Consider the following 288,358-nt stretch of genomic DNA (forward strand, 5'->3'; position numbering starts at 1 on the left):
TTTTAACAGGTAGAAACCTTGAACAGAACCCGGCTCATGGAGGGCGGCCGTCTGCCCCGATCGGCGTGGTTGAGAGAGGGGGGGGCACAGCACAGTAGGTGTATAACATAAAGATGTGTAACAATAATGAGACTAATAATAAAATTGATAATTATAATAATAGGGTGAATAGTAATACTAATAAAACTAAATATAATAGTAGATGATAATCATAATAACTGACACAGTGGGTGTTGAGTAGGATCATGGGGACAGTAGGTGGTTTGCAGCCACAGATCCAGACTCTGCAGCACCAGGGGCAGAAATACCTGCAGAAAACGACAGGAGGAGAGAGGAGAGAGATGAGAAAGCATATAATGATTTCTGTGCTGGAGAAAGCTGTGTAAAGTTAAGGCAATAATAGAAATGAATTCTGTTCTGTCTGTAAATAAGTTGTGAAGATGATGATTTTATTAAGTAAATTTAACAAACAAATTTATGTTTATCTCAACTTATTTAACGTCCTAAACTTGTATTTATAGTTCAAATACAGCACAAAGTCATACATACCTGTAATCAGATTTATTTCACCAGATACAAGAATTTCATATGGAGTCTGCAAACTGAAACACACACAATGCACACTTTCCTTGTAGTGACAGCCCCAGTTGAAAATTGTACCAGTGACTTAAACACAGCTCTGTCTAGTCTCTTTGATTCAGTTGCACTTCTCACCACCAAAACCAGATGGTCAAAGAGGTCTTCACCCTGGTTTACTGAAGAAATATGTGCCCTTAAGCAGGCCTGTAGGAGATTGGAGCACAAATGGTGAAAATCTAAATTGGAAGTCTTCTACCTCCAGTGGGACAAGTGTATACTGAATTACAAATTTGCTCTGTCACCTGGTAGAGCAGAATATTTCTCATAATCCTTTATTTGTTTTTTACACTGCAGCCAGACTTACTCAAAAGCAGCTGTCTCTTAGCTGCTCGCCCTTTACAACACATGAAAGAGTTTTTCTGCAGTAAAATAGATGAGATTAGATATGAAATTAGTTCCTCATCTCCAGCTTTTTCTGCAGAACCAGTTTGGTATTATGTTGAATCTCTGATGGTCTCTGTTGTAACAAATTTTGAGATTATATCTCTTGAATCATGGTTTAAACTGGTGCTGGCTTCTAAACCCACTACCTGCCTCCTCGACCCTCTGCCAGCTAAATTCTCCAGAGGCATTGTCCCCACCAGCTTTAAAACTGCTGTGTTTAAACCTTTATTTAAGAATCCACACCTTGATCCAGGGTCTCTAAATGACTATCAGCCTGCCTTGAACCTTCAGTTCTTTTCAAAAGTACTGGAAAGAGTTGTGTCTCATTGTCACCAGCACCAGACCAAGGGGAAACCACAGGCAGCAGGCAGCACACAGGTTGAGGAGCACTGTGTGGCCAATGTCCAGTATAAACTGTGGATTGATAGAGAGAGGACCAAAGTTAGTGTCTAGCCCAGGCCAGAGCTCATTTATTTCTGAATACAATTTCATCCAATTCACAAATCACACTATATCCAAGTTCTGAACTAAGTAGTTGTATCAAAATTTAAATATTCCACAAATTAAACAAATAATTGTGTAACCCAAATTACATTAAGCTACATAAAACATTCTTCGCAAAGGAACATAAGTGCACACAAATTCAAAATAATTTAACATACATTCAACTTAAACATAAATTAGTTTACTTGAAACACTAACAGTTGCCAAAAAAATAATAATAATAATCCAGAGCAACTCATGCAGATTGCACTAATTCCTATATTTACTGACATATTAGCAGATGCAATCCTGTTTACACTCATTCAACACTAGCAGAACATTTACATAACCTTTCTACAACATTCTCACACATTACGCTCGCTTACACTTGCACTCTATGGCTACAGTGAGCAATATGGTGTAACCACAACATGGTGGTGAGCAACTGGAAATGTGACAGTAGTTTAAATGTGGGATTCCTCTTATCCTCATTTACTTGCTACTGGCTGGCTAACATCCTAACAATACTTAGAACACGTTTTACCATGTTAGCTATTACTAGTGTCGCTTACATACGCTTGTAGAACTACTGTGCATACTGACTTTCTTGTAAAAGACAGGACGACGCTTGCTGAGACAATTTACTACAAAACAAACTTGCTGCACAAATCGCACATCTCACAACAATCTTAAAACACTTAAAAAAAAAAAAGATTCAGCATTTACATTAGTTTTGGAACCAGTCTCAGAATATAAACGTGAGCTTTGCAGTACCTGTGGATCGACAAAGAGAGGAACGAAGTCAGCATCTTACCCAGGCCAGAGCTTGTTTATTTCTGAGCTGCGAATGTGCTGAGCCTGTAGTTACAACCTCTCTAGTGGATCCACAACAGCACCAGAGCACCAACTACTGACTTCATGGTGTATTGCCTCCATATAAAGAATGTATGAAAATACAGTATATTTGTTTCAATAAAACTGAACATGAGCTTTTTCCCAGCCTACCTTATTCAGAATCTTTCAGTCTACATGTCTACCAGTAAATTTTTTAAGCTTTTCAGTTTGCCTCCAGGGCCTGTCACTCCACTGAAACTGCTTCTCCTAAAGTGGTAAATGATCTTCTGCTCACTATGGATTCACATTCCACCTCTGTGCTTCTCTTACTCGATCTCAGTGCAGCTTTTGATACCGTAGATCATTGTATCCTCCTAGAACTGTGCTTCCTGTAATAAGACTACATCAATATTTTATGATGTGAAATATGGACTCTCTTCTGTTCTTGGCCTTCTGCTTTTCTCTCTTTACATTTCACCTCTTGCCATCATGGAATTCATTTCCACTGTTACGCTGATGATACTCAGCTGTAAGCACATATAAGAGCTGATGAATCTTTTCAAGTTAGTATAGGCCTGTTTGTCTGCTGTGAAAAACTGGATGTCAAAGAATTCCTGGTCTTAAGTTCAGATGAAACTGAGATGCTGGTCATTGGCCCAGCCCGCCCCGACATATACACCAGTTTGATTACGTAACAGTAACCCTCGACAACTGTGATTTCTCAAAGTATGATCTTACCCTCTCTTTTGATCAGCGTACTGAAGACATCACCAATTCCGCCCCTTTTCACCTATGTAGAATAACTAAAAGTCAGTCTTTTCATTCTAAGCCGAGAACCTAATTCACGCTTTTCTTTCATCCAGACTTGATTATTGTAAAGTTTTGTTTTTCTGGTCTGCCACGTGCTCGTACTAAAAGTCTTCAAATGGTTCAGATTGCTGCTGCGGTGAGAATTTGAACTAAATCCAGAAAATTTGAACACATTACACCAAATTTATCTTCCTTCATTGGCTCCATGTCGGATTAGACTTTAAGATGCTTCTCATGACAGGCAGAATTCTAAATGAGCAAGCCCCATCTCTCCCCCTCTCTCTTTCTCCTCCTTTTTTCTCTTCCCTCTCCTCTCTTTTCACTCAGGCTCTCTGTCCTAGACCCCTCTCCTTCCACTGGCTGTTGGTGCCTCAGTCCAGATGTTCTGGATCTGGATCTTTGTCCTCCAGGAGTCCCAGCTTCCTCCTTCTCTCTCTCTCTCCTTCTGTGTGTTTGTTTCCTTCTCCTAGACACGTGCATGATGAGCTGGGGTTTGTCTCTTGTGTGTATGTGTAGTCTGTCCTCTTTCCAGGTCATCATGGTGGACAGGAGGTCATGTGGCTCAGGTCCTATCTGATGGCTGTTGTAAGTTGCTCGATGTGCTCCCAGATCCTATTCTTTGTTAATGTTTAAGCAATTACTATTGTCATCCTGATTGTCCACACTGTAAATCTACTATGTGCTCTGTTCTGTAAACACAACATCTATTTCCTGTCTGTCCTTGCTGGAAGAAGGATCCTCTTCAGTTGCTCTTCCTGAGGTTCCTTTCATTTTTTCCTTTTTTTTTAAAGGGGGGAGTGTTTCCTTGTCTGAGGACAGAGGGTGTTGTATTCTGTACAGATTGTTATGATTCTTGATACTGGGTTGTATAAATAAAATTTTACTTGACTTGACCCAACACACCATGCTTTCCAAATACAGACAGAATACACAGGCCCAAGTCATTTAAATAAAATAGGCGGTTTATCACCATCAGTTTCGGTCTTTTTTTACGACCATTTTCACATACTTAGGAAGCACAAGCAGCCATGAGTGAAAATCCATAAGCATGCTCCCTCTCTCTCTCTCTCTCTCTCTCTCTATGTGGAGCATGCGTGATCTATGGAAACGGCTGCTGTTGAGGTTGCATTGCAAGGCACAGACTAGCTCTGTCCTACACTGGGGAATGTGACGTGATGCAGTATTTATAGCGCCCACATTTGCTACTCTCTGGGTTATTACCAATGGTGTGGTGGTGTATTGGTAGGTGGATATACTGTCGCTTCAATGGACCTACCCCCTGACCCGCAACTCTCCCTGGCCACTAATGTAGTGTAATGAGGAATGTAACTCTGTACATTTACTGAAGTACTGGTACTTTTACTTTACTTGAGTGTTTCCAATTTGGCCAACTTTATACTTCTGCTTCACAACAATTCAGAGGGAAATATTGTACTTTTTCTCCACTAAATTTCTTTGACTGCTTTAGTTACTATTTTCTTTACAGATTAACATTTTACATTGCCTACAAATGATGCACTGCTATTACACTTCCCAGCAGTATACAAAATAGTTAAAACTAACTCCAACTCTACAAAGTTCCACAGTAAAATGTGGCTTACACATACAATTAGGTCATATGTCCCTAACCTTAGATATGACCCAAAGGAGCAGGAGTACAGCGCTTAGTCATCATGGTCACATGAGTACGACCCATAGGAGTGTACCGGCAGCAGGCCTACCCGTACTTGGTTCTCATGGTAACATTAATAAATTTGGTTAGGTTTAGGCACAAAAACTGCAAAGAAAGAAAAAGATCATGGTTTGGGTTTAAATAAACAGAGTTAGAGCACCTTTGTGGTCATGGTTGCAATAACAAAACACAGTTAAGGATGTGGAACAGTCATTGATAAAAGAAACAACATTGACTGTAGGTCTGAAATGGGAAATGATCGGCAGTCTCTCTGACTTCCTCCTTTTGTCCCATCATAATCACTAGGTCCTCTAGAGGTCGCCTAACAGTGAAACGTAACAATAGACGGTAACAAGCTGCTGGCACAGGCGACCTATGGGGTCATTTTTTGGGGGAGAACAGACTCTTTCAAATCCTGGAAATGCCCTTGGTCATGACCAGATATTATAAGGAGAGAGAATTTGAGAAACGTTGGAAAAAATATCACTAAACCAGAGCTCTGCAGAATTATACGATTCATTTCAAAACATTTGAAATTCATTGAAATGAATTTGAAACTCATTGCAGAATTTTATAATTCTGCAATGAATTTCTAGCAACAGGATTGTGTTAGAATTGAAAAAAGGGATGCTTCACAGCAGTCATAGTAGTCAAAAACACATTAAAAATCCAACAACAAGAAAAGACGTGCATGCAGACAAACTGATGATAAGAACATCACTTCCACTGAAAATGGGTTTCTTTATTCTGAGTCAGTGACAAATTGCTTAAAAATTTTACTTGTACTGAGCAGTGAATCTGTTCGGCAATCAGTAACAACAGCTGCCATTGTTTGGATTATAAAAAGTAAAAATAAATTCTTTTGGAAAGCAAAAAACAATATCATTACCTTACAAACATTCAGTTCTGACACCACACTAAAATAACAGGTATGGGTTGCAGCATGTGGGCTGCAGTGAACACTTCACCTGTGGTTGGAAGTCATATTGAATCTTGGAAAACAAACTTATACGTGTCAGTTCAAGGTTGTGGTAGCACAGAAATCTGCTCAAAAGTCACTCAGCTGTCAGATTTCTTTTGACTATGCAGAAAAAACATCAAATGTCCAGTATATCTAACGTTCCATTACAATATAGGAAGAAAAGGTGAAAATAAATGCAAATAGTGCTTCATACAGGCTAAACAATAACATGCAAATTCTGTATAATGCCCACTCACCCATTCTCCGATGTTGTTCTTACAAGTACAGAATTTCAAACCAACACAAATTTTACATCAAGATTTCTTTTTGATCAAAAATAAAGCAGGCTAACTCTGTTTATGTACAGATGATTTTTTTTCCACTTATTCTTTGTTACATTCCAAATATAAATGCAAACAGTGTGACCCAAAGAAAAAATTGCGCCACTGCTTCTGTAAAAACAAAGCAGATAGTGTTAGCGCTTCACTTGAAGAGCTCTCTGAGGCATGAGTATATATATTTACATATATACACATTTGGTTTGTACTGCGTATAACAAACCGTTTCCTAGCTTGCTGTGATTCACCTGTGTGATGCACTTTCATGCTTTCAATGTTCCTGTAATGCCTTGAATTCCATGGCCACAGAAAACAGTCATTTCTTATTGTCTTGCATATATTCCATGCTCAAGACACCCTATATAAAATTGTGAAGCGGGAGGATCAGCTGGTTCCAGAAGTGTTTTTCCCCAATGTGAACTCACATTTCAGATTGTTCTTGTAATGATCTCCTCAATGTTACACAACATGGATGCACAGGACTGTCCTTGACAATGTATCAATTACATATATTTATGCTGTAATCACCAGTTTGATTTATTCCAACATTCCAACATATTCTGAGAAATCCTGTTGCGCCTGTCAGTTTGGCATGGCTCTAAATACTACAGTACCCACGAGCCTCGGCGGCTGTTAGTATGTAGAAGAAGCCAGTAAGAGGCATGAATCAGAGCTGGTGAAACTAATTGAACCGACTAACTTACTAACTACATACTGAAGATGAGTTATGAAATACCTCCACAGTGACAATGGTATAGACACTATAATGCACTCTGAGGTGATCCAGTATAGAAAGTATTGACCTAGTAGCCCGGTTCCAGACCTCTGAATCACTGACCACATTTCTGAATCATTCAATGATTCAGATAGGTCTGGTCTTTTGCCCCAGGTGTAGGGAACAATCAACAAATCAGAACTTTGTAGTCAGAATTAAGAATGAGGAAATGGTCTGGTTCTAGTTGGAAACAAGCTGCCAAACTAAAATCATGATAAATAGCTACAGAAAAACGGCCACAGAAATGGTGACAAGTGTTGATGAGACTGATTTTACCGAAATAATAACTCTTACATTGATATATTTCTTTGACCATAGTGAAAAGTTAACTGCTCCTAGCAACTGCTACCGTGGCCTCCGGGGTGACTGAAATTTAGGTCTGGGGGGCAAATTTGATTTGGGGCAATCAAAACTAAATAATATTCCCAAACAGAATTCAGCTACCATAAACTTGGTGTCAGAAAGAATTAAGTGAAACAATCATCTACTATATCTGTGCATAATGGCTTACCAGAAGAGCTCATCAAGTAAAAAATACATACTGCACAGAGTGGTGACAAGTCTGTCACACTATCCACGCGTTTCACAGTTACAGCTTTGCATTTGACACAAAACTGGGTTGTTTTCTATAACCCAGATTAATGCATTCAAATTTTGCGAGTCCTCCTTTGCTTGCATAAAGAGTACACTGTTACTACTCTATAGGTTAAAGATACAAAAAAGTTGTGACAAAGCAAACCAAGTAAATACAACAGGGTATTAGGGCCATTGTAGGTTAAAAAAAACAAAACAAAAAAAACTTGATCTAAACTTGCAAAGTGAAGCAATGTGGTTCCCTGACAAAAACAAACACTTTTTTCTCGCAAATTCAGCACTTTAATCTCAGAGAATATCCAAGTGTTTTTTCATAAATTTCCAATTTTAATCTCAGAGAATATCCAAGTTTTTTTCTATAATTTTCTTCTTTTTTTTTTACCTACAATGGCCCTAATATGCCGTCGTAAAGCAAATAAGGAAAATGAACAACTTGCTTTCTTTATAAAAAAATGTGTGAGTTTCATATTTGTGCAAAAGAGAAATGTGAAATTTAAAGCAGAAACTACATAGAAACTTTCAGATGTAAAATGTTAAAGATGCAGGCCCTAATTTTGTTACAGCAACCAACAATGACCCAAACTTTCCTCTCCATTCTCTGCTGATGTTTTTAAGATTTGTGTTTGTGTGTGATTTGTGTTTTGTGTTTCCAAACACATCAGCAGTGAGCTGAAAGGAAATTATGAGAATGGGAAGAGCCGTTGAATACTGTAAAAAAACAAAACAAAACAAAAAAAAAATCAGGGGAATGTATCTTTAAAATAAATTATTTGGTGAATGCTACATTGCCCGACGGGGAAGTTGTTATTTAAATGGCAACTTTAAGCAACAAACAACAACAAGTAAAATCACATGTTATTGCGAATTATGGTTATGACACCTCATTTATATGGCTGAGAGCTCAAGTCACTGCATTTTAAGAGTACTTATAGGTTTACAGACTAATTCCAAGCAGATTGAAAATACAATCCAATGAACAAAACACAACCAAATAGAGAAAACAATTAAATAGACAAAACACAAGTAAGTGGACAAAAAAGTTAGAATGTGATATTTTCTTTCTTTGCTCACGTTTTGTCTTTTTCATTGTGCTTTCTCAAGTGGCAGTGCTTTGAGCTCTCTTGGCCAAGTAGATTTTCAGGCTATTTTCATTCACAGGTACAACCTTTGTCTGAAATTTAAAAATGAACAATAGGTAACTCTCACCTACTAAATAGTGTTTTCTAAGTACACTTGCACCTGTTGACACAATGAAAGACTTAATTTCTTTCAATTCCAAACTAATGAAATCAAAAAGTGAAAAAAACAACAAATAAATAAAAATGAAACACCATTTTGACACCGGTCTGTATACAAGGCAGCTGTCAATATGACATAAGGAATGCTTCTGTACATTTGATTTGAAACAGGAAAGTTATTATTATTATTATTTGTGTTCAACACATGGATGAAGGGCATTTTCTTAGGTTATTTGCATGTACAGTAACAGCTGTAACAGCCGACTGTGGTGTTTTATTTTTTTTTCTTTAACTAAAAATCAATTTGGAGTTACAAAGCAATAAATCATGTGAAGAACGCCGTTGTCTGGAGAAGGTTTTTGAGTCAAAAGCTAAAACACAAATCTATATTTACATGCAGTATATCTTATTGCATGTTACAGAGCCTGGATATCCTGCATGCAAATGTGAAAATGGTAAAGACTTGCAAACTGTTGGTTAACAAGAGACCAAAATATGTTTTTTCAAAAATTATAAATTTATCAAGAAACAACTATTAATCATCTTTTTGTAATCAGCACATGATTACTGCCCTTTGAATTCCCTCTGTATGTAAAATAATGTTTCATCAATGCAATCTATTTACAAAGACTGAGTACTTTTATACATACAATCCTTTGTCTTATATTGTACAATACTTACAATTACAGCATTGAATTGTGGTGTCCTTTAACACCTCAATACACAAAAGTATAGATTATCTCATATAAATCTATATCTCATATATGACCAGACATGATGTGTGAACCTGGCTTCAAAGTATTTCCTATGCTGCACAATCATTCAAATAAAATGTAATAGCTGCAGTTAAAGGGATTTTTAAAAAGGCAGTATCAAGAAGGAATCATCAAGAGGGTCTCCCTTTGTTTCTGGTTTTTCATGGAAACACAAGACATCTATCTGCTCTGTGAGCTGCTCTGAATTCCTAATCACAGTTGCAGTATTGATGTCATATCAAACACAACAAATAGCATGTGCTAAAGTGTCCATGACTCGCTTTCACAAGGAGTTTTGTAGATCAAAGTGTATGAAGTCATCAGCAACACATCAGTAAATACAGTGTCTCCCTGTGGCTCTGATGGTTGTCCTATCCTGAGAGCCTTCAATGACTAACTAGCTAAATCTAACTAGGATGGTGCAAGTTTGTACTTTTCAGTCTCACTGAAGTTAATGTGCTCACTGCTGCCACTGGAGCCTCCAACATTACTGGCCCTGGTTCCAGCTTCCTGGAAAAACGCTGAAAATGCCAACTCCAGGGTAAAAACTCAAAGATATCTCCAAATGTCTTCAAGTTTCCTTTCTGCGGCTTCTTGGAGACAGTTGCGGGTAGCCCTACTTCTTAGCCAGTTGGAAAGGATGTTGACCCTTTAAATACAAGTGTGAACACAGTTTAGTCACTTCAGAAACACAAGCAAAAGAAATGAAAGATACTGACATTGGTAATGCATGAAAGGTTATTTATCGTTAGGCTTTGATGTCGATGTGCATTTTCCAGAGTTACCCGAGCTGAAATGCCGTATTATACCCACTTTCCCTCAACCAGCCTTGTCTACTCCAGCTTTACTTTTCCTTGACAGGTGGTTAAACGGTCAATTCTAGCCATATAATATAATATTTCTCTTACAATTTTAAACAAAAAAGTCTTTCAACCTCACACTCCCTTGTGGCAATGCCTAGCACCACCTGCACTCTATGGTACGTTTTGAAGATTTTATTTACCTGTAGATATTACCCGGCTCTAACCCTCAATGACCTAGAGTGCAGTGTTAGGGTCTTACTGACCTTATGCGGCCTGCCCATTTTTTTGTTTGTTCCATTTCTGTTTTTGTCTCTCAGTACACATAGTTCTATATAGCGATAGTCGAAGGTTCAGACTGGTTTACATAACCTAAAGTTTCTCTAAAATGTGAACACACATCCATATTGATGAAAAAGTCACACTGCCAAAGGCTACAACACCATAAGTGCAAGATTAAAAGGCAATCGCTGAAAATGGCACTATGTTTCCCGCAGTGCTATCTTCAACTGGCTTACTTAATGTGCTACAACACTGGGTCAAATGTTTCTATCATGGAAAACTTTCAGGCACACTGATGCTCTCACAGGTTATTACTGGGGAATTTTATGAAGCCCAACATTATCTGTAAATCCGAGCTGCATGAATGCTTTGGTTGATCTGGCTGTTTACAACGTGTTTATACTAACACTGGATAAAAATTTGTTTAGCTCCACTAAAGTCAGCTAATTAGCAATTTACACAATTAATTTATAATTTCCGAATAATTCCTTCTCACAAAGAATCACGTAATCAGCAGATTATCCTCCAGACATTGCTCAAAATATGCTAATTTCATTGAAAGGTGGACTGAAATTGGGTTGTATGAAAACCTTCCCTAAAGCAATGGTGGTAAAGTTTGCCTGTAGAAAAAAAAAACATCAATCGTGGTGTACTGTAGTTATACTGTGTTGTGGTCTAGGGACCACATTGATTAAAACAATCTCATAACGAGATTGTTACACATTGGTGCAAATTGTTGAGTCTGAGAAAAAGCTCTTCCTTTTAATTCCAGGATCAAAGGTGCATGAGCAGCCTTACACGGTTTAACAACCTTGGGATTATATCGAATTCTGCTTTGACGTATATCAAATAGTCTCGCCTAATCTGCTTTTTCAGATCAAAAACTCATCCAACAGATTCTTCTATGATCAGATTCTGAAAAATAGAGTACGTGTATCCCTTTTCACCAATTAACAGCCAATTATTTAACTGTAATGACCTGTTTTTTGGTCTTGCCACAGTGCTTGTCACTGTATATGCAATGCTCTAAATGACTTTATTAGTCTATCTTGTTAGGAATTAAAACTATCAGATCTACGGGGTCTGGATTCCTGAGTCCCAAATTCTAGGTCAGAATGTCATGTCTGACATTTTATTATTCATAATATTTATTACTCGCCCATGAAACAGCCTGCTTGCTGCCTTGACAAAAAAAGGACTCGGATTGTGCTGGACATCATGACAGCTGTTTATAAAAGTGTATGTTGAGGGATATTTCATTAGATGTAAAAGATGTTTTGGTCCTTGTGATACTGTCTTGATACTTGGCCTCTTCTCTCTCCCGTAGTTTTGTTCTTTCTCATCTCTCTCCTCTCTCCTCCGTTCGCTTTCTGCAGGTATTTCTGACCCTGGTGCTGCAGAGTCTGGATCTGTGACTGCAAACCACCTACTGTCCCCATGATCCTGCTCAACACCCACTGTTTTAGTTATTATGATAATCATTACTATTATATTTTGTTTTATTAGTATTAATATTCACCCTATTATTATAATTATTAGTTTTATTATTAGTCTCATTATTATTATATAGCTTTATGTTATGCGTCTACTGTGCTATAACCCCCCCCCCCCCCCCCCCCTCTCCCTCTCTCTCTCAACCCAGCTGGTCGGGGCAGACACCCCCCCACCATGAGCCGGGTTCTGTTCAAGGTTTCTACCCAGGAGTTTTTTCGTGCAACTGTTGCCAAGTGCTTGCTCATGGGGGAATGTTGGGTCACTGTAAATACAACTATAAAGAGTCCTGGTCTAGATCCTCTCTATATGAAAAGTTCTCTGAGATAACCTCTCTTATGATTTGGCTCTATATGAATAATATTGAATTGAAATTGAATTGAATTGTCTTCCCACCACAAAAAATTGTTAAAAACAATGTTAGAAAAGCTCAAACAAAAAATCATTTCATTCAGTCCATGCTTTGGGGCACACACAGATTCAGCTTTAAATCAACGAGGGTTAGCATTCTTCAGAGGCAATCAGCACTTTACACTTTAGACTTCATCCAGTTAATATAAACTTAGGTAAAAGCAATTCCATCTAAACTGAATTCCCTCAGATAATTATTGGTTCTTTTCCCATAGAACAACATTTATTTATTTGACATTTTTAGATGATAACTAAGAATCAAGAGGGTTATTCCTGTGTCAGTGAATTTGCAGTTTTTAAATCACAGCTGCCTACTGACTAAGACCTAATCGCAAGGACATGTTCAGCTGAACTTCAGCTAAACCGGATATGAAGAAGTTACCATATAAGCTTGACCCCACATGGGTGAATCAGAGGCATGGCTACAGAATTACGCTGTACCTCTCAGAAAAATTGCAATTGGGGAAATTCTGCTCTAAGCTTACGGATTTCTGATTTTCCACTTCACTGACCATATCACTTATTGCTGAGGAAGGAATTTAGAAATACTACTCGAACAATACAGTGCATCTTTTATGAGTTCTAGGCTAGTTATACCTTCGATTAACACAAAAATACTCCATGTATCAGCCTGTACACATGTATGCTATATCATACAGCATTTTGCCCTGCAATAACTCTGTAACAGTCTACTGCCTATATAATAGCCCGCAAAACAAATACAGTTTACATTACATTCCCTGTAAATTGCAGTGTAAATTGGCATTATGATATATAAAAGATTTTTTTTTCTTCTTAGTCTTATAGCCTTAGTTGACTGTGTATTTCGTATGGCACACTTGTCTAAACTCTTCACATCCTTCAGGTACTGGTCTTTGGCTACTACATTAATTAATACACTCACTGAGCACTTTATTAGGCACACCTGTACACCTGCTTATTCATGCAATTATCCAATCAGCCAATCATGTGGCAGCAGTGCAGTGAATAAAATCCTGCTGATACATAGATAAGTCACAAATGTTTAGTGACTTATCTGTGTGACTTCTGGGTCTTCACCCATCTACCCGAATACAGGCTTATGCTCCTTCTCGGCCACTGTGTTCCTCCAAGGAACATCGTCTGGTATTGCTGTCCCTGCACACAAGGCAAGCACAGTCCAGACTGTTCCTGTTTGTGGTTCCCTGATGGTGGAACAAGCTACCAAATGTTATCACTGCAGGGGCCTCCCTCTCTGTCTTCAAGAACCTCAAGAACCTTCAAGACTCATCTCGTCTTAGAGCACCTCCTCTCCTAAGACTTCTACAACCCCAACATGCCCAACTAGTACTTACTGGGCACTTTCAGTAAATGTCTTTACCTGATCTACACACACTATCTTATTGAATAATTTTATTTCTTAGTTCTTACTTCAGGTTCTCTTGTTGTACTGAAGCTTTAGTGTTGTCCCTCTGAATAAAACCATCTGCCAAATGAGTAAAAGTAAATGTAGATACAGGTCAGGAGCTTCAGTTAATGTTCCCATCCAACATCAGAATGAGGGAAAAAATGTGATGTCAGTGACTTTGACCATGGAGTGATTGTTGTTACCAGACGGGCTGGTTTTAGTCTTTCTGAAACTGCCGATCTCCTGGGATTGTCAACCGCCACAGTCTCTGGAGTTTTACTCAGAATGTAGCCAAAAAGAAATAACAGTTAGCAGTAGATCTGTGGAAGGAAACAGCTTGTTGATGAGAGAGGTCAGAGGAGAATGGCCAGACTGGTTTGAACTGACAGACAGACTACGTTAACTCAGATAACCACTCTTTACAACTGTGGTGAGCAGAGAAACACGTCCAACCTTGAGGTGGACGGGCTACAAGAGCAGAAGACCCCTTAGGGTTCCAATCCTGTCAGCCAAGAACAGAAATCTGAGGTTGCAGTGGCAACAGACTCAACCAAACTGGACATTTGAAGACTGGAAAAACGTAGCCTGGTCTGATGAATCTGGATTTCTGCTGAGGCAGCAGATGGTAGAGTCCGAATTTGACTTCAACAGCATGAATCCATGGACCCAACCTGCCTCGTGTCAACAGTCCAGGCTGGTGGTGGTGGTGTACTGGTCTGAGGAGTGTTTTCTTGGCTCAATTTGGGTGCTTTAATACCAATCAATCATGGTTTGAATACCACAGCCTGTCTGAGGATTGTTGCTGACCATGTGAATCCCTTCATGGCCACAGTTTACCATCTTCTAATGGCTACTTCCAGCAGGATAATGCTCCATGTCACAAAGCAAAAGTTGTCTCAAACTGGTTTCATGAACATGACAGTTCAGTGAACTTCAGTAGAACAGCTTTGGGATGCTGTAGAACAGGAGACTGGCAGCATGAATGTGCAGCTGACAAATCTGCAAAAATGATGTGATGCAGTCATGTCAACATGGATCAGAATCTCAGAGGAATGTTTCCAACATCTTGTGTAATCCATGCCGCGAAGAACTGAGGCTGTTTGAGAGCAAAAGGAGGAACTACCCAGTATTAGTATGGTGTTCCTAATAAAGTGCTCAGTGAGTGTACATCTCTAATACACTTTTTCAGTTTGTTAGATACAGTAATAGCAAAAATTTTGACATTTGACACTACCACAGGTGTAAATAATAAATGAATGATGGCTGAATTCCAGTAACAGTAGCCACATCAGTTTCAAGCTTCTCGTATTGTTCATATCTGCTCGCTGTCACACACTGTCATGGCTTATTGAGACACTTAAATAATACAGAGCTATCATTAACGCCATTTGTAAGACCTGTGCTTTACTTACTAGAACAAGTCAAAATGTCTGTAGTGAAAAAGACCTGTTAAGAAATATCTCTTTGGATTCCAAAACTAATGCAGAACTAAGGCAGATATGACACCTAATAAACAAAATTACACAATGACATTAGTGTGAAAATGAGAATAGTGTTGTCTTCATAAAATCATATACAGTGAAGGATTTTAACCTTTAGAGCTATATATATATATTTCCTTAAATCTGCAGCAGATTTAAATTAAACCTCAGATGCAGTGATCTCTAGTGACATTTATGTCATTTCCCTTGGACACAGCAACTTGTTTAGACCAAACAACTGATGCAGTTTAATCAGCAACTTCTGAGGATGCAGAAATGTAGTTTTAGAGATTATGTGGTTTTGTTCCAGACAACACAGGTTTAAATCTGTCCTCAACCTGGAACTGCAGCTAAAATCATGGCAGAGCAACAGCCACATAATCTGAAATGATGTATTTCTGAAATGCTTTTGTTTTTTTAATTTGTTTGTAAAATATGTCTTGCCCGTGATGTCCACACTACACCAGTACAGTAGATTAACCAATAATTAATGACACTGCACTTAATGTAATTAATCTCGTGGCAATCTCTTGCCTCCATAAGTGAGTATGTTTAAAACATTATGAGAACAAAACAAAATCCTCAGAAATTAATTAATATTGATAGTCACTTTGAACACAATCGACATTTTGGACATTTCAAAACATATCTGGCCTCAAGTATTTAAGATCCATATCGATATGGATATGGCAGCAAAATGATGGCCAGCAGGTGGCATGAGTTAATGTGAGGTACTGTGCAGCAACAGCACATGATGAATATTTTATTACCATCAAGGATTCAATAACAATCTCTCATGGCTGTCAACATCAAATCCAGGCCGAGCAAAACACGAACAAAGGTTTGTCAAAGAGCAGCAGCATATAATGGATCAAGCTCCACACGGGTCAGTCCATCCATTTCTTCAACACCGAGTCACTTGGTAAAGTTAATGAGGTTAGCTTAATGAGTACAGTTACACCATAAAAAATACTTGTGGATAAAATGTTCTACAGTTCTTCATTTAAAAAAAAAATCTCCATTGTCCAAGCAGGTTACAGCTTTCTTCATAAATGGATGAGATAATGTGACAACTGCAGCAGTATGCCTTCAGGGTGAGCAGCAATATTTCCATCCAACAATATGGTACGTATTCTATGCCTCAGATTAGAAGGCAGATAAACAAACAATCTACAAACACTACAGTTAATACACTGAGCATGATAGTCATAAAGCAGGAAGTGGCTGCCCATAAAATTTGGCAAAACTATTTACAGCTAACTGAAACCAGAGGGAATATACAAGAAAAACAACAAAAAAAAAAAAAAAAAAAGAGCTGTTGCTTTCCTGCTGTACAACTAAACATTTTATTTTCAGGATCTTGCATGCCTTCATGCCAACTTTAAAGCTTTGAATGGTTAAGAGATCTTGGTTGACACCCTCCTCCATGACATAAGTGTTGAAACAAATGTTAACGGCAATTATCTGGAATTTTTTCCTCATTAACAATGAGGTATCAGACCTCAGAGAGAGAATTTAAGGCCGTCCCCTAATCACACCACTTGGCACCCCTTATATCCACTTAGGGTGGATATAATGCCTGTTAGAAGTTGCCTGTTAGCAGTTGCAGTAAGTAAGGTGTGAATCATGTGTCATTGCTGTGCCAACCCATACATACCCCTTTCCCCAACAAGCTAGGGTTCTTAGTGAAAAAACCAGGACATCATCCCTCACTGGCTTCCCATCCACCCACCAACATTACCAGTTGTGTTGTTTACTATGCCTGGCAAAAGTGGAAGCTTTGCTGTCAGGAACCATATAGCCCAAGTGATAATAGCATTTTGAGGCTATTATCAACATTTGGGAGAAATCTGATAACAATATATTGGCCAACAGTCATTTTGTTTCAACATAAACACAAAATGCGAACACCCAACCTTGATACTGATCCCTTACACTTTTGTTTTATTGTGACCAGGATATTGAGCGTAACATTTTATGGAGTAAAAATGAACCTTGTGCTCTCTGGTGGACAAACTATGTAGTACTGAAACTGTTTCTAAATTACCCCAACCTTGTCTGGTATATCTCTGCTGCAATTTCTTAATATTTATCAGCTGCAATATACATAGATACCGATATATCTGCAATTAATTAATATTGGCAGATCTGTCAGCCTCGTCAAATTATTGGTCTAGCTTTAGTGCAAACTCATGTCTGTCGGTGTTTTTGTTCTTGCTATAGCACATACAGAAATTTTCATCCTATATTTATCCATGAAATACTTTAAGTGACATTAATCATTTTCATTTTGGTTTTTGTTTACAATATGAAACCTATGAATCATGGCGTAACACATGGAGCAAAGATGAAAAAATGCAGTAAAAGTGAAAAAAAAAACTTACTATTCAGATTGGAAGTTGAAGAAAATTATTTACAGGATCCATACCAAACTTCATGTCTCTCTGGCTATTATTTATCAAAATATCTTACTAAGGACCAAAGTGGTTTGACTGATGGACAGATCCATCCTTTGGAACTATCATTAATGGAACAAAAACACCCTTCAGTCTGGGGTCAGCCCTAAATCGGATATTTTAAATCTGCGTGTTCATCAGTACAATTTGAGCACATGACCAAAAATTCTAAGACTTTAAAGAGCCACTCCATTAACATTTAGTCACTTTGAAAGTAGTGTAAATACACTGCTTGTTTGTTTTTAAGACTTTATCACAAAGAGGAGAGTTCAACTAAGACTTTCCAAATGCTAACACATAATCTTCCCAGCCTCATAACTCAGTGCAGCATGGTCTATTACAACAAAACAAAACAACATAATGCAATAAGTTAATAAGCATTATCCACTTCACATTATGCACAAATATCATGCATATGTAGCAACATTATAATTTTTACTTATCCAATCATATTAAAATAATGCATAGATATAAAAATCAAATACATAAACACTATCATATGTTTTAAACAATCTGTACAAAAATGTTGCCATATCTTTTTAGGATTTTTTAAAACTTTTTTCCATGTATAACAGAATAGGGAAAAAGTAAAAAAATAAATATCCTATGTACAATCACATCAGCCATTCCAAAGTTATTGTCACTGCAAGAAAAAAAGCAAAAAGCAAGAAGAAGACATCAAATATTAGTTCAAACAATGTTCATGGTGAAATTTGGATACAGTATGTGAGCTACTACATAGATGAGGAACACAACAAGACAGCATCAAACTCTCCAACTTACTTTATTCCAACATCCTGGTACAGGTAAGCCATCATCCCCCTAGAAAAAGAAAAACAAAATGTGAATTGAAAATTCTGTACGCTGCAGAGATTAACAATATTATCATGCAAGTGTGAAGCAACAATGCAAATAAAAGCAGTTTACAATTATATTAAGAAAAAAAACATTTGAAATCTGTATTTTTCTTTATAAGGTAGCAAAGTGGTAGGAGTTATTTTGGCAATCCGGGGTTCTGGCAATAACAGTCATGTTCTATTTCAGCATATGTATTGTAGGTCTGTGCCCAAATAAAAAATGTCCAAGTCAAATCACATTTCCCAGTTACTGCACGTGCTAGTGGTTCCATACTCAGTATTATTACTGACAAATTTCACCAATTCATCTTATCTAGAATCAGGGTTGTAGCTATGATTATGGACATGAACAACGTCATGTCACGGGTTATATTACTAGAAATATAGGGTCAGGGGTCTTAGATTGATCTAAATCCATTAATCCTGTTTTTTACAAGAACCATTTATGTCAGATAACATGAATGACAGATAATGTTCTGCTTCTTTATTTTTTTTCCCCACGGATGTGGACTTGTACATCCGACTTGTATTTCCAGTTTCCCAGTACTGGGAGTTGAGCACGTTTCAGGCTACAAGAGTGCAGGGCACACCAACAGCATGTGCTGGTGTTGAGTGGAGATAAAACAATATGCCTCATTATCCTTCCAAAATATTCAGTTGTTGGCTACATAAAGCTGATAACTTAACTTACTTTGATAATTGTGTTGATTCTACATGCATATTATTTGACAGTATCTAAACAAAAATCTACCACCTCATACGTATGTTGTTTTATGACAGTACTAGATACAAGAAATAACCTAAAGATTACAAAAGTATTTAAGTGGAAAATGGAAAACAATTATTAGCACTAACAGGCGCTAAAAGTTGTGTAACTTAACCAAACTGCAGGAGTGAGTCTCTCCAAAGTCAACAGGCAGCAGGAATCAGGAGTAATATCCACAGGTTAACAAGCACTGAGTCTACTGTCTGACTATAGTACGTGAACAAATCTGTTGAACCCTGAAGCTCCCAAGCAGTCTCTTCAGCATTCCTCGGTGTACGGGCTGCAGCTCAGCATGTACGGGAATTGTCGACAGAGAGCGAGTCTGCACAAGAGCTGGTATAAGCATCAGACATGTGGACTTGAGTTTACAGGTTGGAAGTACTATATGGAGTCAGCCGTGAGAGCACACAGCTAAGGTAAGTACCAAGGGGAAACATGTTAGTCAGTCACCACCTTCACTGCTTATAGCTAAACTCTGCCACACAGTACTGAGTGAGTTTGTAACACCATTTAGGGTTGCAATGCATTCATTTATTTAGCTGACAGTTTGGTAACATATAACAGCAGTGTGAGATTCTGCATAGGCATACGAGTTGATGAATGAGACTGCATTAAAACAGTAATTACTTCAATTGTCCATTCATTTTACACATTATCATTTAGGCCTATTCCACACGTATACAGGTATTTTTTAAAACATCGCTTTCTCTATGTGTTTTGGCCTTTCATCCACACGCAAAGTGTCACTGAAAGTAGACCTTTTGCAAAACTCCTTCCTGGGTGAAGATGTTCTTAAACTCTTGTTGCAGTGTTGACGTGTAGACAGGAAAAAAATTAGTTTTTAGTCCAAATGAATATAGGCTCTTTGAGCCAGACTCCTTTAGGTCAATGATGGGATCTGGCAACCGTCTGAAAGCCAATTGCTTTTTTCTATTTTCTTTTTTTATTTTGGTAATCAATACAAGACAGAATAATACGATGATTTTTCGACACACTATTCAGCCATGGGCACTCCATGCACTGACTGAATGTTGTGTTGATGTGCGTGTCGTGACACCAATCACATGTGATGAAAAATAAGGATCGTACCATCAGGTTCGGGGGGGGGCTGACAGTCTACAGAGCACAGAATGGTTTGTGCTTTGGATAATTTATTGTTTATTTTATTATTTTATTTTATTTGATATGGACATCGCAGTAGCATTAGAATTGTAACATACATTTATGCACAAGAACCAGATGCACAGTGTTTAGTGTTTTTAGCTAAACGCTAATTTACAACGTTCAATATAAATTAGATGTTCAATACACATGTATAATAGTGTTTGATGTTTTTACACTAATGTTGTTATACCTAACATTACGTAAAAATAATGGTATTCTAGAAATTTTAAAGTTTAATATACTTACAGTGAATAATTTAAGTGATATGCACGCTCACATACCAATCATAGATCAAAACTGCATTATCCGGCTGAATTATAACCAAGAAGAGGTACCAAATGAAGTGCCATTTGGGAGCCGAAAGAGGCAGCTCTTATTGCTAAACTGAGCGAAATCATCGGGCTCACTAATAAGAGCCAAAATTCCCATCACTACTTTGTTTGACATTAGAGTGTGCGCTATTACCTCCGTTGTTTACATAAGGCGATTTTGTGCAATAGCAGACGTAGTCAAAATAGTGTTGGTTTTAACCTTGCTAATAGGACTTTTTACATGATTACACATAAATGTATCAGTACACACATAATATTCCCCCGTCTCTCGATGTGCCATTGTTGTTAGCCTACCAGAACCGGTAATAACTTTTTTTCAGGTTTCTGATTGGCTAACGGTTAGGGTTGTGTTGGTTTTGGCATGCTCGTGACAGTGCTTAACAGGGTATTTTTGGGAGGAAAACCCCCATTTTAATAACTACCAATGTATGTGTGGACTAGGCCTCAATTCTTATTCACTGACAATGTGATGCCTTTCATCATATTTCTCAATTTCAAAGGTTACATTTTTCGTTGGGAAACAAAACGTTGTCAACAGATATTTTTGTTCTAGATTTCGTTGATAAAATAACACTGTGTAGCATGCTCCGCTAATCGATAAGAATGACAATTTGTAGGAGCCACATAACACATTCAACAGTTTAAATCAGTTTAAATTTTAAAGTTTTAAAGTTCACTTTCAGATTTTGGGTCAATCTGAGATGAATTATGGTGACTATGGTGCCGTGTTTTGGTCACAATTGCAAACACAAAGAGGTCTGAATTTGCTACACCTCTAATTTAAGCCACTGATTAGCCTCTCCCTATAGTAACAGTTGTGTGTACTGTAGTATTTACAACTATTTGCCACAACAAACAGATACAATAAAAACACTGCAGGAGGATGGTACTGTTGTTCCAGTGCTAGCTGAAGCTTTACAGTTTCTGGTAAAGACAGACTCTGAGAAGAATAATTAGTAATTATGCCAAGGTTTCACTCTTAAATTAATAAATTGACATGTTGATATGCTAAAAAATTCCAAAACATAACCTTACCTGTGAAGTTAAAATTCAGAAATGATAGAGACTTATATTGTGGACTCCTTTCTTCATTACCAGTTTTATGAACCATGATCAAGGTATGGTACCTTCCAATACCAAATCTAACCACCTAGCAGTCATATCTCCTCTAATTATGTTTATATACAACTAATTTGCAACAGCAAATATGTGTGAAAGGAAACATAATTGCAACTGGATTATGTTTTCTATTAACAAAATGAAGAAATTTTGTTTTATTATTATCGTATTTTGCTAGTCCCAAAAATGTTGATACTGAACATATCAATAAAATGTTGCTACTAAATGATAATGTATTTTTTTCCTGCTAGAATATCCCACTTTGCACAATTTCTACTTGTAGCGACTGCAGCACTGTTAAACATTTCTGTGGTTATGTTTAGGCACTGGCAGTGTTTGGTTAAGGTTCGGGAAAGATCCTGGTCCGGTTTAATGCAGAAAAAGTTCACAGTGACTTCAGACACAACCTGTTTATCTACATTTAACCAAAAACAACATCTTTCACGAACCTAAGCCAAACCAGAGACACGAGTCTGGGGGCAAATCCCCGGCTCTGTTGTCATTTTCGTGGACTCTATACCCCCACCATCTGTCCCGATGATCTCCCCAACCTACCTATGATTCCGGTGCAGTTCCTAAATATAGTGATTTGTTCATTCAAAACAAATATTTCTTCAGAATCCTACCAGTGATTACGTTTGTCACCACAACATGATAAAAATTTCTAGGAGACAGGGTTGCACCTAGAATCCATTAGCCTTGCAAAGCCAGACTACATCTCGCAAACTCAGTTTTTGATATGAATTTGGAGATGCCCTGAGAATTGACTGTGCATGACAAGATGCATGTCTGACCAGTAAGTAGGTTAAGGGGAGTGTTTGGATAATGACATAAGTCACCACCCCCTGAAACTGCCAAAAGCTGTTAACAACTGTTTAAACTAACAATGTGTTCTTGTTGGCCTTATTGTGCTGTGATGACACATCTGCTTGATCAATCACTATCCACAGCTGTGCCAGCAACTATTGGTAGTACTTGAAACTCACTTTAGTATCAACGTCTGAGTAGTGTCCAAATTTTATTTTTACTAACACATCCCCAAAGCGGGTGGTGAACAGTGGAAACAAAAGCAGAAACCATGACAATGGGTTGCTTTATTAAATTTAGGATTGAAAAGCAAAAACAGTGAGCTGGCTTTGTGAGGCTAAAAATCAACACAGGAAATCTGAAAAATGAACCATTTTTCATTGATGCCTCCCATACTAATAACAGGACCCTGCTTTCTTTGACCAAAAAAATTAATTTAGTTCCTATTGCTTTTCATCATCTCTGGTATACTGTTGCCTTGAATATGGAATAAATTGGTGCTCCATGCAAGAGATGGTGCAGGAAACAAAGGGTTATGAATAAAAGCTTTAGTATACTTAATATTTTCAATTTCAAAGCTTTACACAGAAAAGATTATTTTTGGTTATGTAATTTGTGATATCAGTCACAATCATATATCTGCATCTAAAGTTAACATAGAAAGTTTTAGTTGTTGTGATGAAAAGGTTGAGTTGAATGAGTATTTGTTCTCAGAGGGAAAGGCTTGTTCATGTTAGTTCTATGGGAGGTCAGTTGGAAAAGTTCTGTCTTATTAATAGATGAGTCAACTACAATACGTAGATTTTAACTTCAATGCAAACATGCATTTTCTTGGTAAATCTACAGTGCAACCTATGATTGCCCATAGTCAGGGGCGTGGTTAGAGATGGCCAGAGGCATGCTGGGAAAAGTGAAGGGAAAGAAAGAGCACCATACCACAGGGCAAGGGGCATCCAGCCCGTCCAGGCCTGGCAAGCCTGGTTCACCTTTCTCCCCTTTAAAGCCTCGGAAACCCTGTTTGTAAAATCAACGATTTAAAAAACAATGTTGCAGCTCATGTGCAGCAGAGGAGTGTTTGTCCTTCACTGCTTGATGGTAGGAGGATCTCCACTTCTGTCCACTGGGTGACTGGATACAGGTTTCCTAAACATGCAGGCAACCTGGGACTGACAGGAACTGGGCTCACTGAGATGAGTTTGAAACATTTATAAAGCTTTCAGGTGCAGGATGTGATGACCAATTGTTTCTTTGATAATAAATCAGAGGTTACTTCACTACGAGAACTTGGTTCAATGTAGAGTTCTGCTGACAGCCCGAATCCTAAGAGTCCCACCAAAGTATTGGGTTTCGAATCAGGCTTGGATCATTTTGTTACGTAATTATGGGCTTGGGTCAAGTTTGAGTTTCAGTCATTGTTGCTTCGGGTCAAAAGTAACATGCTGAGGTGGTGCAGGCATGTGATCAAGATGCTTACTGGATGCCTCCAGGGTAGACCAATAACACGCTGTAGGGCGTACATATCCCATCTGGCAGGGGAACATCTTGGAATCCCGCAGGAGGAGCTGGTGGATATGGCTAAGGGGATGACATCTGGGCTACCTTGCTTAGCCTGCTGCCACCACCACCCAGACTCAGAAAAAAAATAAATAAATAAATAGATGGATGGGTGGTTACAGGTTTGGTTATTTTGAAATGGAATTTCTTTCTTCTCTGTGGCTGTGCAAATTGTCTATGTTCATGTATCTCAAGTGCCCAGTGCACAATGGGTAGCCGGGAAAAGAGCCAGAGTGTTGCCGATGTGTTGCAGTAGCCTGGTGAGCTAATTGTCAGTAATGGATGAAATAAAACAAAAATGTTTTAGGTCTGGTAGGGGTCTGAAATTTAAAAGTCCCGTCCCATTTACCAAAGGCATGGTTTAGGGTGGGGTTCGGGTCTCAGTATTCAGCCTGTGCAGAACTCTAGTTTGATTGTCTCTGACCTGTCACCTATTCTTTAACACGAAGGACAGGGTAGCAGAGCTGCAGGAGAGAGGCTGAAAATTGAGACAAAATGCTTTGGGATATTTTGATACTCATCAGCAGAGGCCGCCTGATTCCTGTCTGTCTCATTCCTGGAAAAAAGAGGCTCCCCAGGCAGAGTTGTGTTCTGTTGTCCATTCAAGTCAATTTTCTCCCTAATAAATTTATTTTCAAATGAAACCTTCTTAATCTAGGGTTTCATCAATTCAATCACATATCTCCCCATATCTCTGAAATGCTGCACAGAACAACTGGACCAAACCCTTCCTGGGGTTTATTAGAAACACTGAATACCAGAGCCAAAAGGAAGCTGACTACTGAATACAAATCTTCAGAGAAAACTGAAGCTCTATGGGATTATGTTGTATTCTAAAATAGTGCTCCTTCCCTTTGCCTCTTGGCTACACATCGGACTACTGACATACCAACGGACAGGGGGCATCTAATCCAGGTGCTCCTTGGTCTCCCTTATCCCCTTTGGCCCCCCTGTTGCCTTTCTTGCCCCTCTCTCCCTGCAAACAACAGTGTATTAAAAAAAGACAAACTTTAGTCCTCCACATTAAGCCACACATGAAGCAAATCTTTGTTTTTTGTTCTTACATATATGTAATTTAGGCAATACGAAAAATAAGTTATTTTAATTCACTAATATGTTTGGTGTGCCTTTTGCTATTTTATAAAGACTATATGGTTTTTAATGTAAATTTAGTGGAAAGGGAAGGTAAATACAGGGAGGGAAGAGAGCTTACAGCCAGTGCAGTTGGTAAGCAGGTTTCATCCAAGCATTTTACCAAACACTACCTACAACCTACTGTACAATATGAGCAGCTTTTGGAATACTTCTTAATGAGGAGTGAGAAAGCTAAGTGAGAAGGCTGTTACATGTATACTCATATACTAATTTTATCATGGAAGATAAATATGAGAATGAGCAACAGGATAGTGCCCAAAAATAAAAGTTATAGAGTAATGAAATGGTGAGTAGACCATGTGAGGTGGCTGGCTGGTGAAGCATTCCAAGCACGTGGCCATTCTAGTTGAGTCATCATTACAAACTGCATAAAAAAAAGTCTGGTTCATTGAGAAAAAGTCAAGAATGTATACATATAAACTTTAAAAGCGCAGTAAGCTTTTCACCACAATGCACACATTGAGACATTTAAAAATGTCCAGAATGGACAGATTGGTTGACAAAGTGTTTTTTGACAGATTGATGTTCATTTTCTTGTTTCCTACCAACAGGCGGCAATTGTTTTAACCATGACTGTGTTCTTTTCCCTAATGTTAAAGAAGTAGTTCTTGGATTCGTGAGGATAAAGGTTCCCTAACCTTGACTAATACGTTTTTGTGTCTAATTTTCAAAGGCAACAAAAATGACTTATTTTGTCTTTAAAGTGGAACTCAACCAATTGTACACATCAAAGTCTGTTTACAGGTATTGCGGAGCACTACTACATATGTGAAAAAAGTGGTATAAAACATTTTGTGGCTTCAGAGGCAGCAGTGAGAAGTCTGATAAATTGCTTTGATATCGCTTGAGTCAGTGCCCCCCCTAATTTGCGGGTGTGAAGCTATAAAGAAGTGAGTTTACCGGACCTCTACAGCCCACGTCTAGTCTCTGCTTGAGGTTAGAGGCTCCAGACTTAATCAGCTGCTGCCAGCATAACACAACAGAAACTCTGGCTGTACTATTGGCAGTTGAGTTGCATTGTTTCTGCTTTATCAATACTTTTTTCTTTGAACTGTAGATCGTGAGTCCAACAATGTTAAAACAGTGCAACACTAAATCGGTGGAGTACTTCGTAAGACTTCATTCTTACTCTATGCAGTTTACAGGATGATACTTAATCACTGCTTGATAGTATTAACAGTATTAACAGAATACCTGCTCACCAAGTTCAAAGGCTGTAAGGGTTCAGTTAAAGAAATTACAACATTATGTACAGGGAATACAGTATAATAAGAGGAATAACCTGATGCCTGACTGCAATGTTCTCCCATTGTTATCTTAGCATCACCTACGCAACTGGAATCTCCTATTTTAGACTTTCTTGCAGTTAAAAGCTACAGTCTGCCATGGCTCAAATGCTTTTGTCTCAAATGCAAAGCCCAGCTGTGAGTGTTGCTAGTACCAGAAGCTGACATTTAGAGATCAGATAGGTTCATGCAGTCACTGTATGTGACATGAAACATTTCTTTGTACAATCTTGCTATTCTTTGACAGAGTTGGGAAATTATTAAGACCACTCCATGAGCTTTTAGTGGTTTGCTAATCATAACAAGGCTACAGTTATGGCAAATGTATTATTGGCACCTATTGTGAAGGCAATGGTTATACTGTATGTTGAAAGGTTCAGTCTGATTGCTGTGTAGAAACTCATGTAAAAAATGAAACTGTCTTAAAAATGATCAGCTCAGAAACATGCAAAAATGTTGATGTACTAGCATCTAAATATAGCATACATTTTGACAGTGATGGGAGAGCACTGCTTGCCAATTTGGGGTATGGGTCACAGGGTCAGGGGTTGGAGGGACCACATGAAAGCTTGCAAGGAAGAGGGACTGTTAAGTAGGAGCAGGAGGAGTAAAGAGGTGTAAGAGCAGAAAGATTAACCAAGGCCAAGGTTTGTGAGAGGGAGAGAGGGCAACCCGGCAATAAACAGAGCCACGGGCCACAGAGCAAGGTGGAGGGAAGGAAAAGGGGATAGGAAGACCTGCGGAAACAAAGGAAGACAGGACAAAGAGTAAAAACACCAACACTATCCCATAGCTTTGTCTTCAACACCTTCAACTGGACAGTCAAATTGAGGTCTGTTTATGAGAAGTATATCCTTCTGGTTTCTGTAGCTGTACATTGAAAATATTGTTTTTTTGACTAGAGGCCAGTTGAATGTGCTGAGAGGGCTTATGAAAGGTGAATACTTAAAAGATGGGAGTGGAAATATTAAAAGAGTCACAGGTTAATGGGAAGGAAACAGAAACATTCTCTAAGAGGAAGGGTATGTGGACATTACAAAGAGTTTCTCTGATACACTACAACCTAGAGATGAAATGCAGTTTTTACACACTATCATTTGGCAGGGTTGATTTGATATTAAGTGTCAATTAAAGGAATAGTTCAATATTTTGGGAAATATGCTTATTTGTTTTTTTCCAAAGAAGATGGATATCAATTTCATTTTTGTGTATTAAGTAAAGAGCTGGAATCAGGACCTGGTTAGCCTATCTTAGCATAAAGGATAGAAAAAGGGGAAAACAGCTAGTCCAGCTCTGGCCAAAGATAAAAACATGAACAGTTTATGCATCTGCCCACTACTTCTGTGCAGCATCTGTCTAAAGTTTGTCACCTCACTGTGACAATAAGAAATTAGGAAGCAGCTCACAGTCACTGCACCCAGCTGTTGTTCACCAATAAATAGTTCCAGCGCGTAGCTCCCCCTAAAAGCACAAATTGTCATTTGTGCATTTATGTATTGATTAAACAAACTAGATACAACATGAGTGAGTTATAATGTATATCAACCTGCAATAACGGATTTAGGGCCAATTGGGGCAGCGCAAAGAAGCTGTATACAAAACGCTGACATATTATTATATTATTGATATTGTATACGTGTGAGCAAACACGTTTGTTGTTCTGTGGGCACAGAACAACATTAGCATATATTTGGAGTGGTGTTTCGGGTCCAGTATTTACTCTTCTTTTAGCTTTGTTAAGGTTTCCACACACTTTTGAGAAAAATATCTGACTCTTTAGCTAAATGTTCCACTATGTTCACCAACTAGCCATTAACTTTGTATGTCTGCTGTTTGGTGCCAGGAAAGGTTGTTTGTTTATCAGAGCCTATTCACTGAAAACAGCTGCCTGCTGCTGCTGCAAAAGACACTTTGAGAGCAGTGAGAGTGAGCAACACCTTTCACCCCTTACACATACTTGTGTATTTGCCCCACTGTTGTAAAAATATTTATTGTAACTGTTTTAATGCACAGACATGAGACTGATATCCACCTTTTCTCACTTACAAGTCTAAATTGAATCCACATTATGATGTCACATACCTGTCTCAAGATCAAGATCATTTGTCACCATTATCATACTATATATATTTTTTGAAATTTTCTTTGTTAAAAAAAAAAAATCATATCTGGCGGTCTTTTGATCTGTTAAAGTCCAAAACAAAGCCACTACAAAACAAATACATTTGCCTTAGAAAGGCAAAAGACATCTTCATTTAAATTATTCAGAATTATTAAAAAAAATCAAAGGGAACTCTGACTCATCTGGCTATCTTTTCATGCGTGATATCAAAGAGAAGATCCAATTTATTGATATACAGCTCTTTAATTCACATGTCCTCCTTGAGAGCATCTTTGAAGTCGTCACAACTCTGCTCAGGTGACCTACTGTGGCCCCACAAGGCAGTTGCAACAGTAATGACAGATGTTAAATAATGTCGTGGATGCAAATACCAGCCTACCCTGTAATGTAACTCACAAAGATTCATACAGTGTTTAGTTGCTGAATTTAATGAGTAAAAGCATGGGAGTGACCTGGTCTGTGTGTATTCCATAGATGAAATATAATGGGTGCCCATTAGCCAGAGTCATGTACCTGGTTCCGCTGTCTTAATAAATGGAAAAACATGACAGGAAGTATCTTACCCGGTTCCCTTTGAGTCCTTGTGGTCCTACTAAACCCTGCAAAGAGAAATGACAAATAACATTACTTGCTGTGCATTTTTGCAGCTTTTGTGAAAATGCATATTTGCTACACTTGGGGGAAATAGGCTTGCTTCCTGTCTTAGGTCATGTTCAGACTGACATTAGCACTGTGTCAAAAAATGCGGTGCCCTCATTTATTTCAGTGAGGCTAAGAAATGCAGTTTCGTCCAGCAAGAAAGTTGAACCTGCCTCAAGTTTTGCCACAATGCAATGAGATGTCAGCAACAACCCGCATTAGCCTGTCACATACAGTATACAGTATATGTACGCACATATTCCAAGTAGATTACTTTGTAATGTGAATTAGGTAGTACTATTGTTTACCTCATGATTGTCCAGACAGATGACAAAATGATTGTTTTCTTTTTTTTTTTAATTTATTTCCTTTTTATTTGAAGTGTAGTAAGAAATATTAGGTGTCTGTTTGTGTCTATTATGTGTATGTAGTAAGAGATTGTTAGCCTCAATGAACTGAAACCAATGCTGCGTTCACTGCACAGTTGGAAATGCAAGAAGAGGACCAGAGCAGGCTGATCCCCTACCATAGAAGACAAGTGGACCAACTTCAAAAACTGAGTTAAGCTCATCGGGTTCGTGCAAGGTCCGCATAACGCATGCAGTGTAAGTGATGGCCTGATAGTAGCTGGTACAACCAGAAGGCTAAGTGGTAATTACATATCCTGGACCGAATAACAAATTATTTTACCCATACTACCTGTGCCGTGACACTAAACACACCCTGGTTAGACAGTTGCTTTAAATGTCTGTATTAACCACCTCTGATGGATTTGAGAATTTGAGACAGACAACGTAGTCATTGTACACTTGGTCTCTGTTAGAAACCCTTAAAGTTATGCAAATGCAACACTTAATTCAAGTATACATGATGATCAATATGTTAAACCATGCAAGCATAAACAACCTGAGTAGTTGCAGTTTTCATTTTGGTTTCATTTGATATAAGTTGATATAATGATACTGGATTTAGACAGAAACTTTGGCCCGTGTGCAGCCTCATTTCAGGCTCACTATTGGTATCAGCCTTTCATCATGTCAGATTCTGTCAGGCGTCTGGCAAAAGGTTTTATAAACATACTGCTTTCAGTGTGCTAAAAGATGCTTCCTGTTGTGACTATTTAAAATGGAATCACAGGCTTACAGGGATGCCTTGAGGTCCAGTTGGTCCTGGTAATCCTGCGTCTCCCTTTTCACCCTGTAGTGAGAAAGAGAAAGAAAATCCAAAGTGTATATTCCTCTAAATCTATAATTTCATTTTAGAATAAAAATTGAGAAAAAACATAGACACTCACTCTCTCTCCCTTTGGTCCTGCTGGCCCTGGCACACCAGCTGGTCCTATTAGACCCTTTAAGACAGAAAATGGAAAACAAATACCTCTCAGCAGATACAGACAGAATAGTACTAGAGACATTATCATGGTTAAATCAGTAAATCAACAAGCTGTCTGGTGGACATAAATAGATGTCACAAAAGACAATTTTTTACTAATATGGAGCAAAGGGAAAGGATAAGACTTTAATTTTCTGCCCTGACACATGAAGCATTAACACACCAAGCTTGTTGAACTACTGTCCAAACTGTTAAAAAAGGAGGGAAAATGAATAAAATGTCAACAGCTGCATTTCTCTGTCTGAGTAGCAGTCAGGATTGGAGAAGAAGACCTTGCATCTCAGGCATATCCAGTATGTACAGTGCTGTATGCAGTACAGCTGTGCAAATATACTATACGTGTCAACATGCAGCGGCATCCCTGCATGCTCCTTCTGGATTCGTAGCAAAGCAGCTCTAAAGGCAGCTGCTGGTATAGGATCAGGACACAGGAAACTGTAGAGGCAGGATTGAGGACTGAGGATTTACATTGTTATGGTGTCTGATATTAGACAAGATGGAAACTCACAGCAGCATTAGGCAACGTTCCACTTACTGTCCCCTGGTAGCAGTGGGAGATGACGAGGAGATTTTAGGAAGATTTGAAAGACTATTAGCCTGAAGTAATGTAACACAAACATCTACAAACACAGTGAGGCCATGGTTTGTCATGATTTGTCTGGGCCAATATCAAGATTATGGTTTTTTTCACATAACCGCAATTGCTCCAGTCATTATATTGAGGTAACAAATTACAATGTTGTTGTGCTCAAACTGTATGTTAGAATGTTTGCACTAAATATTTAGAGTTTTGCCCTGTTTTTCTCCTTCTTGTGCCTGCTGGTTTTTAGATATGTTGACATGAATTCAAATAAATAAAATAAATAAATAAAATTAAAGACTGCATCTGACTCATGTGGGAAGGGTGATTGGAAACATGGCAAAGTAGAGATAACTGGAATGAATCAGTGAGTGGTGATGTAAAATGTATATTATCTTGAATTTATCTAGAAAGGAGAGGAAAAGCAGTTCTCTATTAAAACCTTGTTTTAAATCAAGGTCTGGTTCTTTCTGCAGTTGATATATACTGTGTACAGTTGCCATGTTGGCCTTGAAACTAGATTCTTCGTGCCAGCGCATCCTCAGAACCCAACCCTGAACAGCTCTGTCCTAACAGAGCTACTTTAGAAAGGAAAAGAGACAGGACAAGCATGGGAAGCAGGAAAGCAACATGACAAGCAGACTTGGCAGACATCAAGCAAGCTGTAGCAGGGGGGTGGAGGAGGAAGAGGAGGAGAAGGGTGAGGGGACCGTAACAGGACTCGCGCCACTCACCACTGGACCCGGTCTGCCGTCTAACCCATGAGCCCCCTGTATAGCATTGTACACAGTTAGAGCAGAGATGATGGGGGAGAGGAGGGAGGGTGGTGGGGTAGGGGGTTTGGGAAGGGGAGGTGGGGGGTGAGTGAAGCTGTGACTCAAGTGACTTCAAAAAAACATTCAGATGATGACAAATGAAGGGTGATGGAAGTGGTGGAAGTAAAGTGAGTGACAGTAATTGTGAGTAACTTCTTTCGCTGGGCACAGTGGATGATGATGTCAAGTCTATGACCATGTTGTTGCTCATAGTAATACTCTCTTTTTGAATTCATTGTCATGATATAACATCATTTTATATATTGAGGTTTACTGTCCATACTGTAGCAGCTGCAAGGATGGCAATAACGGACAGCCCAATGTAATGCACTCTCCTGAGATACATGCTTAATGACCATTTGTGTATATCACCACATCATTCAGACTAACTTCGCCTTGTTGTTAGTTGCTCCCTGTCTTTGTCTGGTCTTATGCTGTATTCTACTGTCAACAAATCCTACGATAAGACCAAACCCAACAATGTCTTAGTCTGTCTCTCAATACTTCCCTACTCTATCTGTGGCTGTCAGCCCTACGCCCATTGGTACCTGCAGGAGACAGCGGCAGATTAATCCATATTTGGTGCTTTAGTGAGTATTTGTGGCAGCAGAATGGCGTGTGTTGGACTGATTTGCCTCCCCATAGGCAACATACTGTAAGTACCTTGTTAAAGCTGCACTAAGCCCGGGGAGAAGTGCTGCCTTAAGGGCAAACTCTGGGAACAAATAACTCACACAACTAGAAAAATGAAGCAAACAAATATAAACCTGTTGACAACAATTACACAGATGACGGTTGGAAACTGGAAAGGGAAGCATCTCCAGAAGGAAAGGATGAGACAAACATAACATGAGATAACAACGTTATACCGTGGCTCCGTGGGAGGAGTGTGTTGATCAGCACTGGGAGAAGTGTTTAGACCCTGAAAGTTGCAGTATTGCAATATAAAAAAACTCCAGTACAAGTAAAAGACATGAACTGAAACTGTTAGCACAATGTACTTAAAGTATCATTAGTAAAAGTAGGCAACTCATAATTCAGAAAAGTGACCTCTGTAACTGACCTACTATTATAGGCTATAGTATATTACTGAATTATTATTACTGATACATCAAAGTGTAAGCAGCATTTTACTGTTGTAACTGTTCGATTTGGAGTTAGTTTTAACAATCGAATATACTGTAATCTAGTGTAATCTATAACAGTGCATCATTTTATCAGCTCATCATTTAATTTATATGTAAAATGTGCATCTGTGAAAAAAACAGTAACTACAGCTTTTAGAAAAGTACAGTGGAGCAAAAAGTACATTATTTGCCTCTGGTTTATCCAGACGTTTAGAGTTGGCCAAATTGGAAACGCTAATTTAAACTACAAGAACCCTAATTCTTAAGTAAATGCACATACTTACATTCCAATTTATATTGCATTACTTTCAAATTAAACAAGTTATTTAGTTAAGCGCGGCCAGAGAAGGTGGTGTGTCGGGGGGTTAGGTCCACTGAAGCTACAGAACCCACCTACAAAGACTAAGAAAAAGCCATCCTCTGATGATGACAGTTAAATGAGGAGAAAACTACCCAAATACATGAAAAATGGGTTACATGTTGACAAATTGGTGAATGTGTTTCTGTTTTGCTGTAACACTGAATAAAGAATCATGCTACGAATACAGAAACACTGCAAGTCGTTTGTAACATATTTACAACACAACAGAACTTTCCAGGTCACACACTAAAAGATGAATATATTGGTAATTTCTAAAATGCTAACATTAGGTTTATAACATATATCTTTAAAACTGCTAGCTCATTTTTGATGAGTGGTCAAAGTATTCCACAATTTGTAGTGTCCCCTGAAAATGCCCTTTCTTAATTTTCTTCTGTTTTATTTATTTGCAGTATTTTTTCTAAATGTTGGCTGTGTGCTGTCAAAGCGGCGAGAGGGATCTTCTTTCTCATTTTTTGTTAAACTGTATTACACTGAGTTCTCTTGGCCACTGTATATGCCACTGAGTTGTGTTAATACTCTTTACCCCCCTGGTCAGCTGGTTAGAGTATACTTGCTCAGTCTTGCCCATAATGGAAATATTTTGTATTATTGTAACAATACAGTATCACATACAACATGATCAATACTGTCACATAAAAAGATGTATAACTGTGCAATTTATGATGGGACACATATCACTATCAGATGAAAACCTTGTGTGGCTCCTGTGAGTCAACTTAATTCTACAAACTTGGGTCCTTTGGACGTATTTCAACAATAGTATGGTCATAGAAGACACTAGGTTTTTCCCTGACAGTCGTCGTATACTGATACTTTATAATGCCAACATTTCTGTACTGAAGCAGTGATACAATCCCTAAAATAATCAAGACTGAGTAAGAAAACCTAACAACAGGATCAAACAAAAACCTAGCCCAAAGACAGACAGAGAATTCTGAAACTTGTGAACTTACAGGGAGTCCAAGATGGCCTCTGTCTCCCTTGTCACCCTTCTGACCTGTTGCTCCCTTTTCTCCTCTGATGCCTATGCCTGGCTCCCCCTGAGAGAGGGTAAAATAGAATCCCATTGTGATACTTTAATGCATAGAATGGCTATGATGTGGACAACATATAACTGGAGGAAGATTTAATAAAATGAGCTGCTGGATATTATTGTATGGAAGTAATGTCTCACCTTAGGCCCTGAAAGTCCTTGAGATCCCTTGAAGAAACAGAAACAGCTGGTTTACTGACACATCTATACTGTTTCCCAGTTGTTGCCACTGCAAACCACTGGTGAATTTGAGCAATGCCAAGAGATAAAAAATAGAAATACAAGTTTGGCATTTTTATGCCACCCTCTATAGTGGGACTTCTGTTAATGAAGAGCTCCATATCCATTTTATTTATTTTATCGTGTTTTTATTTTATTTAACTCAATTTTATTTCTCTATATGAAACAAGTTAAATGAATATTTAGTCATCAAAATCATTTTAAATACTTCTGTTACATGAAAAGGTATAAATATTAATAATAAATAATACTGAATTTCTGTTTTATAAGCAGATTATATTATATTACACTTGAATGTAGTATGGACATTATCTACAATTACTAAATTATTAAGGCATTTGGAATTTTTTTGAGTTATAAAATAAAGTGGAGCAAATCAGAAATTTTGAATTATTAAAGGCCTATCTAGCATTTTCTATTTGATGCATTTTTCTGGAGAAGAATACATGTAATGCTTCCAAATACTTCCAATGATAAATTATAGAATGAAATATCCTCCTGCATTCTATCTGAATCGTTAACATTTGTCTAAATTTAAATTGAACTCCTAAACGCAGGCCCATGCAATTTGGATGCAGGTAACATTATTCTTAGTGCAGGCATTTTGATGCATCAGTTTCTGTATTAAAGGCCCTGCACACTCATGGTCCACACAATTTAAACTGACTAGAGCTGTTCTCAGAACTGTGTGTGCAGATTGTGCTTGGTTTACAACCCCTTCACTCTCCTATTGCACCTGTTTGGGTGTGACAGTTAAGACTTTTATCACTGTTATTGGTTCACTAAGTTTGGAAAGGTCATGTAATTCTCAGCATACCTCTGCCCAACAACAACCTGAACTGAGAACTAATCAGCCAAATTAACTGAAAACACCTTCTTGAGTTTGTAGGCCTTTAAGCCAGTCTTTAGTTTAGGGGTTATGGCATATTTGACTCACTGCTGGGCCAACCGGTCCTGGAGGTCCTGGGGGCCCTGGAGGACCATAGATCTAAATACAGAAACACACAAATACAAGCAACAGGTTTCAATTCAGAAAATATTGCTCAGACATGTTGTGCTCTAATGCACTAATCAAACCTGTGGGTTAATGACTAACCCTTACCATTTCTGACGTTGCTCCTTCCCCAGGTTCGCCTTTAGGACCCTGTCACAATAGTTTGCAAAGACACAGACAGACAGAAAGTTGACAGTATAGTCAATTGTCAGACAAATTATTAAGTGAACAAAAATTAAGCAACACAACAGTTTTTCACAAATTCTACTGTTCCTCCTTTGTCAGGCCAGACACTGCATCCACAAAGATGCAGCATGAAGGGGCCAGGGGCCTCTGTAGCGCCCTTTTCTCCCGTAGGTCCAGCTAAACCCTACAGAACAAGGAAGGGGAGATCTAATGGCCAAAGGGACAATAATGGCCAAACTTTTCAATTCAGGGACTGACGAGTTAAATGAAAAATGTTTTTTTTTCTTTGGTGTCAGCAATGGGAAAATGAAAAAACACCACTATATTCAGTTTTAATGCAGTTGAAACATTCTATGTTAAGCAAATGCCTTAATTTTTACTCGAATCTCATGATTTGCAAAATGCTCTTTTTGCTGTTTCCAATAGCCCATCCCATATGGCCCTATCAAGTACTTATGTATTGCCTGTTTGGCGTATTTAGTGTTTTACTTTTGTGGGTAGCAAACGCCTACGTGTTAATTAGCTGCTAGTTCTTGGGCTAATTCTGGGGTTGGTTCTTGAGCTTGGGGTGGGCGGTTTTGTGTTACAGATAAAAGGCTCATTCTCATACAACCAGTGCTGACAGTTTTCCCAAATGACTATTGGATTCAGCCTCTGAGACCTTCACTTGGGTGAAGGTCTCGAAGGCCAAAATGCACGGTTTATGGTTTTCCACATTTGGAGAAAAATCCCCCAACAGCATCCAGGCGCCAAACCTTACCCAGCCCCTACCCTTCACAGCAAATAGTAATTTGATAATTGCAGAGCAATTTGACGAGTTCCTTCATCACTGACACACATTCCCACAAAACAAGAAGTAAGAAGGGTCCCTAAAACTTGCTGACAAATTGATAGAGTCTTCAAATGTTAGTTAGGGACTGTGTAATCTAAGTACATGAAGTACATGATCATATGGATGGGCCACTGAAGACATTTCTTAGAATAGAAAATTGAGCATCCAGGTGATTATTCAAGAGCGTTCAGTTTAATTTCCCAAATCATATGCAAAAAGTATATAGAAAGGCATTCACTGATTGATTGTTTTTCATTTTATCATTTAAAATACCGAAACAAAATATAGCCACAAACTGGAATGAACGGGTTTCAGGCTTGACAAAGACAAGCAAAGTCACTTCAGCTAGTTTAATTCTGTTTCAGGAAGGAGTGAGACCAATCACGCAATTGTTTCATCATCACAATGAATGCAGAAAAAAAATTTCTAAATTCAACAATGTGTCCATGTAGTAAATAACATCTTGTCTTGTCTACCATATAGTAAATGCATTGGGGATCTCATCGATTAAAAAAATTCTTCTTCGGTGCTGTTTTTTAATATTTTCCTCCAAAAAGAATAAGCAAAATTAAATACTGGGACTGGAGCTAATGGCAGGCTTATGAAAAGAGAATCAGGAAAATGCAGTGGAAGGTGCTACTATGATGCTAAGCTGTTTTTTGCCCTGTTTAAGCTACAATTGATCCAGGTTGTGTGTTATGTTGGATTTATTGTTATTTCCAAGAGTGTATAACTTAAGTATTAAGCATATTTGATGTTTAATGTAAGCCCCACTTTATGAGACTCGTGCCTCCATTGGGTGCTAGCATCATGAATATGACTTCCTTATGAAGTGTCTGCTATGAGATGGGCTGAGAAATGTGGACTTGAAATATATTAACCAATGAGTAGTAATGAAACGGCATGTCAGTGTGAACTCTGAAATATATGGAGTAATTAAAACCTTGACAGATTTGACCTGAAATACACCTAAATGGTCAGAAAGAATTCAGACCCCCTCACTTTTTATGTGTTATTTTATGCTAAAATCGTTTAAATTCATTTTCCCCTTATCAGTCTACACTTAATACCTCATAATGAAATAGCCAAAATTTTTTGAGAACTTTTTGCAAATTTATTAAAAAGTAAATATTTAAATACATTGACACACTGACGTAAATATTCAGACCCTTTGCTATGGCACTTGGAATTTAGCTCAGGTGCCTCCCATTTCTCTTGATCATGTTTGAGATGTTTCTACACCTTTATTGGAGTCTACCTGTGGTAAATTCATTTGATTGGACATGATTTGGAAAGGCACACACCTTTCTATATAAGGTCACACAGCTGACAATGCATATGAGAGCCACGAGGTCGAAGGAACTGCCTGCAGAGCTCAGAGACTAGATTGTGTCAAGGTACAGATATTGGGAGGGCTGCATGCAAATTCTGCTGCATTGAAGGTTCCCAAAAGCAAAGTGACTTCCATGATTCTTCAATGGAAGAAGTTTGGAAAAACCAAGACCCTTCCTAGAGCGGCCGCCCAGCTAAACTGAGCAATCAGCGGAGAAGGGCCTTGGTAAGAGAGGTGACCAAGGTGGTGGTCCAGAGTGCTCAGGACCTCAGCCTGGGCTGAAGGTTTACCTTCCAACAGAACAGTCACCCTAAGCACATAGACAAGACACCCCTCTACCCCTTTGGGGTTAGAACCCTAATAAAGCAATTGACCAAACTTATAGCACTTATACTTTTTTGGAAATGCTGTGGTCAGGGACACAAAGCTGCCCGTCCTAAGTCAAAAAATGAATAAATATTCAAGCCGGAGAAAAATAAATGTCTCCCTTTACTAGCCGTCAAACATATAAAAAACTAACAGTATTTACTGTAGACTCTTAGTGACACCAGACTACAAATAGCATAGCCCTTAAATGGGGGCACATTTGGGCTACTTGCCACAGTGAATTAAAAGTTAAATTCAGTGTCATTCATGGGGTTTCTTCCAAGCTAGTAAGTCTCTAATTGAATAATAAGAGGATAGATGGAAAAACCTTCCCTCTAGATAATGACAGATGTAGGAGTCTGGCTTTGGTCAGGGAACCCTAGGCTATGATGTGATGTGGTTGCGGTGTGTGGTTAACACAGTCACTCACAGGTAATCCAGATGGACCCATGTCTCCCTTGGGTCCGGGGAAGCCCATGACACCACCCTCTCCTCTGGGACCTTCAGGACCAGCTGGCCCTGCAGGACCAGGCTCTCCAGGCTTCCCTCTGGGTCCCTGAAAAGACAAGAGGTTAATGCTTACCTCATTTAATTTAAACTGAATATCAGAACGCTATGTTTTGACAGACATATTTTTACATAAAATCTAAAATGAGGAGCTTTAATCATCACTCACACACATCCGTCATCACAATTACTAGATTTCTATCACAGTATACATTCATGTAGCAATTCAACTGCCTGGCTAACAATATGGAGTACCGATAACAAAGTATTACCTTCTCACCATCCAGTCCTGGTGGACCTGGTAGACCAACTTCACCCTGAGGACACACCAAGGCTGAATTACCAACTAGGCACAGCAGGCAACTGTCCCATGGCAGAACCGAAGGGGCCCCTGATACACTGTATGTCAGCTGGTTGCTACTAATTTGACTAACTGCAAATGTTTTAGCTGTGTTGGTGGCAGCATGTTGGTTCAGGTATTGGTGAGACATGAAATACCTTTCAGGAAGTCCAGTTTGAGAAACAAATCCATGAATTTAAAGGCTTCTCAGATGCCAAATACTCTGCACAGTGGTTTATAATACTCACAGACAGGAGTTTACAACTCTGGAAAGTTATTATTTTATCTTTTGTTGCAGTCACTGCATGGTGCATGGTAAGAAATATGGTGTTTAATTACATAAGTAATCCACCAGGAATGTGCGCTTGCATGTATTTAACTGGCCAACGGAGCACTTTGCCAGATTTTGCCAGGTTCAACTTTAACCTTCCGACGACCCTTAGTTCACTGTGTTGGCACCCCTGCTGCACTGCCAGAGTGACTTCATTCAAATGAATGAGAAAGCTGCATTTCTTCATGTAGAGCTAGAGTTGGTCTGAATGTGTAATTTGTACCACTAAAGTACAAAATGAACAAATTATTACATAATTAGTTCATTCTTACATAATCCATGTCTTGTATTTTCATTCATTCAAAATAACATGAAAAGCCCGAGACATATAAAACAAACTATATATTTATTTTCTGAATGTTTGAATTATGGGTCATCTTTGAGATCCTTTGTGTAATGACAAAGTGTGAGAACATCACATGTCAATTGTCATTTTAAAATGTCTCTTACCTTTGCACCTGGGAGGCCAGGGGGGCCTGGAGGTCCAGGTAATCCAGGGGGACCCTATAGGGGGAAGAGATCATGTAATTGAATAGAATTTTGAGTACTGTGTTTGCAAGTGGTGTGATAAAGCCTAGAAAGTACTTACCATCAGAGGTATATTGCGAATATCCTGTTGAGGAATATGAAATGTTAAAAATACTGTTGTTAATTGCTGTTAGTTCTTCTACATCTGAGAAAAGTGCAACTAAATAAGAGTGACTTACATTTTCATTATTGTGGATTTCAGCCTTTCCTGGCTCCCCAGTTGGGCCTGGAGGACCCTATAAGGTGAAAATGAAAATTTATAAATTTCATGATGAACATAATGAAATTGGAAATTTTGTCTACTATATGTCAACATGTTGTCTGGAGTCTGCCAGCCATGACTTACTCTTGGTCCAGCTGGACCTTCAGGACCTGCTTCCCCCTAGAGGTTAAATGGAGGTATAACACTTAGATTCTCCATAAACATTCTCAACCCATGTTTGTATTTGGAAAGTAGTCTTCATGTCGAAATGTTGTGTCTAAGTCCCTTCATAATACTTCATGATCTTACCTCCTCTCCCCGGTCACCCTTTTCACCCTGTAAGAAGGATGTCATAGAGGGACTTCGATGAACACTAGCTTTTGTTAAAGTGTTACTTAGTAATCTACGATGCAGGCATTGGTGTATGTGCAGGCATCTGGCCTATAACCAAACTATTTGCCTTTACCTTGTGTCCCATTAGGCCTGGCAATCCAGGTGAACCTGGTTCTCCTTTAATTCCTTGGGCTGCAATGCTCGGCTCTCCCTTCTCACCCTGACATACATACAGTACAAAGTCTTAAATATTAACCAGACAAGAACAATAACCAACAGGGTTTGTAAATATAGATGTTTGGTGTCCAGTATAACACTGTTAATCACGTACTGGATACTGATTTCAAAAGTGTCAGTATTCCTTATATCAAAATTTTCCAATTTCTGTGTCAAAAACCCTTATGGGACACTAAAAGTAGGATCCCCTGATAAAGCTTCTTAACTGACAACAGTTACTGAATAATCCAATGAATGGATCTCATATGCAAAGAAAACATTTCATTACATCTTTGACACTGTAGATTTGAACAGCTTTTCAACACAAGGCCGCTACATATATCTATGTAATATCTACAAAAATTCAGTAACACTCATAAATTATTACGAGGGTTAATAAATTTTTGGAACTCTAATACACATATTGTTAGGCAATTCACACAATAGATTAAAGCAACAATGATTCACATGCGATGTACACTGCATGTGTAAACAAGAAATCTACATAAAAATCAGACAAGATAAAGCATAAAGCGTAACAGTTCATTTTGGCCACGGAAATAGCAGTTAGAAATTTAGACTCATTGTCCACTTTCTAGCTTTTTCCAAAACTTTCATCTCCAACTCAGGGTCTTCATCAGCTTATAAAGTTTGCTTAGTTGACATGAAGATAGCTTAATTGTCATCATGTGACATACATATGGTTTTGATTACGTGGTTGTATATAATACTAATATAGACGGAAATTGGTAACTTATGTCTCTGATCAAAGATTGTGTCAGATGTGAACCTCCTCCTTGATTCTTTTCCTGCTGCCCACTGACTCCTGGTCGATGACCTTTGACCTCTTCCCAGTGGAGGCTGTGAGCAGTTTTGTTCTGGTGTTCAAAGACAGTGGGTGTTGCCTGTTTTCACTGTTCATATAGTTTCTTGTCAGCATGGTCCTTGCATTTTCACTGCAGTAGTATTTTCCAATGCTTGACAGCTGACATCATGATGATGTCATACACTAGCATTATACACCACTCCGGTCTTTCTCTCAGATGGGGTCCTGTCTTTAGGGTGGACCAGCAGAGCTCTTGAGATATTGAATGGTTTGTGGTAAATGCTGACTCCTTGTGACTTGAAGACTGTGGCTGGCTGTTCTGACAGTCCAGCCACATAAGGGAGACCCACTGGGATGCTTCCTATGGTCCCTGTTGAGTTAGCAGTTTCTGTCCTGGTCTTAACTCAGGTGGGATTATCATTTCTTGTACGCATTGGCCTGAAGTGCCCCCTGACCTGCTGTACGTCCCATTAACTACCTTTCTCCTCACTAATAAGAAGCTTTGATTTGTGAATGAATGACTCCTTAATGTGGACAAGGGATGATACATTGTCATCTCAATGAAAACTGAGCAAACTGAATCCGTTGATGAATGCTGTGAGATGTAGTTTACTTCAGAGAAAAGCAAGTTAATGAGTTCATAAGTGGACTTGATTTAAGATTATGTTATTAAACAGCATTACTGTACATTCTGACAGATCACAGCACATCCAGGAATGGTTTCCAATAATCCATTCCTCTTTGATCCAAAATGAATGAAGTCATGTTTGAGTGTTGTTAGAAGTGAAGGAGAAATTACATGATAAAGTGTGTACAGTACAACAACGATAAAGTTAGCCAGCCCAATGCTGAACTGGTCATTAAGGATGGCTAATTATACTATCTGTTACAAAGACCAATGCACTCCAACAAACACCAAGTGAAACACAGCTAACAGCAGACAAAGGTTAAACAAAACACACTGAGACTTAATTGGAGCTTTGACAGTCACAAACACAAAACAGTGATGTGATGGATATCTGATTTTACACATGTCCTGTTAGTAGAAGAATAAGGATGACTGACAGAGGCCCAGCCAGACAGTGGATGCTCATTCCATTCCAGGCCTACCCTGTAGCCCCTCTTGCCAGGGATGCCAGGGGTGCCAGGGATGCCAGCCTGGCCCTTTTCAGTGGAAGAAAGACAGTTACGGCCCTCTGATCTGATTGGATATATAGTAACTGCCACACACACTGCTCAGAAATAACTTTACCTTTAACCCAGGAGTGCCGGGGAAACCTGGTTCTCCCTACAATGGCCAAGAAACCATAAATGTCAAAGATGGCAGATAAGGAAAAACAGGAAAATTATTAATTTTCCTGCCTTTTTCAAAGGCTTTTTTTTTCCAAGACGTAAAAAAATACATGAAGACACATCTCGAAAATAAACAGAACATGATGCAAAATAACCACAACAAGACTGTATACAACTGCAAAGAGATGCAAAACGACCAGAAAGAGACACAAAGGAACTACAAAGAGACACAAAATGACTAGTGAGAGACACAAAATCACTACAAAGACACACATTATGACTACACTCAACATCTCTGCATTGTTTTTGTGTCTCTGAGAGTTTGCAAGTACTGGTTCACGTGCAAAGTGCAACTGCAATCGTAAAACTGCAAAATGACTACAGAACATAGCTCTGTTAATCTGGGTGTCTTTTTCTTATGTTGGAGGAGTGGGGGGCCCATTGTCAAATAATCTATCCATGTAAAAGTGTCAACTAAAATGAAAAACTGTGACCGATTAGCATCTGTCAAGTGGCAACCAAAGCATGATGATCCCTCTGAAATCGGTTGTTAAAAATAGAAAGGAAAACACTGTCATGTAGGTCATCTGTTTTCTTGCTCCCCTTTTCAGATTAATGAGTAGATGGTTTAAAGTTGACGTACAGTCACAGCTGTGACCACACAAGTACAGAGATAGCTGGTTGGTAGAGGGAGTTCCTAAATTCCTGGTTACCCCAGTGGATAGGTGTCAACTGTGTGTCTGATGCTTTAATAGAAAATTTCATAGTTGTGGAGAGAGAATTACAAGTTAAGATTGCAAATGTTATCTAAGATGTGAAAAGCTCTGTATAGCAAAATGCAAAAGGGATAGAGATGATAAAGGTATTATATCAACAAGCTCCATCAAATTAGCACATAAAGACTTGTAAGAAAGACAAAATTGTGAATATTTTATGTGCTTCAATTAAGTTCCATTGACTAACCTTCTTTTTTGTCTAATTGGCATTTCTAGTTTAAGTGACAGAAAGTTCAAATCTTTTGTTGACTTGGTACATACCCCATTTGTATCAAACATTTTAACTAAGTACATTATGCAAGTGTTATGTGCCTTTTGGGCCACTAGATAGCAGGGCAACACTGTTCAAGGTTATGATGCTTTAATCACTGGCGTGTAGTGTGGTAATACATAGAAGCCAAGATGCCAGGGAGAAGGTGAGAGCCTTTATCTGTATCAAGGCTGTGGCTGTTTTTTGGGAGCAGAATGCACAAGGCTCAACCCGATTATCAGGTTCTTGTTGGCTGTAGAATCTTTGATCAGCAGGCTATAGTTGTCAAAGGGCATACGAGTTACTATTAATTGTACTACTGCAACTGCCGCAGCTACTAGCACAGGTACTATTGCTACTACTAATGCCAAGATGGCCATACTGCTACAAGCTGGCACATGCTTCTCGGGGCCACACAGAAGCTAATGTGTACGTGTGTCATTCAGAGATTTTCGTGTGAATGAACTTTTCACATTTATGTGTCAGTTGGAAGGTGGAGATGGAAAGGACCACATATGGACAGAGTGTCCGCTAGCGTACGTGAGTTTGTGGTCAGATGAAAGCACTGCTGGACATCCATTGTTCCTGCTATCGTCAGGAGTGGTGATGGCTGTAAACACACAACCCTCCTGTGTGTTTAGAGCCATCGCTCTTAGATACACTCCCCAACAACCAAATGCCCCAAACAGGAAAGAGCATCTCCCTTTGATCTATAACTTCGCCAACCAGCTTGTAGCATCCCTCTGGTAGCCTCAATAGTTTGCCATTCATCCATCATGTTCCCATTTCAACATCTCTCTCTTTCTGTGACATACAGTGGTTGTGAGCCCCCATGTGTCTGTCACACTGCTAATTTCTTTACCAAAGCCTATAGCCATCTTATTTCCACTTCAGAGGAAAATTAAAAGGAGTGTCAGTTTTAAAACAGTCCCCATCACACTTAAGGGAACTGTAATCATCGTCTAACGATCCTGCAGGATCCCTTGTTTTCATTCTGTTTGTGCTGTGTACACTTAACAGTGAAATATTATAAACAGACAAAAATAGTTTGTGACTGAATCCAGGAAGCCTTATGGTGCTCTTGATGTTGAATAACTGATCACAGTGAAGAAAAGAAAATATTATTCGGGCACTCCTTGGCAGAGCAAGAACAGGAGTTGTATTTAAAACCGTCATTAAGGCTCTCCACCAGGGTGGAGAAGGTTAAAATGGGATGTTTACACCTGGTACTCTTTATAGACAACACAACAGAAATAACAACATTGCGAAACATAATGACATTACCAACATGGTAACATCAAAACATTAATATCATAAAACAGAAAGAATTCATGACAACATTGCGAATCTTATCACTACATAGTCACATCAGTTGAGATGACTACTAAAGTTGGTTACAGAAAGGCATTATGATCTAGTTTGTCATTCAAAGTTGGATATACTGGGTCATCAAATTTCAGAATCCAATAGGTTTCCCTTTGCAGCAGTTTTTGTAGGCTGTCACCCCTCTGATGGATTGTTCAGTAACTTCTCCTCCTTCCATCCTCAAGAGACTGCCATTGTATACATGCTGTTCAGCAAAATGTCATGCCATAGGATGATGTAGATTTTCTGATGGCATATTGATTCCATTCTGTCTGTCTTTGAGCGGTGTCTCTCAGTACATCCAATGTTGAAATATTTATAGGGACAAGTAAGGTGATACACTACACACGTGGCTTTGCAGTTAATGAAACGTTTGTCTTTGTATGTTTTACCTGTCGTTACATCTGAGAAATTTTTCATTTGCAGTACTTTTGGGCAGTTATTGTATATGGAGCTCACACATTTATATGTGTCCACAGGTCTTTTGAACCCTTCCTTTCACCTTTAGGTGGAAAATAACCCTGAACTAGCTTGTCTCTGATGGTAAAGGCTTGCTTATAGAATATTTTCTGAGGGTCCAAAAAAAAAAAAAACTTCCCAAGCCTGGGATCACAAGACTTAAGAACATCCCGATTAGATGTTATGATATTAGACATTTATTGAGCTTGTTTACCATACTGCATCACCACGTGTGTACCAGATCTCCTCTTTGTATGTTTTTGTAGTTCTCTGGAGCAGTTGACTGCCCTCTGTGGAGTTAGTGTTGTTTAGAGCTATAGAGACAATGTCTTGCCTATATGATCTATCCAAAAAACATGTCATATGTTGAGATTGTCTATCAAAGTCCATTTCCAAATCAAAAATTCTTCTGACAGGCTGGAACCTTTTAAGTGAGAAGGATGTAAAGAATCATAATGTAATAAAGAATTTCGGTCAGTAGGCTTACAATATCAAGTGGTGCACAGACTGTTATCATGTCCTCTATAAATTGTTCTTTGAAACATTCCATAGACAATACTGCAATGGGAAACATACTGGAATTTTAAATTTGATGCCCTAATATGTCCAGATTTGAATTAGGATCTAAATTTTAAGCCCTGTCTTTAAGCAACTTTCATAATCATCTCTACTTATGTGACTATATTATTTTGAATGATTTGAAGACCAGCGAAACCAGTTGACCTTATAACCAATATGCCCAACTAAATAACAGCTTTTACATCTTCTACATTTCCTCTCCTTGCTTTGCCGAAGAGTGCCTGAAAAATGTTTTCCTTTCTTCACGGTGAAATATGCTTGGCAACAGATGGACAGAATTGGATTTAGAAAAATGTATCAGTGTGCTGGTGCAAAGCCCTTATAAAATTAAGACCACTTAACAGTTCTAAGCTGTTGTCAGTTAGTATTACTGACACCAAATATTATAGAAATTAGATATTTCACTAAAAACACTGATTATGAAATATGTTATATGTTATAAAATACGTTTCAATGAACGGTTTCAATTTCTATCAACTGAGAACTGCAACTTATTAATCCGTACCAACAGTTTCTAATGAATGTTAAGTACACATGATGAAAGTTACTGTAAGTGTCAGGCATGAATTCCTGTTCAAACATGCCACAATAGGAAGCAAAAATGTGAAGCTGTGTGATTATAATATGTTCAGCCAGAAAGCTACTAGATAAGACTGTAGATTTCACAGAGAGTTAGGAGGTTCATAGCCAGTCCTGTCAGTCTGCATGTCACCGATCTGTCGTCATTCCTACAACCTCCCTCTGTGTCATGTCCCGCAGTTGCCTTTAGTGTTCTGGCCTTACTCCTTCTCCTAACTTCCACATTCACCTGTACACTTGCTCCGAATCTCCTAATCAGCACCTCCTGCCAACATTTTCTGCCAGAACGTCAGTGTTGCTTTATTACAATTCTATTCACTCCTGCATGTATCTGTACCTGTACTTGCCTGCCTGTATCCTTTTACTGACCCTTACCATTCTTCTGTAAACCTGCCCATGCTATTTGTGTTTAGACCTGTTGCCAGTTTGTGACCTCCCTTTGTCTGCCTGACCATTCAATAAAGTGCCTTTGTTCTTCCTGCTTGGCCTTGGTGTCTGCAGTGTCTTTCTCTTGGCTGTACATGAATTGTGACATTGGATTGCTGCTTGCTCCTTCCTCCCCAATCCTCTATTCACAGATGGTCTTTATAGGTCCTAGGGGTAATTTGTTTGCATTACTGTATATACTGTGTTTTTCATTCTGAATTCTTAATTTTACCCTCACATTCAAAAAGGTACATCCTGTTGGGACCATGAATGTGCCAAGCATAACATGGAATTCTACTGGTTAGATTACGATCTTTCTTGTGTGTAAAGTTTATATTTTGGCCAGAGAGTGCTACAAGAGGAAAGCAATTCATCCCAAAGGGAAATGCTTCAAGGAATCATCCTCAGAGGACTGTGAATATTTGGACAAAATATTGGTATTTCATATGTTTCTCTAGACCATAGTGTAAGACCGATACATCTAACCAAATGGGTCTGAGTAGTTCAGAAGATTCAGATTTCTTAAACAAAGAAGAAAAGTAGTAGAGTATTTAATCAAAGTGAAAAATGTGACAAGCTTCTGAGTTGGTTGTTGTGTCTGCCTACTTCATGGCTGGACATGGGCCTGTTGTCTCCTGAGAGCTTTGAAACTGAAGTGCTTGAGTCTAGAAAAGTCCTCATTTATGGTCTGCACTCAAAAGGCACCAGCAGCCAGCTCTCTGAGATTATATATAGAACAGATTTCTCCTGGATTGATGGAAACCTCAACTCCTTAAGCAACCATACCCTAACATTGAAGGAGCAGCCTGCAAAAGCACTTTCTCTTTATTATTACACAATAAAGGCCTTTTCCAGATCGCTATTTCCTGTGGATACCAACAAGTATGCACTTTCCTTGAAGTTTTTTCTGCTTTTGACTTTTCTTCCTCTTTCCCCCATGTGTGAGGCTTAATGGAGAAAACACACGTACATATGGCTGCAACTGCTACTGCCATGCTACCATGTCCAAGAAGCTGATGTAGGTCAAGGTCACTTGGGCCTCCTGAAGTGCTGGAGGCCACCAGAGAATGAATACAGAAATTAGAGAGATAAGTTACTAATTGATTTGACTAATTAAGTGCAGAACCAAATAGGCCCCATAGACCATGGACACACACAAAAAAAGGCTTAGTGTTCATTCTTACTGAATTATGCTCACACAGCTCAACTAAACACTAAATAACAATATTGATTGCATTACCATTACAGTATAACTTTGTGTGCTCACAAATGGATTTAAATTCATGAGGGTTTTCAGGTTGTTTGTGTTCAAAAACAGACATCAGCTTTCAGTTCAAACTTTTGAAGTGCCTTTCCGCTAAGAGACAAATTTAAACCAAGTTTCACTCATCCAGACTCGAGCGGCGACATCTGTGATCTCACCATGCATAAATAAACCATGACATGCCACACACACAACTCCATGCTTGCCTGTCACTCTACCTTCTCTCCCCTCCCTCCTGGGAATCCCCACTTTCCTTCGTCTCCCTATAGAGCGTATGAAAAAAGCAGCTCAGAAAAGCAGCGGGGCAGTAAAAACAGACATGCTCTTTCAACCAGGGGAAAATCAAAGACGAGCACAGCCTCAGGGGAGAAAAAAGTGCTCCTTCTTGACATGGCAGTGACAGGAGGAGATCTAAATCTTTAGAGCTGACATCAAGAACCTTCTATCATGTTGGTCCCTGGTCCAAAGCAGCAAATAGTTGCCTTGAAAAAAAATTAACAGTAGCCAGTGGTGGACTGATTTCTCATCCAGTTAAAACAAGTAAGCTGAACAATATTAACCCCCTTTGATTAAAATGGAAACCTAAAGTTTAGTGTAGACACAGATCCAGACTCAGTTAGGGCTGGTGGGGTTAGGGCTACACCTAGGACTACCCTCGGTGTGAGCAAAAGAATTGACAGACAAGGTAACACAGATACAAGCAATACAAGGTCCCTTACTCTCTTATTCTCTTATTACACCGCTGAGTCGAAAACAGAGGCTATAGCTAAAAGAAAACCAGGGCTGTAACTATTACTGATGACATATGTTGTTGGTATTTTGGATGAAAATGTGGAGGTTTTAGTGATGTTTCCTTTCTATGACTAATAGTTATACATTTTGACTTTTTAAAGGCCCTTCCAGTTTGAGAAAACTATTATAAATCAAGGCCAGTATTTTCTGTAACTTTAGACCATATGACACAGTCCTCAAGAGTTCAGACTGTCTGTTATGGTCAAAAGCTCTGGAAACTGCTATTAAGTAAAACTTGAAATGGAAATTCTTCCGTGAAACTACTATTTCTATCAACATTCTTTAAATTTGACTTTTTTGGAGGGAGCAACTTTTTGTTACAAAGTTACAAAGTTTTGTCACAATACTCACAAAGATTGGCAAAGACCATGTATCTTCAAATTACTGTGGGTGATTTTGAAGCATTTAGATAAACTACAGGATTAAGTGTTCTTTTATGTGTTGAGAAAACTATTCTACTTCTTAAGTGAAATATACTATTTAAATCAGATTAGATTGGATAATCTGGAAAAATGCACTGTCACAAAACTCAGAACTGGCCTTGGATACATGGTTCTGTGTATCTATATATGTATATGTATACGATAGACTGATGTGATCAAAACTGTGCTGGGGTCAGGGTAGAGGGTTTAGTGAACGGTCTTGGACTCAGAACCTCAGCATCTCTGAAGTCTTGGCAGAACATAGAACATGGGCTACAACCTTTATTAGCAGTTGTTCCTAATATTTTGTGACAAAAAAGAAAATTGAAAAAGCAAAAAACGTTACCTTAATTCCTTGGTCACCTTTAACTCCCTGTGAAGCAAAGCAGAGACAAATGCTGTTATTATAAAAACTGAGAACAACACATCAGTCCACTAGATGGAGCACAATATCCTCTATAATCATTATAAGTACTGTGTCGCAGGTAGGGCTGGATAAAAACATTTGATTTTCTGATTAATCGCAATTTTTATTTGAATGATCCAATATGGATTCTTAAAATCCCAAGATTGATCTTTGCATTTGCGCTTTTTCTCATGCACATCTGCCCTGAAGACAGTGGTCACTTTTTGTAAGTGGTTCAGTTAAGGCTGCATGATGTGTAAAAATGTCTACTTTGTGGAAATCAAGTTATTACAACCTGCACAAAAAGGTTATTTTAAGTTAAGGGTAACATAGAGGTTAGCTGCCGTTTGTTGATAGTTACAGTCTTTGAAGACCTGTTGCAGTTTATAGGGCCGTCGTGACTCAGGAAGGTTAGCTGACTCCGGCTATCTTGTAGCCAATCTACACATCTACGCGAGGGACAGACTGAAAAAAGACTCTTGGCTTGTGTTTGTTGAAGCGATATGTTTGGCTACGAGATGTGAGGCTGTGGAAGTCAAGTGAACAGTGTGTGGATTCTACTTGATTCAGTCAGTTATGCAGAATGATGGCGTCTAGTAAGTGGTTGCAGGTTTTTTATTATTCTTACTCAACTTTCTTGCACATGTAGAAAAATAAAGATGTATCATGTTTTAGTCATTTTGCTTTTGCCAAGGGAAAATAAATCCTTGGTCCACAGTTTTATCACTTGGAGATATACTTACACTTTAGTCTATTATATGTACTTCACAGAATTTCGTATTCAAGGAAACAACAGTGTTGCTCACTCGTTGAATGTAGAATATATTTAAGTTTCCAAGATAATTTACGAGAAACACGTACAACATTGGTATTTATCTGATGTCATTAAGAATCAAATTGAATCTAAATAAACTGAATTGAACTGAACTGGTTAGAGACTTTGTGAATCGACATCGAATCAATTTTGGGAAATCAGTGCTGATATCCAGCCGTAGTCCAAAGTCTCATAGAGAGGATGTGAAAACCGAAGGAGTAGTATGCTTCTATCTAAGAAGTTATCTAATCCCTGTTGTAGAACCTCTGGAAAAAAGTCTGATAACAGTGTATATGAAGGCCTCTTCTCTGGACGCTTAGTGACCTCCAAGTCAGTAGCGTCATGTACTCATAAAGCTCAGGGCAGAAAACAGAAATGGGACTCTGGGCTGATTTCAAACAAAGCCTGATGGAAGAAGAGTTGAAGTTTACAAGGCAATAATCTACACAGAAGCTTACAGCAATAAGGTACTTCTAGCAGTCCGTGCCTCAGAAAAGCTGCAGTATAAACATCCGAGGGACACTGTGTTTTCACTGTGACCTTTACAGTTCATTCAGTCTGAGTTTTTATTTCTGGCTTCAGGCAAAATGACTTTCACAGAGTGTCATGTTATTGATATATACTGTGGTTTTATTGTAACAGCAGCAGCCAAACTGTTTGACGATAACCACATGACTGAAATGTTTTAGCTTTGTGGAATTTAGTGGAAGCGTAAGAGTAAAGTTATGAAAATATTAATTATTGAATATAAGAATTTATGTATCACATTTTTACATATAATGAATTACTTGGTCTTTAACTCAACACAGTTTGCAATGAGTTTTAAAAATATCAACAAGTGTAAAAGAGGCTATGAATCTTTAGCTCCGCTAGACATTTTATGAAATATGAACAGTGAATTAAATAACTGTACAGTGCAAAAGATGCCACTCTTATGATGACAAAAAAAACCACAGAGGATCATCATCGCACTGTACATTATTTCATGGTTTGGTCACACTCAGTGTGTGGTAATATTTTGACTTTTTCCGCTATGTGACAATCTGGAATAACATACAAAGTAATGATGCCACAAATGAGACTACATTTCTAATTATCTCTATGGAGCTTTTTAGCCTCTTTTACTTCAGGAGCAGAAAGGTCAATACTGTAGGTCAGCTGGCCAGAAACACAACTCCAGATGAACGCTAATGTTGTTCAATGTTTGCTCGATGTCTGCTAAGGTGTGTGATAATATTTCAGATCATTTTTGCCCTAAACCCTCTTCATTCCAACCCTGTTCCTTCCTTTCTTCTATAATTTCCCTCCTACTCAAGTGAAATGTGAGCATGGTAAAATAATTCCTTCAACGTGAGTGAGACACTTTCCAACCATGACATCCTGTCGCTGGCCTGCCACTGATACTCTCTTTTCATTCTTTTTTTTAATATCCTAAGTTAATCTTGACTAGTCCCCCCCCAATAATTGTGGCAGCTTTCCTTTTGTCATCTGTAAAGCCCCAAAACTCTGGTCTCTAGTAGTGCCATAGAATGCCTTGGATTAGTGTAGAACCGTTGCTGTGTACATTTGCATGTGTGTGTTGTCTAGAGGAAGTCTGTTAAGCCATGGAAAAGTGGAGAAGGACAAGCATGTTGAGATTGTAGTGGACAGATCCCACACAGCTTCAAAGCCAAGGTTAGATCATTCAAGCTGCCATCCGCAGAGTGTGTGTGCATGTTTGTGTCAGTTTGTGGTTGTGTGTGTGTGTGTGTGTGTGTGTGTGTGTGTGTGTGTGTGTGTGTGTGTGTGTGTGTGTGTGTGTGTGTGTGTGTGTGTGCGCGTGCTGCGCTCATCCCATTTATTCAATGCTAAGGAGAATATTATGCAATAATCTAGCAAAAACTTTCCATTAAATGAATGTCAAAACCATAAATATAGCAGCAGATGCTACCTGCATCATTTTGTGAGGTCGGGGTCTCAGTATTTTTACGATATCAGTTCTAAAAAACCCCCAAAGCTTCATTTAATGCTCTATAGCATTTAATATAAAATAAATAAATAGATAAATAAAAACTGTGGCCAAATGATGCAGCTAAGATGGGGGACAAAATCTACAGTCCTCATGCAAAAATTCATTCAATAATTGGTTTCGAGCTGGAACTTTATTACCCTCTTTGTCTTTCCACAGACAGTGTTTCCCTGTTGAGTTTGGTAGTAGATTTGGTTTGTTTTCGTATAACTGCTGTTGTTTAAATAAATGTTGTTAAAAAATTAGAAAAGCTTTGGCTGAATACATTTTTGTATAGAACATGGACTGTGGATTTTGTTTGCTGTATTTTACAGGATAATCATGTTAGGAAAGGATTACTCCACGACCAGCATTGAGAAGAGGAATGATAGCAACAAACCTTAACCCATTCCAATGTACATATGGCATGTGAATGTTGTATTAAGACAGATTTAAAAAAAAAACCTTAGCACATCCTTTAGAGTTTAAATTTAAACCTTTAGATGAACATAAAACACCACACAAACAAAAACACCTTTGTGCCTTCAGGACCTGGTGGGCCTACATCGCCTTGATCACCCTATGGAGAGACAGAGAAACAAATATTAACTTCAAACTTATTCACAAAAATGTTCACCACCAGCAAATAGCTGGTGAGTGGGCACAACACAGGCAAAGGTACAAATGTCTTCTTCTGACCCTACCATAGAAGGTAGGGTCAGAAATGATAAATGGTAAATACACTTATATACCTTATATAATTATCAACCACTCAAAGCGCTTTACACTACTATTCATATATATATTACACTACTACAATTCACACATACATTCATACAGCGCCCTTTTCTATACATACTTTCCACACACACACAAACACACACACACACACACACTACATCGGGGGCAATTTGGGGTTCAGTATCTTGTCTTGTCCCTCGACATGCGGACTGGAGGAGCCAGGGATCAAACCACCGACCTTCCAGTTAGTGGACCAACCGCTCTAACTCCTGAGGCAAAGCCACCCCTGTGAAACCTGAGGCTCCATGGTCAAAGTCACTGAGATCACATTTTTTTTTCCCCATTCTGATGTTTGATTTTAACATTAACTGAAGCTCCTGACCTGTATCTGCAGGATTTTATGCATTGCACTGCTGCCACATGATTGGCTAATCGGATAATTACATGAATAAGCACGTGTACAGGTGTTCCTAATAAAGTGCTCAGTGGGTGTATGTTTTTCAACCAAAGCAATGCAACAAGAAAAAAAAAACTTCTTCCTTCTTCTTCTGCATTAATCCCTGCAGGTACTTGAAAGAACATGATACATAAGTAGATACGTAGACAGATACAAAAGTCCACCCTTACATGGGGAAATAGATGGTTATTGCTTTCTGTTCACAGTGAAAAATCCGTCAATTACTCAGTGGACATTGTGTACAATAGATTGTGTACTGGAGTAAGTATTTTCTAGCCAATTTGAGCACATCCTGGATTCTACTTCATATATCCTTTTTCACAAGTTAAATACAGAAGGGAGCTCACCTTTTGTCCTGGCACACCTGGCTCACCCTGGAGAGAAAAAACAATGTGTGTACATATAAAGTACATATCCAACCAGTGTAAAAAATGCAGGTTGACATTGACAGATGTATCGAAAACAAGGTGGCTGAGGCTGAGGTTTGAGTTGTGGGCTACAAAGTCATGTTTTTCAAAATGCTTCTCTGATCGTGCTACAGCCCAGCTCAGCTATTACTGCTCATTCTAAAGCCTATTACAGTGGGAACCACTGTGCGATTCAGGTCTGATCTCACAATCTACATTCCTCCTTTTAAATAACCTGTGACAGTTATTGCATTGTGTAGATCGGCTCATGCAATCCAAAGGAAACACAGAGATGTATAGTGTTTCTGTTGCGTAGTCGGAGTTTGTTCTGAACTTCACAGCAGCTGCACAGAGACCAAGTGGAAACATCTTTGTTTGGTCCCTCTTTGTTATGGCTTGTTTTTTTTGGGCGTGAGTGTGTTTGTCTGTAATAACTCTAGAGTCATCTTGAGGGGCCACAGTGATGCTAATCAGGTTTTGCAGAATTGTAATTATGCTGTTTGGTCAAGAAGAGAGATTTGTTTACCTTCAGTCCTGGTAAAAGCTGCAGAAACGATGTAGAAATCACAAGAAGTTAAATATCACACAAACAAACTTTCACTATGAGAAAGTTATAGAAAAATAAAGGTGGAGGAGTCACTGAACCAAACTTACCCTTGGGTCTTTTCCTGGCTTGCCCGGCTCACCAGGCTTACCCTGTGTGAAAAGATCAAAAATTCTTTACACAGAATCTACAAAACCATCTGTAATACCAGTTCCATAATGCCACTGGAATTTGCAACTATGCATTTTGTGGATAAAATGAGAGCCTTACAATAAATCGTAAATATTTTTCACCCTTAAGTAATGAAGTCAAACTGGCACAATGGTAAAGTAAACTTGCATCAGGCTTGAAGTTGCACTTTAAAACTTTAAAAATGGAACAGCTCCAGTGGTTGTAGAAGTGAAAATTTTTTTATGTTCTTAGGTTGCAACATAGAGTCAGCTTTGAAAAAGAGTAGTGATGTTACACTCGCAAATGATCCAATTTTTTTTCAGTAGCTCTTTGGTATGAATGGAAGGAACCGAGTCGTACTTGAGAGCATTCTTTTTATCGTTTTGCCCAAATTTTCAATGCTTCCCCTAGTTTCTTGGTTCTTGTCGCCAAAACTACCATGACTATACTGCCTTGCCATCACCAGGCCAACTGTTGCTACCCTACTCTCATCATTGCCCTGCCTTATGCGAAATTCTGATTGATTGACTTGGGAGGTGGCCGCAGCTTCATTAAAGTAACTGAGTTAAGGTGAGAAAGACTCTCCTGTTTACAACTTCTAAAGGTCTATAACATTGGACTATTGCGTGATTAAAGAGTTGGGTGTGTTAAAGGTTTTTTTTTTCATCAAATTTGGGTTCACTTACTTTGAACAGCAGATATTGGCTGCAATGATACATGTGTTTGCCTCACAGGCAATTCCGTAAGCAACAAGTCAGATATAACGCAACATTGTTTCCCAGTGTAGTTATGATTTGGATGTTGATGTGACTATTATTTATAAGATTGAAACTGATCATTAGTATGTAATACATGAGTGTGTCATAATCCAGAGGAAGGAAATGAAACCTTGTGGCTGGCATCCACAACATGCAACATTCTTCAATGCTGCATGCTGTGGATGCCAGCCAAGCCGAAACACACTAGGGGTGAAAATGAACTGTGGACACATAATCAGGGTGAGAGACGTTCCTTGTTTTGCCCTTGGTGTTCCTAAAAACCCTCCTTATAAAACAGGTTTTCAAAAGAGCAGATCCTGTCAAAATTTAAACAAATTAAATCATCTACTGTGGTTCTTTTATAGCCTTCTCAGTAAAGATTAATAAATTAATTAAATGAATGTATTTACTCTCAATAAAACCTCAGTAGGAACCAATGGGCTTAGGGCTAAGAGCCAGAGAAAGGGCTCGCATGTAAGAAAGTACTGAGAGACAGACTAACACATTGAATGCAAAAATGAAAAAAAGAACTGGTTCCGAGTTGATTGATTAAAAAGTTAATGCAGTTTATGCAGTTTTTTGAGTTTCTGTCCAACAACATCTGTTGTCTGTGTAAAAGCTGAACATATTTTGTAAGATGGCTAATTAACAAGTGTATAAGTAGAATTTTAATTTCTGGCTGAACTCAGACTGGGACTCACCGGTGAGCCACTGGCTCCATTCAAGCCTGGGGTTCCTGGGGGCCCTGGGGGTCCTGGAGGTCCTGGGGGTCCCTGCACGCCAGGCTCACCCTGCTGAGAGACCTTGAGTTACAACCTTCCATGCTGGATTGAGCCTTGCCACACTAGCCATGCCAACACAACAACCTCACACTATACCGCAAATAAATGCAGCAGGGGATTTGCAGAGAGGAAGGTTAGATGGGGAGCAAGGCAGGTGGTTTTAATGCTTGAGCACGAATATTCATTCTTGATCTTGGAAACATTTATCTGTGACAAAAATTTTTAATTTTAAGGTTCACTTATAAGCTTTCCCAAGGCTTTTACCATATCCCACTGACTTCAGGGAGTGTAACTTCTTCAGGTGTCAGGACATGATCAAGGATCCTTGTGATAGGGTCTTAGCAAATACCTTGGGTAAGAGGACACCGGAAGCAAACATCAGGTGTCTATGAATATGAGAACGAAACTGGTCCCATTATCATCTAGAAATTATGTGATATGGAAGAGCACCAACTACAGACAGCATCATTGAATATGAGAATAAGGGGTGACAGCATTAATTGGAAATCATGTGACCTTATTACAGAACTTCAGTCATGTAGTGAAGAGTGGTTGTATATGGGAGTTTCATTCAAGGAGACCCTGAATGGCATCCTTTTTCTTTCTCAAGCCATTAACTGACTTTGATACCTTTTATGTAAATGGGGTTAAAGTACCCAGAGCACCCCAGGCATCCTCAGGACCCTGGGTAAGGGCCTAGACCTGGACCTGGATCACAAGATTGAAGACCAACTATTCATCTGTCTGTGAACATGAGACCAAAGCTGCTCAAAGCAGCAACTGAGAAGTGGTCAAAGACCAGGGGTGAGCGGATGGCTTGAGAAAGATCAAGTAGCTCATGACAGAGACCACCATCTTTGTGCAGAGACAGGGTTTATGATATCCCCCATTATTTTACCAAATTTTGGTACTTTGGTCATGTGATGACACCTGACGAAGTTCTATTTGTTGAAGACCACTGGAGTTAGAAAGCTCCAGATAAAGTTATGAATTGTAAACTGAAGTTTAGAATATTTTATCACAGATGAGGTTATAATGCTGTTTCTTCTTAGTGATTGTATTTGTTTGTAGAGCAAGGCACTGGAAAATAAGTGACACTAATCTTTTTTATTGTTTTTTTTTTTCTTTTTCTACTTTTTACATGCCACATAGAATGAAGGTTCTGGATGTCTCATTTTTTCAGGACCACATTGTCAAAGGTACTCCAGCTGAGTTTAGTATAGCTTTATATTCTCAAAATGGCTCAAAATAAGTTGTAATTAGAGATCACAAAAGATCTGTAACTGCATAAGTTGTTATTGTTTATATTTGAAGGGAATGGGTGTAATTTCGACATTGATCTTTCCTGCAGCTTCTTTGTAATAGACAGCTAATCTGTGTGTGGTTATTCTGAAGACTGTCCACTGACAGCCAGGGCCCTGGGAATGATTTCAAACCAAAGCCAAGACTAAACAAAATCAAATAAAGGAAATTTCCAATGAGCAACGGATATGAAGGGAATAAACATACCTCACCGGCTGAAATAAATCTGTTGGGCTGCTACATCCGGAATCAGTTTCTCCTTTGTTACACGCTGAACCACTCATAAAATAAAATTTCCTGATTGCAACAGGTTTAAAATTTTTTCTGTATGGAAATACCCATTATCATACAGGGCAATGAGTTTTACATTTAATGCAATATGCTACAGTACATGATTTATTTTCACATGTGGTCCAACTTAGAGAAGTTCCTAACACAAAGTGCTAGCCTTACTTCAGTCACTCAGCAATCACTGTCTTACTGAAGGAGAACACACATGCATAGTAGCTCAGTACCAGAATGCGCTGCCAAGCTTCTATTCTGAGATAATGGAGACCATATCCATCTACATTAGGTCCATAGTTGATCATATTTCCCCTGTACTGCAATGCAGAATGTGGCCAGATATGATTTATGTCTTTGGATGTGTTAGGCTATCATAGGGGTTATACAGTATAAATCACAACTGAGTACACCTCTGGTCAATATCACTATAATGTTAAGCAATTAAAAATCCTGTTCATTTAATACAATTTTATTTATTTTTTGCCAAAGTCCAAGAAAAATTAAACTGAAATGTTTGACTAATTGAACTATAATGAAAGGTCCACATTTAAGAACCAACTGCAAGAAAAGTCAGTACACCCTTCATCGTGAGATTCCAGTCTTTTTTTTTTTTTTTTTTAATATTGTGTTCCCACCTTTATTATTAATAGATTTGATCCTCCTGGACATGGATGATATCAGTCTCATACAAATCTGTGGGGAGATGTTGTGACATTCTTCACAGATGATTGTTATCAGCTGCTCTTTGTTGGACCAGTTTTTTTCAGCCACTGGCTGCAACACAGGCCCAAAGCATGATCGATCCACCCCCGTGCTTAACAGTTGGAGAGGTGTTCTTTTCACGAAACTCTGCAGCAGCCTTTTTACTCCAAACATACCTTTGTTCATTGTGGCCAGGAAGTTCTATTTTACCTTCAAGGTGTTGCTGTACAGTAGAACAGTGCACCACCACTCCAGAGTCTGCTAAATCTTCTTGAAGATCTTTTGCAGTCAAACGGGGGTTTTGATTTGCCTTTCAAGCAATCCTACCAGCAGTTCTCTCTCAAAGTTTTCTTGGCCTTCGAGACCTCAACTTTTTTGTTAGCTCCCATTGCTTTATTACATTACGAACTGAGGAAATGGCGACCTGTTTGCTATTTTCTTATAGCCTCTCCTTCTTTGTTGCAATCAATTATTTTAATTTTCCTTGGTAAAAGTTATCTGAGAGATCAAACCTCTTTGGTGCCCAAATGTTTGTATGGTGCTGCTTTCTTTTTTTTCACTCTAAACTTGCTTACAATGATGAAAAGAATGTTTCATCTTTAACTTTATGTCTTTTGGAGATCGGGTCATCCTCTACTCACTTAACTATTCACTTTAACAGATGTTTTGACCAGGGGTACCCAGACTTTTTCATGCCATTGTATAAATGTCTCTCCTACACCTTTTGCACTCAGCAGCCCTATACCAGTAAGCTCACACCTCCATGTTTCACGGTTGGCACTATGCAGTCACTTTGGTAGTCTTGGCCAGGTCCACGTCCAACATGCTGGAACCCATCTGATCCAAACAAATTTTGGTTTCATCTGAACAAAGACTGCTGCCAAATTTAAGCAGGCTTCTTTTCATTTTCTTTAGCAAAGTTTAATCTTGCACTTTTGTGCTTCTTTATGAGCAATGGTTCTTTTCTTATACGGCCCCGTAGAATTTGACTTCATGCAGTGTCCTTCTCACTGTCTGATCAGTCACTGAAACACCAGTTTCCACAGATAACCATTGAAGCGCTTACCCGTCTGTTTTTCAATTAAAAGTTCTTAAATGGTGAATCGTGCATGGGGCCATTTTTCAAGAACGGACACTGCGCCTTCTGTTATTGGTAGTATGGCTTTTCCTGTACCTCCTAACCCCTGCTGCAGCTGTGTTTTACCTTATGTTCAGTGGCCGATGCTCTTATAATTACTACTCTTATATTACATCTTTGTGAAGTCTCACAGTCTGGTTTCATACTTCAGGCATTTACTCACCATGTCGAGCCCTGTTGCATTAGCAATAACCCAGGCTAAAACTGAGGAAGGTATGGTGTTTACAGGTTCTTTTATAACCTTGTTCATACAGGTAGCCTTAATTGGAAATCACAGGTCTACTCATTTTTGTTGCAGTGGTCACAGGTAAACTGACTTTTGTTGCATTGAGGTTGTTCTTTGGGGCCCATATTTTCAGTGTAGTGTATCCAACCTGTTTGTTTTTAAAATACATAAGATCAAATACCCCACACTTTAACCTAAAAATAATACAATTCTTTTAAGATGATAGAATTTGAATCATTTATCATTTTAATGATATTGACTGGGGCGTAATCGGTTTTTGTTGTATGCATATACTGATATGGTAAGATTACAGCTGCCAATAGCAAATAATAAAATGTGCTGTTCAGATGTACTGTATATTAAAGGGCTTATTGAGGGTTAATCAGTATTGAAATACCATTATATCAAATGGTCAACATTGTTTGGTCAATATCTGATTTGTCATAGGGAGGCAATATAAAGTATGTTAGTCCAGCTTGTGTTTTCAGTGTATGAAAACAAATATTTGCTAACGTCCAAACAAGGTATTGTGTCTTGGCTCCTTCACAAACAGCTTTGTCTAGTGTTGTTGGTACTGATGGACAGTAATTGCTCCAGTACAATGTAATAACTTCACGTCTCTTTGAATGAGGTAAGATAAATGGTAAAGAATTAGTAATACCATCAGCCGGTGATTAACCTGTACTTTTTATTTTCTTATAGTGAGTATATTCATGGATTTTATGATATTCAAAAGAATAACCTCTTATTCAAAAGATTATTTAAACATTACAGAATTTGTTAACAGTTTGGATATAATTTTCAGTACATGTAAAGGCACATTCTCATTCTCTCTTGATTACTGTCATCACCACCTATTGCATAATTTTAGAAGTTATTACTTTATCATTTGCTCCATAAGCAGCTGTTGCACTACATGTATGAATTACATGTACATGTGGAAGCTGTAAATATCATATCCTTTTGCACTGCATGTACCGTTGTTTCCTAATTTGTTGTTTTGTAGAGTTGTTTGCTCATTGCTGTTTTTATTGTATTGTATATTTAGCGTATTTTATTTTTATCTATACTTCGACTGTCTTTCTGCTGCTTTTAACACCCTAATCTCCCTGCCTGGGGATCAATAAAGTGTTATCTTATCTCATCTCATCTCATCTCATCTCATCTTGTTATAGAGCAACCATATAGTACTGTATGCTCTATGATTTACATTTATATGCACCTGTCACAGATCAGTAATTAATGTTTGAGTTTTTTTGGTTGTTTGTTTTAATTTTGGTTGTCTAACCTTAACCATAGTATAATTGCCATAACCACAATGTTTCCTTAAGGTTAAACATACTGTACCATTTTCGCTACTTGTAGATATTGTACAAAGAAAGATTTAAAAAAACAAAACAAAACAAAAAAAACAATTGTAGTGGATGTAAACTGGAATTTTGGAGGATCCTCTACATCAAAGTTTTTGACTGGCGATCAGGTGGATATTACAAAAGGTAATGCTGCATGAGTTATGTTTTCTATTTTGTCACACTGCTCATACTGAACAAATCTGCAAAAATATTTGCAGTCCATTTTTTTCCTTTCAGTTATGCATCTGTTCTGTATCTGCACATTAAGACCAGTTGGTTAGAGGGACACCAATTTTAGGCATTCATTTCAGTTTATTAACCACACAGACTACTACTAAGTCTAATAAACAGGAGGCCTAAATTACAAACTGGGGGTGTGGCGTTTGAAAGACGAGGCAGGGAGGGCCACACAAAAAGTTGCACTGTAGGAAATGAAGCATCTTGGAGCCTAAAGTGGGGACTAGCTGTCAGGATCAGCTCTGCCTTTGCTTCCTACATTTGACAATTGTTTTGTTTTTTTAACTGGTCTCTTTTGAGTCCTACACCTTTACTGAAGTGAAATCCGTCTCTGTAGTACCCCTTTAAGGCTAGGAAAATATAGTGGTCAGGGCTAAACAATAAATACTATCAAAGCAATGCAGTTGTCAAATGTTTTATATTTTTTTCTTTACTTTGTTGTCTTTTCTGGCCACTGGCTAACTCCACTTAAAACCATACTGAATAATTTCAAGGACCATTATTTTTATTTAAGATTAAAGAAAGCTTTAAATATAATATAGTGACTTGTGCTTTGCGTGAGCCCCGCAAAATACAGCATTTTTGTTTGATTTTCTGCCAAATATAATTAACAGACAAGACATTTTCACTGGAATAAAATTAAACAGTAAGAAGCATTAGCAGCCAAAAGTTGGTTAATTACAGCATGATGGCGGAGGAGGAATGGGGAGGTTTTGGCATCAGATGACGGCGGTTGGCATCCACAGGGCAGGCAAAGAGGAAGGGGCAAGTAGGGGGCATAGAGAATTGTACCTTGAGGCGTTTTAAGATTAGAGGGCTTATTGAGGGCATGTTTCGCACAGTGATGGGCAACATCTGGTGGGGGGAGTCACAAAGCACAGGTGGCCACCGGTGCAAAAAGGTCACAGGGCAAAGGTCACCAGGAGGCCAAAGAAAGGAAACAGGGTAGAACCAGAAGAATGATGGAAGGAGGGGGGAGGGAGGAAAAAGACAAATAGAAGATTAGAGTGGAAAGCAAGGAAATGGGAAGGCAAAGAACAGAAAAAAGGAAACAAGGTTGAAGAAAGGAAAGGCAAAAAAGAGGCATCAGCACAGCAAACTATGGGCCTGGAGCGGCAAAGGGGAAGGCTGATGTACTATGATACCTTTTTATTTCGAAAGAATGTGAATGCATTCAAATTTCTGAGAAACTGTCAGAATCTGTTGGTTGCAAATCACGCATCCCCTTTCAGGATTTGTGTACATCAGTGTTCCCATTAACCAGGCCCCTAGATTGCAGCCGAGCAGAGGTGGGCACCAGTCTTGCCACAAAGAGAGTACAGCAGTATAGTTGCAGTACATATCCAGACTTACTGTGGCCAACTGTCCAACACAGGGCTGTACAATACGCCGCTTCTGTTGAGATGACCAGCATAATCAGATACAAGTTAAGTGAGGCAGTACAGGTAAGATCCCGCTGATAGCTATGACGTTGACATTTCCCCACTGACACCAAGTGGATCCAGCAGCATGCAAATTGCCTACTTTTTACATAGCGTACATATTTCCACAATTTTTATAATGCAGCAACCTTTAAAATAAAGGCTACCTTCACACGATACTTGAAATTACTTTAAAATACACGTTGCTACCTTTAAGTCTTTAGACTCCTTTTGGAACATACTTCTTTTCATTGTGTGATCAATCACACTATTTTAAAGTAGATCATTTGAAAAAAAAAATAAAAACTGTACTTTTTCGATGGAAATATATACAGCCTTTTATAAGTAAATATAAGTATGTGTATAAATGTAGAAAAAGTAGGCAAGAATGCTGCTCTGTCCCTCACCATTTCCAGCTATCCACCACAAAACTGTACACAGGTTTTAAAGTATAGGAGCCAAGAGCTGCCAATATTAAAGTGAAATAATTAAATCAAATAGAAATTGTATTTTCCATTTGTGTTCATTTCATTTTTACATTTTCTGGTATCAAAATTAAAGCAAAATAAAGCGCCATTATTTAATATTTTGTTTAGTGTTAGTCCAAGAATTTGTCTGATGTTACAGATTAACCTTAAAGAAGTTGTACTATATAAAGGGTAGATGAACTAGTAGTCAGAGTTTCAGGCTTGTACTACACTTTTTCAACCAATTGCATTTTTTTGTTTGATTTGTTTCTTTTATCATATTTAATTGTAATAAATTACAGACCAAAATACATTTCAAATTTTATAACACTGCCATAAATATAATGGGAATTATTTTGATTTGGCTAATCATTTTTATTTTCAAAATGGCAGACAATATGCAACAGAAACATGGAAATAAAACTGACATCTTTGAGTCATTTCTGTTTTTGTAATTACATCATGTGCACACGTGGAAAATTTAAAGTTAAATTCAGTGATTAAATTTTAATATTGGCATCAATGTACTTCCGCAGTAGGTACAATTAGTCTTAATACAGTAACATTTTAAAGAGTTACAAACTGTATATTATGTAGATATATATTTATGAAAAAGTCACTCAAAATATAGTTTTTTTTTTTCTTTTGGGTGGAGAGCAGAGTGTTGAGGAGAGCCTTGGTTTTGGGGCACTGGCTCGCTTTGCGGCATGACTTGGTTACACCCCAGCTGAGGGTTAACTATCGGGGTGTTTGGAGGCACCCACAAACCTTCAACATCAGAGCCTGACTGGAGCGCAAGGCAGCCAGGGTTTTCAATGGAAGATCCTGAACAAAGAGGCCCTGCACACCAAGGGAGTCGTGATTTCAGTCAGTGCTGGTGATGGTGGCAGCGAGCCATAATCCAGCCAGGCGAGTCATGTATTGTGACGTCTGACTTGATTTCAGTTTAAAAGAATAGCTCAAAAGGTTTCTTTTCTTTTCTTTCAGAGAGTGAGATGTTTAGGTGGATATCAAACTCATGTCCTGTGTTAAGTACAGAGTTGAAGTCATAATGTACTTAGCCTAGCTTAGCAAAAAGACTCGAAGCAGGGAAAAACAGCTATTCTGGTTCTGTGCATTGTGCCTACCAACACCTCTAATTGCATGATGCCTTGTTTTAATTTAGCTTTAATGTGAGCTGAACTGTAATATAATAAATTGTGATTTGGGCCTGTTGGAGCTATTACTTGAAGAGCCTGCACTATACAGAGAAATACACCATGGTTAGTCAAGAAATTTTTCCAACTGCTTCTAGTCTCTATGCTAAGCTAAGCTGATCACATCCTGACTCCAGCGATCTCACTCGCAGAGAGAAAGCAAATAAGTATATTCACAAAATACTGAATTATTCTTGTAAAATGGGGCTGCTGCTGAAAGACACAATTACATAAAAACACAAGAAATGTTTGCTGATCTTCCTGATTCTTCTTGAACCGCAAACTCTCTAAACACTGAACATTTTACCTTCACCGACAGTAACCCCCAACCCCCATGGGTTTCACTATATGATAGAGGCCAGGACTGTGAGCAGACACTGGGAATGGACCTCCCATAGAAACTGCTGCAAGGGGCTGAGAGAAGTGTATGAAAATCCAATTGAACAGGCATACAACTTTTTAGGAGCTTTGATTTCTTCCAGGCTAAAAACAAACCAAACACCAAATTCCATCTGGGTCCTTCTTCCTCTAAACTCCCTAGTCTGAAACAAATCTAGCCTAAAGCATTTGCTGTCCAGAGATGTATATAATATAATGCATTACTAATAACAAGTCATAAAAACATTTCAACATGCATCACACTGGTATTGTGAGGGGCTTTTAAACAAGGTAGCAAATCTTTACTCCCCTAACCCCAACTTCAGGAGGAGTGGTTTAATAACTGAGGGGTTGAATTACAATGGAAATGGACTTAGCTTTCTGAACAATCCGCCTTTAGACAGGACACTCTCATTCTTGGCACCCCCACACACAAGCTCTTATCATGTCTGACTGTATGCTCTTGCAAGCTTCCGGTAATGGCCCGGTTTTCTCTTAACTGGCCAAACCCTAGAGATCGACGGCCAAAGAACTGTAGGGCCCTACATGTGCTACCATTTGTCTGTCCCACTTATGCAGTAGTTTCTCTTATTCCAACTTTACTTTTCTATTCTATTCTGACAATAACATCTAAATTGCAACACAATAGGTGTATCCAAATTGTTTCTGGATTTTAGTATATACATTGATGATGAAGTGGTATTGAGAAAGATTTAGTTCAACATTAAAGCTTTCTTACCCTGTGTGTGTAGTCTCCACATACGCCCTGGAGAAAACAGAAAAATGTTCAGAATTAAGAATTCCACAAATAGAAAAAGGTTTTTCACATTTTTTTACTCTAACTGGTTTACAATCAGTTTAAAATTAAAGTGGAGATCTGCAGATGTTATATCAGTTGTGATGAGTGCAGTTCAGCCTGTGAAAACAGTTTGAACAAGTGCTCTGTGGCTCAAGAAAAACCTTGCGGAGAGAACATCCTGATGTTATTATTTTTTTTTTTTAAGTAAATTTATTTGCATCGGGGACCATGTACAAAATTCATTAATAAAGAGGAAAGATGTTTTGTACCAGATTTAATTTTTTTTCTACTAGCTAATTCATCTGCATGTCATATTGATGTCATTGGGGTTATTTCCTCTTGGGCTTGGAGAGTACAAATCTATATCAGAAAGTCTGTGGTGCAAATTTGGGGCATTAGGTTTGAAACTTGACTTCGGTGATTACCAAGCAGGACAGGATTAACAATAGAAGCTATCATGTAGTATTATGGGACATGTAGGATCCAATGTTTTTGAGCTTGACCCTACTAGGGACTAAAGACCGGAACAGGTGAACCTCTGCTGCTTTTTCTTTCACTCTTTCTTTCTGGTGAATCCCCCATCTTTATGGAAGTGCAATGCTAATTTGCTGGAGCACCCAATTAATGGTCCTTTAAGTAAAGGATCTGAATATGTGTTCCACCGCTGCTGGCTGGTAAACTATGGAGTGCGTTACTCACTGGCCAGATTGTGAAACTACCGCAAACCAGATCTCACCTTCTCCCCCTTGGCTCCAGGTTCCCCCTAAAAAGCAAAACATGTGAGTGGTTTTAAAGTTAGCACAAAAGATTAGCAGGTTAATATTTTAGATTTTAGACTTCAGAAACTTACTTGCTGTCCTTTAGGACCACGCTGACCCTGAAAGACACCAGCAATGCAGTCAGTCCTGAATGTGATTTAGGCATTGATTTTCCATTCAACATGACCGAACACAAATTCCTCCAATTAACATGAGTAAAATTAGGAAACATGTCAAGGTATCAATCAAACTGATGAATAAGCTGTTACAGGGGCCTTTTCTAATTGTTATAGGCGATGGCACTCAGTTTGACTTCCCTTCAGGCCCTGGGTGTGCCCTGTGTAAGTAGACTGCAACAGTGTTTCTGCACATATACCAGAAAACGGTTTAAAGCCCTTTTCAATAATCCCTGACATTTGTCAGGAGGGAAACTAAGAAACAGGAGCTCATCACAGGGCCATTAATCAATAGTCAGCATTATTTCAAAAGTATACATTTGGCCTCATCTGAATTTTTGTCATTAGTACTGGCATGGACTTCACTAGAGTTGGCACAGTAGGCTCAAGTAACCCTGCTCCCAAAAACAAATCCCAGCGTTATGACTCCCCCTTGTCTGCCCAGGAGTAATATGCGAGAAGCTACTGAAATCAGCGGTGGGTGTGACAAAAGCCTCAGCATCAACCTCAGCTGAACAAGTCTGAAATGATCTACATTAGAAAACCATTCAAGAGGAAGACCTCTTTCATTCTGCATATCTGTATAACTGTGTGGGTTCAACATAAACAGGGATCCAAAGTGACCTTAACAGCAAAACAAGGTTCAATTATTTTACATTTGCTTTAGCTTGTTGGTGTAAATATCATATGACATGCCCAGAATTTACATTCGAGGTTTACTGAGCTAAAATGAGTGCTTCACCAGTGGTAATATTATCATAGTGCAACTATGTTTGTGACAAATTTGAGGAATACTTACCATGTCTCCCTTCAGTCCATTGTGTCCCTGTGTAAGCATTAACATAGTAAGTGCTGGTGATAAAATAACTAAATCTCAATCTAAACACATTGATAATGACCATTATCATTCTAAGCTTAATTATGCTCATTATCTTCACAGGGTGTGGGGATCTGGACACTGAAGGAGCACTCAATTATTCAGTTATTTCACTATTTGGCAGGAACTTAGGGAAACTCACAGGCTTGCCATCCAACCCTATTGGACCCTGGGATAAAAAAAGGAAAAAGGGATGTTTGAGTACATATGGACATCAGCAGTGCATTAAAAATTTCTGCAATTTCTGCTGTTTGCAAATACTGGCTAAATACAGACTTTTGGACCCCACCTTACTGTCTTTTGCTTGTTAAAGTAAAATCTAGAATTTCCAGCATTTAAATCATCATTTACAGTATCAACCTAACAGACTTACTGGAAAGCCTGGAAATCCTCTTGTTCCTGGTTGTCCCTAGAGAGAAGCAGAACAATCAGTGTGTTTGTTGTATATCTGAAAGTCGGCATAAAAATCTGCTGGAAGCAGGTCAGTGAAAGAAGATTCCGTTCTCTTCTCCAGGGATGTTCAGCCTTTTTGAAAAAATGCCAGACATAGCTGTATGGTTTTTCTATACAAGATTTTTATACTTTGGAAAGAGTATTTATCTTCAAGCTTCTCATAGGTTAATGAGCTATATCCAACAACCATATGGTTAAAAGTTCAGAGTAGAGGTTTTTTTTAATTTATTTTTTGGTCAAATTACCATTTCCAAGATCGAGAGTGAATGTTAAGCAAACATTGATGAGAAGTCCTAAAAGTGCTCAGAAAGTGAAAATGGTGCTGCTGCTCATTAAAACTGTGAGACGCAGACAAAAGCTCTGCAAAAAGATAGTAAGTGGATTTTCTTTTTTGTCAAAGTACAATTTCAGAGATCAAGAATGAGCTTTCATAGTCAACTTTAACGCAAAAATTAAAAAAAAAAGTCCCTCCACTGATGAAGACCGTGAGATGCAGTTGAAAGCTCTTGAAAAGCTTGTGTTAAGTTTTGCTTATTGGTTCGTGTTTTTTGCAGAATGCTATTTCTAAGGCCAAGATTTAACTTTCAAACACAGCTCTTAAACATACTCAAAACCTTTCTCTCAGTGGAAAATATCTTTCCACTGATCGGGTTAGATCAGTGGAAAGATATGACCCAATGACAATGTGGCAAAGAAGTCAAGGCACTTGGCTCGCCTAAGCAATCATTTCCTCTGTTGAATTAACTTCCTTATTCCATCTGAGGTCACAACTAGAGTCTTTCATGTCAGTATAACCTAACTTCTAAGTCTTTCTGACTGACTGGCACTGTTAGTTCAGGACTTGGCTCCTACTGTGCGGAGCTTCCTCCACACCCTGTTATTCATTAGAAATGCCTATTACCATCCAGGAAGCGTGGGCACACACAGGTATAGTTTGTAACCATCAATCAGAAAAACAGATGTGTGCTCCACTTAAGTTGGCTAGACTCTTAGTTATACCATCTTTTTTTAATAGTCATATCATACAACTTGGGAGTTGTCCTCCTGAAAACTAGAAAGGGGAAAAAAAGAAATACTTAACTATTTGTCCTCCCAAGAATTTGGCTTATAACAAGAGGAACCATTTAGGCCTGGTGCCTGGATAACTAACACACTTGGACCAGGATGAAGTTTCTTGCATTGCTTCCTGATGAAACAAGCTAAAACAAGCATGACAAATTATCCAATTTATGGCCAATTCACAGCTCCAGTCCTCTTGAACAATGCTGCCTCTTTCCACACAGTCTGTAAAAAAGTATTATTCTATCAGTAGTTGTGCACTCAGCCAGTCTTGAGTAAAGATGGTTTTGCAGGGCAAACTTAAACCTGAGCCCAGTACCCCACAAATCGTGATAGAAACAAGTCTCTCCAATTGTCTAGTTTAATTAACAGAACTGATATCTCTCCTCGCTGTCTAAGAACCTGATGCATTAAGCAGATGTCACCTAAAATGGTAGCTAATAAAAAAATTTGGTGTGCAGGCAGGGAGCAATAATTGAAGATAACAGGTTTATTAGGTGTAGGAAGAGGTGAAGACACTTACAGGAGGTCCTCTTGGGCCAATGATAGACAGACCTGGTTCACCTGGTGCTCCCTATGGACAGATAGAAAGACAGGAAGAAAACATAACTAAAGGATAAGATGGAGAGGGGATTCCAGTTGCTTTCTCAGTCACCTCCATAGATCAGTGAAATTCAACGCATCAATGCATTCCTCCAAAGGTAAATAGCTATAAAGGGGGAAAATCAATCTACTAGCACATACGTACAATGTGTCTTTATTGTATATAGATACCAACTATCAGACAACCACGGTGGATAACTTTTGAAATAGGTGGTGCTAGAAGCTTAGTGATGTAGTGACTATTTGTAGGGTTATATGGTGAACTGCTGAATAGGAAAGAAAAGTGATCTCAGTGACTTTGACTGTGGCATGCTTGTTGGTGCCAGACAGACTGGTTTGGGTATTTCTGAAACTGCTGATCTCCTGGGATTTTCACACACAACAGTCTCTGGAGTTTTACTCAGAATGGAGCCAAAAAGAAAAAACATCCATTGAGCAGCAGATCTGTGGACGGAAACACCTTTGTGATGAGAGAGGTCAGAGGAGACTGGCCAGACTGGTTGGAGCTGACATAAAGGCTACATTAAGTCAGATAACCACTCTTTACAACTGTGGTGAGCAGAGAAGCATCTAAAATGCAAACACATCCAACCTTGAGGTGGATGGGCTACAACAGCAGAATACCATGTCTGGTTCCTCTCATGTCAGCCAAGAACAGAAATCTGAGGCTGCAGTGGGCACAGGCTCAACAAAACTGGAGAGTTGGACACTGGAAAAACATAGCCTGGTCTGATGAATCTGGATTTCTGCTGAGGCTTGGACCCAAGCTGCCTTGTGTCAACAGTCCAGGCTGGTGGTGGTGGTGGTGGTGTACTGGTTTGAGGAATGTTTTCTTGGCTCACTTTGGGTGCTTTAATACCAATCAGTCATGATTTGAATGCCACAGCCTGTCTGAGGATTGTTGCTGACCACGTGCTTCCCTTTATGGCTACAGTTTACCATCTTCTAATGGCTACTTCCAGCAGGATAATGCTCCATGTCACAAAGCAAAATTTTTCTCAAACTGGTTTCATGAACATGACAATGAGTTCAGTGAACTTCAGTAGAACAGCTTTGGGATGTGGTAGAACAAGAGATCGGCAGTATGAATGGGCAGCTGACAAATCTGCAGAAATGATGTGATTGAGTCATGTCAACATAGACCAGAATATCAGAGGAATGTTTCCAACACCTTGTGGAATCCAGGCCACGAAGAACTGAGGCTGTTTGAGAGCAAAGAGAGGAACTACCCAGTATTGGTAGGTTGTTCCTAATAAAGTGCTCAGTGAGTTTATGTTCCCAGCTTGGTAATAAAAAGGAAGCCAACAGATTATTTTGGAGGTGGATCAGGAGAGCGATCCAAAAAGCCGCCCCTCCACTCTCCATGGTCTTGGCAGTCAGGTTACTATTTCTGTTCCCTCATGCTTGGCTAACAAACACACTTATCATTATGGTATGACAGTCAGGAATGTGCTGTGTGTTTCCCCTTTCATTTGCACTGTAGGTCCTACACATAACGCGTTGTATTTGGTGAGAAAAAATCTAAAAACCTGCTTTTTCTGGGTTTGATACAGCTGATACAACAGACATATTTATTTTCAAATTGTTGAGGTGAAACAGAAGACATCACATTCAAACTGCCTTAATTAATTAATTTATTAATTCATGTTTTGCCCACCTGGCAGTAGTGGAACACAGTGAAGATACATCTTGGTATGGCAAATGTGTTGTCAGCAGACACAGACCAACATTATCATCCCTTTGGAGTGAAGTTTTTGGCCAGCATATGAACTGTATGGCCAATATTTATTCTTTTAGCTCTGTTTTGGTCTCCAGCAACTTCAGAGAAAATGATCTGGCTCATTAGCTGCTATATGTTGCACTTTCTTCACCAGATAGTTGCTTAGTTTGTCTGTCTGCTGTTTAGTGCTGGGCAGGTGGTATCGTTGGATACAAAGGCGATAGGAAAATACATTTTCTGGCTGAAAAAGCAAAACATTGTGGTAAAAGAGGCTAAAAAACTCTGTCGAGCTGAGGGGGTCCACATAGTTGTCCACTCATCTCTGAGTGTTCGTTACAGTGAGCTACATACATGGTGAGTTTAGTCAGTCAGTGTTAATATATTTACTAGTGCAGGTAAAAAGAAATAGAAACCTTTGGGGAAATATGGTCAGTCAGCACAATGGATGTAGAAAGTGACTAAGTTTATGTCCAAAAATGTTCAGCTAGTACTTTAAAGCTGCCCCGTGGAGTTTTGTTTTAAACAAAGTTTTGCTTCTTCATTAAACATTAAAAAGGCCAGACTTTGGATTGTTTACATTCATGTTTATTGGCTAGCACTCTTCCTCTTCCCTGCCTTTTCTGTGTATCACTGCATTTTTTGGCATGTTACTGCCACCAGCTGTTCTGTGGAATAGTGAGAAACCATTGGTATGCACCACGCAAACACATCTGCGTCCTTGTGGTCATGCATAAGAACAAAGAAAAATGGGGACACTTGCTTCATAGCTCTAACAGTGGTCAAAAAGTCCAAAGGGTACCTCAGTTTAAGTTTTATTTGTAAGTAGCTATGCATTTCACTTGATGTAATCCCCACATCTGAGTCGATAATCACTGATGAACTTAAAAATCAACCTTCAACAAAATGCAGCAGACATGACACTTTTTGCGGGTAGAGTTCATCATTACATTGAAATGAATAAGAGTGATCATTTTGATTTTTATGTCCCTGTACTGCTGGCATAGGCAGATTTACCGTACGTTCACCATCTCTGTTGACATACTTTTGCAATTCATGAAGTCATGAAGTGGAAAAATGTTGGAACCTACAGTAAAATTTGTCTTGCATGTAATTTCCACCTTGAGGCCAGTAATCTTTTCTCTCCCAGCTGGCAGCTCATATTTATGGTAACTTCAACATAACAGAGAGCTAAGATTTAACTTTTGCGTGACACCACCAGTAACAACAATATGTATCTCACATATAACTCTATCCGTTCTTAGTTCTCTTTGAGAATCTCCTCAATTATTCTGCTGTGGCCTCTATAAATATCTCTCCACTTTCTTTAGGGAGTCTTAAACTAGAACTTTTAGACGCTTATGTGACAAATTGTTACTATTGTGTTTCAGAGTGTAAAGAGTTCAAGTAATCCAACCAGGGTGAGAAACCATTTACAGAATGTGATCGTAATGCTGTTAAAAAATACAGATTTGAGTACCCAATATAAATCACATGCTACCTGTGGACATAATACAGTCTTAACCACCACTAACCACCAACTACACCCCCCACTAAACCACATCAGCAATGTCTCAAATGACAGCCTATTTATATTTCATCACTTTTATACAACTCATCCTACTTGCACTCATGCAAGCAGACTGGATTGATTATGAGTGACCAAAGTAAAAAAGGCCACCAAACCCAAGCCAGAAAATTATAGGACAAATTAGCAGTTTGTATTTGACTGCTGCTAAATTTCCTAATCCTGCTGAAAGCCCATGCTCCTAAACTTACCTTCTCCCCTGCTTTTCCTTTTAAGCCCTGGGATCAGTCACAGCAGAACCAGTAGCATGCAAAAAGGTGTGAAGGGAGAAGGGAGGAGAGAGACACAAGAGAGAGAGGAACCAGTGTTAGAGTCATGGAGACGTTCAGGGCATGCAGCATCTTCCAGGACTAGTCATGGGGAGGGGGATGGTGACAGAGCTAAGGGGAGCCATTATATGTGTAAGTTTAGTGTACCTAAGTGGAAGCTAAATGCCTCAATGTGTTTCAAGTAAAGTGCTTGACAGATCATCTAACAGTGTCTGAAACATCGTTTCTGACAGCGGAATCAGGGGTCCAACTATTCATCCAACAATTTTTGTAACTTTTTTCATTATTCACAGATCACTTAATATGTGTTCAATCAAGTTCCTTAAATGCTTTAAAGGAGAGATAATCCAAGTGTTATGACCAGTAGTAATTTTCATCATGATGATATTACATGACAGGCAAAAGAGACAGAGTTGTTGGACAGACTTTTGCCTTTAGATGTGGTGTGATGGGATTTTTCACAGCCACCCTCTTTTAAAGCATACTGAGACATTAAGGATTGCTGTGTGGTAAAGAGCTACGTGTATACTCAGGAGAAAAACAGAAAGTGCAGTTTCCTTAAGCCCCAGACCACGGTGTCATATGAGTGAAAAATATGTGTTACATATTCTCCACATGTTGCAGGGTTTGAGTTGTTTGAAATATGGCAATATCCAAAAGAAATGTTCAAAACTAACAAAATGCATTGTGTGGTAAACCTGTAAATTACACACCAATGACTGTAATCAATACCCAAGTGAAACAGATTTTGTAATACGTTGTTGAGCTTCAAAAGTTTCACACTGAGCAATTTGGGGATTCTAGGCATTGTTGGTTGCTGAAGCAAAATCTGGGAACATATGTCTAAACAAGATTGCAGTTACAGTTATGGTAAAACAATTCTATTATTTGTGATTGATAATGCTGTAATTAGTAATTACATTTGTGTTATGTAATGTTAATTGGATATTTCCTGACATCACTGTGTAATTAATGGTCTGAAAATTAAAAGGCTAGCAAACTAGCCTTGGTAAAGCCTTGGATTGTTGACTGTTATTTCTGTAGCAGTGGTAATAGTCTTATTTCATATTTGTATAGTAATGCCACTATTAAAAAATTACAGTTTACAAGGTTTTTGTTCATGATGTTGCATTACAATCAATGATACATTTAGTTAAAGGCCCCAAACACCACAGGTGTCTTCATTTATTTTGGTTGGTTTAGACCTCCGCTAGACCTCTGCCTGAAGGTGGGTAAAACTATACTGGGTGTACATGAGGTCACAGGATTCCTTGAACTAATTGGAATGATAAGGGTGAAATTTGTCCCACCCTAACAGGTGCAACTCAGCAGACAGCAGAGAGTGAAGGAGACCTACGAAGTGCTCTAAATAGCCAATATAAGTGTAATATCCTGTGTGGGAGTACCATACGTGTGCAGGGCCTTTCAGAGGATACATTTTATTCATAAGTAGCCTTTGTCTTAAGTCACTGCTTTCCTTAGAGCTAATACATTGCTTTTTCCATTGGCCATGCCATATGAATATAACCACTACTACAGTGTACTTGAAACACAAACCCAAATCACTCACCATTCTCCCAGGAATTCCCATACTTCCTTTGTCACCCTATTGATCAGTGCAAATTCAGAAGAAACAGGGGTCATTAAGAACGTTGTGAACTCTTAAAGGGATACCTTGCCATTTAGACTTAGGGGCTCTTTGTCATTTTCAAGGCAGAACATGAATCGAAATAATTGAATTTAATCTGAATCAAATTCAACTGAGACATTATAAGAAAAGCAGTTGCCACACATCCCTAATATTGGTTTGTTAGCACTGTTATAACTGATCATTGAACCTAATGGGTCCTACTACTGGGAAAGAGATGCTAATAACTGGGTATAAACAGTTTGTAAAAGTCATAATGCCATGGTATCCATTTAAAGTATAAAATAATTTGTGTTGAGAGGGCTTAGTCAGTTCACCATGCCATGCCTAATGTTAAAACTAGAGACAAGCATTTCATGATACTGCGATAGAAAAAACGACTGATGCAGTCATGCCCAACCCAAGACTCCCGATAACCTAAAATATTCCTTCATCGTTTGAGGCAGGTTGTTGGTTGCCATAACAAAAACTCTAATCTGACAGATGTTGAGTTTAAGGTCCTGCTCCATAACTTTATGAACACTTGTCCACCCTGTATCTTCTTTCACACTACTTCAGATATCCCTAAACTTGAGCTGTGTCAAAATAACTTAAATGAGGGTATGTACTTCTAAAGCCTTTTAATGTACCTCCCTCTGCTGGGAAGGACAAGGCTAGTTGTAGCTGCAAGTCATAGCTGTGAGTCATAATCTTTACCTGTGTTTAGGAGCTGTCATCTGTGAGGAGGGATTTGCGGAGATAAAGGGCATGGCTGAGCAGATTTTTGTAATACTTATGTGAGCATTTGGGTACACCTGCTTGATGTCCTGATAATAAACTCACAACATACTATACATCACAAACCTATTTAAGTCTTAAAGATATTCAGAAGGAAATAAATGATATTCTCAAGATTTATTTGAAGATAAGTATTCGTGCTTAATCAAATGAATCTGCAATTTCCTGAACTGAAAGCCAGTTCAAGTAAAGAATTCTTCATTATAAATTAGACATAGGGAATGAAACATTGCACAAACAAGGCTTTTGCTCTACTGCTATACTTCTAACTTCTCCCACTGCATAAAGGTATCAGAAGTCTCAATGAATACCTTTCAGGAAAGCTTTGTCAATCCTAGTTTAGTGACAACTGTAGTTACTGTGATTTGCTGCTTTTAAATAATGCAGATCCACACAGTTCTGCTCATAGTGACACATATCGGCCGCTGGAGGCAGCTGCTGGCCATAAATAGTCAAAACTGGCATCTGATATTAGGAAAATTGTAAAGATTATAATTTAAAGAATTATATGATGTGTTGATATTAAGTACCTAGTACCTAGTACCTAGTAGGCTGGCTTTGTGCAATTCATGCATGAGTTTAAATGCCATAAAGCCACTGCTAACCAACTAAACCACAAAACCACAGCATGTTTTTACTCTGTGGGGCTCATTACCTATGACTATTATGTATGTCTGTCTCTGTTCTGACATAATGGCAACCCGCTTCAGTGGACGTTTAAGAGAGACCATATGGCTGCTAGCTGAACGGCTCCAAGAGGTTTAACTCAACAGTCGCATCTCTTTCTTGAAAATTGAGTTTCCACAGGATGTCCGATTTTTTAACAGTTTTTATCCGGGCACAAAGAGACTCCAACCGCCTCCAATCACTATTCTGACTATGCCACAGGAGCATCACAGGTATTATAAGGTGATTTAGCAACTGCATGGTCAATTTTCACCTGATATTTTATCAGACAGTGATTTTGGCCAAGAGTGAAGGAAGAATTTGACAATTCACGTTGATGTCTGAGTAAAATGTGAAGCGATATACCTATGGAGTAATGCCAAATGAAGGTATAGTGCCTGCCTTTCACATTTTAACCAAGCTTATACCACTCCTCATCTCTTCTGTGTAGACTGAGTCTGCACATGGATTCAGCTGTTTTCATACCCGGTATATCAGATTTGCTGGTATCTCTGTCATTAGTATGTGGCATATTTTTAAAGGACTGAAATACTATCAGACTACAGCTGGGTCCTTTGATGGCCTGTCCAAGTTTCTGATTTAGACTTTGGAGAGCATGGCACCAACAAAAATGGTTTTAATGCAGAGCTTGGAGCTAACGTGCCTAACATGATTATTTGCTGTAACCACAAGATACAACCTTCACTAGGATAGGGTCCTAATGCCATGAGACGAATTGAGTGCTTTTTAAATCCTCATTTAGTTCATGTGTTGCACTACACTTCCACGGATGGAAACCTGATCGCTGCTGCACTGTTTCTCCTGCTGTATGTCCTAAGCATGTTTCTAAAACTTATTCCTGTCTGAAAAGATATGGGTCAGGCAGGCTGTTTTGCCTGTCTACCTTTCCCTTGCCGCGCCTGTCACTCTGTTGTGTGATTCTCAGAGTTATTAGGGCCTTGGTAGTCTCACATTCATTGGTGTCTCATCATACACACACACACACACACACACACACACACACACACACACACACACACACACACACACACATACTAAGCCATGAGCTGACAAACACATTGCATTCAAATGATTAATGAAGGTCCTTAGCAGTGGAATGTCAAGGTGTCTGAGTGATATTTACAGCCTTAATGGGCCTCGGCTGGACTCTAAATTCCGGCAAAAAACACACACATTTGCACTTGCAAACACATTTGTTGTGATACAGTTTTGCAGTGGCACGGGTGACACCAAAAACTTGGGAAATGCAATTTAAGAATTATTAATTCTTAAATTCCATGTCCAAGGGGGCTAGGAGGAATTATAGGAATACTCCACACAGTGAGCTTTGTCTACCTGTCTGTGGAGAAATATAAAGTCTGTGTGCGTGCAAGGCAAGGAAGGAACAAAGTGCTTATGATCCATCTGTCATATCACTGTGGTCTCTTTCCTTTGGTTTATAAAGACCTATCGTGCCACAGTCTGACATAACCACCCTCTGTGGAAAAACACTTCCTCCTGATTTTCAGTTCTTACAGGTACTCTATCAAAAAAACCACATCCTCCTGCCATCATTCCGTCAAAGACTGCTTGTGACTTCATTTCCCACTGCTTGATGAATGTAATCAATCACAAACCATCAGAAAGAATCTCCTCCTCACTTTGACACAAAATGTCAGTGGTTTGCTGTTTGTAACTGACAACATAGGACAAAGGTCAGATACTAGATAGCCATTTCATCATTAGAAGCATGTCGGTCTGTCATGTTGAGACTGCTAGATCAGCAGAAAGAGGAGGAGAGTGTTAGACTGAAGAGAATATATATGTGTATATATATATATATATATATATATATATATATATATATATATATAAGAGATTTATAAAAGCATTACATTCAAGCTATGGCAGAAATGAGGACAACATTGTAATTAAAACAACCAATAGATACTGTTGAGGTTTTAAACCTATAAGCACTTAGTTCCACTGCGGTATTGACATCTCTGAGGTTTCTGATGTGATCACAGAAATAAAATGGATTCAGATTGTTCAGTTAATTCTCATACCATGTTAAATGTATCTATCATTATTTGAGTTTTACAGAAATTCCTTTGATGGATGATAGTGCAGAGGGCTCAAGTTTAATGCAACCCTGTTTCCTTAAAAATACACTCATACACAACTAATTTGCAGCATAAATTGTGTTTTCTAGGAAACATAATCCTGCCTAGATTACATTTTATCTACATAAGGAATATTTTTTTGAACAAATCTCCAAAATTACTTATCATTTGTGTCACTGCCTGGAAACATTACGTCTTTCACTTTTCAATATTTAACCAAAACCGCTTTCTTTTCCTAACTACAAAGTGTTTCAGTAGTGTAAACCTCTTCTGTAAACCTATGCAACTTTTTGCCACACGAGCTAATTTCAAGATAATGGTTTATTTAATTACCGCAATGTAATATCGTCCTCTACACAAAAAGCCGTGGCTCAGTGAGTTATTTAGCACTCCCATTCCTGCTCTGCTTGTGTTTTGGGACTTTTACAATGCGTAATCATCGTCCGCACTCTCTCACATCAGGTGTGTTACGTGGAATGTAATACTTTCACAATGTCCATTCAGCCTGGGCCTGGAGCAGGAGAGGGCCATAGCGCAGTTTATGCTATTTTACCTTTAAATCAGTAAATAACAAAGCTGTCTGTTTCATCCCTTTATATTCAAGAAATAAATATACAAATGTCAGTTAGATGGTTATCTGCATGAGAAATAAATAAAAAGAAAAAAAAATTCTAATTTTATAATGATCATCTGCTCCTAGTGATCAACTGACCCAGACAGATGTGATCACTATAAGCAGTTTCCACTGAGTCTTCTCTCTGATGAATTCTTTGAGCTTACTCTTAAATCTGTACACTATCCAGTGCTGGTTAACCTTACTGTTCAAGAACCTGAACAGTTCATTGACAACGTGCTCCACATGTCATTATTCGGTCTTCCAGCCACACGGGTTTTTTCTTGAGGTCATCAAAAAATTTTCTATTTCAGCAACAACAGTCTTCAGCCCATGAGAGATATGGCTGCCCATGATGGGCGACACAAGATGCAGCGTCTCCTAAATCACCCTCAACCAAGCTGAAATAACTCCCTATGCGTGAGACAATGAGTGTGGATGAAAAATGGTGCCACTTAAGGGCAAGAACAGAATCAAGCAGTACCTACCCAGCAAATCCTTTCCCGTTCTGGGTATGTAGTCTCAATTTAATCAATAAAACCTCCAAAAAAGAACCAAGAAATTATATTGAATCATTAAATGTGATGTAGAGGGTTGCTTTAAAGACAGTGTGAGGGTAGCTACTTTGAAACTTTGGCTAGTGAAGCCAGATGAACCTGTTAGGGGCCCTAGTTCAAAAATTAGGTTAATGGTCCTCAGTTAATCCCTGTTCTTTCAGGCCCTAGTTTTGCTTTGTGCTAATTTGATTTATTCAAGACAGGGTGTCAAGATCAGGAAATTAAAGTAGCACCAATTCTAAATTAGCTTATCACCAACCAGTTGGCTTACAGTACGCCTGGAGGTGTTATGGCTCCTGGACTTTGGGGTCATGGATCCAGGTGCCTAGGTGGATATCCAGCCTTGGGGAAACTAAAATCTAGTTTTAACTGGAAGAAACTAAGCTACAGCAACACTATATTTTACTAAACGAAGCAAGCTATGGAACAAACTACTCAGCAAGTGTATCTTAACACACTGCAGCTCTTTTACATCAAGAGACACCTTGAAATATAATGCACTAATTATTCTGTGCTCTGATTCGTAACATTACAAAAGAAAATAAATGTGGATGTCAAAGACTCGTGATGTTAACTTTTCCTCTAGTTTAAGCAATATGTAGCTGTAGGTTACAGTAAATGACATTAGCTAGTATAAGCTACTGGTCATACCAGATCAAGTAAGACCAAGTATTTCTCATGACTTTAACCTTTCATTTGTAAGACAGAGTTTGCGTTTGTGTTCTTGTTGTTCTTTCAAAAGTTGCAAAACCATACTTTGATCAATGCAGCAAGTATGTTTCCTCCAAAACAAATTTAGCAAAGCGAATTACTATATATACTTTGTGTGGGACATAGTTGTTTAGGGATCCTCTGATAACGACAGCTGGATATATTTAATTTAACTATATCTATGATCAATAAACTCATTTGAAAATCCAAATAAAGAAAATAGCTATTCAGTAGAGAGCAGGCAGAGAGATCAATACTGCAGTGATCACATATGCAAATACTGTATATGGAGACATACAAAAACACCAGTTAAAAAGAGAGTTACCGGAAAGCCTGCTCGTCCAGGAGGACCCTGAAAAAGGGGTGAGAGAAAATTGGTACAAAAAGGAAAGAGTAAATTTTACAGATAAAGTCCACATAATGAAAGATACCTGTACTGCACCAGGCCAAAATAAAATGAAAAGGAGAGACCCCACGTAGTTACTATCACGTAGGGATGTTGCCACACCAGAAATTTGGTAGTCATTACCCAATACAATTGGAAAAGCACAATTTTCAAAACATCAGAGGCTACTGCACACAAATTGTGCTAACACACACACATCCTTCATATAGTTAGTGTGCAAGCAGTAGTTTAAATGGACAAAAATGGTGACAGACCAATAGTGTGAAAGTTTTACTTTAAAAAGTCAGCGTCATATTTCGACAGACTGAACGGTAATGGTGTTGCCTACTAACGTTATGAGCCATTGCTACATTAGCCTAAACAAGATAATATTAGCCTTTGAATGTTGTGTGTTGAGCATTACTACGACAAATGCCAGCTGTCGCAATTTGCAACCAATGACAATAACATTTCATTCATTCTACAATGTAATTAATTCAGTCCACAACTGAAACATACTCACATTGAATTCTGTGTATAGATCCGGATGCCTGTCTATGAGCTGCTTAGATAAGTTTGAGGTGTTTCCTCCTTTGAAGTGCTCCGTGACACCGTTTGCATTTTGGCTTTTGGTCATCTATAACTTGTCCCTGATGAATCTGATGATATCTCCATACATGACTTTTATCGTGTTTTCTTTTTTTTCACAAGTTGTGGTACACCTGTTGCTGCACCTGCAGTTGCCACCGCCATTCCACGTGTTGTTGATATTGTTTACTGTGTCTACCTTTTTCTTCTTCCAATTGTATTTGACATCAGACTAAAACAGTTTTAGGTTTATTATGCTGCCCTCATCAGTCCTAGAAGAATCACGTCATGTCCATGAATCATGTCCAGTATCTGCGACAACAAGGTACCGTCACCAAGAACAAGTACTGTCACCAATTCAGAATTTTGGCATGGACTTGGTACCATGACATCCCTACTGTTATGTATGTTTTATTTTGGCCTTTGAAGGGTCAGTAACAGCACACACAAAGAAAACAGCTGATGCAGTCACATGCCTCTTTGAATTCTGGTAAACAGGCATGCGGTGAATCATATTTTAACACAACACAAGATTATTCTGAACATAAAAGAACAAACAGTTTCTTCGTTTCCCCACGATGACTCATGCAAAGGTTGGCTTTGGGAGAACACATGCTGAATGTCATTATGTTGCTGCATAACAAACCCTATTCAAAACTCCTAACCCTACTGGAATACCTTTCTAATCCAGACATGGCAACATGTCAGCACAGTGGCTTTCATCAAAAACAAATCACAAGGAGCTAAAATATAATGGCCATCAGTTATGTCCAGGTTCTAAAAACAAGAAGGAGCACATTGTCAAAAGTCTAGTAGGTTTTGTTTTCATTAAGCGAGCGGAACACAAATCACTGTTTCTTGTGTGAGCAGCTCTTTAGTAAAGGATGGAATGCTAATTGGTTGGAAGTCAAGACAGGAACTCTTGACATTTTCCAAAAAGCTGATGAGGCACTGACTCTTGACTGGGGAGAATGATAACTGCCTGCTCTCGAATGCCTGCATGTCATCAATATTCCTCCATGAAGAGTCTGGTGAGAGTGCCTCACTTCCCAGAGAGAGAGAGAGAGAGGGAGAGTGTGCGTGTGTGTGCGTGTGCATGGGTGATTGCTGGCCAGCAGCAGGAGAGAGGGAGTCATCCTTCTCACATCAGTATTCCTGGATGGAGGGAACGTCAAACATTAATCTGAGCTCTTGCGTATTGGCTTTGATGATGGAATATAAATTGAAAATAGCTGTTGTGTTGTTTATTCATTTTGTGGAGTTATTTGATGGTTGATTGTGACAAATATAATTTAAGTTAAAGGAATATTCCACCAAAAATCTCTTGTGAATATCAAAATGGCAATGAAAAGTTGGCAGTATGTTGTTTTGGAGAGCAAATTACATTATATTTTCTAGTTGTGTGTCCCTTTTGCAAGGTCTTAATTATATACTGTGCTCTCCTCCATGTGATAGAAATTCACTTGCACTTCAGTGTCAAGGGCTGTGGATCAGTGTGGCTGCTGCTTGGCTAGTCAGATGAGCAGCACTTTTACTAAAACAGGCTATCATTTAGTCAGAGGGCAGTGCATGAATGTGTATGGCCAGGTGATGAGCGTGAACACGCAAATAGGTGTCTGCCCCTTAGCTACTGAGTCTCCAGGGGCTGTCTGCGGGGGGCAAAGGTCACCCACTGCCGGAAGGAAGCTTTCACTTGAATTACACAGTAACCCCCAAACATATGGCTCCCATTTGGCAAAGTGCTGCCGAATGAATGGGGGGGGGGCGGATATGCGTGGGATATATGGTCTCCTGGGTACTTCTCTGCTCAATAAGAAGTGAATTGGGCTTTATAGCAGAGAGGTTTGATTTACTACATTCTTACTGGTATTATTTAACCCAGAAGCTGACTGGCGTTACTCTACAATTTAAGTTGAACACTCCCACACAAAAAAGAAAGTATTAGCAAATAATCATCAGTTAATAAGGCCACCTCCTTTTCTGTAGCTAGATTGATTTTTTGTTTCCAATAGACATCATAAATTGTGCTTTTGTGTTTTTAGCTTTTGACTGACAGCTTGTGAAGGACCCCTGTTGGTATCCTGTTCAGCCTATTCAGTCAGAGGCTGTTTCCTATCATCTCCGATTATTTTTAAGTGTTACATGCACAATGTCCATGGAAGGGCCAACAGTGCCAAGACCCTGTGATGTGATCTGTGATCAGTCATGATCTATTATGCTTTACAAAGGACGCTATTTAAGGAAATAAACCCCTGAGAGAATATATTACACCTGTCATCGAGATGCAAACTGGCTATACTTTGACCCTGCACTTTGTGTAGTGCAAACTGGGATGGGAACCTGTCTGTGTAGATCCGAAGGATTCCAAAAGGTGGAAAACCAATTTTTTTTAAATTTATTAATTGATGAGTACTCCAAGATCAGAGAGCTTCACTAACAAGGTTGGTTAATGTCTATCAGGCTTTGAAAACATCTAATGGTAATCTGGTACTGGCAATTGTAATTACTAATATGCTTTATCTGTAAAACAGAGGAAGAGGAAGGGTCAGTTCAGACCAGGATTTATAACAGCTAAAGTTTGGCCCTGAAATTGATTCATTGCAATGGCATTGCTGCAACCAGTGGATTCACTCATGGAGGCGAAGTAAATTTACAGTGCTTCTTCGGTGTATCTTGAGTGGAGAATTTGTGCTGTAGACCAGTTGCAAACTGTCTTGACAGTGCTGAACTTTGACAGGAACATTAACATATTACTATGAACTGTGTTGATCTAGTTTTATGCAACCATTCTCTGTCAGGATATATGTATAGCTGCGTAAAAGAAATTCTGCCTGGTTTGCTGTCAGTGGACAGTTGATGGTAAAGCACATGCAGGAAAAGTACATTGACTCAGTTCTTGCCTAGCGTTACGATGCTCTTGACTTAGCTTTAACTTGTCTATTCATTGTCCATGAAATAGCCCAGGATGTGTCTTCTGGGAGCTTCCTGCCCACACAAACCCAGCTAGAGTAGTCTGTCTGACTGAATACAGTCTGTGAAATGATATAATGCCCGAAGCAGGACCACAACCTTTATGCTAATTTGGCGTCCGGACCCAGCTGTCAATCTGTGCCCAGACACCAAACTTAAAAGGGTAAAACCTCTATATTTACGTCTGAAACATTCTGTAGTTTTGTTGTTGTTGTTGTTTATTTGTTTGTTTGTTTTTTACTTTGTGGAACTCAGCAGCTCTTTTGCATGTGCTTCTCCTCAGTTTACAGGAATCATTTTATAAGCTGAGCTCTTTGCAAAAGAATCTCAGATGAAAATGACTTTCATCTTCAAAATTCTTGGGATTTTATAGTGTACACTGGTAAAAATGTAGAATAATGAGCCTTACCTAAAGTATCGGTGTTTGTCATAGTGCATGTCATGCACGACATAAGAGACATGTGGAATGTGACCATGTTTTGGAGTTTAAAATGCTCAAATCCTGTGGCGATGGAAGCATATGAGTGTGGAAAATCCGCCTTGCTGTCTGACCTCATGTACCTTAAAACCTTCTTTGTAGGAACCATCAAATTTTCCAGGGAGGGATATTTGGCAGAGGTGATTTAAAACTGTCACAGCTGTACAAAAGTCAAACTCATAGTCTCCAGATACTTAGAGCAGTGTTCCTAAACTTTGTGCCATTGAGGCATAGTGTATCATGTGTTGATACACTATGGGGTATAAACACATAGTGTTGAGTGAGGTGGGTTTCCATTTAAACAAATGCTTGATTTCATTCATTCAACCAAAGATATGATTTGCCAATTCAGTGCAGACTTGCATGGGGCTGAAAAGCCTTTCCCAGCGCTCAGTGGTTGAGAGGCTGGGTACACCTTGGACAGGTCACTGGTTTTTCAAGCATAGTTTAGAACCATACAATATACAAAATATTTGGTTCATGACATAAAAAAGAGCCATGTAACAAAGTAATGTGCAGATTACCACTGCATCCAGACAAGGCAATATACTGGCGTCAGATGCATTTGTGGGGTTTTCTGGTTCATCTACTTCACACCAAAATACAAAAATAACCAGTCACTTTACCACATGCAGGTCACACAAGGCAATGGTCTACTTACTGGAGGTCCTGCAAGACAAAGAGAAAGAGAAAAAGAGAAAAACATTAACATTAATAACTTATGACAAATACATTAAAGACGGACAGTCTGAATACCTCAAATGTCCTGCTTATGATTGGTTCATAGTGTATTAAATACTGTGAACTGGGCCGGATTAACGTGAGGCAAAAATTAGTGTGGGCCTCTCTTCTGCCTGTGATGGACTGTGGCAGTGCCCAGTTCGTAATCAAGCCGTGACTGTGAAGCAACCTCAAACCTGTTTCAGAAATAATATCTGCAGCCTATATGTATGTTTTGTTCGAGAGGAAAGCAGAAATATACACTCTGAACAACACCTCTTCCACATATTTCCACATATTTTACATTTCAGTGACAGGTAATGACTTACTGATGTATTTAATCTATTTCCTCAAACAACATCAAGACATAAAGACATTCCCCAGCCACAACCAGGCTAGGCCATGTTTTCAAAGACATGTTAAATCATCCAAGCATAAATCACAGAATCAGTGTCAGGGCCCTCAATCATCGTGCATCTGAAAAACTCCATGAGTTGTCCAATGGGACTGCCACAGTAAGCCCTGAAACCTGAAAACATTTTACTTCCCTGGCAGCATTGGAAATTGTTTTACTACCAATCATTCCTGGGACTGATGGAAGGAAGGACCTAGCAAGGGAGATTCCAGATGATACATCATCATGTGTAGTCTGAGCTGGGGACAAACAGTTTAATGTTATCTACATTGACTTGAGTCTACTAAACCTACATTGTCTACATGAATGTGTTTTATAATTCCGTTCTTGATATGTTTCCGTGGAGAGTTTCACAACCCCATTATGGTCTAAATCAGTGGTACCCAACCATTTCATTTAAAACCTTACCTGGCATATTTGCATTGAGCACACTGTACAATTGACATACTCAGCTCCAATTTGGTCAGTTATTTTGTCACGTTGCCAATTTACTGGCACCTGCATAATAGTACATTATTTGAACAATGTGCTTCCACACATAATTTTTCCCATTCATGTTCTGAGGCTCATTAAAGTTATATAGTACAATTGGTAATCTCCAATCATCATCTTTTTTCAATTAGTTTGAAGTACTTTAACTACACAGACTTGGAGTAGAAAACAACTGTGTGCTTCTACTTCACGAGGAAATGGAAAAGAGCGCTGATAAAATAGAAGTTCTTATTTTTTACCCAGCTGGACTTGACCTGAAAATGATGGAATGTCTTGGTTCTCTTTCTGTTTAACCTACCGTTTGAAATCTAGTTGTCACTTTGGTCATGAGGATCACGAGGTAAAAAGTAGAAATATGGTATTCATGTTAAAAAGTAATCCACCAAAAAAGTGTTCTCGAATGTACATTTGATTGGCCAACACAGTCCAATTTGAATGGTGATGTTGCTTTGCAGGCTACTTTTTTTCATGCAAGGCTACTGTTGGTCTGAATGCGGCCACAGACAGAAATCGCTGTATTGTCTACAAGTGGTTCAGAATGTTGCTTCTCATCATGTCCTGTACCTCTTTTTACTCTTTTCATGTCTGTTGCTTCTGTCTTTTATTCTGAGGCACTTTGTGGCACCTACTCTTAGATGCTATATAAGTAAAACTACTTGCATAATTATTTTATTTCATCCCTTCACATACAGCAGTGTCTACTTGTGACCTTCAATACCGGTTTCTGCCTTAGTGTGGACTTTAGTGAGTTACCGCAGCTGTAAGTCCCAGTGAAGACACTGACATCATGTCCTTTGTGTTTCAAAGTCTAGGGGGAGATACGTTCTACACACACACACACAAACACACACACACAAACACACACACACACACACACGTATATAAATGACCTGGTGGCTGATACCAGTATTTTTAGACTCAATATTTTAAAATTTGACTACTTTTAGGGTAAAAAATGAATAAATAACATAAATAAACACTGGTGTCTAGTCAAAAATCCCCTCTTTGGTGCTGTTTGAGAAGCTTTTCTACACTGACCATCAAATCACAAGGAAAAGAGAATATTTACAATTACAAGTTTGCATGAATAGTTTTATTGGTAATTTGTCCCAACATTGTATGTACAGTAACAGTATTGGTATCACTTTTGCTGGAGCTGTTGGATCATGTGAAATGTTCTTCTATAAAATACTCAAACGTGAATTTATTGAGTAGCTGGGTTTATTAGTATATCCAGAGAGGGAAACTTATCAAAAACTCTGCCCTGTATGGTAGTTTAGATTGTACCCGGCTCAAAAAGGCTCATCAAAAACACAGGGGAGGGACAGCTGGCCAGGCCTAGCCCATGACTCACACACAGCACCATAAAATAGACCTCTCACAAAACCAATATGCTGCCCCTTGACATTTTCACAGGCACAATGAGAGAGCCGGGAGTCAGCTGACATAATCAATTACTGCTGAATCAAGACAGGGGTCACTAAAGATGTTGTTACGTCAATCACAGCAAGTTGGGGAAAATCACTAATGACAAATCTCTTCTGTGAAATGTCAAATCAAATCCCCTGCTTTATCTTCTATGGAGGTTTATTCTGTCTGCTCCTCAGGCAGGTCCATTCCAGCCTGGCAGCTCGCTGTCAGCTCAATTTGTTCACTTTGTACTCGCAGAAAATGAAAAGCAGTTGGAACAAGGAAAAGAGACAGTTCAGTGAAAGAAGAGGGAATTTTATGGACAACGTAAATAGGTAACTGTTTGGTAAGTCTAAGAATGAAGTAGGCTTTCAGAGTTTTAGAGTTTCCCCAAGAGTAACAGTCAAAAGATGTGTCATAAATTGTACATCAATTTCCTCAGACACAGTTTTAAGAAATATTTAATAAAACTGTATGGGAGTGCAGATCATCTGATCACTTCTCTGGCTCTGAAGCCTGAAAACATCCAGGAGAAACAAATGATGCAGTTAGGGTGACAATGCTCTTGTAGCTCTTGATGTAATTTGAGGAATCATTTTATGTTGTTTGATGACTGGATAAGTGCTGTTTTCAGCAGACCTGTCAGAAACATGTCAAAGTGCAACTTGGCAAAATTCATACAGACAGTTCATAAAGATCATATAGTTTTGTTCGTATGAACTTTGCCTGATGACGGTCTGAGGATGGAAATAAAGTTAATACAGTGAGTTCAGGTGATGGACAGTGTGTGGGATTCTTTGGTTTTCTATTCAAGTCAAGATCCTGCCACCTGTCGCTAAGACTTTATGGTGTTCGAGAACTTTTTTGCAACAACCTGGAGCTACTGTCCAGATTGCCATGAAATTTGATTTGGTGTCCTCAGAAGGTAACTCATATTGATTTTTGCTTTCCGTGACAATATGCTTAAAAAATAAATGCATTGCTGTGGATAGTCATGTTTCCTAGGGAATCAATCAATTTCAATGACCCTTCATTCTCCCTAGTGCTGGGGTGCTGATGGACTGCTGGGGTTTTCTCCATATTTTTTAATTTCAAAATATAGGCATCATGTCTGTATGTTCAGATTTGAGTGACATATGACTTTGAGAAGGAGAATGATTTTGCTGTAAACTGCAGTCATTGGGTGCAAAGTACCTTAACTGCGTCATAGCTAATGTGACTGCTGACTGTGTTGATGAGCGGGCCAAATCATTGGGCCAAACTGCAATAACTAACTTCCTGTTGTTTTTAGAACGCCAGTATGCACCTGTCCCTTTCACTTCACGTAGTAGTCTATCTTTGCCTCACGTCTCCCCCTCCAAACCCTCAACTCCCCCACTCCAACAATGCTACATTAGGCCAGAAGTTCTACTTGTACACAAGAAATACAAAAGTCTAATGTGCATTTTCATGAAATTTGCTATTTATAAACAGATGTCAGAAGTACAATGTATTTGTTGCATTTCTGACAAAGCGTGTTTGCTGTTCCCAGTAGTCAACACATGTCATTTCAAGTAGAACTGTGTGGCCTATATTACTTAAATGTGCTTTTCATTACCATCAGCTCTAAAAGGGTCAATACATTTAAAACAACAAGTGCTACCTGACCTGTTACACATGAAAGCACCCACAAGCTTATAATTTGTGATGTTTCTGTTATGAGAAGGGATCTGCATAATGTGTCAGTCTCAGTTAAAGTCTAAGTTACAGCAGAGTATGGCTATTCCAGTCATTTCTGCAGTTGTGGTCCACTCCCTAAAGGGTAAGCTTAAACCCTCGCTGCATGCAAGAGTGAGGAAAGCAAACATGGCAGCAAGATTCCTGTTGCATTCTGGGCCTGCCATCACATCCTGTTGGCTGGAGCCGATCACCCAGGGGACATACTGTAAAGCACCTTGATCCAAAGGCACTTTGGGAGGCCTGGGGGAAGGGGGTTCAAATATAGCGCATGGAGTGGCGCCTGATGAGGGGCCACTGAAGCAACAGCTTTAAGTGCAACAAGCAGTAGGCACAACATGAAACAAACTTTACACTCATAAACACACACACACACACACACACACACACACACACACACACACACACACACACACACACACACACACACACACACTCGAACTTGCTTGACTACATTGATACCATGTAGCCCAAGCCGTCTCCTCTGCTGGCCTTAATGCTGTCTATTGCTAACACCTGTTGTTTCTGCTTATGTAAAGGCACTGGTTAGATGAGGCCGGAAATGGATATCGATATTGCATTCCAACATGCAAAGTCATGGGCTCCCCCTTTCCCGCTCCTATTAAAGATATTGATTTACTCAACACTGGCTCTTACATGTATTTAAAAAAATTACATAACCAAATGTCTGGCCTGCTTTTCTATAACAGCAAATAATATACACTAAACTAAGAGAATGCCAACAAGTCTAGTTGCCCAAATGTTCTACCAGAATACTGCAACATAATGGGTTTCACCTCTGCATTAGCAACAATTCTAACCTTCAAATCAATTGTGTCAATGTCCTCTTTATTCTCAGCTTTCTTGACCTTTTATGATACAAGGGAGTAAACTGGTGTGGTGGGCAGGTGGGCTACCACCTTGAAACTATCTCTGTCCCGGCATGTGAATCCAGGAATAACAAGGAATTTTTCAAAATATCCCGGTCCTCAAACTCAACAGAGCCTCCCCACCATATCCTGCTCTCTCAGACTCCCTACTTCTCCAGTTGCCCTTTTAAACACAGCAGTGGCCAGTGTAAATGTGTCCGCTGTCAAGCTTCTTCCATCTTCAAGGCTACACTGGAAGATGATTGAAAGATAGGAATTCAAAAAGAGTTGAACTGAGTATTGAGGATAATGCAGAGGGAATGTGTGGAACTCGATTTTTTTAGATTAATGGTAGAGTTGGATCAAAAAAGTCCTCACACTTACTTTGTCACTGCTTTCCAAAATTGCACATATGAGTGTTCCAAAAAAAAACTGAGGCTCTGTTGGATCTAGTGTCCCTATGGTTGTAGTACAGTATGTTTAAGGCCTGGTTTATACGATTAAATATATCTGGTTAGATCATCTTAATGGTTAAAAGAACCCAAGCAGGCTATACATCTGGGAAGCCCAGAAGGCTGGGCGACTGTTCATAACAAGAAGCGTAGCCTTAAGCAGAAGTCCCCAGTTCACCAACAACCAGTTCACGTTCCAAATAAATACTCCCCACTCAGTGACACACCCGCTGAGAAACCAGCACTGGTTGAGGGCAGCTCTATCTTAAGAAACATGAAGTTAGCGACACCAGCGACCATAGACCCACATTTTCCTGGGGCCAGAGCAGGTGACGTAGAATCCTATTTAAAATTGCTGGCTAAGGATAAACGTAAATACAGATTGTTATTCACGTCAGCGGTAACGACATGAGAGTTGGTGCGTATATATGCAAAGGCAATGTCGGACTCCGTAGTTTTCTCTGGGCCCCTGACTAATCCGACGAGCAATGACATGTATAGCCGCATGTCATCATTCAACTGCTGGCTGTCGATGTGGTGTCCAGCAAATGACGTGGGCTTTGTAGATAACTGTCGGACTTTTTGGGGAAGACCTGGTCTGGTTAGGAGAGGTGGCATATATCCCACTTTGGAGGAAGCAGCTCTCATATCTAGAGTTTATAAGTAGACCAAAACCATGATAACCCGGAGCTGAAACCATGAGGCAGAGTTCAGTCCTACACACTTCTCTGTGCTTCCATTATAGCAGTCACCCACCGAAATCCCATAGAGACTGTGTCTGCCCCCCGACCACCTAAACTACTTAAATCAAAAATAAACAGAAGAGGAGTTGTACATAAAAACCTAATAGAAATTAATACAACTACAATAACAGAACCAAAAAAAAAGGGCAATTAAATATGGACTATTAAATATTAGATCACTCTCCTCAGTTGATTATTACATTGATTTATTCTGTATTACTGAAACCTGGTAGCAGAAGATCTTAGTCTAAATGAATCAACCCTCCCTACTCATAATACTGTTGACATTTCCTTGAAGCACAGGCTGAGGGGGAGGGGCTGCAGCAATTTTTCACTCCAACTTATTAATCAACCCTTGACCTAATCTAAGTTATGACTATTTGAAAGCCTGGTTCTTAGTCAAGCTGGATAATGTAAAAACCAGTTATACTAGTTCCTGTATATCATCCAACTGCCCCTTACTGAGAATTTTGATCTGAATTCTCAGACTTTTCATTTGAGTTAGTTCTTAGTACAGATAAAGTAATTATAGTAGGTGATTTCAGCGACAGTCTTAGTTCTACATTTAATTTACTATTTGACCTCACTGGCTTTTCTCAACATGTAATTGAACCACTGTAATTGAACCACTGTTCAATCACTGTTTTAATCACACCCTCGATCTTGTTCTGACTTATGGTATAGAAATTGAACATTTAGTTATACTTCCTCAAGACCATCATTTGTCTGACCATTTTTTAGTAACGTTTGATTTCACAATAATTGACAACACAGCATTTGGGAAAAAAATCTGTTACAGTAGGTGTCTACTGAGGAGGCTAGCTCCATGGTACACTTCACAAAAGCCTGCCATCACGAATGCTGGAAAGAAAGTGCCGTTCCTCGAATCCAGAAGAATTTCCACTAGCCTGGAAATATATAACATATAAAAGAAGCCCTCGGTAGTGCCAGAGCAGCCTATTATTCATCATTAATAAAAGAAAATAAGAACAACCTCAGGTTACTTTTCAGCACAGTAACCAGTCTGACAGAGAGTCATTTATTCCTTTAATTCTCAGTAGTAATGACTTCACGAGCTTCTTTACAAATAAAATTTTAAATATTAGAGAAATATTCATCACCTTCTTCCCACAACTGACACAGATTTGTTGTCCAGGACAGTGGCCTCAATTCACTATAACGCCTGATTTATATTTAGACTTCGTCTCTTCTATAGATCTCTCTGTGCTAACATCAACAGTTTCTTCATCTAAAACATCATCTTGTCTTTTAGACCCTATTCCAACTAGGCTGTTCAAGGATGGTTCACCTTTAATTAACACTTCCATGTTATCTCTGATCGCTTTATTAACAAACTATATACTGTAGGCTTTTAAGGTTGCAGTAATGAACCCTCTATTTAAAAAGCCTACTCTTGATCCAGATGTTTCAACCAACTATAGACCCATATCAAGCCTCCCCTTTATTTCTCAAATCCCTGAAAAAGCTGTTGCAAACCAATTATTTGATTATTTGCATAGGAATAATATGTTAAAAGATTTAGATTACATCATAACACAGGAACAGCACTGATGAAAGTTATCAACAATATCCTCATGGCCTCAGACAATGGACTTGTCTCTATACTTGTCCTGTTAGATCTTAGTGCTGCACTTCACACCATCAATCACAAGATTCTATTACAGAGACTGGAACACGTCATTGGGCTTAAACCGCACTAGGCTGGTTTTAGTCATATTTATAGATTCCAGTTTGTTCATGTTAACAATGACTCTTCCATGCACAGAAAAGTTAGTCATGGAGTTCCACAGGGTTCTGTGCTAGGACTGATACCTTTCACCCTATATATATGCTTCCTTTGGGAAATATTACCAGGAAGCACCACATAAATTTCCATTGCTACACAGATAACACCCAGCTGTATTAATCAATGAAGCCAGATGAAACCAATCAGGTAGTCAAACTTCAGGCTGTCTTAAGGACATAAAGGTCTGGATGAACCCTAATTTTTTACTTCTAAATTCAGAAAAAACCGAAGTTATTTACTTGGCCCTAAACACCTCAGAAAAACACTATCTAATCATATAGTTACTTTGGATGGCATTACTTTGGCCTCCAATACTACTGTAAGGGACCTTGGAGTTTTTCACCAGGACATGTCTTTTGCCTCACACATTAAACAAGTCTCTAGGACAGCCTTCCTCAATTTCGGTCTTAAAAGGATGCTGTCCCAATAACGCTGTGAAAAGCCTTCAGTTGATCAAGAATGCTGCAGCGCAAGTACTGACAGGAAATAGAAAAAGAGATCACATTTCTCCTGTGTTATCTACTCTGCATTGGCTCCCTGTAAAATTCAGAATAGAATTTAAAATCCTTCTCCTCACCTACAAAGCCCTTAATGGTCAGGCACCATCATGTCTGAAAGAGCTCATAGTACCCCATTACCCCACTAAAACACAGGCTTGCTTGTGGTTCCTAGAGTCTCCAAAGGTAGAATAGGAGGCAGAGCCCTCAGTTATCAGGCTCCTCTACTGTGGAACCATCTTCCAGTTTGGGTCCAGGAGGCAGACACCCTCTCCACATTAAAGATTAGGCTTAAAACCTTCCTTTCTGATAAAGCTTATAATTATGGCTGGATCAGGTGAGCCCCGAACCATCCCTTGCGTATGCTGCTATAGGCCTAGACTGCTGGGGGAACTCCCATGATGCCCTGAGCACTTCTTCTCATTAACTTTGTGTCCTCCCTCTCCCTCTCCTCATTCAGCAGATCTCTCTGACTCCAGAGCTGCAGGATACAGATCATCATTATTAATTATATTATTATTATTATTGTGTTGACTGCTTTTCCAGGTTTATCTCTCTATCTCTCTATATAAGAAAAAAATCAGTTGAATTGAATAAACTGTGCTGGTCTGCAACACAGATGTAATTTGAAGTTAGAGAAATGTTTCATTGTAAATCAGACAGCTTGGACCAATAAGTAGCCTCATGAATTGTATAGGTGTGGTGTGAGCTCAGTTTGAGATCTTAGTCCATGTTATGCGAAAACTTATTCTACCCTGATGTCATAGGTTTCATTTAAAAATGTGGTGACAGGGAAGTGAGAAGTCTGTTTGCATTATCAGCAGAGCGCCCAATCACCTGCATAGCCAACCTTCAAAGACTGGGCTCTGAGGCCAAAACAGTTCAAATTTTTAGGGGACCGATTTTTAGGGGAAAAGAATGCAATGCTCTGTAAATTTACTTTCACCCTTCAAGGATTTTCAGTTGCAGTTGTGCAAACAGTGGAGGGGGATTTTCTGAGGGGTGTGTATCTATCAATGGATAAAAATGAACTTTTGCACCTCCACCTCTTATTGAGACCTGGAAAAATAATTTTTCAGATTTCATGCCTTTTCACCATTTGATGCAAACATCCCCCTTTACACATAAAGGCATTTAGTTTCTAAATGAAAAATGTGGGTAGACAGCCTTCTGAGGGAGATGAGTGAGACTGATTGACCGTGTTGAAAAAAAATGAAATCATACTGACCTCTCCTTGCTCCTCTGCTGTTGCTACATCCACAAAGGAACTAATAAAATCTATAATCGTTGATGTAAGACCTCCACACACAAAAAAAAATCTCATTGAGAGAAATAACATTTTTATCAAACAACATTTCCCCTGTTCATTTCCAGCCCGTCCAGTGAAACCAGAAGCCCAGTAAAAAGATGAAATGTCCTGAGTAACAGGCGGCTAAGCAAATGGAGTTAGGGAGTTAGGACAAAGGTTATCATCCTCTGCATATTAACTATAAACAAGGCAGCTCAGCCATTCCCATGGAGCCCTTATAGCTTTGTTCCCTTGTTAAACATGAAGTCATGGTTTTAAAGCTGCCTGTGATTTCTTTGGCTCCATGCTAACGTGATGTCATGCTATGAGAAAATGTCAAATGTGAAGAAAAAGGGAGCGTGCTAATACTAAAAGATGCTTCCTAATACTGCTGAAAAGTCACTTGGAAACTCTAGGGGTAATATTACTTTGGCAGTCAGTCAGAGGGTGAACATGCAAATCTTGCCAAATTTCCTACATGTCATTTATTTTGAAGAGGGAGGTTCATGGCCAAAAGATCTCAGAATTTTTGCATCTATAGCTTCTTTGGAACCAATATACTTTAGAGTTAGGAACACCGTGCCATTCTTGCTGATGAAATATCCATGTGTAGACTGTAAAAGTACCATTTATTGCCACTGAAAGTTCTGCACGATATCTAATTCATCAAATCCATTAGAGGCCAAATAACTTGCACTGTTATTTCACATCATGCCATTCTTGTCAATCTGGGGGATGGGAAGAATTGGAAAAAATAGTGTAGCTGGTTTGCTCTCAATGCCAAATCCTTCTGTAAGGAGACTGGAGTATTTCCAAATAGCCCATAAATGACAAAAAAAGGAAAAAAAAATACAACAATGGCCTGGGATTAAATACTCACACAGCAGCTCTAACATGCTGATCACCACAAAGATGCTGTTTGGTGCTGGGCAGGCAGTGTACAGTGGGTTTATCACAGCTTTTTCACTACAACAGGTACATGCTGCTGCTGTTTTTAGGGGTTCCAAGGAGAACAAAGCAATGAGCTAAAAGATGCTAAAAAGCTCTGCAGAACCGAGTGAACTGAGTTGGTGATAATTATGTTTACACTACACATAGTAATTTGATCCTTTGTCAAAAAAATTATTTATTGGTGCAGCTTTAAACAAAATCGACGATTGAATTGTGGCTGAGTCTAAACTCTAATGCAGAAATGAGTTGAACTGAGTTGAGTGAGCTCCAGAGTCCAATTTGATTCCAATCTGTGGGTGAATGGTAGTAATGCTTTCTGAGGAATGTGCCGCATATTCAAGCCCAGGCTCTTTGGAGTGATGAAAGACAGTAGATTTACTACATATACATATGTCCTCAACATCACATTTCACTGCATTCGGTCCAAGTCCCATGCAACAAACACTTTACCTAGAGCTTGAGAAGCTAATAAAGCCCAGGGCCTATCATTAAGACATTAGGCTAAACAGCAGTTCCCCAGGATGCAAGGTTACATTTCCCTGACTCGCTAATACACTTAACCACTGGAAATGCATAGTCAGGGCCTTTTTGCAATAATACCAGTGCTATTAATGGGCCTGTAGCCCCAGTTCCTCTTTCAGTGACTTAATGGTGTGGTTGCATTCAGGCGCAAGGACGGTTTATTCAACTTTTGCTTTTGTACATGGTCAACTGTTATACCTTAGGGCAGGAATTAGCAGGACACAAAACATCCATGGAAGGAGAAAAAATTACTTTGGTTTTCCAACAAGAGAGGTGAGTGGTTTAGGAAACTGACCGAACTGAAGGTAGCTAATTTCCAGCAAAACCTCACCTTTAAGCAGAAGAGAAAACAACATGTGCTGCCGATGGATAATTCATGTGAACAAATAAGCAAAAAGAAGAATAAATTAAGATGTGCCAAGGAGAATAAGAAAGTTGTTCTCTTTAAATTGTGAGTGATTTTGTTTGAGGAAGCACAGTGGAAAAAAAGGAAGATGTAAAGGACTGCACCAACAGAGCCACTGGAAAAAGGCTTCTTCTCAACGCCTTTGGCTAGGATGCACCCACTTCCCACACTGTAATCCAAGAGGGGCCCCTTTGCTTTTAAATGACCTTCAAAAGTTTACGGGTCTGTCATGAAAACCAATATGTCATCCAGCTCGTACTTCCTTTGCTCGATGCCACAAACTAAAGGAGGCGGCAGAGCTATGGAAAGTCAAAAAGAGACAGAAGAGTGTGTGGAAACAGCAGTTGCTATTCATCTGCTTTGGAGTTTTAAAATCATCAAGATTGATTCAAATGTATCCTGTGGGTTTTGGAGCCGTTCTCCAGAAATTGCGCGTGGGGTGGGTGGATGTCTGAGGTGGGATTTGAAGTGAAAACTTGATGGGTGGAGAGAATTTAACAGGCATAAGCTGTTCCAAAGGGAGATCTACTAAAGGGACAGGGATTCAATTCAGATGCTATACTGTAGCATGCAAAGTCATTGCAAAGTAAAGCTAGCAAAATGTAGTTAGACTTAAGATAGTCAGGAATATGATGCCAAGTGTCTGAATTTCCTATGGCCTGTTGAGGTGTGTTAAGCATGGGACAAGAGCCAGGAGGCAGTTAGCATAGCTACACTAGTTACAGCACTTAAACTTCCCTAAAACCACAAAATGTCAAGTTTTACATTTCTGCTTGTGTACAGCTTAAACAAAAAAGATACATAATTTTATCTAGTGACCTTTAGCGGAGTTGCTAGGTGTACTTTTGAACTTCGGACAGAGCCAGGTTAGCTTCTTGCTAATCTAAGATGATCTTGAGTCTAGAACAGTAACAGCTTCGTCATTCTGCTCCGTACATAATGCAGCAACATGGAACTGGTGTCAAGAAAATATTTCTACACAACTGAACTGTCTTTACCAAATGCAAAGTTTCTTTAGGACAAACACACCTGCGGAACTCATTTACAAATCTGTGCAGGGTTCCTGCTGTATCAGTTTCACAATTCACTTCTTTTCCCAGACTTAAATTTTTTGACTTATAGATTTGACTGTATTTAGTATAATTGATTTCCACAGTCATCTTGTGCCTCCTGACTCTTGTGCCTCCTGACAAGTACTGGATAAGATAAAATGACAGGGGTCCAAAAAGGTTTTTCCTTTCTTTTCCAAAATTTGTCTAAATTTCTCATATATTTCCAGACTTTCACTGAGTAGGTATCCTGTCCTTGATACCTATCACTCCATCTAAAGCACATGATAATATTATTCTCAATGATCTGTTGAATGGAGTTTCTAATAGGCTGAGCATGCGGCAGCTCTAATGTGAGCAGTATCTAGGAACCACTCTCTTCCTCACACATTTACAACATTCTGTGGGCGTCATGGGAGGGAAACCCCACCTCTGCTTGACCTTTGAGCGCATTACTTAGCCCAGACAAATGGCATCTCAGCAAATGTTAAAACGACAAATTCACCAAGAGTGTTTTATGTACTGGTTAAGACAACAGTATCCACATCGTTCAGGTTGCACAGTTTTGATGCTTCATGTGCGTATATCCATGTTTCTCATTAAGAGAGTCCTCTGATATGCTATCTGAATAGTGTTCTGGTTTTCTGAACCTGACACATCAATTATCACTGAAGTCTTACAAAAACAGCTTTGTTAAAGCAAACAAGAAGAAGTGAAGCCAGTAAATTACATCAACAAGTACCAATGAGATATCTAATTTCATCATCCATAGCAAGGCCTTAACAATTCCACTTTATTACAACTTGTCTTATCACAGTGTGGCTGTATTTCCAGTTGGTTATGAAGATGGCGAGGGAAGACTTTGCTTTAGTGATGCGAAACACAGTTTAATGAATTAATGAGACAGGCTTTAAAGAAGTCCCCAGGTTAGTTCAACATATTTGGAAGAGATAACTAAGGCAAACAGAAAAATGATTACCCAAACTGCCCATTGTAAACATTCATCACAGTTTACAGACCCACATCTGGTTCATCTTAGACCATACCCTACATGGCATAAGTATTACCAACATGTCAGGCACTCCATTTCAGTTTTACGTCCAAATAACATGGTTTCAATAATCTGGCTTAATTTTTGACCTGTTTACAACCTGTCTGATCTTTTGGTCACTTAACACACCTTGCCATCGATTAGTATGCTTTTAGTCATAAGGATGTAAACCAGTAAATAAATTAAAACCTTAAAATACCTACATACATAATATTTTATAATCAAATTCAAAGGAGTTTACCAGTGATTCCAAACCAGGGATACATGTCCCCCAGGGGGTACTTTTAGCTAATAAATATATAGCTAATGAAAAAAAGTGAATTTACAGTTTGATTAAAGATATGTTTCCACATATTAAGTCATCTAAAACATCTGAACAATCTTAGGCTTATCACAAATCAGTGGTGTTGGGGTCATGTAATGAGGGATGTTTCCTCTCATTTTATTAGGACTCCATGATGAGTGATGACTGATGATATGAAAAGGGAGCAAGATCTTGTTAATTAAGCTTACATAATGGTTTTTTAACGCACTTCCAACAAACCATGAGCTGTAGGGATTGTTAAGAGCTAACATGACTGTTTTTCAGTGTTATTCATTGCGGGGCTACTGACAAACATCATAATTTTCTGAGAAATATCATCACTGCATGAATTTTAAATATTAATTAGTCATTTTCTTTACACCCTGTGGTCTTAAAACAACCAAAACAGGCTAGTTTGGTCTCCTCAAGTTCCCCTATGTGTATCTTCCTGAAGACCAGCAGGGCTTGGATCTGTCCCCCATGTGACTTCATAAGTCAGTCTTCTGCCAAGTTTAAGAATGAGGTGCTGTGGGGACTTAAAAAGGCGAGTCATTCTTAAATTGAGTTACCAGGCAGGGGAAAAGATAGCCAGCACACTACGCTATGCAAGCTATTAAAACGGAAGCTCAGACAGAGAGAGGGAGAGAGATTGCTAAAATAAATGGAGGTCAAGTCAATGCTTTTAGCACATGTGCTCTAGGAGTTTGCCATTTGTCCAGCGTCACACTCCACACTATTATTGTGTTAAAACAGGTTCTTGCTCAAATAGCTCGCACCTGATAGACTAAAAACAAAATATAAACATCACAAGTCTTATATGTTAGAGTGGTGAAGTGAAAGAAAATATACGGGAAAGCTTCACAGCAAAACCCTACATGGCATCATGAAATCCTTTGATATGTGAACAGAAAAGATTAGATTGGTGCTTGAATTTCTAAACGGAGAGGAGAGCTCAGGCCCCATCACCTCTACAAGCCTTCTTCGTGTGACCATGCAAGCCCATAGCCCACTACCCTCTAAACTGATTTCTTCAACCAACTTATGTGGTTGCCAGTATATCTGGAGTGAGGCCAGTAGAATATAGTTTGCATTCTTTTCACAGAACTGCATTCCCATCAGGTTGGAAAAGACTCTGAAAAAGCATCTGGACTGCATCTGGACAAAACCTGTATAACCTGTGGTAACACAGGTTTTGGTTTGGTGGCAGCAAGGTTCACCATACATTTCTTGATCTGCCCACTGTGCATCTGGACAAACATGCAAATGTGTGTATGTATGCAGATACCTAAAAAGTGTATGGCACGTGCGTCTGCTGCCCACTTCCTCATCTTTTTTGGGTTATTTCTCTGTGTCCTTATCCATTTATCGTTACCCTGTGCAACCCTCCCCTCTCCTGCTAGCTAGTTAGGTTCCGTAAACACTTCGAAAATATCCCCACAATGAAAGAAATGTCATACTGTACAAACTCTGCCTGAAATCTTTATTTCTCATTTGCAGTCTTCTAAATATCCATTAAATATACCAGTGGCGCACATACACATACACGCGCACAAGTATGTGACCTTTGTAGTAGAGGTGTAATTATTTTTGAAATTGGTGCCTTATAGCCAGAGAAAACTGAGAAAAAGCTTTTATATTTCCCTTCTGCTATAAAGCAGAAAATCCTACAACAACCAGAGTGCACTGCACAAAGTGCCTGCCAGGCCGCTACCAGGCCGCTCCTTTTATGAGTACTTTCCATGGGGCTTCCGTTGGTGATGGTGTTTTCATACAGAACAGGTGGGGAATTTGTTTTCCCAGCCTGGCGACCAATCTAGCAGATAAGTGTCTCTTTGTCAAGGCTTTTATTCGTTAACAAGAGTTTTCATTCATCACAGAGTCCAGTTGTATCGTACCTGTGTCTAAAGGATCACAAAAACAGACGGTGCACTGGAGTGAGGGATGGAAATCATGGCAAATTTACTAAGACCTCCAACAAGCTAGAATACTGTGAGAGCACTGCAGCAGACAGTCAACAATCCTGAGAGCCTGCACTGTCCATTTCAGCTTGGTTTGGGAGACAAATTGGATGGGGGGGACTAAAACCTTCTATCTATATGGACGAAGAAAAACCAGGACCTTCTTATGCAACGCATTCAGAAACTTATCGGTGGCATCCAGCAGTACCAACACTGCAGCTCCTTCCCAAACGCCTTCCACTATCCCGCTCCTGACACCTGTACAGGGGGACAGAAGATGACGAAGAACAAAAAAATGGAGACGCATGTGAGACAAATGTGATAAGCAAAATAGCAAAGTAAATGCACATCAGTGCAGAATGGGAAAGAATGATGCAAAGAGAAGGCTTCAGTTTATGAATGCAACCGATGTCCTTCTTCAAGAAGCGTGAAACGTGGAAAGTCCGCAGTGCACTCTGTTTTCTACTGATCTTTGTGACAGTCTGTCTGATTAAAGAATTTATACTGTGTGATTTGCTGTTAATTTCCTTGAATGACATTACAAACAGAAGTGGCAGGGAAAAATATATCATTCAACTGGAGCAGACCAGTATGTTCTGTAATTATTAACACCACGAGCACACAGCTCTCTCAGATCAAGTTTGTATATCGGTCTACTTTAATACGAGATGCACCAATTAAAACAGACCCGGTAATAATAAGAACGTAATGTTGGATTATCATGCAGGAATGGAAGTTTAACCAAAGCACTGAATTTAAAAAGAAAAAAAAACAACAGATAATGCCGTGCATTTAAAGAGCTAAGAAAATTAACAGAGCAGTTGTGAAGATACTCTAGACCAAGATTCATTTGCACAACTTCCGCCCGACTTGTACATACCTTTATAAACAAGAGATGTTTTATGCTCCCTTCTGTGCTGAAACAGTATAAACTGGAGTCTGGCAATGAAACAATCACTTTAAAAGTCCCTAGAGTGTATCAGAGAAAAAGAACTTTGGTCCGATTTGACTGCAGTAAAGACACCGTCTTGTGCACGTATTTGTCCTTGTGGAGCACATGTAGATCTGCTGTCAGTCCACATTGTCTGAGAAGAGTAAACACCAACACATGAGCATGCCGGCGTCATTTTTATCTGTGTTTGAGAGATCCATAAATACGTTCACAGGCCCGAAACTTACTGTTGTGCTCCTTCATCCTCCTATCCGAAAAATAAATAAATAAGAAAGAGACTGAGGACAGTGATGTTTGTTGCAGTCTGACAAATTCAATTCTGTCTCCATTGGTGTGCATCCTCCGCAAAGACATCCTGCCAGACATCACGATTGCTACAGAGCGAGCTGAATATGATTCCAGCATTATACCAAGAAGATGGTTTTCCTCCAAATATGCTGGTAACTTAATTTTATAATCAGCTTTTCTGTCCACAGAAGTTCAAAACTACAACCATAAATAAATAGATAAGAAAGAAACTGAGCACAGTGACGTTTCAACTGACTTCAATTGTGTCTCCATGGATGAGCATCTGCCACACAAATGTCACATCAGTCATCACCGGGCATACATCATCATCACCTCTTCCATACCCTTTGTGCCTGATTCCACAGCTCTATACTTTGCCTTGTTAGAGTAGCACCAAATATCAGAGAGAACAACATAATGGAGGGATTGTTTTGGTTTCTGAATTGGGACATGCCCTATCTTTGGAGGCAGACCCACAAAGAATTAGGAAGTAGAAGTTTTACTCTAAGCTGGTTGCAAAACTCCTCTAGATTACATCATCTTGACATCATAGACATGAGTTGCAGGTAAATAGAACTAATGAAAATCAGTTGAAAAAGTGATGCTTGCCCTGAAATACATCAGACCCAATTTCCTGCTTGCTGAAGATTGCTGTTGAAATATACAATTCATCCTGTTTGAGGACTAGCTTAAAAGTTATTGGTGTAGCAGTACAGCCAGCATTTTCTGGGACTTTTCTCATTCAGTACTTATAAAATTCAGTAAATATAAAACTGAGGACATGTTGATGTTTTATTTTAAAATGTAGTTTCTTCAAACCAAAACATTTTCCTTGAGGAACAAAAATATCAGCTCTTGTCAATCAATATTCAACTGCATCTTAAATGACTGAGCTGGTGCTGAATTACAATTGAGCTTACCATTACAAATTCACTTGTATCTCTTTTTTTTTCCTATAGTTGACCATACATCTAGACATCTATTGAATAATCTGAGATCGGTTTATACACTCCCCTATGATTGAAAACAAGAAAAAAAAGAGAAAGGCTACCGAAAAAGGCTTTTAACCATGGGAAAGTAAAACTCACATTTTTTCACATATTTGGGTGGAATCTACACAAGATGCTATGTAAGATGCTTTTAACGGTCCAATTAGGTCCTCCACTTAAGTCTGAGTTAGCCAAGAGGCCCTGATCTGGTATATAGTCATGCCAGAGTAACTGTAGCAGAGAAGCAGCCTCAGTCATCATATCCAAGTCTGCTGTGTGTTATTAGCAGTGACACCTGAATGTCATAGGACCAAGGTCCGAATGGGAGCTGTCATCACAGACATTAGTCAGCTGGACTAGCCTGTCCAAAACAAATGAATCGATCACACATGATGACATGGCCGATGTAAACAATCACTTCATAATAGCACACAATTCTACATTTATCTGTAGGTGAAAGACTGTTCAATTTGGATACAATGTCAGTGCAAAGATAAATGAAAGAAAATGTTTATGGGCAACAGGAAATGAAGAATTTCCAGTGCTCACTAAATTCACAGGCAGCCACAAATGTCAAACAATAGGACTGTTCAATCGTTACACTAAATATTTACCCTGTGGTCAGAAAGCTGACAGGTGATTAGATAAATGCGTTAAGAGGTTTCACACATGAAACCTCTTAATGTGCAACCCTGTCTACTAGATAGGGTTGATAGATAGGTTTCTATACTACAACAGAAAACTGAATCATGTTTTCTATTAACATAATGAGGAAATGTTGTTAACTGACATATTTGTTAAGTCACAAATACGTTGATACTGAATGTTTCCGTAAAATGTTCACAGACACCATGTTTGTTTTCCACAAAAATATCTGATCCCGCAGTTCAACATCCACTTGTAGAGCGTCATTAAACTGGTTGGATTTTGGAAAAGATCCTGGTCTGGTTTAATACAGAAAAGTTCGTGACTTCAGACACAACCTGTTTATTTACACTGAACCAAAACCACCATCGTTCCCAAAACTAAACCAAAGAGCTGTTGCTTAAACCACAGAGGGGACTGTGGTTAGGTCTAGGCCCCGCTCTCTGGTGTGGCAGTTGTGAGCTTTGTACGCCCACCACCCACCCTGAACACCCCCTGGCCAATATGGTGCCAGTGAAAAATGTGTGGCTTCATTCATTAAAAAAAGAAAAAAAAAAAACCTTGCTTCTGAATGAAATCTAGCCAGTGATTATGTTTCCTAAAAAATGTTTTTTCTGTTGCATTTATAAATATACATTTCTAAGAGACAGAGTTGTAATATGAGACAAAATGTGATGTGAGAGAACCTGTCTTAGGCCGGTCTTTGGGTCCTCTTAAGGGCAAGTGTAAAGTACCATACATATATGTAATTCTGACATACTTGGACTTAAATATCCCCACTTTTTGTTACTTTATCCTACTACTAAACTATATTTCAGAGGGAAATATTAGACATTTTACTGCATCTATTTGACAGTTGTTACTGATTATTTTGCAGATTATTTTTTAAAAATGTAAGAGCACATAAAATATGATGCATTATACGAGTAATACTCTTTTTTGATAGTGCAAGGATATTAAAGAACAATTCCAAAGACAATTTGAGTTCATGGCTGTTGCTCTTTTACCTCAGCTGTTCATGAGTCGCATGGCTCCCAGTATAAAAGCAAACTTCTTCCAAAAGAATGTATTTGAAGACACCGTCTTAGGCTCTGGGCAATTCTGATTGCTTTTTTTCATTATTTATTGACATTTGACAGGCCAAATGATCAATAAATTAAAAATAAGTAAGAAAGAGATACAGTAGGATCCAAAAGTCCGAGACCACTTTCCCAAGGTCTCAGACTTTTGGACCCCATTGTAGATTAATCAATAATGTAAATAATCAAGAGCTGCAGCACTAAATACCACTATTCAGTAATCCATGCAGACATAGCTAAACATACCATCATGTACAGTAAATCAAAGGCTTGGTGTGATCGTGCACATACTCTGGTGTTTTAGAATATGTCAAACTGTTATATCAGCAGTGCTACCTCCTATGTATGGAGCACAGATGAGGGAAAATGATAAAATGAAATGAAGGCCGGAAAAGAAAAACTCAAAACTAGAATTACATTCAAACAAAGTGATCACTAATCAGGCCTATCCTGTATGACGTCACCATTATGTGCTTGTGGCATGTCACACAGTCTATTTGCTGTTATTTGGGATAGAACTATATCACTAGCAGGCATTTAGTAAATGAAAACCTGACCCACACAGGGGGGTGCATTGTAATTCCTGTGGTAAATCTTTAGGTCAGTGCTCAGTGGATTGCCTCGTTCTCCTTCCCAAACCGCCTAACAAAATAAACAGTGATGGCTGATGAGAGATGGCATGTCCACTGCAAAGACAAACAAAATGAAAAGCTCAATCACTCGATGGGATCGGGTTTCGTATGGAGCAGCCCCAAATTAGAAAAACAGGCTCGGCCACAAAAACGAGGATTTTACCTCCAGCTTGGCAGCATTATGATTGACAAGACACTTTCACATTCTTTCATCTCGCCACCAGCGACCCCCTCTGCACTTCCTTGTTTCCTACCTCTTTTCCATCCAGGATAGAACTAACCTGATAACAAATTAGAGGTTGAACAGCAAAATATTCTCGTGTGAACCACATTTATGAGGCTTGTACATTCTTGCTCTGTAACAAAATGTTTAACAAACTTAAAATGTCATCCTCGTGTCAGTGCCAGTGGAGTAAAAACAGGATAAAGCCTGGTCAGAATTACTCACTAAATGATATAATTTGATTGTTTCAATGAGTTTTAATGTCCTATGTGTAGTATATAGTAAATGTTGTTTCAGAAGATTTTCACCCTGCAGAGAGCAACAAGACTACAGGATCTATTTCTCTGTTGGTGCAGGGCACAAAACGCAGTGTCACTTTGTTACGTAAATTCCTCGACTGTGTCAGTTTGGTATCTTGGTGACTCACTGTGCGCCCCAGTTTGAGGGGAGGATTGGTATATGTTGTGGCAATGCCAATCCAGAGCACAATCAGAGCAGGTAAACTGCTCAGAGCACTTGTGTTCTATAATATTTTGGTCACTTTATATGGTGATGACACAGCCATATGAACCTCCCTAAAACCACACAAACCCCTTTATTCCTGTTTTATTGGTCTTTCCACAAGCAAACAAAAAAGTTGTATTCTGATTGTTCCATCAATGCCAGCAAGACATACTAACGACGACTGAGCGCTTCCTACCAGCTCTGTAATCCACAGCTGTTAGTAGCCTAAACTGACAGCCTGTCCTTTACCCTGGCGACTCTCTTTACAGGCATGTAAAGGCAGCAGGTATCTGCTCCATCTGGAGTGATGTTGTCACTGTCAAGCCACAGTTACGAACAACAGAGCTGCTGGTTAAATATTGTCAAACAAGCACCACACTTTATGAAAAATACCCATAGAAACTAACCAATAAGTGAATGTATTTTTCAGACTTTTTTGCCTTTTTTTGATAGTGGAGTTGTGAGGTGTATGCTCACAGTATGCTGTGCACTTCAGCATGTAGCCCAAGTTCTAACCCTAAACAATGGAGAAAACCGAATTAAAGCTACAGCTTGGAATCATATTATCTATTAACTAATCACTGGAAGACATTGATAATTGTTTTACTGTTATTCTCAATTACATCCTCTCTGTTCTGTTGAGGGGCTTCTTACTCTCACAGTGAACGGAAGACTCTATGATGGGACTTTACGATAAAGCTCATCAACGTGATATAATGAGAGACTTATGTTATGGTCACGAGAAAACAATGTTTGATGCGTTGATATAACCTTTTCTTTAAATTTTTATGATTAAATAATAGCTTTAATGCCCTGTGTGAACACCATTTGTTATCTGCAGATAATAAGATCAAGTTGTGGAATCCATGCAGTATTAAACTGAGGATGACATTGACAATTAATAATTGCTTTGGCCAAGACTCTTTGGTCTCCATGAAATGTTCCAGCAAATATTTAGCTGTTGACAAGATTCTGAGAGAGTGACCTGCATCACTGTTGCGAACCCATGTAAGCAGAGTGACAAAATCTTTCAATATCTGCGTCTCTAAACATCATTCAGGCATCATTTCAAAAATCTAAGCCACATTGTTAACCCTCAAGCACAGTGCTAGAACACAAACAACTTACAGTCCTAGAGATCCAAGACTTGTGCTGTAAAGTCCAAGTCTTGTACTTGTTTGTGACATACGCAAAAGAAAGCAGCCTGAAAACCACATGCTTCAAAATCGGTATCTTACATCATTAAACAATAAACAGGTTTCCTCAACCCCATTTCAGAGGGGCGTATGTGGATTTCTACGGTCCACACCTGAAATCAGCCATGTCGCCCCCCTCGAACTGGGGTAGTGGTGAGGGGGTGACACTGCTCCAGCGGCATTCTCAGAATGGTGAGAGTGGATGCGGGGTTCGAAAGGATTTTCAGAGACAATACAAAGAAATACTGTATTCCCTCCCTCCCTGTGCTCGCTACCTTATACAACAAGAAATAAAAATTGAACTGCTCATATTTGTCTAGGGAAATGTGTAATATCCCCTCAACAACAGTTTTTGGGGCCTTAGCCAACAATGGTAAATGTTTTTGTTTTTTGTTTTTTATGTAAAAACTCATGTCTGTGTGTGTGTTAATGTGTGGCCATGTGTATTTGAACAAGTGATTAAGACCTGGAGGTGGTAATTGGTCATGCCTTTCCAGGAATTGCAGACTTCAAAGCTTTCAAAACATGGACCTCAGTCCTGCCACGAAATCCAATAAAACAATCCCGAATTGCTGCCGACTCCTTGGCGTGATAATATAAAAAACTCCAGGGTTTCCAGACAGGGGAAGCTCAGAGACTTGAACACTGGGCCTCTGCTCAGTGCTGTCCATATTAGTCCAGATCACCCATCTGCTGTTCAATTGTTACTCAAAGAACAGAAACAGGACGCCATTGTTTGTCTCTTTGTCTCAGATCAGAAGACTAGAAGCTCTGAACAAACATGCCTGTAGTTGCCCTGTGGTACCACCGACACAGCGCTGCAGGCAGTGGAGCTTTGGTGTCCATTTTGACTCGTTGGAGCGAGACTGAGCCACTGCAGCAACACATTGGTTGTCCAAACCCCCTTTAGTGGCATCACACCTCATAATCTTGGATACCCATGTCATCACACATGAACAGGCACAGGAGGGTCAACCGTGATGAGAAGACCATAGTTAAAGTTCTCATTCACAGAACTGATTCACAATTCAGTGGAAGCTAAAGTTGTGGTTGAAATCTGCTTTGAAAGGGCAGCAGGTCAGTTAGAGAGGGCTTCTGTTACGTTACAGGGTTACTGATTTGAACTCTGACAGCGATCTTAAAATTTCAAATGCTTCAGAGCCAGGCCCTTGCCCCTGTGTGTGAAAATAAATAAGGTGTTATCCTGACTCTCATATTCGTTGTGTGTCTGACTGTCTACATAAAAGAAAGGGGACGGTTAGGAACAGAGAGCTGGAGTGTGTATGTGGGAGTGGGATATGGGGAAGGGGGTCGGGGGGCTACAGCTTGCAACTCTTTCGTTTTTTTGTACATGGTCCCTGATAAATAAATACAATAAACTAAACTAACCCTCAGATTATATCAAACACATCCAAATATTTAGGAATATGGTCTGTATAGGGGAAACCCCGAACCTCATAACATGAAAAAACTTGATCAACTATTTCTACTATTGTCATTGTTCTCTTTTACTTCCTTTTTCATCCTATTTCTGTGAATTATGGGTAAATATCTAAAGGTAGTCTGGTGAAGTCTGCACCACAAGCAGAGACAGCAAAGTCTTGAGTCTTAAAACACAGGAAAGTCTGGACATTTGTATTCAGTCACACACTGTAGAATTTGCTATTCACAAAGGCTTGCAATGAATTGAAGCTACAACATAAAGTTTGTCCTGGCGGCCCTACAGGAAACCTCTTTGAGTGTCCAAAATGGAAAGGCTTCATTTTCTGGGAGCATGAATGTGCTCGGTGAATTCCACAGCAGTCAACCAGTTAGATTTAGATTTCTTGTGCACATGTGGAAATTTTACCTTGATGGTGATGCTGGAGAAAAGGTCAGTAGGTCACTAAAATCATCCACAATCATCCTCAGGGACCAATGAGCATGCACAGCAAATTCAATGGAAATCAGGCCATCAACCCAATTGCCAAACATAACTGACTTTGTAGAATTTAAATTTTGTAAAACCCCATATTGTAATAAATGCCAACATTGTTAAAATTCTTTGTTTGTATACTATCTGCATGTGGCAACTAAAATATGATTAGGTAGCTACTAAAACATGATTAGGGAAAGACGGTGGCTACAGTTAATTACTTGCAGGTCTATGATGGGGCCTACATCTACTAAATTTCACCTTAAGAATTATACACTTTCAAGGCAGAGTCATCATGTTAACACTAAGACTAGGAACAACAGAGCATTTACTTTGAGAAATTACAAGCCACGTCTGGCCATGCCAGTGGCCAGCCTAGCATTGCTACTGACCAGCAAATTCAGCTCCATATTAAGTAGGTTACTGAAGTAGGAATATGAGTTACCAGGCTCGTCAAATGAATAGCCTAGCTCGGCGAGTGGGTAGCTCGCCTCGGAGAGTAATAAGGAAGCAATACCCCTGGGCTCTCCTTTACCACTGCCGGCCCATCAGTGACTAAATCAGTTGCCAGCCTCAACATAGATGTAGGCTCCACTGATTTCTCAGTAGTGCGAATTTTTCACCATTTATTCTGTTTCAATGCAACAATGGCAGGGGTGGTTGCATGAAGAGCATAAGCGAAACTGGTTTCTTACTAGAAAGTTGCTGATTCTCATCTCTGAAGAACTAAAATCTGTCGAGGGAATCTAATCTCAGCTGTTAAAGGAAAATGGTAGAGCAGTGTGGTTGTACTGAATAGCTCCCTGCCATGCTTCACATCCCCTGTGAATGTGAGGCATGCTGCTGCTGGAAAACAGTATGGTGCACCGTCAACTTTCCCTGACTAAACACAGTGCCAAACGACTAAAACACACATTTGCCTGACAAACGGTCACCTCCTCCCACACTGTAAATAATCCTGTTTATGTTAGGAACATCAAAAAGCTGGTTAACAGCGAGATGAGCAAACCAACTGGCCTCCTCCCTCCTCCTTCAGCAGGGCACCTACTTTCACCCCCCCTCGTGAAAGGAGAGAGCAGTGTGCTCTCTCCTTTCACAGCTGCTGAAGTCATCATGCACAGACGCATGGTGTCATCATCTGCCTTCACACACAAACAGAGGTTTGACTTCTGACCTGTGTAGATAAGAGGCCTGCTAAATACAGATCCCCAGCTAGACAAGATTACTTCACCTCGAATTGGTGAGCTGCACAGGCATCTTATCCACAGATAATGGTATTTTGATAAACAGGACATCCCTAACTTTGTCCAAACTCCATACCATTATACAAAGCATACACCTTAAGTGTCAGGGAATGATGTTTATGCAGTTGGTATACAGGCAATAAATGCACTAAATAAACTTCACAAAAAGAAAACAAATTGTTTTTCCAAAGAATTGTTACGTTTTTTCCAAGCAGCTCTTCCATTTAGTGCCAGTAGTGTCCCTCAACATTATTGTTTTTTTAGTATGCGTACTAACAGTATAAAATATAATGTAGTAATTCTAAGTAATTTTGTCACCTACCAACTGCCGGCCTATGTCAAATGTGAAAAGGCCTATACCCTCTTTTGAACATATTTTTTAAAAGATAAATCAGACATGGGGACCATTATTGATCTTAAAATTTAAAAGAAAGCATTGAAACACCATTTTGACCTTTATATTGGGAAATACAATTTACAGAAATATAATATAACAGTCATAGAATAAATAAAATCTGAAAAATCCAAACAAGTTTAAACAGTTAAACACCAGTTCTTTTTAGTCCCGTGTGAAACTTTTCTGAGGGGGATGGGGATATAGTGGGGATGCATGGCTCTGGTGAGGTATTAGTGATACCCTATATAACATTTTACAGACCTTTTTTTCTTGATGAAGTATTTGCTTATACTTATGGATGAAATATATTGGACTTGTCTTAAATGTAAAATCATTGTGGTGATTTTATATCATATTTGGTACTGCCCTCTCCTTTTTCAATAGTAGGTCTGTTTGTTTATTTGAATTTATGTATTTTTAAACGTATCTTATCCATAATATCATCAGTTTTGAATTTTTATTTATTAAAGAGGTACTCCACATTTAAACATGTTTTTTGATCTGTAAACTAAATGATTTGACTGTACTGTGATGAAACACATCAATGCTGGTGTTGATATCGACATTTCTTAACAAAGTTAAAGAGGTGAATACAAATAAACACATCACCTACTATTTTAAATCCTCCTGCACCCTGCAAGGCAAATGCCGACATAGAGTCCACCATTTGGGACTTCTTTACGTCATGAAATTTAGATTAAAAAAAGAATGTTAGCGCCCTGTAATCAGAAGCGGGTGGCCCACCTCCCCCAGCACCTTTCCTCGAGTGTGAGTCTGTGAGACCGCGCTAATTTTCAAATACATACTGATCTTGACTCATCATTCACAGGAGTTTACCCTTTTTTTTTGCTAACCCCCACTTAGTATTTTTTTAATTTTGGCACAGTGGTTCGGACTTGTGCTTTTGAAGGCTGTAGAAACACCACTGGACTGCACTCTTTCCTTTCAGATCCTCAAATGGCTCAGCAATGGTTGCAGATGGCAGCAGGTTCCCCGATAGCAACACACTGCTATGAACATTTGCAACCAGCGTTTTTAACGAGAGCGCTTCTAACTCCATGCTTACCCCTGAAAGCTCTTGCTTTAGGCATTTATGGGGCTTGAGCCAACAGGTCGAACCGATACAGCTCGGGACCACCATTTTCCTTCACCACACTAATATCCTCTTCAGTGGATTTTAGAGTGGAGAAGACCTCAAAAGAGCCGTCTAGCATAGGTGCCTTGTTGTCACTGAGCAACTCCTGCCTCCCACATCCTTGTATAAAATGTTATAAACTGTTTGTATCATCACCCACTTACTGAATCTATCTTTTCTGCTTCTTTATGAAATGCATAAAGAACAGGGATCAGCACAGTCTGACAGACACATGTTTTAGCACGCTATGACTGGGTGCAATATATTTTGATGGAACCTGCTCAGTTTTTATTAACATCAGCATGTCAAGGATTGATTTACATGACCTCCCCACCATGGTCCTTTCAGAAGTTGACCCCAGTCTGGCAGGCATTTTGTTCATCTTTTGAAGTGGATTTGATGGCAGGACGCTGGGAAGGCTTCAGTCAGTTCCCAACTCCATAGTCTGGCTGATGCATTCCCAAGCAAACACCAAACTATTCTTAGATGGGGGGCTTTTACAGCAACTACAATTGATAAGTGTGTGTTGAAGTTTGGGAGAGGTTTGAGTCAGTTCTGGAGAACAGCTTAACCTGACTGCAGCCTCAGTCTCCTGTGACATAGGTTGTCAGACCTTGCCAGTAGAAGAGCCAACTTCTTCAGCTTTAAGATGGGTTGCTTTAGCGTTTGTGACCAGGAAACCAGAGAAATAGGTGGATGAACTGGTGTTCAGCGGACCACACCAGAGGTGGCTTTTCTAACACTTTAGGATGATGGATTGACAACACTATTCACTGTGTAAGAAGCCAGCTGAACTTTCCGTCTCCAGCCATTGTTGGATTAAATCTGTGCAGTTACTGGAGCGTCACATAACGATGGAACCCAAGTGCCTCGATAGAGCCTCTGTCACTTCTCACTTACTTCACAATAACATGCTCCTGTCATCCCAAGTTCCACTGCTTTGGCCTTTTTGCTTCCTCCTTACTAGTGCAGAAATGTCTTTACAAGACAACAAGAAGCAAAGAAATAGCTCCTGTGTAGGAGCACAGCACATTCTTCGGCTACTGAGAGGAATCTTAGTACCTTTGGGTCCAAATCCAAATTCACAAAAACAAGATTCCTTCAAAAGGGGAAGATAAAATTTTTTCCTTATAGTGGATGGCATAATAGACATGCATGGGAAGAAGAATAGACCGTGAGTTGTATTAATGTGTCTCAGTTGTATTTGTGTAAAACCTTCAATATTTATTATTCATAAACAAATTAAGCAAAGCATTCTAAAAACAGAAGTGGCCCTTACAGAACTGTACCTTCAGGAAGAAGAGCACTCTTGCTATTAATCATCACTGTTTGTTTTCAAAGGAACATAAATTCACAGTGTGAAAGATGTCTAAGTGCTTTTCCTTCCTCTCTCTCGTCCAAGACAAACCCCCGGGATAAGCAGCTGAGATAAGAGTAATTAAGAAAATTACATCTTGTAGAAATATGACAGTGCTACCGTTCAGTGCCAATGCCTTGCTGTCTCCAATAATGGCCATGTGTCAAATAATACCACAAGCAAGAACAAATAAAAACATCACCACTTAAGAGGGGAAGTGTTGTTGGGGGTTTGAGGGTGGTAGAATTGAATGTACTTTAATGGCTTAAATGGTAAAATTAGCCTAATGTACATTTCTTCTAGAAAGAAGTAAACAGCTGTTAATGCTAACGTAGGCTATGTAGCGTTAACAAATACTTACATATAGCACCTGTCAGTATAACTCAACACTTCCTGCAGATGTTTCATACTAAAAGTCTATTTGGCCTATAAAACTTTTAATATCTCAAACAGCATTACTCCACTGGGAGGCTTTTAATGTGAAACATTACTTTTCAAGAGTCACTGACATTAGCTTACACCAAACCTAAAATGGCAACGTAGTTACGTATTACTTAGAGAGTGAAATTTTTCTATTAAAATGCTGTGGAAATATACATTATCCTGATTTATCAAGATAACAGGTATATATGGACTAAGATATGAGTTTACATCATCAGCAAGTTAAAACAGGAGAAGATCAGAAAACACTGAGCCTATTTACTTAAATATGTGGAAAAACACATTAGAAGTAAAGGCTTGTAATATAATCCTGTTTTGAAATAAAGACCTGGTTATGTCTGGTTTTTGGGTAAATACATTTAGAGCATTACTGGTGCCTCCCTAAAGCTCTACAGAAATGCCAAAATACTGCAGCAGGCACTAGGCAAAACATCCTACGTAGGGCTTGAAGAGAAAGAGAACTGTGTGTGAAAATCCATCATCACATCTCAGATATACTTATTCCCAGATTATCACGTGCAATTTTAGGGCCCGCGTGGGCAGGTGGGTGGTCGAGGGCCAGAGGTCAAAATGAGCCCTTGTAAAGTCTCTGGGGCCTGTAATTGATCCCCATCCCTTGACTAGGCAGCTTCTGATGTAACGCTTTTCATCCTCACCTCCGAGTCTGCACAACCCCTCCCACACTACTACATCAATAGCCAATGCTAATAGCAGTGAAAAAACCCTGGGTCCTCAGAGTGGCCTCTACAAGAATAAGGGATTATCCTTTTTATAGACCAGTGATGAGGTGATAGGGGGCTCATGGGGGTAGGGATCAAGGTGGGGAAGGAAAGGGTTTTAGAGGAGATCCATCATATTTTTAAAGATGAATCACTGTATATCCTCCAATGAGCAGCTAATAAGTGCTAAGTGAAGCCTGACATTGACCACACCTGGTTACAAAAAATTGGACTGTAATGGAATTAAAGAAAACAAACAAACCATATCAGCACCAATGTAGCCTGAATTATACTTCTCCAGGCTGCACATAGATGAACGTGCACGGGGGTCACTCAAAAACCCTTACGTTGAAATGTCTTTTATACTTTAATGTAAAATGTTTATGTTTGTTTTCATCTGCTTTTCAAGCATGCTGACAGGAGCTGAACCATTCCGCTTGCTTGACATATAGGTCTGCACAACGCATTGTTGAGATTTGGGAGGTGTGCATGTCGGCTCCTCTGCGAGCCTGTGCAACCAACGGTTACCCGGTTCTCTCTGTAAGTCTTGGGACATTTATTTGTGTCTTTGGAGAGGCATAATTCCACCATGACTCAACACTTACCTTGTCAGATGTTGAGATTTATGGCTTCAGAACACAGTATATTTTTTATTGTACTTTCTCGGAGTTTCAGGCTACTTTATCCAGTGTCATTAATTTACATATCATGTGTAAATTGATGAGGAAGCACATATTTTCTCTTGAATACAGTGTAACTACTTGTAATAACCATACATCATGTGTAAATCGGATTTTTAGGAGATGTGGGCATTTATGAAATCACCAGAAAGCTTTAAGATCCCATTTTCCCAGGGACAGCTTGATATGGAAACCTGTGGTGAACTTGCATCATTTGGATAGGTAAAAAAAATAATAGATACAGTACCACCATATTGATAAATTCTTCTCATTGCCTTTTTCGAGGTGTTGTTTTTTGTTTTTTTTATATGTGCAACTTTCAGTCTAAGTAATGAGATGTTGTATTCTGATGTTCTGAGAGTGAAAGTCTTTCTTTACCCATAAAGACTCCAGATTCAATCTTGAGTACTTGATAAGCAACTCTACCATAGCTATTATGTTCACTGTAGAGTAAATTGTGTGAGAAGTGAGTGAGAAGGAGACTAAAGAGACAGTAAAATTACAGACAGGTGAGATGTTGGGTCTAATATTTAAAATTTCAATAGAGATTTAGTAAAATTGCACCTATAAAAGAAGAACAATAAATACTTAAATAAAACACAATATAAGTCAGCTCCATTCCTTAATGAAGATAATTAAATGCAGTTGAAAGCTCTAGAAATTGGATCTTAATTTTAAAATCCAAAAAGGCTAATTACGTGGACTTTGAGGTGGGCTTATTTTGTCACATACAACAAAATTAAATTTGAGTTTAAAATTAGAAGTAGCAAGTGACTCCAGCAAGTGATGTTATTTTTTTGTATTTATTTATTTTGTTTTGTTTTGATAACCTAATCTTGGTGTTGCTTTACCACTGACATTTGCATTCAAGGACACAATGAAAGGCAGGGCTACATAAATTCCTAATGCAAAAAACAAAACAAAACAAAAACCAATCAGAGTCTAGGTGTGGAGTGGTTACTGCTTAGTACCAGCAGGCAGAAGAATATAACTCCTTAGAAGCTGAACATTTGAGCCATATTTGGCACAGCTTCTTTTCCTGTACTCCAGGTTGTAGGTTTCAGCTTTCCACATTCCTCAATTCTTTTTCAAAACCAAATATGTGGATTGGTTGTCCAGCAACCAACTTTAAATGCAGAGTGGAATAGCATCTCTGCAAAAATCCAATAACAGACAGAAATCTACAATCCACAGCAAAACTCAGCTCTAAACCTGCCACTAATGAGACCTTAGAATGAATAAAAACGTCACAAAGTCAGCTTTTATTCAGTACACCTGCCCTGGGTTAGATTCACATCATTAGCAGACGAGATGTGTCAGAAACAGAAACATCTTAACATATTGTCAGACATAGAGGGGAAACCACAGCAAATACAGCTCACTGTGGATGTAACAGCTGGACAGAGAGTCCTTGACTATGGCATGTAGAGAGGAAGGCGTTTTTATAGGCGGACATAACAGTATTCATGATTTCAGTCATTTTGGCTAATCAAAGCAGATGGCCCACCCCTTATTAACATTCAGCATTCAGTACTTTCATACTACAGTATTTACATACTACATACAGTCAAGCAATCTGCAGGCTTCAGAATGTGTAGATGAGCCCTCTGTGGAGTGCAGTGGATTAAAAGCTGTTTTAATAATAATGAACAAAACATCATTCTGTCTGATTAGGCTATCTATCTTATTTTGGTTCAAAATTAAAAGGAAAATGTTACATTGTCCATTTCGGTCATGGACCACAAATGTTTTTGTACTACTTCCTTTTATCTGCATCTTAAAGTCTCTAAGAAATATTTTAGGAATAGTTGCAGTCAAGATTAATTATAGATTATAAAAATGTTGAATATGTAGAATTTTAAAAAATCTACTTACAAAATGCCCTTGCTTGAATTCTGTGGGTATCAAATATGATGGTTCATTACAGAACAGTAATTCAACAAATCAGTGAAATCTGTGAGGCTTAAAACGGCATCACAATAAATACATGTCATAAAAAAAAATTAAGATCAGCTTCAAAGTTCATTCTTGGGAACATGGTTTGAAAAAAGTGATATTAATCCCAGGGTTTTTTAAGACCTTTGCGCAGAGCAAAGCTTCAAAGATCAGCTTCAAAGTTTATTCTTGGGAACATGGTTTGAAAAAAGTGATATTAATCCCAGGGTTTTTTAAGACCTTTGCGCAGAGCTTTCAACCACATCCAACAGTGAAAGAACATGAGGGTACCAGAAAAAGCTTTTTTGAACAGCAGTCTCCTCTTCTAATTCTTCCACAAGCAAGACCTGGTTTATCATAGATAGCAAGTAGTCATTAACCTAGAAGCTTTCTCCATCCATCCATCCATCCATCCATCCATTTTCTGCTGCTTATCCGAGGTGGGGTTGCAGTGGCAGCAGGTTAAGCAAGGCAGCCCGGACGTCCCTCTCCCCAGCAACATTTTCTGGCTTCTCCTGGGGGATTCCAGGGCATTCCCAGGCCAGATGAGATATATAATCTCTCCAGCATGTTCCGGGTCAACCCATGATGTACTTGTAAGAAGCTATACGTGATGTTTAAAAACACTCTCTATCCCTATATATTACTTTGCATTTTAATTATTAAAAGCAACTGCAACTTCATTCAGTATTTCATCCAGCCAAGGTGCTAACAAGATGTCAGCGGCTGCTGATTCACTGACTGTTATGAAAAGTTTATGTAGTGTATGACAGAGGAGCTCACAGGCAGGCTGAGAGAATCTCTATCTCAGATACAGAGTTCCCTCAATGCACTATGTGTTACTGCGGCAAAGTATAGTGCCAACATCTAAACCATGGAAATGGCCTTGAGCGACCACAATGATAGCATCACACAGCTAGAAAATGAAGTTGATTCACTGTGGAGTAAGTTAACTGAGCATTATCTGTAAGGTTACAAGTTTACAACTGCCATGGACAGTAATATTTAACATTTGATTTCTGTTGACCTTTCTTGATGGTACAATCGTGGCACTAAATAGATTGACTATTATTATTATCAGTATAATTGCTATTGCTCTTTCTCCTTTTTCTTTCTTTTCTTGCCAGAATGGGACACTGTGCATGTTATCGGCTGTCTTTTATTATCTCAATTATTATCTTATTCTTTCCTCCTGTGTTTGGGGATGACGAGTTTAGGATTTGCACGGGTGTTTTCCTTTGTCTTTAAATTCATTATATCTTGGTTGTGACTACTGTGTTCAAAGTTATTCTGTTTAGGGCTTTTTAGGGTTTATTTGTTTTGGAGAGACTTACTTTTGTAAGCACCTTTTAGGGGCGCTCGATTTACATCCTGGTTGTTCATTGCTCTTCTGTTCCTGCAGTCACCTATACAAAGAATGAATCTGCTCTCGTTATGCGACTCTCTTTCCCCTGCCGTCTATAATGTGTGCTCCTGTCGATCTGATACCAATGCTGCAGGCCCCTGTGTTAAACTTGTAATGTCAGAGGCTTGGTATTTTCTCATTTAAAAAGTGTTTTTTCATTCAAACTTCAATAGTCGATCTAGAGGAACAGCAATTCTCATTCATTAAAAACATACAGTTCTTGCCACTGACACCTGTTCTGATTCAAAAGGAGATTACTTTTATAGAATGTGTATGCCCCCAACTGGGATAGCCCAAATTTTATAACTTCTCTTTTTTTCCTAACCCAAACCTGGACACTCATTGGCTGATATTTGGTGGAGACTGCGTCTGACTGATCGATCCCATTCTAAATCTTTTAATCTGTCTTCTATGTCTAGAGGTGTTTTCTCATTTATGAGTAGAGTAAAGAAAGCCTAGATGTGCCCTTGCACTTTAAGGAATGCAAAGTGGGAAAGCCCTGGGTCCAGACAAATTACCTATAGATTTTTACAAGAAATTTTCCGATTAGTTAGTTCTTTTAATATTTGGTCCCTGCCTAATTCCAGGCTCAACGTAGGCTCAGCTGATTGTCTCGTTAGACATGGAGAGAGCTTTTGATAGGATAGAATGGGACTACCTCTTCTCTGTTCCAGACAGATTTAGGTTAGGGTCTCAGTTTATGTCATCCTCTTCCCTGCATGCATTAGTATGTGCTCCTTCATGGCATTGCTGTTATACTAAGTTCACTTCAAATCCCATTGTGGTTTCCACACTAACAATATGGAAAAAACTCAGACTACTTTGTAAGTGTTTTGGCATGTCTATGTACAGTTCCATTTCTAACAGTCATCTGTTAGTCCATTTTCTATTGAACTTTGTATATGCTGTGTAGAAAACAGAAGTGATTGAAGCTATTTCTATTATTGATGAATTAATGATAATTTTGCTTCCTTTGAAGATCTTGTTATTCAGTATGCTTTGCCCAGATCCAGCCTTTTCATTTATTTAAGGTTTGCAATTTTGTACACACATATTTCCTCTCCTGTCCCAAGCCACCTATGAGCACACTCATAGATGGATGCTACCTGGGCTTATATCTACTTTTTGACAGCCTCATCTTGACTTCTGCAGTTCAAACTGCATATGATTCATATGTATAAGTCCAAAATGTCTTGAGTTTTTCCTGGTATGAATGATGTGTGTAAGAGATGCTCAGTGTCTCAGACATATAATACACATACGTTCTTTTCTTGCCTCAATCTTTCAAACTATTGTTCTCTATGACAGTATGTGTAAGGCCTTGAATTTTCCTTTAAAACCTTGTCCTCTCAGCTCTGAGTTTGCAGGACTTCTGGCAGTAAAGGCATCCCTGATTGTTCGTAAAAGTATTTTAATACCTGGGAGAGGCTCTAATCCTGCTCCTTCTCCCTTTTCGGCTCAACGTGCTCCTTTCCTCTTTATAGTTAGAAAACATCAAAAATACTCTAGGAGGATTGACAGCTCAATGTCATGAAAGATGGGATTCTTTATTATCATATGTGGATTTCTTTCCTTAATTTTATACCCAGGATGATGATGAAACCCGATACTGACAACCTTTTTTTCATGAATGCACCTCCAACAGTACTAGCCTAGACCTAGCTATAGTATGCACTTTAACGCTAAAGATGTAGGAGCTCAGACAACGTGCGCTGATAATAAAACATTATGATGGCAATGGGGCTTGGTTGGAAAAAATGTTCTGACATTTGGACCCACTTCAACAGTATCTATTAGCATCTAACAACAGTGGAACATTGCTGCAGTGCTTGTAGACGGAGATTTAGCCTCACTAAAAAGTCAGTAGCCTAGCCAGCTAAGTTTGTTTATTTTGGAGGGTTTAACATGCTATCCAAGCCATTCACATTTGATAGTCAAGTTTTGTGAAGCTTCTCCTTGATTGTGAAGGTTTTTCTTTTTTCTGGATTCTCAGGGTTTGTGTTATCACACAGAAAGTTAAGATCATAGCAATGATTGAACGCTGCATTATTAATCATCATCTTAATCTTAATGATCTTAATCATGTAATTTTGTGGCTCATTTTCTTTCATTTTTTTTGCTTTTATTTTCTTGTAGCCTTAAATCAGTTGGATGCAATCATTTTGCCGCAATTTGACTGAAACGCTCATTCTTGGTCTTGGCTAAATTTAAACTAAAATGTTCACAACTGTTTTTGTCAAGTGATCTACTGATGACTAAAAAAGACTAAAATGTTAAGTGTTTTCGTAAACTAAAACTAGACCAAAATGTTTATATCTTTTAGATAAGACGAGACTAAAATTTCTCTAAAATTAGCTTTAGTCAACTAAAAATGATTTAAAATAAAAAGGGATGATGATGACCAAATATGACTAAAAATAACATGGACACATATTACACTAAATATAGAAATATTTGACAAAATGAACACTATAGCGTACCCTTAATTACAACTTGATACGTGACCTTTTGCAAATGAGCTACTGCAATTTTAACGACTATTCCCTCTGCCCTACTGCAGCCAGCTAAACAAAAAAAACAATAAACTGATTCTCAACTCCATTCCTAAAAATGCCTCTGAAACGTGCTGTTGTTGGCAGGCAGCCCACATCTGTTAACATAAGAGCATGCTCCCTGTGGCTTTGGTAAATTGCTTTGATACACACAAGATGTCTGGAGCAAAGCAACAAAGGCCTCAAAGACTTTGCAATTCTGGCACAATTTTGTTTCCTGTAAACATCCATTATACAATAAATGTATCTTAATGACTCACATTAGCTTACCTTTCAAAGGAGGACCAGGGCTATGACTGTAATCATATGCATTGAAGAATAGTAAACTTTTTATTTTAGGTACATTTTTTTGGGCTTGTGCACAAAAATGGGATTTTCTGGTAACAGGTCAACAGAGCTGATCTGGTGACACAGTGGCAGTGTTTTTCAATATGGTGGGTGTATGCCAAAGAAAGAACTAGGTGTTGGTCACTATACACCACATGTTTGGTTCAGTTTAGGTTTCGTGCCTAAACTAAACCAAACTGTGACTGTTCCATAACTATAACGGAATCCTTAGTTTTGTTATCAGGACGGTGAAGGTCCACTCTGCCTGGTACGTGTCTACCAGAGTTTATTAAGAGAGAGACTAAACTATCACCAGATATTAACACTATGTTTTACATCCCTTGAACGCCTTACATCCAGCACATTAACAGAGTTTCAGACTTTACTAGCTAACACCTAAATTAGTATAAGAAACATTTCTGCAGCATAGGTTTCACAGTAGGCCAGGTAAGGTAGAACCTTTTCAGTAATTACTGTATAGTAGAGAATAACATTCCAGCTGGTGTTTTGTTTGTTTGGTAGTGGTGAAATAGCAATGTCCAGTCATGTGCACCATAATATAATGGTAAATGTTGATCAGTAATGATCATATTGATGCAGACTATCTAAAATAATAAAACACTGATACAAATTGAGTGTAAATGGAGAGTTTTGCTGTTTACAGTCCATGTGGCAGATGACTGATTACACTGTATGTACAGTATGGTTGTTTTTAATTCAATAATCTTTATTTTACCAGACTCTCAGACCTTTTTTTTTACATGAACATTGGGAATATAAATATGCTTGTGTTTGTTTTCAGTTATGGCATTAGCCTACAGAGATGTTATTTGATAGATACCACAAAACATTATTTGAAAATTGTTCAATTATCATTATAGTAGCCTCCTGCACTGTAACATTTCTTTCGTCATGTTCAGCAGTTATCATCCAGACCCCTCTCAGAGTGTTGATGCAGCACAGACAACCATAGTGGAGTTCAAGAGTCTGATATAAAGACAAGACTGAGAAAAGAACACAGATCAAGACACTGAAATTATATTCATATATATTTAGGATATTAAAGCTGCAGCTGTAGGATGCCTGAACCCCATCTGTGTTTCCACAATATACATTTTGCAGTGGTGGCCCACTGCAATGTCATGAAATCACAATTACACAACTCTGAAGCAATGGATACAGGAAGTGGAGACACATCGCAACACTCAGCCCAGTCCTACCCTGCCTCTGATTGGCTAGTACTTGTTGCCCTCCTTGGTTTGGATGGTTGGGTTTACTCATGAAGAGCTGTGATTGGATAGGGTTAGGGTAAGATCCTATTTTATCAGGGTAAGGGTAGGGTAATCCCCCACATCGTGGGCTGGGGACCACCAAAAATACATTAAGTTTTTACCAGCCCTGTCTGCATCCTGTCATTCGGGGTGTGCATCAGCACGTCCTACCTGTATGTTCTGGGACTGGGCTCACTTCGCCTTGGTGAATACTGTGATGCACAATCTCTTCACTTAAGTGTTAAAAAAGGGCTTCTAAGGGCTTTTGCTACAGTAGTTGTAATGTGCAACTGCAAATGTGATTTTTACACTGAGACTAATTGATGCTGTAAAAGATCTGAACTGTGTGAAAATGAGCAATGTGTCAGTCAAGTGACAATACATCTAAAGCATTGTGTTCGGAGTGGGTTGGCTTGTCTAATGAAGCTTTAATCTTTTCAATCTCAGGTTGCAGATTTGTGCTAATTGCCCATAAAAATGGACTTCATACCATACTGTGAACAGTCACATTGGTGACCGTTAGTGCTGAGACCTGTAAGCTGTAAGTTGTTTTGCTGCAAATTTAAGGGCCATCTGGAAAACAACTCAGCTGTCCATGAGAATAACATCTGACTTTGAAAATGAAGCCGAGGTGCATGCGTGCTTCGTGGTCTTCATCCAATGCAAACAAATGTTGGTTTGCATTCACATACTTCAGTTTTTAACTCTCAGCTCCTCTGCTGCATGTTTATGAGGAAGCTTTCTGCCAAATCTTCTACCCACGCACCGACAAACTAGTGGTTGTTGACACTAGAAAAGACTGGTTCACATATTGAGATTTGATCACAACATGTCTACTTCTTTTTAAAAGATAATTCTCATTAATTATAACTTGGGTCTTTTTTGTAGTTTTTTCCATCTTTCCTATGTATAATAACACCAAGTTAATGGTTGAGATCTGAGAAGGTCAAAATGAGCAACCAGACCGTCAGGCTGTAAACAAACCTCCAGGTTCACACCATGCTCTGGGACCCTAAGGGTGAGGGAATGGCTCAATTTGAATAAACAGCAACGTTACACAGATACTTTTGCTTATTCTATCCAACCTAACCCTTCATTAAATTTTGATGTTTGTCAGGCGAGAAAGGACCCATTTAGATTTCACGTGGGCAGTTTATCTAAATAATGCCTGTTTGGAAATTTACTGTGACATTTTCAGAAATGTGCGGACCCACCTGCCGGCTGAGACTGACGGTCATCACAGAAGCTTGCAGACTGGCTCCCGAGATGAACGGCTGGTCAATGTGCACAGTGGTCTAAGGGAGAAAAATTTGATCTCAACAAGCCTCTGGTAATTTACTGCTAGCTCTATTGTCCCTATAATATTGAAATATGTTACAATTCTTTTGGAAGCTAATATTGGCTGAAAAAATGGCTGTTATGAAGTTTCAAATTTGAAATATGATATTTGTTGGTGCCAGTTTGTCTGAAGGTAAAGATGGACACATAACTCGTTTTATTTGAAAGAGGCAGTGCGGTCTATATTAAATTTAGCTTTTTTTTAATGTATATTTAAGATTGGATAACTGGTGTATCTTTTACTACATTCACGGTCAAGTCGATTTTTTTCCCCCCAAAAAGGTAGAAGTAATTCTATCTGTACCTTGCTATTTATCCAGATCAAGCCCAGCACTCCCCCTGGCGTCCTGGAGCACTGTGTGAGCATATTTGTATGTGCTTTTTGTTGCATTTCTAAACTTGGTTTCGCGTTTCCCTTAATGTTTTTTTTTTTTTTCATTGATGTATGATTTACGTTTCCCTTAATGTTTGTGCTTTCTCTCTTGTATGTGCTGAAGCAGAGATATAATTTTTTTTTTTCCATGCATTTTTCTTCCTTGTCAAAACATGTGGGGCCTACATTACCCACAACGCAATTTGACTGCTGAAAGTTTGTTTGGAGAATCGGATGTGTTATGTAGCAGCTAATGTAGCCAGGAGCCTCTAGTGTCAATCAGAGATGAGGAGCTGGCTATAGAGGTCTTGTAATCTAAAAAGAAACAGCTAACATGAACACAATGTCCAACGAAAGGATGGAGTAACGAAAAGGCATTTTACTCTAATTATATGTAATGTATCATATTTGATAGAATCATCCTTAACTTTTCTACTGCAGACTCCAGTCTACATCCCTGATCTATTGCGGTCCATGTGTTAAAACACAACAAACCCAGAAAACTCATTTTTACATTTTTAACCCTATTTACTCATGTGGGGCTGCAGGACTGCGCCAATGCAGCCAAACTCCATTTGGGATCCCTTTTTCCTGTAAGAGGCAGCTGAATTTTAATTTTACTGGGGGGTTCAATTACATCTAATTTCACCTTCCTGTATTCACTATCCTGCTTTTATTTGGAAATGCCGCCGGTTTGTGGTCAGTTCCTGCCGAATGACTGCGCATTTCCTAAGTCCCATTTGCACAAATATGCACTGATTGTGCCAGCGTGAAACAGGATACGCTGGAGCCTTGCTCTGGAAAATATCTCATTCACATGTGCCATCATTCAAAGATGAGGACATTATTTTTTTTTTCAAAGGGTATTTTTGTGGCTTCGATTTGAAATAAATTGTTTTGTTAAAAATCTCTTTTAAATTTCCTCATGTTCGTAGATGTTCATTAACTGATATCTAAATCTGAACAGGCTTAATAAATGCCGTCTACGCCACACACAAACGCACACTGTCCCTATTTGCATTTCTCAAATTCAATCCTCACAAGAGAGAGTTGGCTGTGAACACGTTCCAAACAATATGCTAACAAGTTTAGGACGTGAGAGGTGTGCTGAGTGTGTGTATTGTGTTCAAGCTGGAACAGTGGGAGCGAGAGGAGATCAGGTGGCTGAAAGCTCCAAACTATATTTATTATGAGGAAAACAGATGGTGCATTTTCCTCATTCACCTACTGCATTCACCTCTTCGGTGTTACTTTCTCCTTACTGCATGTGTGACTGTGTAAAATGTAATCATAACTAAATGGAATGATCTGTGGAGATCTGGGGTTTAACCCTGCATGTTTTGAATGAGTCTAGGGCCATATTTCGATTGATAAATATTTTAATGTCAATAAATGCAAACAATAGAAATTATTGTTGTTATTATTACTTTACATATACAGGTAACTATCAAAAAACAACTTGAAAATTTTGCTATTTTTAAATTTAAAACATTGCTATAATTTCAGCAATGTATAAGTAAGTCATTGTAGACTGATATTAGGACTGACCTCACTGATTTAAGGTGATGTACCATTATGAACGATGAATATGAAAAAGCAGCAAAATTAAAATGAGCAAAATAAGCAACTGCCAAATTTAATGCCAAATATAAGAAAATGCTTAATCCAATTTTTCACAAATGTTCCAGCTACTCTGTGTTTGAAATAAAAGCTGACTAATGAACCTTTATTAACACCTGCTACTGAATGACTAGACTGTTCCTTCTCGCCCCTTCCTGCAACATCCTTACACTACAAACATCCACACCTCTTTTAGTAACGTGAGACCACACTTTACAACATTTTGACAAAATGTAAACAAACAACTTGAATCAATAAATCCTTGTTTGATTCTTGTTATAAAGCACCGTCATGCCGAAAACAATGACTGACCGGTTCCACAGAAAGACCATTTCATAGGTCCACCTCTATGAGCTCATACAACACAAGACAATATAAATTCTACCTTTGTGAAGACTGTAATGTTCAGGTTTTGGTGACACTGATGGCACTCTTTTAGTTGGGTAGTTAGTGGTGGTGCTGTATTAGACTGCATTATATTTAGAGGTGTTACCCTCATGCATGTGCATGGGGGTGGATGAAACACCAGTGTGAACATTGTAACCTTCACAAAGATAATATTCATTGCAGGGCTGTTGTATTCAAATGCACTGGATTGTACAGGTGTGCCTAATAAGCTGGTAACTCAGTGTATGTGATAACTAATTTAAATGAATTTGCGCTGGCCATGTTCTGGGTTGAGCCGACTGGCAAGTTGTATCTAGCCCTATGCTAGTATAAAATGCTCATAAAATACAAAGCAAGTCACAAAACAGGATTATTATACCAATAGTTGTATTGAGACTGCTCACCGAAACATATTCTTGTTGAAGCTCTGATTTTTTTTAAATTTTTATATGGATTTCATTTACTGTGCTGTAATATTTCTAAATACACACAATTGTAAGATAGACAAATCACAGATAGACAGCAGTAAAAGTCACACTTTACTTAATGCATCTTTATCTTTTCTGTTTTTCTTTTCTCCTATTCATTCTCTTCCTCCTCTTTTGCCTGTTTAACTGTCTGTATTCTGTCTTTTCCATTTCCCTGACTGTGGCTGCCACAGTCCTCCAAGTATGGCCACACACTGGCAGCTGCACTGTAAACTTATCACAAGCGAAGAAAGGGGATCTCTTCCTGTCAGCACAGATGTCAAGGTGAACTTGGGGGACTCCTTAAATAACCGGCTCCAAGACCCTGGGACCCTCCTGCCCCCCGTCAGCTGCACAGATTAGAGGAAGCCTCTTGTTTACAAGGGCATCGTAGGGTTTTTTTTTTTTCAGCTGCAACCATATCTACAGCAAACGGAATATTTATACAGGATTTTATTAAAAAGCAAGGCCCCTGGATTACCTGCATGGCTAATGTCAGTTTAATTTAAGCATATAAGTAAAACAGATTTTAAATCTCTTATTACAAATCAGTCGGGGTGAATCCCTCTCAGAAACAATTCAGTGTGTATATATGGTTCACAATCTGGTTCCAAAAAAGGAATGGTGACCATGAAACGTGGTTAAAGATTGCAAAAGAAAGACACGACTTTTGTCAAACCACTTCTCACAAAGACAAGAATGAGTTTTCTTGCTCATGATTCAGATACATCTTTAACAATACGTCACACTGTGATTCAGTTACAATTAAGCATGATTCAAGTCAGCTGCAATTTAATCGGATTTGATATTTTTACTGGTTCATGAATTAAGTTCTATTAGTGTTGAGTATAAAGCCACACCGACAAAAGTTAACATGGACAGTGACACACTTAAAGCTCAAATTATGTTGGTTGTTATGGTTGCTAAGGGGTTTAAGAGATTGGCTATGTAATCACAGCATCCCTAATTTGAATCCAGCAGGGCAGTCTTTGATGCATGTTATCCCAAATCTCTCACACTATCCACCATCAAAAGTAAAAAAGGCAGACAATCCGTCAAAATGCCGTGCCTATGTGTGCCATGTTCATGTCAAATCCTCTAGACTGTGTGAAGACATGTCCGCGTATGCAGGCCTCATGTGGTATACATAGAAGGTATTGGAGTATTTCCAGCTCTTGACGTTTAAGCCCATTCCTGAGGAGGGTGATTTTTCTCACAGAAATGCTGGAGAGTATTGTTTACCTCGGTTCATGGGTAATTGTCTCGCATCTAAATTTTGTATTTTCAACAATATAATATGGGCACATGTCCTTGTAAATAACCCGTCTCATGACTTAAGGTATTAACTTCAAGTGGGTGAGGTTTGTGGCAAATATACTTTGGAAGTAGGGTTAGATGCTAGTAATTTACATGGCTAGCTAGCAGCAGGCAAACTCACTAAAAGGAAAGATAAGAAAAGACTGCAATTTTTGACAACTTTTACATGCTTTGGATCTGTGGTGGTGCATCAGTGTCTTGTATCAGTTTGTCAATCTGAATCAGTTCATCTTTACACCCCTAGAAATCAGATATGGTCTAATCTCTCACATGTATCTCTTTCTGTGCTTCTACTCTACCTCACACATTACATGCAGTACACACACACGCACACACACACTCATATTTTAGCTTGTGGCTCTTTGATCCCAGGCTGTGGGCCGGCAGTGGTCTGTCAGCTGGCACACTGTAGGGAATACTCTAAGTGCCCAGAGATCCAGTTGCCCCACAGTAGCACCACCACCCCTGAGTCCAGAGTCTGTATCTTGGGGCAATAAAAAAGTCACATTGTTCTTACATAGCACTGTCTACACAGGTTGTCCTCCTGTCCTAACCAGTGAGCTATTTACATCTCACAGATACAAGTACAGCTAAGCTCCTCTGGCTTTATCACGAAATAGCTGAGAATAGAGCCTGTTCTTCTGGCGAGAAGAGAGTTTTAGAATTGTTTTGATGACGCTTGTGGGAAAAATACTATGGATCAGATACAGGCTGTTTGTCTGTCTGTTTCTCCATCTGTCCTGTCGCAAGCAATGTTTGGGGCACCTCTGATCAGATTTTGATGGAATATCTGGGAAATTCGCTTAAGTTAAATTGAGTCTCCTAAGGGATTTGTACCCGAATCTAAATGTTCCACATCAAATCTGATTCACCAATTTCAAAGAATTGGGGTAGGGGTGTGATTTTGATTGTCTGTTATAGTTATCATCTCTCTGTACAGTGATGCAGCAAAAATAGTTTGATGTTTAAACTGACAATATGATGTATATAAAGTATGTGAAGTTTGAATGATTGATGTTTAGGGGACTTCCCTTATTTGTGGGGCCAACATACTTACTGTTTGCCTATATTTCAGGTAATATCAGTTCAAATCCAAATGGCAACAAGCCAGTTAACACACAGTGATCTTGGAGCTGATTGGGCCCCAGGGCAGATGCCCAATTTTTGCCTGGTTGGTAATCCAGTTTAGATACTGACAGGATTGAAACTGAGCAAACAGAATTAATCCTAGTGGTATCTTACTTAGTGGGGGAGTGACACTTGTCCCTGCTGCAGTCCTGATAACTTAATAAACATTAAACATCAGCCTGAATGTCAGTAACCTGACACTATAACCACAACAAACAATGCCCTCTAAATCACATGTATCATGTGGGTAAAATTCTGGCCTGTCATGCCACACAGCTCTCCAAATAGCCAAACACAAGCTAGACCTTGTGTGTGTGTGTGTGGTGTGGAGGTAACAGGTCTGAATGGGGTGAGCTATGCAAGCCATGCCAAGCTGCCAAGCTGTGTCGCTGGCAAGGAGGGGGTGGAAGGGATTGGAGGGGTTAGAGTGGTGGGGTCAGATTACATGCCTCTGTTTTCCCCCCATGGCTTCCCCTGGGATCCCAGCCAGGTAAACTGTCAAAGTCTACTTCCTCCCTCAGAAGCTGTAGTCTTTAAGGGGCCTTAACCTCTGGCCACTCCCCCACCATCCCTCTCCGTCTCTTTCCTGCTGACCCCCCTATCTTCTATTGTCTTTTCCCAAGACAAATTCATCCTCACAGCCACACCATGTTCCATCCACAACAGTGTCGGTGGAGGTGTTCATTATTATTACTTTTAATGGCCAGTCCTCTATCAAGGAAATCCAGTGGCAATAACAACTTTGTCCCAAGATAGAAGTGTGATCATAAGCAAAAAAAAATATTCAGGGAAAAACAAACATAGAACAGATTGTCTTTTTTGTGGGTTTGAATAATTACTATTAGTATGGAGGGTTGAAGGAAAATTTTGACAAGTTGGGTCTTATTTTCATAGTTTTGGCCATAATTTTATAATCTTCTCTGATTATGATTTGGTGTAATTCAAAGTAATTGCAGAGATCTGAAAACAAGGCAACATTACTACAATGAAGTCCGACAGGCAAAAAGCACAAGAAGTCAGATGATCAGGGAAAGCCAACAGGTAGCCAGATTATTTCACTTCATTTTTGGAGGTCACACTGAGTGTAGCTGAAATGTCAGAAAAAACTGCGTGCTCAAACAACTACACATAGTACCAGCCCGTTCTTTTTAGTTATACCATGGTTTCTGATCGCTTGGAAAGTTTTGTTGGAGGTTGTGGATTGACTTTTAGTGAGTGCACAGTTTAACCAGTCACCTATGTCATATGAATTTGTTTGCAGTTTTAAATGAATGTGCCAGTTTTAAGCTTTGGATAAAGACAAAAGCAGATCTCAGAACTAGTGTTGTTAACAACAACCAAAAACAAGGGTAAATAACTTCTTAGGAAGAGGAAAGAAGACTTAAATAGAGGAACTTAATAACATTAGCCATGGTGATGTGAAAAGGTCATAGGTAAGGGTGAGGGGGCAACCTGTCTGTGTGTCAGTGACAGAGGGGGGAGAGAGAGGTTAATGTATTATGTAATGTTATTTCCACTCGACAGACAGTTTTAATAATAACATGCAGCAGAACGATCTCTACTCTCTGTTCTCTATATTGACAGCAATCAGTGAAAATGCTCTTTCCCAGTTTTAAAACTTGTCAGGATTATGAAACACCTGGCCAATCCTTGTGAACCCCTTTCCGTTTAGCTGAATGTTGCCTAGCAACATAAAGGGCAGAAATTCTGAGGCTCAGGAACTATTTTTTACTACATTTAAGCTATCAGAGCGAGATCAAAATCTGTTATATGTGTAAATTAACAAGTGATTTTTCTAGTTTGTTTACATATGGCAATGTGTTGGCAAGTGGCCACGGTAGGATAATACCCTCTAAGTTTGTGCGTTCATGATTGTGACAGCTTCTGTGGAAGCTAAGACCCAACCGACGCAAATCTTGTACAATCCAGTAACGTATATTTAGGCTACACCATATACAGTATATTTATGAAATAACATAATTACAGGGGACTGCATACCATGATTTACATCATTATTGCCAACGTCCAGTGCAACACTAACTTACATTCAGAGGACCAGTTTGTAAACTGGGGACGTTGCAGTACGTGGTCAGCACCTTAACTCATAGGCAACCAGGGTGTCTCACCCTAACCATACCTTAACCATAATTTATTTATATATAACTACAATATATATAACTACAATATATGTAAAAAAACCCAAAAAACTTTACAATACAAAATCCAGTGGAATCTTGGGCTTCGCAGAATGGTTACGGATAGTGTTGTCAAAAGATGGGGTTGTAAGTACAGCAAGTCACAGTTAAACCAGGAAATTAGTCGGTATACTTTAATGGAGGTTCCCAGCAGCCAGTTTGGGTCATAATTTTACTAATCGCTTTTGTTTTGTTTTCCTAATAAGTTTGACTAAATTGGTGATTTGTTTACAACCTGTTTGATTGACTGCTTGTGTTTCTATCCCCATCTCAAATTCTTTAAAGCAATGCAGCTGCATTCCCAGATCTCATCAATTAACCTGAACTGATTAGTCAGAGCTCTGGAAATAAAATCCAAATTGTAATAAACTGTAGTCTTCCTTTAAATCTCTGATCAGTATCAGCATAAACAAGCCTGATTTATATATGAAACTCTGACTCATCATTACAGGCTACCATAGATCAAAGGGATAGGGTTACAGATTAGGCTAATAGGAGGTCAAAGTTGTTCCTATAACGGTCAACAAAAATTTACCTCTTAAGAGAAAGACAGTTTTCAACCATGTCCCCAACTAGCTTGTGCAGTACTGCACAACCTAATGCATTTATTACAGAAAGTAACATAAAAGTTAGAAAGTGACACTTGTGGCATACCAAAACTCTGTTTAACTTCCAGGATGTTACAGTCTCTAACCCTAACCCAAAACTGTGAGTGTCTTACCTGGGTCACCATTAAGAATCTCTGTCCATCCCCTAACCCACAAATCCCAAACCTAACTCCAAATTTAGATTACCTAATTACCTGTTTCTCCCAAACATAAAAAAGTATGGCTGTCAATGAAAACAAGGTTTCTGTGGAATACTCTCATCCTCAGGGAAGACTCTTTATTTGATGCAGCAGGACTGGTCAGCATGTGATACTAAGTGAGAAGTGACATATACAGTACATAGTGTTACTCATCCAGTTAACTAGACCATGGTGTTCTATGCCATGGAACAAAGACTGGTGTTATGTAATGATCAAATTAGCAGATATCTTTTCAGTGCATAGACAATAAAGATATGAAATATAAAGGATCAGTCAATCTACTTACACAGAACAGTTTTTTAACATGTAAATACATGCAGCCAGTTGCAGCTGCTCCTGATCATTTTCCTATTTTTCAAACTTTTTAGCTTCCTTCTCTTGTCATACTGGTTCAAATGTTTACTAGTAACTTATTTAAACTGCACCCTCTCTCAGCATGCTGGTGAGGAATCCCTTTGTTAGTGAGAGTTGTTTTGCATGTTTACATTTGGCTGTGCTACCGTTGCAACTCCACGGTCAGAACAACGGACATTCCCTCAGAAATCAGGAGGAGGAGGAAGAGATGAGGGAGGAGAGCTGGTTCCAGACAACAGAGACTGATGGAGAGGAGTGTATTTCCCTCCTATCATCATGGGCAATGTGAGATCACTGGACAATATGATGGAAGAGCTAGCGCCCTAGTGAGGAATTGGAGGAACTTCAGTGAGCGTAGTGTTCAGCGTTTCACAGAGACATGGCTCCAGGTAGATACTCCAGGGCTGTGGTCTAATAGTCCTTTTTGCTAGGAAGGTTCCTAACTGAGTGAAACGTCCCAGAAGTATCTAGGTTGCAGCCATGATAAGAGCTTGTCAAATTCTCCAAATGCTAAGGACATGAACTTCAGTGCTTCCTTTCTTATCTCCTTTAACATAGAATACACTGGATCGTCTTCTTCTTCGCATCTTTCTTTGGCCTCATGACATTTTCCATCAAGGTCAAGGAGAAGTGTTTAGGAAAGGAGATTTTTTTGACTTTTTGACCACAGCCCCTATCTCATTGCATAGACGGTTCGGGCAGACAGCAATAAATCTGAGAGCAGAAAGAAAAGAGGCGGCGGGCTTGCCACTTTCATTAACAACAGATGGTGCCAGCCAGTTCACATTACCGGAAAGCAACGTTTTTGCCGCCCAGACACTGAACCGTTGTTGGTAATGGGGCCACGTCCCTGCTACATACCCAAGGAGTTATTGTTGTTGTTTGCCCGCTAGCCCGACCACTGCGCATGATGTCATACACTCTGTTACTGTGAGACTCCATACTCAGCACCCCAGTGCTTCTTCATGATCTCCGGGGACGTCAGCTGGACAAGAGTCTCCCAACTTTCACTGAGTTTGTGGACAGAACTAAAAGAGGAGACAGGACCCTGGACCTGCTGAATGTTAAAGAGGCCTGGGGATTCTATTTCACATCCACATTTCTTTTTGTACATTTTTTCTGTTCACTTACTGTGTATTTATTAATATTAATATTTTATAGTAGTTTTTATTTTTATACTTATTTACCTCTTTCCTAACTGCATGTTGAGCAGTTGCAATAAAGTTTTTCTCATTCTGATTCTGATTCTGATGGACATTTAGTGTTTGGTGTCCATGCCCTGACCTAGTCACTCTCTGCAGTTTAGACGAAGCATGCACAGGGGGAGAATGGGGAGTGACAATAACCAATAATCTCCAGAAGACAAGAATTAGAGTTTACAGGTGCATGATGAAATGGAATTGTGGCTAATTTCAGGCTAACAGTTCCTCTATACTCTATTTTAATAATGATTAGACAAATTACTATGACATGTCCAGCACTGTTCTTGCTGTTCTTGTATTGTCTGTGTGCATAGAAGATTAAAAATTATATCCACAAGGTGTCAGAACATTGCTGGCCAATCCTGGAATATTGACAATTCTTTGCTTTATGGGTCCATAATTTTTGGATTATTTCCTGGCATTTACTAGAAATAACTGTATAATTTCGTACTGATTGTGGCGAAAATTCTAGCCCCATATAAAAGCAAGTAAATATCAATTCATTGTTCATTTCATGTGCTTAAATTATATATTGTGGACACAATGTCTAGCTTTAATATTTGAGTATGCACATAACCAAAGCTCTGAAAGAAAACAAGATACCCTCAGATCGCAGTTTATTAGGAACACCTAGTTAAAACTAATGCAGTCTAATCCAATAGTCCTGCAATGAATCCTCCTCCATGAAGGTCATAATGTAAAGTTTTTATTGATAGTTGTTTTAGAGAGGTGTTTGTTCAACTGTGATCATATTGGAGGATGTAGTGTGTGGTGCTGTTGAACTACTTTGCATTATACAGAGAAGTGCTTCTGTTATTTAGCCTGCCCTCACTGATATAAGTAGGGTGGACGAAATAACAGAAGCGCAAGGCGGAAAATAATGCAATACTATTCAACAGCAGCACAAACTGCAGCCTCAAAATGATCATACAGTGGAATCAGCACCTCTCTAAAACAGTTTCAGCACAAGCTGATCATTATAACTTTCATGAAGGAGGATTCATTGTAGGACTCTTGGATTAGACTGCATTAGTTTAAGCTAGGTGTTCCTAATAAACTGCCAACTGAGTGTATGTGGAATAGCCATAATGTGCAAGCAAGTATGTAAGTGGGGAACAGCAGAAGTGATGACTGTGATCACTGACAGGTTAAACACAATATATTTAACAAAGATTGTATATGATGTGTGCAGAATGGACATTTTACATGTGAGTGTCACTCCAGTTATGTGCCTGAACCAGTTCATAGGCTTTGTTCTATTATCATTGTCCTGGTCAAATTCTAATAAGGCCATGAGGTGATTGCACATACACAACATACCCAGACTGTTGACATAAGGCCTACTCAGCTATAAGCAATGTGTCTGGATATTCATCTCCATCCACATGAAGCATCGTGTATGTTACATATATTTTTAGGCCTATTGCTCTGTTTCATGGTTAAGATAAACACGTGAGAGACATCAGACTCTGTGGTATCTTTGAGGCTTGAAGTCACTCACATTCTGCTGCTCTACTTTTAGCAACTTCCAAAATTCATTTTTCACAGGTTCCTCACAAACATGTAAAGCTCAGAATAATACTCAGCCTCCTTCAAGTGAAAAACAGACATCCATGGCAATTTAAGAAACACACTGGCCCAGAGTTTCAACAAGTATGTTCTGAGAACTACAAAGAGATAATACACTCACTAAGCACTTTATTAGGAACTCCTGTACATTTGCTTATTCTTGCAATTATCCAACCAGTCAATCGTGTAGCAGCATTGCAATGCATAAAATCCTGCAGATACAGGTCAGGAGCTACAGTTAATGTTCACATCAACCATCAGAAAAATGTCATCTCAGTGACTTTGACCATGGAGCAATTGTTGGTGCCAGACGGGCTGGTTTGAGTATTTCTGAAACTGCTCATCTCCTGGGATTTTCAACCACCACAGTCTTTGGAGTTTTACTCAGAATGTAGCCAAAAAAAAAACATCCAGTGAGCAGCAGATCTGTGGACAGAAACACCTTGTTGATGAGAGAGGTCAGAGGAGACTGGCCAGACTGGTTGGAGCTGACAGAGAGACTACGTTAACCACTCTTTACAACTGTGGTGAGCAGAGAAGCACCTCAGAATGAACAACAAGTCCAACTTTGAGGTGGATGGGCTACAACAGCAGAATACCACGTCTGGTTCCTCTCCTGTCAGCCAAGAACAGAAACCTGAGGCTGCATTGGGCACAGGCTCAACAAAACTGGACAGCTGAAGACTGGAAAACGTAGCCTGGTCTGACAAATCTGGATTTCTGCTGAGGCAGCAGATGGCAGGGTCAGAATTTGGCATCAACAGCATGAATCCGTGGACCCAACCTGCCTCGTGTCAACAGTCCAGGCTGGTGGTGGTGGTGTACTGGTGGGAATGTTTTCTTGGAGACTTTGGGCATCTTAACACCAATCAATCATGGTTTGAATGCCACAGCCTATCTGAGGATTGTTGCTGACCATGTGCTTCCCTTTATGGCTACAGTTTACCATCTTTTAATGGCTACTTCCAGCAGGATAATGCTCAGTGTCACAAAGCAAAAGTCGTCTCAAACTGGTTTGAAGAACATGACAATGAATTCAGTGAACCTCAGTGACCTCACCAGCCACCAGATCTGGATCCAGAAGAACACCTTTGGGATGTGGTAGAACAGGAGGTTGGCAGATGAATGGGAAACTGACAAATCTGCAGAAATGATGTGATGCAATCATGTCAACATGGACCAGAATCTCAAAGGAATGTTTCCAACATCTTGTGGAATCCAGACTACGAAGAACCGATTTGAGATTTGAGAGCAAAAGGAGGCCCTATCCAGTTTTAGTATGGTGTTCCTAATAAAGTGCTTGGTGAGTGAGCTCTTAAATCCTTACTTCTGGCACAACAGAAACCTTTATTATCACCTTGCGTATAAATTGGTGGTACAGAAAAAGTTATTGGATCATTCAAATCCAAAGGGTATCTTTTATGAGTAACATAAATATGCTCAGTGAATTAATTATCATCCTGCAATTTTTATTATAGTATGCGCACTTCTAAGGCCGGTCAAAATTGCCAAAAGGTCAGTCAATCCTTAGGCCCCATCTGTACATACCAATCATCCTTACAGAGTTTTAATCATCTAGCCTAGCACAAGCTCTTTTCATCTTTTTCCCAACTTCACTGATTATTCATTTCCTTAATCAATGTATTCGTCTGCAATTAAACAACATTCCATCTATACTCTCACCAGCTAAGCGTCAGATCTTGCCCTCTCAGTCACCTGGCACTGTAAATAATTAAAAGTATTGCAGCCATGGGAACATAATGTGTGGTTGGTGCTGACTGGTAGGTACCAGATGGGCTAGGGAAGGGGGAGGGTGCAATATAGCCATCTGTACATGAATACATACTGCAGTTCACTGCAGCACAAGAGCCAGGGCAAGGCCTACTGAACTGACAACAGGTACGGCAAAGTTAAGTAACAGCCAAAATTTAGCTATGGTAATTATTGGATATTATTATTATCAGTAAGTGCTAGTTGGGCATGTTGGGGTTTTAGAGGTCATATGAGAGGAGGTGCTCTAAGACGAGATGAGTCTGCAAGAGGTTATCGAAGATAGTACGACTGTGGTGGCTGTGGCGCAGGAGGTAGAGGGGATTGTCCACTAACTGGAAGTTCCGTGGTTCGATCCCCAGCTCCTCTAGTCCACATGTCGTGTGGACTAGAGGATCTTGTGTCCTTGGCCAAGATACTGAACTCCAAATTGCTCCCGATGTATCATCAAAGGTGTTCAGAAAGCACTGTATGTATAGAAAAAAAAAAGACTCTGTATTCAAGCATTAGTGACTTGAATTTGTTTCAGGTGGCCATGGGTAGCCAGTGGAGATCACTGGGCAGCGGAGGGACATGTGCCCTTGTTAAAATCCTGTGTCTTGTAGATTTTAGTTTTTCATGTTCTTGAAACAGTTTGTGATACTTTCTATGGAGACCTGAGGTGACATTAAATAAAAAGATGTTGAACAAAAGAAAAGAAAATAAGAGATCATATGAATAAATGCAGGAAAAAAATGTGATGAAAACATAAAACTGAAATAATGTAAAAACCTTCTTAAAACTCATTATAAAAAATGTCCTTTTTTTGCCTCAATTGTTTGTCTTTTTTGACAGAGAAAGACTGATGAAAACAGGCATTATGAGAGAAAAAATAGGAAAAATTACATTGTTAAATACAAACATTTCATAGTGTCTTATTTATTTAATACTGGACATTTTAGGTCTCCATATAGTGTGCAGGACCGTGACCTTGAGGTCACATTCTCTGGATTTTGTCTTTTAGTAACCTGGGGGAATTCATACTCTATAATCTAAAAACCTAAACATGGTGCATCTTTCATAGCCTAAATCCAATATTCCTTGACTCAATATATTTAATGTGGACTACTTTGGGATTTAAAGTAAAAAGAAGAAAAAGGGATTCAGTATACAGACATTATTTCTGGCAGTTGGGAGAAGGCTCTGAAACAGCATGTAGACCTGCATGTTAGAAAACAAGTAAAACTGGAAGTAAAATATTTTTTAAAAAAAAGAAAAAACTTTTGTTAGCATCTACATTTTCTGTGATGGGTGCATTAGGATGGGTATGGAGCTAACATGGCCGTGAATGAATGTGGTAACTGATTTACTGACAATACGGTATCAGCTCTCTCTTCATACATGACACTTTCACAATTAAGACAAATTAGCAGTTAAGACAACATCTGTGAAAGCTTAACAGACATGTCATATCTTGTTAAAACATCCAACACAGAGAAACAGAAAAAAGTTGACAATAGTGCTTTTAGGTAGTCCGTCAGATTTGGCGGACAAGGAACTTGACAATACAAAAATCCCCCTCTCCCAGACTCCCACTCTACCTGCTGTGGGACACAGAAAGTCACAAGAAGCCGTAAAAGTGTCAGACCATCTGGTAGCTCTGAGATGAAAGGCTTCAACACCTGGAGAATATCCTCTGTAGCTGCAGTCAAACTGCCACCTTAACAGGCGTTCACGGGACATCCTGCAGACACTTACCGCCATGTTAAAACACTAACACCCTATTGTCAAGACAAATTAACACTAATGTGTGGTGACCCTGTTCTCACAAGGGTCTAACAGACAGACAAATGTACATACGTTTAAGAAAATTAACAAAAAGGCTTGCACCCTGGACTTTTCTGTCCATAGTCCAAGTAAATGGTTATATACTGCATCAAGACAATAACAGTTGATCCACCCCTCATTTTAAACCAAAATAAAAACAACAGTATTCAACAACTACAGCTTCAATTAGTCTTAGCCATAGGCATGCTTCCAAAACCTAACTGGAGCTGAAGCTGTTAAATACTAAAAAATAATGATTGTTATATTTTGGTTAAAATTATGAGGTGTTCAAATTTTAAAATTCAGTACAATAGTAAAAACCCATTTGACTTTGGAAGTGGACAGTAACACCCATTATCACATTTTAGCTTTATACCTTAAGATTGGAACACTGTTAGAAACACCCAGCTAAAACGACTGCAGTCCAGGTACACCCAGCTAAGCGCAGTAAACCTAGCTAAAGCTCTGAGCTCCAATACAACAGCCTCATTATAATTCATTTCATACAGACTGGTTCTTCGCTAAAAAATATTCTGGTGACAGTCGGACAGGTAATTCTGTGGATTACTTATTCAGCCCCATTTTATTTGGCACTGATTCTGAAAAGTGTGAATTTTAAATATTTTTCTTAAATTCTGTGCGCGTCAGAAATGAAATTCCATCCATCTAGAATCGTACAAAAACCTGGACACATACCAGCAAAGGTTAGTGGGAAAATAGTCGAGTAATTTTAGTAGTAATTTGGGTTAGGGTTAGAGCTAACCATTGAAATAGCCTGGGAAGGGGGAGGCCACGGTCAATCCCATAACACAATGCTGTTTCTGTGTTGGGGCTAATTATTAATTATGAATAATTAAGGGTTACTGCTGTTGTGCCAAGCTTGTAAACAAACTCAGCAGCTCACTCACTCTAGAAATGCACATATCGATCCTGCCGCTGTACTATAGCTACAGAGATTAAATCAACTCAGAGGAAAGTATCCTACAAACATAAGCATGTTTTGGAAAAAGCTGGATTACATTTGGTGGCACGATCAGTCATTAATCTCACCTGTTTCAGACTCTGTCTTAAAGGCATCAAAAGTTATATGTTTATGGACATTTTGGTTTGTAATAGATGTAGAACACAGTGCATGAAGAAAAACTCAACATGCATGAAAGGTGTTTTGTGATTTTGGAGAGTTCTATGTGTGTGCCTCTGTCAACCAAAACCACGCAAACTGTGCCTTTTGCATCTCTGTAGAGTTTGTGAACCAATATTGGTGCTGAAATTTGGGAAAAAAAGCCTGAAGTTCAGACTTTGTCCTGTGTGCAGGACGGCCTATTTAACCTATATAACTATACTGTTAAATAAAGGATTGGCTTTGAGGCTTCCTCTTATTTGGCGCAGGATTACTTGCGTACAAGTAGAAGTACAATAATAATTAATGATGTATTCATCTAACTGTAAATGGAGAAATCTGTCTGCCTTTCGATTTTCTCATCAACCAACATCAATCGACGTCAAACTTTACGTGTGTGTTGTTGAGGACCAAAGGAAGTGCAGTGTCGACTGTGAAGGTTTTTGGATGAGCGGTTGTCAAAATACAGATAGACAGAAAGAGAGAGATTGCATCCCTTGATGCCAAGCAATCTACCCCTAGCAACAGGCACATTTTGAACAGGCACTTCACTTGTATCATATAAAACTTATTGTAAATAACCATTCGAATCAACATCCAAGTCATATTAACCACTGCAAATCTCTGATTTTTCTGAAATTTCCAATATATCTGATTTAATAATACGCAAAAGGCAATCAAATACTTTCTCACATCAGCCAAAGTCTGCCATTCAAGGTAATTACACTCAAATTTTGCAGATATAATGTTGTATTATCTATCCATAGTATTTTTATCCCTCACTCCAACAACTTTGCAATCAAATGGGACATTAACACCGTCAAACATGGGAATCTTTCCTGTCTCTACCATCCATCCCATATGACCTGAACACAGCATAAGTGCAAGAGTCAACATATAACACACCCCTTGTCTAACTGATGACTTAATGACTACCATCTGGGGGCTGCAGCAGGGAAACAGGTGGCTTTAGATACTGAAGGAGTTACTCAGACAGTCTCAAAATTCAGCTGCTTTAACTTTGCAATGCAAACAGTTATTGAGTATTTTTACTTACATAAATCTCCTGGATTTCTTAGGCCAATTCAATTATGTCTGACAAGGGCAGTGAATCAAGAGAAGACTCAGACCTTCAGAGGTGAAGTGGTAGCTAGTGCACTGCTTAGCTGTGATTTTAGCCACAGTCTACGCTTGTTGTCCTATTCTCAGATAGCAGAACACAAAGTAATGCTGTTGATTATCCAGGAATGCCTTAGTGACGCCACCTCATCACACCAGTTCATGCATCATAACCTCATATGACCCAAAATGGCCAAGGCTGCCAGCTGAGCTTGAAATACACTACAGCTTCCCATCATGTCAACCACAGTTAGTTCAACAGAAATACAAATGACATGACTTTCATTTGATTCTTCACATGTAAATGAGGCCTAGGTCCAGGCAGCTAAGCACAGAGAGAGAGCACTATATGACAGAAGTGGTCAAAGAGAAATAAATGCTTTTTGTTAGCTGTGTAGCATTTGTACAGTTAAATTTACAAATTACTGTATGTGTGAATGGCATTATTATGAACATATTATTATCAACAGTTATTCAAAGGTGAGGCATAACCATCAAAGCCATCTCAGCTGCTCCATGATACATTTCATTTGTTGTAACAGCTGTCTTGTTGGTCATTATTTCTCATTTGTCTCTATATGTAGTTGCTGTTGTTAACAAAACAACAAAAATTGAAAATCCCATGCTCAGTATCATCTGTTACCACACCTAGCTTTCAGTCATAAAAATACACTCAGTCATTACAGTCTGGTGTAAACGCAGCCCTCTCATTTCCCTCTAACTGCACTGATGACCAAAGAATGAAGAACAGCTACAGCCCTCGCTGGAACATCCATACAGTGGAAAAATGACACCCTTTCACGACAACAAGACAACACACAACAGCACAATAAAGTATGTCCATTGATGATTGTATTGGTTGGGGAAGATCTCCTTGGACCTTTGGCAGTGATTCAGCTGAGCTTCCCAGTCACTACAGATGTGCCTATTGACCCATACAGGCTTGAATGTGATGGTAGAGCAACACAAAAATGCTTCATAAGGAGACCAAACACAGAAATCGCCAAACATTGAATAAATAATGTCTAAATGTTGAATATGCAATATCAAAGAAGCATTGTAGTTTCACTTTTAGGAATCTCAAAACAACCTGTAGCACTAATTGCATTGAGTGGTGATGATCTTGAATGGATAAATTCATTTTTGTTTAGTTTGCCATATCCTTTGTGTGTGAAGTCAAATTTGGCACTAAGAGAACATGAGAAAGATGTGGATGGGTGACTGGATGGAAGGTGAGGAACTTACCTGGGGGACATAGGCAGCTGTGGGGAGCTTCCCTTACCTCCCGTGTCTTGGGTAGTCGCACTGCAAGCTTCTGCACAAGAGAGGGAACAGAAAAAGAACGTTAGAATGCATTTTAACGTCATGTTGCACTTAACATGAAATGCCTACTGTCAAGACATAATGTAAATGTATGCACAAAGCCCTTAGGATTCAATCTATTAAATGTCTTAAGTGACTTAAGATGTCAGTATAATGATGGACTTTCAGCTTTTGACTGATGGACTTTTAAAGACTGATATTTTGTGACTGATGCTGCTAAAAACTTTATAGTTACTGCTGATATTCAATATGTTTAAAAAGAAAAAGTATCTACCCCAGAAATATATTCTTCTTAAATTAGAAAAGTCTCAAAAACTTACTTTAGCCACTAAAGTGATGTACTGAAAACCAGGAAAATAACAACAGCAGTATATATCCAATACAAAGTATCAAATTGAAATTTGGGATTGACTATGAGCTTGCAAGATCCACTACTTCACTTGTTGCAGAGTTTTGGACTGTATGAAGTGGTCTTTAGATGATGGCATATGCCAGAAACTGTACGTATTAATATTTCCATGATTGTGAGCACTTTTCGCACTCCCCATCCATGTTGGGAGTAAATTTTCAGGCTAAACTTTTAAGCCATCATGCACAAGAGGCCCAGTTACAGTGACAGACAAGCACTCATAGCTCAACTGTGAGTTGCACACACCTAAATGAATGTGTTAAGAAAAGATTGCCCCTCTGAACATTTAAATTCTATATTGTGTATTATTGTTTTATTGCTAAGCAAAAGGTCTGCCAACACCTTTTAGTCTTTCTAGAAGTATCAAAATGTGACAGTTGATCTTATTAGACCAACAAAAGCCTGCGTGTGATTTGACCCTGAACAGAATACCTAACCATCTGAGTTCATTCTGCACTGCATAGCAGTCAGTCCCACTGGTCGAGGGTACTAGCAGAAGAATGCCAGAGCAGGCTGTTTAGAGGGCTGCAACAGGTGCTGAAGGGAATGTTATGAAGGGACTGTCGTTCTGAGCACTGCTGCAGTATTCTGGGTACTGCCTGTTACCTCAGTATGTCTGTTATCCCGGTTTCTGGGATGAAAGCCATGGATTGAATCAGGGATCATTAAGGGAAAATGTGCAGCATTTCAACCGACAAATATGTAGAAAGTGTCATTTGAACACGTCTAAAGGCTGCTGTCACAGAGTAGGGTGAAATACATCCCTCCCCAAAAGCATTCTTGGTGTTACACAGCAGGAGAATTCTAAACCCTGCTTACATTCATACCTCCAGATGATAGTCAGATTATCTGTTTCAAAAAGTTACTAAATATTTCCAGCAATTTATTTGTCTGATACTGTGCAGCCAGAGCTCTCTATGGTCCAACCCCAAGCAACATAACTGAAAAAAACATTCTCCAAACTAGATAATGGAGATAATACAGAGTGGAGATTTAGTTCAACTGTAGCAGTCAGCCATAACAAAAAGAGCTCCAACTATAGTCGCATCAAAGGTCACAATAGTAGCAGAGTCTGCCAGAGGGAGAGAAATGTAATGACCATACTTCAAAGACATCAATCTACAATCAATAGCCCATAATGACAACATGAAAACATTCTTGTAGAAATGTTTGTACATTTATTGAGAATCAAAAACTGAAATATCTCATTTACAAAAGTATTCAGACCCTTGATTTAGTACTTTGTAGAAGCACCTTTGGCAGGAGTTACAGCTTCAAGTCTTCTTGGGTAAGTCTCTGCATGCTTTGCACACCTGGATTTGGGCAGTTTATTCCATTCTTCCTGGCAGGTCCTCTCAGGCTCCATCAGATTGGATGGGTCTCCATGTCTCTCCACAGAAGTTCTGTGGGGTTTAAGTCTGGGCCTTGGCTGGGCCACTCAAGGACAGTCAGAGACTTGCCCCAAAACCACGCAAGTGTTGTCTTGGCTGTATGCTTCAGGTCATTGTCCTGCTTAGAGGTGAACCATCAACGCAGTCTTAGGTAGTTTGCACTTTGGAGTAGGTTTTCTTCAAGGACCTCTCTGTATTTGACTGCATGGAGATTTCAGTTCTGACAAGTCTTCCTGTCCCTGTTGCTGAGAAGCCCTTCCATAGCGTGATGCTGCCACCACTATGCTTCACCGTAGGGATGGTATTAGCCATTGTCTGCCTCTCCCCTTGAAATGGTAACCCAATGCCAGTTTTTGATGTGGTTTTAACATTCTGTTTTAAAGGGATAACAAAGCCTTTTACTATCCTGTAGTCTGATTAAAATTAAGACCTGGTGCTACACTTCCTTCACTTCACCTCTTTCAGAGCTGAAGTGATTAAAAAAAATCCTTTAATCAAATTGAAATGTCATTTTCATTTGTGTATGCATGATGTACAACAAATTTAAAATTAAAACTTTAAAAAGTTTTTTTTTCATGCACATTCATGATGAAAACTAAAACTGTCTTAATGGATTTTCCCAACCTTCAGTAGTAATGATGCATTTTCAAATGTGAAGTACAAATGAAAATTGGAGATAAAAATGTTAATTTTGATATTGCAATGCATCCACATATGGAAAATGACATTTCAACTCCATTGAATGATTTCATTTAAATCAGTTTTATCTGACTTCATTTAATCATTTTGAGATGTTTGAAATTATGTCAGCCAGAGATTTCCACAGATCCAATTGATTGTAAATGAATGAGAATGAGAATGAATAAAGACATTCTTAGACTACAGCTAAAAATGGACAAAACTTTACATTAAATGAGTTACAAGGACGATACATACACCGCAAATGTTTTCTTGGAAGTTTTTTGAATGCTAACGAATTAAGTTTATTAAAATCAAAAAGTGTTCAAATTCTATTAGCAAATGCTTTAGTAGATAGTCAGTTTATGGATGATATCCCCCCAAAAAAATCAATAAAAGAAACCATTATTGAGAGAATGTACTGAGTTAAAGAAGCAAGGGGAACAGCAGTTAGCATGGATGTCAGGACTTCAGCTCTCTATACAGTTTATCCAACAGAGATGCTAATGTGGGGTTTTGAGGCCTCTTGTAACTGAAGCAGGAATTCTACACCCCTTTTTACTGCAGCTGATTTATCCAGCAGGCACACTATTAGCACTTAGGTATCATCAATCACACAATCCTAAAGCATTTAGTACTGTCACATAAAATGTCTTATTGATTCTTTTCTTCCTAGCAACGATCTCATGTTTTCATTAAGAAAACACTCTTACATTTGAACATTGTAAATCTTTACCGTTCTGTATATCTTTAAAATATCTACAACTGTCAGAATGTCTGGTTAGTCTCAAGCTCAACTGTAATGTATCAATGTATCACTCTCATTGTGTGCGTGTTTGCTGTGTGTACACATTTTTGTTACCTCTTTGGGACCTTTTCCGGTATAAGCAACAACCTTTTTGGGACCAGTAATCCTCATGGGGACCAAGCCTGGTCCTAATGGGGCAAAACATAATTTCTGAGGTCCTGGTTAAGGTTAAGGTTAGGGTTAGGGTTTGGGTCAGGCTGTCCACAATGAATGGAAGTGAAGCAATGTCCCAACAAGGATAGCTGCACAAACTTGTATGTGTGTGGTGTTTGTGTGTGCGTGTGAGTGTGTTTGCAGCCATCTCTAACTGTGCTCTGACGAAATGCAGAGGTAGTTTAAGCACTTCTAGTTAAGTGTGCTGTTTGCATTAGGCTGTCTGATTAGCACATGTTGATTGTGCTCCCAAACACACACACATCATAGAGGATGTAAACGTGTATGCGTGTTTTTGTGTTTGTATTGTGTGACTGTATACGTAGACCTCACAGCATATTGGGTGACAGCTGTGAGGAGCAAAGAGAGGAAACGACTATATTTTTCACATTTCTACAACTTGCGATGTGGCCTCCTGCTCCCATCATGCCTCTGCACTCACCATGTGCACCAGGCGTCTGCCAGATCTGCAGAGAGCACTTTGTGGTTAACTGTAAATGTTAAAGGGGCCGCGTATGGGGTGAGATAACAACAGAGAGAGAGGAAGATCGGGGGGTCAGGCTGCGTTCAGTGGTGTTTTTAAAGGAGCTATGTGTATGTTTTCCCTGCTGCCGAATATGTTTTCTTGGCAGGAATAGGTGGTGATGGTCACTCGCCAAGTGCCTCAGCCATCGTTACGTTCACAACACAAGAGGTTAGACTACGTCCTCTGGGCAGCGCTACTTCATCTCTCATGGATGATGAGAGGGCAGACTGAGGGCAGACTGGACGCTACAGTGACTCACTATCGGAAAAGTGCTATTATGAGCCAGCCCAGTCGGGTCGAGGCTAGCTGGTTAGCATGCTAACTTCATTAGAAGAGAAGAAGTGATAGAAATAGAAGCTTAACAAGAGTGAACACTGTTGTTGCTTTCCACCACCGGAGGAAGCTCTTTGCGAGTAAAGGAATTAAGTTTGATGCTGAACTCACTTGGACACCTGTTGGGAATTTGCAGTTATGAGGGGCTGTGAACCCTTATATATTCCATGTGTTTTCTTTTCAAAATAGGAATATATGTATTGCTTACACAGAGAAATTCTTTTTACTTGGGTTGTTGGATAAACGAGAGGATACTATTTTGTAAGAACCTGCAGTGACTTCTGACTCACTCTGCTTTAAAGCTGCTAAGCCATCATTAAATGTTATAAGCCACATAAAAGATCAATACCAATTTCTTGTCTGTGCATTCAATATAAAGCAGGATTATATGCTCTATACAGGACATGGTTAGCCTAACTTAGACTGGAAGCAAGGGCATGCAGCTAGCCTGGGCTGGCTCTGTCGGAAGTTCAAATCTGCAGCTACCAGCACCGCTGAAGCTCACTAATTAACACACTGTATCTTGTTTGTTCAATCAGAACAAAAAGAGGAATGTTAAAAATACAACAATTCATGATTTTAAAGAGAGTTAGATGGTGGAACTGTTTCTTGATGAACAACAACGTATCAGTCTGCCAGTACCTCTGTAAATGTTGCACAGTTTCTCAGGCTGTTGGTTGTTAAATAGGGTTTGTGAGCACAGGCACCATAGAACCAGACCTGGCAACCTCACTGTGATGACAAACTCCTGAGAGATGTGCTCATTCACTGCATTGACTGTCGTTCAAGAAGTAGTTCCAACACGTAACTCGCCCTGAAACCACAAAAAATTGTTTCATTTTTTGTTACAATTCTATTCTTATAAAACAAGATATAACATTGTTATTAGTGAGTGATGGTTCCATTCAATATATTTTTTACTGCTAACAAGTTCCAAGAAAAGACCTAAACCTACACTGTGTTAGTCCATCTCTCAATACTTTCTAACTTCCCTCCTCTGTTTGTGGCTCTCCGCTCCGAGTCCATTGGTTCCTACTGAGGATTTAAATCTTAAAAACAGCTGACAAATATATAGTATCATTTAAACAAAGCTCAGTAATATCCTGAAACAGCTGGCCACCATAGTTTAGCAAACATTACTCAAATGGGAGTTTGCACAGTGCATTTGTTCGGGGACTATTTTCAGTGGAGAATTAATCCACATTTGGTGCTCTGGTGAGTATTTGTGGCAGCAGGACGGAGCGTGTGGGATGGACTCAACATAAACTACAGTGTGTGTTCATGGTGATGAAGGAGCATGTCACCCAGTTCAACAGTGTGGCTCACTCAGAATTTGTTATTTATTGTTAAAGATAAGGTGAGAAGACACACAAAACCTCTACACAGCCCCATACCCCGTCACAATAACTGCAAACAAAATTTACAAGAAACATCACTCAATAAGCTAATGGATTCTGCAGCAATCCAAATTTGACTGGGATAATAATTAGACCAACTCTGTGCTGCTGGAACGGGGCACATTTTCCATAACAGAGGAAACCGGTCATCATTGAAGGAGACAGGGTGGTGGATTCTGGACAGTGTTGGGTGAAAGTACCACAGACTTCGCTTTCTCTACAAAAGGCCACATGCGTACTTGTGTTGCATTAATAATGACTATTTATACGCGCAGAGCTAAAGCAAAGAGGCAAGCAGCATCGCCTGGGTCCGCCTGGAGATGAAGACAGAGAGATTCTCCTCCCACTAGGCAGTCCAACAGGACAAAACCTTTGACTGAATATAACTGTGTCCTGTAGTACATCAACCTCACTAAGCTCTATTTGTGAACACATATGCGAAGGAGTACATCTAAATATGTGACTTTCTTCTACCATCTCAATATGCTTTTCAATGTTTAACTCTGTCTTCTCATTGACAGTTATTCAGACTAACTTGGGGGAGTTCGGGAGACTTGCACTCATGACCTCAGTACTTCTAAAATCGGGGCTATAGCCCTGAAATCATTCTAACCTAAGCTCTGCGACTGGTGTCAATCTTCTTCTCTCACAAGAGTGCATGTATTTCCCAAAATGTTGAACTATTCCTTGTCTGCATTAAATCATCAGTGAGCTCATCAAATTATCACCACATATCCCCTTTCAAAAATACAGTATTTTTGGGAATTTTTTCTGGATATTTGCTTTGATAAGCTTTCAACTTAAGCTAACGTATGGACAATGCAACAACGCTACCATCCCTAGCAGTAGGCCCTCTGTGTTCTTTCTTCTCCTGGTAAGTGTATTATAGGGGTCCTAGCACAATGGGTCATGGTAGAGGGGGGAATGATAAAGTTAGGTCAAAGCAAATGGAAGAAGGGAAAACAGGTCACTGCAGGATAAGCTTGTTAGCGTAGCTGTTGAAGTGGTCAATGACAGGTCAGCACAGATGGTGACTTTAGGAGCAACAGAGGCCAGGACCAGGAGGAACTCCTCACACGTTATTTAGAGATTCTGCGCGCATGATATTTATAAACCATGTAAAGCTTCTTTGATAATGGTAAAATTCACCAATGTGAATTTATCAGTTTTTGACTAAAAACATACAGGTACCAATTTTTCATAGGGCACCCTTTATAAAGGCATTATACGTAGTACCCAATGGCTTTATTAATGGTTAATGAAATATTTAATAAAGCTTTGTAAATCAGTTAGAAATCCTTAATAAAATAGGTTGAGGGTTGCCAGTTTGTAAAAAACACTTTCTACTGAGGCAGCCTTTATTAACTTTTTATAAATTGTTACTACTGGCTCATTAATAGTTAATGACAAATTGACTTATGCGTTATAAATCAGTTAAAAGCCAGTAATAAAAACAAGTTTGGGTTTGCCAAGTCTCAAAAATGTTATTTGATAGTTATTTGATTTAACTATAGAAATTTGTCACAGTCTTTCACAAGTATCAGCAGAAATGTAATAGTACTTAATTACTATTTTATAATACTTAATGAAGATATATAAATAGCTCATACCACATTTAACCATATGAAACAACTAATAAATCTATTTAAAATTAATTAAAATTCTTATTCCGTCAAGACTAAATTAAAATCCAGTGGACTAAATGCATCATTATCCTTCTTTCATATCCTTCTGACACTATCCATCATCAACTTAAAGTGGATGTTAGTTAGTAGACTTTATTGTTCCTGGGGGGGAATTCTTTTTCACAGCACTGTACGTCATTTTACACACATTATCACACAACAATGACAGGCAGAAATGCGTAAGTACAACTCAGTAGCACATATCAGAGACAATTAAAACAACATGAAAACAAGACGCATTGTTCCATTCAGCGAGTCACCCTGTTTAGGGCTACTATGGCTATAGCTACCAGGCTTTTGCCCAAGCAAGCACAGCTGCACTCCAGGGACCTGTACCTGCGACCAGAGGGCAGTACAGTGAAGTGGTGATTGAGTGGATGTGTGATGTCCTGTGCTATTGGGTTTGAGACACATAGAGTCCTCTGAGTTTCCAGATTGCTGATAGGCTTGAATGACTCCTTTTTTTTAATGTTCTTTGTATGCTGTTCGAAGCTGAGCTTATTGTCCAGGTTGAGTCCGAGATATTTGAAGCCGTCAACCATTTCAACTGTTTTCGTTATTGATGAGGAATGGGTTGCTGGAGTGATGGGGTACCTACTGCTATTTCTTTTGTTTTCCTGACATTGATATTAAGGCGGTTACACTCACATGTCTAGATGAAGTGTGCAACGGTGTTGTGAGAGTCCAGAACAGAACAGTTGTGTGTAAGAAGAGCAAGAATGGCAGTGTCGTTAGATTATTTGAGGTAATCGGTGGTGGGTGAAGGTCTAGTGCAGGTATTCGTGTACAGCGTATAGAGAAATGGGCTCAGCACACAACCCTGCTGTGCGCTGGTGCTGGCGTTGAGTGCGTTGTTATGCCCACCCGAGCAGTTTGCCGACTGTTTTGCAGGAGATGGATCAGATGGGGGGAGTGTTGAGTTGGTGTAGCCTTCGGATCATCAGGTGCATTTGGATGGTTTTCAAAGCAAACTGAATTCCAAAAAGAGCATCCTGGCAAAGGTGCAGAAGGCAGGCTGCACGGTAAGTGTGAGTCCTGTCAGTAGAGGTTTTTTTTATTGTTGCGGTTTTCCAGAGGGTGGGTATTGTGGCAGACCGGTAGGATAAACAGAAGAGTGACTGACGAATTTCAAGAGTTCCATGGTGCAGGTTTTGAGCACCCTTGCCAGGATGTTGTCCGGCCCCGTGGCCTTGCCTGGCTTACACTGGCGAAGCTGGCTCTTCTGAAAAGGGGGCTGGCTCGTTGGGGTCTAGTGGAGGGAAGGCTCTCAGCTCTTTAACATGTTTATCTTTGAAATCCTGAGTGTCGAAGCATGTGAAAAATGAGTTCAGTTTAGTGGTGAAAAGTTCCGTGCCAGTTGATGTACATGGACTGTGTTTGGGTTCACATCCAGTCAGAGTTTCGTGTTAATGTGACCAAATTCATGCTTCAGTTTGTCCTTACATTTCAGTTTTGCTTTAAGAACCTCAGTTTTGATTTTGCAGTTTGTTATCCTGAGACCAGCCTATTCATAGAGCCTAAATGTTTTATGCCTCTCTTTCAGGCTCTGTTTTATTTGAGAAGTAATCCAGGGTTTGGAGTTGGGATATGTCTTTATTGTTTGGACTGGTATAGTGGTATTTATGCAGAAATTGATATAGTCCCTAATGACAGTGACCCTGTTATTCAGGTGTCTGTCAAAGATATCTAAGTTAGCGCATGCCAGGGAGCCTTTGAGTTGATAACTGAGTTGGTGATGACTCCATTGTGGGGCACTTGTGATGTTTAAGTTCCTGTTTATACATTGCAAGTAAACAGATGATATTCTGGTCTGCAAGTCCGAGCCATGGGTAGGAACGGACACGAATCACATAGGTAATGTTACCATGGCACAGACACAAGATGTTGTCCTTTCTGGTGGGAATGTCCACATCCTCTTGAAAATATGGCAGAACACTGTCCAGTCTGCAACTGTTATAATTCCCAAGATAAACACTGGAGCTCCAGGGTACTTAGCAAACATAGCGTTAGCATCCTCAACTACTAGCTCCACTGCCGCCTTGGTGTTAGCACTGTGAGGATATAAACACAGCTGCCAACAGCAGTGGCAGGGGGGATACTAGGACACAGATACATGGTCAGCATTTCCAGGACAGGTGCGCACACCCTACAGTGCACCTTCACATTGTTACACCACCTATTATCGATGTAGAGGCAGACTCCAGTGCCCTGCGTCTTACTTAATTGTCCCGTTCTGTCTGACCGGATGACGGTGAGGCTGTCCAAGCTGACCTTGACATCGTAGACCAACCTATTCAGCCAGGTCGCAGACAGGGCGACAGCACCAGGGATATAGCAATTCCATTTTATTCCAGAGTAAGTGCATATGACAGGATGATATCGTGGAGAGGTGGATTAAATGGATGCTTCCTTAATCCGCTGTGGATTCCTCCTCGTCTTCTGCTTTTGCTTGACCAAAGCTCCAGCAGCAGGCTTGGTTTCGCACAGGAGGGGAAGGGCCGGAGTAATAGTAGTTTGTCGTGGCTGTAGGTGAGTAACCTGTCGCTGGTATCAGGCTGTAGCGCGAGACCATCTCTGATCAGAACTAAAGCTAAAGTCCCATCTGAAGCTGTGGCATAACACTATGAATTTCAACAAAATTGAACCCTTTTTGTAAAACCTTGTAATTCCATTAATTTACCTATTAATATTTATTTGATGGTTTTTGACAGGGTAACAGAAGAATTGTTCTATGTTAAGTTATTTGAATGTATTACTGTATCTGCAAAGTTTAAGGGCTTTGTAAGTATAAATTGATCAAATACAGTAACAGGGGTTGTTACTCCTAAAAATCCCTTAATCAGTACATGCAATCCCTTAAAACCCCTAAACATATTACAGTTCATTTGTTTACCCAAAATCTAGTTCAAACCTAATACTGAATAACAATCCCTGAAAATATAATTAATTTGCACTCAAAATTATATCCGACCTCAAACATAAACCAAAATCCCTACCTTGATAAAAACTTAAATTAGTAAATAATGGGATTCCCGAAATATTATAATAATATGTAAATTAAACAGAAACAAACTCTTAAAATCTACTGAACCTGTTAATTAGTGGGTTTTGAAATTAAGGTATTTTCAAGGGGTTCAGGTTTATCTTTATAAATTAACAGAGAAATTAATGGATATTTGGAGAAGTGTTTGTTGCGTTTTCAGGGATAATTTAAGAATGAATTACGGTTATTTAAGGGGTTGTTCAGAGCGACTTTAGGCATAGGCCACCTATGCGTGTGCCTAGTATGCCACCAGCTGGAGGGGCGCCAAAAAGGAAGAAGACATATTTTGTAAATGCTCCTGATCTACGTGTAAAAGTCTGTCACTGACCTCCGGTGCGTGCCTTACATTGTTTAAAAAACAATGCTCACTTTGCACTAAATACCCTATACTGAGAGGAGACTACAGAAAGACTGTGGAAGGACACTCTGCTGGGGGCTGAATAACCAGGTTACTTATTCTCCGTGTAAACATAATAATATGATCCACACCGGGATAAATCATAATTGGGATACGAAAAATACAGTATGTGCGCAGGTGTTTCCTGAACTTGTGTCATGTACTCAGTGAGTTGGTAGGTTTAACAACAGAAAGGCTATAATGATAAACAATTGGGGTACCCTGGAATTAAAGTCATGTAATTGATGTCGCGAGGCGGGCAGGTGTCAACATCTTGCCACTGTGCTGCATTAAAAGACTGAGGGCATGGCTTTGAGAGTGAGTGACCCACTGAGCAACAAAAAACAGAAAAACAGCACTAGTTTCAGTTTCAGTTATATAACAGCAGGAGTTTCAGTGAGATTTAGCACCAGTGCAGTGCTGCTGTTGGCTTGGTACTTTGTCAGTGAGTGTCTGTATAAATCCTGTCCAGACCTTCCTGCTACAAAAGATTTCACACTCACATCCTCTCTCTCTTGGTGTGAGCCGAAAGCTTGCACTGATAGTTGTATAATTAAGGCAAGTAAAAACAGAATTAAAATGAAGATTGTATTATAAAACGTGGTCAGGACAGCATAAGTGAAATTCTAGAATAACATCTGAACCTGATTACACAAATGACAGCTTGTCTGTTTGTCTGTAATGTAGAGGCATCAAAGACAGAAAATTAACAATGACAGAGATATGAATGATCAGGTTATGTTCTATATCATATCCTGAATATGCTTAGAACAGGATAAGACATAATCTAGCTAACTGGCAGGTGATGTTGAAGGCATGGCACAAAACAGAAGTTGAATAGAAGTTCAACCTTAAATAATAAAGTTTTGTGATAAAATGTTCTAATGAAAAAACGTAAGCCTTCCGAGGTGCCAGCGAACATCTCGCCCAGGGCACCGGAATGTCCAGAGACGAGGAGTCTAAACTGAAAGGCAGCTACAAAGCCAAACTCTGATGTCAGTAACATTCCCCCCCTCGTGAGATTACAGATTGCCCTTCCTAAAACGCTCAAATTTAGTTTTTAATGAAAGCGCTCACCTCCTCCAGGATCTGGTCCAGCCGGCCCAAGATAATGGGCTCCACCTGCTCCGGAGACAACCTCCACGCGGAGAGCTGCGCGTCCCGCTGCTGCTGCTGCTCCAGACTTACTATCCTGGACTGCAACTCCGAGGTCCGCACAAAAACTACAATGCACACTCCAAGGCACAGGACGGACACTGCGATGCAAATCGTTACGCCAGACAAATCTCTCCAATTTCTCCACAGAGGCTGATTTGAAGGTTGCTGCTGCTCGCCGCGACTCCTCCACTGCTCAGCCGGGTTTTCAGTGACTCCCCACTTCCGATCCTGTTCCATGTTAGACATCTAACTTGCTTTTATCCTATATTCATCTGGTGAGGAGCAGCAGAAGAGGATTCCCTACAACCTGCGACTTTGGAGCTTATGGGCGGCTGTCTCTCTGTTGGGGGAAAAGTTTTGCAGATTTCCCCTTTCTTCTTCAAACTGTCTCCAAACTACCTTGCTGCACTCAGATGAACAACTGCATTCAAGTTAAAATACGGGACATTCTGTAGATTGTCATCAGTCAGTCAGTGCTGTTCCTGATTCACGGGGACGGACTCTTGTTCCTCTGCGTTCCGCTCCGTTTGTCCCATTCGCTGCTTCTCCTCGGAGCGATCCCTCTATGTTCCGCAGGTCAGTCGTGTGTGCGCGTCTCTGAAACCCGAGCCAGCCTCTCTCTCCTCTGCACAGCTCTAGAAGCCGCGGGCCCTTTGCTCACACCGCATGCTCCTCCTCTGAAAGACTTTAGGTTAAATGCCGGAGCGGGATTCGTGGTGGTGGTGTTGCTGCCCCCTTTGATCCGTGTACTTGGTGAGGGATATTTTTAGGATGCTCAAAGCCAGGACACACAGTCCCACTGCCGGTATACTGCCGGCCTGCTGATAGGATCAAAACAAGGCAGCAGTCTGCTTGCCTTAGTCCGGACACGGCAGAAAGAATGGAACGCCAACCCCGTGCCCACCAGACTAGATCTAGTCTCGAGTACTTTCATTTCATGCTACTTTATAGTGGACGTCCACTGCATTTGTCTGATAGCAGTAATCACTGGTTCCTTTTCAGACTAAGATTTTACATTGACAAACATAAGATCTTATTAGGAATTACAATGGATTCTTAAACATTTTTGTCTTGTCACCTCCTACAAAAAAAGCAGTGTCTAGTCGAGGCCCCTTGTCACATTTCAGATGTCAAAATGTCAAATGTCTACCCCAAAGTGAGTGATTTCACCTCTAAAGTTTTCAGGTGGTTTCAAGGCCCATTCAATTTTGATTTGTTTGAAAAAGCAATAATGAGAGAAAAGGCCCCAAACTATTACTATTAATTTGTGTATCAGAACATAGTTTTTTCCTCTTCCCTCTACCGTTGATGATGTCACAAGACATCGGACTGATTGTGGGATCTGACCCAAAAGTAGGGACAGACTGGATTAACCTTGTAGGAAAAACTAGCTACGGCAGTAAAATGTTACACATCAAGGCATCAGTATTAACATCTTGTTGTCATATATATGATCATATATAATTCACTGGGGATATTTGTCTGCAAAATGAGTACTTTTACTTTTGATCCTTTAAATACATGTTGCTGATAATACGTCTGTACTTACAGGACTCTTACTTGTAACAGAATATATTTTACATGAATGAATTGATACTTTTACTTACACTAAGTAAAAGATGTACTTTTTTCACTACTTGTTGGTTCCCTATTGATTCCTCGTATTTACCCTCCATGTATAACCCTGTCTCCTAGAAATTACATTAATAAAAACTAATTTGCAGAAACAAATACATCTTGAAAGAAATGTAATCTGATCGAATTACGTTTTCCATTAATATATTGAGGAAATGTTGTTATATAATGTATGGCAAAAATGTTGATACTGAATGTTTCAGTTAAATGTTCACAGACAACGTATTTGTTTTCCACCAAAATGTCTGATCTTCAGTTCGACATCCACTTGTAGTGACTCCAGCATCATTAAACTGGTTTATGGTTCTGTATAGACTCTAGCAGCACCTTCAGGTTTGGGAGAGATCCTAGTCTGGTTTAATACAGAAAAAGTTCACAGTGACTTCAGACACAACCTGTTTACTTACATTGAACCAAAACCATTGTTCCTGAACCTTAACCAAAGAGCTGTTGTTGCCTAAACCACAGATGGGACTCTGGATTTGGATCCACGTCTCTGGTGTCACAGTCCTGAGCCTTGTACGTATCTATCCACCCCAAGCACCTTGGAGCGACTCTTCTATAGTTCAGTAATCTAGCGTTTCAATCATACTTTCATTTAAAAAAAGTAGCCTCTGAACATAATTCTGGCAGCAATTACGTTTATCACTGCACCTGGGAAAACAATGTAGTACTATATAAGCGTAATTTGTAAGAGACAGCGTTGCCATGTATCCTGTCACCTCCAAGTTTCCATCAAGTACCATGCGCACAGACCTCCAAACCATCCAGCACTCCTCTGCTAGAATAACACTTGGCCACAGGATCGGTTTATCAGTTGTGACTTCCAGCTGATGAACTTAATCGTCTGAGTATTGAAAAAAAGCGTTTTCACGCCATTTCCCACTTTGAATGTGTCTTATATGAGTATAATGTCACTTAAGCTTTAAAGTACATTCCAGCAATTTAATATAGCATTTCCATGAAGTTGGAGGATCTTTGATAGACAGATTAAAAAAAAGAATGGTTGGAATTAAAGCAATAAAGGTCGAGCCATCCTGACTTTTAGCCCCTAGCAGTGTTCAAACTCCAACACACTGGAACCCAAATTTCCCATAATGCAAGCCCATGTAGTCTTTCATTACACATTTGTTGCCTGGTAAACGCTCATGTCTTTCTAATTTCACACCCGCAGTTTGTAGCCCAGGCTTTGTGTTATAAATTTGCAGTCTCCTAGCCAAGCCAAGATAAGATAAGCCTAATGACGCTTTCTGGTAAACCAATCTTAATGTTTAAAATACGTGGAGTGCCCCTTATTTCTGACCTTTATTTCACCAAGAAATTTACATTACATCCTGCTCAGTTATGTAACACAAAACACAGTACAGATAGAGGAATTCAAAACACAACATTTGATGCTTTACAATAAAAGTATTTGCATTTTTCAGCATATGCAGCATTTTGGGAATTTATAATATTCATAATCTGACATTTAAAAGCATTCTGCATGAGAAATGTTAATAACTGTACACTTTAAAACTTGCTTGCTTTACCTTGCTTGAGCTTGCTTAGTATACGTCAGCCTAAAGTAGAAATTGAATCTTGTTCCACGAAATTCAATTTTTATATTCTGGGAAAGAAGAAAAGGTGTCTGAGGTGGGTCCAGCTGGTTTATCTCCACTAGCCCAGTCCATATCATTAACAGTCACTTCTGAAGTCCATATTCCAATGTGTTTACTGGGTTTAACTTTTATGACCTGCTTAACCCACCACGCTACACAAATACATATGATGTAATCAGCCTTCCTGCTGCCAACATAAACATTTAATCAGCCTCTCCCATCCAGAGAAGAGAGATGAAGATCTGCTGGGTCAAGGTTAGCACCAGTTCAGGAGGATTCAGTCCCCTTTCTCCTTTGATAACATTCACATACATACAAGGTTTTATTTTATTTTTTTTAATACAGAGTTTGATTTGATTTAAAGAATATTTTTGGCTCATTTATACACATTATCATTATTTGTCCCAACACAAACTGATTAGGACAGCAGCATGTTTGTTTTCAAGCTTCTAGTTCTGTAAGATTCTTGGTCCATCTGGTGTGCACTGCTCTTTTGAGGTATATCCACAGACTTTCTATGATGTTTAGGTCAGGGCACTGTGAGGGCCATGGCATTAACTTTCAGCTCCTCCTCTTGAGGTAGTACATTATGGAATTTGAGGTGTGTTTAGGATCATTATGCTGTTGTAGAATGCTCCTCTTTTCATCTTCAGCTTTTTTTACAAATGATGTGATGTTTTCTTCCAGAATTTTCTGGTATTTACTTAAATCCGTTCTTCCCTCTACCAGTGAAATGTTCCCCGTGCCAATGGTTGCAACACAAGCCCAAACAGACACAACCTGTTTACTTACATTGAACCAAAACCATTGTTCCTGAACCTTAACCAAAGAGCTGTTGTTGCCTAAACCACAGATGGGACTCTGGATTTGGATCCACGTCTCTGGTGTCACAGTCCTGAGCCTTGTACGTATCTATCCACCCCAAGCACCTTGGAGCGACTCTTCTATAGTTCAGTAATCTAGCGTTTCAATCATACTTTCATTTAAAAAAAGTAGCCTCTGAACATAATTCTGGCAGCAATTACGTTTATCACTGCACCTGGGAAAACAATGTAGTACTATATAAGCGTAATTTGTAAGAGACAGCGTTGCCATGTATCCTGTCACCTCCAAGTTTCCATCAAGCATGTTTGTTTTCAAGCTTCTAGTTCTGTAAGATTCTTGGTCCATCTGGTGTGCACTGCTCTTTTGAGGTATATCCACAGACTTTCTATGATGTTTAGGTCAGGGAACTGTGAGGGCCATGGCATTAACTTTCAGCTCCTCCTCTTGAGGTAGTACATTATGGAATTTGAGGTGTGTTTAGGATCATTATGCTGTTGTAGAATGCTCCTCTTTTCATCTTCAGCTTTTTTTACAAATGATGTGATGTTTTCTTCCAGAATTTTCTGGTATTTACTTAAATCCGTTCTTCCCTCTACCAGTGAAATGTTCCCCGTGCCAATGGTTGCAACACAAGCCCAAAGCATGATCGATCCCACCCCTGTGCTTAACAGTCTGAGAGGTGTTCTTTGGTGTTCCTCTGCAAACTCAGACACTGATTTTTGTGGTGAGGACGCAGGAAAGGTTTTCTTCTGATGTCTCTTCCATGAAGGTCTTATACCTCAACTTGACCTCCACCATTCCTCTTAACTGCAATTTTCTTAATTACATTACGAGCTGAAGAAATGGCGACCTGAAAATGCTTTGCTATCTTCTAACCTTCTCCTGCTTTGTGGGCAATTATTTTAATTTCCAGAGTGATAGACAGCTGCTTAGAGGAGTCCATGGCTGTTAATTGTTGGGACAAGGTTTGAGATTTGAAATTTGCATCACTTGACCTCTCCTAATGCTGATTGTTAACAAGCCATAGCCTTTAATTAAGGTCTGAGACCTTGGTAAAAGTGATCTGAGGGCTCAAATCTCTTTGAGTTGCCCAAACATTTGTATGGTGCTCCTTTCCTTTTTTTCAGCCTAAACTTGTACAAAACAAAAAAAATACACTAACCCTGCTTAAAATGTTGAAAAGAATGTTTTTTCTTTAACTTTATGTCTTTTAGGAACAGTTCATCCTCTACTCAGTTAACTATTCACATAAACAGAAATTTGGACAAGGGGTACCCAGACTTTTTAATGCCACTCTATATATGATTATGTATTTAGGCTATATGTGTAGGTGTCTGTATGTGTAAATGCCAGCAAGTCGTACTACTGTTTTGTAAGGTTAACCACATATTGTAACTCAGTCTGTAAATGTGTTTTATGTCTTATTTTAAAGGCCCTTCTAGGGACAGGTATTGGAAATTAGCAGTAACTATAAGTGCTATGATGCATTGCATTGGATAATTGTTGTGCAGTTCACTTTGTATGCTGCATCTGTATGTATCAAATAAACATTAAATAAATCAAATAAATCAATAAGAATTCTGCTTTAAACATTAAAATAAATAAAATAAAGGACAAATTTATTAACCATACATTTTTTAGGAACTTCCATGGATTTGTGGGCATTAATGGGCACTACAGTGCCCATTATACACCCATTATATATTTCTGTAAAATGTGCTGGCCTTAAATCTTCACTTGCATTATATATTAAAGCTGCACAACAAAAAAATGCTCATGTAAAAAATTGGTCAAATGACCTTGTGCAATGTGTCAGTCATAGTGACAAACCAACACAGAATTATTATCTACTCTGCAGTTCTGCTTAGCTCTACAGAGATTCTTTCAGCTCCCTTTCTCGGGTTTAGGAGGAGAAGCAGGCAGCTGTTTTAAGTGAAAAAAGTCCACTACCTGCTCAGCACCAAAGACAGACACAGTTAGCAACTAGCTGGTGAATATAGTGGAGCATTTAGTAGCTAAAGAGCCAGACATTTTTCTCTGAAGTTGGTGAAGACAAAACAGAGCTAAAAACAGAGAGAATATTGGATTTACAGTATATCCATATATGTATGTATATGTCAGTAGTCTAGTGGTTAATGATTTGGACTGGTATCATTCTTTAAGTGGAATATTATTATCAAATTTTCTGTCATATCAGTCTACTTACATGTTGGGTAAGAATTTAAGTGTTACATTCTCTTGGGTTAGGCCATAATAGGTATGGATATATTTTGTTTGCCTGTGTTTAGTTTTTGTTTAAGCAAGACACATAAGGAGAAATCTAATATAAGCAGAACAATGCCAGTACCATTAATTAATTTCTGCTTGATTGTGATCCCCATAATTATTTGGCTTAATTTTGTTGTATCTCTGACTTCCAAACCTAGTCACTTGATTTGTATCAATTTTCTGTTTAAAAAAGATACATTAGAAGAAAAGAAATGACCTCCTTATTTCATAGTGACAGACTTTGGCTCAATTTTGTCATTAAAATCAATTTCTTTTTTTATAATGCATACAATCCACATACATTTGGCTGGTCAAGTTTAGTCTAATGATTCCTGCTGAGACCTACAGACTTGCAGAGGACACATTACGATGATGAAGTTCTTCAGAGAATAATGACAAGAGGGGACACAAAAACTGTTTTAGGGGTTTATAGCCCTGACTGGGTTTTGTAATGTTTGGAAGGCTGAGGATTTTTACAATGCATATTGTAATATAACCTTAGCACAAATTTCTTTCTTCTTAAAGCACACAATATTGTAAAATCTTAATAAAAATTTAATGAGTAGGAGTTTAACCCCATCATGAAATTATTATTTGACGGGTCATAAGCCCATGAAGGCTCATTCAGGCTCATACACAATGTACTGTACCCAGTGTTTGCGATCAATGTCCTTATAGCAATGACCTTCAGACTGAACAGCTCGTCTCCTTTGTGTCAAAACAAAGTATTTGTACCAAGTGTGTGGGTTCAAAAAGGGACGGCTCGTTAAGCCCTGTTAGTCAATACTTTTGGTTTCTTGATTGCCTTAGGTCGATGAAGCTTTGGGTCCAAATTGCTGGGACCCCGTTATACTTGCCTGCAAGTCTAGTTGTTGTCGTTATCATTATTGTTATTGCTATTATTATGCTACGTCCTCCTTTGCTTTCCTCTTAACATCCAGTCACATAACTGTTTGACATTAGACTCTGGAAAAAGGATATTTTAAAATAAAAACTGATGGAATGAAATAAAACAACCAGCAATAGATATTTTTTTATTTATTTTGAAAAAAAGCAGGATGAAATAAAATTCTTTATAGAAAATTTAATTCAAAAAATGTCTTGGATCATTTAACAAGTTTATGATTATATTACACATTTTGTTTTTATATGATTATTTCTTTGTCTTATTTATTTGATAATAAACGCTTCTTGTCTACATAGAAGACAGAGAGAAATCTGCCAAAATAAAAAAGACAAATCTTTTCTTGAATGCATTCAGCGACAAAACGTGTTTATTGTATATATAGGTTTTCCTGCTCCTGCCCATTACCTGCGCACATGCATTGCATTATCTGTTCAGCATCCCATTATACTCTATATAGTGTATCTGTCCTCTTGTGTAGTCAACATCCAATGATTCTTCAGTTCCACGTTATTCAGTTCACTTATAGATCATGACTGTAATTTTGATTGATTCCTAAAATGTAACATATCACACAGAGAATCAGCAAATCACATTTCTTATGCAAAGATCTCACTATTTTCAATGTGTCCATTGCTGTGGAGAAGTTTGAGCGTGTGTTCATGGTCTGCAGGGTCCTGTGCACATAAAGGTTTGATGATTGTCCACTGACCACTACAAAACCAAATTAAAATTTACAGCCCTGCTGTTTTTATATGTTGGCTTCTCATGATACCATGTTGATTAATATTTAAACTGAGGGGTGCATTAACCTTAATAAATCTACAAGTTACTGTTCTGCGGCAGCTTGGTCATAAGATGACTGAACGGCCAGTCAAATCAAGAAGGTGGACCCCGTGCAGGGGCTAGTCTAATTGTACTTATAAAAGAGCACATGTGTGGTTTTCTTTATGGCCTCAGGCCACTACAGAAAGCTTTTTAAAATGCTAATAAAAAAATTCCTGTGTTGTGGCTTTGCACTGTAATTGCATAAGTGTAGTCAGACCAAGAGATGTCCCCTTGACTGTCAGCCACATCTTAGGACGCCCTGTGCCTGCAAAGGTTTATGAAGACAGCTTGATGGGCAAAAATCACTACGTAATGACTGTATGTGCTACAAGTCCTTGTAATTACAATGTGGCTCGGTGAGCCCAGCTGGCTTTGTGATTCTCCAAGCTGAAAAACAGACTTTGAAAATGATCCTCAAAATGAAATGTACATGTCTTGCTATCATTGGATTCTTTCAAATTAAAGGTGATTTTTCCTGTTGTTATAACAGCTGTGATAGAGATTGGAGTTGAAGATGTACTCAGGAATGAGTTTACCATCACCTTGTTGCATTTCATCATCGCAGTTAGATGCGTCAGTCTCACTGCATTCATTTGCTCCTCACTGACCTCTTTCATTTTTGCTGTGTCCCATGGCTTCATTGGTCTACGTGTGCCCTGCTTCTGAAAAATTCTATAAGATGTTGCTTACTTCTGTGGGCCATGGTTTGAATGTCACAGCACTAAAAAGATGCATTTTTACCTTTGTTCCAGACCGACCTTTCATATCCCAGGGAGCTTGTAAGTGAATTGTTATTACTGTTTTCAGACTGTGACTGTAATTGATGTGGTTTATTTTTTCATGTATTTTAGTTGATTATGTGGTAAACTGTTGATTTATGATGAAGATGAAGACGTTGAAGATGATGAAGAATTTAAAGCCTTGCTAGCAGCCCCGTGAGGCTGTACTTAGGCACAGTGGTGCTTTGAGGTGAATACAAACATCTTCATGCCAATAGGCTCACAATAACAATGTCAGCATGTGGATGTTTAGCAGGTAATGTTTTCCATGGTTGCCTTCTGTATTTAGCATGTTAGTCCCCCGGAATCAGTTTTAATAATCAAATAATACTGAATAAATCAAATATGTGTGAAGTTTTTAATCATTATTTTATTTTGGCCATATATTCGGAGAACAGCAGTCCACCACTGCTGTGCTGCACTCTTTTTATGGACTAATCTAAAGCAATTGATTCTGTTGATCATCATATTTTACTAGAAAAACTATCCTCGATAGGACAAGATGAACAGACTATTAAAATATTTTATGACTCTCTCTGACAGAACACTTTCAAATCATGTGCTCTTAAAGTAAGTATAGGTGTCCCACAAAGGTCAATTCTTGATCCTCATTTATTCTATGTATACATAAACAATATAATCTCTGTCACTTCTTATTGTAATCCTCATTTTTATGCTAATAAAACTATTTTATAAACCACAGGCTCACCTCTTAATCTGGCAGATATATTTCAGATATCTCTTATCAAACATGAAATTGTTTTAAATTTTGACAAGACCTAAATGAATGCTATTCTCAAGGACATAGCCTACTTTCCCCATCCATACTCCTCAGGGTTCTCAAATTGAAATTGTTGAGTGTTTTACTTGCGAATCTGGCTAAACACTAGATTCACTTTCAAGACCCATGTGGATCACGTGACAAGCAAACTGAAGGTCGATATTGGCTTTTTGTACAGAAACAAATCTTGCTTCTCTTTTACTAGTCGATAGACCATTGTGGAATCTACAATCCTGTTTGCTCTTGACTATTTTGATTTTGTGTATATGCATGCTTCTCCTCCACCTCACAGCCTCTTGACTCCGTGCATCACAGTAAATTGCACTTTATCAAAGAAGATAAACGCTTTAATCACCATTGAATCTTATATGAAAAAGGTGTATTTGGGGGGGGGGGGTCCTTAACTGACAGAAGGGAATTGCTTTGTGTGGTATTTATCTATAAGGTTCCCCTGCATGAACTGCCTCATTACCTCTTCTCTCTGTTGTCACTTAAACAGAATACTTAAAATGTCAGGTCACAGGATATTTTAACATTAGCTGTAACCCGTGTTCAAACTGAGCTTGGGAGAACTGGGTTCAAGTACTATGGAATGAGCTGCAGAAAACCTTGAATCTGAAATTTCTAAACAGATCACAATATCAGTGAGACTACCTGTTTAAATGAAAGATCAAATTAAAAAAATTACACCAAGGCAGGCCAGCACCTTGTATGGCAGCTCTAGCGGCACAAGTGTATGTGTTTGTGTGTGTCTATGTGTGTGTTTTTGTGTTTGGTCAATGGGTCTTGTCTGTTACGGTTTAAAAGCTCCATATAAAGTCAATTTAACAATAGAAGAAAACACAGTACAGATGAGGCTGATGGGAATGTCATTGAACATGCATGTACTTGTTCATGAACCAAAGAAGCTGAAAACTGAGCTAAGTAAAAGGTGAAATGATTTATTAGGATTCATCTTGTGGGGGACATGAATTGTTGAGACAAACAGAACCAAAAAAATACAACATGCTGTCCCAGTAGAGGAAAAGTCAGGGGATCACCAAAGTCATTTGGGTACAATGCTTTATGTATGTCATACTGGGACTGACGTGAATGTCTGTACAACATTTCAACCAGCATTACCATCTTTAGAGCCATGCTGCTACCATGGCTAAAGAGTGTGCTTGATCTTGTCTGATCTCTGAAAATCAGTGGGATTGGACCTGGCGTTTTGGATGGGTATAAACTGGGAAAAAAGGTGCAAAAAACATGCTTTTATATACGAGTGTTTAAAAAACAAAAAATACAAATTTGACAGAACAGTCTATTATCTTGTCTATATAGTTCTGGAACTTTCAACTGTATCTCACAGGCCTCACGACCAGCTGTCAGGTGCCATGTGTACCTCTCACACTACTTGTGCATGTTGGCTAACAAAGGTTGACAGTTCATTCTTGACCAAGGAAACAGCAGTTATACTCCTCTTCTGGGGATTTTCACCATATCTCACGGTCTTGATCAGCAGATGTAGCTCTCACAGTAGTCCTAGAGGATAAGCCATGTCACCCACAGTTCACACTTAACAAACTACATTGGCTGATGAAGAACATTATGCAATACAGTAAAAAGCTCCAAAACAAATGTGGACCTTGAGTTAAGACTGTTTCCCCAAAGCCGCCAGGAATCAAAACTAGTGATTAAACAAAGGTCATGCAGCATGTTAATCAGTGAGCTTTGGATGTGTTGGTTTCAAACTTTGGATAGAGCCATATTAGCTGTTTTCCCTCGAGTCCAGTCTTTATGCTAAACTAGGCTACCCACATCCTAACTCCAGGTCCCGGATCTTAACACACAAACATGATACTGCATTTTCATGGACATAAAATGAGCAGTGATCCATAAGAAAGCAAATAAGAGCAGAAATAAGTCTGAAAATAAAATGAAAGAAAGCATCTTTGATACTGTCCTTAGCAGGTAAAAGCAGGGTTGAACTATTACTTCAAAATGCAACTTCAAACGTTTGTTATTCCTACCCTGATTTTGTTTATGTGATTCAGTTAAGGTTAAGTATGTCTGTGTGTATTTTTTCACCCAGACAGGATTTGTCTGTTTGTAATTATCCACCCTCAGTGTGTGAGACAGAGAAAGAGAAGGTACACAGGAGTAAAATATGTCTTCATTCCTGCTTCTCCACCCCTCACTGATTACCCTCCTTTGAGGCAAAGTGTTTTAAGGTCAAGGCCATTTAGCTCCTCCTCAATTAATACATCTCTGAGAGCCATTCATGGGTGGTTAACACACAGGAGTACAGTGCATCTCTAGTGTTGCTGGACTACCTCTATCTGATAATCCACCTGACACAGGTCTGTCACTTATTTTCCATACTTTGAGAAATTATACTCTAAGCCATTGAATGATATCAGTCTAGTGTATTTGACAGTATATAAGTGCTATAACTTATACACGAGGCTAGCACTAGCTCAGTGCAGGAAAACGTGTGAAAATGGGGTATTTTGCAAAAAGCACTATGCATTTCACTTTGCAGTTTAGGTGGCATTGATAGAGAATTTCAATATTTTTTTCAAGCGGCTTTATGAAAAGACAGTACCCATGACAAGAGTGATTTGAAGACTTGTGTGAGAGTTGTTGGCTAATTTGGAGAAAATATTTGCCTGCTTTTGTGACAATTTACAATCTGTATCTGTATCTGCGCTATAATCTGTGCTGTGTCCATACTTGTTCTTTGCAGCTTCGCTCATCTGTTTTGGGTTAAAATACTGTACTTTTAATGTCGAAGTACTCTTTGCACTTTGAATCATTCTCAGGGACGTTCTGACAGTTGTATCGTACAATTGTATTTTTAAAAGCAGTCATTTTTAGAACAAGGACAGTGTTTTAGACTCCCCATAAGGACTGCATTAGTAATGGTAACAATTGTTAACAATAAAAACAACTACATAAACAGTATAAGCACTCTATGACAGACTATCGGAGACATGCTCATAATTTAACATTACAGGAAACACAAGACAGATATACTACTTTTAATCCGTGTTGTATCTGTTATCATATCACTATATGTTCAAATGCATGAACTATCTTGGAAAGAGATATCTGCTAGTCACTGCTAATTGTTATATGTACATACATATATACATACATATATATATACACAAACACACACACACACACACACACACACACATGTATGTATATACACACACATGGATCTAAAATGTGGAAGCAGTTAGGGACTGAATATAATACTGTCCTCTTCTCTGGGCTCAGCATGGAGAGTGGATGTGTAATGGATGATGCTGTTACTCCGGTTGGATGGGGGAGGCTTTTATATTGTAGGAAACACAGAATTACTGCAATCTGTCTTGAGCTTTGAGAAATAGGGGAAATGTCCCAAGGTCACTGGAAGGATCACAGCCCTGGAGGCAAAACACCACTAATAAATTGAAGAGCCCTGTTTTTTCAAAGTGGACATGTGTCCACACCATCTTCTATATCCATTAGAGATTGTGGAGAATGAGGAGCAACTATCATATCATTTGTCTTTGATTGGACCACCATGACCACTGCATAATAAATAATTGAAAACTTTGATTCTGAGGCTACAGGTTTCCACGCTGTCATTTCAATCATAAACAAGGTTCAGTTAGGTTAGTCACACAAGGTTGGATTATGTAGAATTGTGTGGCATCTTACCAGGTGTAGCTGTATTCTGTTTCAAGTATATATAACGATATATAATATACATAAGTTTCTTGATATTGCATATTTGACTAGAAACATCGTTCTTTTCTATACTTGAACAAACTGGTAGTGTTTATTCACTAACACTTAAGAACAAAACCCTTTTCCAAAGCATTTAACAACTGGCAGGTACAGTATCTTGAACCCACTTGACCCAGAATTTTACATTTGTGTCTTTTGTGTACATGACAGTAGGTAAAATCGAGCAGATGTTATGCACATTTTGTATGTGACATTTTGTATATGATAAAAATAACTCAAGTTAAAGGGTTGATTCAAGCACATTTTAACAAATCTTATTTTTATGCTTATCCCTAAACATATAAACGATGTTTTAGTCTTTTTGTTTTGAGTCTGAGTTTTGTCTCTGAGATTTTTCGTGCCACTAAGATACAACAGAGGTGAATGAAATTCTGTTTGTGGTGTGGTTAAAATAGTTCTGTTAACAATTCTAACACCAAGGTCTTTTAATTTTTATAAATGTCATTGTTCAATGCTGTGAGCACCAAAAATGAGTGTTGGTTTGTTATGCAGATACTTATTCTACTTAATGTGCCGGGTCTTTACACACCTCCAGCAGAAAACCTGAGTAAAGGACATATCAAAATGAACGAAGAGTCACAATTTCTACTATTATCTATTGATTAAAACACTTTTGACAAACTTAGCAGCTGTTTTTTTTTTTTAAACCCATTTAATTGGAAACTGCAGATTGCCCTCATGATTCTCCCGAGCTAAATGCTGAAATAATGGTCATTGCCCCTTTTTTGCTTATTACTTCAAACAAGTTTTTTTTGTTTTTTGTTTTTTTTTTAGGCATAGTACAGTTGGTTTAAGGGTAAGTAAATTTAGAAGTCTGGACATTTTAAAATGGTAGGTGCCTCAGTTCGCTGCATCTCAGAGACTAATGAAAGTCAGTCAGTGCTTGACACATGTTAGGTTAAGAAAATGTTTGGTCATAGTTGCCCGTCCTATTGAGACTGGGGTCCTGTTGATGGAACGGACCAACAAAATGTGTAAGCATTAGCTAGTGTTAATCAATAATAATTAGCATCATGTGCAGGCTGAAAATAAGATATGATTGTAAACTTAATGTGACTATGTTACTGTTTTGCATTTTTACAGCCTGGATGGATGCAAATATACCTGGAAACTGTCATTAATTAAGGAATTTATAGCTATTGCTAACTTGATACAGAGAACCCAGGGCTCTACAGTTCATTACATTACTTTTTCTTAAATCTCCACTACCTCCTTTCTTTCTGAACAACTATTGGATGAATTGCTATCAAATTCATGTCATGTCACATGACTAACCATTGTGTATATAACGACTACGCAGCCAGTCCGCATCGCACTCAGTATTTACTTGCTTTTACGGCTTCATAGTAGTCTTGCTTTTTCAGTTATATTGCCAGACTTTCCAAATGTTACAGGGCTAGTTCAGAAAACCCAAGCGCAGAACACAGAGACCAGGAATCAGAGCAAGGGATAATTTATTAACAAACTGATATTATTTGTTGAGAATGGGCACCAGAGTCTTTTTTGGCGACAGGAGACTAGAGGCTGGGGGAAGAGGAACCAGGGGAAAGGTAGAGGCTGGCAGCCGAAATCTGAGGCTGAGACAAGAGTATGGGAACTGAGCAGGGAAAGGCAGGGAAAATAGCAAAGGGAATCCAGGCGGAGAGAGTCCAGAGAGTCGGAGAGGGCTGACCTGATCCACTGCAGTTTCCAGGCACAGTAGCAAAGGAACGGCAGCAAGAGTCAGGCTGGGGAATACCGTAGGCAGAGGGAGACAAAAAATTAGCAAAGGCTCAAAGAAGCAAAGAGGTTCAAAAAGGCTATGCGACTAACTATTGAGCTGAGTCTACAATCTGGTGGTGTGGTGGAGTTGAAGCCCAGTATTTAAAGCAGAGAAGACTGGAGATGATTAGCAGCTTGCCGCCTGACACCTGTGCACCTGTGCACCCACTCCTGTAATCACAGCACAACACAGACAGACAGACAGCGAGAGGGCGAAAGAGAAGCTCCTGGCTAGGAGGGAAAGGGGCCAGAAGCAGAGGGCATGACACCTGACCACCAGCAAAATGATCCAGGTAACATTTTAGAGCTGTCACTAACTGTGGGATCTGAAATGATTACACTCATGTAAACTAACTACATCTGACAATAGAGGAGTGCTGCCTTTGCCTCCTTTCTCCTATGAGTCTACTGTCTTATCTATATAAGGTGCCTGTATGTAACAATTGTGTTAATGAGGCTGTAATAAAATATAATAGCATATTATAGTATACAATATTATATATTACCACCTTCCCCTGCTCTGCTCCCGATGCCTGCACTGGTGGACAGTGGACGAACGAAGAATCCAGTACCTTTTTCACCCAGCCCCCAGTAATCAAAGAAAAAAGCAGAGAGGTATGTGAGACAGTGAATACGCTAAATAGCCAAGTGACTGTTACCTGATGCTATATTGGATGTCCGCTGTATTATATGATTCAAAGCGAATCATTTTTTAATCGTTATACACATTTGTAGTTACCCTGTACAATCTTGTTTGTAATAGTGACGTTACAGTATACCAGGGTCTAATTTCACGGTAATCTGCATATGAAGGGTTGCTGTTGTATTTACACGGAAAATGTGAATGAATCATTGTGTTTTTTCTGTCTCTATTATCCTGTGTTCTGTTTTTGAAAGTTCTCCTCATGTCCTTGTTCATCTGGTGAGGGATACCTGCCAGAGCTGATTTGCACACCAGAGGACAATGATGGTGATGACTGGTGCAAAAAAGCTCACATCGCACCAACATCAGTTATGCTTCTGAAGCAGAAAAACTTGGAGTGGACTATACAGTACATATTAATGTCTGTTTTCTACTGATCTTTGTGACAGTCTGTCTGATTACAGAATTTATAATGTGTGATTTGCTGTTAATTTCCTTGAATGACATTGCAAACAGAAGTCGCAGGGGAAAATATATCATTCAAGTGGAGCAGACCACTATGTTTTGTAATTATTAACACCATGAGCACACAACTCTCTCAGATCAAATTTGTATATCACTTAAATTGTGTGATTGCTATCTATACTTTCATTATTTTTCTTCTGTATATTGTTTGGCCCACCACTAGTCCTACACACTGAGAAGTGAACAAGCTGAAATGTTAAGCATGCTTAAGACATAGGTGCTATTACTTTTAGTGCAGATTTCTGTAATGGTGGGTTTTATATGATTTTTTTTTAAAAATGGTTTTCTATGGAATAAGTGAAAAATGATGAAGGTTATAAGAGTGAAACTTGGTAAACAGCTTCCTCATACTTCAGTGCTTCACAAACTTAAAAAATGTAGTGATAGCACCACCATGTGGTGACAAATGAGCTAACAATCGCAAAATATTTTGGCTAATTTTTCAGTAAAACGTTAGGCGGGAAGAAAAAGCAAACTTGGTACATACCATGTTTGGATGACCTCGAACACTGTCCATATGGGCATCATGAAAATATGCATTTTCACATTATTTTGGACCATTATCAATTCAATATTTATTTAAAAAAAAAAAAAATTTCACAGTACAATCAGACATTAACAAGAAGAAAAGTGAAACAAATGTTCACTGATGAAGTGATCGCTTTGTCCTGAAGGAATCTTTCATTTTTGTGAGTGATCGCACTGTGCGCCATACAAAATAACACTGGAAAAACAAGACTTGTAGTGAGTGGATTTGAACTGCAATTTTCTTTGCCTCCCATAGCCATCAGACAACGTTTTCATAAAGTTTTTACCTGCGCTGTCGGTCTCTTTACCTGCCCCCTCTGTGTGCCTGTCATTTGGGGTGCATATGAGAGCGTCCTGCGAGCTACACACTAAGAACTCGCTTTCACTCATCATTTATTTCCTCTGTGGCAGCAGATCATGTTACACCAGCCAACTCCTGCAGGTTATACTGGACTAACCAAAAACCTTTAAGTCTGATTGCCTCTGAAAGACTCACTATAGACGGACTTGAAAATACTTGCTAGCCTAGCAACTGTTATGACTGAAGTCTGGACCCCCAGATGCAGAACACAGACTCTGAGGCAGGAGCAGTCTTAAATAGGATTTACTGCAAACACTATGGTAGAAGGTTGGTTAATGTTCACCAGAATCTTTTGGGTTAGGGGGTTGCAGTTCAGCTAGTAGAGCAGGGCGAGCTTGACAGGTGAGTGTTTTCAGAGCTGTTCGATCCAGTTGGCGATTCGGATTTGTGGCAGAGCTGGACAGGCGATGAGGCAATGATTCACACTGAAAGCAGGAGGCCAGTACTGAGCTGGAGGCAGAGCTGGACTGGAGTGGGTACGATGATTCAATAGGAGCTGGACGTGACTGGAAACTGCGGCACATTGAAGGTATGATCCTGCGGCACAGGGAAACTCAGGGTTAGACGCATGCAAATTCACACAGGCAACAATAGACTGGAACTTGGCCTTAACATTTGTACCACAACGTAGACTGAATGATCTGGCAGAGACTGGTGGGATTAGCCAGGGCTTAAATACTGCAGTTGGTGAGTAGATTAGATGCAGCTGTGCCGGAGAGTTTTTAAAAAGAATACATGCTGTAATGAATGAAGATGTAATTGTCTTAAATATAGGACAACTCCCACTTTTCTGAACCTAAGTTTCAGAGAAAAACATTATCGTCTTATATTAGGGACAATATGGTATCCTTTCTCTCTCAGCATAGATTTTTCTGTTCATTCAGTTTATGCACATTGCAAAACTTAGGTGCTAAACCTAAGTCTTATAATGGTACGGAAAACCCTGTTCCAGGTAGTAATAGCTAGAAACATGTCTTTTTTTAAATATCTTTTATAATTAATGCATTATTAATTTTTTAAAGAGGAGTGCATAAAATCAAAAATATCTCAAAAACTGTGAAGTCAAGAGGACTGAAATTGGCAAACAGCTTCACACAGTCAAAAATTGTTGCACATGTTGGCAATTATATATGTTTTGAGATTTTTCCTGATCATACAGAAACCATTAGTTGTTTCGGAAAAAATCTTTCATCTGTGGATTCTATTTGCTGCTATAGATTTTCTGACTCTGTAATGTGTTACATAAAGATATTTTTCACTTCCTGGGTTCTATGTTTCATCCAGTCTTCCCCAACTTTGGACTTCTTTTGCAATTCTTTTACCATTTGTACTGAATTGCACTTTCACAGATAGGGGGCACTAGAGTAAAAATAGAAATGGCTGAGGCTGATCCATGTAACATATTAGGCCTAAGTGGTCTGAGTGCTCACCCCTGGCCTCTTGTGGTTTGTGTGGTTTTCTTAGTGTTCTATAATTAGTCACTCGTCCACCCTTCACGTTATTTTCTTTTCAGATTTTAAAGTATTGCTGACATCCTTGTCAAATAAATTATAGGCTCTCGTATGCAGTTCTGGTCAGGTCATTTAGCTTCTCTGTGAGCTGGACACTTGCCCTTTCAGCTCCAATTGTGCACCTGCCAGACCAGGGCAGCACTCAAATATACAAACTCAAAATCTGCTCAGGAATTCTACAACCAGAAAACTGTAGAAATAAGATGGATTTTCACAGTATTTTACCACTACATTTCTTTTCAGGCAAATATTACTAATTTTATACTAACTTTACTAAATATAACAACCGTTAGACAGAAGTAAAATAGTACAACAAAGAAGAACAAAGACAGATTCTGTCTCCTGTTGGTCAACCTACACAGCTGCATTGCTTAAAAATCAAGTGTTTCTTTCTATTTGTGTATTAGTAAAACTTAGGATTATAATAGTAGGGCTAATAATAATAAGACTAAAAATTATAATAAAAAAATCATAATAATTATCCTAATAATTGAAGCAGTGGGTGTTGAGCAGGATCATGGGGACAGTAGGTGGTTTGCAGTCACAGATCCAGACTCTGCAGCATCAGGGGCAGAAATACCTGCAGAAAGCGACAGGAGGAGAGAGGAGAGAGATGAGAAAGAAAAAAACTACGGGAGAGAGAAGAAGTCAAGTTATTAACAACCATTGATGGGATATGAATGAAAATGATGATTTATGGACGTCTGTTCAGTCAACTACAGTAGTTTTTGTACAGATTAAACAAATGAGATATAAAGCTTTTTCCAGTCTTAATGCTAAGATAATCTAACAGACTGCCAACCGTAACCTTATCATAACTGTACAGACATGAGAGTAGTTTTGATCTTTTCATCTCACTCGGCAAAAAAGCAAACAAGTGTATTTTCCAAAATGTTAAAAAATTTCTTGACTTTAACCATACTTTGGTAAACATGCACAAATACTGTAGAAAACAAGAATTTAAAAAATGCATGCATTGATGCGAAAAAATTTGCAGAATCATCTAATATCAACATCTTTGTCTGGTGATAGGGTTGCTCAGTCAATTGAAGGCCAACATGTGAACGTCTTTTTCAGGTCTGTATTACTGTTGGTGTGCTGTTGTGTATTTTCCGGTGTTGTTTATGAAGGATAATGAATCTACTGTAATTTATTTGGCCTCTATGGATAACAACTGTTTCATTTGATATGATTTAAAGTACTTGTGGCAATCCAAGCTTTAATATAGCCTGGCTAATTAGGATTTATGAAACAAACCAGCAAATGAAATTGAAATGAAACCAACCCAACCCACCTATCATACATCATTACCATCATTAATGAGAAGTTACTGCGGATGATATTTCTGTACTCCCTGCAAAGCTGGGACTGGTTTTCTAAATAATCCACAGCTGCATGGTTTAATTAGGCTAACCACAACGGTGAGTGAGCTCATTGGACGGCGATTTATTTTTGGAGATGTCATGAAAAGCGCTGCTTCAGCACCAGGTCCTGCTCAGTGGAGTTTACAGCCACTTTTGTTTGGTCATGCCCACTGGCTGCAGAGAACGTGCTCAGACCATAGTCAGCGGACTGATTTAGAAGCTGTGGTTTGGCCTGCTCCAAATTTGAACCAGCACTGCTAAGATCATCAAGATCCAATAATTTAACTATGGTCAAGATGTCAGGTCTTGAAACAGACTGAGGTCAACTGCATGGAACTGCGTGACATTTGTTGTTTATTCAGCATGTATCCCCAGGACACCTCATGTTTTTTGTATCCAAAGTAGTCTGATCCCCGGATTTTGCATGGCAAATTATTGTCAAATAAAGCAGGTTTTGTTTTAAAGGAGCAAAACTTTAATGTCCCGCTCAAATCACAAAAGTTATACCTTTTTGTAGTCCCAGTCGGTATCAGAGTCATTTTATAATGTACTCTTAATTATTTATTTTTTTAGAGAAGAAAGAATATTTGTTGGAGACACAGTACTTCTTTACTGTATGCCTCTAACTGGGCGGACCGGTGTACATGTTTGATTGACAGCTGAGCTGATAGGGGTATGGAGACAAAATGTAAAGTAATGCTTCTAAATGTAGCTTACAAGCCAAGAACAAACAATGTTTTGTTAGGAGTTGTTTTTAAGAATAAGGACCAGAACATTTATCATTTACACTGACTGATTTTGACATCTACAAGTAAGTTTTTAAAGCTGCACTTATCAGTATTTTTTATATTACTAACTGATCACATGATTATCTGTAAGGTGAAAGTTGTCACTTGTAGTGACAAACCTACACTGAGTTATCAACAACTCAAAGGCCCTGATCATAGCTGGCATTAACATGCGTCTCAGGTGATCCGATCACAAGTGGACAGCTCTAGGTACAGGTGTGAATGCACCCAAGACTCATTGAGCACACGTTGAGATCTGATCACTCAGACCAGATTCAGAGGTGGTCTGAATGGCAACATTATTTTAGCAATTTGTACGCAAATGTGTCCTGGGCAACACTGAAGGACCACTTACTCAACTGATGTCCTTTGTGTAAGCGGATGTACTTAATCATTCTCAAACAAATACTAATCATACTATTCGCGTTAGATGGCTTTGTCCACATTGTCAGAAAATTTCAAAAAGCCCTTAGAGATATAATTTGATTGATCAAACATCTTGGGTGACTTGGTTTGCCTGGAACACGCCAAGGAATAGACCCGGTCTGTATTGTTTCGATTTCTTCTTCCTCTTTTAATTTCCAGAAGACCAGGCCCGGGAAGTGCATTGTTGCCTCCCAATTGTTTTAAAAACAACATGACATTTGGTCTTTGCAAACAAAAAATGATGTACGTGTTTATTTGCATATAGAGCAGGGGGGTGAGATCCAATCACAAGCGGTCACCTGAGACACATTTTATGCCAGGTGTGAACTTATGTACTTAGAGCTGTCAGCTTGTGATCGGATCGACCAAGACTCACGTTAATGACAGGTATAAACAGGGCCTAACCTCCCCTAAGCTAAACAGAGCATTTTAGCTTCTTTCAGCTCATTACTTCTGTTTTACTGCCTGTAACCTTACTTTTCAGTCTAATTGCTCTCATCACTGTTTTCCCAAGCAGCAGCACGCACCTATTTTCAGAAAAAAAAAAAAAATCTCAGATAAACCCACTGTACACTACCTCCCAGCACCAAACAACAGACAGACAAAGTTAAAGACTAGCTAATGAACATAGTGGGGCGTTTGAGAAAGATTTTTTTCTTAGGAGTTGGTGGAGACCAAAACAGAGCTCAAAGGAAAGTAGCAATATACTGGACTTTGTATCTGCTGGATGTATAAATATGCAACTGCTTGCACACGATTAACATCTGTATAAGGTTATAGTATGTCAGTGTTTTGTTTACAGTTTGCAGCTGCCCCGCTGCAAAAAATTTATTCATGTTACTACTGCTGCTTTAAGCTGTTCAATTTACCACAGTTTACTAGCTAATTAGCTATCTAGCCTGCAAACTGACATAGGCCGTGCAGTTTTCCCTGGTGGATGTTTTTTGGGGGGTTCATTCAGCGAGCCAACGTGCACAAGACGTTCCTTGCTTATAGATAAGAGGAAGATACTAGTTAGAAAGCTAATGTGGGTTACTATGTCTATGGCTCTTTCTGCGCGCCAGCTCTTGTCATGACATCAAACATGTATAAAATAGAAAGCTTTTTTTTTATCAAAGGGAGCACAGGTCAGAGCAGATCTAAACTGTGAAAAGAACACGCTACTTCATTCAGCTGGACTGCAGTACATACAGCCAAGTGAATAACAGGCTCAGGAGGCCAGGAAGCAAGCAGAGTAAAAGAGGCCGTTGGTGCTTTGAATGTATCGATGCCTCTCAGGACCATGAATATTTGTACAAAGGTGTATGGCAATCTAGCCAATACTTGGTTTGATATTTCTAACCAAGTAGAGAGTTCTCCAACAAAAAGGAGAAAAAAAAGAAAAAAACTGTATTACAGATTTCTTTCTAAAACCATAATTAGTTAGTTATATAGTTAACAGCGCTTTATTTATCACCAGTAATTTAAGATCTCTGTTGCAAGAAAGACTTGACAACAAATGGCATATACAACAACAAGACAGTTTCACTCACACAAAGCCATTCATCACACACACACACACACACACACACACACACACACACACACACACACACACACACACACACACACACACACACACACACACACACACACGCACACACAGATTAAAACTTCTCCACTAAGGATGTTAAATATCTCAATATTATGAATGAAAATATGGGTGTGCTGATGCCCTCTTGGTGTTGGTGACCTCTGACCTTTTAACATAACTTACAGTGGCTGGTGTACAATGCTTTTTCTATTTTTTTGAAAGAAGAAACAAGCTCTTTTCTGGTTACAGCATTCAATTTGAATTTTTAGTTTTTGAAAGAACTGTGAGTGAGCCATGCAAAGTTTGTGGTATAATTTGCTATCTAACCAAATTTCTTTGCATTTATAAAGCTGTATTGCATAATTTAGGTTTCCACTGAGAGCGTGGGTCAGAGTAGGGACATCAAAGTTTTGTGCCAAGTGCAGCTATTTCCTATTACTAACTCACAACTCTGCCTATAGCTTTGAGTAGAAGTAATTCTGCCAGTCCACTGCTCTCATGTCAGCTTGGACATCACAAATGTGGGGCAAGAGCATGTTGAGTTGCCCTCGGAATGTGAGAGCAGCAGAACACTTGAGACGAAGCCAGAAAGTGTTAAGCAGCGGAGCGACCGCACCCTGCACCACTGTCCTCTCTACCAGCTGCCTGTTCACTTATGCCAGGGGAGCTGGGAGAGCAAATCTCTGACTGTGGGAGATAAATGAAACAAGGCAAAACCCCTCATCTGCTCTGACTCACTAAATATGCTGCTCAGTAGTCCAGCAGAGATGGCCCAGATACCTCCTTGTAGAGTCAGATCTATTCTGTTTTTCCTCCCTGTCATCTGGAAACAGGCTCAGCTATGATGAAAGATGCAAGCTGATGCAGGTTTTCCTGAACTTTCATCTCTAAATTCCCATAACCACAAGGCTCAATCTTAGGAACCATAGTTTCAAAAAATTCCAATCAAAATGCATACAGAACATGTTTTTCATCCCAAACAATAAAAAGTTAAAAGAGTTATTTTGTGGTACCATGATGCAGCTTACTTTAGGAGTCTCTTTTCTGAGAGACTTATGCCAATTTAAAAAAATCCAATTTAGCTGGAGCTGCAGGAAATAATTAGATTAGTTGTGAGTACAATGTATGCATGTATTCTTAATACATGCATATTTTAATATGTCCGGTGGTTGCGAGTGCAGGACATAAGGGGTTAGTATCAACAGTAGCTTTATCATTAACTTACTCTAGTATATGTATAGTGCAGAAGAGGAAGCAGTTTGGCTCCTGCTGTGAAGGAGTGCTGGTATATTGGGAAAAATAAGACAATATTATGCACAGATGATTGTTGTGGGCCCACACCCAAATAAATGGGTAATGAATGGGCATACCGTAGCACTAAATAGTGATTGTAGCAGTTTACTCAGCTATTCAGGTAGTTTGTGAACCCCACAGGATCCAGGACTTTCTTGCTTTGAGGTCACCCCTTATCTCATTGCTTTTCTCTGTCTGCAGCTGCATCTGAAGAACCGCGATTAGTCAAATCAGACCAGTAAAGGAATAAAAACAGCATTGCTTGAGACACAATTTCCACAAATGAGTTGTTTGGATGTAAATGGCTGCAAAGCAGACATGCAGAGGTGGAAAATGAGACTGTAAACACCCTAGTTTTTCTCATTCACCCACCTTACATCAGTAAACATAACAACAAATGTACATTTATGTACTTAATATTTATATTAATGGCGTATAATGCTTGCGTGAAAGAAGCTGTACAAAAGTTGTAGCAGATGCAAGGTTTGTGTTTGACCACCGTGATAGTCCATGGGCCATCAGAAAATACTACCTCCAGCAGGAACTTTTTTGCACTGGGAACTATGGCAGAGGCCATGCAGTGACCATGAGGTGCAGGTAAAGTTTCAGAGTTCAATAATGGTTCCTGCGTCCAACAGTTCCTGTGGTGGAAACAAGCTATCAGTTAAATCAAGTTGTACCTCTTGACCGCATGCTAATAGGAACTGCACTCATCTCCCACAATTTGCCTTGCAGGTTTGAGTCCACAATAGTCTTATTTTAATGTTGATAAAAATACAAACTGTGGTTTAGATGACAGTTCAAGCCCTGTGATAATGAAATGTCTTAGATTGACAGGTTATTCCCTGGAACTTAAATAAAATAGGAAATACAGTTTTCAAGCATGGCTGAAAATCATCAGTCAGGAACTGTGAGGCTTGTGCAGGAAGCTGTTTGCTTGTGCTCCCAGCAGCTTAGCGGCTGCCTCCCCTGGAAGTGCTTTGAGGGTCCTTTCCAAACCCCCCACCTGCCCACCCCACCCACTCCTCTCTCTTGCTAATGCTCTTTCAAGTACAGCACAGACCTCATATCAACATTTGTCTGTGACAGCAAGTATACAGCAAGTGGTCTTCAGTTCAGGAGTGTTAGTTCGGAAACGTGCAGAAAGCAGTGCCATAGAGGCAAGCGGACGCTTTGCACTGAGGTGATTTCCTCCACTGAACCGGTTTGGTATCATGGTGACTAGTCCATGCGCCCCGGTGGCAGGAGATTCACAGTCGGGGATGTGGCAATACTAGTCCAACAGCACACTGCAATCTTAGGTGCCAGAATAAGTTTGTTTTCTGCAGTCTGCCAGCCACGTGCTCAGAGTAGGTGGACAGCTCAGCGTAATTCCATTATATTTTTGTCACTTCATTTGGTTAAGTCACACCAGTAGAAACCTCCCTAAAACCACATATGTTCTTTCATTTTCTTTTTGCTTTGCCAGACAGAATAAAGCTCTGCTCTCTAATCCACAACAACCTTTTCTTTTGTGACTCTCTCTACAGTCATCTGAAGGCAGAAGGTATCTGTTCCATGTGTATTCTCTAATTGGAGTGATTTTGCGCACTATCAAGGCACAATTATGAATGGCAGAACAACTTTGTGCAACAGGCACCAGACTGTAAGTAGCAAGTAACAGAAACTTGTCATTTTGATTCAGTGCAAAATCAACAGGCAGATACTGACACATTGTAAAAAGTTCACACAGTGATGAAAAATTGTATCTATTAAAAATTCTCTCCCTGCCAGCAACTAGCCAGTCCTCCCCCAGTGTCTCATCCAAAACACGGTGTAACTGATTCGAACGACTTGTTTATATACAATACAGGTAGACATGTGGAAACATGATGTGCATAACTGTTTAGGTTACAATTAAACTGGTGCTCCCAGAAACAAAAGAGTGTTATTTTAAATATCCTAATTTATTTCTGGATCATTACCAGGATATGCCGCAATATGAAGAGGAAGCATGAAACTATTTCTTTAACAGATTGTCATCATTTTTGCATGCAAATCAGTCGAAGCTAGACTGACTGAAACGTCACAAATAAAACTTTAGTAACAAAGAAATACAACATGAAAAATGAAACAAAATGAATTAATCGTTAAAGAGACATCATTTACATTTTTTAATGTTGCAGCCTTATGCTAAATTCATTTTCCCTCATCCATCTAAACTCAATACCCCATAATGACGTAGCAAAAACAAAATTTTAGAAAATTTTGCACATTTATTACAAAGGAAAAACAGAAACATCACATTGACGTAAGTATTCAGACCCTTTACTCAGTACTCAGTTGAAGCACCTTCGGCAGCGTTTACAGTCTTGAGTTTTCTTGGGAGGTTTGGGTGACTGTGTTAGACTGCATTTGTTTTACCAGTACTCACCCTTTCACAATGACATAATATTTACCGGCTATATGTACATCCTAATGAAGGAGAACCAAGTGTGCTTTGGTGCAAAATGGAGGATGATGGAGTAAAATGTGTATACTGAGAAGGTCTGATGCTGTAATAACGGCTGCCAAACATCCTTCATCAATGCCGTTCCAGTAGCTTCACTCTCCAGTTTAACTACTACTGTCGATCCTGCAGGAACACATATTTTGTTCTGATGTTACCAGAACTGCCTATATCTGCATTTACTACGTACACTGATAAAGCATAACTGTATGATTACCATCACCCATTATGTTGCTGGATATTAATACACACAAACAGAGTTTAGTTCATTTAATTATTTTACTGTTTCTCTTGTCAGACAACTGAAAGAGCATAAACAGCGATTGGATTGAAGCCCATTAATGCTGTTACCTGTTAACCAGGCAATCCTGAACTCCTGTTGAATATACTGAATAACAATTATTATTTATTATCTAAATTTTCCTTTGCCTGCATGTCACTACATCAGAAACACACTGTAGCTCTGTCCCTGTTCTGCTTAAACATGAGTTTAAATGCTCATGTGTTGGTGTTTACTCTTCTCAGACAATGTGGACTGACACCAGATCTACATGTGCTCCACAAGGACAAATACGTGCACAAAACGGTGTCTTTACTGCAGTCAAATCGGACCAAAGTCCTTTTTCTCTGATACACACCAGGGACTTTTAAAGTGATTGTTTCATTGCCAGTACTGGTGCACTGTGGGCTTTTTTGTACCAGTCATCACCATCATTGTCCTCTGGTGTGCAAATCAGCTCTGGCAGGTGTCCCTCACCAGATGAACAAGGATATGAGGAGAACTTTCAAAAACAGAACACAGGATAATAGAGACAGAAAAAACACAATGATTCATTCACATTTTCCGTGTAAATACAACAGCAACCCTTCATATGCAAATTACCGTGAAATTAGACCCTGGTATACTGTAACGTCACTATTACAAACAAGATTGTACAGGGTAACTACAAATGTGTATAACAATTAAAAAATGATTCGCTTTGAATCATATAATACAGCGGACATCCAATATAGCATCAGGCAACAGTCACTTGTCTATTTAGCGTATTCACTGTCTCACATACCTCTCTGCTTTTTTCTTTGATTACTGGGGGCTGGGTGAAAAAGGTACTGGATTCTTCGTTCGTCCACTGTCCACCAGTGCAGGCATCGGGAGCAGGGGAAGATGCTTGGGCGTATCATTAGCTTTGGTAAACTTGACTTAGTTATTTCAACAAATGTTATACTTTGCTAGTTCTGTCCACCACGGTGCCCTCACAGTATTCTGGCTTGTGTGCAGCTCTTGGTCAATTTGCAATGATCTCCATCCCTCACTCCAGTTCACCGTTTGTTTTTGTGATCCTTTAGACACAGGTACGATACAACTGGACTCCGTGATGAGTGAAAAACCTTGTAAATGGATAAAAGCTTCATTAAAAAAGATATGATGCTGGTCAGATCCAACTTGTCTACATAAATCAAATTCTCCACCTGTCTTCCATAAACACACCACCACCAATGGAAGCCCCATGGAAATTGTTCAGAAAAAGAGATGTCTGTGAGTGGCCTGGCAGGCACTGTGTGCAGTGCACTCTGGTTGTTGTAGGATTTTCTGCTTTATAGCAGTAAGGAAATATACAATCTTTTGCTTGGTTTTCTCTGGCTATAAGGAACCAATTTCAAAAATGATTCCGTATCCACAACAAAGGTGACCTAGTTTTAAGAAATAGAAAAAGAAAGAAAGTTCCTTTATGGGGAGCAACTGCCAACTGAAGGCTGCGATGGTGATTCTCTGGCATAAATCTCAAATTTAACCCCAGGAAGCATTGAGTCCTGCCCTTCTCAGTTGGCCCTGTTTATAATTAGTGCTAGAGGCAGTAAGATGGAGCTCAAGTGTAGGTTTGCTGTGAAACCCAACCTGCTGGGCTGGGTTAGGCCTATATTTTTTTCCCTCAGTGGCCCCTGTGCACATATGTACCGTATCAGATAGTGTAAATTTTGTCAGCTATATTTAGATTTAGTCTTAGGTCTGAGATCAAAAGTCCGTGTTATTTATAGTCATATTTAATCAACCTCATCCTTTTTATCGATTTGTAGTCGACTCTGGTCTCTGTACTCTTGAAATTTTAGTTTAGCGTTTTAGTCATCTGAAAATTACTTTAAAAAACGGTTGTGAACATTTTAGTCAAGTTTTAATCAAGACCAAGAATGAGCGTTTCAGTCAAACTTTGGTAAACTGCTTTCAAAAAAGATTCGATCCAACTGATTTTAGCCTAAAAGGTAAATGAAAGTTGAAATGATGTATGATTAAGAACTCAGCTTTGCAGAAAGGGTGTCTGGTCTGATGATATCAATTCAAGCAAAACATCCAGACAGGAAAGAGGTTTCAAACAAAGAAATTTGGAATGGATGGAACAACAGCAAATTGTAGTTGTAAAGTAATTATTACAATATGAGTCAGTCATTGCTATAAAATTAACTTTCTGTGTGATAACGCAAACCCTGGGAATCCAGAAAAAAGAAAAAACCTTCACAATCAAGGAGAAGCTTGTACAACAGCCCTGCAATAAAGCCTAGTCTTTTAAAGTACAGTTTTGTCAGGACTGTGCCAGAAAGGTGTTGATTTCATTTTATGATTTTGTAGGACTTAGTGCTAGTGTTGTACTAGACTATGTTATACTGAAACGGTAACTGTTTATAATAGGTCGTACACCACCATTTTATATACACTTGGAAAGAAAATAATTTGGAACCTCTTTTCATACAGCACAAGCTAAATACTAGACAGCAGACTCTCTGCTGCCCAACAGACTTTATTCATGCTAAAACCAGTCTTCTATATTATATTCTGTGCATTTTACTTACCAGTAGATCACAAATATACTAGATTTAGCTGGTAGGGACCCATTCAAAATCCACAAAACTTGACTATCAAATGTGAATGGCTTGGATAGCATGTTAAACACTCCAAAATAAAAAAACTTAGCCGGCCAGGCTACTGACTTTTCGGTGAGGCTAAATCTCCATCTACAAGGACTGCAGCAATGTCCCGTTGTTGTGAGATGCTAGTAGATAATGTTCACCACTGGCTTAGTAAGTGGCCTTAATATGGCTTTAAAAGTAAAGTAACGTTATTTACCATCTTAATGGTCGGTCACCTCAGTTTCTGTTTGGTTTGTGGTTTTCTTTCCAGTGGTGTTGTAGCCGCAGCGCTTCACTCCCCTTCACTCAATACTACGCACTCACTTTTTCTCTCTGTGACTAGTGAGACATTTTGTCTCACTAGTCACACTCTCTACCCACCATGTAAAAACTTTGACCAAACATGTTGGGCCTTTCCTTTTACTAATTAAGTTTCGCTCAGCACTACTGAGTGACTGACGTTTTCATCTTACTAGTTCAACAAAATTGCTCACTAGTCAACATGTTTGTGCAACTAGTTAACTTGTGAACTACTACAACTGTCATACATGTTGACTAGTGAAATTTTACCACATCACAAGTTGAACTAGTCGCACGCACATGTGAACTAGTGAACTTGTCAAACTAGTAAGATGAGAATGTCAACTAGTGTGACAAAAAGAATAGGTGAAAAGGTGCTACTAGTTAACATGTCAGAGCTTTTGCAGCTCACTAGTTTTTCAGCGTTACTAGTTCGGTCCAGAGGGCCACTAGTGTGTCAAAAGGCTGACTCCTTTGGATTTTGGTGCTACTAGTGCAGCTCCCAGTATCACTAGTAAGGCTTCTGTTGGAACTAGTTAGATAAAAGGGCCACTAGTTGCTGAAAAAGAGTTACTAGTAAGAGTTATTGTTCAATTGGTCAGACAAAATGCCGAACGAGTGGAGGAAAATGACTTCTTATTTCAAGGATATGGAAACTACAAAAGAAACAATGGTGGCTCAGTTGAACTTAGTTCAATTAGGGGCTACTTTTTTACTAGGGATTAATTTTTTCTATTGGGATAGCAATTTTGGTCAGTTTGGTTGGTTGGTCAGTAAATTCACCACTTTGTTCCAGACTGAAATATCTCAACAACTATTAGATGGATTGCCATGAAATGTTGAGCAAGTGTTCATGGCCCCCTGAGGATGGATCCAAATAACTTTGGTGATACCCTGTCTTTCCGCTTTAGTGCCACCATGATGTTCACATTTGTGGTTTCGAGGAAAATGTCTTTGGATGAGTTACCATGAAATTTGGTGCACATATTCATGTCCCCCTCGGGATGAACAGTAATCACTTTGATAATCCCTTAATCAATTAATTATGCTATACTTTGGTGTTCCAAAAAAACTATTTTTTTTTATTTTTTTTTATTTTATTACTTTATTTGACAGGGATAGTGCATATTACTAACATTTCTGAAAAAATGCCAGAGTTAGCCAGAAAGGCAAGTTTACCTCAGTAGTCTCTGGGCAGGCAATGGTTAAAAATCACAAATGTTAAGATTAAAGACATAGAAAATACATGCAACAACAAAAGCAGTGGAAATATGCAAATACAAACAGAGCCTGCACTACATAGAGACAAAAAAGACAGCTCCAAGACACAAAAAATCAACAATAGCGTTTTCTAAACAAGTTTCTAAACAAGGTTTCTAAAATCTGATACCAAAACACCCCCTAAGCACAGATATCAATAATCCTTTTGCTACCACAAACTTATTGCTTAATATTACCAAATATTAAAATATTTTCTCAGTTGGCACAGAGAAACTTTCTCAAACATCTAATTGGTTAATACAAGTATTCATCTACTCAATAAGGGAAATCAAGACTGTTAAATGAGTGAGTTGTAAATTATCATCCAGCAGGCTGATGTTGGAGCTATAAGTGACCACAGGTGGTCTAAATAAGAACTTCCAAAGGACAATCAACGTCAGTGAACCACAGCCAGACCCCACAGCTAGGTACTGGGGTTGCATCCACATGGGTTAATGGGGCTGGTTAAGTGATTTTTTCAAACCGATAAAAGAAGTATTTACACTTTCAATTCAATTCAATTTAATTTTTTTTATATAGCGCCAAATTATAACAGAGGTTATCTCAGAGAACTTTTCATATAGAGAGGATCTAGACCAGGACTCTTTATAGTTGTATTTACAGAGATCCAACATTCCCCCATGAGCAAGCACTTGGCAACAGCGGCAAGGAAAAACTCCCTTTTAACAGGTAGAAACCTTGAACAGAACCTGGCTCATGGTGGGGGGCCATCTGCCTCCATTGGCTGGGTTGAGAGAAAAAGACAGAGGGGGAGTGGGAGAGACAGAGAGGGGGGGGCATAGCACAATACAGGTTCCATTTTAAGATGTAAAATAATAATGAGACTAATAAAGCTAATAATTATAATAATATAGTGAATAATAGTACTAATAAAACTAAATATAATAATAGATGATAATCATAATATTCGAAGCAGTGGGTGTTGAGCAGGATCATGGGCGCAGTAGGTGGTTTGCAGTCACAGATCCAGACTCTGCAACACCAGGGGCAGAAATACCTGCAGAAAGCGACAGGAAGAGAGAGCAGAGAGATGAGAAAGCGCAAAACAACGGGAGAGAGAAGAAGTCACTTTGATCCAGCCAGGTGTTATGTTGTTGCTTTACCTTTGGCGTGAAGTCCTCTGGACTGCTATGAGCTGAGACAGCAGAGGGCTGGTGGACGGCAGAAGACAGTAGGTCTGTATGGGGTAAAAGGCAGGGTCAAATCCTTAATTAACTGATCCCACAAACAGCAGCTGATTACGAAAAGATGCTTGGCTTGAACTGAGAATGACTATCCTACAGCGGCAAGAAAAAGTATATCGGTCATAAAATGTGATCTGATGTGTTTTTTGGAGGGCAGCAGCATGAAGCATGGTGTCCTGTCAGGTATATCATGCTCCACACCTGTTCAGAAACGATGTGGGTCAAAGCAGCCCTATCTGAAATGGATAAAATTTTGGATCAACAGTTGGGTATGAAAAGCTTATCTGCAGATAGAGGAGAAATTGAAGACGGATTCGTAGACCAAATAATTAGTTGCGGAAAACACAGGCAGATAAATCAGTCTTTTTCTCATCTGCCATGACATATGTGTTGCAAATTATATATATATATATATATATATATATATATATATATAGTTTGAAGTACGTATGTCAAGGAACTGACCATTTATAGTTGGTTATACAGTTAGATTTAGTGGAAAAGGCTGAACTAGCTCTCAAAGAATCCGAGCAACAACAAGGATTCTGTTAAGTGAGCTAATCTCCCCATAATAAGCATATACAATAATTTTAGATCTTAATAAGCAGCCATGCCAAAAGCTGAACACATAAGCAGGAGGTAGGAGAGGCGGAGGGAGCTACAGCAGCAGAAGAGGTGAAATTATATACACATCACGTATAGGTTTGAGGCTATTGAAAAGCAGTGACTCCCAGCCACAAAACTGATTCAGAATGACAACATTTCGATACACACACACACACCCACACACACACACACACACACACACACACACACACACACACACACACACCACCAGTGGAGGTGGAGACTGGATGGGACTGAAGTCACTAGCACTGCTTTCAATGTCGGCTGATAAAGAAACGCAGCCATGGGTCAGGTGCATTAAACACAAGCCATTACCGGCAGGTGTGAATGTGCAAACAAAAGTTACATATGTAGATGTCGTTCTATTTATGAATGGATGCAAACAGTAAGGAGGAAAAATTAAAAAAAAAAACAACAAAAAACAAAACACCAGAGCAACAAGTGGAATCATAGTGGTCATGGGGTAACTGCAAGGGTGGGGGTGTTTATTTTTGAATGCATTTTTTGAATCTGGAAAGGGGTTGTTGTGCAAGGTAAAGCAAGGTGTTTAGTTGCTCTATAAAGGTACCCTGTGGAGTTCTGGACACTAGTAGCACTATGGAGTGATGTTTTTAAGAATGGCTCGCATGTGCATGAGTACACACATGCACACACATGAACATGTGGGTGACGCAAGACATATTCCTGCCCCTTGTTTTATGCTATTGCACTGATCAACCGTTGGCAGAAGTAACGTGCATAGAAACATAGCAATGCACCAACAAAGACAGAGAGGAAGAAGCAAGCTATACAAAGCACAATTTAAAATATTCCAAAAATTGCCTCTTCATTTTTTTGTATGAAGGAAGAATACACAAAATGCATTAACACTCACATGCATTTTGGTGAGATAGACTAAATATAAAGATAACTCCTTCACAGGGCACCTTTAATTCTCTCTCTAAGCGTTCATCTCAAGCCGTTTGGGTACTTTTCAACATTTAAAGACCAGGAAATGATCCAATTCACTACTTTCCAGACCTGTATGTGAACCCTGGATACACACATAAACTTTTTTTTGAGAATGGCCATTGCATGAGGTTGTACAAAGTTGTGTTGAATGAATGTCTGTGCTGGGTAATTGCATCCATACTGGAGAGTAGTGGATGCTCTGAAAGCCTTTTATTACAGCTAAGCACGTGCTTTGTTGACTCAGGTGCTGTTCATTTTATAAATGACCATTGCAGGAGTTTGTGAGTGATAATTTTGGTCGAGGTGGGTTAATTAATTTGACTACATGAATGACAGCTTAAGTGCATCTCTGACAAATTTTCCTTTAAAGGTAATGTTATGAGCCAAATGAAATCCAAATCAAGCGATGAATACTGCCCGCTGCAAAGGGCTTGTAACTGTTTCTTCCACTGTCTTTCAGTGACTAATTGAATAGTAACAGCTCTTTGATTGGTGTGAATGTGTTGTTTTAGTGAGTACATTTCTCTCCTGACATCTTCCCTGCGGCATTTCAGAAGTCCTGGAAAACAGACCATGTCCTCTGGCGGGATACGTATACAGGGAACTATTTCTTCCACTCTCGTCCCTCCAGACAGGTCACATAAATACATTTCATTATAAGTCAAGCTTGATAAGCTACCGCTTTGTTGTTTCAAATGGCTCTGAAGAGGGATGACATTTGATGGCCACAGCCATCAGTGAGCCAGGAAATGATGTTACCAGCAACATCAGTCTGTGGATCTCCAAGAAAGTAGAGCGGGGTACTGCTGGACAGAGCCAAAGCACACAATGTTAAAGTAACATTTACAAAATTGAGTGCAGTGCAGTATCATGTAGCTGCTTAATGTGACAATATATATTCTGTTATAAACTTTTTGATGCAAAAATGCAACAATTTAATACGATAACTTCAGCACACAGTAAAGCATGCTAGAGAGTTCCACATCCACATCACATAACTTTACATTTTACTTGAAGCGAAATTCCAGTTTTGACCATCATTTTTTTTTTAAATAATACCATTGTACTCACAAACGTAATAGCTGACATCTGGAAATAAGATAAGACTTTAATGATCCCTAAGAGGAAATCCACATTTACAGCAGCACAGAGGCAAGTCAAGAGGTAAGAAAACAATAACATAAGAATTATTCAACAAAATAAATAAAAAATAAAAAATTAGAGATGTGAAAAAAGCTATGATATATAGATTAAAATACCTTAGACTATGTAAGTGAATTGTATAGATATTTGTGCAAAAGAAGTCTAGCCATGCAACTCAGCCATGATGTGTGAACTATATAATCATAACTATACAGGTAGGTATGAAAAAGTCCAAAAGTCTGAGACCACTTTCCCATGGGAAAAAGATCTGACTTTTGGACCGCTATATATAGACAGTAATAATACAATTTTCCATTTTCTTAAGTATAAATAACACAAATAAAATACTATGGTACTGCATATAATGATATAAAAGAATACATACACGATAATATATAATAATAACAATATAATAGTAATATAGCATTATTATACACTGTTAAGTAATATAATGCAATCTAAAATAAAATAGAGTTGGATTTGTTATTACTTGTAATATTGCTCCCATAATATTAATGATAATAATAATAATAATAATAATAATAATAATAATAATAATAATAATGGTGATACAATGTATAACTAAGGACAAGGTGCAGGTCTCTTGTGGTAAAGTGTTGTAAAGAAGACACACAGTCACACAGGTTGCAGTCTACCTCCCCAGGTTAGTCAAACTTATGTGGATGAGAAGAAAGACCTGTCACCATCCATCACACTACACAGACCAATCTCCTGCTTTAGCCTTGACTCACTGTACTTACCGTAGATGTGTGCACACCATTCTGAGTGCTTTGAGGGAGTTTCATGGACATGTTGGGTGTGTTCACTCTCCATTGTTTCCCCAAGACTAAGTCATTTAAAAGGTGGATAAACTGTTGTTAAAATGTTTGTTTCCAACCTGTCTCATTGTAGTGATCCCAGATCTCAACAGTTACTGTGGTCAGTATACAACTTGTCCTAACAAACAGAAATGACAAAACTAAGACCCAAGCTTTATTGATCTGGACTCTTCCTTGGTTTAATAGAGAAAAGGTTAGCAGTGACTTGAATGAAGATATTAGCATGAGTTGAAGTGAGTGAGATGAACTTTAAAGCCACACAAAAGCTAGTAAGTGAACAGTGACTTTAGCTTACACTGTCAACCTCATCCAACAAAAAGTTAGCTGTTTACTGAAACTTATTAAATTTAATGGAATTTAGCAACCCCTACTTAAGTAACTTTCAGCAGGAAATTTGTTGTTACTATTTCTATTTTTTTCATGTATTAACTGAATGTTAATTCATACTTTAATTACACATCCTTTACCTTTATTGTATTGCAACAATTGAATGGATATTTTCTGTATGTAATGGAAGTTGCTCAATAAAAACATTTTGAAATGAGATTACTTTGTCATCCCAAAGTCTCAAAATCTTTGTATCTATCTCAGCAACAATGATTTGTTGTTTTTATTTTGCGTATGTTTTTCTATCATTGGTGTTTGTGTACTGTTATGTACCTGTGCTTTCTTTCTATGATCCTGACAGGTACACAAATAAATGAAATAAAATTAAATGAAAAAAAAAAGATAAAAACAAGAAACAAACAAAAGCTATGAACAATTACCAGTTTAAAAAGCATTTCCCATGCTTTCCAAAGACTGTGATCCTACTTAGTGTACAGATGAGAAACATCAGCAGTACTAGAGGAGAAGGAGCCTGAGAGGAAACCAACGCCTTCCGTAGTGTCCTTGAACTGACTGTGCAAAATAATCATCTTATTGTCCTCAAGCAGAAGAGCAGTTGCCACCTTTTGTGGTCACATAAAGGCTCATGTCTTAAAATTGTCACAATATCAGAAGTGGACTGAGACTGATAACTTGGTGTCAGAAAAGAATCCGCAAAAGACTGCATGTGACGCACTGAAAGACAATAAAACCATGCTATGAAAAAGCCGTGTACAAACATAGGATTTCCTCAGTTCTTGTGTTGATAATGGGGATATCCTTCTGATATAGATACTGTAAACATCTTTCACCTAAGGTCAGATCACCTTCTATTTAGGTTCACAATCAACTATCCAGAGGTGGAGTCAGCAGCTGCAAGCTATATCATTTCCTTTCAAACTAAAAATACTTATTTACACCCGTCTTATACCTATTTGAAAAGAATGTTGCTCTCTTCTTCTTTCTGCCAATTATCTGTCATCCTGAAATCATGAGATAGCCTTAAAGCCATAAGGGGTATCTTGATTTGGTATTAGTCTCAGTCTTTTGACAATAATAGTCAAAATAGTTTCAGTTATATTTTAGTCATTTGATTATTGTTAGTTTAGTACAGTTTTAGTCAACAAAGAATTTTCATCTAATTTAAGTCAGCTAATTTTTTTTTTTTTTCATGCATGTTTAATGTTAATGTCTTCTAAGCATTCTGAGACTACAGCTGTCGCCACCTTTGATGTGTAAATTAGGCGACTGCCTGGGCCCAAATTCAAATCATAAAACTGGAAGTAGTCAATTTTACAAATTTTATTTATAGTGAATATGGTTTTGAGGTAGTTGTATTTTAATTGAGTATTTCCATTTTATGATACTTTATACCTCTACTACATTATTGAGAGAAAGCTTTTACTTTTTACTCCACTGCATTTATTTAATAGCTATAGTTGGTAGTTACCAGTAAGATAAAGCTTTTACGTGTAAACCATATGATCAGTTTATAAAATACGATGTGACGCATTGTAATAGATTAAATAATATAGCAAGTTGTATATAAAATTTGTAAAATTAACTTTACCTTGATAACATTAAAATGCAACTTGTACTTTAATGCATCAGTAATAGTTTTCCAATATAGGATAAATATAACACTCTGAAAGGTGACATTTGGCATTTTATTTTGTTGCTAATGCTTATGTACTTCTACTGAGGTAAAATTTTTGATGCAAGACTTGTTTTGTGATGCAATATCTTTGGTTTTGGTACTTTTGATGTAAAGGAAGAGATCTCAATACTTTTAACATCAATGAACTTATAGACAGCCAGAGAAGTGCAGTAACAGTAACTCAGCCTTAACACCCATTTACACAGCACTGGCCGCGCTCCGGGCCTTTAGTTAAGAATATGAATGCATATTTCTGTAAACTTGTTAATGGTTGGAAAACTGCAGATAAGAGTGACCAATAAATCTTTTAATCTGGGAAAAGCTTGTGGTGATGATAGTTCACTGCATTATTTTCAAGGTATTCTCTCTATTATTTCCATGTATCTCAAAGTTATAAGCACATGGGGAAAGCATTAGTCCTTAATGCACTCTCTAATGACTCCATATGCCTGCGTTCCTACTTTAGTAATTCTCTTGTGTAGTGGTTCAAGTCTCCTCTGCTTCCTGAGTAATCATCAGTGGCTTTGCTTTTGTAGAAGTGCAACATCAAAGTAGGCATGCCCATGTCCCACAAAAGACCTGTACAGTCTGGAACACAATGATCTTTGACCTCAGCACTAGTTGGCATGAGAACAACAGGCTATTACAAATTGCAGTTGAGAGTCTGAATCAGGCAGAATCCAAAAAGGAGAAAGACTGAATTTAAACTGAATTTTACAATGTGTTGTGCTGAATTCTTACCAACTTATGAGGATGAAAAAATAGTAGACATGGGGTATCTTACTTGGGGATCTTTAACCTGACACAGTTCTAAAATTATGTGGATAAGGAGTGAGCTTCTAGCAGCAGACTGAACTTGCCAGACAATGTCATACTGACTGAAATACGGACCTACAGTAACTGAGTGCAAGTACAGAATGAGCTGACAAGTTTCAAATATCCGTAGCAAGTCAAATAAAATGTAAGCATTTAAGCCAAAGAGAATAAAATACACATTGTTTCTAAATGCTGACTGGGATGACCTGTTGAATTTAAAACTGTCATAATTATTTTTTTTTATAGTTTATTTGAATTGAACATGTGCTGAGACTTTTATACCTTGTAGGAGTTTTATTACTAATTGCTGTGTCATTGGATACAATCTGTCAGTGATGAAAAATGTGACTTTTTCTCCTCTAATTTCTTAACAAATATCTACAGCCATGCCAGAGCCATGAGGCTGTACCTAGGCATGTTTGAGCTACATGCTAACATCAGAATCCTAAAATGTTCACAGTGATAATGCTAAAATGCTGATTTTTAGCAGATAATATTTATGGCCACCATCTTGAATGTTTTGAATGTGGGCATGCTAACATTTGCTAATCACCAGCAACACAAAGAGCAGCTGAGCCTGATGGGAATATCAGTAGTTTTGCACACATTAAAAATTTGACCTGATGACTGAGTTAAGGTAAAAGTCACAAAAGTTATTACAGCTGATATTAAGGGTTAAATGAATGTGTGAACCGAATTTCAAGACATTCCATCCAGCAGTTTTTTAGATATTTCACTAAAAACCACAAATGGGAATCTAGTGGTGAGACTAGAGCAAAAGTCAGGGGATCACCACAGTCATAAAGATTGATTGTCTAGGAACCACAGTACAATATTTTATGCCAGTCGATCTTCGTTGAGATGTTTCAGTCGGAACCATTGTGATGGACTGATTGACCAACATTGCCCTACATGAAGCCATGTTGCTGGTAACTAACAGTACACATGGCAAACAGTTTGCAGATACACTTAGAACGCTGAAGGAAAGGATGGAAATGGAAGGATTTGTACATAATCAAGAATATTTGTGTGTATTTGCAATGAAGGATAATCTCATCCATGGCTGCAAGGTTAAAATGCTTCACAAATCTAAAGTTTAGGTAAATCAGATGGCATTTAAAACCACGCTAGCCTTGGAGCCAACAGTCATTTGTCATGCATTCTCATGACATCTTTTTGGAACAGTCTGATGTCTCTTTCTTAGTCCTGTTAGCTGTTTTCAGTCTGTGGATACATCTGTACTTTCTGCTGGAAATTCCGGGGCTAAGAAAAATACTGGTGAGATGAGTGGAGACACTCAGATGTGTTCCCCGTATGTCTGTCTTTTGATTTGTCTTTTTGGAGAGGTTGAGAGCTTTCCAAGAGCTCAAAGTTCCAAGTTCTGAGACTGCCCTGGAGTATCTTGGCCAACGGTTTGGATGTTCAATAGTTTTCATAATGACTCAATGTAGCACTGCAGAAAATTTATACAGGACATGGCCTCATGAAGAGTTGTACGTATCACACTCAGTGTACATCTATAATTGCCTATTTTTGGCTGGACCAACACAGCGGGGCCAGGCCTCTATAAACAGACTATAAACAAAAGTCTGTGACTTAGTCAGTGCGTGATAAAATTTGACTATGTAATTTGTAATTTGCAAACAGTTTGTATTGCGTCATCAGGGGATTTTTACAGGCAGTGTTGCCAATTTAGCGCCTTTGTCGCTAGATTTACTGACCCTTTTAGTGACTTTTCTTCACAAAAAGCACCTAGCGACAATTCTAACAACTTTGACAAACATTAGCTACTTTCTATGGAAGAGAGTTGCCGGTATTGCCCAGCAAGCGCGAGGTCGGACTTTTTCTAAGTGTCTCATTCAATTGACCACACGGCAGCTGACACAGACGCGAATGAGCTCCTAACTTTCTCTCTGAGTGATCATTTTACAGGTAAATACTGTAAAGCACAGCTGTTGTCTTTAATGTATGTGTCTGGTGATTTTGTCGCGGTTATAAAATCAGGATTTTAGCAGAGTAGAGGAGCAGCTTGGAAATATCTTGGAAGTTACTGCTGTTTAACATGTCTTCTTAATGGTTAGAGTGTCAGTCACTATTTCATACTTGTTCGATTGTCTGACAACAGAAACAGAAAAACATGTAACATGAGAACAGTTTTATTGGGAATTCAGCTGGATTAAGTTACTGTATATGTCAGCACAGACAGTAGGAGAGAAACAAACAGATAAAGTGCGGTCCAGCCACATACTACGTTTAGACCTGGTCTTTTTTCCTATCTGCAGGGCTTACTGATGTCAGTCTGTCCATCTAATTTTCCATCAAACTTGAAATAATTTTTTTAATGTGCCCTAAGTAGGATTCTCACTGACTGACCTTCTGTTTGGTGACATTATCTGGTGAGTACTGACTTACACCTTGCTCAAAATCAAAAGGCCAAATTTCCATGAAATCTACTGTGGATATTCACGATACCTTGAGGATAAATCTTGATGTTTTTGGCACTGCCCTGACCTTTTCTCTAGCAGCACCATTGGGTCGCATCTTTCAGCTTTACTCAGGAAAACCAAACAGACTCATTGTTATGCAGATTTCTCCATTACTTATGATGATCTTGTTCTTTTGACAAGATAATCTTAATTCATGGTCTACTTACTAGCATTTCGCTGAGCTTTCAACCACATTTCCTGGATCCAATCAGTGAATGGAGTTTTCTTAGTTGTCATGACGATGTCAACAGGGTCTTCCCTTTTCAGTGTTTTATTGTTCCCCACAGCTCCTCATCACACCAATCCAGTCTTCCTGTCGGAGGGGTCCTGTCTTTAGGGTGTACCAGCAAAGATCTTAAGGTGTTGAAAGGTTTGAGGTGAGAGCCAACTCCTTGTTACTTGAAGGATTGTTTGGTAATTGAATGTCAGATTGTCTGACAGCCCAACCAAGTAAGGGATTGGGACGCTTCTGGTGGTCCCTGTTGAGTTTGATTCTTATCATCAACTCCTTCTACCCACTGGCTCTGACTGCCACCCTGACATGCAGCATCCAACTTTGTCTATCCTCAACGCTGATCTTCAGTTGTAAGTGGTGGTTAGAGTAAAATTTTAGATTTTTTTTCCTGTGAGTTTGGGAAGCTGTGCCTCAGGAGGTTAAGCAGGTCGTCCGCTAACCAGGAAGGTCGTTGGTTCGATCCCCAGCTCCTCCAGTCCACATGTCGAAGTGCCCTCGGGCAAGATACTGAACCCCAAATTGCCCCCAATGTATCATCGGTGTGTGTGTCTAGAAAGCACAGTATGTATAGAAAAGAGCACTGTATGAATGTATATGTGAATGGGTGAATGTGGTAGTGGTGTAAAGCGCTATGAGTGGTCGATAAGACTAGAAAAGTGCTATATAAGGGCAGTCCATTTAACATTTACCTGTATAATGCAGTCTTTATACTCACATGAACATATCTAGAAATGGCGTCTTATAATTCTCTTCATGTTTGCTAATGGACTTGATGGGTGGGTTGATGTTGTTGGATGAAGCTGTATCAGATGTCAGGTGGAGTAAAAGTCATTGTCATGTTAGTCTGTTAAAAATGCTCCATGAATAAGTTTGCTACAATGGAGGAGATGGGTAACCCCATGGCTGTTCTTTTAATTTGCTTGCTAAAATTCCTTTGGCACATGAAATAACCAGTGTCAGCTGTAGTTGTTGGAAAATACCTACTGTTTACCAGCATCCCGACAAATGGTTTCTAGACAAGAACTATTTTGGTTTTGGTTTCTAGAGAAGAACTATTTTTGTCTTATGCAGATTTATTTTAAAGGTTTACAAAGGTTGATTTACAACTACAAACTTGGAATTGTAATTATTCATGAATATCGCATCAACTTATTTTCTCTTAAGCTGTAACATATAGGCTCAAGTCCATCACTTTAAATTCAATGCCAGATGTAGACAATTCTACTTTATGAAGATTATACAGATGCAGTTGAAAGCTCTAGAAATAACTTGAAAGTGTACCTTGAGTTAAATTGTATTTTTTAGACATTTTCAATGTATTAATTTATTGAGGCTAATGAATAGCATTTTTAAATGGTTGGAGTGTGTTCCTATAAGCTAAAAAAGTTTCAAACAGTCCTGCATGGTACTTGTTTTGCAGCACATAAAAAGTCTATACCACCTAGAATCTTTCCAGGGAAAAAATAATATTATTCTTACTAATACTAATAATAATTTGGGGACCATCAATGGTGTTGTAAAACAGCTGCTGGAAAGCCAAAAACCCTAAAGAAAAACAATATGGAACTTATTTCACATCTTCTGCTATAGCACACTTTGTAATCGCTATTAGATTTACAGTGATTCCTCAGTGAGGTGTCATAAAACTTGTTTGCTGAAAAATTTAATGGGTTCCTCAGCTCATGTCCACCCAAAGCTTCCTGACACAGTCTTTGTCAAGATAAGGTTTGAATTAAGTAGTTCTTACTCACTTAGAAAACATGTAGGCACTGAGGTGCAGTAATAGTTGCTCTATTTTGTTTCAAAAAATATGCTTTATTCCGAAATTGTCCTTTAACACAAAGTAATGAGAGGAGCTCATAGCAGTTGGATTGGGATAAAGAACGTTGATGGTCAGTGAGACGGTGATATAAACAGGAATAATAATGATGTTGTATCTTCTCTAAACACTGTAGCCTTTTGGGTTATTTGATAAGTCTGGAAGATCTAATTTATGTTTTATTAATATTTTAAAACTTATTTTTGTTGGAAAAAATGTCATCCGGTAGACTTTTCATCTGTCTGTACTGCATTCACCCAAAGTAGGACATAAACAAATCTTACCATTGATACCACAGGAACTATCACTTGTAATCCACACATGTGCAACAATTTTTTGAGGGGGCATGGGGTATATTCAAACAACGTAAAACTGAGTACTTCAGTAATCAGCTTATAGATAATGTGAACGACGTGCAAAAGACAGCTTCATTTGAAAAAACCCAGGCCAGTAACATGTTGGTCAGTCCCTCCATACTTGCTGACCTCCGTGCTCTGTCTGTGGCATTCAGGCGCAAGTCCAATGGTTCTTACTCAAGCTGTAAATCTTTAATTACTGCTCACTTTAGTTTTCTAAAAACTAAACAGTTCACTTTTTAGGGTCAAGTGAGTATTTGGGGTAGCAGGACAGTATATGAGGGATTGAGTCGAAATAAAGTACACTGTGTGTGTTCATGGTAATGAAGGAATATGTCACCCAGGACAACAATGGAGCTCTATAGCACAGAAGAATAGGATATATCAGGCTTTAGATACACACAGAATACTTGTTAGGATCAATCATTGTGGATTGGGTCTGCTCACAACTTTTACTGATGTTGGGACCAGTTCTCGGGCCGCAACAAATATACAAATATTTGACCTTAGCCTTCAACAGGGGTGCAACAACAATGGAAAAAGTCCTAGAAAAACTGAGTTTTTAAGATGACCATAAATCTCCTGGGAGAAAGAAACAATTCTCAACCTGGCAATCATAAAGATTTTTCATCTTGCCCTGTGCAGATGCCAACTTGTCCCTGGCCACTTCATGGGCTTTATACAGCCTACAACTAATGCCATTCACATATTCAGTATGGTTTTGTGGCAGTTATGCCTCTTTCCAATTGTCCTACAAAAGCGCCAAGGGACCCTGTACAGTATTGCCAAAGACAAGGTCGTAAGCACTAAACCCTGTGCTCTCCTGGACCACTTCCTGGCTCTTAACAACATCCGGGGTAAGCCCTCTTCCAGTCTCTGTTCATTTGGGTACAGTATGCAGGCATCATGAACTAAAGCGTTTAATGAAAACGCTTCAAGGCGCCTTGGCTCTATACATGGTAGGCAGATGCCTGATTGTGATCAATGCGCAGTTGCTTTAAAACTTGTGCAAACAAACAAGATGAAAAATTTCAAAGGCTGACGTATAGCTAGTATTGGACATAGTAGAGCAGTCTCTGGCAAGGCTTGCTGGTCAGCTGACATGTATGGTAGGATTTTATGTAGGCAGAAATGTCTCTTTTCAGTCAGGGCCAAAAGAAATACCTCAAAATGCATATGTCATATGTCTTCCTGATGCCTAAGTGGCTAGACTCATCATGGGAAATCTGCAACACATTAATCTGAAACCTGGAAGGCACAACAACTTGGTAAATAGGTTCACCAACAAAATGATCCCCCTGAGGTCCCGACTTTTGTCATCAACACATCATTCTGAAAGAAATAGCACTGAGCTTGGTTTTTCACCTCAAGAGAAGGCCGAGCCATCTCCAGCCGAACCTTGAGAGAACCATCAGCACCATCTGCTCTGTCAGCAACTCACTGTGAGAAACAGACAAAGGAACATCAGGGCATTTCACATCATGCTGCTGTGAAGTGTCATCATTTTCAGGGGAATATGTCTCAACTTACATTCCATTGCGTGTGTCACAGCACATGGCCTACACACCTTAGGCAATGCAATCCGGGACCGAATTCCTAAACTGCCAATCACAAGCTAACTCCAAATGTGTCTTGTCAATGATAAGTGGGTAATCCCTATGTTTTCAGAGGGCCTATGTGCTGTCTGGTTTCCAGGGGCTGGTGGTGGTTGGGGGGGTTTGAAACTATTAAAAAGACATTTTAATTTACTTTAATTTTTTTTTCATGTGGTTTTCAACCATTATCCCTATCATATTTGTGAAAGAAAGCTGGCAACATTTATTGTACGTACTGTATATGGAAAAGTCTAGTCAATAGCATGTTTGAGATTTAATGAAAATATATGTGGATTACTTTAACTTGTAGAGTTTACCAATCACAAGAGGAGCAGCGAGACCTCTCATGCTGCATAGCAACATCAAAATTGGAGTTAAGTGTATCAACAACTGTATGGAGTAAAACTAGATGGGTCCTTAGAGTTTCTGGTTGGTGTTTGTGTTTTTTTCAGTCGCTAGCAAAACTAACCTACAATTACTTCAGGTAAGTAATGATCACAAAGGATGCTCTCAACTGCAATTTGGAACACAGTTTTTTTTATATGAACAAATTCTCTGACCAGCGGTTTTCATCAGAAAAAGACATTACATATGAACAAAGCCTAACTTTGTTTAATTACCAAGCCATATTAGATACAAATGTTGGTTCAGTCGAGGTATCTTTGTCTAAAGTCAACTAAATGACTTTGATGGCTAACATAATTTAATTCAGCACATGAATATCTATGTAAGTTGGCTTGGTGAGCAATATCGTCAGTTGTAAAATAAGCTTCATAAGTTATATCTTCTCACTACCTGCTATGGCTATAGTTAACACTCACAAGAATTGCTCCCTAACAAAAAAAGGCCATACATCATTTATTCTTTGTCGAGGCTTACCGTATCGATGGTTTCCAACATGCTTATCTAGTAACTACCATCCGTAGTTGACAGCACAGAGAAATATCCAACTGGCTGTTTGATTAGCTTGGTGATAAGCATCTGTCACACACCTATCTCACATTCGTTTGTCCAAACACTTATCATTGATTGGCAGGTCAATCCTGTTGCCAGTTTACCTTTCCATTTGAGATCAAGCCACCTTCTTTGTTTAGTTTTTTTTTTCTGTCAGTGCATAGAACTCTCACAGATGTTCTTGAATTCATTCTGATATGTCACCTAAATGCTTTTATACTTTCATTCAGCTTAAGGCACTCTGTAAAAAAACTTGGGCGCAGTGCCTAAGCCTTTCTATGGTAGGGGAAACCCTGTTAGCTTCAGGCACAAGCCCATAGGCCTTGGGAACAGCAGATTTCACCATGACATACTTCAAATCATCACTGTTTTTCCTGAGCCTCCTGAGCTTAACACACAATGCAATATTAACATGCAAGTGGAATCAGACCATCTACAGCTATAAACTCAGCTCTTCAGCTATAAACTCAAACAGCAAGAAGTTTCAGGATCTTTTTCATTAGTTCTATGAACTTACCTCAAATCGCTCATATATTAAAAAACTTTTACAGTGTGCTGCTTGGAACAGAGGGATTATCAGTAAGCAGAACATCAGCTGCAACTTTCCCTCTCTAATCAGAGTTAGTTTTTGCCTTTTGCCCTAGTCTCTATTTTCAGGCACAAGAAGAGCAATTCTTTCTGCTGTTCAAAAGCAAAACCAGCACCAGGACCCATTATGGAGACAGGAACAGCTTCTGCAGCCCCCAACAATTTAATCATTAACAAATTAAATTTCAAATTCGCGCTTACTGTCTCATTAATTCTTTTATCACCAACATGAGCATTGTAATAATCAGCTGTTATAACCAACTGATCTTTTTTGCACTCGTCTAAAAACCCTTCAGCTGGTGCCTCTATAAATGCGTTTACAACTACATCCATACTTTACAAATGATCACCACCTCACAGGAGAACAAGAGAATACAACGTGGTAAGGCCCACCAGTGCGCACAAAGAGAGTTCCCCACCATCTGACTACCTAACCACAAATGTAGCTCTATAACTCCCACTAGTCTTCACGGAGCGTGGCGGTGGTTACTTGTGCAGAAACAGCCTGCTGGCCGGAGAGAGGCAACCAGATAACTGGCAACCACCCCAAAACCACGGCTCTGCTCCCGAGCAATTTTGAGAAAAGGGAAAAAGAAAGCTCTAACCACTGTACCCCATCACTATCAGCGCCCTCAAACAAAACCCAAAAGGGAAAACGCTGCTAAACCTACCAGGGGAACCTCCTACAGGTCATGCACACACAGGTTGATCAACACTTACCCTCTCATGCTTATAATATCCACCACCAAAGACAGCAAACAGTCTCCTCAACCAAGAAAAACGACTGGTAAACATGCCCAAAATTAATGCCCAAAAGTACATCACCCAGAGTGCAACAAACTTAACTTATAAGGGTTACTACATCACCATGAAAGTGGGAATCCCCCACAATGTGCCGTTATTTTCACATGGGAGCCCATTAAAGGCTTTCCCCTCACACAGCCATTTAAACTGGAACAACATGTGCTATTGTCCCAACAAAGTGCTCCACTCAAAACAGGTTTATACAATAAGAAATACGATAAAACTTCACATACAGAAAAAGAAAAAAAAGATACCAAAAATTTCTGGCATTTCTTCAAAATGGACAGGCTGGTGATATGACCTACCTGTTAATAAGTGTTCCGTTCTTTACTAACAAGTAGGTGAGGTTACAAGCTCTTGAAATGAACAGGCAAAGTAAAGTGATTCCATATTCCCCACAGTAAAGACACTGTCTTTAATGAACCTGTCTCACTGTAAAGGGGAGCAGAGGGAGACCTCATTACATAAAGCACTTGCAGGTCCTTACCTCTCAGACGTGCCCAAAATATATAGCATATATGTGTGCTGTTGACCTGAGGGCCTCCCATTTTCTTCAGGGCTTTTTAAGCCTACCAAATTGCTTCCTGGTCATGGTCACAGTTCACATGCTCATCACTGACACAGAGGGCTGCAGTACAGCCATCAGTCATGGGGAAAATCAGATATGGGTCATTTTATGCTTTTTAACTGAGACATCAAGAGTGTACAAGGGCGGCATGTGCAAAGTTGAACACTGACAGGTACAGACTGAAGAGACTCAGGTGCAGGGAGAGTTTTACTATCTCAGCACAAAATGTGTGTCAGAGAATTAAGTGTAAATTCTTGCAGTGTGTCCATACAGAGTGATTGGCCACTAAAAGAGGAAAACAATTACAGATGACTTAGTGCCCCTTTTAAGTTCAATTTGATTTCAGACCTACATGGTACTTGGTGCCTTCTTGGTTAAAGACTTTTTTGTCTGTTTTCTCCGCACAGTTCTTAAAACTGTTGTAAAAACATAGACAATGAGCTGTGAGAAAATATTAATATTTAAGGGTCAATTGGGAGACACACAAAACCAGGAAGAGTATCTGTAATGTAACGCCATAAATTATTCAATTTTTTTATTGAGTTATATATTACTGTATAATTTAGTGGTTGGTATTATACTATTTGTATTATGCTCTTTCTCTGTGATTTACAGCCACTTAATTTTCCAACAGAGCTTCATCTTACCTAGTATTAGGGCTAATACTAACTATCTTTTTTCATTCTTTAACTAATTTAGTATTTAATCTATCAATTATATTTCAGATTAGTTGATTAATCATAAAATGTCAGAAAGTAATGACAAATCCCATTACAGACCTTCGTTGGGGTAAAAGCATATTCACACAATACTATTTACAATAAGTTTCAACCAGCCAGACTAGCTAGAGGGATCTTGGAGACTGTGGCTCTACCTGCATCACCAGAGATCCAGCTTTCGGGTCCTCTTTGTTCTCTTGCCACCTATGACCAATCTGAAGAGCTGGTAAATAATTTTGGGTGAAGCAGTTGAAGAACTGGTCACTCGGGATATGATTGTATCTCTACTATTTTCTGCTAAGTAGCTAGATTTCAGGTATGCCTGAGTACTGGATCAAGGTCAACTGGATGGAGGATGTCTGAAGTCAGATCACACCTGTGGAGACAATCTCCAAACCAAATCAGTTTGCTCTCAGAATCCAACTCAGGTGCCACAGTTAACAGCCGGCTGTCAGATCATAATGGTTTTCCCATCTCTGCTGTGCCACATCATTGGGGACATGGGTGTGCTGGGCTTGTCTAAAGACTGTCAGTTAAGCCTGTCTGGAATCCTCAGCTGAGGGAGTGTAATCATTGGCCGCCGCCCCCAGTAATGAGTGGGCTTTGGCCTCATGCAGTTCCTGAGGGTTGTCGAATTAATTAGGATCTGGAAGTCTCAGTTAGGCGTTGACTTTTATCCAGCCAGAGAAGGCAGGTTTCCTCATCTCTTCGGGGAGTTCAGGAGCAACATTGTCCGGTTTGACTGGCCATAGTGAAGTATGTTGCCACAACAAATCAAGGCCTTTACTCCAGCGATTGAATCCCTTTAGCTGGAACAGAGTCTTTCCGTGGGTGATATCATCCGCCAGATTATTTGGTGAGTCAACGAGCGCCAGGATTGTGGATCTATGAGTTCTTGGATTTCGGATATCTTTGTGCCGACAAACAACTTTTATTTTCAACACTCTGACTGCAGCTAGTTCAGGACTGTGGGGGAATTCGTCCAATATATGGAGTCATGGGTGTCCAGGGTGAGCTCTTTTTTCAGTGCTGCTGCCATTTGGGCTCTGGTAAGAGAAGGACAGTGTTCTAGTCTTGGCATTGAGAGTTGCCTTTTGAGGACAACTCAGGATCTTGCTGCCAGAAAGGCCTTGGAGAGGATTTTGAAATTGTTACAGTGGTTTAGGAATTGATATTTAGTGTAGTAAAAGGGGCCGAATTTTGTCGGTGGTTCTCTAGCCTTTCCTAGAACTTCTGGATTGACTGGTGGCTTCATATTTCTTTCTCTTTGCTCGCTTCCTGTACTCTAACCTCATACTCCAACCATTCTGCCAGATGTACAAGAGTTGGGATTGGTGTTTTACAGAGGATGATATTCCTCTTGAAATTAACTCTCAAATTATGTGGCAACTTGGCTAAGTTCCTTGAGACATGGAAACCATATTTGAATTCAGTTTGTCCAATATCTCCCATATCATCCAAAATCCCAACCAAAGCAAGCACATTCAAGGCAAATTTCCAGAGAGTCTTACTGTAACCACTCTTAATGTTGGGTTCATCTAATGTGGGTTCATCAATTAACTGAGAAATGCACTTCAGTCCCAGCTGATGTAGTCTGCCATATGGTTCAGTGATGTCATCCGTAGTTTCACTTTAAGGGCACCAACTGTTGCAGTATCAATCAGTGATTAGTGAGGCCTCCTCAAACTTGAGGTGATCCAATGGAATCTGAAATTTGAACTGTTCTGTGGCAGCCAAGGGCAAAATGTGATCAAGTGCAACCTTTAACAAGGTGAACTTTCGTGGATCTTCATTCACAAGATAAGGAGTAGTCGGTGTTGGTCCATGATATATTGGCTTACAATTGGGCAGTGATATAGAGTGATGACGTACCAATGTGATGTGCTGTCTAAGTTCAGTTCGCTGTCGGTGATGATGACAAGAAGATTCCCAGCGGCAATAAGGTGAATGATAATGCTCAAGAGCTCTTTGATTGTAATACACTTGTAAGTTATGGTTAACAGGTGAGCTTGTTATCTTGTCCTCTTATGTGGTTTATACCCTACCTCAAAGTCATCAAGGTAATGTTGCTGGTGTGTAGAGTGGCGGGGTCTACAGCATTGCTGGTAAGAACGTGATGAGACAGTGTCCACTATTAAGGGGAGTTTATTGAACCAATTCACAGCACAGCCCTCTTCTTTTTCCATTCCAATTGTTAGTTACGTGTGGTTTCTGCAGAATAAACAAGAAGAAAAGATTTGAATTGGTCGCATTTAAAGAATGCAAATGATTTAAAAAGGCATAACACTTTTTAACACCAAGCGCTTGGATATTGCTGTATGTGTGTTTGTGTGTATGTGTACAAATTTGTCTGCCTGCTATCCCATATAACTACAGAAAAAAACTGAAGTGCAGGAACAGGAAGCTGGATTTAGGGTATCAGAGAGACTAGTACCCTCAACAGTTTAAATGCAGCCCTGCAGAGGAAAAAGGCCTAGAAGAGACTGAGCCTTCATTCACCAAATCTTTCTTTCTTCAATCCACCTACCCATTCATACTTTGCCTATATGCTCTCCTCTGTGTTATCTTTGACCTTTCTTGAGAGCATGGCAAAAGAAGCAGACTGCCATCAATGGCTGGCTGTGAGGATAGATAATAGTGAAACAAGACAAAACAAACAGTATTTTGAAGCATTTTGCATGCAGAGAGCATGTGGTTGTAATGATCACTGAGCCATTAAAGACCAAAAAGTTCAAAGTAAAGTAGACAAGCCACAAGTACTTTGATGCCTCCCAGAACTCACAGATAAACATTATTACCATAGTGATTTGAGATGCAGAGTGATAGGAGAGGTTTGGACTTTTTTAGTCAAAGGTTGAGAAGTTTGATTTGATCATGGTGACTCATTCAGAGGATACTGACATCAGGGCTGTTAACAAATGTTCAGTCTCATTCAGTATTTTCTTTCCTTTCATTTGATTTTGTAACTTTGGACCCAAGTCTGTTACAAAAATTCTATTGATGAAGTAAAGGTTTTCCGGAAAACATTGAAAATTATTTTATAGCAATGACAATGCACAGAAAGTACATCCAAACAAGATGTTTTCCACTCTCCTTAAATGTCTCCTCATTTTTCTCACTCACATCTTTCCCTTGCATCTTAAGCCTTTATGCTTAAGTGACAAGGAAGAGATTCAGGGGAAAGGAGGAGCCACATATCTAGTCAAATGAGATGTTTTCCCCTCTCAAGCATTCTATGAAGCAGTAGTTTAGTTAGAAATAATGTAAAGTTTGGCCCTTGCACATAACTGGGTGGCACAAGGATAACTTAAATCTATAAATCTTAGATAAGCCTAGAAGAGACAAACCCTCAGTTACGTTATATTAAATCAAATATAAAATAACACTTTTGAGGTATCATTATATTATTATTGTAAACAGATGCTTTATACCAGTTACCGTGTATGATGTGCACACACTTTTTTTGTATCACAGAATATTTAATTTTGTAACAAATCAGAAAACAACCATATGCAACAACAACACAGTGTAGTCAAATTTAGTTCTAAATAAATTGTTTCATAAATTGATACTCCATTTCCAAAACTGCAAATGTCAAGCCTTGGGCAGCTACAGGTGGATGACAAATTTAAGGCAAAAACTGAATAAATGAGTGGAGAAAAATAACAAATACAGATGCTTCCACACAGGTGCACTGCATGGTACAATTAAGAAATTAACCTCCATTCATGCTCTGTGGCATGTATAAAAATACTGAGCAGGACCAGTTAATTCTGATTTTGTATCAAGATGGCAAGAGGAAAAGATCTGAGTGACTTTGAAAGAGGGTAAATTGTTGGGGCACGGATGGCAGGAGCTTCAGTCACAAAGACTGCTCAACTGGCTTGTGTTTCAATAGGAAAGTGACTTAAATGACATGTGCATTTAGATCTAAATCTGGGAAAGACATAACTAAACAGGGTTGGAAACTGTGGTCAACAGAGCACATTTGATGACCATGATGCATTGACTTTACCTCACGTGCCTGAGAATGTCAATACAGGATGTGACCAGACTGTCAGTAAGAACAGTCTACAATTACATAGAGAGGGATATTACATTAGGGCTGCATTGCATAAACCGCTCATTAAAAAGATGAATGCACATTTGAGAGTTCAGTGATGCAATAACCAAAGCCACTGGTCTACAGAGATGTGGAAAAAAGTGATATGGTTAGATGAGTGATCCTTCACCATATTCTCGATGAGTGGGCGACTGCATGTGTGGCGTAAACCAAGAGAATGGTACAGGCCTGACTGCTTGACCCCTACAGTGAGGGGATCCAGTGGCTCTGTCATGCTTTGGGGGGCATTTTGCTGGCATGGCTCCGGTCCACTTGTCCCTTTAAAATGTCACTGCAAATCAATACAAAGTTGTTCTGAGTGACCACATTTATCCTACTATGTAACATTTCAATCCTGATGGGGGTGGTCTCTTCCAGGATGACAGTTCCCCCATCCACAGGGCAGGAGGGTTCACTGAATGGTTTGATGAGTATGAAGATGATGTGAATCAAATGCTATGGCCTTCGCAGTCACCAGATCTCAACCCAGTTGAATTCCTACGGGAAGCAGGTGAGCTCAGTACTTTGTGAGGGAGGAGGGGGAGAGGTACCTTGAGCTGTGCAGTTTGACTGTCAGTTTGGAAAGCTGTCTAAGACCTGGGCAGCTGTGAGAATGCTCGTCATTTTCTTTGTGGCACATTTTCTAACCCTTTTATACATATTGGTCGCTACAATCAGGGGCGCCTTAACATTAGTGTATGCCCTGCGGCTATGGATGTTTTGGAATTAATATGCATAGCCTCAGAAAAGCTAAATAACAACAACATAAGTGCTACCAGATTGGTGATTTGAAGAATTACCAAAAGTGGATATATCGTGTTTACACAATATATGCGCTGATCATAGCTATGCACGGGAAATCTCTCTGACCTCCGTGGCCCATTATTGTTCATGGTGGTGGTGCAAACCTTGCAAATACATATTATCATTTATAATATTGTAGTGTGTTGGGAGCAGGTGGGTGGGCTGCGCTTTGCAGCATGCTCTGAGGCAATGTGTTTATGGACAAATGTTTAAGTTAAATGTGTGTTTTAAATCATCACATGTTACACGGTACACGGTCATTAGCAGGGGTGGAAAGGGTACTGGAAAACTGTACTCAAGTAAAAGTACAGTTACTTAAATGAAATTTTACTCAAGTTGAAGTAAAATTACTTACAATTAAAATGTACTATGAGTGTACGTTACTGCGTTACATTTTTAAAAGGGGGAAGGGGAGTAATATCCCTCTCTATGTAACCATAACCTCTTCACATGAATTTTGTTTTTACTCTGTAATGATTTTGACTTCAAATGTAGCATATTAAAATACTATCTATCTTCTAACGTTAACCTGGTATAGATCCTGTTCTTGAATAAGGATACAATTTTATAGAATGGCCATTCTATCATCTTGGCTTTTATTTTGATATATTTACTTGATATATTTACTATTTACTACTTCATTACTCACAGTGTAATTCATTGTATGTGTCTACTGGGACAGGAAACAGAACGCTTCAGAACTTGACTGAGAATCCTCCGGTTTTTAAGTATCAAAGTAATCCAGTGATAATTGTCAGTACTTCCAATGGTACACAGCAAAAGGAACTGTTAATAGTTAATTTGGCAAACTTTGTTTATATTGATGTTCAAGCTCATATTCATTACATTAAATCAGGAAACACCATTGCCCCAGCGTATTTGCTGCAAACTTATCAAGTGCAACACACAAAGAAGTCAATAACTTCCTGGTCACACATATCAGACAGATTAAATATCAAAAACAAATTTGGTCCCCTGCCTGTTTTTTAATTCCCTTTTTTGATATGAGCATAAAATCAAAAGTTCAAAAAACAAACCGTTATTTTTTTTGTGTTGGATTCATAAATGAGTAAAGAAATACAAATTGTTAATTTTCCAATTTGGGATTCTCAGTTAAATATGTAAAGAACGAAGCAGAAATTGTGACTTAACTTGGGGATTCATAACTCATGCACGAAAGGGCTAAGCTTTGTTTTGGCATGACCCACGCACAGAGTATACGTTAGCAAAAGTCAGCCGAGGGTCCATGGTCATGATTTTCTGTCCACAGATGTACAGTTGGATCACCTGTCAGGTAATGAGGTACTGTCCCAATACTTTGCAAACTGTTTGACAACCATCTGCACATGCACAACGCACCTCAGTTTAGACTGAGTACAGATCAGACAGACAAACAAAACACCTGCAATTTTGCTATAGAGTCTTACTAGTACTGGGGTTAAAAATGTAATTCCTGTCCTAAGGACAGTGCTAGAGGTAAAACCATGGATTATTAAAATCAAAAGGGCTCCACCATAGCATAATGAATTCATTTGGCCCGTTTTGATGGTATAGGAAGAATGGTGTGGATAAGGTCAGGGGGGTCATCAAAATCACTGGTATTCATCCTGAGAGGAACACACTTTTTTTTTTTTTTTTTTTAAATCTGGCCATCATTTTTCAAGATACATTTTCTTGGACTAATTACATATAATTATAATTAGTTGACCTGACAGTATATGTAAGTGTGTTTCCATCGAAAAGTATTGCAATGTTTAACCGAATTCTGAAGACATCGGCAAAAGAAAATGCACATTAATGTGCGTTTCCACAACCGTTATGCAAACTGTAACAGTTGCTTCATCCAGATAAAACACTGGCGGTGCTAATTTGCCGGTCTGGTGCCATTAAACCATTGCAGAAAAAGACATCTCCTCATCCCTCTATACATATCCATTTTTGTTTGCCACTATTTTATGTCTTTTTGTGGATCTTTAAGCCACACGCTTCATATACGTCATGATCAATTTGCTAAAACTGTTTGGATTGCACTAGGTTGCATTTTGCCTTTATCAATACAGCATCTTTTCCACCTCAGAAAGCTTTTTTTGCAATATTTCAAGATTGTTTCAAATTTCCAGCAGTTCCACTACTTTTTTTCAAATTCAAGATGTTAATAAATACAGATGGACGGAAGCCAACTTAGCAGTTTAACACAAAGAGCCAGGAGGTCACCAAAATGTTTAAGAATAATCCTCTGGGGAAAGCGTTGAAAACGATAATTTATTCATGTAATTAAAGTTACTTTCAGATGCTCTGAGTGGGGTAATGTCAAATGATATCTCAAATTCTTAAGCTTGTCATATCATTACATAACCTACCCTTCAACCTGTCTAACCGATCACTTGTTCCTGGTCCGTCCTAAGTGCCTCAGAGCCTCTGTTCCACCCCCTCTGTTACAGTAGCTATTTGGGGGATGGGCAGACAGAGGTGGTAGGTAAAATCATCACCCTCACTCATCACCTACGGTTGTTCATCACCATCAATTGGATTTCGACAGCTTTATGCATCCTGGGTTCTAACCCAGAGATCGACTTCCTCCGGCAGAGATAATATAAATCATACCAGCTGCCCTCTATCTGTGCCTTCACCCACCACAACCACACACAATCACTCTATTCATCTCAAGGAGTAAAATGAAACTGATCTCTATGGACAAACTGCATTAGTCCAGAACAGTAACAGGATACAGTGAAGATCATAACTCTGTGTAAATAAAGTATAACTTAAGGCCGGAGAAAAGAGGTTCATGTGAAGGTTGGATAGTCTCCGAACTAGAGCATGAACCTCATTGCCCTGCCGGTGGGTCAGTCAGTAAAAACTTGTGTGATGGATCTGATGAAATGGTGCAGCCATAGAGCCTTATAGATGACCTGAGGTAATCTGTCAGTGAAGAGTGTGGAGTTAAGATTAGAAAAGAATTTTCCCAACCTTTAACCTGCTTAATGAAAAAGGGGGGGGGGGGGGGCAACTAAATCTTAAGTGTAAGAACTTACAGAAGCCACACAAAATCTTCTTACTGGCTCGCTTCTCTAACCTTTAGGCCACCAATGCCCCCTAACTATCAGGGTAAAAGCAAAGCAGTCTCTAGTTCAAATTTTCTGAAATATGAGACAGAACTGATCTTGTTGCGTGCCCTTAAGGTTCATGACATTTCACTTTGAAGAGGCAAAATATTAACATACTCTCATCTTAGTGATTGATGTTTGTTGAGGCAGTGTCAGCTTGTGTTGCTGGTGTCACCAGTCTAATTTTAGGAATTCTGATGCCTAATCAGCAACTAATTAACTTTTTCTCCCCATTCAACTCTTCACTCTCAACTCTCACTCTCAAGTATTTTCTAAACTGTCCTTGTCATAAGATGACCTTGTTTACTGTAAACTACAGCAGTAAGTGTCTTCTTCCAGCAGGAAACATAATTTCTGCAAGTACAGTGTAAGCCATGGTGAAAGTCAGTTGAAGCTGTTCTGATCCTTTAAAGGAAATCAGGGTAGTTTTGGTGAAAATGATTTAAAACAGGGGGACTTGGGTGTGTACAGGAGCTTCTGTTGGCGCTGGAGCGAAGCATAAAGTTTCGCTCACAGCTTTTATACACACCCCCTCTTTTTTTTTGTATTCTGTGTATTTTTTTCAGGTGTCAGTCCTAGATTAATACAGGTAATATTAATGTTCTTTGTTTAACTTGAAACCTAATCTTCTGTGCTGTGAGAGCAGACAATGGCTGTATGACGCAGTCATGGTCGGCACCCCTTCACAGTGAATGTTTTCTAAAGGGCAACCCACCACAGACAACCCCCACACCTCACACACATGTCATACACATGTCATAAACCGATACAGACGTGTTTTGAAAAAACATGTCTGAAAAATGAAGTCAGTTGATTTATGCTGCTGTGACTATTTACAGGTCGATGTTTACCTTAATTAAAGGATGCTAACTGTTTAAAGGTATATCTGGCTTTTTGTACACAGGACATCGTGAATTGATTTGGTTTTTCATTTCCCTTTCTTAGTCACCAGAAGTATTCTACATCTTTGCTGGCTGAAGAGGTGCTTGGTCTTAAGATATCTCTTGAGCTCAGTGATGCATTTCAGTTGATGGCAGTGAGCTTCCCCTTTTCATGAAACGCTCTTAGCCAAGTCACTTTGACTCTAGAACCTGATTTTCTTTCGGATAGTTCAGGCTCAGTTACCTCAGCCCATGTTGAGGGCTGAGATGTATTAGCATTCTTTGAACTTTATTTACACTGAAAAATCCTTCCATGGCTCCTCTGACAGTCCCTATTTCTGACTGCTGTGGATCAGGTAAACTCTTGTGCCAGAAAGCGCACTGCGTTATGATAAATAGCAACTCTGGGATGTTGTCACCAGTCTTAGCTGTGATACAATTGCATATAGCATTTTCAATATGGTCATTTCAATATTTACTGCCAATTGCATCTGTTTTAATGCATTTGAAAACATAGTATAAAATGTAATAAATGTTGCCCCTTTTTTGATGTGGTATTAAAGTGTTGAGTTAAACGTACAGTATAAAACGAAAGGAAAGAAATCTTACAGCAGCTTTGGTCAGTCGATAAGGCACCCCAGTGTGCACAAAGTTTAGGAATCACTGCTCTTACCTACAAAACAGTAGACAGTATTAAAAAAAACAGAACAATACTGTGAACTTCCTCTGGCATGGACACTGAAGTGAATGAATTGTGTCATGAGGGGAACCAAAGACATTAAACGGGAAACCTAGACGAAAGGAAACACTAAAGAAGGTCAGACATGTCCATTAAACCTTCCGTCAAGAAACTTGATAAGATTCCCAGTTGCTGTGTCAGTAACCACTCTCCTCTCATTTCCTTTCCTCTCCCTACCTCTCTCTGTCTCTCACCAGTGATTGTCTCCCCCTGACTCCCCAACCTGCAAAGTCCATCAGGACCTGGGAGGAGAGAACCCAGTCCCACACATACAACAGCCACTGAAAAACAAACCAACTGAACAAAAGAAAGACAGCTGCTAAGGAGCAGAAAACTTAATCTGAAATGCCTGGATGCTGCCATAAAAGAAAGAGGAGGTGGGGGTGCTCAGTCCGTCCTAAAGAAGGGACTTTCTGTGCATTTTGTAGACCAAAAGTAACTGAAAATGTCACCTGCCATATATACTCCAATCTGGGAATGGTTAAAAAGAAACAGGCAAACTTCCTCCATGCTTGGGTGAAAAATGAAATAAACTCAAATTAACAGGTTGTGTCAAAAAAAATCAACGGCCAGAGGATAAGCCCTAATACTTTTGTTCACCCCTAACCTTTCCTATAGCAACAGCATTAGACGTCAGGCTAACATTACCACATGTACACAGTAAATATTCTTATTTAATTGGCATTTTATGTAATGTTGCATGAAATGAAAATTATACTGTAGATATTCATGGTCCCCTAAAGATGATTCCTAAACATTTTGGTAACCTTGTGACCTTTTGTGTTGCACTACCATCAGGTCAAATTTTCAAATTAAACCAAAATTTTGGTTTCCAAGAAAATGAATTTTAAAAAAAAATGGCTGGATTTCCATGAAATTTTCCATGGTCTCTATGCTACCCAGAAGATGGTTCTTTTTTTGTGACACCTCTGACCTTTCCTATAGTACCACCATTAGGCCATAATATCCAGTTGTAACCAAGAAAATATTAAAATTCTTGTTCCCCAGAACATAAACTATTTAATTTTAGTGGCTAATGATGCTCAAGACATTTATTATCTCCACTACTTATATGTTGTTTTGTTTTTTTTATAGGCTATGTTCAGTGCTTTTGCAAAATAAACATACAAAGTTACCTAGAGCACTGTTTCTCAACCAGGTCTGTGGACCCTTATTGAATCTTACTGGTATCACAGGGGGTCCAAGATTTTTTTTAAATAATTGTATGTACACATTTTGTTTTCATAAAAAGCAGACAATCAGGCTAATATAATACTTTCATTTTTCAAAATAATCATTATTAGATTACACAAAGCACTAAGTGTGTGTCCAAGATGCATTCCTGAAGACAAAGGCTGATGGCTGAGCCTGTTGCTGAGCCTGCACCTTGTCAACAACAGCTGCGTTGTTGTTTAAAAATCCTCAGTCACTTTCTAAACGGGATCCATTCAACCATAATACTGCACGTTTTCACAGCTCACAGCTAAATATACATAATGTTTACGTGTCAGTGAGACGAAAAAGATGCTTGGGTTGCAGTTAAGCACTAAGAGTTTGTGGGTCATTCTATTAGTGTAGACAGCTGTACTGATTCAAATTGAAAGATATCTGTTCAAGCAGCAACATTTCTGGTGTCCAGTATGTGATGCAGCTACATCGCGTTCCGGCTGCATTATGGCTCTTTCACATCTCCTCCATGATTCAAATTTCACTGGAAGTGTTTCAAAAGCGGTTCATCTTCAAGCAGCCTCTACCTCAACAGCTAGATCTTGTCAAGCAATGTTTGCAAAAAAAATGTGGTAGTAAGAAGTCAAAACTATTAGCCTAGTTTCTAGTTTCCATATGATCATTGTATTCTTCAGTGCCTCTACCACCAGGACTTTGGTCAAAGACACACACAGTGTTTTGTAGAGGGAGCACTGAGCACTACATTCTGTTTAATTTAAGGGCCTCTCGGTGGGACAGAAGGATATATCAACACAGCTGTTTGAATGTCGCTGAGCTTGACCTCACTGATGTTGTGAAGTGTGCTGGTGTCTGTTTTCGGATGCCTCAGGACATACTCAGGAGGTAGGAAACAGATCATACGCACCATAACAAAATTTCAAAAGATAATTATTTGCTGACCCAAAAGGCAGAGAGATGGCAAAAAGTCATCAGCCTTCGCCGATAAGTATATAAAACATTTGATAGGCTAATGCACAGCTGCAGAGAGAAATGGACCAGCACTAGATCAGCATTAGCCCCTTAAAAGTGTTATATACTTATCTGCAAGTGCTGGCCACTTTTTTGCCATAAAGTACTGTAGGAAACAATGCTCTCTACATGGGCGGATGTCCTGACAGAATCAGCAATGTTTGGAGCAAATTTTTTGTACAGCTTTTATTCTTGTTTTTCAAGATATATTTTGTATCCTGAAGAGCGATTCTGAATAATGTCCTCGACAGAGATGAAAGCTTGACAACACATTTGACTAATAATATGGGGCAAGCCCTTTTGTTTTTGGTGGCTTTCAATTGTAATTGCTTTTTAACTAAGCTACAGAAATGATACTTCGTCTAAATGAAGTGAACGATGAAGTTAGCAAACTTTAGCTCTGTTTGGCCAAACAACAGCTGCATTTGCCCAGGGTGAAGACCGACTGAACATGTTGCGACACAAGGTGAAGTTCATCACTATTCATTTTCTGAGGCGAGAGATTTGCAGCATATAATGTATGACAAAACACAGATTCATTTTGTTTTTTATGTTAAATCCCACATACCAGTGTTGCCTTGACATACGTCAACTCTCCAGAAAAGCAGCAATTTTATCATATTTCACATTTCATCACATTTCACTCCCTGGATCCTGCACAATATGTAAATTTCTGCCACTAGGGGTCTCTTAATCAAAACAATAAGGAAAGATGGAGCTTGGTGATTTCGTGAACTAGCGTGAGATCATGGGAGTTATCTTCACCACCATTGCCATCAATGCAGTCATGATTCATATAAAAAATTTAAAAATCGATAGATTTATAGTGAGAGTAATCATTATCTGCAGCCGTACACAAATCAATGGGGGACAAGAAAAAGGCACTAAAAGGATTCTTTAAAACAGATATCATCTACATTACTCCAGGGCTCAGACTTACGTAAATGGTAGTTGTGTCCACGTGATGCCCATGTGAACATGCACCTGTTTTAAATACACTCTTGACTAATCCATTCCTCATGCAGCCAGTTTTAGTGGACTGCTAGCTAATTGTGGGTTAGCTGACTTACAGAGAACACTGTGTTTGAAGAGAACCAGGTCTGTTAGAATAAGCGAGAGGCACCTAATCAGGGACTTTGAGGTAAACACCAGCACTCATGCTGTGTTGTTATGATTGATGTCAGCTGTGCAGTGGTGCAGAAGACCTACACAACTCTCAGTGCACAAATGTGATTGCTAAGCCGTTTCATGTCCTACAGGAAAATGATACATCAAGTCTTTGGTAGGTATTTCTGTGAACATGAATGCAACTCAATATGCCCTGGAAGTTTTCCACTGCCTGCTCCAGGCATCACAGCTTCAAACGCCTGATGTCACAAACAAAAAAACAAAAACAAAAAAAAAGAACAAAAAAAAAGACTTAGCAGTGAAAGTGGAAACAGCTTGGGAGTGTGTGGATGTCAGCAGTTATAGTGAACAATATATTCTCTTTGGCTTATGCACAACATAATGCCTGAGAGTAGCTTTCAGAATTATACTGTAATCAAACATAGGATAGCGGGTTTGCCTTACTCGTAGTACTTGTTTGAGTAAACAACTTGAATACACACACTCTTTCTCTCTCCCTTTATCTTTCTCTATCAACTCAGACGGTTGAGGCAGATAGCCACCCACCCTGCGCCTGGTTCTGCTCAAAGTTTCTACCTGTTAAATGGGAGTTTTTCCAAGCTTCAATTTACCATCATGAAGTTCTGGAATTTTCCAGGTGGGTTGGTGTTGTGAAGGCTGGTCTTTTTTCCACAACCCCTGCATTATATAGCCAGATATTCAAAAGGTCATCTTGGCTACAGCGACACGGCTGTAGTTAGTAATACTAATACTCACTAAAACTATCTATCACTCTTTGCCAATACATGGATAGAAAGACAAAATCCGCAGCTGGTGGTGTAAAGAAGGTTCGGCAAAAAAAGGAAAAGGCTTTGCTGGCTGACGCTACAAAGTGTGCTAAGATAACAAACTTATTGAAGCAGTCTGTGGGTGATGATGATGATGATACCTCCTGACACCTTTAGATTTTCTCAGTCCTCCTGATTAACTGTATGATCATTTTGGAAGATGTAGTGTGTGGTGTTGTTGAACTAAATTGTGTTATACAGAGAAGTGCTTCTGTTATTTCACCTACCCTCATTGATATAACTGGGATGGACAAAATAATAGAAAAACCTGTCGATATAATACAAAACAGTTAAACAGCATCATAAACTACATCTTCCCAAATTACCATGAAATTGAATCAGCACCTCTCGGAAACAATTTCAGAACAAACTGAACATTATAACCTTCATGAAGGAAAATCTATTGCTGAACTGCTGTATTAGAATGCATTAGTTTTACTTAGGTGTACCTAATAAACTGTCAACTGAGTGTATAGTAGCGTGTACAGTATGTCACACCGTTTGCTGAAGCTTATTAATGACTAAATTGCTGACTTTAGGACTCTGGTTACCATGATGGTGCAGTTTTATGCAGCAAAACTTAGCTACTGTTCTATTCTGTGTTGCACTGAGGTCCATGAGGAACAGCATTTCGTTCCCCTGTATATCTATCAAGCATATGTGTGGAAATGTTAATGAACCTGAACCTGAACCCGAGCAAGCACAGAAACCACACTGCTTTTTAAAATCTGTATGGCTCCTTTATTGTCTTCAAAACACCTCATTATTACTATTGTGTCCTAACGTAGTTTTAAACTTCTTCTGTTTTTGCCAATCTGTCATTACATACCCTCAAATCTTCACTATTTTAAGTAGTGCTACAATGCTTTGTTCTGTAGCAAGCTGCTGTAAGTTGTAAGGGCAATAGTAACAGTCACACTTTATGCAACTTAGAGTCGCAAGACCCTAATGAATCAGTGAAGACAAAGCTGCAGCACCTCGTCTGGAAAAGGGAAAGATGGGCAGGGAAGAACAACATGGAGCCGCCGCCCACAGGGATAGGCAGTCGGGTACAAGCTGGGAAGCAGGCAAAGGCAGGGACCTAGGCGTGCTGACTCCAGGCATTCCAGACTGGTCCTAGGGATGTGGAATGTTACCTCTCACAAGTGCCCTGCTGAGCACCGGGGTGCTGGAGTTCTCCCTGTAGAACGAGAGGGTCGCCTCAATGTGACTGCAAGTCGCTGAGGAGAAGGCTCTGGACGTTGTGTGTGCTTATGCACCAAACAGCACCTCAGAGTACCCAGCCTACTTGGAGTCTCTGCGTGGTGTCCTGGAAAGGATTCCACTTAGAGTCTATAGTTCTGCTGGGGAACTTAAACGCTCACATGAGCAATGTTGGACAAACCTGGAGGGGCATGGTTGGGAGGAACAGCCTGCCTGATCTGAACCTGACTGGTGCTGTGTTATTGAATTTCTGTGCTAGACATGGCTTGGCCATAAGAAACACCATATTCGAGCATAAGGTGGTTCCTGGTACCAGAACACCTTAGGCCAAAGACTGATGATCAACTTTGTGTTCATATCATCAGACCTGTCAACCGATCACCACCTGGTGGTGAGTTGAATATGATGGCGAGGAAGGCTGCCGGACAGACCTGGCAAACCCAAACGTGTAGTGAGGCTAAACTGGGAACGTCTGGCAGAGGTCCCTGTCCGTGAGGGCTTCAACTACCACCTCCAAAAGAATTTCTTATACATCTTGAGAGAGGCTGGTGACATAGAATCTGAGTGTGCCATGTTCAAAGCCTTAATTGCAGAGGTGGCAGGTAGGAGCTGTTGTTGGAAGGTCACCAGTGCCATTTGTGGCAGCAACCTAAGAACCCGCTGATGGACACCAGCAGTGAAGCAAGCCCTCAGGCTGAAGAAGGGGGTCCTTTTGGGCTTGGTTGGCCCAGGGGTCTCCTGAAGCTGCAGACACGTACCAGGATGCCCAGAAAGGCTGCAGCTTCGGCAGCCGCAGAAACATTAACTCAGGTGTGAGAGGAGTTCAGGGAGGCGTTGGAGAAGAATTTTTGGTTGGCTTCAACCAAGTTCTGGCAAACCGTTTAATGACTCAGGAAGGGAAAGCAGGGCTTGGCTCAGGCTGTGTTCAGCCGAGGAGGAAAACTGCTGACCTGAACCGAGGATATTGTCAAGCAGTGGAAAGAACACCTTGAGGAGCTCCTGAACCTGACCACCATGTCCCCTGTGGAGGAGGCAGAAGACTCAGTGGAAGCCTCCCGCACATCCCTAGCAGATGTCACTGAGGTAGTCAAGAAACTCCTCAATGGCAAGGCACCAGGTGTGGATGAGATTCACATTGAGATGCTGAAGACTCTGGACATGGTTGGGCTGTCTTGGATGAGACGCCTCCTAAGTATCGCCTGGAGGTCGAGGACAGTACCTGTGAAGTGGCAGACCAATTTTCAAAAACATGGATCAGAGGGTGTGCTCCAATTATCATGATATCACACTTCCTAGCTTTAGGAAAGTTTATTCCAGGGTACTGGGAGGGAGGCACTAACCGATTGTTGAACCTCGGATTCAGGAGGAGCAATGCGGATTCTATCCTGGCCGTGGAACAGTGGACCAGCTCATTACCCTTGCGGGGTTGCTGAGGGGGTCATGGAAGTTTGAACATCCAGTCTATATGTGTTTTATGGACTTGAAGAAGACCTACAACCATGTCCCCACGTTTTTGCAAATGATGTGGTTCTGTGGCAACTCTGAGGCCATGGTTCTCTACCGGAAAATGGTGAACTACCCTGTAGGGGTTGGGGGTGAGTTGCTGCCCCAAGTGAAGGAGTTGAAGTATTTGGGGATCTTGTTCACGAGGGACAGTAAAATTGAGCGTGAGACGGACAGGCGAATTGGTGTACCAGACCGTCGTGGTGAAGAGGGAGCTTAGCCAGAAGTAAAAGCTTTTGATTTAACAGTTGAGCTACATTCCAACCCTCGACTATTGTCATGAGCTCTGGGTTGTGACCGAAAGAATGAGATCATAGATACACATAGCCGAAATAAATTTCCCCTTAGAGTGGTTGGGCTCAGCCAAATTTAAGGAGCTTGGACATCAGGAGGGAGCTCGGGGTAGAGCTGCTGCTCCTTCTTGTCAAAAGGAGCCAGCTGAGGTGATTTGGGCATCTGATTAGGATGCCTCCAGAGCACCTTCCTCCGGAAGTTTTCTAAGCACTGCCAACTGGGAGGAGACCCTGGGGTAGAAAAAAGGACTCACTGGATTACATATCCCTTCTGACCTGGCAACGCCTCAGGATCCCCTAGGAGGAGCTGGAAAATGGTGCTGGGGAGAGGGACATCTGGATTGCCCTACTTAGCCTGTTGCAACTGCAACCTGACCCCTGATAAGTTGAAGAAAATGGATGGAACTTTTATTTGCTGCTCTTCTTAGAGATTGCAGATCGAAGTGAATCCAATATTTTGATTTTTTTTTTAAAATTTTCTGTTGATGTTTTTTACTGCTTATATTATATTTTCATTACTTGTGCTAACTCGATGGTTTGTCTTAAAGGCTATACTGTATTTCAAAATATAGACACATCACTTAAAGATCTTTATCTCATAATCTAATTTTTTTAATTTCAAGATCAATAATTATTATAAAGGTTTTTTTTAAGATAAAGATCTCATAATCAGAAGATATGTCTTGTTATTATCTGATAAAGATCTTGTATGATAATATACTTAAAATATATATTACATATTATATATTACAAGATTACAACGATGAGCTCCTTTGATACAAAATTCATACAAGAAACATATGTTTTTAAAAGACAGAGCTCTGCCATTTTCTAGATAATTCCTAACTTATTGCAAGATGTTTAGTCATAAGCATTGAAGTAATAAAATCAGACAAAAAGTTTTATTTCTTTGTGAATGCAATATGCTTCTGTACATATGTATCAGTCAACAACAAGAGTAGTAATTGGCTAATATGAATCACTTTACTCTCATTTGGACAGAAAAGCATTTGACGTTTCCTTGTAATTATAAATACCGTATCTCATAATTACAATTTAGCATCACAGAATTTCAAGATGAAAATGTCATATTTGCCAATGATTATTAATTAAAATATGTGTATCTTATTTCATAATTATGAGATTTTTATCCTTTACCTATCCAAATGTTCAAAGATAGATCTGTCATAATTACATTATACCAATTCAGTAATTATGAGATTCTCATAAATGACACAATGTTAAGTCATAACTACTAGAAAACAATATACATACCATTACTTTAATCACCTTCGCTGTCAATACAGGAGAAGTGTTTTAACTTTAGATCTCATAGTAACAATCTACAAATGGCCATTGAGTATGAAACGTACCAATGAAACCGACATCTAGAAAGCTGTGTGTGTGGCTTTGCAAAGCGTAGAGTTGTAACATAAAGGAAGTTAACACAGTGTCCATGCAGTACTGTTGAAGCAGAGCAGTATTTCACACCTGCAGCCAACTTTAATATTACATTGTTTATGTGTTAACACATCTGCCGCCTGAACAGAAAGCACCTTTCCTCTCTATGCTGAAATTCAAAGTGAAGTAAAATTAAAAGTATTCAAGGGGTTCTATGAGTAGCAGCCCCTTTATTTCTGTCACATTAGACTCCACCAGACTTGGTACACTGCAATACATAATTCAAGGTTTATTGACATTAAGTTCAAAACCATTAACCAGGTCTCTAATGGGGTCTCTATTCACCAGTAGAGGGATGTATTTTCGTTAAGTTTTTCCTATATAATACAGTAAGTCTGTTTTAAAATCAGTAAAGCTTGTGTTAAACAAATGAAATACTTAATAACAAGCTAGAAGTCTGTTTCTCTGCCCTCTGCCCCTGAAATTTCGAATCTGTTTCACCCCTGACCACCCACACAGTATCACTGATGACTGTGTTTAGAAGTGTTCTCTATTGCACCAGTTAGTGCAGCCACCAGTGATGTTGCGCTGTACTGACACCCCTTGGAGTAAACTTACTCATCACTATAGCAAAGTGAGAAGATAAATCCTCTATGTACACAAAGATTAGACACGGAGTTCCACAAGGTTCTGTGCTTGCACCAGTTCTATTCACCTTATAGATGCTTCCTTTAGGCAATATTGTTAAGAAACACTCCATAAACTTCCATTGCTATGCTGATGACACCCAATACTTGTTAATGAAACACGATGAAACCAGTCAGTTAGCTAAACTTCAAGCATGCCTTAAGGACATAAAGACCTGGATGACCAGCAACTTTCTGCTGTTAAACTCAGACAAAACTGAAGTTATTGTACTTGGCCTCCGACACCTCAGAAACTAATTATCTAATGATACAGTTATTCTAGATGGCATTACCCTGGCCTCCAGCACCACTGTTGGGAATCTCAGAGTTCTCTTTGATCAGGATATGTCCTTTAACTCCCACATAAAACAAACTTCAAGCTCTGCCTTTTTTCACCTACGTAACATAGCAAAAATCAGTCCTATCACGTCTCAAAAAGATGTAGAAAAACTAGTCCATACTTTGTACCTCTAGGCTGGATTATTGTAATTCCCTATTATCAGGCTGTCCCAACAAATCTTTAAATACTCTCCAGCTGAACCAGAATGCTGCAGCGTGAGTACTGACAGGAACTAGGAAAAGAGATCACATTTCTCCTGTGTTAGCTTCTCTGCATTGGCTCCCTGTAAAATTCAGAATAGAATTTAAAATCCTCCTCCTCACCTACAAAGCCCTTAATGGTCAGGCACCATCATATCTTAAGACCCCATAGTACCCTATTACCCCATTAGAACACAGGCTTGCTTGTGGTTCCTTGAATCTCCAAAGGTAGAATAGGAGGCAGAACCTTCAGTTATCAGGCTCCTCTACTGCGGAACCATCCTCCAGTTTGGGTCCGGGAGGCAGACACCCTCTCCACATTAAAGATTAGGCTTAAAACCTTCCTTTTTGATAAAGCTTACAGTTAGGACTGGCTCAGGCTTGTCTTGAACCACCCCCTAGTTATGCTGCTGTAGGCCTAGACTGCTGGGTGATTTCCCATGATGCACCAAGCTCCTCTCTCCTCTTCTTCCTCTCCATCTGCACACATTCATATCCCATCAATGTTCGTTACTAACTTCTTCTTCTCTCTCCTGTAGTTTTGTGCTTTCTCGTCTCTCTCCTCTCTCCTCCGTTCGCTTTCTGCAGCTATTTCTGCCCCTGGTGCTGCAGAGTCTGGATCTGTGACTGTAAACCACCTACTGCCCCCATGATCCTGCTCAATACCCAGTGCTTCAATTATTATTATTATTGTTATTATATTTAGTCTCATTATTATTATAATAATAATGAGACCCCCACACACACACACACACACACACACACACACATCCAATCTTTCTGTGTATATAAAATTGATTTGAATTAATCCACTGGAGGTCAGCAAAAACAAGGTTTTCAGCTGCTGCTATGTTGCTCCTTAAGAAAATATATGATTGTTACCAATATCTTCATCAACTTTTCACATTAGTAGTATAGGCCAAAAGGCATTTTCCACAGCAGCATCGGTGAACACATGCAACAATTAAAGATTGAATGAAAAGACACTCTCAACACACACACTTACACACACAAACACAGAAACACACACACACACACACACACACACACACACACACACACACACACACACACACACACACACGCACACACATGTATAACAACTCATACAAAGGCCAGACCAGAGGAAGGTACAGCTGTCCCTTTGGGGGGAAGCACTCTGTTTGACCCAGACTTGGAAGCCAGCCTCAGTCAGACGATCCAAGACGTCTGTCTGCCTCATCTACCATCCATCGACAGTGGAGGACTAAAATATTACAGGGCTTTCACTCTGGTTCCTCATCCTGCTACACTGGAAGATAAAAGGTCATTCTGTGGATGACATCATAACTTCTAGAATATCTCCAGATATCTAGCTATCTTTAAGAAATAATCTTTTATTGTTTGTTAGTTTTGTTTTGTGTGTGTGTGTGTGTGTGTGTGTGTGTGTGTGTGTGTGTGTGTGTGTTTGTATGTTGTTATATTTGTGCCTCACTCCTGAGTGTGCATGCACATAAATTATATTTTAAAGAGAAATTATAAGACAGTTAGTTTGAGCAAACAAAAATCTATTCTGTACGCAAATGTATGTATTTGTATATTTGCTATTATCTATATTAATGTGCATTAACAACCTCACTCACTCACTCACTCACTTTACTCATTTGCCCTCGCATAAAGTCCAGCTCTTTGTGCTTACAGAGCCCTGCACACTCGCTCTTGACATCTCAGCTCTATGCGCGCTTAACTTTTCCTGCACATTCACTCAACCTGGCACAGCATTAAAATATGCTGACTGAATTTTCATTTACCTTTTTAATAAGTGGTATATTACAGAAATGCATATTTTGTTGTGTTGAGACATGTTTTGTGACAAAAGTGACTCATCCTTTGTAATCCTACACTTGCACAGCGTCGGACAAATGTCTGTTGAACAGCAACACCAGAACGGTACACCACAGCCAAATGTAAGTAATTTGTATTGCTTTATGAAATTCGGTTATGTTAGTCTTCACCTTATTCACTCGTGAAGAAGCTATCTTGGTCCGTTGCTAATGCTTGCTAATTTATGTCAGAAAAACAACAGCTACCTTAACTACTGCCAAAAGAGCTGACAACCTTAACCCCTTAAAAAAATTAAAGGGGAAAGGTGCACACTGTAACTCTTCTTATGTATGCCTGTCAGCCAGCACCTTACTCGAATAGATGTGTGCTTTCCCTCAGTTTGCTTGATGACCTGCTCATACGTAGCCAAAGCAAACAATCATCTGTGAGAACTTCTGGTAAAATCTAAGAATCATTTTTTAGGTAGAGTGTCTTACATCTCATTCTAAAGCTTAAAATGTGTAAGGTTAGCCTATTGGCAATGGTTAAGATGCTATGAGAACGTAAATATAAAGTATTAATAGCTTCCATATCACTTCCATAACACATACTCTAGTCTCCTTCACACATACTCTAGTCCTTCTTCTTTGCTAATTTGAGCTCTGTCTGTTCAACAGGACATTTTGAGACAGCAGTTGATGGAGAGACTTCTCACCAAATTACAATCTGTGATAAACCAGCAACCATTACATTTGGATTATTTAGCGTTCCTAACTTGCCATGAGCTTATTCTCTTTGAAATGTTCTCTGAATAGTTAGGCAGTGTATCAGAGATTATAGAAGCACTCCAAAAACTCTATCATCCGGTCTAGTGTGAAATTAATGCCGGCTCTTTGCCCATTGTGGAACAGGAAACAAAAGTTGGCCCAGGTTCTCTCCAAGCCAAAATCATAAAAGAGAGAAAAAAACTAAAGAATTTTCTTTACACACATCTGCTGATAACCTGCACTGCCAAACGCCTTTGTATTTCAAGAAGGACAATTTACGAATGTCTGTGCAAGAATTTGACTTGTCTGTGAAGGATCATACACTGACCAAGAGTTTGACAACATCATTTCAGTTATCAAGAGGCAGACACCAAATGCTGGTTATCAAACGGTACAAGGAGATTTGATTTCAGTGGGGTTCCGCGTTCAGTAGTGGAGAATCATGGCCTCCATGCTGCGGATTGATGCTGCAGGAATCTTCTTATGGATAACAGAACTAGGGCTTGTGTTTGCACAACACACTCTCTCTCCTTCATCCTACAAAAAAAAAAAAAAAATCTGCTGCACTCAAGGTTCCCAAGAGCTAAGTGGCCTCCATAATTCCTCAGTGGAAAAAAATTGTAACAACCAGGACTCTTCCTAGAGCTGGTTGCCCAGCCAAACTGAACAATCGGGAGAAGGGCCTTGGTAGGAGAGAGGACCAAGAACCTGATGGTCACTCTTGCTGAGCTCCATGGAAACTTCCAGAAGGACAACTATCACTGCAGCACTCCACTGATCTGGGCTTTATGGCAGAGCGGCCAGACGGAAGCCTCTCCTCAGTGAAAGACACATGAAAGATGCTTGGAGTTTGCAAAAACGCACCTAAAGGACTTTCAGACTTTGAGAAACAAGATTCTCTGGTCTGATTAAACCAAGACTGAACTGCTTGGCCTCAGTTCTCCCATCCAAGATGACAGAGCATGAGAGGATCTGCAGAAAAGAATGGCAGACAGTCCCCAAATCCAGGTGTGCAGAGCTTGTCACATTAAACCGAAGAAGACTAGAGGATGTAATTAGGCAGTAAGTACTGAGTAAAGGGTCTGCATACTTATGTCAATGTTATATTTCTGTTTTTCCTTCTTAATAAATTCGCAAAAAGTTGTAATGTTCTGTTTTTACTGTGTCACTATAGGGTATTGACTGTAGATTGATGAGGGAAAAAATGAAATGAAATTAAGATAATTAAATTTAACTTTCTAAATGCACTGTAATTCTTTAATCATCAGTCATCGAGAAAAATCAGTTATGCTAAAGTCAACAATAGTAGCGTTAGGTTTGGCTTAAGTAAACCTTGTAGTTAGCTATGTCTCCTGTGTAAGGGCTTTGCATGCCTCCACATGCACTCAGTTTTCCACAGTCCTCGACTTATCAACTTCCTGTCTGAACTCCACCCACAGTCTCAGCATTTACAGATGGCATTGGGAACCTGGAGACCCATGACATAATCTTATCAATAAAGCCCTCAGTCACACTATATTCTTTCTCCCTCTTCTGTGCCACCTGTGGTGGTAGGAAGATACCCCTTTTCTGCAGAACAAAGGACAAAGAAAAATGGTCCACGTTTTCATACATTACCACTGGCCCCAGGTTTATTGTAAGGAAACCTAGTCTTGCTCATCTGCTAATTATCTGATGTAACCAGTTAATTTTTAATTTGAGCCACACAGTTTCAAGGAGAAATTGAAGGCAACCAATTCCTTATTTCCTCTGAACACTTATGACTCTGGAATCGCTCCATCGCTTCACAAACGTTGAACCCGGACAGAGACACAAGGCCGACCCAGCTGCCAAGATAGGAAAAATGGGACTTCACAATGGCTGAGTGGCCTTGCAGGAGAATCTTGACTTTTCTCAGTGGGCTGCGACACAAACTGGGCGAGTAGCTCAATGTGAAAAAATAAAACATCAGAGGGAAACACAGAAAGAGAAAGAGAACAAGAGAGAACGAGAGAGAGCAAGAGTCAGGGTCCCACTGTGGTTCTGTGCAGCCGTCATCTCCCTCACGTCTGTCTCCCTCCCCAACAAAGTGGATTCAGGAGCACAGCTCCCAGTGAGTCCAGTTCAAAGACCAGTCAAGTTTTAGAGCATTAGCCATAGGCATCAATCATCGCGTCAACACTGATTTAAGGAGGGTGTCTAGGATTGACTTTTACTTGATTTTAATATATTAAAACAATGTTACAGTAATTAACTACCAGAAAAAAGACCTTTTAAAAAATGTATTCATTTATACAACCTCTTTACGATGTGACTTCATTCATAATATGTAAATAACATTTCCAAAAAGTAAATGACAGCACGATCAGTATAAATTTACATAATATTTACTAATAAAATGATTAAATGTGTCTCTGCATATTTATCAAATTATACGTACAGATCAAATATATAAAGTCAAATATAATATCACAGCATGTCTTGCAAATTATTATTATTATTATTATTATTATACTTTTCTTTAGAAAATATAATATTAATGAGCTAGCCTCATGTGATTCCATACTTGTAGAAATTGTATAATCCTTAGAGGCCAGGACAGTTCAGTCAATTGAATGAATCAGAAAACACTGTTCAGTTTTCATGCAGGTTACTGAATAAAGTCACTATTTAGTTTTTCTATATACACTGCTAAAATTCCAAACATTATGAAATATTTTCTTCTTGCTAAGAATATCTTAAAACCAAATCAAATATAATTATCCTATGATAATCTCAGTGGAGCTGAAAGGGGGCATTAAATCCATATTATCTGTACTTTAGTGCAGTACAAACTCACATAACATGCAGTCTTTCATTACGGTCTACTTAAAGGGCTTCTTGTCCGCTTTGCATTCCTACCTGAAGTTGATGGCAGATGTTTGTAGTGGTGGGAGACACCTTGGAAGCAGATCACAGTTGCAGTAACTAAGGGGGTTGACAGAAAGTAACATCTGTCCAATATGTAATGCGCTTAGATTGCTTTTGTTGAATTAGACTGAATTTTAATGTGTGAATCTAGTGCTTGTGGACAAAATAACAACTACAGTGTAATTAACCCCATTCAAAAAATACCAGTAATCAAGGACTTAAAAATTGCCATAAAGCTAAACTTTGAGACAGTAAGTTACTATTATCTGAATATTGTATTATCTGAATTGACTAGATAATAGCAAATGTTTATTCAAAGGTACCAAAAATAAAAACCTGATATCATGAAACTAAAAATTCATTCATTCATTCATTCAGTCATGTCTGATTATGTAGGGTGGTTGGTGGTTGGTAATTGAAAATCCCTGCTTTCTTCTTCTGGAAGTGGATTGACTGGTGACAAAACAGCCAATCAGAATTCACCTTCTTCAGTTTTCCAATTTGCTGATTTTGTGGCACATTGTAGGTTGAGTGAGTGTGCAGGTAAAGTTCAGCGCACAGAGCGGAGATGTCAAGACACAGAGAGAGACTGTGTGAATGGTTGTGCAGGGCTCTCCAAGCGCAAAGATCAGAAATTTGTAAGAGGGCAAATGACTAAAGCTGAGTGACAGAGGTTATTAATGCACATTAATATAGATGATATTAAACATGCAGAAACACTGAATAGAATTTTGTTTGATCAAACTAAATTATTCTTTGGGTGATAATAAATTCAGAAGATAATGTGTCTGAATGTCCCATTGCGCACTCAGGAATGAGACACAAATACAATGTGTTGCATAAGGTATTAGGATAAAAAGAAATGAGGATTGTGGTATAATGTTTTATGCCCTATTGGGTTGTAGTGGTAGCATTATAGCATGGTATACCAGAACTTGGTGCTGACCCTCCCACCTGTGTGACACAGCAGAAATCCAGATTCATCAGACCAGGCTACGTTTTTCCAGTCTCCAACTCTCCAGTTTTGTTGAGCCTGTGCCCACTGCAGCTTCAGGTTTCTGTTCTTGGCTGACAGGAGGGGAATCATACATGGTCTTCTGCTCTTGTAGCCCATCCACCTTAAGGTTGGACGTGTTGTTCATTCTGAGCTGCTTCTCTGCTCACCACAGTTGTAAAGAGTGGTTAACGTAGTCTGTCTGTTAGCTCCAACCAGTCTGGCCAGTCTCCTCTGACCTCTCTCATCAACAAGGTGTTTCTGTCCACAGAACTGCTGCTCACTGGATGGTTTTTCTTTTTGTCACCATTTTTTTTTTCATTTTGGCACACAAAACTCTAGAAAATGTAGTGTCTGAAAATCCCAGGAGATCAGCAGAAGGGTGAGAGGAGAATGACAATCCTATCATCATACAGGAGTCCCTCATCTTCTGACAGGTGAGCTTTGGCGGCAACACATTTGTGCAGTGTGTGGTATTTGTGATAGCTTTACAGGCCAAACTAGGTTGGTGTAGCGAGCAACTGTCTAAGGGTTGGCATCCTGGCCAGTAGCCTCTCTGATCACGTCCAATCTGTCACCTATTATCGATCTTTTTGATATCACTGCCTTTATATAGGCTTTAACCTCATAATATCATGGTCTGTGTTGGATGCAACACCCGCAGGGGATTGGGAGACAATTGGGAGCTGACACCAAAACGAGCTGCGTCCCTGGGAAGCTTCATTGAACTTCATTAGACGCATTAACAACCACTGGCTTCTCACAGGTGGTTTGTCATGGTCTTATGACTTTATCAGAGGGACCAGCGGCTTATTGTCTGTTTGTAAGCAAAACTTTTCCAAGCCTTGTAAGTACCTCACATACCGCTCACTTGATCAAACACTGGCAAGTAATTCTTTTTCTATATGTAAATACTGCTTCTCTGTCTCAGTTTGTCTCTGTTTGTCAACAAAAGGCAATTGGCTGGAGTCTATCTCCCTGCTCATGATACAGAGCCCCTCCCAGACCATAGCTACTTACATCTGCACTACCCACCGTTGGCTTGGTTGCATTATAATATGCCAAGACTGGTGCAGTGGTCAACATGGCTTTCACTTGTTTAAATGTTTGCTCCTCTTTCAACAAAGTTTGAGACTATATCTTAGCAACAGTAAAATTTTTGAAGCTTTTCAGTCTGCATCCAGGGCCTGTCACTCCACTGAAACTGCTTCTGCTAAAGTGGTAATGATCTTCTGCTCACTATGAATTCAGATTCCACCTCTGTGCTTCTCTTACTCGATCTCAATGCAGCTTTTGATACAATAGATCATTGTATCCTACCTATTATAAGACTATATCAACCAGAGCAATACTGAATTCAAAACGTTTTTCTTACGCTTAAGAACAAAATATGGTGTCATAATTGTCAAATTCACCCTCAATTGTCCCAGAATTTAAAAGTGAATTGATTTAAGCTACAGATTGTGTTTACAGTTTCCTCAGCACCCCCTGTTATAAAAAAATGTTAGGGTAGGTGATTGGTGGTTTCCTGCCAAAATGCACCTTGGGAGATGCAGTTAAAATTTACCGCAAAATTTTTATGTACACAGGCTCATACTGTACAAGCAAAGTTTTATCAAAAAAACGGATATTTTCTAACACAGTTGTTGTTGTTTTTTACTGATTATTTAACCACTACTGTTTCATGCTGATTCAAGCTGTAGAAGTGCTTCGGTTATTAGTTATCAGGGATGGAAAGGGTACTGAGATAAAAGTACAGTCAATTAAAATGTACTCTGAGTAAACATCACTGGGTTACATTTTTAAAAGGGGGAAGGGGAGGAGTAAAAATGTTATATGGTGATAATAATGATAAACGATAAAACTGTTGAATTAAAGATTATCTACAGTGGTATATACGCTGTTCCCAGGTGAGAACCACACTGAAAGCAACCAGTGCAACTGATAATTACCTGTAATTACAGGTCTATGGACAAAATGATGGGAGCACTATTAAGCTACATAAATCAATTAGCTGCCACTTTTTATAGAATTAACAGCAGAATAAAGTAGCAGAAAAATTCAGAGATATATAAACAACGTAAACACCACAGCGGCTGCAGCCAACAAACACGGAAAAAATGCTATGTTGCTGGGCAACGCAGTAGTTGTTGATGCTCTCCTCTGTACAGTGACATACAATAATCAGTCATTTGTTGCACTCACCTGTCTGAACGTTACTCTGTGAGTCTTGTGCACTGCGAAGTCCTCCACAACCTGCTCTAGATGCAACTTTTCTGCAAGTCCATTCTCACTGAAATTATAACCCGTCCACTCAGCCTCACTGGCTGAGATTATTAGATAAAGTGGAAAGGTGGTGCACAACTCACTGAATGTAGAAGTGAATGTAGAAGTCAGAGATGAAGAATCCGGTATTTTAGAAATGCTAACATTGCTAACAGCACGCGCCTGTTGGTCACGGAACATGGCAGGTGTGTTTGATTTGGGACACTTGCGGTGAAACAGTGTAAAACAATGATTAATTCAGGTAGATGCAACTCTTTTTTTTATCTACGCAGAGGTAAAGCTAATATTAGCATAATGACATAATCCATAATTTTCTTGCATAGTTAGAAGCAGCTTCTTCTCTGCTGCAGCTGTTGGTTTTGCTCTTTTCATTTGTTGCACTCTCACACGTTACTCATAACTTCATCATGTGACTTTTGTTTTTATTCTTACTGGTTTTTAAAAAATACTCCAAAAAGTACAAGTACAAAAAAACCCACTTTGTTACAGTAACGAAATGAAATGTAACTCAGAACCTAGGGCACCCGAAATATACAAACATTAGCCGACATTGGCAGACAAGGCACATACCAACTACTCATGTCTGGAGTGTGTCTGTGTGTGTGAGTTGACAGGTCAGCCAGCGACTGATCTCAAAACTCACATCGCTGCATCGCTCTTATCTCCCTTCATCAATGAATAGGAGACTTAAAACTGTAGTTGAAGTGCTAGAATTTTACATTTTTAAGAAGCAAAGTGTTTTTAACACCCACTGATTATTTAATGTGTGGAAAAGCCAGACAACCTACACATTTTTCTTAAATGATCTGAAATCTGAATTCTGCACTTTTTGTGAAAGGAAATACAAACCACAATAGTACCACAGCTACTGGAAATTGTTTTTTAAATTTTTCAGAAGAAGACAAAATATTTTTTGGACATAGTAGTGGAGACAGTGTCTAAACCTTGAGCCTCTGAGCTGGTGTTTTACATTGCAGAGATACGTGCTGTCAACTTCTTTGGAGCGTTGATGACTGGAAAACGTCATATGTACATCTTATGACTGTTGATACAAGGCCTTTACAACATTCAGTATTTGGGATGATCAATCACGCTGTTAAGTTTGTATTCCAAACTAAAAGAGGATTTTAGTTAGCCTATCTTGCTAATGTTAGAACAACATACACACAGAGAGTTAAGTATGGAGTCATAGTGTTGAGGTCACAGCTGGTTTACTCGCTTTTGGGCTGTTGGAATTTAAAATTTTATAACAAACCATTTTAAGTGTTCGCCCACGCATGTTGCACTAATGAAATTAAAGTGCTGACTTGGTCAGTCGGTATCAAATTTGCAAACCTAAGGGAACATCAATATACATCAATATTAATTTCTTCTTTTTGATGACTAAAATTTACACAAGTCAGGCATTTCCTATAGGAACAATGATTTTTAATTTAATTTCAACATTAAGAACAGAACTAAATAACCGGTATTCACTATATGTAGACCAACTGCATGCAGACTCTAACTATACATCTTTTACCCAACCATAAATACCAGAGAAAGACTTGGAGTCTAGGAAAGACGATAGGAGAGCTACAAGTCATACTGTGTGCCATTTGGCCACTTTATGAAAACAAGAAGAAACAGACCATGCTCTCTTGAATCTCACATGTATTACTATGGCCTGTAGGGAAAAATTAAGGTTGTGTAATATGAAGGTTCACAGAGGAAATCAGGAAACTCAGGAAACTGTAACTGGACTTTCAACACCAATATCCTTTTCCAAATGGGTTCACAGTCCACTCAATGGTGTACTGCAGCTCTGTGATAGATGGTTCCCAGGCCCTGGGCAATATTATGTTTAAGCTGAGTCCAGAACGAAAGAGGGACTCAGGGAAATAGTATGCCCACTGAAAAATATACACTGAGAAAACAAAGTACAGAGTTGTGACTTGTGTCACAGTATATTTCAGTGTTTCAGTGTATATTCTGATTCCTAACAAAAACCTCTAATGTTTGTACTGTGTTTGTAGATACTGTATGTGTTTTGTACAATTAGTGCAGAAAAATTGAAACTGATGAAACTACAATATGCTTGGAAGTTGCACAATCAAAGATATGTCCAAGTGAACAACTAATTTCACCTAAAGCCAGGTCTTTCCATCAATTTTTTCTCTTTTCTTTGTTTTTTGCTAGGGTAAGACCTTGGTACACTCCAAAGGTTCATGTGTTTGTCTTTGCATAACATGTTGAAGAGCTTGAAGTCATGATTTACTGTATATCGCAGTATCTGTTTTGGGTATCAGATTCAGGACACAGAGGCATGGCTTTCTACTGGAGCAGTTTTATAGCACAGGGACAATGTTAAAGTTTTATCACCCATATGACTTTAGGTATACTTTTATGTTATGCATTTGTTCATAATGAAGGAAATGTATGTTGTGTTAAATTTGGAAATGTTGAGCATTGTGCCAGGGCAAACAATGGTGAGAGATTACACATCTCTATAATCACACTGATATAAACAGTTCAGTTATTGAACTGTATGTAATTAATTAAGCTAAGCAGCTGTATTATTATTATTATTATTATTTTCTTCCTTTATTATTAATTTACACAACTCAGCTGCATTTTTTTTGGAAAGTATCCATTAATAGGACACTTGCTTCTGGGTTCTGGGTTTGCATGGACTAAATAAGTTTGAAGTCTATAGCTAGTAAGGTGACCTTAGAGTCTCCTTCCAGTGTTCACTAAACCTGATGTGAACAGGAACTAATATTTAATTTATATTTTACTCACTGGTGGCACTATACAAAGAACACAGCTTCACCAAAACCATTTGTCATCAACAATTTGTCACTGAAGTAGAGATATCCTTCTCTGGACCACAGTTTGGGACACATTGAGTGCCCCACTAGAAGCAGTCTCCTCGCCCCTGCCACCGAGACGCACCCCTACAGCATGATGCTGCCACCATCATGCCGTACCTTCAGAGCCATGTGATGCTAGGTATAGGACTTAGACTTCAGGCCAAACAGTCCATCAGGCCATAGAATGTTTTCCTACACTCTCAGAATCCAGTAGGAGCCTTTTGGTAAAATCAGGCCATGCGGTCATATGTCTGTTACTCAAGAGAGGCTTCCTTTGCCCCTCTACCAAAGGCTGGTTGACAGAGTGCTTCTGAAATGGTTGTTCTTCTGACTTCTATAGCTCTGTTACAGTGACCATTATGTTCTTGGTAACTTTCTTGAGTGGGGCCCTTCATGCCTGGGAACCCAGAACTAGGAAGAGTCTTGGTGGTTCCAAAATTATTCCATTTCACAACAATGGAACATTTTGATCGCAGAGCTCTATGGAGCGTCCTTGGACTTCATGTCTTGGTTTTTTTAGTCACGCAAGCAGCATAGCTCACCCTGGCTGAAATAACAAATCCTCTATGGTCATCACCAGGTCAGTTTGTCCACTACTTTAGTTTATTATCAAATACCTGCAAAAAGTGTCATGCCCATCAGCCTCAACTGTACTTTGTGTTTAGTGCTATTTAGCAAAAGGCATGCTAACACGCTAAACTAAAAATTGTTAGCATTCAGATCAAAGCACTGCTGTGCCTAAATATAGCCACACAGAGCCGCTAGCATGGCTCTCATCTGACAAGCACTGTGGATTGTGGAGCCTTATATACACAGGTGTGTGTCTTTAGGGAAATATCCTTTTATTTATTATGACATGTAATTTTCTTTAATTTCTTGAATTCCAGTCAAATTTTAAGACATATCTCAACTAATAACAGCAACTATGATGCTCCTGAGCTCAATTTGGACTGCCCTACCAAAGAGTCTGAAAACTGACTTAAAAGCATGTTTTCACTTAGTCACAGGTTATCGTGTTTTGAATTAATTGCCAAAAAGTAAATCCTTTTTTGATTAAAATCATAACACAATAACATTTGCAAAAAGTGAAACTTTCCAAAGGCACTGTATATATGGAATGCTGACAAATGTTTGTCATTTCCATGTCTTAAAGCACATTTCTCTTTGGAATAGTACAGTCAGTATAGATTGAAATTAATCTATATAAATCCCATCAAGCATAGGATGATATACAGAACATGCTGCCTGAATTGCTTTTATCCCCTGTCTTCTGAAGGGCTAACAATCTTACCATCTGCCCAAACACTTTCTCAGATTGTCTGTGAAATGATTAAAGGACATCTGCCAAACCACTCCCATTACACAGCTCCCCTATTACCCCCTCCCCTATTATAAAACTCTTCACCCCCAACCAGTGCAGAAGTTCGACTAATGAACTTTCATTATCCCACTTTTAAAAAAGTTAAATTGTTTAAATCCATTTGTAGAAAACCATGTAATTGCCTCCCAGCTGGATAGTTAATAACATCAGCTTTTTTGCCTCATTGAAATAATGTTGCATAAAACAGATGGGAAGCAGAAGAACTTTGATTTTGCACCAATCTGATGACAGTTTAAACTCAGTCAGTTCAGGCAGAAAGTATGTTATCCACATCTGGACCCGTTCAAACATAAAACTAATGGTTTGATTGGAAGCAATAGGAAGTGTCACCATTCAACTTGGTTTCCATGCTAAAGGAACACTCTCATCTGCTCAAATAAATTACTTCCACAACAACAATATAGTGCATTAATGCTCATAGTTTTCTACTCAACTACTCCACTATAAGATAATCTGTTCTCCAGTGGGCTACATAGAAAAACACCCCTCACTTTTCTGTCATTGGTTCAAAAGTCCCCTTCTTAAAACGGCAAATGAGAATTTTTTTTTTTTCTTTTGGACTTGCCTGCCATCAGTAATTTGATTTAAGAATAAGTTTATGACATTTTTTTCTACCACAATCCCCACTCTGGCCCTGTTCTGCTCCCACTATCCTGTCTACTACTTGCATGCATGGTCTTGTCTTCCCTTTCCTTCTTCTCTTGTCAATCATTTAATTTCTGGATGAACATAGGAGCAACTTCAGCAACAAATTGATGCCACCAAGATGCACTACTGAATGCAACAGGAGGTCCATCTTCCTTGTGCCATTTGTACAGCTCCCACTGCTGGACACTGACAAATATTATTATCATACACTCAAATCACCATACCTCAAATTCATCCCATTGCTGCCAACTCTTTTTGCTTGTTTTGACATCTTGTACTTGCAGTGTGAGGCATCCCTTATGTTATATGATGATTTGATATATTGTGTGGACCTCTCTGAACTGGAAATCTCCATCTTTTTTGTGTTACTAAGAAGGATGAAAGGTTGTCAAAGTTGTTATATTTTTATATAAAAATCTATAAAATAAATGTGCATGAAGCATAGTGTTAGTTTAGGGAGACCACTGAAGTTGCGCTGGTATTGGGTGACTGGCATCAGCTGTGTCATTCATGCTTCACAATCATTGACTCATTCTTAGCTGGGTGGCTTGTAATATCCAATCATCTTCATGCGGTGCTGCTATTATAACCTGAAACTTGTTCTACTTCTCAATACTGATCTGCTGCAACTCCCTAAACCACCCCAAACTCCTCCTCCTTTAAGATTTAATGTTCATGTATGTTCATTAAATTGGGATTAGTTCTCTCAGTGCAGAATCTGAACGCAATATGATATCAGTTCTTTCTGATTAACCCCTTTAAAACAACTCTAAAAAACTGTTCAAAACGTATGAAATGGTTTTGCTTGGTATGATACTCATTTGCATCCCAGTTAACTTTGCTAACTACTGATCTACACCCCAAACAGTTAGACTCGCATTTGTTCACCGGCTGCCTGCTCCAGAATTGACTAGCTTCCAGCCTGCCAGCCTCCAGCGAGTTTCCCAGTCAGCTACCATTAGGCTCCCCAGTTTCTATCCCTCAACCCAGTTGGCTAGCTTCTTGCCTGCTCCTGCCCCAAGCCGGCTAGCCTCCTGTCTGATCCCAACCCTGAAGACCTCCAGCAGTCACCTTTCCTGTGGGCTTTGTCTGCCATTTTCAGGGGGTATCATGATATTGGAACCCACAAAAGCCATATCGTCATCCTCTCTGTTCCAGAAGCCGCCCATCTTCCAGCGTAACTATTCTCTAGCCCCAGGCCACTCAGCCGAGGTCTCCTACTTCTCAATTCTTCAGCACCAGAACCATCAGCCAGAGGTTTCCTGCCCCACTGCTCCCCAGCTCCTGTACCGATGTCAATGTGCATTCCCAGATCTCAGCAAATACAGTAACTTTGTGGGTACAATGTTATCATAATTGATCAAACTGATGACTGAAGTTACGATAATACAAATTAAGTTGTAACAAGCCAAAGACCGCTTTCCTTCTCCATACATCTTGCAAGTAGATGAAATTGTGCCAGAAATCCCCCACAACTCCAAAATATGTATCTAAGACACCTTTGGAGTTGTTGCAAGGACCATTTTTTCATTTTTGATGCAGCTAGGCTAGCAGCTTTCCCTTGCCTTAAGTCTATGTGCGAAGCTAGGCTTAACATGTCCTGGTCCTACCTAAAAAGTGTGCTTCCCATGCAAAAAATCAACCTGTTGCTTTAATTCTGCATAATTTCTGTCCATGCCTGCATAATTTCTGTCCGTGCTGTGAGTACTGGTGAATTGTTTTCAGCTCTGCTTTGTGTTGTGTAGAATCACAGTGCTCTCCATCCCTTTACATCTATTCCATTACATTAAATAAATCTGTACACTAAACTAACAACAGTAAAGTCTTGCATACTTAAAGATTTTTTTAGCTTTTATTCCACAATCACATCTTTGTCATTCTCAGTCCTGACAGTCACTCTGAAGTCCTCCTGCCACCAACCCCCTCTCCAGACGAGCAATAATGGGGAGACAGCTTGTGTCCCGACAGTGCCTCAGTAGCCCACTACGTGCATGCAGCCTAGCTGAAAATCTCTATGGTAGAGCTACTGACTTTGGTTAGGTCATAGAATTGTTTCAGTTCTTTTGTTTTAGACAGAAATGCAGTTTGTGAATGGTTAGGTGATCAAATATATTTGATGATCTCCTCCAAGGACTGCCCAGTATCCCTAGGAATTATCTCCACAGCCAGTACTAAGGTTCAGTGACAGTGCAGGAAGTTTGCTCTTTATTTATCAATGCAGAAAATAATGTTGTGAGGGCTGTGTCTGTGTTCTGTCATAAACATGACTTGTCTTGACCTGTCTTTCCCCAACCTTAAACCTGCAGTAACTGACTTTTTGGACACTTAGGCGCAACTTGTGAACACAACTTTGACATATCATCACCTTTTAAGTTGAACTTCTAGTTCTAGCAGTTCAGAGCAAAATTATCATTCATTGATTTCTCCTGAGCTGGCTCCTGGCTCCACTTTTTTTCAGCAGCTGTTCGCTTACTGTGTCCCTCTGCTGTTTGCATCTAAGTATTTTTTTCAGTCACCTTCTTGCTGTGGCCGAAAATTACATTTTGAGAGTGAACATAAACAGTAAAGTTGCAGGACAGACAGCTAAGCAATGAGCTGAAACTCGTTATATGGACAGAAAAGGTCACAGCTAAAATACAGCTAAAGATGGACATTTTTATGGACGTATGGTCACCATGGGTAACAGCTCTGTCAAAAGCAAAGAGCTAGAATATAAAAAAATGTCTCAAAAACAAAAACATATTGTTGATGTATCTATTCCTAATGTGAAGTTTGTTTGGAACGATGTATATGAGAATGAAGAAGTGTTAAATAAAGAGTTTTAAAAAGACACTCACTATAATGCTCTATACAGTTGAGGGGAGCTGCAGTTTCAGCTGATAATTCTCTGAGGGTTCATTACTATGAGTGACTCCTTTCACATTGTCATTTGATACATTGTTATTGTAAAAATTGATTATAGCCACCTCAAGTGCTCTGGTTGTTTAACCCTAAAAATAACCTCAACCATAGAAGATTTGCTGTAATGACAATCTTTCCTAAACATGAACCATGCCATAGTTGCAAGTGGGACACTGCAGGACGGAAGAATTTTTAAAAGGTCAGCCTTGTGTTTTGCGTTCTTATCAGGCAATAGGGAAGGAAAAGGACTACCTGCTCTTTATATGTCTTATAAAGTATGTACTTGGTTTTATGCTTTACTTGAAAGGATTCCTTCCTTTTCTATCAATTGAGATCTTGCCATTTTCTACAACAGGTCCAATAAATCTTGCTTGAAGTTGTGAACTTTACTATTCAAAAAAAAAAAAGAAGACTTCTGAGAGGTTGATCTTATTTCAGAGAAAAACATCTAACTCTACTTTTAACTCTACTCCTGTTGAGCTGTCAGTCTGGATCACATTTAACTATATTTGCCTCGATTTGTGTGTTCCTCCTCATTTTGAAATGACTCCACCAGACACATGGGCTTCGGAAATCCTGCATGCTACTAAGAAAACAGCTCAGTGGTCACAGATGTTAAAGGGCTTGTGGATGAATGCTTGCAGATGAGTAATTTGTGCCACTGTTTGTGAGCTGGAGGAAATAATTTTTTTGCAGACTCACCTCAAGTTTTTGTCATCCTGCTCAACTGAGCTTTGCAGCAGTTTCCACTGTGAACGTCTGATACCCTAATCCCCCTTAGAAATAAACCACATCATATACCTCAAGAGAAGTGATGAAGGCAAGAAATTTAACAATGAAAAAAAAAAAAGTCTGGGAGGTGACCTGTACAGAGAAAACCCCAACTTGTATCCTCTTTTTCCCTTTCTAATGCAAGCTTTTTCTTTTTTCCTTGCCCTCCTCAACTCCCGAAAGCCCAAAACATCTCAACCACAGAAGTGACCCGCTCCAGCAGAACCTGCCATGTCATCCCCCAACACTGTAATTATTTCTCGCTAATGTTTCAAGGGAAATTTTCCCTTTGAAAGCCTCACTCTTCATCTTGAAACAAAATATGATCTGTGTTGTGTCACTCCTGACTAAAGATGGAGAAGAAGATCATGAGCCAAAAAAGGGCTTCTAGTCAGTGGTGATGCTGAGCTGAGGTTATGCTCAGAGGCAAACTATCTGGCCTGTTACAGTCTGAGCTTCTTGGTCTTCCGCTTCAATGATTTTGCTACTTCCATGTTCTGTGTCAGCTAATTTAACAGTGTTTAGCATCTTGCCAATTGTTTTTTCTGCAGCAAATGTTTTTCAAAATTTCCCGGATAAACCTTTGATACTAATGGGCAATGGTGGAGGAAGTATCTGGATCTTACAGTGAAGTGAAAGTGGTAGCGTTCCATTAAAAATAAAATTCCTTTATATTAGTAACGTAAAAGTAGTTTGTAATGTGTACTTAAAATATAAGTAGAAGCACTCGATCCATTGTGCTTGTCTTTATATTATATTCATAGATTAATATTGCTGTAGCATTTTAGTGTTATAGCAGCTTGAGGTAAAGCTTATATTAAAGATCCCCTCCAGACATGTATAAGACATAAAAATACTCCGCTTTGAATAATAATTTGTGTGATGACGTTTTTCTGCAAAAATTTAAGAATTTTTTTAAAATTCCATATGCTTCAGAAAGTATTCAGAACCCTATCTTTTTGCACACTTACAACTTGTGTTGCAGATGTAATTTTAAATGGAAAAAAATTCACACATATTCACACAATTCACATATCAAATTAAATAAATGAAAACATGTTAATGGAATATTTTGCAACTTTATTAAAAGTCAAAAACTGAAATCTCTCATTTACAAAAGTATAATCAGATGAGTTAAAGGAAAAACCTGCAAAATGAGTGGAGAAACAGGATGACAGTGCCCCCATCCATAGGGCACAAGAGGTTTCTGAATGGTTTGATAAGTATGAAAATGATGTGAATCATATGCTATGGCCTTCACAGACACCATATCTCATCCCAATTGAACACTTATGGGACAGCGCTCTCCACCAACATCATCAAAGCTCCAAATGAGGGACTATCTTTTGGAAGAATGGTGTTCATCCCTCCAGTAGAGTTCCAGAGACTGGCAGAACCAATACCGAGGCGTAGTGAAGCCGTCCTGGCAGCTCATGCTTGCCCAACACCTAACAACAACACTTTATGTTGGTTTTTCCTTTAATTAATGTATACATACGTCTGAAGGTATATTGGTATATGAAAAATGTCAATTTTATCCATTTAAAGTTACATCTGCAACACAATAAAGTGTGCAAAAAGTGAAGGTGTTTCAATACATTCTGAGGCCACCCTACATTTACCCCTTCTCCCTCATTGAAAAATACAGAATTTAATGAAAATAGAAATATTGTTAATTTCCTAAATTAACTGCTGGACTCAAGATATCTCTTACTTGACTTAAAAGTGCATTCTTCGTGTATGTACAGTGAAGTTTGTGTAAGTTGAATACTAAACCATTATTGTCTCAAAACTCGTTGTAATGTCATCCTGCTCATACATCATGTGAAGCTGAGGTTAAAGGTGAGCAAAGAGAAGCTTTCCCTCTTAAATGGATAAATCAAACTCTGCAAATATGTCATTCTGCGCAGCTAAGTTCAAACATCACATTCAACCAACAAGAAGAAAAAGGCTTTTGACTGTTTTTTTACATACTGTTGAGTAATTTAATCTATATCAATGCATCATATTTTATAAATTCATCATATTTTTTACATAAAATCCAAAAAATATACAAACCAATCTACCACAGTTGCAACCTGTCAGAAGGTGCAAGTAAGGTAGCATTCCAGTATAAATATATGACACTAGACATTGATGTCTACTCAGCTATGTAGAGATTGTTATATAGGTGTAACTGTAAACTGTGTGGGTGAGGGTTCCTCAGATTTTCAACAGTTACAAACTTTTACTAAAAAATCCTATTCCTGCTGAAATTGCTGTGTGAATGCTGAAAGCTGAGATACATTAGAGGCTGAAACTGATAGAAATCGCCGGAGCAATGCTGAAAATGGCTGAAAACCAGCTGATATCAACCTAATTGCATTGCTTTAAAAACTTGGAAGCTGAAATGTAAGACTGGAACTGAGCGCTGAAATGCATTAGTTGAAGACACTGAAAGCTGAAACATGTTGCTGAAACATCTGAAAAGCAAATGATTTACTGACAAAGGTGAAATAGAAATAAAAAGCCTTGAAACTGTGAAAGAAGAAATTCTTCAGCTACAAGAAACCAATGGTAATAAGCTGTAGAATGTCACCTGACTAAAACTGTACTAAAACAGTATTTCCTGTGAAAATGATTGAAATGTGTGTAAATCAACGTGTATTGTATGTAGTGTGGAAACAGTATGTAGCAGCACTGTGATACAAATGTCACTCAAGCGTGAGTAAACAGCACAGGGACCAGAGAAGCTGCTCATGATTAAATGTCCATCAGATGTGTATAGCCAGGTCCAGTTAGGTTGCCATGGTGATAGTACCAGCTACTTACTCCCTGAGTGAGACTCAGACTTCAGTGAGATTCAGCTCAGCGTATCTCTTGAGCTCCTGCAATTCAGTCAAAAACCACAACTCCTGTCACCCATGTTTTTACACTGTTAGTGCTACAGGACCTTGCTGCTCGCATGTGTGTAATTTTGTGTTCCTGATGCCAAAAATGTGGAAAATAGAGTTAAAAATATGATAATTATTGTTCTTCTCTTTAAATCTGGTTCTTAATTTGTATTGCAGTCTATGGAGTTGGATGGTACTCCTGCCACTTTGAAGCTTGTAGTTCAAATTCTGTAAGTCACTGCTTTAGTAGTCACATTGTCTGAAAGAGTACATATTTCTCTACATTAATAATGTATAAGCTGTGTATTGAAGTGAAATTTGTGAGACTTATAAGGGCTAAAGTGTGAATTTTGTATGTAAAAAAGAACAGCTGAAGTTTAGAGTGGGTGACACCACGCGGTGTATGTGTCCATATAGCATTTTTCTCGCCGGGGACTGCGTCATCCCAGGGCTCCATCAAAAAGGAGCCGCAGGTGGGTTTTGTTTCTATGACAACAATATTTTGACAATATGTAAACGGAAGCAAACTGACATTAGCTGGGTAGCTAAGTTAACACTACGTTAAGAGAGGGCTGACTACACAGCTATCAACAAGTTTACAACGTATACAGTATAAAAGCACAATCTGCTCCCACAAATGGGCTCTTCTGTCTTTGTTGTGATAGTTTCTGTGTTATGTATCATACAGCTCGAGATAGACAGAGTAGAACAAGCCTCTCCTTGTTCTTGGTCACCAGCTTGTCAAGTCCTGGCCTATCTGATTGGCCGCCATATACATTCTCTACTCACCGGGAACAATTGAAGACAGACACTGGCGCTCAATAAAAAACACTATAAAAAACACTATATGGACAGGCACCCTAAGGCTGAACATTGTGCACAATACACACCCATTATATACTTAAAAACTTTGAAGAAAGCTTAAAACAAACTGTGATCATTCAAAACTGTAAAAGGTATCAAAAATGTTAATGTCATTTTAATAATTCAAAGCCATGTGATACGTTTAAAGTTTAAATGGTATCTGTAGCTGAAAGTATGCAGAAGCAGTTGAAGTTTAAAGCGGAGTATGTTTGAAGAGGGTGTGAACATTGTTTCCATTCACTTCCATTACAAAAATATGCTGAAAAAAGGTGAATAAATTAAGAAGTAGAACAATTTTGAATATAAGTATATCTGTCCTTGAAGAGGTGAACATATGCAGAAAATATGCAGAAGTAGTTGGAATCCAAAAAAACGTACGGAAGTATAAACTGAATTAGTTGAAAATCTGCTTTACTGAAAATCCTGCGAGTGTAACAGAATCTGAAGTCAGTACCTAAAGATGCTGAAAATGCTGAAATCTTAACGGCATTCGCTGAAAAAACAGCGCTCTCCACCATCATCACCAAAACACCAGATGAGGGAATATCTTTTGGAAGAATGGTGTTCATCCCTCCACAGACCTTTAGAATCTATGCCAAGGCGCAGTGAAGCTGTTCTTCCAGTTCGTGGTGGCTCAACACCTAACAAGGACACTTTATGTTGGTTTTTCCTTTACACTGTCACCCGTGTATAAGTTCACAACAATGTGGTTATCTAAAAGAATACAACATAATGCTCAGTGAATTTACCTTACCTTACTCATTGCAGGGAGCTAAACGGAATACATGATTGTGACAACAAATATTTTATCAGTTGACATACCAGAACAGAGACATTGCTGTGGTCAAGAGATAAAAATAGGGTCAAGCAACAGAGAAGCCTTGCAGGTTTTTTCCTTCTTTGTGGGGATCCTCTGGTCCACCTTCCCTCTCTCAAAGCCTCAGTGAGCACAGAGGATACCCCTACTCTGGATCATTTTAGACTGCTGTATTTCTTCTGGTCTGTCATATTCTCTACATCATTCTTAGTAAATAATAAATAGTCATGATGATATCCTTTTTTTGATTACAATTAAATAATTTAGTCTTTTTAAATCAAACTATGTTATTAGTATGTTTCACTCACTTTTGTCATTGCCATTGTGGCATGCTTTTTTACAACTGATGATCTACATTTTTACACAAGGTTCTAATAAACCATTTTCTTAATCTCTGCACTGAGAATATAGATTTCCAACACAAGTCATTTGCATTTATCTTTACCTTTAAGACTCACCTGACTTCTTTATGAACTGCTAGGGGACAATACATAGTATACAGGAGTGTGATAGCTGTAATAGGGTTTCATCACAACAGAATGGAGACACTGGTGTGGTCATGAGAGGAAAACGAGGTCCAGCAGTGTGTTCTTCGCTGTGGTTGCAGCAGTGATGAGTTATGTACATCCCAGAGACTGAAACAGCTCCAGTATTTGCAAGCTTACCCTGGACACAACATTCTCAATGGAATTGCTGCAGACAATGATGGGATGACAATTCAGGATCTCCAGGATGTCCATAAGGCTTACCAGGTTTACCAGGAATGGTCTTAAACTGAAAGTCAAGGTCAGTTACATTGTGTGCTGTATGCATTTTCTTTCATGTACTTGAATACGGCTTCTCACATAAACAGCAACTCCACCACCACCTCTGTAGGCCATTTGTGGAAAATCTGTGTAAGACAGGTGTCTGTTGCATTTAAACATGCTGTAGCCCTGTAAGTGGAGACTCTCAGCAACAAAGGAGCCTTGTAGGAGAGTTTCTGTGAGGCACAACACATCTGCGAGATACAGTTCATGATGGCTCTTTATGTCGTTTACATGAGATGGCGATCCTTCTGTACTGTTGTGAACAACGATCAGAGTATCGGGCATGCTCAATGTTTGTTTGATATAAGGAGGAGGCATCATGTCATCCAAGCTGACTGGTCTGAAGGCGTCTAGGGCTGCAGTGATTTCTGGGTCGGCATATATTTTACTCTCATCTACGTACAGTAGGTACAGTCCACTGAGAGAGGTCACTCTACTGCTACATAAGCCAGGCCAGGTTCAAAAATGTGCTTCAGTAAGACTACAGCTGAAGTTATCATCATACTTTAAACCTTATGAATTGTAGATGCAAAGGCCAGCTTAATGGGAAGCTGTCTGCGGACCACTCCTCTCTGTTTCCGATTCTCCTCTGCTCTCTGTCATTTGCCCCTGGTGCTCTGTTACTGCAATTCCTTCCTTCCAGCCGTGTCATTGTCCACCTTGAGCCCAAGCATGGTGACATGTGCATATCCATGTTGTTCAGAGGTTACTAGCCTGACCAGAGTAAACAAACCATTCACTAATCCTTGAGAAACATCTAGTTTTCTGGTGAGCATAACAACAGCACCCTCAGCAGCCTGTAGTGTATCTGGTAACTAATTTCGGACAACTTCAAATGGTTTGTCTTGCCATGCAATTTTGCCAGTTTATGGGTCCTTTTTATGGTCATCAGCGTCAATTTTAGTGATGTGAGAGTGAAGTTCGGTTAATGTTGCAGAGGTGTGTGCATCTACTTGTTTATTAGTTGCAAAAATGTGCAGGACATCAGTTGGATAAAGTGCTGGTTAAGTGACAGCCTGTGACAGCAAAGCGCTGTCTGCTTCAGAAAGCTCATTTGACTTTTCTTTCACATGGATCCTTTTCAACATCTCTGCAAAGTCTTCATCACAAACCTAAATTTACTTTTCCTGTCAGGCATTCTGCAACCACGTCTGGATTTTTGATGTAATTTGACCTTTTACCTGGTCGCACTTGGTTTGGAAATGATGCTTTATGACAGACAGTGCACAAATAAGTGGAACCAGCCTTTATTTGTGATCTGAAAACAGTTAAGGCCTCTTTCATCAAACTACTGTCACTTTCTTGTGTTGGTCTATTTATCAGTCTGTTTTTCCTTTTTATTTTCATGGCACATCTCATGTTGTGCATAATACTAAGTGTAAGATTGTTTTTATACCTGCAATAGTTGTTTCATTAGTTGTCTGTGTCTTACCCTGAATGCTTGTTCATGTGCACGCTGTCTAAACTGTACACTGTCTCATAGCACAGTAGACGTATAACATAAAGATGTGTAACAATAATGAGACTAATAATAAAACTAATAATTATAATAATAGGTTGAATAGTAGTACTGATGAAACTAAATGTAATAATAGATGAAAATCATAATATGATAATCTTCTCTTCATTTTCTTCCGTTGATGTTTACTAAGCTTTGACAATTTACAGGAAATTTCCTGCAGTACAGTATCAGAGAAATCACTGGCAACAATATTTATCATTGAAAAAGTAATGTTTGATTCCCTGTAAAAAAGTAGCATGTGATGGATGGAAACTGAATTCTCTGGCAGTGCTGGTTCAGTTTGGGTATCAGCGAATATGCACTCTTGTTGTCTCACAGATGATTTAAAAGTGATGTCAGTGGAAACCTTTTTCAATATGTTATCAGAGGGATCCCTGAGAATAGGGTTTATCACTTGAGCAGTAAAATTTGATTCATCGTGAAGAGTATTATAACAGTTATTATAGCTAGCAACAGCTCCAGGTTAGTATTCTCCAAAGGTGCCATACAGGGAAGACTGTGGCTTGTCCGCATGATACATTTACCTGTGCACAGTAACTTCATCAGGGAGTTCATCAGCAGCCAAATGGATATTGTTAGAGAACCTTATCCTGACCCCTTTGTACATCACATCACCTTTATCCTAAACATGATCATGGTCTGCTCTGGTGATGTTTTCGTTCTCATGAAGGAATGCAAGAAAGGTTAGTGAGTGGATACACAGATACACTGGTGGCTTCTGTATTTGCCGTATTTAAGAAAAGCCTGGCAGCCTACAGAAGGTTGATCTCCCAGGTTCACACACTCTGCACAAAACGGTCCTACTAAACACTATTTACAGTGTCACTGTAAGATACCTTAAGTATACTTGAAATACTGCTTTGACTTCTTTGCTTTACCTGGTGTGCATGAGAAGCCTCTGCTACACATGAAGCATCATTGTCACACCCTTTTTTTACAACATCAGCATAAGATACCTTCGGCACACCTGACACATCATGTTGACCTCCCTCCCTGACCTGTTGACTTTCAACAGGAGACACCACAGACACAGTTACCAAGTTACTGCTCTAAGGACCAATATCTTCTGCTTGTTCACTTGTTACTGCACAGTGAGATTCCCTCTGCTGCTGCCACCACAGCTTTGTAGCCTAAGTACTTTTACCCTTCTTCTTCGGCATTGTTGTTGTGCTCCAAAACCCACAAATGTTACTCTTATTTATATTTATACAAGCCAAATACAAACAAACTGCTGAGTATATTGCAAGGTTTACAGTTAATGCAGAGACTGAACTTGAAGGTGACAGATCAAATCAAATCAGATCAGATCAAATTACAAGTTTGAACGAGGGTAATAAATTTCAAATCACTCTCAGAATTGACCAGAAGAAAGATGAAACTTCTCTATATATAACTTGTTCTAGTACTCCAATGCTATTAGGACTGTTGAGTATGTAAATCTCAGTTTCTACAGGCTTCTAATTGATTCAATTTCTAATTATATAGAAAAGATTGTATTAATAATGTGGGAAAAAAGGTCTTGTCAAATATCTGGAAAATATATTCAATGTAAAAACTGAAGTTTAAGACGACACACCAGAGAAGATAAAATATTCGGATTCCAATGTTATGTACAATATTTGACACCTACGATTTAAATCCAGCAAAATTTCCATAAAGCTTTTCAAAATTAGTTGTTTTGGAACTGGTGAATTAAAACTGTAAAGACTTGCTTCACTTCCTACAGTGTATGTGTTATAACAATTTAAGGCTGACACACATTACATTACATTATGTTAATACCATTGCTATTTATAATATGTATATATTTAAATTCACACCACGTAATATACAATTTAAATAATTTCCACTAATACTCCAATACACAACCAGCAGTCCAATATTAGCTGTGATCTGTCGTGGTCCTCAACGGTCTGCACTTACCAGCAAAGAATAATTTCTTGTGTTTTCATTTTTTGATTCAAGGTTCAGCAAAGCAAATAAAATTTCCTGAACCCTATCTTGTATAAGTTTATATTCAAAATTAGGAACACAGCTGTGGCAGTGTGATGACAGATGCGTGTTTCTGGTGGCAAGATTCAACCACTTGTTGATTCACTCACAGCCTAGAACGTTGGTTCTGCAGACAGGAAACAGCCACTCCCAGTAAGCACAGCGATGTCTGCACAAGATCGTGACAACTGCAGTTGATTGTGGGCCATTGCAGCGTCGTCTATTGAGCATCTAAACATATTGTTGCGTGATGAAAACCTATACATCACAACAATTTAAAACTGATGTAGGTGCAACGAAATCCCAGTGATCAGAGACAAAGGAAACGAAGATGGAGGCTGCAGCACCTGGTATGCTGTCACACCCTTCAGTAAGTATCGATTACTAGTTTATCTTAAAGTAAATAAATTACATAAAGTTATTGTTATATGAGGATTTTTTGAATTCGGACATGGTTTAAGGAAATGCTAACTTTAATAGCTAAAGTTAGCTGGCTAATGTTAATGCAAGGCTGCTAACATGCTGTTATCCTTAACATTAGTATTAGTTCATGGCATTAGTTCCATACTTGATTAGAGTCAGGATGCAGAAGGGATTTTTATGAATATCACTTCAATGTCATCATATTCAATTGAGTGTTTATTCAAAGTGGGGTTTTGTACTTTCAGAAAAGCTAACACAGGAGAAATGTGATCTCTTTTCCTAGTTCCTGTCAGTACTCACGCTGCAGCATTCTGGATCAGCTGGAGAGTCTTTAAAGATTTGTTGGGACAGCCTGATAATAAGGAATTACAATAATCCAGCCTAGAGGTCACAAAGTATGGACGAGTTTTTCTGCATCTTTTTGAGAAAGGATGTGCCTGATTTTTGCAATGTTACATAGGTGAAAATAGGCAGTCCTTGAAGTTTGTCACCCACCCAAAACCCCATAGAGACTGTGTCTGCACCTCGACCACCTAAATTAGTTGACTCAAAAATAAACAGAAGAGGAGTTGTACTCTTAATAATCCTAATAATCCTAATAAAACTTAAGACCACCTCTGCAAAAGTACAACAAAATAGGAGAATTAAATGTGGACTATTAAATGATAGATCCCTGTCATCCAAAGCCGTATTAGTAAATGATCTAATATCAGATCATTATATTGATTTATTTAGTCTCACTGAAGCCTGGCTGTTTCATGGTGAATAAGTCAACCTTAATGAATCCACTGCCCCCAGTCATTTAATACTAACATTCGAGGGCACCGGCTGAGGAGATGGAGTTGCTGCCATTTTCAACCCAAGCCTAATAATCAACGCTAAACCTAAACTCCATTATAACTCATTCGAAACCCTGGTTCTTAGTCTTACTCATCCATCATGGGAAACTTTAAAGCCTATTCTATTTGTTATAGTGTACCACACTTCTGGCCCATACCCTGAATTCTTATCTGAATTCTTTTTGTAGTTTTTATCAAGTTTAGTCCTTAGTACAGATAAAGTAGTTATAGTAGGTGACTTCAATATTCATGTTGACGTTGATAATGAGCCTTAAAACTGCGTTTATCTCATTGTTGGACTCAATTGGCTTCACGAATGTAAAGAAACCCACTCACTGTTTTAACCACACCCTCACCCTTATTGTGACTTATGGCATTGAACATTTAATACTCTTACCACAGAATCCTCTTTTATCAGCCCATAGTCTTTGTTGGTGACTTCGAGGTGGTGAACCTTGATCTGGTCCCCATGGTTGATTTGACCAGCGATGGCTGCCTCCCTCCAAAGGCACAAATTTACACTGATTGTCCTGTTGAAGATAAGGGAATACAATATTTTTATGTAATGTCACTATAATACCAAAGTGAAAAAACAAAAAAACAAAAAAGAGTAAGACATCAGAGTTGACTCTGAGAGGACTTTTGAAATAGAATTAAACAAATTAACCAATGTATCTAATGTGTAGTCTACCTGCTGCAGTGTAACATTCCTAAATGGAATGAACTGTCTTGTAGCCCGTACCTTTTTCACTACAGAGACCTAAACATAAAGGTGGATTGTTGGGTTAATTTCATTTAATGTTTTTTTTCCCCAACGTTTTATAACAATATTCAAGAAATCAACTATATATTATTATAAGAACAACTTTATTTCCAAAAAGAAGCCTCTCCCTCATCAACTTAAAAGGGTTAAAATATGAAAATAAACTTACAAATGACTTGTATACATTCTTTTTTTTTTTCAGTACCTAGTCTAAAATCTCTTATTTTAATCAATTTTGATATTTGGGGGATGATAGCAAAAATTTCATTGTGGTGTAACCATAAAAACCAAATAAGTAAACTTACTTAAAAATAGGTGAAATTCTCAATAAAACACCCTATTAACTAGTTTGAAATAATCTTGCATAACAACTATGTAATAGTGAATAAAAGTAATGGAACACCATTGTTCTGAATATTATAATTACTATGGAGAATCATGTCAGTCAAGTTAACTCCCTGAAGTGTCAGGGGGGTGTAAGCTGTATGCATAATCCTCATAACACAAACCCATTTTGGTATCAAAAGACCAACCCGTTACAGGAGTAATGAGACAACACACACGACTGTATCGACCATTACTGCCAGTTTACCATCTTGATACTAGAAGCCAAGAAAAACTTACCTCCACCACATCCCCCTCTGCAGCCACTCAGGGAAGTTATAGATGAGGCTGTATGCGACGGTGCCTCTGCCTCTGCATGAAGCTCTTTAGAAATGTGGAGGTCTGCACTTCTGAAGAATAGAGAGCTGTTGATCCTTTTTTTGTTGATCCAATATGGAGGAGATATCCCCTTCAGATTGTGGCCTCTAATCATATTGATTGACCCCTCAGTAATGTGTTTTGTAACTCCCTTGTACAAGGTTATTTTTTAATGGACTCGCCATCAGAGATGACGGCCACTTTATTTTTTATAATGGTGGCTGCCCTTGCCATGTTCTTTTCCAGACCACCGGGGTTGAAATATGGGGTGTCTGGTTTGTTCAGAATGAGCTTCGTTAGTACCATTCTGAAATGATAAAAAAAAGTTCAGTCTACCTACAATATCTCCACTGTAAATCATTTTAAGAAACGTAAATTCCCCTGCCTCCTTAAAAATGAGAGTCAACTAAACTTAGGTTAAATATTTAAGTAAACTGAACTTGAGAAAGTTCAATAAACTTCAATAAAGTTGAACTGACTGTTAAGTCACATGAACAGTCATTACAGACAGACTTCCTTTCCTTTTACATCTCCTCAGTTGAAAGAGTCAGTTCTTCATTTGACAGGAAGAATTTACAACTACAGCTGCTGAAGCCATTTTGTTCAAGAGTCAATGCAAAGACAACAGGCAAAGCAGGGTGTTCACAGTGACTTTGTTGAATTCAAAGTGGGGGGGTTGTCACAGTTGTTTCTTATGCAAAGAAACAACCGTGACATTCCTTCGCATGGATTAAAGACACACAGAAGGTTTACATCGTGTCTGTTTTCTTCAAACTACAAAAAATTAGAGTTTCTGGAGATTTTTAACTCTCCAGTAATGCATGCTGGGAAGTCCGTTAATATGCTAGTTTTGTTTCTTTCAAAACTTCATTTAATGGGTTGAGTGATTTATTAGCAGTTCATTCAACTCATCATTTCAAGTCAGAAGACCTCAAGCTAGAACAACTCAGTTTATAAATCATGTTTATAAACTCATCTTGAAATTAACAAAACTTACGTATTAACATTAATTTAACGAGAAACATTGATTAGTGGATTCTACTAAATACCTGAAAAATACTACTGTGGTCCCAAATTTGTATTTGTTCTCCTTTTCAGACAAACAGAAAATAACTTATTCACATATGAATTATTTAACTCGTAAAATCCCTTTATTTTGTGAGCGTCACATAGGTTACTGACAAAATAGTTAATAGCAGCCTGTGTTTCAAAATAAGTACTTGCTGCAGATGTTCATAATAATAATAATTTATTTCAATTAAACACTCTCCAACCAAATTCGGCGCAGATAATAACATTTTATGTGGTTACTACGGGAAAGTCAGTAAATCTGTCTGCATTGTCCTATGGATGAATCTGGCTGAGTCTGAGTCAATATCTGCTGTCCACAGCTGCTTTCTACTGTGTGAAAAGCTTCTCCTTCAGTTCATGAAAGGCAGCAGGACTGATATGGTGATAAATCTACAGCCTCGGAGAAGTGCCGTGCCAGAGCAGCGTGCTCTTGCACACAGCCGTTCACTGTTTTTACGTTCATTAAATCACCTGAAACCGACACCAGGCCGCAGTATAATCATACAGACCTCCACACACATAAGATTTATCGGTTACAACTCAATATTCTGCTTTTTTATGACAGAGATTAACGGTTACCAGGGCTCATCGTTGGCTCTTTTCCAACTTTTTTTTTTTAGCGAAAGTAGCGTCTCATGTTTTATCCTTTTTATCCGCACTGCATGGCAAATGCTGTTGTGTAACATTAATTACTAAACTATGTGACCATTTGGGAGGTGAGATATATTAGAATTATAGCTAAAATAGCGCCAGTCTGATAATATCATATAAACGCTTTGATCAAATCAATTTCTTTATTTTTTATTTCTATCGTTATGATAGAAAATCATACTCTATCTTTCTCTGGGTGCAGATTTGTGGTGATATGTGTTCATTTCGTGATGCTCTGAATCATCCAGATATTTCCTGAGGTAAAGCTTTCTTTTTTTTGAGATGTCTTTATCACGTTTAACTGTGACTGGCACAACGGTTTCAGAGCTATGAGACCAGTGATTTGACTGGCTGCGAGGGTATTTAATATTCACCACAACCAGTGATGTATATTCACCTTCACCCAGTCCTTTTGCACCTTCTGCTGCTGCACATACATGAAGAAACATAGAGGGTGCGCTTGGAGATGCCCACACAGTCTGTGTACCTAAGACCTACAACCTTGCGCTTGGCATTTCTTATTCAGTTTTCAACCTAGGGTGCAATGCATGCTTTTGCAACTGTGCAGAACCAGGCCTAGCTTCTGGCTACAAGTTAGCAAATCCAACCTGTTACAGAGCTGCAGCTCCTGTTACATGCTGCAGGCTTTTATTTTGAAATCACAGCCTATTTCAGGACTCTAAGTAGTCTCATAGTATTACTTGCGTGCTTTTATTTTGAAAGTGCAGAAAAAAAATTATAAAAAACCTAAATTTGTGTTTTTGCTCCAAAGTGTCAGAGCTGAAATAACATTAGTCAGAATCAAAACTTGTAAGCTGAAGCTGAAATAAATTGCCGAATCAACTGAAATGCATTACTTTGAAAACTCTGAAGCTGAAATGTAAAACTGGAACTGAGAGGTGAAATGCATTAGCGCTGAGAGCTGAGACATGTTGCTGAAACATCTGAAAGCAAATGATTTACTGCCAAAGCTGGAAATAGAAATAAAATGCCTTGAAACTGTGAAAGAATAAATTCTTCGTATTAATATCATACCTGAGGGTTTGAATTTCTTAGCATTTAAAATGAAAAGAAATACAGTTAGGTACATTTTCACAAACCTTCTAAGAACTGGTTTGATTTTCCATGGGCTAGAGAGTCACCACAGAACCACGTCATTACGTCACTGTATACATCTGTATTCACCTACACTTTCCCAGCAATGCTAGCGCCAAGCTACCTGCTCTGGCCAGGGCTAGCAAAATTAGCAGAGCTACTAACATCCTCACCACTGTCGCCAGATTTGGTGTGTTTAAAAAACGCTGATATGTTGCCCTGACTTTCAGACGTTTGGGATCTGTCCATCTTTGGTTTTAGAGGGATTTATAACACTTGCTGTAAAGCTTTTATTGCACAACGTAATGAGCTGTCAACCTGTCTCTCCTCTGAGAGACCATAAATGACAGCAAAATGCAGTAGAGACTCTCACACTGAGGTAAAATGAAACAAGTGCACATAAATTAGGAAAATAACATAAAATGTAATATATTGTTTTGGGGTTTTTTTTTTATTGTTTTTTGGTTTCTTGTGAGGTGGGGGGATCCCGCTGGAGGGCGGGCAGTTTGCAGTTTGCAGATGTCCTTTTTCACAATGGCAGATTTCAGCTCTCTCCAAAGGTTTTCAACATGATTTAGGTCAGGACTAATTGCTGGCCAGTTTAAAGCAGTCCACCTATTCCTTTTCAACCATTTCAAACTTTTGTGCTGCTGGATGTTTATTTTGGGTCATCCTGCTGAAAGACCCAAGATCTTTGCCTCAAACCTAGTTTTCTCACACTGGGTAACACATTTCGCTCTAAAATGCCTTGGTGTTCTTATGATTTCATCATTCCTTTGATACATTCACTGCCTCCAGTACCAGAGGCAGCAAAGCAGCCCCAAAGCCTGATAGAACCTCCACCATGTTTTACTATAGGTAGGGAGTTCTTTTGCTCATGGGCTCCATTTTGTTACCTGTCAACAAACTTCATGCACTGCATTCCCAAAAGCTCTACTTTGATTTTACCTGTCCATAGAACAGTATCCCAGAAAGACTGTAGCTTATCCATGAAAGTTTTTGCAAACATTAGTTTTGCTTTTTTGTGCCTTTCTTTCAATAGTGGTGTCCTCCTTGGCCTTCGCTCATGGAGACCTACTTGGTTTAGTGTGTGGTGTATGGTACAGGCTGAAAACACCACTCCAGATTGCTCCAGGTCAGCCTGATGCTCTTTAGATGTCTCACATGGTGTTTTTTCCACAGTCCACAACAACTCTTGCGGACTTCTCTCATTGAGTTTCTTCTTAGCACCGCGTCCTGTAAGCGTCTTAACAGTATTATGATTGTGAAACTTCTTGATAACATTACGAACTGGGGAAACAGAGGTTTCGAGATCTTTGCCGATTACCTTGTAGCCTTTGGAATTGTTATGGTTTTTGATAATAGTATATCTAATGCTCTCATACAGCTCTCTATTCTCACCATTGTGAAAAATAAACTGGATACAACAGCTCCTTTTTATGCAGTAAAACCATCATTCATTGGTTAATTCAGTTCATTTGACAACAATTAAGCACAGTTGAGTCATGTTAATTATTATTTTGGAGCAACTAATTTAAATTAATCAAAATAATACCAATAATTATGTCTGGGCTACATTTTGTGTTTGTATTATTTCACTATCATGTAAGTTTTAACCAATTTAAAATTTAACAACTGAATTATGTCCAAGTAATGTTTTACTAATGTGTAGACCCCAGGAACTGCTATAGCAGATGCTAATGAGAATTAAATATGATAACCAAATAACCTATTTTAGCATTTTAACAACTTTTTGCCATTTACCTCTCCACCACAGACTAGGAATGTCTTTACACATCTTCGTTGATGTTTTTTCCACAATCCCAACCTTCACAGACGTCAACATAAACATTATTTAGACCACTTCATTACTGAGTCTTTCAAAGTTGACATGAACAATCTAATCTAAATATTGAGTGACTGCTAATACAAAAACTTGGTTGTTCATGATTAACAAGATAATAATGTCTGTTTTGAGAAATTTCTTGCAGCTGAGCATACAACATGACAATCTGTGAAATATCTAATATGGTTTTGCATTGTCTACATTTAAACTCATAATGCAAATAGATGTAAATACATTGTCTATGGAACCTCCAAGTTTCTGAAAAATACTTTAACTGTTTCTTAATTAGGGTAAGGATGAATGTGTTCACCATCCATACGAAGCTGAACATTGTTTATCCTATTAGTACACTGGAAACTCTAAATACAGTATATTTGTTACTTTATACAACTATAATACAACAAAACTATAGTGCAACTATTCAACTAAATTTCCTTGTGTTGTAACAAGGAAATTTATTATTGTGACAAAGCTGGTCCAAACAATTTTACTTGCAAAACAAATACATTCACAGATGAAAATATTAACAGCTTTCACTCTGCACAGAATCACTGAAGAAAGAGCCTATGACTAACACTGGATAAACAAGTAGTAGGTCAGATGATAGCCAATGTTTGGGTAAGTTAAAGTAACTTGTGTTAAGTAGCAACTCTTGCTATTTCAACCCATTTGGTATTAGCCAAGGGAACACCTACCTAATATTTTGTTAAGTTTTTGTTGTTTACATTTTATTAACTATGCACCTACTGACCTGCTTTTCTTCCACACCATTGCTTCACGTGTGTCACTTACCAAATGCTTAGCAACCAACACCTCAAAAGTGTTTGGGTCTGTCTCATTTAGCATACTTCAATCGTTCCACTTCCATGTAGTACACCTTGTATACTATGTACTTACTTGCATTGTGTGTGAATTTCGACAGGGTAGTGTTGTCTCAAATTGAACACGGCCCTTGTGCAATTACCAGAAAAGACGATCACAACATTTGATCATGATTGTCACAACAACTGCCAAAATATCTGCTGGCTTGTTAGCCCCAATTGACATTAAATTGAATTTGCTTTTACTTTTACTTGCTTGTGTGTGCCCCATTTCATGCGATGTGGAAATTATGCTGCCATTGGCGCCAACGACATGTGCTCCTGCTACTGGCTGAAAACGTAGCGGAATGTTGATTTATGTACTTTTTGTAGTGATCTACTGTACGTAGCCCATATAGTAGACTATTGTTGTGCAGCATTAGCCTTTCTACCCGTACTTACTTAAAAAAACATAATTTTAAGTCATAATGGTCTATGTTTCTAAATAGTCTTCACACCAACATACAGTGACAATATAAGAGTGAAAGCAGAGGAAACGGAATAGACATCAAAATAGATACTGTTCATAACCTCATTAACCTTCATTTAAACACTACTGTATATTACATATAGCATGCTACAGTGCCATGCAAAAGAAAACACATAATAACATTAAAATAAATTTAATTTAGTTTTATTCAAAGATATTGATGTACCATGTCCTGTGTTTTTCTTTCCCCAGCCTCCAAACCCTAGGCAGTACTGTCAGCTAAATATGGCTAGTAGTGGCACTGTACTTTGATGGTCAAAGTGACCAAAGACTCTCTCCTGGGCATTCTTCAATGGTGTTATGGCCGTCCTCAGCACAAAGTGTGACCCTGGCTGGGGACTCGTCATTGAGGGCCTGGTTTTCCTATTTTCATTGGCGAGTGGTATCTCATGTTCTGTTGTGGCCAAGCCTTCGATGTGTCGCAAGCCACCGTGCACTCCACAAGACCAGAAGGAAAGTCCACTCTCTCCTACACCAGCCTTCCATCTGAGGAGGATTTGCTTCACCTGGGTACAGGTTTTCCACATTTGGCCAGGTGAGCACCATTTAACTGGGTTGTTGGCAGTATTGATGGCTGCTACATGGTGTGAAGCCACCAACAGAGGATGCAGACTGTTACCTGAATAGAAAACTACTCTATAGACGTGGTGCTGGAGGTCAACTCCTGCTGTCTCAGCAGTGAGGACCCGTTGTAGCCGAAAGATGTTTATGTGGTGGGAGCAGCAGGGGACCACCCATAACCAGAGCCTCCAGGCACCATCTGTGGAGCAGAGGAAAGGCACAGGATACTGTGTTATGTACTAGATCATGACTATACTCATTAATTGATTGCATAAATAATTTTGCTTAATAACATTAATATATGCAGGAACATTTTGTGATTGACTAAAAATCGGAGTAACAAGTTTAACAAGAGCTTGAGCAGAGCAAATAATGATTTTCTTTTAAAGATTATTATTATTTGTTCGATAATTTCTTCAGGACTGCTAAAAAGAGCTCCTCCCTAGCAACAGTCTCCCTGTCTCTCCTCTTCTCTTTAAAAAAACATTCCTCCCTCTCTACAGCTTCATAATGTATCCTTTCCCCCCTCTCAGCTGCCTCTCAGCCACCTCTCTGGCTCTGGACTCCTCTCTTTCTCTCACCTATGCCTCTATATGCCCGAGCTCCAGTTTATGCCTCCCCTCTTTCTCCTGCAGATTCCTTATAATCTCCATGACATCCACCCACTGCCACATCCTTTTGGAAGATGAGGCAATGAGAACTGGCGGCCTTAACGATGGCCTACCCCCAATTGTCTCATCCATCAAACTGTACCACTTCCAAGTTGTGGCAGTGGTCTCACCCCCCCTCTGTGCTGACCCCAGTTCTGGGGCACTGCAGGTCCTGAAGAGGAAGGACAGCAGAAAAGATTAAAAACTTTGGTTTCAGATCAAACTTTTGAAATGTCATTCCTTGCACACACCTACATGTTCAGTGTTTCCCCTACTCATTTTTTTCAGCAGTGGTACTGTTGTGCTCAATAGAAATAGTAAATTCGCTAAAATGTACTATGTAAAATGAAAATAGTATACAATCATCCTCAGTTAATTTGTGTTATGAACACTGTACACTGAGTGTGCACCAAATTTCGTGAGTAATAATTTGTGAGTCCACCACTGTTGTTGAATGCATACAGGGGAAACACTGGTATTACATTTCCTGGGGCTCCTAATTTCTGTACGTGAACCAGTAAAAACTAAAGTAAGTAATTATACAGAGTCAAACTGAGAGCATCCACAAAGCTGGAGCAATGAATTCGGTATTTCACGGACATATTTTAAAGTTACCTCTTCATAAACTCAAACAATAGCTGACAACTTTTCACATCCTTAGGGCTGATTATGTCACAGTGCTAGTGATGTGAAATAGTGAACAGACAGTCAACCAACTTTATATTTCTTTTTGAGATTTTCCCTTTTTTTTTTTTTTTTTACAAAGGCTGAGGACAACTTTTTCACAACAGGATGTGTCAAAGTCCCACACCTAGCAGTAGCCTACTAAACCATATATTTACATTTATAGAGTCTATCGTTGGTAATATGTGTTCTAATCACAGGGTGACAAACCATTCTATCTATTTAGAAAAATGTCTTTGCCCCTTTGAAATTACACATCACATGAATTCACCGTAACCCTGGATGTTCCTTTTCCATCAGTACTTGCACTCAGCATGCATTTGTGGATCTGTGTGGAGCTCGAGACTGTGAAAAGAGTCTCAAAACTCCACACAAAAAATGTAACCTGATCCATGTGAATCATGCAATCTGTCCACACACATTTAACAATCTGTAAATAAATACAGGAGAATGTCACAAATATTTTTAGACATTTGTATACACAGGAAACTTTCCGAAAGCGAAAATGAAAAGATCTCTTAAACTGAAAAATTAAAAATCTATCCATGTGTGCATTTGTAAAATTGTTATACATGTGTTCCAATTGATTGGTATTTGTGTGTGGATTGGAACATGCATCTGTGAGCACCCAAAATGACACACAAATCATTGTACGTATTTGTAAATCTTATTTTTCATCTGTAGATCATGTAATACACATTTCTGACCATTTTGAGTCTTCATACATCAGGATGCCAGATTTTTATTCAGTGTTGTTGTTTACTAACTTATTTAGGAAACTGTCTTAAAAGTAAGACTGTTAAGCATGTGTTATCTGGCCTTTATTGGACAACATGCCCAGATGGGGTGTGAACGTTGACAACACCGTGGGGGGGTTATGAGCTCATACAACCACTGAATCTTTTGTAGCAAACGTAATTATCCCCACCACATACACACACATACCCACACAAACAGTGTTGTGATCTCAGTCAGCAGCGGCACAGCGTCTGCTCCTCTCCTCAGGCACCGTGCGCACAAAGGCAGGTTGATAACCATGGAGGAGCCAGAAGGGGAAAGGATGAGGAGGTTTGATATTAGGACATTTTTTTTCTAAAAAAGTTTCAAAACCAAGTAAGATGTGAGCCACTAAGTAATGTTTTTGAGTTTACTTATAGAAGTATTGTTTGCTACTTTGCTAACTAATCTTAAGGTAATGTTGCCTGCCCAAAAAAGCTTTCTGGTTACGTAAAATGGAAGCAGACAAGCTAATCCAGTATTAGCTGCGCAGCAGCTGTCAAACGACAGTCAGAAGAACAGCAACATGTGATTTGTTGACAGCGTAGGACATTTGAATTTGAATTTCATCAATAGTAATTTAGTTATACAACAGTGTTAAATAATAGATGTTGTCAACATGAACAAGATGCATTTTGCTGCAATCTGAGATTCGACAAGGTTATAAACTATTAAAGAGAGTTTGCTATTAAAGAAAGTTTAAAGTCTGCAACTATGGAATGCAGTTATTCAAATCAGTCTAACGACAAGCAGTCACTTTATTGTAGTTATTTGCTGAGTAATTCATAATTCCTTCCTCCAAGATACCACAGGATGCAGGGAGAGCACAGTTGAAGTGAGTGAAGCAATTGACAGAATTCTCTCTCTCTCTCATTTGATTTGTGCATGGGTTACATTAAACTACTCAGGGATAAAATGACCATATGAATAATGGCAGTTTAAATCTTGCTAAAATATGAACTTCACGCAGTAGGCACCAGTTCATATACTATAATCAGGATTCCCATGGTCATGGGAAGAGCTTGACATTTTAAAAAGTGTTTTCGGGGTCTGGGGATGGTATAAATGGAAAAGGGCGTACATGTCCATAATGGATCAACTCAGAATAAAAAAGTAATTTTCAAATGCAATTGCTTTTATACAAATATGAAATGAATCCTGAATCACGTGGTGCCTGAATTTAGTGTTTTCCTTTACATAAATAAAGACATTTCCACCATAAATGGATGCAGAAAAGGCACAAATCAGTGCATAAAAATTCACCGGAATGCAGGAATTCAAGTGTGTACTAAAGGAGGACCCCCATTCTCTTTGTTTTTCCTGAATCTATTTCCACATCCCGGTGAATCAATAAAGTTTGAGCTTATCTTAATCAGTTATATTGTCACAACTGGTATAGGGAACACAAGCCAGACGACCCAAATGCAGACACACGAGGCAAGCAGGGAGGTGCAGTGAAGTGTGTCAGGGGTCAGACACACTGAGGAAAGGGTCCATGTGAAAGCAAGGCCTCAGGTGCGCTTCCTAGAGCCTGGTGTAAGGCAGGAAAGGAAACTTCAGGTGGACGGCTTGCAGGCAGGAGAGTAGCAGAGCTGGGAACCTCAGGCGGGTAGTCTAGGGGCTGGAGAGCAGCAGGGCCGAGGAGTTCTGGAGAGTGGACTGGAGAATGTAGACCAGCTAAGCTGGAATGCTTGGATGGGAGAGTAGCCAAGGACCTAGAGACCCAAAGTCTTAAGCCACTCTGGAAGACATCCTGGAGAGTGACTATGATGGCAGAGTCGTACTGGAGGGCAGAGGCAGCAGTGAAGGCAGTGCGGCAACGGAGAGCGACAACACAGGCAGAGCTGCTCCAGAGGGTGGCATTGAAGGCAGAACCCTTTGGAGCACAAGCAAGACGCTGGCAGGAAAGGCAGAAAGCCGGGGTGTCTTCGGTGGTTGCCAACAGCTGTGGTGCTTGACAGGCAGACGACTGGACTGTAGAGGTGTCATTAGGGGCAGCCGACTCAGGCGGGACGTGGGCTGGAAGGGCCGACTGAAGTGGGACTCCAGCTGGGAAGGCTGACTATTGATCCAATGGGGGGCATCAGCTGGGGAGGCCGACTCTAGATCCGGCTGGGGGTGTTGGCGGAGGGGGCCACTTCTGGATTCAGTGGGGGCACTGGGCAGCCGAAGCTCAGCGGTGCAGGGCAGTCAAGGCTCTGTTTTGCTGTGCATGTCCCCCTCGACAGCCACGAGGACCACACTTTCTCCTGGGGGCTCCAACATGAGGATACTCCCTGAAAAGGCCGAGCTGAAACCCAAGGAAAGGTGACTGCTGGGGGTTGTTGGGGCAGGATCAGGCAAGACGATAGCCAACTCAAGGGCAGGACCAGGCAGGAGGCTCCTCTTCTTGGGCAGATTCAGGTAGGAGGCTAGCTAGGTAGGAGGCAAGGCTAACTGACTCAGAGGCAAGATCAGGCTGGAGGCTAGTCTGGTGGCTGGTGGACTAGGACGAAGGCTGGTGGCTAGGCTGGTAACTAGCAGGCCGGAGGATAGCTGACAGGCTTGTTCGACAGGCAGGAAGAGGAGTACTCAAGCTCTGTGGTTACAGAGGCAACAATTTCATCCAAGGCAGGAATTATTCTCAGCCAAGGTTTCAGAGTCACCTGGAAGATTGCTAAAGCCATAGCTCATGAGCTGCATCCATCTTTTCTAAGCTCGATGTTCTTTGGCAGATGGATACATTTCTGGCCAGATCGTACTCTTGCAACTGATGTACAGGCAGGAGTACCCTATTACAAACACACAAGGCAAGGAGGCAATTGCAGCAAAGTGACTTTAATAAAAATAACGATGACCAAGGCTTACAGGTACACAGGCAGGCAAGCAGGCAGACAGACAGGGGTACATTTACAGGTAACAGGTAGATCACAAGAACAAGAGTCCACAGCATTACAGCATGGGAAACACACAACGATCTAGCAGGGAGCAGGTGGGTAAGGCTGGTTTAAGTATAGGGTTGGGCAATGGGGAAACCGGGGACAAGTCTGTGAGTGGGCAGGGAAGGTCGGGTCACTGGGACTGGAAGTAAAGTCTGGGGGCATCTGGTGGATGGATGGAGAATGTCAGGTACTGGAAATTTCCAGAGAAAAACAGGGGTTTGGGGGTGAAAGCCTGAGAACAGAACAGGCAACGAAAAAAGGACTGAGGCAAGAATCATGACATATATCTATTGTCTGGTCAGTTGTTGTTCCTCAGTAAAGTCGTGACTGTGACTTGGTCATCATTGTCACAGGTTTGAGAAACTGAGTGCAGACTAACTTGGCGGTTGCGGGGGGTGATAGAACAGTGCCTTCTTGACACCAAGGTTGCCATGATGACATTCCAGAGCAGGTTAGCACAAATGCTGTTCAGTTTGTAGGAAGGAAGTGCGGATGGAGGCAGGGACAGGTGTCTTTATCACCAGCACACAGCTGTATCCGTAAATCAAGAGTTACTAAAGCCCCTAGAAAACACAAGTAGGGTGGATTGACTGTTTTTACTTCAACACTAAAGGGTGAACATTTCTAAGGCTGAGGCTTAAACATAAGGATGGTATCATATGATGTGTCATGCCACATTACGCAAACCCCCAATGTCAGTACTTCATCACAACCCATGGTGAGAATGGAACATGATGAGGACAGCGGGCTTAGATTGAGCCAGGCAGATGCCCATTTCATGTCAGCCCTTTTTTGTGTTTTAATCTGTACCTGAGTCAAGCATTTCGTAAATCTCCAGGAATTTCAGGAGCGCAGTGTTGTGGCTGAACTATTGATGTGCTACAGCAGATTCTGCAGATGTTGTCAGTCCTCTATCAGAACAACACTGTTGTGAATGCACTGACTTTGCTAAGGAGTTGTGAAAACTTTCTGTCAAGCTGCATGTTTCCAATCATGCTAGTTGACTATACACACAAGTGTCAGGTTATCCACAGACGTTTTTTATTTTCTAAAGTCCAACTTGCCATGAGTAACCAAAGAGGAAAGGTGTGGCACAACTGATCCTGGATCCTGCTGACTGGAGGGGCTGTGTTGTTAAATTAGGTGCCTCAGTACCTCTTTACTCCCCTCCTGGCAAGGGAATGGGATCCTGTTTCAGCTGAGGGAAGACTATGTGTGTCTGCAATCTGCTGCTCAACCAAAGCTCAGTTTATGTAAGTGGAGAAGTTGGCATTTTAAATTTAACTTCTCATTTTGGATTTTCCTGTCTGTTTTGAAGAAAATACTTTTTATTTGTACTCTGGTGTCTTTATCCTTGCTTTCTCTTCTGATAAAATTAAGGGCCCTATACACAGGCTGTCATAGACAAAAGCTGAAAATTGTGAGAGAATGTGATCAAATCTGGTAAGATCTCGTCATCAATCCAAAACCACGGTCCCAGGTCACACTGTGAGACACGTCCAACAGCTGATTTAGAGTTTTAAAAACCAAAGACAGCCAGCATCAAAGTTCTGACAAAAGCATTTGAAATTTAGGACCAGGTTCACACAATGCTATTGCTGCTACGGCCAAAGCCTACAAATTAATCTATGGAAATATTGAATGAAACCAATCAAAATACACTGGCCAACACTAGATTCTAAGTCCCCATGAACATATACAGTACACGTAGATACAGCATTGCAAGCTGGGCATTCATTACATAATGTGACATGCCTCAAAACTAACATCATCGTGTTACACAGATTGCGAAGATTTTATTATGGTCTGTACAGCCATGTCGGAAATCAAAAGTGTTTATACCTGATCTGAACGGCCACACTGGAGTAAAAGTCGGCCATTGTAAAGAGGTGGGAGATATGATTTAAATATTGGCATAGAGGTGCATATATTCAGACAGTCTCTCCAAAAAGACATTCATCGTGTTGAACTCAGTTGTATACATCAAAAGTGCCACAAATAGTTGCGTAACAAATGAAAAAAAGAGAGCTGGAGAGAGAAGCACATTCCTTGGCTCCGTTCACACCTCCACACAGCTGGCCAATCATGGCATAAATTGGGTGTTGGATGTTGGATCATCGCTTTTGGAAAGTTAAAGAAATGGGCGGACAAAGACCCCCTAATCTGACATCAGATTAGGGGGTTGTGTGTTTGTTTTTGATTGCTTTGCATAAATGGTTTTCTGTAAAGCACCAGTGTTTGTTTCTTGAGTGCATACAAAGACTTTACACCTTGAGCATGTAACTCTCAACTCTCGATAAAAAAATATCTCGATAATTTTATTCACCAAATTGAAGAGTGTAAGAATGTATTGTGATCACAGGTCCTCTCCCTTCACCACTTATGCCCTAGTGCACAGTGAACATAAATGAATTCAAAGACTAAAATGTGTATTCAAAATCATCATTAAATGGGCTGTTTGGCAGCTAAATAAAAAATGTTCTAGTTGTTTCTCAACTTATTTCTCCAAACGCTCTGACCAAGGGTAGGATTCTGATACATTAAGGAACTCGCCAGTCTCTAATGAACAGTACCTGCTGTACAGCCTCTATATTTACCTGGTATTGTTTTGATATCCAGCACACCACATATGGGCTTCAAAGGGATGCCCACATAAGAGTCTGGCATGCCGACTGAGCCTTTGAAACCCAACACTGTTATGTGATGTTGTTGGGTCGACCTTCCATCATCCTGACACACTCATAAACAAGTACTACCAAATTGGGAAATGCATTAGATGAGGAGGAAATTTCCAACTCATTCACTGTACACTGTATTAACCAATGTGTACAATCAGAGAAGTTTGAGAAGTGTGTGATTAATGTATCAGATTTGTTGTTGGATAATACTCTGCATCTGGTTTTAATCTCTGTACATTTTTACTTGAGGCAGATTTTGATTTGTAAAGACAGCTACTTTTCTTTTCTTTTATCATTCAATCTTTGTTGTAGCCCTAAAAAAAATCTCCTGTCTGCTGAGAAAATACGGGTGGATGTTTCAAAAACTATACAGTAAGTTTGTATGTAGGAAACAATCCAAATTTTTCCATGCATTGTTAAAAAACACAGTGCATTGATTTTGTTTTTTTTGTTTTTTCAACTGCGCTACATGTGTGTTTTTAAAGGGAATAGATAGAGAGAAGGGTGGCTGGGACTTGGGTGGTAGAGCAGGTCGGGAAACAAATGGCAGTCTCCCATATAAAAGTCCAAAGTTTTGTCGACATGTGGCGTTGATTTTTACGGGAGAACAGTTTCCAATGTAGTCACTAAAGTCATCACTGAGATGTGAAACCCAATTTTCTGAAACACTTAATAGAACTGAAACTTCTTTTGAAGATATGTTAAAGGTAAGTGCACCCTAACCAGCTTTTATATTTTTATATTACATATATTATATTCACCCTCTTCACTGTAAAACTGTGAGTACAGTATGTAGAGTAGGTCAAAGGACAATATATTTCAACATATAACATATTTACATAGTCAGAGTTTGCATAATACCTTAACCTTAAAGATGCAGTGATCAATATTTTTATATGAATACTGGATCATTTTACAATGTGCAATATAAAAGGTATCACTTGTTGAGAACCAACAGAGAATTGTCACCCAGCTTCACAGTTCTCTCCAGCTCTATGGAGTTTTTTCACCTCTTAAATCTCATTGTTTTGGTTTTTGTCTCACCACTCTTACTTTTTTCAACAGCAGCAAGCAGCTATTTGCAGTGAAAAACCTCTGATAAACCCAGTGTACACTACATGCCCAGCACCTGGAAGAGCACAGCAATACAGCTTTAACAGAGACACATGTGTGTCACTTCTCATCTGCTCTCTTATCTTGTTGCTCTTTTCATCTTTGAAAGAAAACACTGTAGTTTTTGGCTCAGAGGCATTCACGTCCCAGTTTAGTAGGCCTGACTCCTCCAGAGCAGTTAATCTGTTCCTTTTTCCTTGATTCATCGAAATATTTTTATTACTTAAAGGATAAGTCTGGTGATTTTCTATATTTTGCTTTTTGTCAACAAATCCTATGTGAAGAGAATTGATCCTATTAACAAGAATTGTGTTTGTATCCATAGTCTGATCTTATTCCTCTGTGACATAGTTTCCAGAAAAGTATTGAAAATATTTTAGTGAGCCACACTGTGGCACTGGGTGACATATTCCTGCATTACAATAAAGATACACACTGTAGTTAAATTTGACTCAATCCAGCATACACATTTCCTACACCCCTACTACCCCACTACAGCACGCATCCATTCATCCATCAGTTAGCTATACCGCTTATCCTCTGAGGGTCATGGGGAGGCTGGAGCCGATCCCAGCTGACATTGGGCGAGGGGCAGGGTACACCCTGACAGGTCGCTCATCTATCACAGGGCCGACGTATAGAAACAAACAAGCATTCACTATCACATCACACCTACAGGCAATTTACAGTCACCAACTAACCTGCGTTTCTTCGGACTGTGGGGCGAAGCAGGAAGGAACCCACACAAGCACAGGGAGAACATGCAAACTCCACACAGAAAGGCCTGGCCGACAGTGCTAATCTCTGTACCATCGTGCTACTCGTGCTACAGAACCAAATGTGGATTCATCCACAAATTAATCCAAAAATAGTTACCAACAAAAGCACTATTTCCTCCTGGTACGTATGTTTACTAAAACTACAGTGAAATTGCTGAGCCTTTTCAAAAATAAAACTATATATTTGTGAAGAATAAAAGAATAGTTCAACATTTTGGGATATACACTTACTCACTTTCTTAGATGAAAATAAAATCTGGTAAAAACACTGACTAAAGCAGTTTTGCGTTATTTCTCCAACACTCTTAGGGTGAACACTGTTTGGTGAACGTAGGACGTCTCGGAGGCCCTGTGAGCCAAGCTGCCGCTAACGTTTACTCAGCTTGTTTCTCTGCAAGCTTAAGGTCCAGATATCTGATGACCAAAATCCTTCATCCAGTTAAAATATATAGTTAAAAATGAGCAAGATCTTAAAAGTGTATTTGAAAAATGTGGATTAAAACTGGATAAAAAGTAAATTTTGATGGCTTCTGGCAGACAACCACAACGCAGATGCATTCACAAAGGGGATATGATGCCACTGACCAAAGGAGGCTTGCAAATTGCTGGAAACATTTGGGATAATATAAGCACACAACTCAACAAAATAGATAACATAGGTATAGTCCGGACATTTTAATGCAGAAAAGTTACATATTATACCTTTAAGTATGAGGGTAGAGCTAGGAAGGTATTAAACCTTAGATTGGCATAAAGATTGAAAATTGTTCAGTTGGTGCATTGGCTGTTTAGGGAGAATAAGCAGACTGCACAGTCACTCAAGTTCATGCAAATTAAACAAGACTAAAGTTTGCTTTGTTTTCTGTCTGAGAAGACCTTAAGAAATTAAGAAATAGTTCCAGCATGTAACTTCCCCTAAAACCACAACGTGTAATTTTTAGATTTCTTAGAAACGCTGGCCTTAGACAAAGCCAGACAAGTTGTTTTCCCCGTTGTCCGTCTACATGCTCAGCTAAGCTAACTGTCTCATGGCTCCAGGTATTGATTTCACATACAGACATGAGAGTAACATGGATCCTTTCATCTAACTCTCAGAAACAGTGAATAAACGTATTTCCCAAAAGGTATTCCTTTGAAGATTTAGAATGGGCCAGACAGGAGAGGGATATGGTCTTTTAATGGAACTTGTTGACAAGAAAAATATAGAATAATGCCAGCTTTATTCTTTATATTTGTCAAAAATTCCAAATAATCCTTGCCACACAGATGATCATGCTGTAATAATATAGAAAGATGTACATCATCATCATGCATACATTACTATATACTTTGCTTTGCCCTAAATCATGTACAGCCACGTGCAGTATAAACCACCGAAAATGGAAAAATGATGACAAATATTAGACATGCAGTGTGAATAGCCCTTTAATTGTATTTTCATTTGCATGCTCTCCAGTACACAGGTCAATGCCATACACAGCAGTAGCTTAATTGAGTAACACAGTGTAAGTGCTTTCCCAGGCTGCCTCCCTGTTCACTGCTGCTGGGAACATGGAGTTTTGGCTCCTCGACAAACATCTGCATTTGTATGAAGGCAAATCTGTATGTCGCAGCAGTAAATTCTTTCTTTTTTTTTTCCACAGACGCCCATTTACCTTGGTAAGAGTGCTTTGCCAACCCACAGTGCTGCACATTATGATTTATGAGCATGACTTCTTTTCCAGATGAATGTTTGACTGCTGCAGGATATTACCTGCCGCAGTTCTGGCCACAACTCAGATTGTAGGAGCAAGTACAAAACCACTCCTTCAAAATGTGTTTGTTGACGTGTGTTTTGCCCTCGCGTATCAAGGAGCAGCAGGTTGGGTGATAACTTAAAACATTGTCTCCTTGCACACTGCTATCCCGTGGATGGTGGGAGGTGTCTGATGTACTGGCTTTTCATAAGAAGCAGATGTTTGAGCAGCAAAGATATGTCAATACTTGAGGATTAAAGATAGGTAAATCATATGGGTAGCAAAATGTATTCTATTTTTGAAATTTCCCAGCTGCTTTATACTGTAACGCACATAACTCACCTTACCTTTTTAATCAACTGCTGTAGTAAATCTAATAAATTAAAACTGCAGCCACAGCTTGAAAACAGCCCTCTGGGGCAATTAAAGTCAAATATACTTTTGGGGGGAATTTTGGACCTTACTATATGTTAAAATATATATTCGTAAATCCACTTATACAGCACTGTGGAAATTTGTCAATTTTTTTTATGTCTTGCTTTACATTAACAATGAATATTACACTGTTTTACAGAAGCACATATCATTAATCCATTTTACATGCCAGACGGCCAGCTTGCCTTTCCAGGCCAACTGAAGTCTGAAGTCTGCTCCAGTTTGAATTAGCAGGAACCTGTTGGTGTGAATAGAGCATATCCTTTGCTTTCGGTTCTGTGGAATTGAAACACAAATAACCCCCAAAATGGGGTTCATAACAGAGCTACTGAGGGAGCAGGGTGGAAACTCCACAGTATCATCCTGTGAGCTGGATTCCAATTCATGTGACTGAACAGGATTGTGAGTGTTAGTTTACCATAAACACCATAGAAAAAATAGTTGCTGTAGAGCTCTCTGACCATGATGAGTCAGAGAAGGTCAACCACATGAATGTGGAAGCTCAAAACAATGGTGTTATACAGGGTCACTGCAAGATTTCTAGAAAAACTTTCACATAATGTCACAGACACTCAGGCGCCCATTTTGGAGGTTGTGTGGGCAATGTAAAACTTGGCCATCTTAACAAAACTACATAGAGCTTTGTGCTGGTTTTGACTGGGAACTGATCATTTCTCCAATATTATATCTAATTAATTTTGTGTTTAGATAAAGGCAGCTAGTTATCAAGTTAACAAAACGAGGCTGTCCATGCCTTGAGTTATCCAGGCTAACACTATGTTAGCCATCTAAAATTGTGATTTGCTGATTTGTTAATCTTAGATAGAGTTACTTTGAATAACCACACACTATTTGAAATAAATGAATAAATTAAACTGACTCAAATTTAACAAAAATTCAATGCTTGTTTTTCCATACTATACAATGTATACGTACAAGTGCTATGTATTTTTGTGTTCACAAGATAAATTCCTTTACTGTTATGATTAAATGACCAGTGGTCTTTGGTTCATTTCTTTTGTTCACAGTATCCCTATCTAAATTTATATGTGTCAATTTAAGTTACTTACCACATTACCATGGCGACACGTACATACATCGTGGTATCCCGCAGATCTGTTCAAATGACCACCTTTTATGCAGCAAAACTCAGCTAAGATCTTCTGGAAATTGGTAAAGTGAGTACAAACTGTTACATTCTAGTGCATTTTACACAAGTTGTAGAGTCTATACCTGTTACAATTTGCCACAGCTCTGGCTAAGCACTGATCCAGAGGACAAAAAGCACCGTAAGTGGTGTGAGAGGACCCCACTATAGCTGCTCAGTTGGCTTAGACAGACTACCCAGCATGAAATGAAGTGCTCCTGTATGTTTGTGTTCATTTCAACATGGCTACATAGCATGGCTACATAGTCATACAGACCCCTCCTGAACCATTCCAGAACAATCCAGAAACAGATTAAGGTTTTGCCAGAGGGGGCTGTCTTTGTCCTGCAGGACTGCTTCGGGAAGCATTGATTGGAACATGTTCAAAGAGGGAGCTTGTCACAGTCACTAAAACCATTACCACAAGAGCAAACCAGAAGCCATGGCTGACACCAGAGGTTTAGACATGGCTGAGGATCCAACACACTGCACTCAGAGAAGACAGCATGAATTAATCTATCACATGGCATCAGAGAAGCCAAACGGAATTATGCACAGAGAATCAGCAGCCACTTTGCTGACAGCTTAGACACACAATGCTTGTGGAAGGGCATCCAGGCTTTCACAAACTACAGAGCCCCGCCAGAGACTTGTGACAGTTATACCTCCCTTCCAGATTTACTGAACAACTTCTATGCACAATTGACAGGTTAGGTAACGTGCAGGCGATGAAGACCATCCCTCCCCCAGATTACTGAATGTGACTGTAGACTGTGTGAGGAAGACCTTCTCCAGGGTTAACCCTCACAAAGCCACAGGACCAGACACAATTCCAGGTTATGCCATCAAAGCCTGTGCTGGACAGCTGGCAAATGTCCTCACAGACATTTTCAACATCTCTCTGATCCAAGCTTTCATCTCCACATGCTTCAAGTCAAACACTATCATTCTGGTGCCCACAAAGTCTCCCATATCCTGTCTAAATGAATACCGCCTCATAGTACTCACACCTAATATCTTGAAGTACTTTGTGAGATTGGTCCTGCAGCACTTTAAATCCAGCCTGCCCATCACACTTGACATCCTGACAAGTGTGACTCAGGTCAGGATGCTCATCATTGACCGTGGCTGGGCCATCAACACAATCATCCCAAAACACCTGATTATGAAGCTGAGCCAGTTGGTCTAAACACTTCCCTCTGTAACTGGGTCCTGGACTTCCTCATTGGACCTCGCTGCTGACATACAAATACACTGTATCATTCAGCTCCAACCATACCATTAAGTTTGCTGATGACACAACAGTGGTGGGCCACAAAAACAATGATGAAACAGCTTACATAGAAGAAGAGGACCTACTGGCACTATGGTGTAAGACCAAGAACCTTTCCCTAAAGATAGGGAAAACAAAGAAGGATATCATCAACTTCAGAAAGATGCGTGCTGACCACACACCACTGATCATATATGGCACAGGCTGTGGAGAAGGGTGAGCAGCCCAAAGTTCCTCGGTGTGCGGATCACAGAAGACCTATCCTGGAGAAGAGTCCTCACCACATTTTACATAGGCACCACTCTAGAGAGCATCCTGACCTGCCTCACTGACTGGTTTCTTATAGCAAGCGGTAAGCACAGTGGAGAGGATATTCAGTGTTTCTTTCCCCTCCATAAAACAAATCCACAAAGCACAGATCAACAACAAGGTCCCAAGCATTGTAAATGACCCCACTACCCCTGCAGCCCACAGCCCTTACCATCCAGGAGGAGGTACCGCAGCATCAAGATCTCCTCTGGCAGGCTGTACAAAATCTTCTTCCATCAAGCTGTGAGAATCCTCAGCAGCTAATATGCCACAAGAATCTACATTTTGTTTTGATTCTTTTTTATGTCAAGCATACATATGTACATATGACAACAATAAAAGCTTGATCCTTGAGTCTTCAAGTGTACAGGTCTTATTATATTGAATAGCCTATTGTTAACCTTTATGGCAAAAATAAAATCATGATAATTAAACCAAAAGATTTTGATGATTTACCTGTTCTCATCTCTATCAATGTTTTTCTAGTGGTGCCTATAAGGAAAGCAGTCATTTTCTTTTTAAATGAGTTAATGTATGAGGTTCAACCAGAAAAGTTTTGCTCATGATCCAGCTAATAGCAAATTAGCTGCACTTTCATAGGTCTGGTCTCAAAAACATGTTGCTTTGACAACAACTCCAGAAACCGAAAATAAACAAAAATAAATACAAAGCAGCGGGCTTAATTAGGTGAACAACGATCTTTGAATGTCATATACAGATCATGTTAAAGTCAGACTAATTTTGGTATTTTAAAATTAGCCTGCTAGATAGTTAGCTTACAGACCAATTTAGCTACTGACAATATATATTTGTAAATAGGCCTTCATCAAGAAATAGAACATTTTGACATGAGACAGAAGGAAAAGCACAGGCGTAAATGATAAACAAATGATGGCTGAATTCCATTTAGGTACTTCAGTTTCAGGGTCTTGATACTTGCTGGCTCACTGATACACTGCCATTGTTTACTAGGAAACTTGAATAGAACAGGACTATCATTAATGTTATTGTTATGTTGTTATTATGATGTGAAAATTGATTTAGCTGCCTTTTTTTTTAAGATACAACTAGAGATGTTACAGAAATGTTAGCCAGTAGGCTTTTCTTGTGGAAGACATACAGTATGGATTTTTTTTAGCTGGGAAAGTAAAGGTGTAAATAATAAAATTAATGATGTTTCTGCTTCATGTAGATGTGCCAGTGAGTTAGCATGCACTATACTGCAATTATAATTGGAATGGAGCTATTAATAATTAATTACACCTGTGTTTGACTAGTCAAAATGTCTGCAGTGAGAACAGTCTAAAGCGTTCCATGTATAAATGAGACTATTCACAGTGTGGTCTTTCAAATAACTTTAAAATAGATTACTACCTCACAGGACCACTGACCAAAGACCAGCTACTGTCTCTATATGAGAATGTCTTCTATACAGTGTACTGTAACACCCTAGTCTAACTCCAGTGAAATGGCAGTACATAATTTGGGAGTTGAAAAATTAACATGATTGACCTGCTTCAACTTAGCAACATGGTTTGGATTGATAAGACACTAATGATTTAAATAGCTGCACAGTCTAAGCTTCATGAACAGAGCAGAGAGCACCACACTGAATCTTGTTTTGATGCCCTGCAACAAAAATTCTGTGAGGAACTTAAAGGCAGTGAGACACTACGGAGATCCCAAGATAAACTTGCGACAATTCAATTTTATTTATATAGCACCAAATTATAGTAGAAGTTATCTCTGGGCACTTTTCATATAGAGCAGGTCTAGAATGTAACCTGCGTACAGATGGAGAGGAAGAGAAGGAGTTAGCATTGGAGTCCTCTGTTATATTGTAACATGGCGGTGAATTAAGTGCTGACGGAATCAGTTCCTTAAATTTAGCTACAGCAGTATCAGATAGACATGTAGAAAACACATTTTTGCCTAATAGTTTGTAGTCCGGTAACAGGAATTCAAAAGTTATCAAATAATGGTCTGATAAAAGAGGATTCTGTGGAAAGACTATTAAATGTTCAGTTCTGATACCATAAGTCACAATAAGGTCGAGGGTGTGGTTAAAATTTTGAGTGGGTTTATTTACATTCGTGAAGCCAATTGAGTCCAACAATGAGATAAACGCAGTTTTAAGGCTCATTACCAATGTCAACATCTAGCTTGAATATTGAAATCACCTATTATAACTACTTTATCTGTACTAAGGACTAAACTTGGTAAAGGCTCTGAGAATTCAGATAAGAATTCAGAGTATGGGCCAGGAGTGTGGTACACTATAAAAAATAGAATAGGCTTTAAAGGTTCCCATGATGGATGTGTAAGAACCAGGCTTTCAAATTAGTTATAATTGAGTTTAGGTTTAGGGTTGATTATTAGGCTTGAGTTGAAAATGGCTGCAACTCCACCTCCTCGGCCGGTACCTGGAGGACTGTGAGTATTAATATGACTGGAGGCACTGGATTCATTTAACATATTCGTCATGACACCGCCAGGCTTCAGTGAGACTAAATAAATCAATATGATGTTAAGCTTCCCACTACTTGTAATGGGCTTAATTCATTCACTTCTTGCCAGATCATTATTGCTTTATACCTTACTAGCTCTTCATAGAATTCTTGCCACCTTACCTGTATCCATTCCTGGTTTTGTTCCTGTTTCTTGCCTGAGGTCTCTGTACTGGTGTTTTGGACATTCTGCCTATTTGCTAACTCCCTTCCTGCCTTCCCATTAGGTCATGTTGGCCTGAACTGTCTGTAAGCCTGTTCACTTCTGTTCTCCTTTTTAAAGTCATCTTCAAGACCTGCCTTTGTATCTGCATTTGGGTCAACCATGCTGGGCTCCGTACACAAACGTGTAATGCATTTTTGTCCCGTATGAGGGACATGTGTCTGTCATCTATATTTTAAAAACGATGGACCCTATAGGGTAAACCTGTAGCACTGTACAGAGGATATCCTGCCCTTTCCGATGATATGTCATTTGTTGGTGTGTGTCAATCACAACAGGAGTTCTGTCTTTTTAAAACGGCTGCCAGCTTAATTTATGGGAGCAAGAGAAGTAATTGATTAAAAAACATGATTTTAGGATGTTCTGAAAGCTAAAAACATTTTGTTTTAGATAAATAAAGGTTTGAATAACTTGTAAGCATTTTTTCATGGATATGCACTTAACTTTACCGTCTGAATAGAGCACTTTTAGTCAATGTCCTCCGTGATGGACATGTATACCAACTTAAAAAATTAAAAATTCTCTTTGACTTTTTTAACTTTGTAACCTACTACTTTTTAACACAAAGAATTTTATTCAATTTACTGGAATGACAAAAGTATTTTGTATAACCGCGTTGTTGTATACAGAACACATGCAGTTACCTGGAGAACTTTGTCATAATTAGTTTATATTGACTGGTTAATTGACCTGAGCCACACTGGTGGCTGTGGTAGGTTGGACCAGCAGATGGCTATTAATGATAGGGATGGTAGTTTGGCCTCCGGCTCACCCTGTTCACATGATGGAAGTGTCTTTTAGCAAGAAACCAAACTCCAAGTTTCTGCAGATGAGCAGGTCAGTACCTTTAGTTTCGCCACCACCTTAGGTGTTTTCCTGGGTGAGAGTGAAACATTATAAAGTGCTTTGTCCTGTTCTCAGTTAAAAAAAAAAAAAAAATGCAGTCCATACACTACATTTGCTGCGCCTGTCCAACTTTCACCAGGTTATGGTATGTATTTGTACTTACTTCCAATGGTGTGGCGATTGCCATGTCAAGAGTTCCACCAAACAATTAAATTCAATGTGCTGTGATGCAGTTGTGTATGAGAGAGTTTTTGTCTCCTTGTAAATAATTGCTTTTTGTGTCTAGATCAATTTGTCTGCAGGTATGTGATATTTTGACTACGATCTGGATGACTGAAATGAGTCTACCCAGGCATATAAGATAGGGATCTGATCTAAAATAAACATTTTCTTTCATTTTCATTCATCATACAGAGTTTGTCAACCACAGAACACTAGATAGTTAATTTTTACACTGTAAAATGTAAATAATTTGGGTCAAAACTCTTTAATAACCAAATTTATGGGATCTTTATCAAAAACATTTGTTAAAATTATGCATTTATGTTAAAAAAAAATGTATATCACACTTTATTAGGAACACATGTCCACCTGCTTATTCATGCACTTATCCAATCAGCCAATCATGTAGCAGCAGTGCAGTGAATAATATCCTGCAGATGCAAGTTAGGAGCTTCAGTTAATGTTCACATGCAACATCAGAAAAATGGGATGTCAGTGACTTTTACCTTGGCAGGATTGTTGGTGCCAGACCAACCAGGCCAGGTTTGAGGGTTTCTGAAACTGCTGATCTCCAGGGATTTTCACACACAACAGTCTCTAGAGTTTTACTCAGAATGGAGCCAAAAACAAAAACCATCAGTGAGCAGCAGATCTGCAGACAGAAATGTCTTTTTGATGAAAGACATCAGAGGAAAAGGGCCAGACTGGTTTGACTGATATCAACATGGAACAGAGTCTCAAAAGAACATCTCCAAAATCTTGCTGAATCCATGCATCCTAAGAATTAAGGGTTTTTTGAGAGCAAATATTAGTATGGTGTAACTAATAAAGTGCTAAGTAAATGTATTGTTATCGGACGTTTTGAACTCTCAAATATTGAACATTTGTCTCAAACATCCTGTGTCAGTCAAGCAAAAAGGCAAAAAAAAAACTTAAAAAAATAAAATCATGGTGCAAAAAGTAGGATTCAGTGGTTAAATGTTTGAAGTGCGCTAAAGGTAACAGGTACCTTTGTGTGGAAGACAAAAACATCAATCTGGAATGGATGACAAGTAAATGTTGACAAAAACGTGGCAATAAAAGGTTTAAAGGCTTGTAGTGCAACAGTGTGGCTCATGGCTATAGCACAAAGGAATAAGATATGTCAGGCTTTGGATACACAAACAATACTTGTTAGTAGACCAATTTATTGTTGGTTTGGTAATTCACATGGGCTTCTTGACAATAAGAAAAACATATAATATCACCAAACGTATCCTCTGAGGGTGGTTTTGAGTCCAGCCAGGCAAACAATATGTCATATGAGGGAAAATCATTGCGTTCTGGGTACATCTGGCAGATGAAAACTAGACAGGATTCTAGCTTGGCTGCCGCGTGAAAAGGGTCAGCCCTTGGTCCTCTGTGGTCAGTGATGACGGTTCCCTCTACAGCTATTTCCAGACACTGTGGGTTTGGCATTGATCAGTTGTCACAGCCATCAAAAAGACCTTGCTGATCGAGGAAAGAATCACACAGAGGTTAATGGACTATAAAAAGCTATTTTTCTGGACTATTTATGGTTAAAAATGTAAAATACGACAAAAGCTAAATCCTTTAGCGCTTTACATAATAAACAGTTTAGAAAGAGATGTATTTATTAATATAACTGTATATATACTTAACTGTATATATAATTAATATAACTGTAATGGTCTTGCAGATTGTAAAAAATCATGAAAAACACGTATTATTTTATCATGGCTAAAGGAAAAAAAATAATATATTTTTTGCCTCCAGAAAACTCATTCTACGGAGATGGATGATATAAGTAGGAAAAATGAATTGAGATGGCCCACGTTATTTTTCACAGTTAGAGAAATTCAAAAGATGTTGTGTTCCATATACACAAATTCAGTGGAAAGATGGTGACTTTTAAATGTATTAACTCAAGGAGAAAATCCATGCGTTTTGAACATCTCTGGACCTAATAAAGATGACCCCCCACTTTTTTGATGAAATATTTAATACGTTGCAGGATATAGAGGTGGAAATTATTATGGTAGGCAAATTTAATATTGCTTTAAACAGCAAGGTAGATTGAAAAGGAAGTCCCCCTATTAACTCTCACCCACATGCCCTTATGAAGATTTATGACATGATGGATGCTTTAGACTTGATTGATATTTGGAGATTTAAAAATCCAAAATTGATTAGATACACTTGGAGAAGGCAAAACCAGGCAAGTAGAATTGGTTTCTTTTTAATTTCCTTTGCTCTTATATCCAAAGTAATTGGTGTATCAATAGAGAATAAATTGGGGTCTTTCAATACTGGAAAAAGTATGTGGACCAGGATATTGGAAGTTAAATCAGAGTCTTCTCCAAGATGAAGAATTTGTTGGCAAGACTAGTAGATTTTTTTGTACACAATATTGGTACAGCAAATCTTTCATTAGCCTGGGAAGCATTCTAATGTAGTTTAAGAGGACATGCAATTTCCTACTCTTATTGGAAAAAAAGACAAATGAAATTGAAATAACAAACTGTAGCAGCAGAAGTTGAGCAATTGATTCTGAATGATAAACTGGCTGATGCATCTATAGATCAAAACATTTGATAAATAAACAAAAAAAATTATAAGATTTATTGGAAAATCGCCTGCTAAGACGTTATAATTATAAAAGGGTAGAATCGATGGATAAGGTTAGTTTAAATTTTATTTTTATAAGTTGACACTTCTTTAATTTGGGTAAATCCTTAATTAATTGGGTTACAGTATAATATAATCACACAACTTGTAAGATCATTAACAATAGTTAAATTACTAAGTTGGTGCCCTTATTAAGAGGATTTAAACAAGGATGTCCTTTGTCACCCTATTTATTTAGATGGCTATGGAAATATTAGCCATTAAAATGAGGTCTAATGTGAACAGGGAGAGGGGCGCTTGAAGTTGGGAAAATGCAAACAAAATATTTCAATGTGTGCAGATGACACTAGTTTCCTATTAAGTCCAAAACCTTCTTGTGTGCAAACTCTTCATGAACTTTTGGAACTTTTTTCACAGTATTCTGGGTTGAAACCAAATTATGACAAATGTAAAGTTCTTAGCATTGTGGGACTGAAAGGTACAAATTATAAAATGCTGTGTAAATTACCAGTTATCTGGACTGATGGGCCAGTTAATGTAAAGTTCCTTAGTTAATTTCTTGGTTGCACTGCAGTTTATTTATCTATTTATGTCCCTCCCAACTCCATCACAGTCCATTTTCAAGTGTTATGAACGAACGATTTCTGAATTCCTCTCAAGTAACAAACCAGAGAAGATCAAAAGAGAAGGTTTTTTTTGATAACAATTATGAACATGGTGGTTTAAAACTATTAAATCTGGCAGCCTTATGATTCTCTTGGAAAACCTCCTTTGTTCAAAAATTATACTTGAATTAAGACTGGTATTCATGTAAATTACTGGAGAGCACCCACTTATTGTTGCATAAAGGATTATACTCTTTCCTACAGATTCAGCCAACTTATGTACATTGTGGGAATCATTTCATTGGAAATGTATCCACTTTTTGAAAGGAAGCAATGCAATGCTGGCTGTGCTTTCAGTCTCATCCTCCAGAAAGTCTAGATGAAATTCTACAGCAAATAATGTGGTTAAACCCCAACATATTAATTGAAGGGAAACTAATATTTTGGAAGAATGTTTTTGATCATGGTGTTTGGTTTCTAAATGATATTGTGTGTGTGAAGATGGGAAATATAACCAGTTCACTAAAACGTATGGTACGATCTGTTCCCCTCATTCATATAATCAATTGATCTCTGCTTAATGAAGAGATTGGGAACGAATGATTAATAGTGGGATGACTAAATTGTTTGCGTGACAGCCCGCTACAAGAAATATTAGATGGTTAAAAGGAAATAAGAGAAATAAAATTATAAAATTTATTTAACCTCCTGATCTGTAACAGTTATTCCATATAGTATCTATAAAAATGGGAGGACACTTTTGATTGTCCTATACCGTGGGAACAAGTGTTCAGATTGATGCATAAAACCCCAGTAGACACATTTATAAGCTCCTTTCAGTTAAAAATACTTTACATGTTTTTGACTAGTAGGAAAATGCTAAAGATTTGGGGTATTGCTGAGTCAGATGAGTGTCGTTTTTGTTGAATCTGAGGTACATCTTTTCTGGCATCGTTATGTTTTGTCTGCATAGAGAGAGAGGTTCAAAAGGTGTAACGCAATGAAACTGTGCCTTCAACTGCATTTTTTCTCTGTGATATTGGGTGAGGGTGTAGAGACAAATATTTATATTATTAATTTTATCATTTATTTGGGCAAAATATTTATTTTTAAAGCTGCTGATGTGGATTCCTTGAATATCAATCAACTCTATTAAATGTCACTTTATTCTGGAAGGATATATTGCAAATACCAATGATGACGTTAAAAAACGTTTAGAATGGTGGGAAACATTTATTGAAGTGGAAGTATTCAATATTCAAATATTGATTTTTTTTCTTTTCTTCTCTTTTTTTTTTTTTACCCTTTAATGTTCTGTTACTTATTTAGATTGTTAGGCCTGCTGATATATGTTGTAATGATAAATGGTATGTGTTCTTGTTTACTTTGATTTGGTTTAGTGTGACTTAGTGCATTAAGTTTGATCTGTGTTTATTGTTTGTCTTCTGGTGTTTTATATCATGTTTTTGTAATATAAAAGTTGGATGTACTTTGCATGTATTTTGCCCATCAGAGGCTTCTGATTCATAAACGTTTTGTTTTTTCCCCTCACGTTCAATCACAGCTTTCCCTCCACCCATCTCTGTTGCTCTTTTGCATTCATAAAACTAGGTGTTCATCCTGTAAACAAAGACTTGCCTATCTACTGAAGTGCTGTAGGTGGGCTGAGAGAGGGGAGTGGGTCAGACCAGTTTCCTGAGTTCTGGTTGCAGGTGGTTGACTTCCCAGAGGCAGACCAGGACAGTCTGGTCTCCTCAGAGTCTCACTGAAAGAATCAGGTTACATTCGTGAGATGGCTGACATATTATGATCCTCATTCATTTGGGTGTCACTACATTCCACTTTCACATTACAAGAACATAAATAACAGCTGTTGTCAAACCACCAGCCAATGTAACACACAAAAAATTTAGAAGTGAAAAGAGGATGGAAGTAATAAATTGTATTTCTTCCTTAAACTGAGTAGCTGTTTTGTGATTTTCACAGTTTTAGAAGATGGTAACTACACATGATTATTTCATGCCTTCTCCATCAAGTGGAAGATTGTATATTTATAAAGAAATTTTCTGATGTAGTTAGGTCCCTCCCAAACTACATCAGATCCTCCCTAATGGGAATTAAAAACATGCAATTTTGTCAACCCCCTCTTTGTACATTATACAGTGCCCCTGTGGTGTGATGTATATTGGCAAAACTTTCTGGACAGCTCAAACACACACAGTGTTGCAGCTCACTTCGGTGATGCTCATGATATTTTAACTTGGCGTTGATCTACCTCCTCCACTGGCAACCTCGACCTACTTCTTAAAAGAAGGCATTCTTACTGGATCGACAATGTGGTAAACTGCACCTCAAAGCACGCCGCTCCAGTTCCCCTACATGCCCAGGACACTTTACAAACACTTTCCCCAAGGGCCCTGAATGATGAACTGCTATTTAAAGATTCTGTATAATACTGACTATTTCAGTCCTGGCCGAGATATCTGTGGCCAGCAGGGTGCATCCCACTGCAACGGGTCCCAGAGTTCAATTCAAAATCACAGGTGTATCAACCATCAGGGCAGCAAAAACATTGAGCAGCAACTCTGACAGAAATGGAACAAAAGAAGAATAACTTGTCTATCTGTTTACAGCTCAGTCCAACCAACTGTGGGCTAAGAGGAATCATCCTATCATGTTGTTCTATTAAGAAAGTCAGTAACTTCCAACATGCTTTGAGCAATCATAATCTGGAGCCTGTGCCATGATGCAAGTTCAACTAGCTCTCTTTGAGTTACCTCACTGAACCTAACATTGGTGAACCTGAACAACTGATGTCACAAAGCTGGTAATCAACTGGCTCTGAGCATGTTCATGTGAAAAAGGCAGAGTTGTTAATGACAAGTAACATGACCAGAACCCTGAGTTGAGTACTTAATATTATATGAGATGATGACACATGATGAGAAATTTGGTTACTCAAGAAATATTACTAGAATATTATTATATATTCAGCAAGGTGAAATACTAGAATCCTGAGCAATAGGAAATCCAGCACAGTATAGCTGGACTAAACCACTACCATTGAAAACTACTATAATATGTAATATATATATATATATATATTATATTATATATAATGTATAATTGAATGAGGTGATTTAATTGATATTTCTTCTAAAACATTTTTTGTTCACTATTTCTGCATTTGTCTTAATTCGTGTTGTATTGATATGCCTGATAAGTTGTGTAACATTTGACTGTTTACTTAAGATGTCTTTACTTGAAATATTTGCCTAATATGCAGTTTTCATTTTTGACCTTGAAAACAGCACTTTCCAAAACAATTTCAACTTTGTAGCTATTGTTGAGCTTTCGATTGTATCATACCATTTTCCTGAGCAGATGATGGAATTGTAGATGTTCAATTTTCCATTTTTCTGACCATTTAAAGGACTTGTTAAACATTGTGATTGAAAGTTCACTCCTGACCTTAGAAATGACATAAATGGATCTTGTTATGAGGTCATTTTGTTCTAATTGGTTCTTGCAGCTTGTGGCTCTAATATGTTGTTTCAGATTGCGAGTCTTTGACATTTTCATTAAAACTTCCCGCTGACTGTGTAATTGACTCTGTACAACAATGGAATTCAATACTTTCTTTTATATTTGTATTTGAGTAAAATAACTTTTATTTGGTACATGCATGCCTACATTTTTAACTGAACATTTTAGAATGACTTGTGATGTGTGCTTCCACACGCCCCATCTTTCACAGGAAAAGGAAATAGTGCAGAGGGTATGGGTAGGTAATGTGTTGCCAAGTTTAAATGCCAGCACTAAAAATACCAAGCTGGAATGCAGGACTTGGCCCATGCTTTGCCGCCACTCTCAAAGTCTATTTTGACATAAGAGGGTCGTCAGACTGAAACCTGAAGCCAGCTCCTTGGATCAGCTCTGCTTTAATCTTCTATTTTGCTCTGGGATAGTTTTCAGGGGATACTTGCCGGAACCTAAAGCAGATGAAAGGGAGATATGGGGGCGCTATTCCTAGGGTCGTTGGGAGAGTCTTCTGAAAGCTTTTTTTTCTTTTTGTATAACAAGCAGAATTGCTCAGCCGTACAGTGGCCATAAATAGCTGAAATAGGTATTCACACCTGGACTACTCAGCAGATCAGCTTTTCTAACTTAAAAATTTTCTTGCTCCACCTCCTCCCTCTGTGATGGCTCCTGTCATTTAAATGTGATGGCAAGCATCAGTCATTTCAGCAAGTGGCCTAAAACAACATATATTTACATTTAAGTAACAAAGCCCTCTAGCGGCCATAGACAAATGATGTCATCCTGCTGATTGGGGAGTCAAATCAGAAAAAATTTCTATGCGTTGGTCTGGAGGGTATGGACGAACACTTATTGTTCTTAAATTTGGAGGAGATGGTTTTATGCATGATTTCACACTACCTAAACCTTTGTTGATAGGTTGCCCTGACAGACCTCTGACAAAAGGGAGGTCCTGATCATGGACCCTACGCACTTTTCCAAACAAATTCAGCCACTGCTTGGCTCCCTTATCAGGGGTGGAATTAGTAATTTAAGGGCCCAAGAAGAAGCCAGGCATGGTGCCTACCTTAAACCTTATTCTCAATCTTATTCCAGTTGAGCATCTATGGGGTTTGAGGTTACTGACTGCCATTAATGCACACAAGATTACCCTCTGGTGTTATATACAGTGGTGTTTGTAGGTAGAAAAAATGGTGGGGCAACAACTACTTTGGACAGATGCAAGACCAGAAATTTACACAATTTTACAATCTGACATAATGCCCTATTTCACATTTTTCAACAGACTTAATACAGGCGATTATCTGACAGAGCATGTACCTGTTCTCCTCAGTTTGCTGGCTACGCTACTCAAATCCCCGTTTGTAGGCACTGTAAGTTTGGGTAGCTACAGTATGTTTTAACACATTGTCTATATGGCTATCATTGCTTTCATCTTTACTATCCTCTCCGAAAGATGCCTGAGATCCTGAAATAAAAAGCGCCTTCTTTCCGCTTGCTGGTGGGCGCCAAGGCGTTTAATCCCAAAGAACCAAGGTTTTTCTTCAAAAGGCAGACTTTCAACTTTAAAGATAGTCTACATGGTTCATGGTGACCACTGTCCTCTTTAAAAGAAATACTAACTTCATATTAACAGAAATTTGGACAAGGTGGGGGTCCAGATTTTTTCATGCCACTTTATGGACTTTGTCCAACCACTGACCTTAAATTGTATTATAACGATAAATAACAGCTGCAACGGAGGGAATTTTTTGACTGTCAGATAGGAGCAATGTTGTTCTTAAAACTGAAAAAAATTAATCATGCTTTTATATCCTCACATTTGGTCTACTGTTACGATTTTTATCTCTGCAGAACTCCACAACCAGGCTTCTGATGAAGACCAAACACTCTTCTCATATCACATCAGATTTAGCGTCTTTCCACTGGTTACCAATTTCTTTTAAAGCCATTTTACAAGCCTACTCATCACTTACAATGCAAGGCCAAGCACTAGACTATATCAGTGAACCTTGAAGTCCTTATGGTCCCAAAAGGTCTCTTAGATCTGCAGGGTACACCTTCTAAATTTTCCAAGGTCCAAGTTAAAGGACAGGTTCAAATTTTTCAAGTGTATATTAATACATCTTATGTATACATGTACATATGTACATTAAAAGGGGCTATTTGTTGCTGTAATTGTTTCTTCTGTCCATACTGGCTGCTAAGAGACCCCCCTCTTCATTTTCTATTTAAGTGATGGGGGAGAAAATAAACAACCTTCATTATTTATAAAAATGTATTGGAAAGTTCAGATTATGCTAATATGAGTTTCAGCATTCTGAGTTAGTCAAAATGCACATCTTCAAAGTTACAGTCTAGAGAACAGAAAATTCCTTCTTTGTTTGTCATCCTTCTACTGTGGTTCAGCAAGGGAACACTGTAACTGCACAAAAAGGAAATTTCTTTCTAAGAAGGTTGTGATATTGAAATTTATTTCAGAGGGGATCTCTTTGTCATCTGTATGGACTGTAGAAACAACTACAGCAAACAATGGGGCTTTCAACGTGCATATGGGCATTTAAGCATGGTATCATGAGACTACTTAAAAAAATGTAAACCTATCCTTTAAAATCAATAGATGATCAAGTTTTTGCTGTACTGATGCCTCAGCTTTGGAACAATCATCTCATATTTCACATTTTTACCTTTCAGGTACATTTAACGGTCCTCATCAGCAGATTGAGTTCAGTTGCCAGGGTGAATAAATTAAAGAAAAATACAACTGGAAACTCTGGATGAAGCTAAAAAGTGGATGGTAAGTTAAGATTACTTTGTAAAACTACTGTTCCCAAGGTCAAGAATCAACATTCCCTCAACATTTTTAGGTTTTTAATGTTTTATGTTGTTAAGTTATTTTGCTGAGTTTACTGTCAAGCCTCCATCTGCTAGTCACTCAAACAAAGTATAAATATGACTCACATGATCATGTGTTACAAAATATCACCACATCATCTAAAAATACACCTTAAGATCATTAGTCGAAATGTATCTAGTGCGTTATGTATGCAAAAACCCCTGACTGTACAAGAAAACAGGCCAGATGTTGGTATGAAAGTAAATATTTCTTTTTTCTGCAAGTACCCTTTTAATATTCCAAATTTGCTTATATATTTCGATAGACGAACTCTACCAGCTTTGTCACAGGAACAA

At 39.1% G+C, this 288,358-nt stretch overlaps 1 protein-coding gene and 1 long non-coding RNA gene across 13 annotated transcripts; one reads left to right on the forward strand and one right to left on the reverse strand.

The window, feature by feature from the left end:
* Positions 1 to 5,574: 5,574 nt before the first annotated feature.
* Positions 5,575 to 157,021, reverse strand: col13a1 (collagen, type XIII, alpha 1). 12 transcript variants are annotated; one of them, XM_040138556.1, is made up of 41 exons: positions 156,279 to 157,021; positions 144,304 to 144,373; positions 86,611 to 86,618; positions 81,854 to 81,880; positions 76,004 to 76,039; positions 74,356 to 74,382; positions 70,780 to 70,830; positions 69,118 to 69,153; positions 68,887 to 68,913; positions 68,667 to 68,693; positions 67,784 to 67,810; positions 67,670 to 67,696; positions 66,874 to 66,900; positions 63,465 to 63,527; positions 57,350 to 57,442; positions 55,830 to 55,871; positions 55,702 to 55,719; positions 55,116 to 55,142; positions 54,106 to 54,150; positions 50,710 to 50,736; positions 49,368 to 49,412; positions 43,411 to 43,446; positions 43,269 to 43,322; positions 41,250 to 41,336; positions 41,093 to 41,119; positions 40,928 to 40,963; positions 40,761 to 40,817; positions 40,643 to 40,666; positions 40,504 to 40,557; positions 39,655 to 39,699; positions 39,306 to 39,431; positions 36,267 to 36,308; positions 36,102 to 36,152; positions 35,066 to 35,092; positions 34,845 to 34,931; positions 30,887 to 30,940; positions 30,736 to 30,789; positions 29,517 to 29,552; positions 25,280 to 25,366; positions 18,575 to 18,613; positions 5,575 to 10,132 (listed from the first exon to the last, which is right to left on the reverse strand). In XM_040138556.1, exons 1-41 carry the CDS (start codon positions 156,603 to 156,605, stop codon positions 10,100 to 10,102), a joined length of 2,133 nt encoding a protein of 710 aa, XP_039994490.1. In that variant the 5' UTR covers positions 156,606 to 157,021; the 3' UTR covers positions 5,575 to 10,099. The 12 variants fall into 12 exon arrangements, with proteins under 12 accessions (XP_039994490.1, XP_039994493.1, XP_039994489.1 ...); XM_040138559.1 differs by lacking the exon at positions 63,465 to 63,527 and adding an exon at positions 64,026 to 64,067; XM_040138555.1 differs by lacking the exon at positions 63,465 to 63,527 and adding an exon at positions 65,329 to 65,400 and having other exon boundaries at positions 57,350 to 57,439.
* An 11,215-nt stretch (positions 157,022 to 168,236) lies between these two features.
* On the forward strand, positions 168,237 to 172,680 carry LOC120796863. The gene is made up of 4 exons (XR_005708431.1): positions 168,237 to 168,322; positions 171,708 to 171,817; positions 172,074 to 172,139; positions 172,422 to 172,680. It is a non-coding gene; the product is annotated as an uncharacterized LOC120796863 (long non-coding RNA).
* The last annotated feature ends 115,678 nt before the right edge of the window (positions 172,681 to 288,358 follow it).

This window comes from Xiphias gladius, chromosome 11 (assembly GCF_016859285.1).
Source record: "Xiphias gladius isolate SHS-SW01 ecotype Sanya breed wild chromosome 11, ASM1685928v1, whole genome shotgun sequence".
NCBI classification, from domain to species: Eukaryota; Metazoa; Chordata; class Actinopteri; order Istiophoriformes; family Xiphiidae; genus Xiphias; species Xiphias gladius.

Coding starts and splice junctions, on each gene's coding strand:
- col13a1 (XM_040138554.1), bottom strand. CDS start 156,605: ATGTCTAACATGGAACAGGATCGGAAGTGGGGAGTCACTGAAAACCCG. Junction 57,443..65,328: donor GTCAGGCTCTGATGTTGAAG/GTTTGTGGGTGC, acceptor AAGGTCTCTCAG/CAGGGTGAGCCTGGCGTGCA. Junction 49,413..50,709: donor AAGGTGACCAAGGAATTAAG/GTAACGTTTTTT, acceptor TACGCTCTATAG/GGAGACGAAGGAAAGTGGGG.